Source organism: Nymphaea colorata, chromosome 1 (genome assembly GCF_008831285.2).
Source record: "Nymphaea colorata isolate Beijing-Zhang1983 chromosome 1, ASM883128v2, whole genome shotgun sequence".
NCBI lineage: Eukaryota > Viridiplantae > Streptophyta > Magnoliopsida > Nymphaeales > Nymphaeaceae > Nymphaea > Nymphaea colorata.
In genome coordinates this window covers 29,562,252-29,841,047 of record NC_045138.2, presented here as the reverse complement: position 1 = coordinate 29,841,047, position 278,796 = coordinate 29,562,252, and the positions used below count along the sequence as shown (strand labels likewise).

At 39.3% G+C, this 278,796-nt stretch overlaps 29 protein-coding genes and 1 long non-coding RNA gene across 52 annotated transcripts in view; 19 read left to right on the top strand and 11 right to left on the bottom strand.

The window, feature by feature from the left end:
* LOC116252089 (probable polygalacturonase At1g80170) overlaps nt 1-3,639 on the bottom strand; it is a 6,543-nt gene extending 2,904 nt beyond the window's left edge. Inside the window, exons 1-5 of the mRNA XM_031626148.2 lie at nt 3,362-3,639; nt 3,102-3,233; nt 1,234-1,404; nt 895-915; nt 595-802 (exon numbers count right to left, since the gene is read on the bottom strand). Of these exons, the coding sequence (XP_031482008.1) occupies nt 595-802; nt 895-915; nt 1,234-1,404; nt 3,102-3,233; nt 3,362-3,595 (766 nt within the window). The 5' untranslated portion in view covers nt 3,596-3,639. The remainder of the gene's footprint in view (nt 1-594; nt 803-894; nt 916-1,233; nt 1,405-3,101; nt 3,234-3,361) is intronic.
* A 3,754-nt stretch (nt 3,640-7,393) lies between these two features.
* On the top strand, nt 7,394-16,264 carry LOC116246155 (probable plastidic glucose transporter 2). The gene is made up of 15 exons (XM_031617877.2): nt 7,394-7,595; nt 9,113-9,329; nt 9,433-9,530; nt 10,242-10,353; nt 10,451-10,518; nt 11,134-11,266; nt 12,023-12,122; nt 12,200-12,312; nt 12,428-12,521; nt 12,652-12,805; nt 13,289-13,432; nt 13,534-13,607; nt 14,233-14,321; nt 15,431-15,545; nt 15,915-16,264. The coding sequence occupies exons 2-15, from the start codon at nt 9,322-9,324 to the stop codon at nt 16,095-16,097; spliced, it is 1,485 nt and encodes a 494-aa protein (XP_031473737.1). The 5' UTR covers nt 7,394-7,595; nt 9,113-9,321; the 3' UTR covers nt 16,098-16,264.
* A 4,351-nt stretch (nt 16,265-20,615) lies between these two features.
* On the top strand, nt 20,616-24,321 carry LOC116246156 (uncharacterized). Its single transcript, XM_031617878.2, has 4 exons — nt 20,616-20,786; nt 22,088-22,282; nt 22,651-22,813; nt 24,122-24,321. The coding sequence occupies exons 2-4, from the start codon at nt 22,145-22,147 to the stop codon at nt 24,319-24,321; spliced, it is 501 nt and encodes a 166-aa protein (XP_031473738.1). The 5' UTR covers nt 20,616-20,786; nt 22,088-22,144.
* A 108-nt stretch (nt 24,322-24,429) lies between these two features.
* Nucleotides 24,430-26,677, top strand: LOC116246154 (pentatricopeptide repeat-containing protein At5g04780, mitochondrial). The gene has a single exon (XM_031617876.2). It carries the CDS (start codon nt 24,430-24,432, stop codon nt 26,359-26,361), a length of 1,932 nt encoding a protein of 643 aa, XP_031473736.1. The 3' UTR covers nt 26,362-26,677.
* A 4,177-nt stretch (nt 26,678-30,854) lies between these two features.
* LOC116246038 (F-box protein At3g59000-like) lies at nt 30,855-33,705 on the top strand. Its single transcript, XM_031617724.1, has 4 exons — nt 30,855-31,147; nt 31,734-32,328; nt 32,578-32,673; nt 33,397-33,705. Exons 1-4 carry the CDS (start codon nt 30,855-30,857, stop codon nt 33,703-33,705), a joined length of 1,293 nt encoding a protein of 430 aa, XP_031473584.1.
* A 680-nt stretch (nt 33,706-34,385) lies between these two features.
* LOC116246032 (probable plastidic glucose transporter 3) lies at nt 34,386-35,908 on the top strand. Its single transcript, XM_050075582.1, has 5 exons — nt 34,386-34,427; nt 34,540-34,617; nt 34,951-35,104; nt 35,563-35,706; nt 35,808-35,908. The coding sequence occupies exons 1-5, from the start codon at nt 34,386-34,388 to the stop codon at nt 35,900-35,902; spliced, it is 513 nt and encodes a 170-aa protein (XP_049931539.1). The 3' UTR covers nt 35,903-35,908.
* Nucleotides 35,909-43,436: 7,528 nt separating this feature from the next.
* LOC116246023 (F-box protein At3g59000-like) lies at nt 43,437-46,186 on the top strand. Its single transcript, XM_031617700.1, has 4 exons — nt 43,437-43,729; nt 43,819-43,846; nt 44,119-44,712; nt 45,878-46,186. The coding sequence occupies exons 1-4, from the start codon at nt 43,437-43,439 to the stop codon at nt 46,184-46,186; spliced, it is 1,224 nt and encodes a 407-aa protein (XP_031473560.1).
* LOC116252270 (cytochrome c-type biogenesis CcmH-like mitochondrial protein) lies at nt 46,027-50,389 on the top strand. Its single transcript, XM_031626426.2, has 4 exons — nt 46,027-46,790; nt 47,420-47,576; nt 47,713-47,844; nt 49,793-50,389. The coding sequence occupies exons 2-4, from the start codon at nt 47,433-47,435 to the stop codon at nt 49,991-49,993; spliced, it is 477 nt and encodes a 158-aa protein (XP_031482286.1). The 5' UTR covers nt 46,027-46,790; nt 47,420-47,432; the 3' UTR covers nt 49,994-50,389.
* Nucleotides 50,390-54,938: 4,549 nt separating this feature from the next.
* On the bottom strand, nt 54,939-57,817 carry LOC116261973 (rac-like GTP-binding protein ARAC7). Its single transcript, XM_031640946.2, has 8 exons — nt 57,493-57,817; nt 56,937-57,024; nt 56,639-56,748; nt 56,431-56,494; nt 56,154-56,218; nt 56,012-56,077; nt 55,754-55,857; nt 54,939-55,262 (listed from the first exon to the last, which is right to left on the bottom strand). The coding sequence occupies exons 1-8, from the start codon at nt 57,589-57,591 to the stop codon at nt 55,226-55,228; spliced, it is 633 nt and encodes a 210-aa protein (XP_031496806.1). The 5' UTR covers nt 57,592-57,817; the 3' UTR covers nt 54,939-55,225.
* A 12,750-nt stretch (nt 57,818-70,567) lies between these two features.
* Nucleotides 70,568-82,014, bottom strand: LOC116255939 (pentatricopeptide repeat-containing protein At5g64320, mitochondrial-like). Of its 9 annotated transcripts, none has more exons than XM_050078173.1 (8): nt 81,999-82,014; nt 81,038-81,209; nt 80,141-80,408; nt 78,722-79,957; nt 78,367-78,493; nt 72,549-75,717; nt 71,077-72,452; nt 70,568-70,893 (listed from the first exon to the last, which is right to left on the bottom strand). In XM_050078173.1, the coding sequence occupies exon 6, from the start codon at nt 74,869-74,871 to the stop codon at nt 72,718-72,720; it is 2,154 nt and encodes a 717-aa protein (XP_049934130.1). In that variant the 5' UTR covers nt 74,872-75,717; nt 78,367-78,493; nt 78,722-79,957; nt 80,141-80,408; nt 81,038-81,209; nt 81,999-82,014; the 3' UTR covers nt 70,568-70,893; nt 71,077-72,452; nt 72,549-72,717. The 9 variants fall into 9 exon arrangements, with proteins under 9 accessions (XP_049934130.1, XP_049934136.1, XP_031487895.1 ...); XM_050078179.1 differs by lacking the exon at nt 81,999-82,014 and having other exon boundaries at nt 71,077-71,351; nt 72,390-72,452; nt 81,038-81,387; XM_031632035.2 differs by lacking the exon at nt 81,999-82,014 and having other exon boundaries at nt 71,077-71,190; nt 72,390-72,452; nt 81,038-81,387.
* On the top strand, nt 75,734-77,553 carry LOC126410123 (uncharacterized). The gene is made up of 2 exons (XR_007573524.1): nt 75,734-76,257; nt 77,165-77,553. It is a non-coding gene; the product is annotated as an uncharacterized LOC126410123 (long non-coding RNA).
* Nucleotides 82,015-87,186: 5,172 nt separating the features above from the next.
* LOC116245368 (probable CoA ligase CCL8) lies at nt 87,187-100,253 on the top strand. 2 transcript variants are annotated; one of them, XM_050079979.1, is made up of 17 exons: nt 87,187-87,326; nt 90,502-90,689; nt 90,908-91,120; nt 91,976-92,177; nt 92,248-92,336; nt 92,504-92,575; nt 93,539-93,589; nt 93,699-93,806; nt 94,095-94,193; nt 94,845-94,937; nt 95,297-95,374; nt 95,468-95,566; nt 97,182-97,272; nt 97,614-97,687; nt 99,143-99,322; nt 99,793-99,846; nt 99,950-100,253. In XM_050079979.1, the coding sequence occupies exons 1-17, from the start codon at nt 87,248-87,250 to the stop codon at nt 99,992-99,994; spliced, it is 1,815 nt and encodes a 604-aa protein (XP_049935936.1). In that variant the 5' UTR covers nt 87,187-87,247; the 3' UTR covers nt 99,995-100,253. The 2 variants fall into 2 exon arrangements, with proteins under 2 accessions (XP_049935936.1, XP_049935937.1); XM_050079980.1 differs by lacking the exon at nt 87,187-87,326 and adding an exon at nt 87,650-87,812.
* Nucleotides 100,254-101,230: 977 nt separating this feature from the next.
* LOC116254267 (uncharacterized) lies at nt 101,231-117,187 on the top strand. Of its 3 annotated transcripts, none has more exons than XM_050075687.1 (4): nt 101,231-101,845; nt 101,928-102,068; nt 115,631-115,757; nt 117,120-117,187. In XM_050075687.1, the coding sequence occupies exons 1-4, from the start codon at nt 101,540-101,542 to the stop codon at nt 117,170-117,172; spliced, it is 627 nt and encodes a 208-aa protein (XP_049931644.1). In that variant the 5' UTR covers nt 101,231-101,539; the 3' UTR covers nt 117,173-117,187. The 3 variants fall into 3 exon arrangements, with proteins under 3 accessions (XP_049931644.1, XP_031474244.1, XP_031485392.1); XM_031629532.2 differs by lacking the exons at nt 101,231-101,845; nt 101,928-102,068 and adding exons at nt 114,203-114,706; nt 114,779-114,919; XM_031618384.2 differs by lacking the exons at nt 115,631-115,757; nt 117,120-117,187 and adding an exon at nt 102,566-103,044 and having other exon boundaries at nt 101,292-101,845.
* LOC116254272 (peroxiredoxin-2B-like) lies at nt 116,019-118,723 on the bottom strand. The gene is made up of 4 exons (XM_031629545.2): nt 118,588-118,723; nt 117,183-118,452; nt 116,695-116,774; nt 116,019-116,490 (listed from the first exon to the last, which is right to left on the bottom strand). The coding sequence occupies exons 2-4, from the start codon at nt 117,335-117,337 to the stop codon at nt 116,237-116,239; spliced, it is 489 nt and encodes a 162-aa protein (XP_031485405.1). The 5' UTR covers nt 117,338-118,452; nt 118,588-118,723; the 3' UTR covers nt 116,019-116,236.
* Nucleotides 118,724-118,761: 38 nt separating this feature from the next.
* Nucleotides 118,762-131,260, bottom strand: LOC116254245 (putative E3 ubiquitin-protein ligase LIN). Of its 5 annotated transcripts, XM_031629491.2 has the most exons (15): nt 130,174-131,246; nt 125,914-126,120; nt 125,717-125,787; nt 124,465-125,643; nt 123,628-123,769; nt 123,248-123,505; nt 121,951-122,254; nt 121,737-121,861; nt 121,536-121,652; nt 121,001-121,132; nt 120,795-120,917; nt 120,600-120,710; nt 119,718-119,867; nt 119,384-119,629; nt 118,764-119,065 (listed from the first exon to the last, which is right to left on the bottom strand). In XM_031629491.2, exons 1-15 carry the CDS (start codon nt 131,023-131,025, stop codon nt 119,048-119,050), a joined length of 4,035 nt encoding a protein of 1,344 aa, XP_031485351.1. In that variant the 5' UTR covers nt 131,026-131,246; the 3' UTR covers nt 118,764-119,047. The 5 variants fall into 5 exon arrangements, 4 of the variants coding, with proteins under 4 accessions (XP_031485359.1, XP_031485351.1, XP_031485368.1 ...); XM_031629499.2 differs by lacking the exon at nt 125,914-126,120 and having other exon boundaries at nt 118,762-119,065; nt 130,174-131,248; XM_031629508.2 differs by lacking the exons at nt 118,764-119,065; nt 119,384-119,629 and having other exon boundaries at nt 119,743-119,879; nt 130,174-131,254.
* A 4,418-nt stretch (nt 131,261-135,678) lies between these two features.
* LOC116249363 (probable inactive nicotinamidase At3g16190) lies at nt 135,679-139,621 on the top strand. Of its 2 annotated transcripts, none has more exons than XM_031622606.2 (5): nt 135,679-136,065; nt 136,245-136,358; nt 137,803-138,037; nt 138,421-138,537; nt 139,486-139,621. In XM_031622606.2, exons 1-5 carry the CDS (start codon nt 135,814-135,816, stop codon nt 139,563-139,565), a joined length of 798 nt encoding a protein of 265 aa, XP_031478466.1. In that variant the 5' UTR covers nt 135,679-135,813; the 3' UTR covers nt 139,566-139,621. The 2 variants fall into 2 exon arrangements, with proteins under 2 accessions (XP_031478466.1, XP_031478467.1); XM_031622607.2 differs by lacking the exon at nt 139,486-139,621 and adding an exon at nt 138,881-139,203 and having other exon boundaries at nt 135,694-136,065.
* Nucleotides 139,622-139,720: 99 nt separating this feature from the next.
* On the bottom strand, nt 139,721-145,218 carry LOC116249349 (bark storage protein A-like). The gene is made up of 6 exons (XM_031622605.2): nt 145,151-145,218; nt 144,776-145,045; nt 144,361-144,428; nt 144,112-144,267; nt 141,015-141,266; nt 139,721-140,077 (listed from the first exon to the last, which is right to left on the bottom strand). The coding sequence occupies exons 2-6, from the start codon at nt 144,996-144,998 to the stop codon at nt 139,736-139,738; spliced, it is 1,041 nt and encodes a 346-aa protein (XP_031478465.1). The 5' UTR covers nt 144,999-145,045; nt 145,151-145,218; the 3' UTR covers nt 139,721-139,735.
* Nucleotides 145,219-148,031: 2,813 nt separating this feature from the next.
* On the bottom strand, nt 148,032-158,831 carry LOC116254650 (probable tocopherol cyclase, chloroplastic). The gene is made up of 10 exons (XM_031630183.2): nt 158,342-158,831; nt 157,351-157,595; nt 156,885-156,964; nt 154,124-154,200; nt 153,457-153,626; nt 152,860-152,957; nt 151,707-151,814; nt 149,905-150,021; nt 149,344-149,493; nt 148,032-148,589 (listed from the first exon to the last, which is right to left on the bottom strand). The coding sequence occupies exons 1-10, from the start codon at nt 158,563-158,565 to the stop codon at nt 148,413-148,415; spliced, it is 1,446 nt and encodes a 481-aa protein (XP_031486043.1). The 5' UTR covers nt 158,566-158,831; the 3' UTR covers nt 148,032-148,412.
* Nucleotides 158,832-161,057: 2,226 nt separating this feature from the next.
* On the bottom strand, nt 161,058-167,377 carry LOC116246022 (transcription factor bHLH68-like). 2 transcript variants are annotated; one of them, XM_031617694.2, is made up of 9 exons: nt 166,881-167,377; nt 166,010-166,349; nt 165,086-165,163; nt 164,909-164,974; nt 164,535-164,600; nt 164,326-164,376; nt 164,187-164,234; nt 163,499-163,543; nt 161,058-161,482 (listed from the first exon to the last, which is right to left on the bottom strand). In XM_031617694.2, exons 1-9 carry the CDS (start codon nt 167,177-167,179, stop codon nt 161,345-161,347), a joined length of 1,131 nt encoding a protein of 376 aa, XP_031473554.1. In that variant the 5' UTR covers nt 167,180-167,377; the 3' UTR covers nt 161,058-161,344. The 2 variants fall into 2 exon arrangements, with proteins under 2 accessions (XP_031473554.1, XP_031473555.1); XM_031617695.2 differs by having other exon boundaries at nt 161,058-161,479.
* Nucleotides 167,378-183,313: 15,936 nt separating this feature from the next.
* On the top strand, nt 183,314-188,919 carry LOC116256492 (NADPH:adrenodoxin oxidoreductase, mitochondrial). Of its 2 annotated transcripts, XM_031632876.2 has the most exons (13): nt 183,316-183,612; nt 183,771-183,875; nt 184,517-184,630; nt 184,851-184,904; nt 184,996-185,112; nt 185,447-185,556; nt 185,636-185,709; nt 185,968-186,029; nt 186,206-186,398; nt 186,562-186,622; nt 187,624-187,691; nt 188,327-188,469; nt 188,563-188,919. In XM_031632876.2, exons 1-13 carry the CDS (start codon nt 183,451-183,453, stop codon nt 188,791-188,793), a joined length of 1,494 nt encoding a protein of 497 aa, XP_031488736.1. In that variant the 5' UTR covers nt 183,316-183,450; the 3' UTR covers nt 188,794-188,919. The 2 variants fall into 2 exon arrangements, with proteins under 2 accessions (XP_049934104.1, XP_031488736.1); XM_050078147.1 differs by lacking the exon at nt 184,517-184,630 and having other exon boundaries at nt 183,314-183,612.
* LOC116256502 (peroxisome biogenesis protein 2) lies at nt 188,689-194,498 on the bottom strand. Its single transcript, XM_031632886.2, has 8 exons — nt 194,298-194,498; nt 194,055-194,168; nt 192,936-193,092; nt 192,062-192,198; nt 191,868-191,968; nt 191,020-191,137; nt 190,658-190,824; nt 188,689-189,036 (listed from the first exon to the last, which is right to left on the bottom strand). The coding sequence occupies exons 1-8, from the start codon at nt 194,409-194,411 to the stop codon at nt 188,913-188,915; spliced, it is 1,032 nt and encodes a 343-aa protein (XP_031488746.1). The 5' UTR covers nt 194,412-194,498; the 3' UTR covers nt 188,689-188,912.
* A 1,955-nt stretch (nt 194,499-196,453) lies between these two features.
* LOC116266177 (probable beta-1,4-xylosyltransferase IRX9H) lies at nt 196,454-201,658 on the bottom strand. 2 transcript variants are annotated; one of them, XM_031647300.2, is made up of 5 exons: nt 201,219-201,658; nt 199,588-201,040; nt 197,750-197,999; nt 197,364-197,569; nt 196,454-196,891 (listed from the first exon to the last, which is right to left on the bottom strand). In XM_031647300.2, exons 2-4 carry the CDS (start codon nt 200,445-200,447, stop codon nt 197,399-197,401), a joined length of 1,281 nt encoding a protein of 426 aa, XP_031503160.1. In that variant the 5' UTR covers nt 200,448-201,040; nt 201,219-201,658; the 3' UTR covers nt 196,454-196,891; nt 197,364-197,398. The 2 variants fall into 2 exon arrangements, with proteins under 2 accessions (XP_031503160.1, XP_031503153.1); XM_031647293.2 differs by having other exon boundaries at nt 201,247-201,658.
* Nucleotides 201,659-207,140: 5,482 nt separating this feature from the next.
* On the top strand, nt 207,141-217,421 carry LOC116265081 (uncharacterized). The gene is made up of 13 exons (XM_031645629.2): nt 207,141-207,258; nt 207,354-207,484; nt 208,845-208,972; nt 209,095-209,157; nt 210,920-211,041; nt 211,187-211,302; nt 211,421-212,228; nt 212,459-213,181; nt 215,533-215,754; nt 215,864-215,959; nt 216,075-216,269; nt 216,377-216,490; nt 217,020-217,421. Exons 1-13 carry the CDS (start codon nt 207,250-207,252, stop codon nt 217,278-217,280), a joined length of 2,988 nt encoding a protein of 995 aa, XP_031501489.1. The 5' UTR covers nt 207,141-207,249; the 3' UTR covers nt 217,281-217,421.
* Nucleotides 217,422-221,207: 3,786 nt separating this feature from the next.
* On the top strand, nt 221,208-228,172 carry LOC116253347 (auxin-responsive protein IAA21-like). Of its 2 annotated transcripts, XM_031628125.2 has the most exons (6): nt 221,208-221,438; nt 224,052-224,719; nt 225,042-225,268; nt 225,772-225,913; nt 227,447-227,508; nt 227,656-228,172. In XM_031628125.2, exons 2-6 carry the CDS (start codon nt 224,076-224,078, stop codon nt 227,691-227,693), a joined length of 1,113 nt encoding a protein of 370 aa, XP_031483985.1. In that variant the 5' UTR covers nt 221,208-221,438; nt 224,052-224,075; the 3' UTR covers nt 227,694-228,172. The 2 variants fall into 2 exon arrangements, with proteins under 2 accessions (XP_031483985.1, XP_031483991.1); XM_031628131.2 differs by lacking the exon at nt 221,208-221,438 and having other exon boundaries at nt 223,835-224,719.
* Nucleotides 228,173-237,978: 9,806 nt separating this feature from the next.
* LOC116252291 (pentatricopeptide repeat-containing protein At4g13650-like) lies at nt 237,979-242,648 on the top strand. The gene is made up of 2 exons (XM_031626452.2): nt 237,979-238,536; nt 239,389-242,648. The coding sequence occupies exons 1-2, from the start codon at nt 238,135-238,137 to the stop codon at nt 241,276-241,278; spliced, it is 2,292 nt and encodes a 763-aa protein (XP_031482312.1). The 5' UTR covers nt 237,979-238,134; the 3' UTR covers nt 241,279-242,648.
* Nucleotides 242,649-248,696: 6,048 nt separating this feature from the next.
* LOC116249520 (E3 ubiquitin-protein ligase WAV3-like) lies at nt 248,697-251,034 on the top strand. The gene is made up of 2 exons (XM_031622636.2): nt 248,697-248,954; nt 249,054-251,034. Exons 1-2 carry the CDS (start codon nt 248,763-248,765, stop codon nt 250,899-250,901), a joined length of 2,040 nt encoding a protein of 679 aa, XP_031478496.1. The 5' UTR covers nt 248,697-248,762; the 3' UTR covers nt 250,902-251,034.
* A 5,483-nt stretch (nt 251,035-256,517) lies between these two features.
* Nucleotides 256,518-258,260, top strand: LOC116250732 (formin-like protein 3). The gene has a single exon (XM_031624615.2). The coding sequence runs from the start codon at nt 256,962-256,964 to the stop codon at nt 257,979-257,981; it is 1,020 nt and encodes a 339-aa protein (XP_031480475.1). The 5' UTR covers nt 256,518-256,961; the 3' UTR covers nt 257,982-258,260.
* Nucleotides 258,261-261,576: 3,316 nt separating this feature from the next.
* On the top strand, nt 261,577-265,100 carry LOC116267246 (L-gulonolactone oxidase 3). 2 transcript variants are annotated; one of them, XM_050080557.1, is made up of 3 exons: nt 261,577-262,320; nt 263,597-263,852; nt 264,084-265,100. In XM_050080557.1, the coding sequence occupies exons 1-3, from the start codon at nt 261,793-261,795 to the stop codon at nt 264,899-264,901; spliced, it is 1,602 nt and encodes a 533-aa protein (XP_049936514.1). In that variant the 5' UTR covers nt 261,577-261,792; the 3' UTR covers nt 264,902-265,100. The 2 variants fall into 2 exon arrangements, with proteins under 2 accessions (XP_049936514.1, XP_031504734.1); XM_031648874.2 differs by having other exon boundaries at nt 261,577-262,449.
* Nucleotides 265,101-266,558: 1,458 nt separating this feature from the next.
* On the bottom strand, nt 266,559-269,869 carry LOC116247739 (uncharacterized). The gene is made up of 4 exons (XM_031620037.2): nt 269,566-269,869; nt 267,779-268,223; nt 267,468-267,583; nt 266,559-267,153 (listed from the first exon to the last, which is right to left on the bottom strand). The coding sequence occupies exons 1-4, from the start codon at nt 269,855-269,857 to the stop codon at nt 266,732-266,734; spliced, it is 1,275 nt and encodes a 424-aa protein (XP_031475897.1). The 5' UTR covers nt 269,858-269,869; the 3' UTR covers nt 266,559-266,731.
* Nucleotides 269,870-271,259: 1,390 nt separating this feature from the next.
* Nucleotides 271,260-277,672, top strand: LOC116245920 (uncharacterized). Of its 2 annotated transcripts, XM_031617538.2 has the most exons (9): nt 271,268-271,668; nt 271,799-271,855; nt 272,660-272,757; nt 272,995-273,064; nt 274,640-274,688; nt 275,352-275,440; nt 275,516-275,563; nt 276,217-276,276; nt 277,180-277,672. In XM_031617538.2, exons 1-9 carry the CDS (start codon nt 271,609-271,611, stop codon nt 277,264-277,266), a joined length of 618 nt encoding a protein of 205 aa, XP_031473398.1. In that variant the 5' UTR covers nt 271,268-271,608; the 3' UTR covers nt 277,267-277,672. The 2 variants fall into 2 exon arrangements, with proteins under 2 accessions (XP_031473405.1, XP_031473398.1); XM_031617545.2 differs by lacking the exon at nt 275,516-275,563 and having other exon boundaries at nt 271,260-271,668.
* Nucleotides 277,673-278,796: the final 1,124 nt, after the last annotated feature.

The window sequence follows — 278,796 nt, the reverse complement described above, 5'->3', positions numbered from 1 at the left end:
TAAGAAAAACATTGTATTGTCAAAGCACATGTTCGTAAAACATATTTCAAGAATGTCATGTTCTTATCTCAGGAAACATAGTGTCACTACTGTTGTTGTTTCTAGATATAATAATCAAACGATAGGCATAATCACATCTTGTTTCTTAGAACAAAAGCATAATAATGTTCTTGAAACATGTGCCTTAAGAGCTTATGTTCCGATAGCTCAATGTTTTCTTATCAAACACTCTCTAGTTCTATCGTATGATTATCACCCCTTAGTAGATGAGGCAATGAATTTTTATTTGTTAAGGTTTACTCGGGGAAATCCACTTTGAGCATAAAATTCCCAAGGCCATGCCCTTATGCTTCCAAGGTTCTAGCTTGGTTCAGGACCTTTGTGATGAGCCACAAAAGCAATTTCCAAATCACATTTCTAATGGGATGATCTAACTTCTTTGCTTTAGTTGTCTCAAGGCCTACCAAAAAGTACATCATTAATATTCATAGTAGTGACCATCCATCATCAAAATGTGCAGAGGAGATACCATTAATTTGCTCACCTTAGCAGTCTATGATGAGCAAGGCAAGGGGAAGAACAATATCTAGTTACCTGTTCTGATAGTGCACCGATCAATGTAGACGTTCTGTGAAGCATGCAGGTGTATGCCGTCTGTGTTCGGGCTGTTGCCGGGCGCCAGTATGGTAATATTGGAGATTAAGACGTTGGAGCTGTCCTGAACGTTGAGGTGCATCCTCTGGCTATTGACTAAGCTTAGATTGGATATCCTAACATAAGTGCACCCACTGATAGTAATTGCCTGCACCCATTGAAACCACTCCTTAACTTCATTACTTAAAGATTTTCAAGCTTGTAATAACGATTATCTGGATGTTTAGAGAGAAGTCTCACCGATGGAGCATGTCCACAAGGCTGCAAAACCACAAAGAGGATTGAATCAGAGTTGGTTTTGATTAACGATTCCATCTACTAATTAAGAAGGAAGCTGGAAAACATGATACTTGCAGGGTAATGTCTTAAAACATGAGATCGGGAAGATTTCCCGGCCGAATATGACAGGGAACTGAATTTTGGGTTATTGAACACGATTCATTGTGCTCTCCTAATTTGTTCGGAAATTCTTGGCCGGCCGGCCATTGTCAGGTGGATGGAGATCTTGTTGGCTTGGCAAGTTAACTACAAATAATAGAGAAAATGGTAGCAGAAAACAAAATTTATTTGTTCCATTACATTGCGAGGGTCGGTCTTGCATGATTTAGCCCACCATGTTGAGCCATGGCCGTTGATCGTGCCGTCGCCGGAGATTGTCAAGCCCTGAATGTTCTTGAAAGTGAGCCAATAATTCACCTCCTCGTCATCCCACGCATCGATGCTATTTGGGGCTACCAAATTCCCAGAAATCTGCACAGGCGAAAGAACAAACAAATGGGAATTATTATGAGTAATCTCCAGTCATCAGTCCATTCTGGATCTATCATATACAGCTCGACATATACATGTAATGTGGTTTTTTTTGCCGTCCAGATGCCTCCTCCAGCCTCTAACACACAGCCGGATGCAAAATGACGAATGAAAGATTTTAGATGATAATATATATATATCATACACCATTGAGCTGCATGCATGGGAAAACAGTTTTGGAAAAAGAGAAGAAATACGTCAAAATCTGCCGTCTGAACTGAATTTTATGGTCTAAGACAGCCAAGACTCTTAATGGTGATCTTTATAAAATAATTTACAAATCCAAACTTTCTAACCTTTTCACTGTAAATATTGCACTATATGTAGCGTTGATTTATGAAAACTAGCGAAAAAAGATTGACTGTGATTAGAAGACAAACTAAGAATATATATATATATATATAAATCTGCTGAGTATCTTTTATATATATTGAACTGGTAACTGCTAAACACTTAAATGCTAGACACATAAGAAATAATTTTGGCCCTTGATACCTTCTGTTTTTGCGCTTGGGCACCACCGGATCATGTGGGATTCTGGCGTATGTTTATGAACGCAGACCTGTGATTTAGATTTTTGTTGGTCCGTTTCTGCTTCCTCTAAATAGGTAGCCTTTAGGTCCATCAACCGAATCAGGTTGCCTAAGTTTAGATTCACATATAGTTACTACTATAGAAGGAGATCTTTCTAAAATCTACTCTCTCTCTCATGTTACACAAACTCAAAAACCAGTAGATTGAGTAGTTTGATTTTCTCTAACGAAATTGCATTGATGTTACTGCGTATAAGTCTTATCAAGTGCTACGAAACTCACTCAACACCTTATTTGAAGTCGATCAAGTAGATTTCATGTGGCAACAACCTGAACATATAACCTGTGTGGCCTGCCATGGATCAGGCTAGGCATTGGCTTAGATTCTTAATTAGGTTTCGATTTAATAATGTTCCAGGGTGATTAAGAGAGCGCTAAATTTAGCTAAAAAAAAAGTTGCAGTAGTTTCTAACTGTTGGAACTAAAGTTGCATTTGATAGCCTCGGAAGTTAGATCTGCGGCTGCATAAAAAGGTGTGTTTCGGAAGATCCTCAATTTAAACAAACTAAAAACCTAAGTAGCATGGATTTAAAATCCATGATACATGTTAAAAACTATATACTTAAGGTCAGATGAGGGGTGGTCTGATCTTGAATCAATGAATCTAGATCTCATATCACCATAGATTTGAGATACTCAGTGAAACAAATACAACCTAAAGTCATTGAAAATCTTAAGAATCAAAACTATGACGGCATTTTTTTACTTTTAAATAGAACTTAATAAAGACTTGGAAAGCAATGTTAATTTTCGGACTTGTAAGATCTCGACATGCGCTTTGAAAAACTGGACGATTGCATCCATAGAGTTAGTTTTACTAAAAAAAAGTTTTATTTGTTAATTAGTATGTGGTCGTAGATAATTAAAGATGTCTTAAATACCTAAATTTCCTGAGGCTCTTGCCATGGCTGAAACGAGAGCAGCAGGCCTTTAAGACAAATTAATGGGGTGAAATATTATGTTTTAAATAAAGAGAAAAATGTGATAAAATATTTTCGTTATTTAGTACTAAATTAAATAAAAAAATTAATTATGCAAATTTACCTGAACGTGGATGGGGGAGGAGCAGGGGCCTTCAAAAATTGTAGGAGCCACTCGAAAGGCCTCTCCCAATGGAACCAGCATTGTCGATGGCCCTTCGGCGCTGCATGCCTCTTGCCAAGTTCTCCGGAACGCCTTGCAACCACACGGGAAAAGCAGTGATACGATGATCAGTTGATGACTTTGCTCTGTTTTCAGACGTCCCGAACAAAATCACAGTACTTTCAAGCTCTATATTTTTGAACGGCCTGCCTAAATGTTACCTTTGCATCATCTTCCTGGTCATCCGCTTCTGCGCCGCGCCGGACAACGGTGAACACGTTTCCACGGACGGGAGGGACGGGGACGTGGTCGCCGGCCCCGGGCTCGGGCTCCTTATCTGCTGAAGCAAGCACTAAAAAGCCACTTGAACACAAAACAATGAAAGGAACAAGACGAAGAAGAAGAACTCTGGTTGGAAGATGGAGAAGAGATGAAGGAGGGCAAGAAGAATTCATGGCGAAGCAAGAAAACAGAGCAGAGCTTGCAAGAAATGGAAGCTACAAACTACGAGGGGCTATGAACGGGCATGCCTTTGCAACATCTATACTTAAACCCTCTCCACATTCAACACTCACCCAAGTCAAATCGGACGTTAATTTTTTTTCTCTTTTTGTTCAAAGTTGTGTTTGGTACTATTGAATATCATGGCATTAATAGTGTCGGAGTTATAGAAGATCATATCAGATATCAATCCATTAATACCATTGAGAGTTACGGCCAAAGAGTTGACCCAGCTGCGGTTGGGGGGAAGAGAAGACCACTATTATGGTTGGGCCATCTCCATAATAGGAAATGTCAATGGATCAGATCTTACTAAACATCTAATCCAGATCTGGATCCCGTTACTCTAAATTTGGTAAAGAAAATGTAACCCCCCTCTCTCCTTCTCCTCGATCTTACCCTTGGGATCCAGAGCTACATCGGGACATGGGTGATCCTACGGTATATCTTTGTACTCGAGTGTCATGCATGTCATAGTTTGTAGTACAACAGAGTAACACCCACAAGAATTAAACTGACGACTCATCAACGCCTATTAGTAGTGCCGACCTGCTCGGCTTATAAAAGAAATTAGGTTGCCACCAATTTTATTTTTCTTGTGAAGTTCGACTACGAAAAGTGTTCTGATTAGGTTGTCAAGAGTCTTCTTGTTAGGTTGTCACTATATTCAACATTACAGTCAAGTGGGAAAGAGGATTCTGTGGTAACTGTGTGGGCGACTGCCCTCACAAATCCACATGTGGCCCCGTTTGATGTTATAGTCTACTACTCATGCGATCTCAACTTGAGTCCATGTTTGTGTTTTCTCTGGCAGCAGTGTTAGGACAAGATTTTTAGGCTTTAAGACGTTGAATTTTTATTATGTTAGCAATACTATCGAAAGTAGTGCTTAATGCATGCTTTGTGTAATCTTCATGAACTTTGCTGGGACACGTAAAAATTAAAGGCTCCTGCCTTAGGTAGGGTCGTTACCTTTGTAGAGCATTGATGCTCATATAAACATAAGTATTGTTTGTGGCTCAATGTGGGCAATTGCCCACACTTACTTTGGACGGGCCCTGCAGCCGAGGCATGTGTAAGAGGGAAGCGGGGGAGGGGCTCGCCCGCCAGGCCTCTCCAAATTAGAAAAAAATTAAAAAATTTAAGCATTTCAGTTCAAAGTATACAAAAGAATTTGAAATTAATTTTTATTTTCAATGAACTAAAATTTTGAAATTATAATTCGATGAACCCGTTCATTTCATGACCTTTGGAAAGGCCCATAGGACGGAAGTTGTCCTCGTCTCTGTTCGGCATAAATAGCGGTGTGAACCAACTCGGATCCAAACAATCAGCTGCGAGCGACCGGTGGAACACATGCGGTCCACATTGGTGACTGTTCGGGGACAAGATCAGCGGCTGGTACTTGCTAGGACTCATATCCTTGCCACGTATATATACGTCCAATAAAAAGCAAGACACTATTTTAACTTGTTTGTTTGCGGAAAGTATCGAATACATGCAAACACTCTATACGGGATGGCAGTAGGCGTTTAGACAAAAGTGTCTACCTGCAGAACTTATATTACTATGTCACAAACTTTTTTACATTTTTTCATGTTTAAAGATGGTAAAATATTGATAATAGTGTTAATAAAATGAAAATGATAACTTATAAATTTTTCAACAACTTGTTGGGTAACTAAGTAAATTAATCTAACTCTATCTTCAAACAAAACTTACTTGAACGATATTGCTAATACATATCGTTAGAGCACATATTATATATATATATATATATATATATTAAAAATCTGTTGCTAAAAGAAGTAGTTATAATAATCCACACGACTATTACTTTAATTTTATAATACTATTATAAGTACGTCAATGGTTTGGTTGTTATAGATTTTCGATTGGAAATTATAAGATCCAATAATTGGGTAAATTTAAATAAGGTATAAATTCTTTTTTTTAGTGGGTTCAATTGGTGTCTGTTTGCAACGAATGTCCAAATTAGTTTACTTACAGAAATTCAGTTCTGATTTCGCATTTTGTACACTCAAATCTTACCATGACTTCGAGTTTCGACGATATGATATTTGAATAGACTTCTAAGACTTGGTTCGCTTAGTGACAATGACTAATGAATGCGACTAAGTTAGGCACGTGACAACTTTTAGAGAGCGATATTTATGTCTCAAACCACTTGAGAATAAAAACCGAACCACCTAAAACACACCGGCGATATGTTCTTTGTGCAATCTAACCTTAATATCAAGAGCGATTTGATGGCAAACACATATTAAGACAACCAATTTTTTTTTATTTTTTTAAAATTGTTATTTTTAATTACTATAAAAAATATCGGCTCATAAAATACTAAAACTCTAAGGTTGTTTGGTTTCCCAAATCCGAAGAAATTTCAAATTCATGTAATTGTATCAACTTTTTAGCATTTACCCCAATCCACACTTTAATGTAAAAAAGAAGAATTTAAAATCGGACTAAAGGTGATAATCAAATGCAACCTAGTAGAAAAAAATAAATAAATTTTCTTGAAAATAAATCATGTTTTGCAAAGCTGTTTTTTGAAAATAATTGAATTATATATATATATTTTAAAATTATTTTTTTGCATATTTGTTAATTATTTTAATTTTTGACCGATTAACCACGCTTCAGTGTTTTTACATTGCTTAAATGAAAAGGGAGAGAGGACGGTGGAGCTCACGTGACAGAAGTCACGAGCCACCACGTGTCCTCAGCGGTCGGAGGAAGTAGTTAGCTTCACGGTGAGGCGGACGTAGAAAGCTCTGCTCAAATTAAATGCAACACTTAAAAAAAAAAAAATTCAGATTTTTTTCCTATGGTAGTCCTCATCTTATAGGAATATTACAAAATCGTAACTTATTTGCATGATTTACTAATTAGTGCTTACTTTGGCACCGTCAGTGCATTTTGACCCTCCTACGCGGTTGAAAAATTACGAAAATTCTTTGCTTTGTAAGTGTCAAACTATTCACCTTTTTAGGTTCAGAATTACTTAAATCTGGACTAGGTTAACAGCCTAGTGTTAAAAAAAAAAAATTGAAGACATCTCTAAATTATTTTCCCGAGTTTCTAAAATCCTGGATTGCATTGGGGACTTGGGTGGTACGATACACTCTTCAAGGAGTGTCGTGATCCCATCGTCATTGATCTAACGAGAGCAGTACATGTGAAAATCAAATCAACGATGTGTTTTTTATTTAACACTCTTCTGACCAGCTGTACTACACCTCTCGATGCAATATTTTTCCTTAACTAGAAAAAAAATTTGCCTTCTCTTCTTTCAAAAGTATTATGAACATCAAATGTTTAGTGAAGTGTGTTTTGCCAAGGGAAAAATAAAGTTAGAAATGTCAATAGAAATTTGTGGTTGAATTATGCAAGTTTAATATACAATTTTTCTTTTTTGCAAGCAAAGCGGATCATACAATAAGGTGAACAGTTTGAATTTGTACAACGGAAAAATGAGATTTTCTTGTTGGTTTTGGGTTGAGATTAGACACGAATCCGTACGTTTTAGTTTCATAGTAGTTAAAGTTCGGAATAGGAGTTGTATTTACAAGGTTCCTAAGTAAAACCGTTTAAGCTTTGTTTTCAGGAATTAATAAAAGTTTAATGTAGTTTCATGAAAAAAATGTAATATAGGTACTGATTTGTAATATACACTAATCGGACTCTCTCGCGTAAGAATCCAATATTTAACCTTTGTTTCTGAGAAGAAGCCTCCTGAAGTCACCAGGGCGGCCTCTGTTGCTCTCTTTCACTCACTGTGAGACTGTTGTTGCCGAAAACTCCAGAAAGTATAAGTAGCTTGTTCGGAAGATTTATATATGAATCGCCGATTCCATCTGGAGGTGATCTTCGTCTCCTTTGGCACCAAAAACGTTCTACTCTGCCCGTCAATCTGAAAGCTTTCTACCGGTGGTGAGCGTTTTGTGTCTTCGACTTTTCTTTTCAAATTTATTGTTTTCCTATAGAAGAATCACCAGAAATTGCGTGTTCTTCACTAGTTAGGAACAGATTCTTCGTTAGGCGATCTTTTGTTAGTTTGGAATGTTCTTTTACGGCAAATCTCGCGTTCCCGGTTAATACTATCGTTTTAATCCAGTATCTCGGGCATTTTGGCGTGCTTTGCATTTTCATGAGAAGTTATTTCGATTACTTTCTGATTTACTTCATTTGCAGTAGCTGCTTAACAGCACGCACGAAGAACGTTTGATCTAAGGAGATCGAAATCTTCTTAAAAAATTGCATTAGTTTGGTTGCTCCGATCGCTTTTCGTGATCTTTCTGATGATCTTTTAGCGTGCAAATCCTGAAGTGGTTTTACATTTCCCGACTTTTTCATGCTGTCAAAAATTTCCTTGTCTTTTCCATGGTTATCTGATTATTTTCGTCCAGTTTTGTAAAATATAAAATGACTTCGTTACTTGATCCTCTTGTTGAGGAGGAACTTATGTTAGATTTGATTTACTTGCCTTTGACGGATGAACTCTGGTTAAAACACTCGGTTGACCTGACCGTTTATTTCCTCCTCCAACTAAATTGCTTCAAATGTTCCGATATTTGGATGTGTTCATATGTTTCATCTTCATGGGGTAGAAGTAATGTATTTTTATCTGAAAAACATATTGTGAAATCATGTTAACGAATGCTCTCTTCTAAGGTCCTTCTTTTAGAATTTCTGTTAGTCCCAGAATCACTAATTCGGCTTGCGTCTAGCCACTAGAAGGCTTTTTCCAAAGGGTGTTCCTTGTCATGAATTTTGTTACGCTGAAATTAACTTTTATTTGTCAACATTAACTGAAACTATTTAAAGTAGGGAAACAAGAAATCAAGGTGATATGGTCTCTTCTCCGCCGACGAGTGACCTTTGAGGCTTAATCAGAATAGGAAATCAACAGGCCAGCAAATGGATCGGATTTAAGGATAGGGATCTGCAACTTTTTTGGCTCCATGAAATCCGATTGGAATCTGAATCTAGTGCATTTGGCTCGTCTGACTCAGACGCTTTTGCATCCTAGGTGGAAATAGAAAACGCAAGTGAAGTTGCTAGTTTTCTTCAATTTCTGTGTGCAATTCTGTGCAGTGATCGTTTGGTTCCTAACTTCCTTGGGGCTCGTAAGCTGAAAATTAGTTCTTAGAAACATAATCCGGTACCATGGCTTGTGAGAAACAGAATTATCTTTTTCATCTATCTTGGGAACAGGAATCACGGTTGAGTTGGTAAACTTCACCAATCAAAATTTGTCTGCTCATTATCTTATTTTCAGAGAAGTTTTTCTAACAATAGGCTCCAACTTTTTTACCGTATTTCTCTTCAGGGTTGAACGTAGTTGGTATTATTATTATTATTATTTTTGCATTGTCTTGTCACGTGAATATGTTTCTAAATTCTAAGCTTTTGCTGATAACTGCTTGTGTCCCGTTCTTCTTTTACAGGGCGTCAGTCCAGGAGACTGGTGACATGATCTCACAGATTGGGAAGTTCTTAACTGCATTAGTTGTATGACAAGATACTAGGCATTGGTTACGGAAGCAAGTGCTTATGGTCGTCCAGATTGGCAACGAAATAATCAAAGAAGAGTACAAATTTTATATGCATATTGTCTTAATTCCTTGAAATTGGCTTCTTGTGGGAGAGAATCACCATGGTTTGGTTAGATTCTGAGCTGTTCTATTCTTTCTGCACCTTTTGTCCTCAATTCTACTTATCCTAACTTATTGTGGGTAATGCTAACTTTTTCCTATTTTGGACAAAGGCCTAGTCTGCGAGTGGTTTCTTCTATGCACAAGCGCATCTCCCCAAGGTACTTCTCTAATTCTTCAGAGTGGGACGGACTTTCAGCAGGAAATTCAGGTGAACTTTAATCTTTACATTTCTTCCTGCGGTTCTGTAATGCTTAAATTTTTTGTCGGTGCAACTCATTACAGTTAGACTTTGCTTCTACCAACTAAAGATCAGGATTTTCCTGTGTTTGTTTTTCTGTTTGGTCACAAATCATGAAATTACAGTTACTTACGGTATCTTCATGTATTGATGATATCTTGATATAATCAAAATTTCATCATTTCAGAGCCAGTTGACAATATAAAAAAATGTCACGGTATTTGAAAAGTGTTTGTGTCTGTATTTGTGCGTGCAATCTGAGAATGATGTTGGCTACAAAGACTGAGAACCATGATGTTTAGACCTTTATAAAATTTGGAAAAAGTTATGAATGACCATATAACTCCATCTTGTAGTAAAAGTATTATTTAATTTCATAAATTTAACTATATCCTGCTGCTTCTTTTTTGCCACAAAGCTGCTAAATGACCGTCAAGCAATCATTATCATATGTGCTGTTGGTTTTTGTGAAGGTTGATGATGTTCAATGAGTTTTAGGAAACAAAAAGATGGCTGCTATTTCAAGAGCTTTAAGATACTGTTGAGACCATATGCTACCCATATTTGTCTTGCTTTGAGGATTTCTCACGAACTTTCGAATGACTGATTTCAAAAAATAAAGATCTTTGATAACATTGATAATTAGAAACTGAATCTGTTTCCCTTTTTTGGCCACCTAAGCTCATTTGCCGGGCAGCATGGGGCAAGATGGTACAAGCTCTTCATGGAGAAAGTCTCTTTCACATGTGTGTGTGGCTGTAGTATCTTCATTCCTGTTTGGTTACCATCTAGGGTGAGTTTCACACCTCATTGGTTGCTTCTTTGTTTAAATCTTGTGGTTCTGGGCCGGTTGTTCTAAATAATTTAACTTTTGCATTTTTTGTTACTAGAGTTGTCAATGAAACACTTGAGACCATGTCTTTGGATCTTGGATTTGATGGAGATACACTAGCTGAAGGTAAGAAGCTATGCTGAAAATTGCTATCATAGAAGGATGTACTTTTTGTACTCTATTTAGATGTAGGGAGTTTAGGGACTGATATCGGTAAATTTGTGGACGGTGGAGAAATATTCAGAGTTGTAGACTTGAAAAAACTTGAAGGATCTTATTCCCCTCGATTGCTAGCTGGATGTTTAGTTAGGCAAGACATCCATCAATCCAGATTCAGATGTGAGTACAATTACTTAGTGATGTCAAAATCAGTTCTTCAATTCAGTGAAACAGCCAATTCATGATTTCGCTGAATTGGTAAACAATACTAAAAACAAATTCTTGAAAAAAAGATAAAAAATAAAAAAATTCTTAAAATATTTTAATAAAATATCTAGAAACTGGCACAAGATACTCTTGAATCAGCCACTGAACTGAATCAATCTGCCATCCATTCAGTCCAGACCGACCGGTTCTGATGGCACTGCAGTTACTACTTTTATGTTCCCCACTCTATGGAATTTGACTTTCTATTGTGTGGGTCACTGGGAGCCCGGAAGTGATCTCTATTACAATCCTTATGTCTGTCTTTAGTTAATCTTTGTTTGTTCATGCTGAGTCTGCTATTCACTTGGTACACAGGTCTGGTTGTGAGCATTTGTCTGGTTGGTGCATTCCTTGGATGTATGCTTAGTGGTTGGATTGCAGATGGGGTTGGTCGTCGCAGGGCATTCCAGTTGAGTGCATTACCAATGATAATTGGAGCATTTTTGAGGTAAATGTGCCTTCTGTGCATCTTTGCTTCAAACAGGTTTTTCATCTGCTTGTTTAGCCCAGATGGCTAATTATGAGTGCATGCTTATGCTACATCCATACCATGACTTGGATCTGGATACTTCTCCAGTTCGTTTCAAATTGGGGTTGTTTTTACTTGGGCATATCTTTATCTTCGACAATCACAATTGAAGTGCTGCCAAATGAAATAAATTATACAGAAGCAGTGGAGGTGGTTCTTTCTGTTTGATGAATTCCACTATTTAATTCTATGTACTAACAGTGCAGCAATTATCTGAGACCAGATAATTTCCAAGTTGCCCTGCTTTAAGAAGTATCATGGCGGTTGCCAATGGTTATTGAGGTGGGTAGGGATGGGTAGATTATGTAATTCATGGATCAACCAACCTAAATTGTTTATTTTGTGGTTCAGAATATATTCCATTGACACTAATGGCATTACTATAACATCTAATGGGTACTTCTTAGGATGACCACTATGTTTCCCATATGAATACATTTTGAAAAATATGTTTGAAACCGTCGACATGTTTAGTTGGTTTCGAATCTCTTGGCTGTGTACATCTGTTTCACAGTGTAATAGTGATAATTTTGTTTCAGAAGTATATGCCAGGTAGTCAGACCTTGAAGTGCTTGCATTAGATAAGGAAAACCAGTTATGCAGGGCTTATTCAAGCAAAAAAAAAAAAAGAAGATTTTCTCTTCCTTAAAGTGATGCATATACTCATCATTGCAGTGCAACAACACCACGTTTGGATGGTATGCTTCTTGGACGATTTCTTGTTGGTATTGGGATGGGACTGGGTCCAGCTGTGGCTTCTCTTTATGTTACTGAGGTATAAATGGTGTTCAGTTCTGTAGCTATTATAGCTTACCTTAATAACATGTATCCATTGCTCATTTATTTTCTCAGGTTTCTCCCTCTTCTGTCAGAGGCACATATGGTAGCTTTATTCAGATTGCAACATGTCTTGGTATCATAATGGCTCTTTTTATTGGAATTCCATCAAAAGAAACTCCTGGATGGTAAGATAATTGATAGATTGTTTTCTGTTAAACCACCAAATGAAAACAATTTTCTCACTTCAGTTTCATGAAATGTTTTCAATTTAATTATTGATCTAATTTCAATTTGGTCTAGGTGGCGGCTTTGTTTCTGGGTATCTATCATCCCAGCTACAATATTAGCCCTTGGCATGGAACTCTGTGCCGAGAGTCCTCAGTGGCTTTACAAGGTGAACCTTGTAGTTGAAATTCTCTCGGTCCATTTGTGTAATTTATCTTTGCTTATTTGAGAAGTTAGATTGTATTAGTTTGTTTCCTTTGACTGAAGGTGGAAACTGTTACATATTATATCCTATACAGAAAGGGAGATGCAATGAAGCTGAAGCAGAGCTTGAGAGGCTCTTAAGTGGAGCTCATGTGAAACTTGCAATTGCAGAATTGTCACGCTTAGACAAGGGGGATGATGCTGAGAGTCTGAGGCTGTCAGAGTTGCTTTATGGTCGTCATTTCAAAGGTATTCATGGCAATCCCCTTTTATTTGGTGAATTTCCATGGTTCAGTTGCTATGGGTTTTCTCGTCTTTTTATATCTCAATTAGGAATCTGTTTGTTGATTTTATTCAAGTGAATATCCATGTGTGCCATTGGTTTTCCAAGCGTGCCTGCAGCTACAAAGAATATGTCTTTTTTACTGAAATCACTGACATCTGCAGACTTGAGTTGCAGTGGCATATGCCTTGCAGTTATTTCAAAGAAAAATGTTCCATGTTGTTGGTCTATACGCTGCTTGTTGACCTGTCTAATTTATGCCTTATGCAATTTCTCTTCATTAATACCCATTCTTTATCAAATGTCAAACATGACTGCATGAACTTTCAGTTGGCAACACTAGCTTGCCGTTTTCTGAATGGCACCATAGACGGGTCTCATGCCTGTGCCTGAAACCTTGTTGCTTAGTCATATTTTGTTCGCCCTGTGCTGATGTCTCCACTTTACAGTTGTGATGATTGGATCTATATTGTTCGGATTACAGCAGCTGTCTGGGATAAATGCAGTCTTTTACTTTTCATCAGCTGTTTTCAAAAGGGCTGGTGTACCCTCGAACCTTGCAAATGTTTGTGTTGGTTTATCCAACTTGACAGGTAAATATAAAGTGCATTTCCTTTCAAGTATCCATTATTTGAAATACATTAACTGGCAGATTGCATCTTCATCTATAAAACCTGTGTATTCTTTTGTGCAGGTTCAATTGTTGCTATGCTGTTGATGGATAAACTTGGGAGAAAGATGCTTCTTCTAGGAAGCTTCCTTGGAATGGTAGATTTTGCTTTTGGATAAAAATTTCTGGTGTCTTGTTCCGCAAGCACACAGGAACTTTTTTCCATATTTCTCCGAGTTCGTTTACTTACATTCCCTTATAGGTTCAATGTTGTATCAGCTACAAGCTTTACTAATTGGCTTTTGAAGTCTGTTTATCTGCAAACCTTCACTCTAGAGCAAACTTACAGAATCTTATTGTCACATGTGTATCTTTGGATTCTATGTAATACAAATTGTTAGTCACCAGGCAAAAATTTCTGACATTACGAAAATCTGGGGCTCTGTCATTAAACCATTCAATAGAAAAGCTACACTTTTGGATGACCACTTTACATTTTTAAGTTCCTTGTGAGTTTATCTTGAAACGATAACAAGATCTTTTTAAGGATTTGGTATTTTGTGGATCTTATGCCCTGATTCACGAGTTTTTCAGGCTTTCTCAAAATGGAACGAAATTCATTTCCATTTTTCTTCTCCATGAGAATTTCTTTTGATTTTTGCCGATTTCCTTAAATGCTTAAACGAAAAATGATATTTTATTTGGTGTACCTAGGTAAATACTTAAAGTTTGTCCTTATGTGCCTGGGTGTAATTTCATTTGGATGCTGTTTAATTGGCACAGGCTGTAGCTCAGGGTCTTCAAGCATCTGCTGCAGCATTTTCTCTGCCAGACTACATGGAGCCATGCCTCTCCGTTGGTGGAATATTGTTGTAAGTACACGCACCTGCCGAGGTTTAACAATGAGATTATCTGGGTTTCTTTAACCGAACCTATTGGCATCTTTTGATTTTTTGGAATCAGTGAACGTAGATTAAGGGAGACACTTTCTTGTTACATGAAAGTTTTTTATATTTGGTACAACATAAACATGTCATATGCTGGGCCAATTTCCCGGCACATGACTCTTAACATCCTCTTGTATTCTGTTGGTGTAAATCACTTTTTTGTCAGTCAAGGATCTAACCTGTAGGTGATGGTCTACTTGGGAGAAACAAGGACTTCCATGAGACTTCCTGCTACTGATTGTCTGCTTTCTTCATGTTTTGTGAAACTGTGAATGAACACTCTTTGAATGTCCATTAGAAGGGGCACACTTTGGTCACATCTTTTGCACTAATTTTTTTTGTCTGACGTAATTGATATTCTGCATTTCCAATTTTATTTTTTCTGGACATTTGGATGCTAATATATGTCAAAATTTTGAAGATTGAGGTAGCGGGAAAATGAAAATTTTCAAGTTTCGGTGTTGAAATGTAGGACGCTAGAAATATGATACAAGCCTTAAAGGACCCTGAAGAATACAACACAGCAAGAGGCATATTCATACCTTCACATCAATTGGGGCGTGGTATTTAAATGGTGTGCTGTATCAAAGTACATTTATTTTCTAGTTTGCTAGTTCAGTTAGTTTTCTCTTTTGCCGTTCTTATTCACCTGGATTTTTTCTAATCCTTAATAACCTGAACTGTAATGTACAATCTGGCGCTTTAGGCACACTGCCATCATTTCTCTTCAATCACTGTAAGGATGAACTAGCTAGAACCTTTCACGGTGGTCATATTTTGACATTTGTGTTTTTTTATCATTTCTGACACAACTAACATGTTATTTCAACTCACTATTGATATTGTTTGGTTGATGACCATACACTGACCTGCATATTAAAGTAGAAAAATGTAAGTCAAATAAGTTAGTGTTCAACCACAAATGGAGAATAGAAACCAGCAGTTGGATCAATATTTTCCTTTTCCTTTGTCCTTTAAACGATTCCGAGCGGATTCACGTCATTCTGTTGACTCTGAGATTCATGATGTTCCAGGTTTGTGTTCACATTTGCGCTTGGAGCTGGTCCTGTCCCAGGTCTCCTCTTGCCTGAAATTTTCTCTAGCCGCATCCGAGCTAAAGCTGTGGCTGTTTGTATGTGTGTGCATTGGGTATGTCCTTCCCCTGCTCTGCCACGTCATTGTGCAGCATAACTGTAGGGTGTATACTTTCAGTCATATGCATAGCATTTGGTTGGATTATATTGTTAATGGAAAGTTGTGAGAAGCTTGGCTATTTTTTGATAAAAGCATCAATCGGGTAATACGCTAGAACATGTTCAGTTTTGCGCGATCACTGGCCATTGCCTTCTCTCTTGGCCCTATCATTTTCTGAATATGGATAGGGAAGTTGGAACGGGCAAGATGGTGATGATGTCAAAATAGGAAACATGCTTGATTATAACATGGTTCTGCTCGTACCAACAAGATTTTGGATATATCTGTTTTTCTATTGTGACTGAAGGTGGTTGCTGGTTTCAGGTTGTGAACTTCTTTGTGGGGCTGCTATTCCTGCGCCTTTTGGAGCAACTTGGGGCTGAGGTCTTGTACTCCATATTTGCTTTTTTCTGCATCTTAGCTGCGGTGTTCGTGAAGAGGAACGTAGTGGAGACCAAGGGGAAGTCCTTGCAGGAGATCGAAGTTTCCCTCCTGGCTGCATCATAGTTTCGGTCGTTTTTCCTCTACTCGCTTTTTTTTTTTGTTCCTATACATATCGTGCTGCCATGTGTCATAAGTAGGGGCGTCGTGCGGGAGGTTGATTGTGTATACCATCTAGGACGGGGCCTTTTCTGCCAAGAAAAGTTTCAATGAGAGTCCATGTACATTCTCAATCACCTGAGTACTCCTAATACGTGCCAGGGGATTAGCTTTTTGCCCCACTCTTTCTCTCTTTCTCTTTCTCTCTCTCTCTCTCTCTCTCTCTCTCTCTCACACACACACACACACACACACAAATTGTGAATTCACACGCTTGTTGTTTGATAAAACCCTTGAGCTCTTCCCTTGTGAGAGTGAACCTAAGTGGAGCTGTTAAGACATTTGTTGGTGAAATGCTTCGGGTTTCTTTTGTTCTTCTCGAGGGATATAGTTAGCTTCAGCATGGCGGTGAGAGGTCACAACTTGTGTCATCTGATATAATGATAAATCTTGATCGCCCAATCAAAGAAAACTCTCTCTCTCTCTCTCTCTCTCACACACACACACACACACACACACACACATGTAACTTATGTTTGTTTCTGATGGTGCAACCGTTCTGATATTGACTGCAAGTTTGAGGTTGTCTTGCCATGTAGGTCAGTTAGCCGATGAATCTGATGCTTAGCAAGAAGGGAAGGACGTGGATCACAGTCAAGGAGACTGCCCTATACCTTTCAAAGAGTCGGATCGGACCAGGTCTGTGTCAACTCTAAATCTGCCCATGCATTTCTGTTGTTGGGTTTGGCTACGGGTTGATTCGTTGTTAAGAGTCAGGTGTGAGCTCTCTCACGTCAATGGATCAACAGGTCATGATTGTGTGATGTTGCTCCATCGCTTAGACCTGGTTCATAGATCCATTAAGTGGTCCAACGTGTGTGTGATATAGTTTAATGATCAGATCTCCCAAATGATCCTATCTGAGAGGTTCATGAAGTTTGCAAAACGGACCTTTTCCTTTCTCTTTGTTGGTAGCGGATGTTTGAGCAACTTAAAGATCCTCGGTTCTTCGTTTTTGTTGGAGGAGAAATAGGTGGGTTTCTTTTGGCAGGTTAGAGACTTGATTCCTAGTTCTAGAGGTCTCTATTCGACAGTCCTTAGTACACCGACTGGAAGGGATATGGTTGGGGAATGCTCAGACTTGCTGCCGGTAAATGTCATTATTGGTAAGATATATAGCTGATATGAAGAGGAGTAACATTATAAGGCAATGCAGAAACTTTTCTCTGCTACCAAATGCATTTTGCTGATGTGAATAGCGCAGGACATCCCGTAGGTTAGCGGCACAGTGGAATTTGATCAGGATTTGGTCATCACGGATTCACGGGGTTTGCTTTGTGGAGACCCTAGGACGACTTTTGGTATAAGACACGAATATTCACGGCATGCCATTGAAATTGAATATCTGCAGATGTTGTTTTGGAAAAATGACTGAATTTGATGGCTGATAAGACCATATTTGTTTTACCAAATCTAATTACCATGAACATTACTGCTTATTAAAGTTTGCTTGAAGTCAGAACCTACAGCAAAAAAACCTGGTAAGTCCATGTTTCCGGGCAGGCGGTTGCACTTCCAACTTTCATCGGCATCACTCTTTCTATGAGCTCAAGCCGTTGGGGGTGACTTGTTGGGTTTGGGAAGGTATGCCAGGAAGTCCCACCATTGCTCTCAGGAGTTGCTAAGATCGGTGTTTCCCTTCGACATGCACTTCTAAGAAGGAAAAAGGAATTCGCCAGACGATGAATTGTTTCTGTTATAAAACAAAAGTAAAGATTAGATTAACTTTGGGGTGTTACATTACCCACCGAAGGTCACCATGGGCCTTCCTGATATTATTCACCGCCCTGTTATCATGATGTATTTTCAAGCACTTTTCAAAATATTTCTCCTAAACACAAGGAACGGTTACAATAAAGATCTTTCTTTTTGCTATGGCATTCAGTGGACTGCTGCATGGCTGTCAGTCTGTCACCATTCTTGATTATCCATAACCTGTAACAGCTTCATTAGTGCCTTCATTAATGCTGCTATGTGATGGTAATCTTCGTCTTCAACGCGGTTATGCAACACTTGCTAGAAGATCTTATCTAAAACTGGTTTAGTTCTTATTTTGATGAAGGAATCAAAGAAGTCGATGATCCTTTTTGGTAATTTGGAGGCCTTCATTGAGGTATAAGCTCTCTTCAGCAAGCCTTGCTCTAATTCCACGAAAGACACCATAAAACAAAGATAAGAAATTATTTAACATCTCTGGAAACTTTTCTAGGCTACGGAAGGGCACCATTGGCGTTAGAGATGGTATTCACTATACTGTTATTTATAATGTATAAACACCTTCCAAATATTTCTCCTAAACACAGTGAATGGTTACAATAAAGATTTTCCTTTCCCATGGCATTAGTGTGGCTATGTGATGGTCGTCTGAATCCTCGACGCAATTATGCAACACTTTCTTCAGTTGCAGCGTGTAAGATTTGCACTTCTCCCCGACTCTTGGAAACAAATATCATTATTTCGACATTCTGAAATAATGTTTAGGCTATTGTAACAGAACGAGTAAATTCATTCCAAACTTCTATGATAGTTCAATTCATGAGCATTTGCGAGTTCTCCTGTAGCAGAGTACCATTTAACGGATGGCCAAGTATTATGAAATCTCTCTCTCTCTCTCACACACACACACACATATGCCCGCACGTGTGTGTGTGCATTATGCAGTTGTCCAGGCCAAGATGGTCCCACATATTTGGAAGAAATGAGAAAAAAAAATTATGTTAACAGAAAGTATGAAATTTTACAAAAAGTTTCATATATTCAAGGATCATTATACAAGACACAGCATTTTTTACAGTGGGACTTTCAAACTGCTGATTCGCTTAATGCGAGCTGCCAACATCTTTCTATTCATCTCGTCTTGTCATATCTATTTCACAGCTTACCGTAATGTTCAATTCATCACCTTGCATTTTTACAGACCTACTGTAGTATACATGTTCGAATGTCTCCCCACATTCTGAAAATGAACGACCAATTAGATTTTCTTATATAGTAATCTTGTTTTCTTTATCATATCAAATCTCATTGGTGTCCAGTTAAATAGGTTCGATGTCTGAAGGAATCAAGACTAAGAAACCAAACCAAAGAAAACATTTCAAAGAGCTCTTTTTTACAGCCGTTCTCTTGGCGTAAATGGGACGAGAGAAATGCTTACTGAGGCAAATTTAGGAATAAGAATTAAATAGCTAGTTGTGAAGGCATTCTCCTTGTAATTAAGGCTGGGATTGGTCCTTTTCTGGTTTCGCTGATTTCTAGTATATATTAGGTCATATTATGATGCCTCTTGAATCTGTTGCTTTGGCAACCCTGCCCTGAACTGGTGCACTGAGAATCGTCGATTGGGGTCAACAAGTTCTTTATGGCAGCAGCTTGCAAATCTCAAACTCGAAGGGCCGAATGCTCCAAAACTGGTGCCAAAGCCTTCAGTTATTTACGACAATAATAATAACAACAACAATAACTACTAATTAGTACTTTTTAATGCAAGATTGCTGTGGATACACTTTCCACCTTTACTGGAAAAAAGAGTCTCCGTCTTGAAGGAACAATGCAGACTATAAACAATAAGGGGAACTACAGGAACTCAGTTGTTCTATATATATATATATATAATGGTGACTTTGGCTTTTTCTAGTCACTTACCATTTAATGAGGACAGTATGATCCATCATGATAGATGCTTAAGAAAAAAAAAAGATGGGTATTTTTGTTATTTAGTATTAATTTTTTATTTTTTTTCAAGTTTTTCTCTCAACCATCCATGTTAATCAAATGAATGGCCTTAGTTAGATGGTTGAGTAACTTTAAATAGCTATAGTCACCATTCACTCAATATATATATATATATATATATATATATATATATATATATATATATATATATATATATATATATATATAGATTTTCCTGTTCAAGTTCTCCATACAGCACACTTCCGGTGCATTGCATCAAATGGCCATGATTGAATGGTGACCTCTTATATATGTGTTGTGTAAAAGGTTCTGCCATTTTAGGGATACCGTTGCATGTATTTGTATTTTAGTAAATTTTCAGTGCATAGATTTGTTACATACATAGGACTATATATCTTATTAGTTCATTTGTGGCTATTGTCTACTCGAGATTCTATAGAAGGCCCTTAAAATTGTATGTTGTGCCCACGCCAGACCTAACTTGATGACCCCTACCAAAAACTCCGTTCGCCATTGCCACGAGGAGAGTGAAAGCTAAAGTGTTGATTTTTTTATATAATTTGTCATTTTTTAATTTGTTTTTTATTGCAAAATTAATTTGTTTTCATCATTTTAATCAAAGAAAAAATTCACGAAAATCATCCGGCCTCACGAGGCCTGACTTTCTCACCCCTCGTGCCGCATTTATCTTCCTCAGGGTTATTATTCTCACGCGCTCTCTCCCCCCAACTATTTCCCTCCACTCTGTCTCACACAGCTGCCGCCACTTCCCTCGTCGAGGAGTCCCTCTTCAGCATATGCAGCAGCCTGCGGTTCAAGAGGCCGGGTTCGGCACCCAAGGAGCTTTTCCCGGCAATGCAAAGGAGTTTTTTCCGGCAGCTCGTCAAACTTTAACATCAACCGGTGATCTCTCTCTCTCTCTCTCTCTCTCTCTCTCTCTGTGCGTGTGCGTGTGTGTGTGTCGCCCTTCGGTCATCTTCCGCCTTGTTGTCGGGAGTCTTGGCGCCGGCCAGATGTTTGTCAATCTCCCTCTCTTTATCTGCTCGAGCATCCTGTCCTACCATGTCGTGGAGAGAGGGATGTTTGTTTTCGCCTAGTTAAGAAATTCATCATAGCAGATGAAGCAGAGACTGAGGAAGGCAGGTTCCACCGCTGCTTCTTCTCTCGTGAAGTGGCGCAGGAAGACGTCCTCTTTCTGTTTTTTATCTTTAGGAAATCAAGTAACAAGAAACGAATGGCCTTGTCGAACGAGAGTTGATTTATGATCATTCATTCTTTTTTTTTTTTTGAATCGAGAATTCGTGCGCATGAGTCAATCTTTGGCAATGGAATTGTTGCCATTGGTGCTTGGAGCCACCAGATTCCTTCATCATTTGTTGCTACTTGTGTTGTATGTGTGTTTCTTATGTGATTTTCAGGTACCCATCTCCTCATCATGGAGCCATGTTTAATTTCTCTTCCACTCTTTTAGGTGTTATATACTGAATTACTGTTCTAGTCTCATCCATTTATTCTGCTATTGGTTCACACATGGGTTTAGTCCGTGTGGGCCCCGTCAGATTTCCGATTTGAAGGTATGATCGACTGTCCACCACCATCGCGGTGATTGCATTACGTTAATGTAAGTCGCGTATATTGTACGTAACCATGATAATTGAAAGGTCGATATGCATCCTGCTTTTTTCTGTTACTTATGCTGTACTCAGTTCTGAATTCAGTAGTTTGCTTATTTAATAATTTTGGGAATTGGTTTGTGTTTTTTGTTGTCTGTTTTGATAATGTTTGATCCTTTTGATCTCACAGTACTCGAACTGTTCTCTATTTCCTGTTTATGTTGAACTGGGCTTCCTTGTTTTTTTTTTTTTCTCTTTCATCTGGCCTATCTCCTTTACCGCCTCCATCCCATCTTGCGTCTCTGAATCCCTTTCATTCAAACACGCCCAGAAAAATTGAAAATCCAGATAAACCATCCCTTCTATTAAGATACGACACAATGTCACCATGGATACCGCACTAGCTCTTTCCCACATCCGTCCTGGATGCAGATTAGTCCAGGCATGCATATCTTAGGGGTCTTCTAGTTTCAGATTGACCTTTTTTGCTTTCTGGAGTTCATATATGTGATCCTTATATTCATGTTGGATAGCAAATTTTCTCTTCGTGATTGGGTTTTCTCATGAATGTCAACCATGTTTCATGCACAGCGCAAAGTAAAGCTCCTGGGTTTCTTCTTTCAAAGGACAAAATTGTGAAGAAACCAGATGAAGCTGAAGGTGGTTTGCAGGAAGTTGTATGATTATGTTCGCTATGATCTAAAAGAAATTGCATTTCCTTCATCCCTGCCTGATCCTCCAAATGTGAAGAAGCGACCCAAAGCTACTCTGAAAGATTGGTACTATGTAAGCGATTGAGGTTTCAAGTTTACTTTTTTTCTGCTCTTTTGTTTTTCCTTGTGATTTGTAGACTTTGACAAGGTTTTGTGATTCCTTATCTAAGCATAGAAAAATATCATGCTCCACAAACTAAACAAATTTTCAGACTCTGATTCTTCAACTGCACACCTTGAAAGTAATTGTCCTTTGTAGCCACAGATATATCTCTGATGAATCACTAACTGTAAAATCACAGCTTTTAGTTTTATGTTCCTTATATTCAGATACATAGAATATGAATGTGAAGCTGCTGGCTTCAATAGATGGTTGCTAAGAGTTTGTAGTATTCATTTTTAATTTACATTAGCTATTTGACAAATGTGCCTTTTTAACAGATAGTGAAGGAGGCATCTAGGCTTTATGCAGCAAGTTGGGCTAGGGATATTGGTGAAGATCGCAAGCAAAAAGATGATGGGAATGCCAAATCAGGTGTCAGTGATGCTCCTGAAGAAAAGAGCAAGGGTCATGGAAAGGAACCATCAACATGGGAAGACCTTGGTAGGAAGAGATATTTCGTCCTTCAATTGCATATTGTGTACCTTGTGATTGGCACAGTTTGTGTTCCTTTTCCTTTTCTTTAGAACTAAATTCCAGTAAATATTTCAGTTTCCTTATTCTTGGACATTCCTCGAGTTTTCAGTATTTTTAAATAGTTATATGAAATATTTAGCTTGTGGTGGATGTAACAAATCTTAAGACCAATATTGTGAACCTCGAAACCATATACATCACAAACTAATGTTGCTTTATGGAGTGTTAATCTGGTGGTGGATATAATAAAATCTGAATGTGCAACTATTAACCCTGGAAACATATGATTTTCCAAGTAATCATTAATTATTCGCATACCTGCGTGTGCATTAGTTAACTTGCTTGGTTTATCAGCCTATTCACACTCTTTTTTTGCACTTCATCTCTCAATAACTCATGTTGTCTTTACCCAATTGAAGTTAGGACTTTGTTTTTTGCATAATCAAGCTCGGGATGGCAGTCTCCTATCAGTCCATCTGAACATTAATGATTAAATTATTGCAAGAGAAAGGATACCGCTCTGGTGGTTTAACCTTCTAGATTTTATCCATACCTAAACGACCCAGTGTTACTAAGCTTCAAGCTGTATAGTTGTTGGAGTTGTAGCACCAAGTCATAGTATCTCTCTCAGAATGCCAAACTAGTGAAGTAAAGAATGAATTTGATTTTCTTGTCTTTCCCTCTCATGTATCGCCTACTGATTATGTCATTTGGGAGATGGTCCTGCAAGTTCTTTCAATCATATGGTTGTGATTCTGATGTTTATTACTTTAAAGAAGCGTATTACATAGTTAGGAAACATGCGGACTTGTTAGTAGTCGCCAAAAGCAGGTTGAGCATGACCAATTGACAACATATAATGCAGAAGTTTAGGTTGTGCTTTGAGGGAATAAACAACATATGCAAAATTTATGATGACTGTCTTAGATGAAATCTCATGGTTTATGTATACGTTGTGTGATTGTTGCTACATTAACTTTGTGTCCCTTTTATGCATGGCACTGTTCCGCTTAGTCATGAGACTCATGCCTAATCCTCACCTCTTGTGATAATTGACCTGGCAACACATAGACAGTGCCAATATATTTCCTTGACCCATGGTGGTTTACTAGAGTTTTAGGTGTTGCTGATAGTACAATTGAATTATGCATGAAGGAGCATAATTTATGGAGTAGGTTTCTATACATTCATACTGCTCATTTTATTTTTAGATTCATTTCCTTTATTTTCCTGGCTTGATTCAAATTTATTTTCCTATATGGTGGGCATATGCAGCTGTGGCAGCACGAGGAGGAATGGAAACTCTAAGGCCTGTTTTGCAGAGGTTATACATGACCAGGGCATCAGTGTACAGAGATGCACTCAAGAATTTTGTACAAGGCTACCAAGAAGGAATACAGCAAGTGATGGAAAAAAATAAAGATTTAGAATCTTCACATGATGAACATGAGGATAAGTCAAGAAAATCGTCTTAGTTTTAACCTTTAAACTCCAGTAAACCTCTTGTTGTAATCCATCTAGCACCAAATATCTGATCCTGAAGTTCAGCTTATAATCAAATTCCAGTTATCTGATGTCCAGTGATGAAATCATTGTCAGTTTTACCATTTTGGAGAGAGCACAGCTTATTTTTACTAAGAAAGATGATGAACCCTTTGTCTTTCAGACCAAGGCAGCTCTATATCCATGTCTTTGTGCAGTGGAGATGTGTTTGTACCTCCATCTCGGGAAATTTGGAAGGGGTGGCCACAGGAAACAGCATTAAATTCGTGGATGATGATTTGGTCAGGTTCAATCTTCAGCAATTGATGCAGGACTGTATAAGAAGGAGATCTATATCAGAAGGGAAGATCTGCCATGCAAAGGTTATCCAAGCTGGTCTGCAAATGGATATATTGATGTCAAATATTCTAATAAACATGTATTCCAGATGCGATTTCATTGATTTTGCAAAAGAGCTCTTTTCAAAGATGCCTGAGAGAAGTGTAGTTTCATGGAATACAATGATCGGTGCTTATACCCAGAATCAAGAGAAAGAAGAGGCCCTTAAGCTTTTCAGATTGATGCTGAGGGAAGGAGTACAGCCTAATGAGTTTACTCTTCCAAGTATATTTTGTGCATGTGCAACAAAAATGGCTCTTGTTGAAAGCAGACAGTTGCATGCTTATGTGATTAAAAGTGCACTCCATTCTAATGTTTATGTTGGGACGGCACTATTGGATGTATATGCAAAATGCAATTTAATTAAAGATTCTTCTTTTATATTTGAAGATATGCCTGAAAGGAGTGATGTTACCTGGAGTTCAATGATAGCTGGATATGTGCAGAATGACCTACATGAAGAAGCTTTAGAACTGTTGCATAGAGCTCAAAAACTGGGACTGGAACTAACCAAATTTACACTTTCATCTGCACTGAGTGCATGTGCAAGCCTAGCTGCTCTAATAGAAGGTAACCAGATTCACTCAACGATTATTAAATCTGGTTTGAACTTGGACCTCTTTGTAGTGGCTTCTCTGGTCGATATGTATGCTAAGTCTGGGAACATTGAAGAAGCTTATTCTGCATTTGCAATTGCCAATGAGAGGAACATTGTCTTATGGAATGCAATGATCTCTGGCTTCTCACGACATGCTCGTTGTAGTGAGACCATGATTGTTTTTGAAAAGGCCCAACAATCAGGTGCAAAGCCGAATGAGATAACATACATCTCTGTTCTCTCTGCTTGTGGACGAGGTGGGTTCGTCAATGAGGCTCGGCGTTATTTTGATCTAATGATCAGAGACTGCAATGTGAAAACAAATGTCAATCACTATGCATGTATGGTTGATGTACTTGGCCGAGCTGGTATGCTTTTTGAAGCTGATGAGTTGATCAAGAAGATGCCATTTGAACCCACTGCTTCAATGTGGGGATCTTTATTGGGTTCATGCAGGATTCATGGAAACATTGAACTTGCAGAAATTGCTGCTCAGCGTCTATTTGAACTGGAACCTAGAAATGCTGGGAACCATGTTTTATTATCAAATATTTATGCTGCCAATGGAAAATGGTTTGATGTTTCAGAATCAAGAAAGAGGTTGAAGGATAGTGGAGTCCAAAAGGAGAAGGGGAGGAGTTGGGTTGAAGTCAAGGACACTGTGCACACATTTGTTGTTGGCGATATGAACCATTCAAGAATTGATGAGATCTACAAAAAGCTGGAGGATTTGACTGAAGAAATAAAGGTAATTGGTTATAGAGTAGAGACTGATCACGACCTGCATGATATAGGGGAGGAATTCAAGGAAAAGTTACTGAAGCACCATAGTGAGAAGCTGGCACTTTCCTTTGCCCTCATAAGCATTCCTGTTGGCATCCCAATTCGGATAATGAAGAACCTTCGTGTGTGTGGTGACTGCCATTCTTTTATGAAATTGGCATCGAAAGTCACAGGGCGTCTCATCATTATGAGGGATACAAATCGCTTTCATCATTTCAAGGAGGGTTGCTGTTCCTGTAGGGATTACTGGTGATGGTTATGCAGGTTTATGCCTTGGCCATTCCTGTTGGCATCCCAAACCGGATAAAGAAGAATCTTTGTGTATGCGTGGTTATTGCCGTTCTTCTATGAAACTATCTGGCCATCTCATGATCATGAGGAATACAAATTGCTTTCACCGTTTCAAGGTTGCTGTTCCTGCAGGTGCCACTGGTGATGATGATGGAGGTTTATGCCTTGGTCCTGTAAAACCAGTTCAAGGGATGGGTAGCATTTCTTTTCCTACACTATCACAAGTTGTTGAGTGAGAACTATCCCGCTGCATTGCTTAAACAGTGTCCTATTGATAACGTGCTCTGCTTGTGCCCTCATTTCTTTTTCTACACCATCACAAGTTGTTGACTGAACCATTGTGCTGCATCGCTTACACAGCATCCTCTTCCAACGTGCTCTGTTTAGTTTCTGAGGTGCTACAAAATGTGCTACAGGATTGGGAAGAATCTTTTGTAGCCCAAAGTCGGTCATTGCACAATAGCATCCACTTTGTGGAGGGACGGAGTTGCACTTTGCATTCTTTTGCAGCTGCAGTGATTGGTCCTGTCGGTGATTATACTCAGGCAGCCTAAATACAACTTCAATGTGATTGTTGCATTTTGAATCATTTGCTATCTAAGTCACACGAACTTTTCTATTTTCCTGCTCTCGAGACGCGTCGAGTCGGGTGCACACCTGACATGGGTGCAGTTCCGACTCGTACCCAAGCCTAGTCAATGCGAGTCGGTGCGGTCAGTTGCACCGACTATATTTTTCCATTTTTGACACGCACTCGACTCGCATCAAACTCGAGTCGAGTGCGGTCATCCCGCATCCGGTCTAAATGTGGCCCTTTTTTTGGTATTATTGTTGTATACATTTTAACATTTTATTTTAGATGCTTGTTCAGTAATTGAATCTATATAAAAGTTTTAAAGTTCAACTAACAAATATATATTGTCAGTCGTGTACATATGCAACCGTGCATATATACTTTGCGACTGATATGGTGATACATTGTCATGTTATAAACTTATAGTATATAATATAAGCTTTTTTATATAAGCATTATGCAGCCGACCAGTTGTGTTTAGTGTTGTTCTTTTGAAGTTTTAATTTTAAATTTTAAATTTTTGCTTTTATGTTAGACTGTTAGTATGCCATATTACTAAATTACTATATATAATATATTATATATAATATATGTTGTTTTGATATTTCATTATGTAATACAATTATGCAAATATGTTATATACATTAATAACTAAATTGTAATAATAATCTATGCATGCTGGTTCTATTATATATATATATATATGTATATATATATATAATAATAATAATAATAATAAAATATCCTCGCAGCACCATGGCATCTAAATTTTTTGGGATGTATCGCTTTGGCACCCGCAACTCGTGCTCATGTAACATAGTTTGCTATGTGCTCATGTGACATGGTTTGCTATGTGGAAGTAACTTCTAATCATGTTGCTTTTGCCTTTGAAACATTTGCCAGCGTAGTGTATCTCTATATCTGTTCATATCTCTGCATTTTTCAAAATGAAAGGTTGCCTGAATTATGAGTGGTGCAAGTTGTTTTGCAGATCCTATATAACCTATTTCTTTTTCTTCTCTTCCTTTTTTGAGCTTCTACTGCAAGACCAATTATGACATAGTATGTGCTTCACTCCATAGTAAGGCTGGTAAACGAGCTAAATGAACCATGTTTTATCATATTTAAGCTTTCATTCATCTAATATTAAGCTCAGGAGAGGTTATATTGAACAACTTTCTTTCCCTTGATTCCATGATGCCAAATTTGTAGTTCACGATGAACAAGCTGCAGTGGGTGCTTACTATCCGAGGCCCGAGAATGAACAAAGTTACCATCCTCAGTGTCATTCAACACGTTGAAACTATACAGGACGATAAACTCTGCAAGAGCTTTCGCGGTACACTTTCTTGTTCCTTGAACGTATGAGTGTCTGTCCATGCGCCCCTCGAAGAAAGAGAGAATGTGATTGCATACATTGCTGGAGCACAGTTATCTCGCTAGCAATCACACAATGGATCCTGCTTTTTGAAAATAAAATCGCAACCTTTAACTCCATCGAGAGATTTGTAGACGGAGTCTGGACATCTTAAAGACTGTTAGGAACTTAGGTCCCTTTGAATGCGTCGTCATACCCATTCAGATGTGACTGATGGTGGCAAAATTGCCAATATAATTTCGTTCACAATTTTCCTTTTCGGCGGTTAACTACCATATATATATATATATATATATATATATATATATATATATTATATATATATATATATATATATAGCCACCATTTTGACTTCTAAGCTCTCTCTCTCTCTCTCTCCTGTTTTGTTCTTGTTCTGGTTTCTGTTCAGTGTTCATGTTTTTGTTTTTGTTTTCTTTGCTAATTTTTCTCTTTAGGTCCCTTTGATCTTCTTCTTTTGTCTCTATTGATTGGTGACATCTTGTCACCACATTTTGTTTTTAATGATTTTTTTTTTTTCATTTTGTCGCCCTCACTCTCTCTCTCCCTCACCCTTGTGTCACGCTTGGTTGAGGATATTGGAGTTGCAAGGTTTAAAGAACATATTATTCAGGTTGAAGGAAATACTGATGGCTGAAGCACAACTAACAGCGGGACATCTACTTGGAATCTCTTCAAATATTACTAAGGTATTACAGTTAAGTTTCTTTAAGCATGGTCAGAGAGATCCGGTTAGATTGCCCCGAAGGAGTTTGGATCATCGCTCACCTGGTGGGCAACTCACTGGTTCGAGTGGCGTGGCTACACTCAAAACCCGAGCCGAGCTCGGCCTGACCATTAAAATCGGAGCTCGAGGCCAACCCAAGCCCAACCAACTCGATTAAATTAAAAAATATATTTTTAAATATAAAATAATATATAAATATAATTAGTAGTAATAAAATATTATATTTATATATAATTAATAAAAAATATTAAAAAATTATCGAGCTCACCCGAGCTAGGCCGGCATCCTTTTTTTCAGAGCCGGATACCGGGTACCTACCGATGGCCCGGCCCGGTACCCAAGTAGGACCGATATACTGGTTGAAAAGCATTGGAGACTTACACAAAGCCTTAATTAATGCAAATAGAAATCAAAGGGCTTCAATTTTCACTTGAGCAATGAAATACTCCTTCCACTTTCTTAAGTTCATGTTAGATTAATTCCCCTTTGCTATATATATATATATATATATATATGCAGTCTGATCATTTGCCAATTAGACCAAGGTGTCACATGTATATCTATTTTTATTATTTTTTAATATCTTGAAAGGTTTCTTATGCTTTTCAATGTGTCTGCTCAAGAAGGTAATTAAACTTGGTAGACAGGCTAAATGAACCGAGCATTGATATTTTTAAGCTTTGGTTCACTTGAAAATGAGCCTGGCGGATCTCAAGTTCATCCAAAGCTCGAGGTAATAGCGGAGCTCAGCCAAGCGCCGTAGGAGATTGACCCTTTCGTTTTAACTTGCCAATTACAATCCAAGCCACAACATGCAGATATCCATTTGATCAACTTTAAATGTATTTTCTCTACTGTAAATATGTGTCGTGGTGCTCCTTGATCAATTATATGGTTCCAGGATGAGATTCATTTCAGTGACCCGAATCGCCACCCTGCTCTGAGTTTATAACCTGCAGTGCTCTTTCTCTCTCTCTCATAATTCTTGTATCCATTATTGCAGAACCAGGGAGACAAGATCGATCGAGCATCAGTGCAGAATAACGCACGCCGTCATTTCAAGGGTACACGCATCTCTTTCTGACTCTCGCTCTCTGTGGTATGATGCTCTTCCAAGCTGACGACTATTTGTGGTCTTTCATTGTCATCTTCTTCAGTTTTGTCGGTTACATGTTCTTGCATGGAGATTGAGTCAACTTCTTCTTTCTTTGTTATTTGCAACCTTTATCCGTTACCTTCATTGAACCATCTGAACTTCCGGTTGCATTGTGCTCGTAGACGCTCCCTTTCCAGAGTCTTCAGCTTGAATCCTCATGGTGGAGATGAATCCATCGATGGAATTTGTTCATGTGGAGAGCATTCTTGTGACAAGAACATTGGAATAATAGCATGTCTTGTGCTCATCTAACTTGTTCTTGTTCCATTTGCTATAGCAGAAGCTGGGTTCTTGGGCGCTCGATTGTGCAGTTTCTCCTACCAAAACAAATCAAGATTTATGAGAATCACGAATCATGCATTTCTTTTGGTCTTTCTTGGACCTGCTTTTTATGAAGAAAATGTGGGATAAGCTAGGAAATCTCATCTTGGTCTGCACTGCACTGCACTTTTTTAAGCCAGAAAGTGTCTTCAGTTTATTGTTGTGTTTTCTTCATCGAAAGAACGAAGACCATTGATCAGCAAATCTAAGAAGAACAAGCATACATCTTCTTTTCTCCATGCAGCGGAGGTACCTAATTCCTGCAACGTTCTTCAGCGCCCATGCCTCGGAGAAGAAAAAGGGCTACTCGAATCACCGATCTCAAGGAAACCATCATGCTTAAAATTCTCAGGCATCTGGATCTCAAGTCCACGATAAGAACCTGCGCCGCGACAAGTCGGTGGAGGAGGCTGTTGCCCAAACTGCCGGCCCTGGAGTTCGACCTCGCCGATTTCCCCGTTCCTTCGCTTCGCCGGTCGTTTCAGAAACAGGCCAGACGCAACTTTACTGAAGCAGTCACCCGTCTCCTGTCGATCCGAGATGGTCGGAAGCCGCTTGAACGTTTCAGCATTAGGTAAATTTTGTAGCTAGCTAGGAATCGGATGCAACGCCGCTGCAGAATTTCTTAGTGCAGTTTCACTACAAAATTTAATCAATTAAAAGGTACTTTTCCAGAATTCTGAGCATAAGGGTATGGTTTAAATGTACTGCTCAACTGTTAACTGGCAAGAATTCAATCTAAAATCTTCTGAATTCTACATGCCTCCCGAATATTGGTAAGAGACCTAAGATCTCTCTCTATCACAAAAAGAAGAAAGCAATGAATCTTGGGGATTATGTATCTTTTTCTTTATTTATAAAAAAAATGCTGGTAGAGATTGAAATTCTGTCAAAATATAGTATGGCAGATTATAAATACACCATATGATCTTTCTCTTCAACATGTTATTTAATCATTGTCATTATCATGTCTGCCTCTTTCGTCCTGCATTTTGTATACTTGGAAACTGCAGATTTCTCTCTCTCTTTCTTATCTTGTTGCGTTACTTGGAAACAGATTGATTTCTGTCACTTGTCTTATTCTATTGTATACTTGCAAAGAGACCACTCTCTCTCTCTCTCCATCCCTCTCTCATGTTCTGTTGTATACTTGGAAACAGATACAATCTTCGAGATGCTCCAATCAAGCAGGAGATCAACTATTGGCTCAAGTCTTTTTCTCAGAGGTTAATGATCGAGGAAATCTGCATCGACGTTGACGCCGAATCCAAAGAGGAGTACAGGTTGAACTTCAATCAGTACGGCTGCACATCACTGAGGGTGCTGCAACTCCGACGCTGCCGCTTCAATCAGCACTGCTCCTCCATGGACTTCCCCTCCCTCACCACTCTCGCCATAGCCAACTCCCACGTCACCTTCCTCTTTCTCCAGTCCCTGCTTCGCGACCTCCCCCTGCTCCACACCCTCTCCATTTCCGACTGTTCGTGCCTCGGCGCGGAACTCCCCGTGGAGGCTCCACACCTGCGCAAGTTCTTCCTCAGGGGCCCTCCTCCCTTCGAATTCAACATGCCCAACTTGGTCTTGGAGGAGGTCGAAGACGTTCTCCGTCTCTCCCACGAGGAAAGGCCAACTGCTCGACTGGACATCAATCCTCTACATCCGTCGATGCTGATGCGCAGAAAATTCATCATCACCTATGCATTTCCACGCCTTCGTGTTGTTCGCTTGCTGATCCTCACCGCGAGAACACTTATCGTGCGTTTGTTGCTTGTCTCTGCAATTCCATTTCTCTGAGTTTCTCTGCATTAATTCCAAGCTGCAAAGATCATATTTGATCCTTACCAACTTCATTATTGCATCGGTTGCTCTTTAATTCATTCTCGTTTCATGTGGAGTTCATACTTACGTATAGCTTCAATCAAATTGCGATGTATATATGAATGAATTCAATCGTCTATGTATTTATTCTGTACTTGTCTGTTGTTGATTTCCCTTTCATGGAAGGTTATCGGGAGGTGGTGCCATCTGTACCTGTTGCCGGAGTTCCGGAACCACTTATCCGGTGTGGAGGAAATGGTGGTGCATGGAGCAAGGCTCACAGTAGAGGAGTTACGCGGGCTTGGCACACTTCTCGAACGTTGTTCGAATATGAGAAGCATTAAAGTTGAGTTTCTGAATCGAATCTGAATCCAATTATTATCAATGAAAACGAACAAGTTCCCATCTTGGCTGGTAAACCTACGTATCTGAAAATATGAACCAAATTTTTGAAATGCACAATAAAGAATCTAGTGACTTCCAAATCGAGGTATGTATATACATGCATACATGTGTTAGGAATTCTATTTGCACATTAATCTTATTAGTTCTGTATTTTCATTTATTCTTTGTTTCCTTTTGTTCCTAACCTGAATGAGATGTGATTCATACAGATTAGTTTATCAAGTTGAAAGTGTTATTTGGTGATTACTTCAAATTTTGGCGACGGATTCATTAGTGGGAGAGAAATACAATCGGTTAATAGTTTATTTTCTAAATTTCGATCATATGTTGAAAGCATTTTTATATTGATATCAAGTAAGAAAGAACATGATTTGCAACCCATATTCCCAAAATTAGGTTTCATGCACAAAACTTTTTTAGAGAGAGAATTAATGAGTTAAAAACTAGTTTCATTTGGAGGCCTCCCTTGCTTTGTCTCTCTTTCATTTTAATTTTGACGGACGCCACAAAATAAAGATACTTGAAACACCAATCTCAAAATAAAATAATATTGGTTTAACACCGGGTTTCATCTGCTTTTTCCTTTTTTGTATTTATCAGTTCGAGATGAACCCCTGGGAGGACGGAACGGATCCACGGTTCGTGCTAAGGAAGGCCAGAGTTGCACTCGCTCATTTGAGGACGTTGACTGTGCAGAGGTATGGAGGCTATCAAAGGGACGAGGAGCTCGTCCGGTACTTCCTCAAGGCGGCGCCGGGACTGACGTCCATAATCATCAGCCCGTCGGCGGAAGCGCGGCGCTCCTGGGATCTTGTGGTTCGATTGACGCTGGCGGTGGAGGAACATCGGGTAACCCGGCCGGACCGTCCCACCGTGCTACTGGAATTCCCCGGCTGGGAACTTGATTGAAAAGCCAAACTAAACTACTCCAACCCCCCAACATGTAGACTCTTCCGATCAATCGATAGTCTGATCTGGTCCCTTTTGTTTTTTAGGTTTTCGTTTTCGACGTTGTTGCTCCTAGATCTTTTACTGCTCCCATTCACGTGATTAGCTCAAACGCAAGCTTCCTTTTTCTGTTGTATATTCATCAAATCTTCCATTAACCTTGCGCTCAAAATGTGGAGAAAGATCCAGTTCTTGATCGGTTTGAACGAAGATTTTTTCTGAGTTAGTCCCCAGATTCTTTCTTATATCGGGGAGAGAGAAGCGATTGGGTTTCATTTGAGTATTGATCGAAGCAACTTCAAAAGGCAAAAGCCCGACGAACCCGAAGAGAATCCAATTTGAGCGAAAAAAACGAATCCGGTCCAAATGAGAGCCCCGGTCTAGAGATTGATCCGAGTGATGGTACCTGGATCGAGTACCTTTGAACAACCCGATCCATTCACAGCCTCATTTGCCCGAACGAAACCTTGCAGTGCGAGCCCCGTGGCTTCCGTCCGCGTTCACGTCAATCTTCCTTTCCGTTGAGGGCGCCGATTTTCATCCCAACCTTAGTGTTTTCTGGGAGGTTTCATTTTCATTGCAGTGCAACAACACCACGTTTGGATGGTATGCTTCTTGGATGATTTTTCGTTGGTATAGGGATGGGACTGGGTCCAGCTGTGGCTTCTCTTTATGTTACTGAGGTATAAATGATGTTCATTTCTGTAGCTATTATAGCTTACCTTAATAACATGTATCCTTTGCTCACTTATTTTCGCAGGTTTCTCCCTCTTCTGTCAGAGGCACATATGACAGCTTTATTCAGATTGCAACATGTCTTGGTATCATAATGGCTCTTTTTATTGGAATTCCATCAAAAGAAACTCCTGGATGGTAAGATAATTGATAGCTTGTTTTCTATTGAACCACCAAATGAAAACAATTTTTTCACTTCAGTTTCATGAAATGTTCCTTCAATTTAATTATTGATCTAATGTCAATTTGGTCTAGGTGGCGGCTTTGTTTCTGGGTATCTATCATCCCAGCTACAAGATTAGCTCTTGGCATAGAACTCTGTGCCGAGAGTCCTGTGGCTTTACAAGCTGAACCTTGTAGTTAAAATTCTTTCGGTCCATTTGTGTTATTTATCTTTGCTTATTTGAGAAGTTCTTCATTTCCAGATTGTATTAGTTTGTTTCCTGCGACTTAATATGATATCCTATACAGAAAGGGAGATGCAATGAAGCTGAAGCAGAGCTTGAGAGGCTCTTAAGTGCAGCTCATGTGAAACTTGCAATTGCAGAATTGTCACGCTTAGACAAGGGGGATGATGCTGAGAGTGTGAGGCTGTCAGAGTTGCTTTATGGTCGTCATTTCAAAGGTATTCATGGCAATCCCCCTTTATTTGGTGAATTTCCATGGTTCAGTTGCTATGGATTTTCTCGTCTTTTTATATCTCAATTAGGAATCTGTTTGTTGATTTTATTCAAGCGAATATCCTTGTGTGCCATTGGTTTTCCAAGCGTGCCTGCAGCTACAGAGAATATGTCTGTTCTACTGAAATCACTGACATCTGCAGACTTGAGTTGCAGTGGCATATGCCTTGCAGTTATTTCAAAGAAAAATGTTCCATGTTGTTGGTCTATACGCTACTTGTTGACCTGTCTAATTTATGCCTTATGCAATTTCTCTTCATTAATACCCATTCTTGATCAAATGTCAAACATGACTGCATGAACTTTCAGTTGGCAACATGAGCTTGCCGTTTTCCAAGCGTGCCTGAAACTTTGTTGCTTAGTCATATTTTGTTCGCCCTGTGCTGATATCTCCACTTTACAGTTGTGATGATTGGATCTATATTGTTCGGATTACAGCAGCTATCTGGGATAAATGCTGTCTTTTACTTTTCATCAGCTGTTTTCAAAAGGGCTGGTGTACCCTCGAACCTTGCAAATGTTTGTGTTGGTTTATCCAACTTGACAGGTAAATATAAAGTGCATTTCCTTTCAAGTATCCATTATTTGAAATACATTAACTGGCAGATTGCATCTTCATCTATAAAACCTGTGTATTCTTTTGTGCAGGTTCAATTGTTGCTATGCTTTTGATGGATAAACTTGGGAGAAAGATGCTTCTTCTAGGAAGCTTCCTTGGAATGGTAGATTTTGCTTTTGGATAAAAATTTCTGGTGTCTTGTTCCGCAAGCACACAGGAACTTTTTTCCATATTTCTCCGAGTTCGTTCCCTTACATTCCCTTATAGGTTCAATGTTGTATCAGCTACAAGCTTTACTAATTGGCTTATACGCATGTTCCATATTTCTCCGAGTTCATTTACTAACATTCCCCTATAGGTTCAATGTTGTATCAGTTACAAGCTTTACTAATTGGCTTTTGACGTCTGTTTATCAGTTACATGCGTATCTTTGGATTCTATGTAATGCAAATTGTTAGTCACCAGGCAAAAATTTCTAATATCATTACGAAAATCTGGGTCTCTGTCATTGAACCATTCAATAGAAAAGCTACACTTTTGGATGACCACTTTACATTTTTAAGTTCCTTGTGAGTTTATCTTGAAATGAGAACAAGATGTTTTTAAGGATTTGGTATTTTTAAGTTCCTACGCCTTTTGGAGCAACTTGGGGCTGAGGTCTTGTACTCCATATTTGCTTTTTTCTGCATCTTAGCTGCGGTGTTCGTGAAGTGGAACGTAGTGGAGACCAAGGGGAAGTCCTTGCAGGAGATCGAAGTTTCCTTCTTGGCTGCATCATAATTTCGATCGTTTTTCCTCTACTCTTTTTTTTTTTTTCATATACATATCGTGCTGCCATGTGTCATAAGTAGGGGGTTGTGTGGGAGGTTGATTTTTTATACCATCTAGGACGGGGCCTTTTCTGCCAAGAAAAGTTTCAATGAGAGTCCATGTACATTCTCAATCACCTGAGTACTCCTAATACGTGCCAGGGGTTTAGCTTTTTGCCCCCCTCTTTCTCTCTTGCTCTCACTCTCTCTGACACACACACACACACACAAATTGTGAAATCACACGCTTGTTGTTTGATAAAACCCCTGAGCTCTTCCCTTGTGAGAGAGAACCTAAGTGGAGCTGTTAGACATTTGTTGGTGAAATTCTTCGGGTTTCTTTTGTTCTTCTCGAGGGATATAGTTGGCTTCCGCATGGCGGTGAGAGGTCACGACTTGTGTCATCTTATATAATGATAAATCTTGACCGCCCAATCAAAGAAAACTCTCTCCCCCTCATGTAACTTATGTTTGTTTCTGATGGTGCAACCGTTCTGATATTGACTGCAAGTTTGAGGTTGTCTTGCCATGTAGGTCAGTTTAGCCGATGAATTTGATGCTTAGCAAGAAGGGAAGGTCGTGGATCACAGTCAAGGAGACTGCCCTAGACCTTTCAAAGAGTGGGATCGGACCAGGTCTGTGTCAACTCTAAATCTGCCCATAAATTTCTGTTATTGGGTTTGGCTACGGGTTGATTCATTGTTAAGAGTCAGGTGTGAGCTCTCTCACGTCTGTGGATTAACAGGTCATGATTGTGTGATGTTGCTCCATCGCTTAGACCTGGTTCATAGATCCATTAAGTGGTCCAACCTGTGTGTCATATAGTTTAATCAGATCTCCCAAATGATCCTATCTCAGACGTTCATGAATTTTGCAAAAAGCGAACCTTTTCCTTTGGCATTGTTGGTAGGGGATGTTTGAGCAACTTAAAGATCCTTGGTTCTTCGTTTTTGTTGGAGGAGAAATAGGTGGGTTTCTTTTGGCAGGTTAGAGACTTGATTCCTAGTTCTCAGGGTCTCTATTCGACGGTCTTTAGTACACTGATTGGAAGGGATGATTTGGTTAAAGCACCTAAACCGTTGAATGATAGGGTGTCACAAGGTACTTGGAAATTTTTTTGGGGAGAAATCCTTCTCTGACCCGGTCTGGTTTTCAGACGTGGGTCAGCGGGATGTGGTTTTCAGACGTGGGTCAGCGGGATGTGCTCAGCCTTGCTGTTGTTAAATGTCATTATTGGTAAGATATATAGCTGATATGATGAGGAGTAACCTTCTAAGGCAATGCAGAAACTTTTCTCTGCTACCAAATGCGTTTTGCTGATGTGCATAGCGCAGGACATCCAGTTGGTTAGCGATCAGGATTTGGTCATCACCAGGTTTGCTTTGTGCTGACCCTAGGGCTACTTTTGGTATAAGACACGAATAATCACGGCATGCAATTGAAATTGAATATCTTCAGATGTTGTTTTGGAAAAATGACTGATTTGATGGCTGATATGTTCATGTTTGTTTTACCAAATTTAATTTCCGTTAACATTACTGCTCATTAAAGTTTGCTTGAAGTCAGAACCTACAGCAAAAAAAAAAAAAGGGTAAGTCCATGTCTCCGGGCAGGCGGTTGCACTTCCAACTTTCATCGGCATCACTCTTTCTATGAGCTCAAGCCCTTGGGGTGACTTGTTGGGTTCGGGAAGGTACGCCAGGAAGCCCCACCATTGCTCTCAGGAGTGCTAAGCTCGGTGTTTCCCTTTGAAACGCACTTTTAAGAAGGAAATAGGAATTCGCTAGATGATGAATTGTTTCTGTTATAAAACAAAAGTAAAGATTAGATTAACTTTGGAGTGTTACATTACCCACCGAAGGTCACCATGGGCCTTATTGATATTATGCACCGCCCTGTTATCATGATGTATTTTGAAGCACTTTTCAAAATATTTCTCCTAAACACAAGGAACGGTGACAATAAAGATCTTTCTTTTCCCTATGGCATTCAGTGGACTGCTGCATGGCGGTTACCATTCTTTGATTATCCGTAACCTGTAACAGCTTCATTAGTGCCTTCATTAATGCTGCTATGTGACGGTCATCCTCGTCTTCAACGGAAGATCTTATTTAAAACTGGTTTAGTTCTTATTTTGACGAAGAAATCATAGAAGTCAATGATCCTTTTTGGTAATCTGGAGGCCCTCATTGAGGTATAAGCTTTTTTCAGCAAGCCTTGCTCTAATACCACGAAAAAACTTATAAAGCAAAGATGAGAAATTATTTACCATCTCTGGAAACTTTTCTAGTCTACGTAAGGCCACCATTGGCGTTAGAGATAGTATTCACTGTACTGTTATTTATAATGTACAAACACTTTCCAAATATTTCTCCTATGAACTATTTTGCTTCATTTCTATACACACATACACACACACACACACACCCACACACAAACATACACGATGTTGTATCCTTGTATCCACAGTTTTTAAAATTTCCATGGCCGAACCATATTTTACTATGCACCAAACATACACGATGTTGTATCCTCATCATGCCTATCCATTTCACTATATTGTGTGATTAACACAACATATATATTGATGTCATCATGCCCTTTGAGACTCTATTATGCGCTTCGCGATCATTAATGCTCATTACCTAATTGTGGTATATTGAACAACTTTCTTTCCCTCGATTCCATGGTGCCCAATTTGTAGTTCAATTAGGTAAGGTACTCGTCCTGTATTTCGATGCACAAGCCGCAGTGGGTGCTTAGTATCCGAGGCCCGAGAATGAACAAAGAGTTACCATATACAGGAGGATAAACTCTGCAAGAGCTTTCACGGTCATATATATATATATATATATATATATATATATATATATATATATATATATATATGGCGGCAGCCTCGGAGTTGCAGCACCCTCAGTGATGTGCAGCCGTACTGATTGAAGTTCAACCTGTACTCCTCTTTGGATTCGGCGTCAACGTTGATGCAGATTTCCTCGATCATTAACCTCTGAGAAAAAGACTTGAGCCAATAGTTGATCTCCTGCTTGATTGGAGCATCTCGAAGATTGTATCTGTTTCCAAGTATACAACAGAACATGAGAGAGGGATGGAGAGAGAGAGAGTGGTCTCTTTCCAAGTATACAATAGAATAAGACAAGTGACAGAAATCAATCTGTTTCCAAGTAACGCAACAAGATAAGAAAGAGAGAGAGAAATCTGCAGTTTCCAAGTATACAAAATGCAGGACGAAAGAGGCAGACATGATAATGACAATGATTAAATAACATGTTGAAGAGAAAGATCATATGGTGTATTTATAATCTGCCATACTATATTTTGTCAGAATTTCAATTTCTACCAGCATTTTTTTTTATAAATAAAGAAAAATATACATAATCCCCAAGATTCATTGCTTTCCTTTTTTTGTGATAGAGAGAGATCTTAGGTCTCTTACCAATATTCGGGAGGCATGTAGAATTCAGAAGATTTTAGATTGAATTCTTGCGAGTTGACAGTTGACTAGTACATTTAAACCATACCCATATGCTCAGAATTCTGGAATGCTGAAACGTTCAAGCGGCTTCCGACCATCCCGGATCGACAGGAGACGGGTGACTGCTTCAGTAAAGTTGCGTCTGGCCTGTTTCTGAAACGACCGGCGAAGCGAAGGAACGGGGAAATCGGCGATGTCGAACTCCAGGGCCGGCAGTTTGGGCAACAGACTCCTCCACCGACCTGTCGCGGCGCAGGTTCTTATCGTGGACTTGAGATCCAGATGCCTGAGAATTTTAAGCATGATGGTCTCCTTGAGATCGGTGATTCGAGTAGCCCTTTTTCTTCTCCGAGGCATGGGCGCTGAAGAACGTTGCAGGAATTAGGTACCTCCGCTGCATGGAGAAAAGAAGATGTATGCCTGTTCTTCTTAGATATGCTGATCAATAGTCTTCATTCTTTCGATGAAGAAAACACAACAAAAAACTGAAGACACTCTGTGGCTTAAAAAAGTGCAGTGCAGACCAATATGAGACTTCCTAGCTTATCCCACATTTTCTGGATAAAAAGCAGCTCCAAGAAAGACCAAAAGAAATGCATGGTTCGTGATTCTCATAAATCTTGATTTGTTTTGATTGGAGAAATTGCACAATCGAGCACCCAAGAACCCAGTTTCTTCTATAGCAAATCGAACAAGAACAAGTTAGATGAGCACAAGACATACTATTATTCCAATGTTCTTATCGCAAGAATGCTCTCCACATGAACAAATTCCATTGATGGATTCGCCTCCACCATGTGGATTCAAGCTGAAGACTTGGAAAGGGAGCGTCTACGAGCACAATGCAACCGGAAGTTCAGATGGTTCAATGAAGGTAACGGGTAAAGGATGCAAATAACGAAGAAAGCAGAAGTTGACTCAATGTCCATGCAAGAACATGTAACCGACAAAACTGAAGAAGATGAAAATGAAAGACTAGTGGTCAGCCTGGAAGAGCATCATACCAGAGAGAGCAAGAGTCAGGGAGGGATGCGTGTATCCTTGAAATGACGGCGTGCGTTATTCTGCACTGATGCTCGATCGATCTGCCTCCCTGGTTCTGCAATAATGGATACAAGAATTATCAGAGAGAGAGAGTACTGCTGGTGACTGTAATAGGCAAGTTAAAACGAAAGGGTCAAAATCTCCCACGGCGCTTGGCTGAGCTCTGCAATTATCTCGAGCTTTTGATGAACTTGAGATCGCAAGGCTCATTTTCAAGTGAACCAAAGCTTAAATATATGAATGCTCGGTTCTTTTAGCTTCTCTACAAGTTTAGTTGCCTTCTTGAGCAGACACATTGAAAAGCATAAAAAACCTTTCTAGATATTAAAAAACAGTAAAAATAGATATACATTTGACACCTTTGTATAATTGGCAAATGATCAGACTGCCTCTTGCCACCAATTTGATTACAACTGACCAAGTTAGGCTGGTTCAAGCCAGTTTAGCTAGGTTGATCATGTGTGTATATATATTTACCTAAGGCTGGGCGCTGGGCCGGGCCGTTGGGTGACATCTTATCACCACATTTTGTTTTTAATGAATTTTCATTTTGGCGCTCTCTTTCTCTCTCTTCCTCACCTTTGTGTCATGGTTGAGGGTCTTGGAGTTGCAAGATTTAAAGAACATATTATTCAGGAAATATTGGTGGCTGAAGCACAACTAACAGCAGACCACCTACCTAGAATCTCTTCAAGTATTACTAAGGCATTACAGTTAAGTTTCTTGAAGCATGGTTAGAGAGATCCGATTAGATTGCCCCGAGGGAGTTTGGCTCACCGCTCAGGCCAGCCACCAGGTGGGCAACTAACTGGTTCGAGTGACGTGACAACCTTACTTGGGCAACTCACTGGTTGAGTGGCGGGACAACCTTTTTGCGCTACTGAGTAGGAATAAACGTAGGCATAGGGTCGGCTCGACACCTGGAGCCTGAACTTGGGTTCAGCCTGACCATTAAAACGGGAGCATGAGCTTGATTCGGGCCCAACCGGATTAAATTTAAAAAAATATATTTTTAACATAAAATAATATATAAATATAATTAATTGTAATAAAATAATATATATATATATATAAATAAAAAAATATTAAAAAAATTATCAGGCTCATTGGAGCTTATCGGGCCCATTCAGGCCGGCCCGTACCTTTAACCAGGCATGGGTATCGGGTACTTGCCGATGGCCCGGCCCAATACCCAGCCTTATATATGTATATGTATACATATACATGATCAGTCTAAACTGACTTGAACCAGCCTAACTTGGTCAGTTGTAATCAAATTGGTGGCAAGAGGCAGTCTGATCATTTGCCAATTATACCAAGGTGTCAAATGTATACCTATTTTTATTATTTTTGAATATCTTGAAAGGTTTTTTATGCTTTTCAATGTGTCTGCTCAAGAAGGTAATTCAACTTGGTAGAGAAGCTAAATGAACCGAGCATTGATATATTTAAGCTTTAGTTCACTTGAAAATGAGCCTCGCCGATCTCAAGTTCATCAAAAGCTCGAGATAATTGCAGAGCTCAGCCAAGCCCCGTGGGAGATTTTGACCCTTTCGTTTTAACTTTCCTATTACAGTCACCAGCAGTACTCTCTCTCTCTGATAATTCTTGTATCCATTATTGCAGAACCAGGGAAGCAGATCGATCGAGCATCAGTGCAGAATAACGCACGCCGTCATTTCAAGGATACACGCATCCCTCTCTGACTCTTGCTCTCTCTGGGATGATGCTCTTCCAGGCTGACGACTAGTCTTTCATTTTCATCTTCTTCAGTTTTGTCGGTTACATGTTCTTGCATGGAGATTGAGTCAACTTCTTCTTTCTTTGTTATTTGCATCCTTTATCCGTTACCTTCATTGAACCATCAGAACTTCCGGTTGCATTGCGCTCGTAGACGCTCCCTTTCCAGAGCCTTCAGCTTGAATCCCCATGGTGGAGATGAATCTATCGATGGAATTTGTTCATGTGGAGAGCATTCGTGTGACAAAAACATTGGAATAATAGCATGTCTTGTGCTCATCTAACTTGTTCTTGTTCCATTTGCTATAGCAGAAGCTGGGTTCTTGGGCGCTCGATTGTGCAGTTTCTCCTACCAAAACAAATCAAGATTTATGAGAATCACGGATCATGCATTTCTTTTGGTCTTTCTTGGACCTGCTTTTTATGCAGAAAATGTGGGATAAGCTAGGAAGTCTCATATTGGTCTGCACTGCACCTTTTTAAGCCAGAAAGTGTCTTCAGTTTTTTGTTGTGTTTTCTTCATCGAAAGAAGGAAGACCATTGATCAGCGTATCTAAGAAGAACAAGCATACATCTTCTTTTCTCCATGCAGCGGAGGTACCTAATTCCTGCAACGTTCTTCAGCGCCCATGCCTCGGAGAAGAAAAAGGGCTACTCGAATCACCGATCTCAAGGAGACCATCATGCTTAAAATTCTCAGGCATCTGGATCTCAAGTCCACGATAAGAACCTGCGCCGCGACAGGTCGGTGGAGGAGGCTGTTGCCCAAACTGCCGGCCCTGGAGTTCGACATCGCCGATTTCCCCGTTCCTTCGCTTCGCCGGTCGTCTCAGAAACAGGCCAGACGCAACTTTACTGAAGCAGTCACCCGTCTCCTGTCGATCCGGGATGGTCGGAAGCCGCTTGAACGTTTCAGCATTAGGTAAATTTTGTAGCTAGCTAGGAATCGGATGCAACGCCGCTGCAGAATTTCTTAGTGCAGTTTCACTACAAAATTTAATCAATTAAAAGGTACTTTTCCAGAATTCTGAGCATAAGGGTATGGTTTAAATGTACTGGTCTACTGTTAACTCGCAAGAATTCAATCTAAAATCTTCTGAATTCTACATGCCTCCCGAATATTGGTAAGAGACCTAAGATCTCTCTCTATCACAAAAAAAGGAAAGCAATGAATCTTGGGGATTATGTATCTTTTTCTTTATTTATAAAAAAAATGCTGGTAGAGATTGAAATTCTGACAAAATATAGTATGGCAGATTATAAATACACCATATGATCTTTCTCTTCAACATGTTGTATACTTGGAAACAGATACAATCTTCGAGATGCTCCAATCAAGCAGGAGATCAACTATTGGCTCAAGTCTTTTTCTCAAGGTTAATGATCGAGGAAATCTGCATCAACGTTGACGCCGAATCCAAAGAGGAGTACAGGTTGAACTTCAATCAGTACGGCTGCACATCACTGAGGGTGCTGCAACTCCGACGCTGCCGCTTCAATCAGCACTGCTCCTCCATGGACTTCCCCTCCCTCACCACTCTCGCCATAGCCAACTCCCACGTCACCTTCCTCTTTCTCCAGTCCCTGCTTCGCGACCTCCCCCTGCTCCACACCCTCTCCATTTCCGACTGTTCGTGCCTCGGCGCGGAACTCCCCGTGGAAGCTCCACACCTGATCAAGTTCTTCCTCAGGGGCCGTCCTCCCTTCGAATTCAACATGCCCAACTTGGTCTTGGAGGAGGTCGAAGACGTTCTCCGTCTCTCCCACGAGGAAAGGCCAACTGCTCGACTGGACATCAATCCTCTACATCCGTCGATGCTGATGCGCAGAAAATTCATCATCACCTATGCATTTTCACGCCTTCGTGTTGTTCGCTTGCTGATCCTCACCGCGAGAACACTTATCGTGCGTTTGTTGCTTGTCTCTGCAATTCCATTTCTCTGAGTTTCTCTGCATTAATTCCAAGCTGCAAATATCATATTTGATCCTTACCAACTTCATTACTGCATCGGTTGCTCTTTAATTCATTATCGTTTCATGTGGAGTTCATACTTACGTATAGCTTCAATCAAACTGCGATGTATATATGAATGAATTCAATCGTCTATGTATTTATTCTGTACTTGTCCGTTGTTGATTTCCCTTTCATGGAAGGTTATCGGGAGGTGGTGCTATCTGTACCTGTTGCCGGAGTTCCGGAACCACTTATCGGGTGTGGAGGAAATGGTGGTGCAGGGAGCAAGGCTCACAGTAGAGGAGTTACGCGGGCTTGGCACACTTCTCGAACGATGTTCGAATATGAGAAGCATTAAAGTTGAGTTTCTGAATCGAATCTGAATCCAATTATTATCAATGAAAACGAACAAGTTCCCATCTGGCTGGTAAACCTACATATCTGAAAATATGAACCAAATTTTTGAAATGCACAATAAAGAATCTAGTGACTTCCAAATCGAGGTATGCATATACATGCATACATGTGTTATGAACTCTATTTGCACATTAATCTAGCTAGTTCTGTATTTTCATTTATTCTTTGTTTCCTTTTGTTCCTAACCTGAATGAGATGTGATTCATACAATTAGTTTATCAAGTTGAAAGTGTTAATTGGTGATTACTTCAAATTTTGGCTCAGTTGGACGTATCTATTAGTGGCAGAGAAATAGAATCAGTTAATAGTTTATTTTCTAAATTTTGATCTTATGTTGAACGCATTTTTATGTTGATATCAAGTAAAAAAGAAAAGGATTTGCAACCCAAATTCCTAAAGTCAGGTTTCATGCACAAAACTTTTTTAAGGCACATTTGCGCACATGTCCACATATAGAGAGAGAGAATTAATGAGTTAAAACTAGGTTCACTTGGAGGCCTCCCCTTTTTTCCTTGCTCTGTCTCTCTTTCCTTAATTTTCTCCACAAAGACTAATATTGACAGGCCTACAAACTAAAGATACTTGAAAAACCAATCTCAAATATTAAAACCAATCTCAAAATAATATTGGTTTAACTAATTATATACATATATATATATATAACGTGGTTTCATGTGCTTTTTTTTGTATTTTTATTAGTTCGAGATGAACCCGTCAGAGGACGGAATGGATCCACGGTTCGTGCTAAGGAAGGTCAGAGTTGCACTCGCATATTTGAGGACGTTGACTATGCAGCAGTATGGAGGCTATCAAAGGGACGAGGAGCTCGTCCGGTACTTCCTCAAGGCGGCGCCGGGACTGACGTCCATAATCATCAGCCCATCGGCGGAAGCGCGGCGCTCCTGGGATCTTGTGGTTCGATTGAGGCTGGCGGTGGAGGAACATCGGGCAACCCGGCCGGACCGTCTTACCGTGCTACTGGAATTCCCCGGCTGGGAACTCGATTGAAAAGCCAAACTAAACTACTCCAACCCCCCAACATGTAAACTCTTCCGATCAATCGATAGTCTGATCTGGTCCCTTTTGTTTTTTAGATTTTCGCTTTCGACGTTGTTGCTCCTAGATCTTTTACTGCTCCCATTCACGTGATTAGCTCAAACACAAGCTTCCTTTTTCTGTTGTATTCATCAAATCTTCCATTAACCTTGCAATCAAAATGTGGAGAAAGTTCCAGTTCTTGATCGGTTTGAACGAAGATTTTTTTTGAGTTAGTCCCCAGATCCTTTCTTATATTGGGGAGAGAGAAGCGATTGGGTTTCATTTGGGTATTGATCGAAGCAACTTCAAAAGCCCGACGAACCCGAAGAGAATCCAATTTGAGCGAAAAAAACGAATCCGGTCCAAATGAGCGCCCCAGTCTAGAGATTTATCCGAGTGATGGTATCTGGATCGAGTACCTTTGAACAATCCGATCCATTCACAGCCTTATTTGCCCGAACGAAACCTTGCAGTGCGAGCCCCGTGGCTTCAGTCCGCGTTCACGTCAATCTTCCTTTCCGTTGAGGGCGCCGATTTTCATCCAATCCTTAGTGTTTTCTGGGAGATTCAGACGGTATGCATGTTATTTGTTTTTTTGAAATTTCATTTCGCGAGATCAAACTTTGTGGCATGTAGGCATCTTCTTCAATACCCTTTCTGTTTCTCTTGATAGTTGATGTAGCAGCAGCAAATTGATAATTAAAATTTTGGTGGTTTTTTTAAGTTCATAATGGCTTGTTTGAGATGGCAATGATCGTTGAGAGATGTATATTCATTGTTGTGGAAAACAGGGGAAAGGTTGTTGATGAAATGATTAATTTTAGTTGTAGTCCAACTGTTTGTTGAAATGCCTGAAAGAAGAGAGATCATTCTTTGTTCAATTTTCTTGCTTATATATGAACTGGACTACGCAAATGAAGCTTCATATTGTGGTTCTCTAGCACTGCTTCTTGATATGCAAGCGCCATGCTTTCTTTTGATTACACCATAATTGCTTCTTGCACGCATGTACTCATTAAAAAGGTGTATGTTTATGTGTGAGTACTTGCATGTGTTTATGTATTATTTCTTGCTCTTCTGTTTTCCCTTCATCTTCTAGTACCCTGATGCATGGCACGCTCCCACAAGAAAGAAAAGTTGCTTCTCGAACACAAGAGAGTGAATTAACAAGTAACATTTGTTCTCTGTTGTTACGCCTTCTAGTCCTTCTATTAAAATGGAGAGTGAAGAAGATCAAGTTAAGAAGGCGCGAATAGTTGAAGCTCGAGCTAGGAACATCAGTCACAATGTACGTTGTACAGAGTGTGGAAGCCAGTCTATTGAAGACTCACAGGCAGATGTTGCAATTCTCCTTAGGAAGGTAATTTCTTAGATAACTTTCAAGGCGTTGATGCCAAGGAAAATCTAGGAAGAAGTGCATTGTCATTCTAATTTAATATTAATATCCATAGCATTACATTTTGCACATCTTATATGACATTTTTCACTTCTTACAGTTGATCAGGGATGAGATTAGGGCTGGCAAGTCTGACAAAGAAATTTATAAAAAACTTGAAGAAGATTTTGGTGAGACAGTACTTTATGCTCCACGTTTTGACATTCAGACTGCTGCAATCTGGTTGTCTCCGGTAATTATTAGCACATTTGCTTACCTTTTTTAGTTGTGTTGCCTTTTCCTTCTACATGAAAATAATCCTGAAGCCTATGCTTGATGATCTAAATAACATGGGTGTGGGTGCAAGTATGGTGGAATGGTTTGGCCATGGAAATTTTAAAAAATGTGGGTACATGGATACAACTGTGTGTGTGGGGTGTGTGTGTGTGTGTGTGTATATATATATAGAATTGAAGCAAAATAGTTCATAGGTTCATAAATGGTACATCAAACAACAAAGTTCATCAAACAACAAAGTTCCAAAGTAAATAATTGATACAAATAATTTTATTAAATTAAAATTAAAACAATGACAAAATAAGGTGAAAGGTTGAGACTTGACAGCTTTCACTCAAAATTTTGATGAAACTTGGTCTAACCCAAATCTGATCGGAAAAGTGCCCAAATGGTCCCCCATACCCGTGTCTAAGAAGTGCAATACTGGCAAGTCTGGCATGGATACGGAAGATTTCTTAGGTACCGGTGTTACATAGTCATTGATGCATGAATAAATTGGTTAAATTTTGGAAGCCACATCTGAAGTTGAAAATCACACCTAAGTTTTCAAATTTGTTAAGAGCATACATAATGATGTCTGTCAATTTATCCCTAGCTCATCACTAATTTAGGTTGAAGTAAGTGTTAATTCATTAATTTGCATTAGCCTCCGTAGCTATCCCAATAATACTAGCACATTATTAACTATATCCAAATCCTTTCTTATCAATATCTAAATTATATAAAAAGACTTCTTTATTAATTTTAAAAAATTATCCGAGAGAAACCTAGGCATAGTTACAGCTAGGTGTAAATTCCATATAAGTCTTTAGAGGATATAATGATAATTTTCATTAATTTGACTGCTAGCAGAAATAATTTGTTGGATCTTTTTAACATTGGAAAAGCTGAGTTTTGGTTTAATGATGTTGAAATGTTAGGTGTGTTTTTCATTATCTCCAAATTTTTAAGTTTGTTTTGAAAATTTTCCTTAAATTTTTAATGTGCAAAAATCCTGTGTTTCTTCTGCCCTTACTTGGAACTTGGAAGGTTGGTTGTCGTTGACTTTGTAAAGCCCTATGAATTCCTCTTTTGACTCCTTCAGTCCTTTTCTATTATGATAACTGACTGTTGACATCATCTTTAATATCACCATATGTAAAACCAATTTCTAGGAAAAGGAAATTGTTATGCTTGTAAAAGTTATATTAATTCTAGGTTTTTTCTAAGCCTACATCAATTTCTGGAGCTTGACTGGTGGTTCTATTCCAGCTACCAAGATATATTGTTGCCTGTCATCTTGAAAATAAGCCACAGGTGTATCTTAAATGGTTTCTGAGGTTCCCTCTTGAGGGCCTGTAAGAAAAGGTCTGGAGATTTCAGAATTAAGATTGGTGATTGCAAAATTCTGAAATAGCATGAACATTCACCATAAATGAAGTCGATGTTGAGCTTCATTGCATGGCTACTTTAATGTTTGATCCCATACCAGTGTTCATTTTTGGAGATGTACTATTGCCCAAGGTATCTGATCTAGATTGGTGCCACCAGTCTAAAAAATGTACGGATTTTTGTCTCATCTCGCCATCATCCTGCCTTCATGTACTTTCTGCTTTAATTCTATGAACAATATTAAAGCAAATAATTAACAGCTTATGGTTCATTCTTATTTATATGAGCAAATAAAAGGATTTGGACCGAACATATAAAACCACTCTTCACTGCATGTATGTATCCATCTTCTATGGTTTGAATATGACTGTGCACATCTTCAAGTGCTGAAATAACCATTTTGAATGGTAGTAATTGGATGGGGAACAGAAATTGTACGTAGATTCAGCTAACATGTGGCTGCTGCTGTTGTCTTTTCCTTTTCTCTACAGTAAAATTCATATGGTTGCATTAATTTCCTTTGTCTTGCACAGTTTGTGGTAGCTGGTGCAGCTGCCGGAGTCTGGGCTTACCAGAGACGGAGGCAGAAGACAAATGTGTACGTTATGACATTAGACCTTGTGAGAGGCGTGCCGTTGACAGTAAAGGAGAAGCAAACGATACTGGACCTCTTAACACCACCACCTGCTGAGAGAAGGTGGTGGTGGCAGCAGCTGTTTAACCGTGGAACATAAGATCGTAACTTGGCTTCTATCGCTTATCCTAAATCTGTAGCTACGTTCAAAGCTTACGCCTTAAAATTATGAACTATGAAGTTCGCCGTCTGAAAGCTTTTGTTACACGCGGCTTCTGTAAGTTATGGTTGATTCGTGGCATGATATAATGATCTTGCGCCTGTTCATGCTAGAGAGTAGACAACAAGCCATGGCGACCTGTGCTTACAGTTGCCGCTGTCTCAGTCATCAAAAGTCGGTTCCATTTATAATCGGTTTTGGTTGTTTTATACTCTACATGTCAGCAATTACTAACTCCTAACTGATGGAACATAAGAGTTCAAGCTATAGGAGGTTAGACTAGCTGATCATATCTCTCCAAATCAGAATGGTGAGTGCCTGACACTCTTTGTTCGATGTTGGTCTACTGTGCACGTTATGTGTGTGTGTGTGTCTCTCTCTCTTCCTCTTTTCAAAAAGTGTGAAGCATAGCTAGTTGGGCTCAAAAAGCATTAACAAGTGTGTCTTATGTTCATGTTCGATTTTCATGGGTACTAATAATCTTCTTCAGGCAGTGTTGAGAGTTGAGCCGAAGGGTTGCATAATTGCATTAAAGGGCTGAAATGGCAGGGGTTGTGTTTATCCACCCCTTATGATGCTTTGAAGTCCGGTCGTGCATTGCATCTAGAAAAGAACCCTTCCTTGATTCAGGGGATCCGGGTACCTAACAGAAATGAGTTACTCCCTGATCCAATCTTTATTTCCACACTTCCTGAAAGTTCTTCCAGTTATGCAAATCTTCTAGAAATGGTTGACGGACTCTTCTAGTCTCCCCGGTGTCCGCGGGTGGCAGCCTGCACATTGTCATGTCATGTTGACGAGCAAACGCCACAAAGCACCCCTAAAGTGTGGGGCTCGCTCTGTCTATATTTAGGGTCCTTAGGTTTTGATGTCTAGAAATATAACATTTAGGACTACCCAGCTAAGTTTTTTTTCTTTATTGAATTCAGTTGTCATGAAAAAAATACACATGCAAAATGTCCAAAATTATTGAATTAGAAAATAAAATGAGAAAGTCTGGTGTGTAAGTTGAATTTTATAAGCACCAGCGAATTTTTTATTGTTAAATAATAAGTAAACTCATGCAGCTTAAACGTCCAGCGAATTTTTGTCATATCCTTTCCTATGCTTGGCCTTCTTTGTCATAGCTCTCGCCTGACCCTCCCTCCTCTAGTTTGTTCCTTCTTTTCACCCCTTTGTACTATACCTCTTGGCGATATACTAGGCGAACGTTTCGAAGGAGAGCAACAACAAGGTGTTCAGAAAGACAACTGCATCTGCAGACTCTATTATCTATTTAGTCAAGGCTGATGTCCATCTTGCACTCCGTCTTGATGAACGAGTTAATTCGGCTACTGATTAGTTTTTTATTCTCTACCTCCCCTCCCCCCTCTCTCTCTTTCTCAGATCTCTTGTTCTTTGCTTTGATTAGTTGCTTCTTTGCTTTCTCTTCTTGTTTTTGCTGACTTTTTTTTGTTAATCACTCAATTTTGTTAATGATTTTCCATTTTGTCGGCTCTCTCTTTCTTTTTCTGGCACACACAAGCGTTGGGTCACAAACCAAAACAAACTCATACGCCAGGATGCTTTTGCCTCATGCCACGAGCCTTTAGAAAGAGAGCCTGCCTCTCTAGGCTCTCCCTCTCTCTCGCAGTGTTGTCAGTATGGGCAGTGTATCGGCCGTATTCGTCAGACTGGCCGCTTGTTAAAACCATGTTGGAAGATACACAGCTTGGAAGATTAAGTAGTTTGATTTTATTAAATATTTTTTAAATCTTTATTAAAGTTTAAATAAAAGGAGGAAATATCTCGATACATGGCCGATTCGTATCGGCTGAAGTTCATATCGGCAATAACCGTTCTGAAAGCGATTCAACAGCACGTGAGGATGCCTGTGAATGTGACTGCAGGATGGTCCAGGTTAGCTCGACTTCATCTGAGTGCATAATGGCTGCCTGACAGGTGGTGCCTACTCAACTGTCATTTCCATTAAAATTAAATGGCCTAGCAGTATTTCTTGCTGCCACTCCTGCAACTCCATTAATTTCCTTCTCCTTCCTCCATTAATGGACCTCCAACGAACCATTTATTGAGAAGATACCCGAGAAAAGGAGAAAAGCTAGAAAGCCCATGTTAACTCATTTTAGTTGTATGAACTATGAAACGTTGAATGATATAATACATGAGAAGATATACCAAGAATTTTTTATAAATGCAGCCTACACGGGTTATTCATGCGCTGGGACTGTCGGTGTCTGTGTTCAGAATGGGGTAGTTTGGTGGTCTCTGGTCTGTGATTCAGAAGAAAATCATGATGGTGCGGCTGCCATCTCCTAGAACTTATACGTGCACTGTTGTAGAAAGCATTTATTGAATTGAGTCGGTGAATCTGGCGGTTCGATGAATCGGCAATTCATTGATTCGGCTGAAATTAGTATGAATTGTAAAGGATATTAAAAGAATCATTTCTCGAAAACATAAATGCGAAAAATATAAATACAGTTATTAGAAAATCTTAAAATATTTTTAAGAAATAGTCAAAACTGCAATCTGATATTTTTTAAACTAGCTTCCGAATTGAATCGCTTTGCCACTGATTTCAATCCCGATTCTGACAACTCTTGCTATGGGACAAAGACGACGGTCGACGGGTGGTGGCACTGACAGATGATCCCGCTGGATACGCCATGAATGCTACACATGATGCTTGTGATAGGAATATTTTACTTGGGGAAATGGGAATCTTGATGACCGTCTTGTGGGCTACTGCTTTTTGGATCAATAGTTCCGGAAAAGCCAGGAAGGAAGAAGCAACTCAAGTTACTCAACACTCCTGGCAATTAAGCCCAAGCCTTCCCCATTGCCATATCTCTTGTCATTTTCTTCGGTTTGTCTTCGAAAAGGTACAGGAAGGAACTTCCCTTTGTAATATGGTTTGAGCAGTGGAGCTTAGATACAGAAGGGTTGGCACTCCTTACAACCTCTTCTCTGTTATCTTTACAATATATAATCCATGAACTGGCAGTGTTGCAGAGTTATATCTCTCCTGGTTTGGGTTCTCTTCTCTCTCTCTCTCTCTCTCTCTCTCTCTCTCTCTATAACTTGTTTTTCAAGTTATGTTATTTGATTCGAGACAAATAATTCAGCAAGCGAAATCTGCTTGCATTGAAGTAAACAAATGAGAGAGCAACACGGAAAGATACCGTTTCCTTTATTTTATGTTCAGTTTAAATGCTGTGTAATATGTAACGTGTGCAGCTCTCTTGTCTTGGGATGGTAGCCTATATGGGAACTTCTGAGCATTTCTGCTCCTTCTGGGTGTCGGAAGATTACGACAAATGGGGTTCCCAAAAGAGATCCCATCGATCCCATGTTTAAAGTTTATGCTTCATAAGGAAGTAAAAAATGACAGCAATGACATTATTTCGGGGTTCTGGCATAATGATCTTTTCTTTGGTTGAAGGCAATGGTTTTTATCAATTTTGGTACGTAGAATTCCCCAAAGAGATTCAGAGAATCTGCCTGAGTTGTTTCGAATTGGTTCAGTCTATTGGAAGAATTAAACTCAGAAACATGAACTGATGCATTGTCAGAATGACTTGCAATGTCCAATCAGAGTCTAAATACACATTAGATGCCTCAATCATGTTACCAAGCAGATGCCATAACTGTGAAAGAAAATAAAGGATCGGTTGGCGACTTATTCTGATGAAATTGATTATTGGTTTCAACGTGATACCTCTGTGGAAACAGTGATTCTCACACCACAGTTCTGCACTTTAACTTTAACCAGCCTTTACCAATGCTTACTAAGCTTATTATTTAGTTAGACATATGCCAGCATTACGAAACTCATCATAGGGTTGATAATCAAGAGATTTCTGCTACAGTAATTCAGGTATTCAAAAGATGCCCATCTAATCCAAAGGGGCTTAAAATAATCCCTTGGAGATTCAGTATTGGTCCAATGTCCAGCAATGAAACCGAGTTTTTCCCCATGAACTTCTAAGAAATTCTGCTAAACAAAAATAGATTCCATGAAAATGACTAGATTATTATGTCATAAATGTATCATGTCATTGCAGATGTGCTGATTCAATACTTTTTTCTGAACTACTGATCTTTCCTCATAATTACCACCTCTCAATTGTATTTCAATCTGCAACTGACAGACAAATTCATTAATGGGGGGCATGAATGGTGGAGTTGGCAGCAACAAAAAGCAATGAAGAGAAACAGTCAAGTGTGCGCCGGGAGAAAACCAGACAGGTTCTGGCAAAAGTGCTGTATTGCCCACCCCAACAACTAACAGTGGTGGAGGCCCAAAGGGATCGGCATAGTGGGGGCGATTCATGGCTGTCAGATGAGCATTATAAGTTCGGTTTCATGTGCGCTTGTTTCTCCTTATGCACGACAAATCTGTGGTCACTTCCTGGAGCAAAGGAGGAATCGAGGCATGAGGATTAAATTTTTTCCATTCGATTATCAAAGATAGCAGTGATCTAAAAGTTGGACAATTGACCTGTTGATTTCCCAGATATTCGCTTCTTTTGAAGAGTTGTCCTAAAGATAAAACTTTTGTAAGCTTCAACCGGAGTGCTTCTAACTAACAGCTGTTGCTAAGAATTTACCAATGAAAACTGTGACCTGTAAGGCTGTAACCTCATATGGAACAGAACGTCTTTTGGTTTTTTCTCACTTGATAGGGCATTTGCAAGAAGAGAGCAAGGTTGCCATTTTTATATGGATGTTGAAGTTGCAGATTAAGTTAAATTAACACTAGATGCTTATATGTGGGTTATGAAATAAAAGCTTCGAAAGTCTGTATCAGTAGAGAGCTGGAATTGTAGCAAAAAAATCGTTGCATCAGTCAGTCAGAGATGATTCCAAATTTTTTTACATGATATAGTAGCACAGGATATAGATTGAAAACGTAGAAATTAGAAGACCACGTAAATTTCTCTTCATTGGAAGAAAGGATCTTCCTTTCAGCCATTACAAACAGTAGGGAACTCAAAACAAACATATCAGATGTTATCTGTGCGTCATGATGCTACAAGACTAAAACAAAAATAAAAGATATATATATATATTCGTGAAACATGAGAAGCAGGTTGTCCTGATATGATGAACGCACACAAGCATGGTGTTGCGCATCTACGAGCATCAAAACCCCTTCCAAAACAAAGATCATCAATAAGCAACACATGTGCCTCCGCACATTATACTCCTGTACAAAGTAAAAGCAATGTTAATCAACAGAACTTGTTATGCAACTAAAAAGATTTATTTACGAAGTTGAAAATGAAAGAAATCATAGGTTTGTAAATTCATTAAGATGTGAGATAAAACGTGTTATGAATCTTCTGATTAAAAGGCACCCATGTTTTCAGAACTACGAAGAAGACGTCAAGAAAAGTAATTTTCATGGGGCGAATGGTGGCAGAACAAATAGCAAAATAAATATGAAAACTGCAGATGAATCTTGAAAGTAATTATGAATTGAAAAGCAGGCATCGTTTTGTTACTGTAGGTTCCTTCATCATCAGATAAAAGGGAGCATCCCAAAATCTTCCGTTTTCTCTATACACCTAACAGGATCAATCTTTTGAATGAACATTCCATGTGCTTGGTCCAAAAAATCTTCCGTTTTCTCTATACACCTAAAAGGATCAATCTTTTGAATGAACATTCCATGTGCTTGGTCCAAATAGCACTTACATGATTGAGCAGCCAGAACTTCTCTTTTTCTTTTTAATCATTTCCTTCCTTCTTGGGGGTTGAAGGACAACCTTTATAGCAGTATCAAAAACAGCTTTGATATTCTGCATTAGAAAAAAATGGAGAAAAGCATGTCCATAACTTTCCAATGGAAAAGATTCCAAATCAAATAAGTTGTAATTACTAATAGATGAAAATGAAACAGTTTTCAGAAGGAAAAAAATTGCATTCAGTGTCGAGCGATCGAGAATTAGCAACCTGCTGAGTTTTGGAGCTACATTCAATATAAGCGGCAGCACCGATCTGCTTCCTTAGCTCCTCCCCCTGAAACAAGTACGCCAGTGATTAGAACAAGAAGAATCAGGTTAAGGGTAAGGCAAAATCACGGGAGCCCTTTTACCTGTGCTGTTGTTACTGCGCCGGAACCCGTATGATCAGCCAGATAACCTTTATCATCACGGAGATCTGAAAAAGATTCAGGAAAAATTTTATGACAGGTCATATTTCCGTGAATAATCTTCCGTGAACAATCTTTTCGTTGCAAAATACCATGACAAATTACATGTCCATTATACAGTAACAAAGAGTATAACAACAACATTTCAATGATTATGCCTAAATGTGGACTACAAAAGCGTTCAAGTGAAATTTACAATCAAATGGATCGATGAACGCACCTAATTTGGTTCCAACGAGAACAATTGGAACATTGGGGGCGAACCGTCGAAGCTCAGGCATCCACTGCACAGCACAAAAGACACACAATTGTTAAGAGTTAGCCGAGCAAAACAAATAAGATGGCTCTGAAAAGTTGCAACAAAAATGTTATGAACGAGGATAATCTGACTCAGAGAACAGCGACTAAGAGAGTAAAGAGGTGCTGACCTTCTTTAGGACATTTTCATAGCTTGCCCTGCTGAGCAAAGAGAAGGCCAAAACAAACACATCAGCTCCCCTGTAACTCAGTGGCCTTAACCTACTGTAATCTTCTTGGCCTGTGAATGTGCCCTTCTCCAGTTAGTAAAGTTCACGCAGATAGACTTGAAAAAAAAAAGAAAGAACAAACAGCTAAGAGAAGCCCCTCCTCTACCAACCGTGGACTCTCTCTCTCTCTCTCGCTCTCTCTCCCTCTCTCTCTCTCTCGCTCACAGCTAAATGGTAGCTTCTGCTCATAGAAAAATACCTGCTGTGTCCCAAAGTCCTAAATTGACAACGTTTCCATCCACCAAGACATTTGCGCTGAAGTTGTCAAAGACTGTAGGAATATAGTCCTGCTCAGAACCCCAAAACAAAAACAAGAACATTGTCAAAACAACGTCAATAATGGAGTATCGTGACGCCTAGTGAACACATGTAAAATGATGCAAGAGAAACTTTTAGAAGTACCACGTACCAAGATCTTAAAGGCAATTATTTTTGTCTGAATAACAGATCAAAACCATCTTTAAGTAGTGAAACTTTCTTTAAAACTAGAGCAGAGACAAGATTTACAGGCAAAATATGAAGTCTGTCCAAATGAAAGTCATCTGCTGGAATGAAACTGCTTGAGTCCATCGGCAAAAGTAAAAGGAAAAAAAAATGAAACCATGGTACCCTTCCCGTTTAATGCGGTGAAGCAACAACACCCAACTAGCTACTTCCGACGGATATGAACGATTTATAATAAAAAGATAACTTGTTTTTTTTTTCCTTAGTCATGCCAAGGATAGAAAACTTAGTGGGAAGGATAGAAAACTTACAGTCGGGAACTTGTTACTGGTGTAGCAGATGAGCATACAAGTCTTGCCCACAGCACCATCTCCCACTGTCACACACTTGATGAACTTGGAAGCGCTCATCCCTCATGAAGAGGATGAACTACTAAGAAGAAGAAGAAGAAGAAGTCAAGTACAGAAAGAAAACTTTCCGAATTACAGGAAAGCAGTGAGAGAGAGGGGGAGAGGGAGAGTGAAGAAGTATTAGTAGAAGAGGGGCCATGGCGATCCAGTCAAACTCTATTATAGGTACCATCCATCCACTCCCCCCATAAATTTTCAAATCTAACAGACATTTATTTTGAACCTACAGAAGCTTTTGATTGGACCCACCAACCAAACGGCTCTCTGTAAGCTTCAGGTGCTCTCTCTCTCTCTCTTATGTGAGAAAGCAGAGGACATTCACCAGTATTTGTTACAAAACTACAAAACTGTCCAAAAGCTTGTGCCGTCCCGCTCCTCGAGTGCTAATCAAATAAACAATTCATACAAATTGGCGGTCTCTGTTTTTATATTGTTTCCCCATTTTTTCCACTTTAGTAGCCCTTGTCTTATTAGTAGGTGATATGGACATTTTGGATGTAAAGGAATTAAAATGGCACATGAAAATCTTAGGGACAAAGTTAGTAGCATAGTTGGTCGGAGTAAACAGTTGATACGTTTTTATTTTGATTTTTATAAGTGTTTTTTTTTTTTTTTTGCTGTTAAAAAATGGGGTACGCTCTGTCAAATTGAAGGTAGGCCACTGCCCACCCAAACAACAATGTACTTCAAGTCTCCAAAACAAAAGGAATATAAGGGCCTTTCGGTTTTGTTAATTTTAATTGGTTTCATTTATTTGTGAAGTTATGTTCTTCAAATGTTTTACCTTCTTTAAAAAGTTGAATTAAACTTTCAGTTGCCATTAGAATTTTTTAGCGGCCGGCGAGAGAGACGGAATGACATGAGTTGACGGCATCCCTGTGGAGGGATAGTTTTGTAAATTGAAGTACTTCCAGAGGTATAAGTTTTGTGGATTCAAATGCTTCTAATGCACGCCGAACACAACGGCGGCGTCGCCTCGCCAAAAGATCGCCGGAGGAGTTATGCTTTTTCCGGTCTCCGAGGAGCGGCGGAACGTTTTCTGAGTTGACGAAAATGCCCTCCTTCCGGCATTGCCCACTCTCTCGGGCCCGGTGAGTGAAGAAGCTTCATCCACACAATGACGAAAACACCCTTTTTTACAAATCGGGAGTTCGGGCCAGCTCTAAATTTAGGGCTTCGAACGGGTGGGTCATTTTTCGGGTCTGGATCTTTCCATACTCACCGAAAGAAAAAGGGACCCGGTGCACTCGCCCCGAACAGTTAATAATCCAACTCGAATCTGATCTGAACTAAATTACGGGCAAAAAACATCAAACCTGTATTGTCTTATTTGTTCTCCGTTTCTGCTTTTGACAAAATAATTAATTTTTTTTTAATTGGTTTTCAAAAAGAAAGAAACATAAGCTTTATATAGGCTGGCATGGTGTCATACAAGGACCGATACAATGTGTATCGGTCGATGTCTGCTCTTCTTTTAACAGCTCTCCTTTCAAGAGTTTCTTGTGCTTGAGAAGCCAGCCAAAAGCGAACCTTTCAAATTAAAGCAAGTCAAACGTTGAATACCTAACGTCGCCTTCTTTGCCCTAGGTTTTGCTTGCCTGTAGATAAAAGAATTTATAGAAGTAACTTATTTATGTGTCACGTTTAACTTCAGAGTTCTGATCGATTCGGTGCCAGTAAGATTGAGTTGAAATTGTTGGTGCTCGTATCAGTCCTCACTAGCTGCTGCTGGATATGGGCAGAGCCTAAAAGATTGTCATTAAGGGGCATTAGTTATAAAATTTTAAATATTTAGAGGAACATAAATGATAAAAAATTATATTAAAGTATCAATATGAGAATAAGCATTTTTCCGGATATGTATAGGCAAATTGCCTACAAGTTGCTCGCACCTGCCTCCACCTTCGGTATTCGGCTCGAGTTGTACGTGGCAGAAACTTGTCCGACTTACGGTCCGGAGGTTGAGCCCTATGAGGTTCGGTTCCGACACTAAAACTGTCTGGCTAGCTGTTCCGGATTTTTAGACTCGGACCTCAGCTGGATCCGAATCAAACATGGACTTGAACTCAAATTTGAAAGGAAAGCAGGAGCAAAACCCAACGCTAAATCCGGATCTGACCATTGGATTCATCTGAGCTTTGAAGAGATGAGCTGCACTGAACAAATCCAATCGAAGCAAAGAATCCAAGGCGGCAAATTCTCGCCGCGACCCCGGCAGCGAAAAATTCAGAACTGAGTTTCTAAAAAATCAAAATGACTCCAAACTTCAAATCTTCCAACGGTTGTTTTCTTTTATATATATATATATATATTATAAGAAGAGTGGTTCGGGTCACCTAAATTTTATATATTTTGGGTACAGTACACGTGTTCTTTGCACATACAAGCAGCATCAAATAATAGAAAATCAAATAACCAATGTTAGATAGTTTTGAATGAGAAAGAAACAGGGGAGCACCAACCAACGCTCAAAAGTCATGTAACTCTCACTCGAATCTTCGAGAAGAGACTTTGTTGCTTACCTAACCGCATATAATTCTATAGCCCTTATTTTCCTCCTTAAAGTATATAAATATTGCTTCAGTTTGATCAAGAATTGATTGATGCTTATAAGAATAAAAGTAAGTAGTGCAGGCGCAGGCTCGGCATGCTCTCAAACTCGTTGGGACTAGCGTATCTGCATGTACATGAAAACACACTATTAAAAAGACCCATTACTAAAACTTATTCTATGTGCCTTTGTATTCTTTTCATTAAACCCAAAGTCATTAAATATGACAAAAAAGGAACTAACATATGCGGGAAGCGCCTTCATATTTTTTTTAAGAAACTGCCATTAAGCTTAATCTAGGGGAGCACTGATGATCTGTAAAGATAACAGAGAGGAAGCGCGGGTTCCAGGAATAAAGAAAGCAATGAAGAAGCAAAGAGCATCGAAACATGTTAGCAAGGTCTGTTGCGAAATAAAATACTAAGACAAACTAGGGAGTTGAAAAGTGAGGCAAAATTTAATTATTTTTTCGTGATTGAATTTAAAAAGATGGCCAAATAAAAGATGGTATCAGTCCGGATTGTGGGTAGAAAATATAAAATAAAAAAGACTTGAGGAGTGCCGCAGTCCGCAGTCTAGCCTCCTTCTTCGCAAGTACTAGCTCGAACTCGGCTTCGAGAGACTTGAATAAAGAGCGAGACACCCATCAATTAGAGTATTGAGAATCTGGGCATAGAAAAATTGAAGGCTTTTGCTTCCTGGTAGGGTGCCACAGAAGGACCCACCAATTTTTTAAAGAACCCATTTTTAAACAAAGACGCCCCCACGAGGGACACGCATGCGTGCTTCTCTCTCATGTCGCCAATTTCCCGAAAGGGGCCTCATCTTTCCGGGAATTACATATCCTTGTCGTGAGGAACGGGTCGGGTTTGTGTTGCAAATCAGGGCCCAGGCAAAACTCCAGAACCCGGTCGTACGCAGCAGGAAGGATTCGGGCCCAAGTAACACGGCGGGTCGGGTTTCAGAAATCGCTGTCTCCTGATATCTGGTCCATGTACCTTTTTTTTTCTCTTTGCGTCTCCATTTCATTTATTGTATAATGTGAATTTTTTCAGATAGCAATTTAATCACGTTATTGATCTTTAGCCGAGTATTATAAGACCTATGTTTGTCACTCACAACAACAAATTGTTGTTGTCTAATGATTTTGTCATAAAATTTAAGATAAATTCAAGAAACACGATCTTACAGGGTTCCATAAATCTACTTCAATTTTTGAATAATTTCAATGAACTCATTTGTAGCATGTGCCAAACGGCTTTTTAAGTACCCGGGATTCTATTTTATAGAATTAATCTTGCATGGTATGCAGTAACTTATATTTGCATTAAAAGTACATATAAATTTCAGAGGCCAACTGTGACGAGTGAGTCAATGGTCAACCAAATAAATTTAAGAGAGAATTTTGATTCCATTAGTAATGAGGATTGAAAACAATTAAAAGAAAGATTGATTCTTTGGGATCCTTCCTCTCTTCAAACGAAATGAACAAAGATAGAATCAGATCGATTCTCGAAATGCCCTTGTGGATATTCTTCAATGTCCCAGCTATTCACGAAAACGTTAAAGGAAGATGAATAATCATCTTTTTTCTGGAAAAATCAAAGAATTTCTTGGGAATCCTATGGGTACTGAGAGAATTTCTCTGACAGATGGTCAGAACTTCATCAGGTTTTGAATGTTACTGAGAGGTTCACTAGAGATCATAAATTGTTGAAGAAACGACAATATGTTTTTTCTTTTGTCCCTCCCAGGCAATCGGAAAAGAAAGAAATGATTGATATATTCAAGATAATTATGTATTTACAAAATACCATCTCAACTCATCCTATTTCATCATATCGGGGATGTGATATGGTTCTGAAGGATGAACAGGATGTGGATAGTTCTAATAAGGTCTCATTCTTGAACAAAAACCCATTTTGTAATTTATTCCATCTATCCCATTACCGAAACAAATGGAGATACACATTATACGAAAATTTTGAATCAGAAGAGAGATTTCAAAAAATGGCAGATCTATTCACTCTATCAATAACCGAGCCTGATCCGATGTAACATAAGGGAATTGCCTTTTCTATTGATTCCTAATTCCTATGGGTTGGATCAAAAAAATTCTTGAATGAGGTATTAAACTCCTGAGATTGAAAAAGAACTCTTTATTGGTCCTTCCTCATATTTTTTATGAAGAGAATGATTTTTTTTATCGAAGGATCCTGTGTTGAGTTACTATTAATATAATTAAATGACAAAAAAAGTTCAAAGATTTTCATGCCCATACTCGAGAGCTTGGGTTCCATAAAAAAAAAATATTTAAGTACGAGGCCGAGGCACTAGCGGAGTCAAAAATTTTGTCTGATGGAGGTACTAGTTCAGTAACTTTAAATGTTTGAAGAGGCACCCATATATATACAAACAACCAAATATATGAAATTATTAACATAAAAATAATTAAAGTTTGTGAGGCTAGTGTGGGCAACTGGTCACACTAGCCCCCATGCAACATAAACTGGATTCGAATATGAATCGTATTAATCTGGATTCACATATAGTTTGACGAGTATTAAATCCAAAAATTGTAGGATTACATATAAATGTGGATGTTATGGTAGTCGCACCTGGATTTGGTTTTGGAAGCAGTTGAAGCATGAGATTGATCAGTTCGAATGTGAACTAATGACTTGGGATTAGGACAGACTTGTCAGAGGCTGGATTATTCGCCTTTTTCTGTTGGTTTTCATATTCTTTCAAGTCATATATATATATATATTCTCTAAAAATTGCCAAATGTGTTTGCGTTTAACTAACAGTACTTCTCTTGTTTTTCTTTTTTTTTTTTTTCTTTCCAAGTCCTTCCGAACAATCAACATTTCAGCCTGGCCATAGAACATGCGTGTAACATTAGATGCTAAATCTGTTATCCGACCGAACCATTCGAAAAAATCAGATATGGAAAAAAAAATTAATTATTTGATTGTGAAATTGGGTTGGATTCAAATTTAGGAAATGACATTGGATGGGATTCAAATTCGAATTCAAATATACATAAATATACAATTGGATTTAGTTTTAAATGAATATCATATATCCAATGTTCTTACATTTTGAAAACTGACTAGATGTTATTCAAAATTTGGATTTATTGAGTTATGAATGTAAAAATCAGATTTCGGATTCAAACACAATTTTTTTTGTTCATATTTGATTCCCCATTCAAATCTGGATATGTAAATATCTAAAAAAGTATAAAGGTATATCCGATTTGAATCAAATCCATCTCTCTCCCTGCTTTTGTCATTTCAGCAGAAGCTGCTGCAATATTTTGGTTATAATCTTTGAGGAATTCTTGGCAGAAGCAAAAGAAACTCAAATCACAGTCCTTGACGCTGTCAACATGGTGAATATTATTTCTTGTCTGGAAGACTGGAAGTCTGGATCGATCTCAAGACTGCAATACGGGTTAGTGCTGCAACAAAATATGATCATCATATTCTTTCTATCTACCGTAATACTGTGAATTGGACAAGACCAAAAACTACGACAAAGGAAGATAAGAGCGGGTTCTGGTTGCCTTTACAAGAGCAGCTAATTCGGTACATCAACAATGAGCGATCGAGGTCAATTTATCTGAGTCACATAGCTTTGAAATTGAAGAAAAGAATATAGTTTTCAGCACATGAAGAGATTCGAGTTACTGATCCTGAGAGTATGAGAAGAGCATGTTTTCAAAATTCTTATGTCAATGCAGAAACTTTATGAAGTTTTACAAGTCGTTTCTCTTCTTAATATCGAATCGAAGGTAGCTGTGATTCTGACAATGGATACTACGCAGTGAATTTTGGTCCCTCGCTGTGACTGCAATTCAGAAATATTAGAGTACCAACCAGCGATTATAATCCTGATCTAAAAACCATTGACTTGCTTCGAGTTTCTCTGGATTACTTCTCAAGTTCTGCTGTTGGTCTGTAGGCCTGTGTGCCTTGTTCTCTGTTCTCTGTTCTTTTTATTCCTCTTGTATTCTTTAATTCTCTTAAAAGATAGGAAACCGCATCTCCCAGCAGATTTGCATCGAAATTATATGAAAAAAGTAAGAGAACCATGGTTGATTTGTAAACTGCCACTAAAAATTTGACAGTTGTTCCAAAAATTGTCTGCTTCTTGAGGTTTCACTCGTGTTCATGTATTTCCTTCCTGTTCTGTTAAGAACACCCTCTCCATCTCTCGTAAAAGCTTTTCATTTTGTTCTTACAAGATGTACCTACATTAACAATGTCGCGTTCGACTGCTCATTCTATATCATAGAATTAATCTTTATACGTGCAGCTTGAAAGGGTATGCAATATAACTTTTTATGTATTTACATTAAAAGTACATATAAATTTTACAGGGACGAGTAGATATAGCGAAGCAAATAAATTTCTTGTATTGAATTACCTGTAAATCACGTCAAAATTTAAATATTTTCGTGCCCATATTCGACAATTTGGGTTTGCAGGACAGCCAGCCAAGCAAACATTAACTAGATTCGATTAATAATCACATTAATTTGGATTATATATATATATATACATATATATATATATATATAAACAGCTGTTGGATTTGGCTGCTGCTATGTTTCAATAGCAAGACCAGTGGCTGAGCTAAAAATTTCTGGTTGAGGGCACTCCACAATTAAATTTTAAATCTTAAGGGGCAATCGTATGTAAAAAGCAGTAAATGAATGAAATTTTTGTATGTAAATAATGTAATTCTTTTTAGGCTGGTTGCCCACACCAGTAATAATGTAGCTCGGCCACTAAGCAAGACTAAAGAAAAGAACAACTAAAATCACCACTCCATTCACAGACATTGCAGGACCAAAGAAAAAGAAAAACTAGATTCACTACTCACTCATATCACGGACCTTTTAAGTGAACAAGAGGTTAAAAATCGCCTCGAAAAGAGACTCAAAGCTCCTTTCCTTAAATTCCTTCTACTTTCGGGGTCATGGACTGTGGTGGCGCTAGTGATGACAGCAGCATAGCAACCACGAGGATCGAAGTAGAGACATGTTTTTCCATATGCCCCAAGCGCTATGCTATGCCTCTTGAGATCAGATAGCCTATTTTCACAGCATCGGAGAACATCTTTTCGGGTATGAATCTGGATTTCAAGTAGAACATCTTTTCGGGTATGAATCTGGATTTCAAGTCTGCAATAAGAGAGAGGAACGGGGGAACCTTCTTACCACAATCCCTAACTTGGAGTTTGATTCTGCCACATTCTGAGGGGCGTCCCTTGCAACCAGAATCACGAGCAGATCGCTAGAAGCTTCAAGAAGGCAATAGCCACCGCATATATTGCAAACTTACATTGAGACAGCAAAAAATATTCTCCAAGATCTCGAGTTTAAGGTGAGTGATTTGAGTTTTTGCCATGACTTATTCGAGAAACGTAGCGACCCTTGCTACAACCCATATTAGCCACCACCTTATCATTGTTCTGTGAATTCAATATTTTCAACGTCCCAAGTGTTGCAAACTCATAACTCTCCTTTTCTTTTGCTTGGACAAACAAAATTCATCCTTGAGGTATCAAATTTGCTTGGCATGGTGATGTGAGGCCATATGCACCGATATGCATGCCCCAACACTGATGTGCATTATGTAATACCCAGTTCAAATTTTTAAGCCGAAAAACTTAGTTAAATATTGCTAACCAAATTGCAAAAAACTTAAGTTAAGTGCTTGAGTAGACTTAAAAATGAGCTAATAAACATGAGATTGAATAGATGTGACGATAGTTTTTTGAGAAGGAAAATTCCTTAGAAAACAATATAAAAAAACAGAAGAACATGCAACCAGTTTTTTGCTCGAAGGGTAATAGGGAAGCCTCAAGTCGCAATAGCTTAGGTGGTCTTTCGGTGTGTTGAAGATATGTTTTTAGTTTGAAAACTCGTGGGGGCTATGCTCCTATATGATATGAACAGGGGTAGAGCCATGATTTTTGTCAGGGGCGGACCAACAGTCCAACCTTTAGATTTGGGTGGGGCCAAATTGAATCGGTATCCAAATAATACATGGCGCAACTAAAATTTTTTTATTTCTTCAATGTAATTTTTTTTTTCAATTGACTGAGATGGGGCCATGGCCCAGGCGGCCACCCGTTCCCTCCGCCCTTTCGTATGAAGGGTGGGTCCCATGTACAAGTGCACACACAAATCTCACCAGCACTTTGCCCAAGCAGTGGGATAACCCTCTTCACCCACACAATAAGCCTCAAATTGGGCACTCAACCCACCACAAGAAAGTCACTTTTTTTCCTCTCTTAACCTTTTTGAGATTACAAGAGAAAAAGTAAAATCACTATTAAGACACTTTACGATTACAATATTTTCTTTAAATACCTCAAAGTAACTGATTTCTCGTGCTGAAAGCCACCCGGAAGGACTTGTAATGTTGGGCTTAAAACTTTGAAACCAAATTAATAAGGTCAAGAGTTCAATATCTACAGTGAGCACATTTTTCATTCTACCAAATCATTTAACATTATGGCTTTTATATAACCACCCAACTCAATTTCTCTCCCAGCTTTTGCAAAATTTGAAATCTAAGTCGGCTGATCATGAGCATTGCTTAAAAACCAAAACAAATTTTAGATCCTGTGTGGCCTTATTTATCGGCAGTAAAAAAAATGATCAGGCTCATTTTGGCTCATGTTAGGTGCCAATTACATCCTAGTGTTTATAGCAACGTATTTGACAATTTCTGAAAACACATAAAATGTGGTGTGACGTGAAATTTTTAAACCTCTACTTTAAAATAAGACAAAAGGAGAAAAAAAAGAGCATATCCTTTATTCTTTCCTCTTGTTTTTTCCTGCCCCAGGTCTACGATTGTTTTGAGGTTCGAGTGAGTGCGAAACACCTATCAACTAAGTATGTGTACCTATCATTTGTAGTACAAGAGAATGGCGCCAACAGGAATCAAACTGATGACAAAATATTTTAAATTTGAGAATATGTGACATGTGCTACATATACCTAAAAGAATATGTAGAACAGTTCAGTAAATATTATTACCAAACAAATATAACTTTAGAAGAAAAACCTAGATATTTAAACTTGTTCTTTTTAAAATTACCACCGTAGTTTATGAACATGCTTTTCTTACCCTTCGGTCCAATGACTCAACAACCGAAGGGTCATCGGAGTGGCAAGGTCGCCCATCTGGGAAGCGCGTCACTCGGAACTCATGGTGGTGGATTCAGATAATGGCATATTAGATCGCGTAGGAAAGTAACTCAAATCTAAGGGCATATCTGTTTTTCCATCTCCGACCATATTAGTAGATAATATAATTCTTGCTCATGAGAGTATTCACTCTCTTCCGGGTGCTGCTTGGGGAGCCACAAAGAGAGGGACCCTTTTGTGCTTTGAAGGTAAAAATACTGGTAAAACTCGTTTTAGAGGTCGTCTTCTTCACCCATTTGGACGAGCGTAACAATGGTAGGAAAGAGTCTGGCCGAGAGATGCCGACCAAACGGAAACCGCTGCACAAACGAGAGAGGAAGAGACTCAAGACTTGTTCTTGAGCAAGGGCGAAAGAGACGACGAGGGCGAGGGAGACGACGAGGGGAGCAGGAGAATGAGAAAGCGAGAGATTTTCGTGCGCAGGCAGGAGGGAGGCAAGAGAGAACGCGATGCGAGAGAGAACACGATGTGTGGGTGCCCTAACGGGCAAAAACATAAACCCGGAAATATATAAATTTCCGATTTCCGTTAATTTTCAAGTTTGATAAACTGAAAAAATTTTTAAAATTTGAGTTCTTTTTCCTCCTCAACTACAGAGTTTTTCCGAACCATCAAACGGACCTTAAATGCCTCATCAAGTATGTTATGCTTAATATCATTTCTTAATGGTACACTACCTTCAAGCTACCTAGGCGTCTCCTGGTTCTTCAAGGGAGTCTGACAAGTCTGGAACCAATTCAACACAATGTCAGCTGGCCCTCGGCAACGGGGAACTAAGTATGTTTCCATCTGACCACAGGGAGACTGTGGTGTAGTAGGAACAAATGCATTCACAAGGACTCGCACAAAACACCAATAGAGGAAGCTTTAGCAGTTTAGAGGAGCTGTTCTGATGGTTTCTACACTGCTCTGAAAAACTCTCCAAATGGATTGAAGGAAATGCAAGCTTGGGTGGCCAATTTCAACCCATAACAAGGTGTGTGTGCAGATTACTCAGTCGTCTACCTTGTCAAAGATGCTGCTGGGCAGAACATTTGCATGGGGGCTGTGGTGAGGGAGGAACAGCGGCAATTTCCTGAAAATGTCGGGCTGGTCAGAGCATTATCGGCCCCTCCTTATTCACAAGTGAGCTAACTCCCTGTTGCCAGCAACAAAAGATGGCTATCTTGGCTTCGAGGGATTCTTGAGGGCAGAAGACATCCGGATCACCATCTTGCAACAATGAAGAACAATATTCAAAACCTGCTGATTTTGGACCCCAAGCCTTCTATAGAAACCTCTTCTCGTTTGGCACTCTACATGTAGGATCATGACCCTACATTCTTTTTGTTTCCCCATTCTGGGGTCTTCTTACTTGCTTCATGCCTCAGCGCATCTTTCTTTTTATTCACGGTGTTAGCCGATTTGCTGTACACAAATTTTGATTGAATAAAAAGGCTAGGGGGCCTTCTCCCCTGCAGGATTGTTGCGGTCTCATGTTCCATCTTCCCTGACATAAAGGCTAATAAATTAGGAGGCATATGATTGTACGGATGCTTCTTTCATGGAAAAAATTCTAAGCAAAAAAATTCAGGAAAACTATACAGAGAGGGCAAATAGACATTTTCCGATCAATGTAGCACATTTGAAAAATTAGAAATGCCATCAGGAAGAACAGGTGGTATCAGCCTGGCTTTGTGACAGGCTGTGGGAAGATAAGTTGTGGAAACGTATTAAAAGTTTGATCAACAACTTAAAATGGCATGAAAAAGTCAGGAAGGAAATCCCTTGTTGGTTGATAAACAGGCATTCGGCCATGCAAACTGCTAATGATGCTTTGAAATTCCTTGACATCATCAAGAAGCTCGTCATGCTATGGAGGCGCAGGAAGGCCTGTCATTTTAGTGGAAACAAGCCTAGAGTCAATTTTTTTTTTGCTGGATCAAAAATTTCATAAGCATAAAGAGATTGGTTGAGCAAAATCCATCAAAGGTGTGGGTAACTTGTATGCCAAAAAACAAAAGATCAAGTATCCCAAGGTATTGCATGGCAAATTCCTATTTGAAAACTTTGATGATTTGATTAAGAAAAGATAAGCCACTACCTGTGATTATGACATCATTTACATACATAGGAGATAAACAATACCTCGTAAGTGATAAACACAAATAAATAAGAGTCAACTACTACAATAAAATCCCACGGAGAGGAGGAATGAACCAAAAAAAAAAAAATCAAACCAAGCTCAAGAAGGCTACCACTAACCATAAAGTGCATGCCATACTTTGCACACAGTTTGGATTTTTGAGGTCCATGAGCCCAGGCAGTTGGTGCATATAAATGGGATCATTAAGAAATCCACGTAAAAATACATTTTTAATATCAAGCTACCTAATGGTCCAGTGCTTAGAGATGGCAAGACTAAGACCAACCGAATAGTAACAGGTTTAACAATTGGAGAGAAAGGTTTACAAAAATCAACTCGAGGAATTTGAGAAAAACTGTGTGTCACAGGCTGAACTTTTAGCAGCTCTAAGTTCTCATCACCTTTTAATATTGTTCTAAAACCCATTTAGAGATGGTACAAGCATCTGTTGGTTTGGGAAGAAGGTCCCATGTCCAGTTCTTTGGACAGCTGCCATCTCCTCTTCCACCGCTCATGCAATCCAGGGTGTTCAAGGAATCAAGTGTATCCTTGATGGCTCGTGTCTCATTAAGGATAATAGATTAAAAGAACTTTTCTCACAAACTTCGACGTTGCATGGCAAGATCCACTCTAAAAAATGGTTGAGCATATTCCTCGCAATCTTAAACCCATACACTTTCATCAAATAATACATGTCGACTAATGAAAACTTGTCCACTAGGTAAATACAAACACCTATGTCCTTCATGATAATCACTATAGCCCATAAAAATGCATGCAGTGAACGAGGTTGAATTTTATGGTTAGTATAATCCTTGAGGCATTGAAAACAAGAGGCGACAAATCTTAAGAAATAATCATGCGTAGTTTACCAAAATCATGCGTAGTTTACCAAAATGTCTTTCAAAAGATGAATCCACATTGATAGAACTATTAGGTTGCTGTTATCACCCGCAATTTTTCAAAAGGCTATATTTGATATATTTAGACAAATTTCAATAACTTGAATAAATTCCTCCCTTGGTTTGATGATCGATCATGCTGGGCCAGAGTCCCACACACCGGCTGAGTAAAACATTACAAAAGTTATCCAGCAGACCTACAGTCTCCCTAGTTGGGTTACAATTCAAAACAAGGAATGACCAAACCCTATTTACAACAAAACTACATCCCATTCCTCCGATACATAGCATTCCCATAGCTTTTTTGACACAAGAACACAATTTACTTGGCCCCAAACAAATATTGATCAGTCTATGTACATGTCTAAAAAAAATAAGGGCTCTGAGACAGCTTCATCAACCTGAAACCTTCAATTCAAAGTTCTAACGTAACAACCAGTGTTAAGAAGAGTGCCATCCTTGTGTCTCAAGCATAAGCAACGCCCATCTTCTGCACATGCAATTTGAAAAATCAGCTCAGAATTCCCATAAGCTGGCGATGGACGAGGAGCAATACCCCATCTAAACTACAATAGAATTTCAGTTTGACATTTTCTGCTCCAAGTAGCATTGAGAGCTATGTTTTTGACATCATTCAAAACATTAAAAAAAAGAGTTGCACTAGAAACATGACCTGTTTGAAGGACAGCTTTGTTTCTCCCCTTCCAAATGGTTATTGGAAAAGTCATCTCCAAGTTCTTGACATCCATTTAACTCTATACTTCCTTCTCCACCATCATTTCCATGTCTGCATCAATATTAAATACCTAACCTAGTGAACATCACACTCCTTTAACTATGCTGTAGGTCAAAAACACATGCACTGGTGATTCCAAATCCCTTTCACAGATTGCACATCTGCTGGCAAGATTTATATTAGAAAATTGCAATCTGTTGTGAGAGAGAAACCTGTCCATAGGTGCCAAATAGAAACACCATTATGCCCTTGGAGGAACATCCTTCACCCATATTGATTCAGTCCCATATCGGCCAGTACTCAAATAACATGATAAGTCTTTTTTATTTTTTGTTTTAAAAACTACAAGATATAATTCAGATTCTATATGAAAAAAAAACAATATTTAAACACAAGCTGAAACTTAGTAAAGGTAGTAAAGGTGGTGCCTAGCCCATTAAACTGTCAAGTTCAAGTTCCAAATTTTGAGCTGTCCTTTTTGGATCTACATATTAAAAGGTAGTGCACTAAAAGCTGATGCAAATGGAAAACTTTTGCTTCTTGCTGGTCTACAAGATATGTAACTTGTAGCTGTTCCTTCTATCAGGTCGGCAATTATTGGTAAAAGACTATACAAAAAAGTTAAGTACAAAAAGTGAAATACTATGCAGCATGTAAACACCTTCCATCTCAGTTGAAAAATCAGAATCGTACAAAAAGAATCTTTTGAAGTGGGGCTTTCAAAATACAAATGCAGCGTGTTAACACCTTCCATCTCACGAGAAAAATCAGAATCCAAAATACTCTTCACATTATATATATATATATATATATATATATATATATATATATATATATATATAAGATGTTAAGAAAAATCTCAGATATGAGAAAAGAAGAAAAAAACATTAAAAAACCGTGTATGTACACATCCTAGACTTATGATTGTTTGATGAAATCTCATTGTGTATGTGCACAGTTTTTTTATGTTTTTTTCTTCTTTTCTCATATCTGAGATTTTCCTTAACATCTTATAATCTGTGTGTGAGTGATACAGAAAGAGAGAGAGAGAGAGAAAGAGATTTACATTTACATATGCAATCATTTTTGTTGCTTGAAGTATCAATAAGAAATTCCAAAAACATCAACTACATGGCGAGTTATTGATACCTTGTCCACTGGCTACCGAGATTGATTGCAGGCACACTTTGTTAGTTTATTATGGACAACAGAGGCAATAATGCAAGAATCAGATGCAAAATATAACATACCTTACTCTCTTAAAACATGAGTGGGTTCTGTTACAATTCAACCCCTCATAACTTGTGCAATTCCTAGAAATGATGAGAAAATGTTAACACAAACTGATGTTACTTCAATCATGCAGAACAAGGTGAAACAGAAACGACATTAACATTCTTCTACTTTACCTGGAAGGATAGACCAATGAAACAGCAGTAACAGCGTTAGCTCCCAGGTAGTATGAACCATCTGTGTAGGCAAAAATATTTGTTCCATCAATCCCAGATGTCAGAAGAATGCAAGCAGTAACTGGGCGGCCAGCCAAACAACTCCCATCTGGCTATCTTCATCTACTGGCTATATCTTCAGAAGTTCTCCATCATTCTCTGCCCAATCTGATCCTTCTTTTACATAACCCTTGACTAATGCTGACCATGTGACCGCATTAGGAGACATCCCCTTCTCAATAACTGTACCTAGAAGCCAGAAAGCATCTTCAAACATTTTACTCTTGCAGTACCAGCAAATGAGCGTATTGTAAGTGATTTCATCAGGTAAAATGCCTTCCAACTGTAACTTGTCCAACAGCTTCAAAGCCTCATGAACCTCCCGTATCCTACAAAGACCATTTATCAGGGAATTGTAAGTGACTATATCAGGCACACATCCTCGATGAATCATTTCTCTTAGAAGCTCAAGAGCAGTTTGGACATCCCTTGCATCGCAAAGACCATTTATCAAGATGTTATACGAAATGGTATTGGGAGCAGCGTTCTTCCTTAGCATTTCCTCGTACAAACCTAATGCCTTGCCCACGAAACCACCTTTACAAAGTGCTTTTATGAGAGCATTATAAGTGATTGCATCTGGTGGACAACCTCGGAAATCCATTTCATTGAGAAGATTAAGAGCTTCTTGAAACGAACCCCTCCTCAGCAAGGAACTTATTAAAGTGTTATAAGTAACCTGATTGGGAATTGCACCGTAGTCAACCAATTCATGGAAGATCTTGCATGCCTCCTCTATTTTACCGATTTCACAGAAGCCATAAATTAAGGAGTTAAAAGTGAAAACATCAGGATTGCAACCTTCAGTCTTCATCTTATTGAATACTTCTACAGCCTCATCCACCCTCCTATTTTTGCAGAAAGCATGTATAAGACAATTGTAGCTGACAACGTTCAATTTAATGCCTCTTGACAGCATCCTTTGCAAAAGTTCAAGAGCCTCATCCAATCTACCTTTCTTGCATAAACCATCGACCACTGTAACGTAAGTAAAAATGTTGGGGGAGCACCCTTTCACCACCATCTCTTGAAGCAATTCCTGCGCCACACCGAGACGCCCGACTTTGCACAAACCACGAATCAAAATGGTGTACGTGAAAACGTCGGGCTCACAGCCTCGCAAACACATATCACGGTAGAAAATGGCCTTGGCTTCATTGAATTGGCCATTCATCAAGTACCCATTTATCAGTGTATTGTACAAGACTACGTTGGGATTTGTTATTTCATCAAACAGTTTCCTGGCTTCATCAATTCTGCCATTTCTACAAAGACCGTGCATTAGAATTCCGTAAGTTCTCTCATTTGGGGTGCACCCCCGCATCAGCATCCTATCAATTAGTTTTGCAGCCTCATATATCCGGTCGAGTGTGCACAACCCATGAAGAATTGCATTGAATGTTTTGACGTCTGCGGGACAACCCATGAGAAACATCTCTTCTAGAAGCTTCAATGCATCGGCAACTCTTCTATGCTTACACAAGGCATGTATCAGAGTCTGGTAGATCGATGTATCCGGTACACATGCGTGCTTCGTCATTTCCGAAAGCAACGAGCAGGCTGAGTCCAGTTGATTCATCAAACAAAGCGCCTTCATCGCAATGAGAAATGATAAAACCGTTGGATAAACACCACGATTCAACATCTCGAAGAAGATGGGAGGAGCCATTTCGTGGCAATTTTGAGACACCAACAAGTCCAATACAAAATTATATGATCGGAAAGTGGGTTTGCACCAAAACCTCTCCTCCATCTCCTTAAGAATCCTGACGGCATTACCCGGCAGTCCAGCATCACGATACCGTCTCATGATCACAAGAAACAAAGCCTCGTCACAAACAACACCCAACTCCTTCATTCTACTCAACACCTCGTCTATCTTTCTAAACTCCCTGTTCTCACCAAGCTTATTGATCAACGCACGATATACCTCTACCGTGTGCGAGAAGCTCTTTTGGGATGATACCCAGCTAAAAATGCACATTGTCTTCGAGATTCCAAGCGGGACCTCGATCAATTCGCAAAGCTGACGCGGGGTTATCTTGTTTCTCATCGACCGCCGAAGCTCTTCCAGATCGAATGGTTTGAGAATCCTTTCCCATTTGTTTTCCACAAAAGATGAGTAAGCACAAGAAACCAACAGGTGGGCCGATGGCGAAGCTTTGACCGCATTAGCAGCGCGACTCAGTCGCCCGATCATGGTATGCAGAGATAGGCACACCATTCAGCTGTAAAATTTATTTTTAAAGATCCATGGCTGATTCGAGCATTGCTCGCGGAAGCATTTTCGTCGAGTCATTTCGTCGACCACTTTATGTGTGCTGGTGGGAGCAGAAGAAAGCAAAAAAGGCACTGCAGCGTCGTGCAGCAGGAGAAGCGTGAGTGGGATGTGGGAAGCGTCACTCGGAACTCATGGTGGTGGATTCAGATAATGGCATATTAGATCGAGTAGGAAATGAACTCAAATCTGAAATACAAGGGCAGATCTGCTTTTCCATCTCCGACCATCATGCGGTCAATTAGTAGATAATATAATTCTTGCTCATGAGAGTATTCACTCTCTTTCCGGTCTTAACCAGAACTATTTGTGCTTAAAAAATGATCTTTCCAAAGTCTACGATAGAGTGAACTGGAGGCTCTTGGAGAATGCGCTCAGGGGCATGGGGTATTGCAGCACCTCGATTGACAGAATTCTCACTTGCGTCTCTTAGACAACATTTGCGGTCCCTATAGATGGGATGTCTGGAGAGTACTTCAACATGCAAGGACTTGAGACAAAGGCGACCCTCTTTCACCCCCATCTCTTTGGCTAAATGCCCCAACCTGCTCACCTTTGTTGACGTCTTTATTGTTTTCTGTGCAGTTAATTAAACTTCGATAAGAGAAGTTCAAGGCGCCTTGGATGAGCTCAAGTGGTGCTCTAACACGTGCATAAACTCTAGCAAGTTCCACGCTATCTTGCTGGGTAGGAGACAAGGTTCGTCCAGCCTTATTGATAATATGAGTTGGGCAATTGGCTCCCTGCCTCTCATCTATTTGGCGCTCCCACTGTTCACCGGCGATCTTCAAGCTGATTGGTGCAAGCAGTTAGTGATGAAAGTTGAAAAGAATCTAGCATTATGCATTATGGAAAACGAAAACTCTCCTTTAAGCCCCGTAGGAATTCACCCCGCAAAACTCGTACGATCGCAGCATTTTTCACCCGGTAAAAAGTCCGAGGTTAGAACTCGGACTTTTTACCACGGATATTTCTCCTCTTTCGCCTCTTCCCCTCTCGGTCTCTCGTTCCTCTCCTCTCGCAGGGCCTCTTCTCTATCGCTCGCTTCATCCTGTTTTCTCTCGTATTTCCCTTCCGTCGCCTCTTCCCCTCTCCTCTCTCGGTCTCTCGTTCATGTCCGCTCTCAGAGCCTCTTCTCTCTCGCTCTCTCCAGCCTATCTCGTTTTCTCCTCTTCCCCTCTCCTCTCTCGGTCTCTCATTCCTCTGCTCTCTTGCTCTCTTGTTCTGTCGTTCCACTCCTCTGTTGCTCTATCTTCCTTCAGACGCACGACCTCAAGCACCATCTTCAACAGGAAATTTCTGTTCTTCCCTCGTCGCTGCTCCTTTACTAAGGTACGTGGCGATTTCTCATTCACTGGTAACAGCTATCTGTTTTTACTTCAGCTACCTCTGTTTCCGTTGAATTTTACAATGACATTAGGGCTAGGACATCAAACGGACAAATGGGTTGCTTTTATCTTGATGTTGGTATTATACATTAATGAGTTAAATAAAATTGGAAAGAACTTGTTGGTGAAAATATGCTGATTGATTGTGGAAACTGATTTTTGTGCTGCATGTTTTTGACAGATTCTTTATGGGTTGTGACTCTTTTAGATCATTCTGATGCTTAAGTTACTTAGATAAATCTTGTGTTTGGTAAAGGATAAATATCTAATTAGATTGAAAATATGCTTTGAAGATTATAGTCGGCTACTTCACATATATGTGGAACTGGCTATGTTTGGTTCGAAGCACCAATCGAACCCATCTAGTACCTGGTATGAGTGCACTGTAGTACAGGTTAGCTGTTCCGAAACTAATGGTTGCTCATGGCTTGAGAAAAGGAGATTGAGGTTTGGAAAGATTTGCAAAATTCTGATGCTCGACTCTGCATTGTTCGCAAAGGAACATACTTAAGCTTCAAAGGAGAATCATATTACTTTGAACTATGGTTAGGAACTGAGTGGGAGGTTTCATTGTCCATACTGTTCGAGCTTAGTTTCGAGTAAATGTTGAGAATGTCCTTTTCCAATTTGTTAGTAGTTTAGCAATGGTTATGATTATTGCTTTGTATTCAATCCAAAAGTACAGTTTTCCTCTTCTGTTGCATATTTTTTTACTTTACTCGAACAATTCAAGTATCACATGCAATCTGCACTGCACTATGCATAGGCTAGGAGCTTTTATTTGATGAACCTGCTTCCTGTTTGGAAACTGGAACAATGATGCTAATTCTGACATGACTCCTTGCTTTCAGGTATGATACGACTGTGGCGCATGCTGTTTTAACAGTTTTTCCAGTGTTGATGTTTCATTTCCTAATAACTGGTGTAGTTTTGGCTACAATTTGTTGGTATGTGTTTAACAAGCACATAAACAGCTAGGGAAAGGAAATATTAGTTGGTCATAGTAAAAATGATGAACATATTTGTAACTTAGGAAATATTAGTTGGTCATAGTAAAAATGATGAACATATTTGTAACTTCACATGTTATGATTTCTTATGTTAAAGCAGCATAACATGGGAGGGCTAGTGTCCACATGTCTTATGTGAAAGCATCTTATGTGAAAGCATCATCACATGTCTTGCTCATTCATTTTCATATTGGACATATGAATTACGATTGCCATATGCTTATCCTCTATTCTGATGTTAGATTCATGTTTCTCTCCCTGCTCCTTGTTATGCAAGATTCTTCGAATTTTTAAGCTCCTAGCCTATGCATAGTGCAGTGCAGATTGCATGTGATACTTGAATTGTTCGAGTAAAGTAAAAAAATATGCAACAGAAGAGGAAAACTGTACTTTTGGATTGAATACAAAGCAATAATCATAACCATTGCTAAACTACTAACAAATTGGAAAAGGACATTCTCAACATTTACTCGAAACTAAGCTCGAACAGTATGGACAATGAAACCTCCCACTCAGTTCCTAACCATAGTTCAAAGTAATATGATTCTCCTTTGAAGCTTAGTTAAATTTATCCTGCAAAAAACTACTATGCGCATCAAACACAGTTAATTTTACTCTGAAAAAAACTTCCATGCAATCAAACGGGACCTTAAATCAGAAAATGGTTAAATTTCATCCTGTATTTTTTTCCAGAAAAAATTACCGTGGTAAATTTACCACGTTAAATTCTTCCTTGCAATCAAACGCAGCCTCAAGGGCGTTTAATGGCCTAAAAATCTGGAATTGAAAATATATTTTCAAGGAATGGGAAAAATCTTCCCTATTCTCATTTTAATGTGTGTGTCATAACTGAGAAATAAGTTTCCAAAAAAAATATTTCTTAGTTTGATAACAAAGAAACATATTTCCAGAAACTTGTTTCTTTATTATGAAGGAATGTAAGAAGGAAGCAAGCAGAAATTGATACCTCCGGTAAGACAAGCAAGCAGTAAATAAAGGGACATCAATCAAGGAAGAGCAGCAATTCACCACTTTTTTTATACCTGTGCTCAGACCCAGTGAGGGGGAAGAGATGTCTAATCTATACTGAAATGCACAGGTAGAAAAGCACTGTCGTTCAGGGTGATTTGCAAATAACTCGATGTGCAGGATATATGCAATAGCAGCTATCTGTGTAAAGACGAGACTACTCCTGTTAGTGTTATGGCTTGCATTCTCGCATACACATTGATGACAAAATCGAGCAGAAAAACAGCGATACAGATGAATTTTTGCAACACCATTATTACAGTATAATATAACAGAAGAGAATTATACTCGACTAATATTACACAAGGAAACTGGGGAAATGAAACTGGGTAAAAGGAAAGAACACTCCGTAGACATGAATGCACGAACCTGAGTGTGCGTGGCCACTACTTCTGCTCCGATGCAGAACTCACAGTAAGATGCCGTCACAACAAACTTAATTGCACAACCAAAACCCCAATTAGCAGAATCAATGGTGGCACCACCAGAGCTTCATCCGATTTACACAGAGTTTTCCTTCTCCAATCCAAATCGGAGCAACTCTCAGAGGGCCTGATGTTCTGTGTATCAAAGGCCCACCCGTCGTTGCTGCAATGCATTACTTGCCCAACATCCCGAGCAGTCTTCGCACTTGCAGGGCCCCTCTCCCAGTGGATCCCGTTGGAAGAAACCGTCACGCCGACGGAATCCGACAAATTTTCCACTCTCCCGTGATACCACATGTACCACCTCTCCTCGTCATCGCTTTAGGTATCTCCCAACTATTGGGGAGCCAATTTCACAAGAATCCCAGGAACCATTGCTACCCAAAGCAAAGACCAAACCTTCAGAGGCTGCCCTTTCAGTGGCCAATCCTGCATTTCGCGGCGTCGGAGGAGAAGTCGAGTTCGAAGCGACAGCCGGTTTCTCCGGTTCATCCTTGGCACAGCAGCGGATTTTGAATACACAGGGGGATGCTCTGCTGTTGGTAGGGCGGGGCTTCTTTTGTTTCAGGGCGCAGGTGCTGCTTGGGGAGCCACAATGAGCGGGACCCTTTCGTGCTTTGAAGGTAAAAATACTGGTAAAACTCGCACTAGCGGTCGTCTTCTTCATCCATTTGGACGAATCTGGCCGAGGGACGCCGACCAAACGGAAGCCGCTGCACAAACGAGAGAGGAAGAGACGGAAGACTTGTTCAAAAGGCTATATTTGATATATTTAGACAAATTTCAATAACTTGAATAAATTCCTCCCTTGGTTTGATGATCGATCATGCTGGGCAAGAGTCCCACACACCGGCTGAGTAAAACATTACAAATTTTATCCAGCAGACCTACAGTCTCCCTAGTTGGGTTACAATTCAAAACAAGGAATGACCAATTCCTATTCACAACAAAACTACATCCCATTCCTCCGATACATAGCATTCCCATAGCTTTTTTGACACAAGAACACTACTTACTTTGCCCCAAACCAATATTGATCAGTCTATGTACATGTCTAACAAAAACAAGGGCTCTGAGACAGCTTCATCAACCTGAAACCTTCTATTCAAAGTTCTAACGTAACAACCAGTGTTAAGAAGAGTGCCATCCTTGTGTCTCAAGCATAAGCAACGCCCATCTTCTGCACATGCAATTTGAAAAATCAGCTCAGAATTCCCATAAGCTGGCGATGGACGAGGAGCAATACCCCATCTAAACTACAATAGAATTTCAGTTTGACATTTTCTGCTCCAAGTAGCATTGAGAGCTATGTTTTTGACATCATTCAAAACATTAAAGAAAAGAGTTGCACTAGAAACATGACCTGTTTGATGGACCGCTTTGTTTCTCCCCTTCCAAATGGTTATTGGAAAAGTCATCTCCAAGTTCTTGACATCCATTTAACTCTATGCTTCCTTCTCATTTCCATGTCTGCATCAATATTAAATACCTAACCTAGTGAACATCACACTCCTTTAACTATGCTGTAGGTCAAAAACACATGCACTGGTGATTCCAAATCCCTTCCACAGATGGCACATCTGCTGGCAAGATTTATATTAGAAAATTGCAATCTGTTGTGAGAGAGAAACCTGTCCATAGATGCCAAATAGAAACACCATTATGCCCTTGGAGGAACATCCTTCACCCATATTGATTCAGTCCCATATCGGCCAGTACTCAAATAACATGATAAGTCTTTTTTATTTTTTGTTTTAAAAGCTACAAGATATAATTCAGATTCTATATGGAAAAAAAAAACAATATTTAAACACAAGCTGAAACTTAGTAAAGGTGGTGCCTAGCCCATTAAACTGTCAAGTTCAAGTTCCAAATTTTGAGCTGTCCTTTTTGGATCTACATATTAAAAGGTAGTGCACTAAAAGCTGATGCAAATGGAAAACTTTTGCTTCTTGCTGGTCAACATATCTACAAGATATGTAACTTGTAGCTGTTCCTTCTATCAGGTCGGCAATTATTGGTAAAAGACTATACAAAAATGTTAAGCACAAAAAGTGAAATACTATGTAACATGTAAACACCTTCCATCTCAGTTGAAAAATCAGAATCCAAAATACTCTTCACATTATATATATATATATATATATATAAAAGATGTTAAGGAAAATCTCAGATATGACAAAAAAAAAACCATAAAAAAACTGTGGACATGCACAATGACATTTCATCAAACAATTATAAGTCTAGGATGTGTACATACATGAAAAAGAGCCGAAGAGTTCCACTCAATTCTGCTACAGATCCAGCGACGAAGATAGCAAAAGAAGAGAGATAGGAGACAAATGAGATAGAGAGAGAGGGAGAGGGAGAGGAGGTTAGACATTCTTGTTGCAGAGCATCCACCGTTGAACCAGTTGTTGCACAGATTAGGGCTGTAAGTGAGAGAGAGAATGAGTGAGACGTAGATAAAGATCACAGAATGAGTGGTACCTACCAATTTCTCTCTCTCTCTCTATATATATATATGTGTGTGTGTGTGTGTGTGTGTTTGAGCATCCCTTTTTCAAAAAGTGGAAGCACATAGATGGATTTGAAATGCCGAAGAATGCAAGAACAAAAGAAATTCATGAAAATCCACCCAGTTTGGAATTTATGAGACAACAAAGTTAAATATTAGTAGTAAAATCCTTATAAAACCCATCTGCACTATGATTTCTTTAATTTGTAGTTTTGGACATTTCGCATCCATCCTATGGTTGAATTCGTTTACAACGACCTAAATGGATGAAATCTGGGCAGACACCTGGACAGCAGATATAATGAATGTTGAAATTATTTTTCAACAAGAAAAAATCTGAATGTATAATGTATATCTGTGTGTGAGTGATACAGAAAGAGAGAGAGAGAGAGAAAGAGATTTACATTTACATATGCAATCATTTTTGTTGCTTGAAGTATCAATAAGAAATTCCAAAAACATCAACTACATGGCGAGTTATTGATACCTTGTCCACTGGCTACCGAGATTGATTGCAGGCACACTTTGTTAGTTTATTATGGACAACAGAGGCAATAATGCAAGAATCAGATGCAAAATATAACATACCTTATAACTTGTGCAATTCCTAGAAATGATGAGAAAATGTTGACACAAACTGATGTTACTTCAATCATGCAGAACAAGGTGAAACAGAAAGGACATTAACATTCTTCTACTTTACCTGGAAGGGTAGACCAATGAAACAGCAGTAACAGCGTTAGCTCTGATGTAGCTATGAACCATCTGTGTAGGCAAAAATATTTGTTCCATCAATCCCAGATGTCAGAAGAATGGAAGCGGTAACTGGGCTCTATCTCTCTCTCTCTCTTTCACACACACACACACACACACACACACACACACATATATATATATATATATATATATATATATATATGAAATTTCTTCTATATATAATATTAGTTTAACCCACAAAATGAGATTGAAGTACAATTGAGAATAATTAATGCATTGCCATACTCAATTTACAAGAGGGCTCACTTGGTTAACTAGGGCCCACAGTAACACATGGAATTTTATTGTGGAAATGAAACTTTAGTTCAAATTTAATAAAAGGCTCCGACTGCCGGAGTTTTTGAGCTATTATGGAACTTTAGTACCAGCACTAAAATTCCACTTGAATAGGTAGAACTTTAATACTGGGTTTCATCTGAACAAGTAAAACTTTAATGCTGGATGTTTGTTAACTTCCCAACACCTAGAACAAAAGTTAGGTGAAATCAAACAAATTGGGTAAATGAAATGTATAATAAACATTCTAAAAAAAAATGCTGTACTAAGTACTTGGTAGGTTTAATCCTGGATATTTATTTCCATGTATTCAATTCTTACCCAATGGTACTGACATGCAGCAGAACTCCTTTGATCAGGCCCCGCATGCATCCTGTGGCAGGTTGCTTAGCTCTATGCATTGAAGGCCAGATATAACTGGAGACCGCCCTGAGTTAGGGGTGAACACGAGCCGAGTCGAGCCCGAGTTCAATCAGCTCGAGCTTAGCTCGACTAATGAAATCTTGACCTCGACTCGACTCGAGCTCGAGAATAGCTCGACGGAAGCAATTCGAGCTCATCGTTACGTGTTGAGCTCAAGCTCAACTCGATTAAGGCTTGACAAACTCGTTTGAATAGAGTTGATATTCATCGTTACGTGTTGAGCTCGAGCTAGACTCGATTACGGCTCGACAAACTCATAAACTCGTATGAATATATCGACTTGGTTGAAGCTCGAGCTCGACTCGATGGTTACGTGTTGAGCTCGAACTCAACTCGATTACTTGAACGAGTCGACTCATGAACTTGAGCTCAGTTCATTAAGCAAATGACTCGACTCGAACTCGTTTACAAGCCGAGCTTTAATGAGTCGAGCTCGAGCTCTAGCTCGTTGTTCGCCCTTACCCAGAGCGTTGTAATTCAGTGAATAAATAAGCTGAAGCAACCCTTTCATCACTATCGCTTCATTCATTTCCCTCACTTTAATTACAATCAAGGTCTGGAGGATTTTGTTTTTTAAACACAAGTGCTTAACGTTTAACATATTTATGGATGACCGCTTAACATTTGAGAAATTACACATAATGGTCTGATTTCATAAGATAGTTCATAAACACATGTTCTATGATGAAGAAGATTAAAACAAACTATGAAAAACTGCTTCGCTCTTAGTAAAAAAGATGACTTCTTCAAAAGAATTTCATAAGCTGCATTTTAAGTTCATTCTATGCCATTTCACATGTCCCTTGCTTTCTTTACTTCTCAACATCTCTTGCTTTTTGTCTCTAAAGCCGCAACAAATAGAAGTGCAAAATGGTGGAAAAACTGACAAAAGATATACGTATTGCTAGAAGCACTTTACTTTGAAGCTTTTTTTTCTTGTACTAAAATGCACTTTAACAATTTTGTTCATGTTAAATTATGTGTTTGTGAATTATTTTATAGAATTAGGCAATTATTTGTGATCAAGTTAAACAGCTATATGCGAATTTAGCCAGACAGACAACAAAAAAAAGAAACTTTCATCAATTTTCTAAGGAAACTGCACCTTGCTAACATGTAAAATTTTCCGATGTAACATTGGTTTAGTATATCCCCACTGTAGTGTCGGCCAAGAAATGCATTCTAGGTATATATTGAGTCTCATGTTCTCCTTCGAAGAATTGAAGGACAATATATTCATATAGGTTGTGTTTGATAGCCTTAGATCTCAAATATCCAAAATTGATTTAAGATCTATACAAATCTTAAATGTGTGGATTTATCATCGTCCCCTCTCTCTTGATTGGACCACAATTCCGTGATTTTTGTGTTTATGAATGTAACAAACAATAAGTTTCACAACTCGGCGCATGTCGTGCACTTCGTATCTGAAATCCGAGGCTATCAACTCAGCCATAGAGTTATTTTCACAAGAGGAGACAAATAGTGCAGTGAATTAGGTGTGCCTACACCTACGACATAAATAATGCAGTGAACAGCTTCACCTACACATAGACCCACATCCACCTAGCAAATTTACTTTAAGTGGTTGCTTGTTTTGAGTTGTCATAGTTGATCAGATCATGTCACAATGAATTAGAGCCATTGGTGTGAGCGAGAGAGTTACTTCACCACCCGAGCAAGAGCCGAAGCCGCCTTCCTTTCCCTTACCCATAGGGTCCAACGGTGCGATGGTACTTGATGGTAAGATTACTGCAGGCTTCAACTTGCATGTAGGACCTACCTCCTTTATGGTACAATGAGCTGTAGCCAGATTCGAATTGTAGACGTGCATTCACTGTGCCCCCAACCATTTGCCCTTAGGGCCAATGACTTAGGGTAATCAGTTTTACAAAATTACAAGAGTTTCAATAATCCAAACCTTATGGTGGTGCACAAAATGTTTGCTCCATAAAAAACTACACAAATGTGTCATAGAAATCGGCCGGAATCCACTGATCCTACTTGAAATCCAACACTTTTTAATTTGATGTGCAGCCGCCGGTCTAATAATTTAATGGAGATATGTGAAACTTTTTGTTATTATTAATTTTTTTTGTTTTATTATTTTAATTTGTTAATTTGAATCAAAAGGTTATCATTTTGAGAAGGTTGGCACAATAAAGGGGCCCTGGCCTCCCCCCCCCCCCAGCCATTCAATTTTTTTTCTTAAAATTGCATATAAAATCTGAAAATTTCATTTATTCTATACAAAGATTTAGAAAAATGATATTTCAGCTCCTATCCAAATTTTGAAACTATAATTCAGTTCCCCTCATAAAAAAAAATCATGTCTTTGCCCCTGGTTGCTAGTTTTTGTTTCAAAACACTAGGGCAACAACTCTTTATATTGCAACAGAAAGACTCACAGACAAGTTAAAGAATGACGGGATGAGTACTTCAAAACACAAAAGAATAGGGGGGGAGGGAGGGGGAGGGCCACCTAGGTCATGCCCACCCCAGCCAATTGAAAAACAAAATTATATTGAAAAAATTAAAAAATTTTAGTTGCGCCATGTATTGTTTGGATTCACATTCAGATCCAAAAGTTGGACTGCCTAAAAAAGATGCTGGCTCCACCCCTGCAAAAGAAGACTTTCTACCTATAGGATGAAGGGTTGGGTGAGGGTTTGCCTTCAATCGGGCCGTGCAAAACCCCCACTCACCCCTAATTCAAAAGGTAATCAATTTGATCCCGTTGACCAGCAAATTTAGTTTGTTATGTTCAACAAATTTGGAATCTTTTTGGTGACTGGATCTTGAACTAACCTGAATACACTATTGCAATTTAATAATCATTTTTTCTGTTCTGAAAAAATTGTTGACAAGTTAAACAAGGCATGGTAAAATTGAATGCATCCCGTGGAGATTATTTAGAAGTAAAGGGGTACCAGTATCCAAGTTGCATAGCGGGAGCATTACCATGATGTACATGAAGTAGTACCGGAAAGTTTTTGGCCTTCACTTAAGCGGTGAGATTTCCTCCAACTCATAAAAAGTACTGAATTGGAGCACTTTTTCATATTTACGACAAAACGAAAAACATGAGGTAAATATTTAAGATTATGACTAAAAAAATGTGAACAAGGCTAAAAATTTCCAAAAGCAACAAGAATAAGGGGAAGTACCTGTAGAAGTTGTTTGGCGGCAGTGTCCCATGAATCTATCCTAAACATTGAAGTGGATTCATAAAACATTATAACTAATATTTCATAAATCTAGCCTAATAGATTCAAGGCCGATTTATGAGACATTCATATAGTATTTATGCTACCAAACAACCTCGTAAACAACCTCGTAAGGGATTCAAAATATTAACATTCGAGGTTAAAGCTTAATCCAAACCTACGTTCCAGTATTAGATTCGAAGGAAAGGGTAAAAAAGGATCTTGTTATACGTACAATTTGTGTACTTCTTGGTTCTAGACCAAAGCAGATCTGACTTGAACTTGACCCGATTCCAAGTCAAATCTGGAATAAGAAATACATAGACCGACTCGAATGTACATCAGGATGCCTAATGATTTGAATATACGAACGATGGTTACAATTTGGATCAAATCATCAAATATGTCCGACCAGTTTAGAAGTAAGCCGAGAAATTATTCGAACTTTTCTTAAAAAATATATGGGACATCAATAAATCGGATTCAAATAGGATATCTGACAGAAATACTTAACAAATGCCAAAAAAAAAAACCCCCATTTATGAAATTGGATCATATTAATTCGGGTTCAGGTTTAGTTTTAAGTACAAATATCAGATCAGATTTGATTTCAGATTCAAATTCATTTAAAATAATATCTTACATCTAATATATATTCATTTTGGTTCTTAACATATCATAATGGGGTTCAAGTTGGGTTTTATACTTAAAAGTCAAATTTGGATTTGGTTCTGAACTAAACGTCCCCTCCAAATCGAATTCGGTTGTGAAATAAAAAAATATATGGTACATAATTTTCTTCATATTAAAAAATTTGAATATATGAATATATGAGAAGTAATAGATGATAAGAAGATGGTTTTCTTTTGTTTTTTTAGTCTAAAAAAATCAGCTGGATTCAAAAAGAGGGCTCGGGTAGACTCGAAGTTGGCTCGTGAACAGCCAAAGACCCGACCCAGTGACGGGATTTAGATCCGTCGAACCCTACGGTCTGCGTCGTCCCGCCTCTCCACTTCGCCCCGCCACTGGCAGTGAATGACCGCCAACGGCATCTGCCGGAGAAATGGAGAGAGAAATTGAAAGCAGCTCAGCGGCGGCAGCAGTCATGAGAGTCCTCCTTTTGGTTTAAAGCAGAGGGAGAGGGAGGCGGAGGCATTGATGGGGGCGAGATGGAGGCCATTCATGACGCCCAACTAACCGACCAACCACCGTCCCCTCCCTTCCTCCCTCCCTCCTCTACACGTGCATATATACGTAAACACAGACGTACATGGCTCTCTCTAATCTGTCCCGCCTCTGTATCCTCCACTCTCGCTTCCCTCGCCACACTGCCTCTCGTCTCTTCTCAGGCACGCCACCTCCCTTCCTCTCTCTTTCTATCTCTCACGCATGCACACTCACACGCCGAATTTGTGGTTTATGGATTACGGGAAGAAGCTGAGTTTTTAGTGTTCTACTGATGTGAATCTTTGTATGGAGATGTGGAGGTCTAGTTAGCTTTTCTTCTTACCTTTTACCGGCCGATTGCTCTCTTAATGCAGTTTATGAATCGGCCTGCGCTTTCCCGTTCGGTTTTGCTTTTGTTTTTTGTTTTGTTCGTTGTCGCTTTTGTGAAATCTGTGGTTGCTGCAGGTGATTTTATTATTGGAGTTGAGATTTAATTTTGGTTGAATGAAGGAGTAGAAGGAAAAGGAAAAGAACAGTTGGCTAGCTTGTCTTGTTTCCTTTGTTAGGCTCATTCCGAATTAGGTCAGAAGACGCTTGAATTCGAAGAATGGAAACGGCTCGTTTCTATGAGTTGTTTGTTGATTCTGTTCTTAACGTAGGCTTTCTTGGTGAGTGTTTGAAATTCTCCATTGTGATCGGTCGAATGTTGATCTTTCTTCCTTGATGAGTGGAGTCTTAGGAGTGACGATGTTTGAACCTTCGTTTTCCTTCTTTTGGTTAGTTTAGTATGAATTATGAAGTTGACTTGCTTGATGAGGAATTGATCTGCGATCTGATTTGTTTTCCTGTTTTCTCTTCGTTTGCAACCTTGCATTTTGGCAGCTGCTAAATGATCTAGATCCGTCTTTTTATAAATTGCTCTCGATGTATTTAGGTAATTGTGCATATATTTCTATTGGAATGCTGTGCATATATTTCTATTGGAATGCTGCTATCCTCTTAATGAAGCTTTACTACTTTTGGTCCTCCATATTTGAAGCTGAGCTACAAAACTACCGTTTTTTCTTTCTGCTTGAATTTTGTGAAGTGGAATGGCTGACGATTAGCCGTTGATTGATGCCACCGTTGTGGGAAGAGTTTTGGAAATAGAATGGTATTTGTTGATTGATGCCACTGTTGTGTGGAAAAAAATTTGGAAATAAAATGATATTTGCAATTTTGTGTGGACTTATGTTGACATATGATTTTTTCCTTTTGAGAACAAACCTTTATATGTTTGTTAGGTGGTTCCTTGTTTACAGTCATATGATGAAATCCTGAAACAAAAGAAGGATATATTACTTGAACTTTGAAGCACTGGTCCTTGTTTTCTACTTTTTACTGTCCAAAGTTCATCCCTGTCTCTTGAAAGGCATTCTTTAATTTTTAATGTGGAGGACAAGGTACATGAAGTGTATGTACTTATATATCTATGTCACACAAGTATTGCTTTTATGAAGCAGTACCCGTACCATACCATACGATAAGGGTAAGGGTATGCCTGTTTTGTGGAGCTGTACCCATAGCATACTGGTACAATTGGGTATGGGTATGCCTTTGGGTACGTCCTAGGTATGGTTAAAGCAGTATCGAGTATGGTCAACGTATCCAGGACCATATTCATCCTTTTTTGGACTCGGTCAACGTTGACCAAGTCCACTTCTGTCCAAAAATTAGGTTTTTTTAAGTATGTTTGTTACTTTCGTACTTTGTTCATTAGTTTCTTCTTCATAATCTATACATTTTGAATCATGAATGTGTTGTTTTGTTTGTTTGAATTTTTTTTGTTATTATATATATGATTGTATATAATCACAAAAAGCATTTTTTTTTTTGAAAAAAACGTGACAAATTAAATGGCTGTTTAAAATGTTAAAAAAAATGCATTTTTTTTAGAAAACGTTAAAAACAAAAAACACGCTTTTAACGCGTTTTTTTTACTTTTTTTTTATTTTTTTAATGCCAAACAGTTTTTTTGTGTTGCAAATCTACTTATCTTTGGATGTTTGTGTTATTAGCTATGTCACACGGGTACTCCTCTTAAACCCGTATGATACGGGTACTGTACGGGTACGGCCCTGGTGCGGTCAGTGCAGTACCGGGTACGGTCAACGTACCCAAGATCATTTTTGTTCATTTTCAGACTTGGTCAACTTTGACCAAGTCCAAAGTTGTCCAGTTTTGAGTTGAAAATTAAAAATCCCCCTCTCTTTTTTTGTTTCCTTTTTCACTCTAAACCTTTCTTGTGCATAGTTCCTCACAACTTTTCATTTAAAATCTTTCTTTTTCACTCTAAACCTTTCTTGTACATAGTTCCTCACAACTTTTCATTTAAAATCTTCCATACAATGTTTCGAAAATCCATTCCTTCTTTATAACTTGACTCTTCGATAATAGTGTGAGCCATAACCAAAGCAATGTCAATATATCTTAAAAGCGTGACCTGTTGCTCATTCTAATCTTGATGATGCGATGGAGAATCAAGAAAGCTGATATATTTGTATGTTAATTACTTCCATATTGTATTTTGTGAATATATTATTCATTTTGAAATTTTTTGACACACACACACACACACACACACACACATACCAGCATCGGTACTCGTACCCCCGCACCCAAATTTTTTGAAAATGGTCTGTACCCATACCAGCTTCGGTACTCGTACCCACACCCGTACCCCTACCTATGTGACATAGGTTATTAGTTTCTCACTTATTTTATTTTCCCCCTATTTTTACTTTTTTTAAATTTTTAAAAATTTCCCATATTTTTCCTGTTTTTTTCAAGCTCGCTGTATTATACCTGAGAAAAACCTCGCCATTTAAAACTGCAAAACGTTATTTGTGACTATGATCGTACTTTTGTATCCAAGCTTTTTGAAAATGGTCCGTACCCATACCTATACCTACGTGACATAGTTTTATACCTAGTCTTTGTTTTTGTTCCAAATTTTCTAAACATTGTCTTCTGTTATCGATTGTTCATGCACAGGTATTGTCTGCTTCATACATTTGTCTTTTGGGTTTGTGACTGCAAAACTGTAGTATGGAAAGAAGCACTAAATTTCTTCTTCTTGTTTGAATTCCTTTATTGGACAGACCAGCAATGGATTTAGCTAAATGATAAGTCATATTTTAAGGTTCTGACATCCATAAAAGTTGGACAAATCAGGATACAATTGTGCTCGAAATTTGTATATTATGAACTCATACTTTTCCATACCTGGTATATTCAAACAGTCATCAGGGTCTTGTCCAGTAATTGAAACATATACTGGGTCTGCTATTCATTCATCTGATCTGAAATTTGCATAAGGTACTTCAGGACCATCGTCTACTATCCTCATGGAGTTGGTCAAATCAGCTGCAAAGATTGGTTCTATGGCCCATGAAAAAGTTGCTGTAAGAGCTGGAGGGAAGAGTCACAGCTACTTTCAACTTCTGACATCTGCTTTGCAAATTTCTATGTGTTTCCAAGAAAGCCAAAACCACCACACAGACTCCGTAAGGAATGCTAGTCAAAATTTTTAATGTTAATAACTTAATACGGTGACTTGTCCAGTTTTTGAAGAAATAAGTTCTTCCTCTCTCTTTTGGATCTTCCTGTGATGACTTTCCCTTGTTGAAGAGTTGATGTCACAACTATTTTGCATGTTCAATAGTATGTACAGAAGATGGTTTTTACTAAAATGCTGCTGTTGCATGTTTTTTGACCTATCTAGGCATTTAATGGGACTGAAAGTGGATGTGGTTGTCCTCCAAAACAAGTCATACGAGGACAAGGGCATCTTAATGGGGCTAGGGTTGGAATTGTGGCTAAACCTTCAGCTGAGTTTATATCTTCAGTTTTGGCTACATGGCTTAGTGGAGGAGTTGCAGTTCCACTTGCTCTCAGTTATCCAGAGGCTGAGCTTTTCCATGTGATGAATGATTCGGTTCGTCTTTTGCCTTAATTTTTATTCCTTCATGTGTTGTTTCTTGTTGTCATTAACTAACAGTTGCCATATTTAGCGGGTGTAAAATCACACTATCTTTAGAAAAGTCATGTTCAGTTATTCCACGGGTCTTGTCTGTCATGTCCCTCAGTGTGCACCTTCCAAGTTTTGCCTGTGTATTTGATGGGAGTGGAAGTGGTTCAAACTTTAGGTGGTGATTTACGATCCAGTCTGAGAGGAGTGCAATCATCAACAACCTCTGCATTTTTCAATGCAAACAAGTATCGTGTTGATATAAATAGAGTAAATGCCCAAATTATCTGTATTTATTTGAATAATTAAAATAGATATGTGGTTGTGATGTCCTGCAAGGAAGCTGCGTTTTAGCATATGAACCTTGTCCATCTTGTTTTGTTGTTCAAAGAATTTTCTCCCTCTACCTCCTTAATATCCATTCACTTTTCAATGGTCAAGCTACAAATTAAGGCTTTGCTTGCTTATAATGAAGCAGAAAGCAATAGTCATTAAATTGATAACAAGCAGCCTTTTAGGCAAGGTTTCTCCATTTTGTAGTAAGAATGTTTATATTGCGTTGGTGGATATTGTACCAGAACTTGAGGTGTATTTCAGTTAGATTCTTCAACTTAAGGGACTCAACCTCCTTTTTTTGTCTTTTTGTCATTTTCTTTTTGAGGGGGTGGGGGTAGTGGTGGTGGTGGTGGGTGGAGGTACAGATATCCAGGTTATGTTTGTTACTTTTGTAGCTTTTACTTTTTCAATATTAGACAATTTTACCTGGCTTGTGTTATGATGCTGAAAAAATGGTATGTAAAAAATTGATGTTATTTGATATAGGAAGTATCTGTGCTTTTGAGCCCTGAAGATCATCAAATAGTTATGGAGAGTGTTGCTGCCAAATGTTCTGCAAAATTTATGCTCATTCCGCCTGTCCCAAGTATTTCATGTGATAAAGTTTTGCCTACAGAATCTACAGCTGGAAATGTCAGCCAACTAGCTAATCTGTGGGGGGAAATTGAAAGCACAAATATGATAGAAGGTAATTGGCAAATAAATGAATGCTGCTTGTGGTAATGGAATGTTTTTTGTAACTTTGTGTAGTTTTGCAGGAGAAAATCCTGCCTTGATTGTATACACAAGTGGTACGACAGGAAAACCTAAAGGTGTTGTCCACACTCATAATGGTATCATATCACAGGTCATGATCTCATCTTGAAGAGATCTTTTACACAATAGTACTGTAATTCTGCATTCGTTCTAGGTTCCAAGTCATAGGTTATTATCTGCAAGTAGAGTGTTTAACAGGGACTTGAATTAATTTCATATATCAGGAATTTTTATGTAGATTTTTCTTTTATGGTGCAGGTTCAAATCCTGACAGAAGCATGGGGATATACTTCCGCTGATCAGTTTTTGAATTGTCTTCCTTTGCATCATATCCATCAATTAATATACTCTCTTGGGAGCTATGTCACACGGATACGGGTACGGGTATCCTGTGGGTACGGGTACGGGTACGGGGATACGGCAAGTTTCAAAATTTTAGGATACGCGGACACGGCGAATATTAAATTCAAAAAAAATAAAAATGATAAAAAGATGGAAAAAACGTATAATGAACATAAAATTTATGAAACAGTGAAATAAAACATCGCACATAAGATGAAAAATATGATTCTAAACCGTCCAATCTTCAAACCAAAACATCCCCAAATCGGCAAGAAATGCCCAATATACATTAAACATAAAAAAAAGATGGAAAAAACGTATAATGAACATAAAATTTATGAAACAGTGAAATAAAACATCACACATAGCATTGAAGAATATGATTCTAAACCGAAAACATCCCAAAATCGGCAAGAAATACCCAATCTAAAAAATCCCCAAATAAAAGTTGAAACCCTAACTTCTAATATCGAAAATAATAGACAAAAGAAACACTTACCTGTCTGTCGCCGGCTGCCGCCGGACGCCACCGGAAGTCGCCGGAGGTCGTCGCCGTCGCCCGCCATTGCCGAACTGTGCTGCCAGCCTGCCGCGGAAGCCGTCGAGGGTAAAGGAAGGTCGACGATCGAGGGTAAGTGTTAATGCGTAAAACAAAATGGGTTAAAAAATCGGTTATAAAAGTGGTTTGGATCGGGTCTGACCCAGACCCGATCCAAAACGTATCCAGCCGTATCGCCGTGTCGGGATCCCCGTGTCGGCGTGTCGACGCCGGTACTTGAACCATTCTGCCGTATCCGTGTGACATAGCTTGGGAGTTACTTTGCTAAAGTTATTTTGTTCTCATTGATTCTTTTTGAAATTGTACTGTGTTCGGCAATGCTGATCAGCTGTTAATTTGTTTTTCCTTTTTCTCTGAATGTCAACGACTGGATCCTTAACTTTGTATCACATGTTCATGGTCTTTTCAATGCTTTGTTTGCCCCTCTTTATGCGGGGTCTGTGGTAATTCCTTTTCCAGACCAGTGTGATTTGCTTTTTGCATGAAATATTTTTACATGACTTGACATCTACTTTTTTGCTTGCTGTTGCAACTGGTACTGCTGTTTTGAAGGTTGAATTCATGCCAAAGTTTACTGTAAGAGGCATTTGGCAGAGATGGCGGGAATCATATCCACAAGATGGGAACAGAGCTAATGATGCTATCACTGTTTTCACTGGAGTGAGTTGTTTCTCTGTACTGTGTTGGAAGTTCTTCTGTATGCTAAGATATCATGAAATCTTTCATGATGGAGATATTTAATTGGCTCACTACTAGAGTGGCTTCAAATAAGATGGCTTTACAACTATATCAAAACTGAATATGTTAGTGTTCATTAAGAGTTGTGTGCCACTTGTTCATGATTCTACTCAGCATGTTCTTCTGTGGGCAAGTCTACCCAAAGTTTTACTTTTTCTACGAAGTCTCCTTGACTTGTTTCTTGGGCTGATTGCATGCCACTGTGTTTAGGTTCCAACCATGTACACAAGGCTACTGCAAGGCTATGATGCACTGGATTCAGAATTGCAGCTTGCTTCTGCATCAGCTGCACGCCAGCTGCGCCTTATGGTAAACTTTGATGTCAATCCTGTTACATTTTCATTTTCAGTGTAAGTAGATTTCATTTGTCATTCTAATGCCCATATGAAACGATATCTTGCTTATTCTTCAAATTGGCATTTGATGGGTGAGTAAGATTGAGAATTATGAGGTTAGCTGATGAAAAGGAACATCTGTAGATTATTTTGTTGGAGATTATGTTAAGGCCCATTTTATTCATCCTTGGAGTTAGAGAGTACAGAATAACGCCTTGAAAAGATGGCAATACCCTACTTGTATCTGCTGTTGAGCTTGATCGTTGGAGATTGATGCAGTTCATACATGTTGGAATTATTTTATCACCCATAGAGTCTACGTCCATACTGGGGTGGAATTTACAATTCTAAGAGTAAATGTGGCATTACTATTTCTTGTAAGGTGAAGGGACAAAACTAGAGAAGTATCAGCCTATCAGGTGCCCAATGAGCAAACCATCCAATCTCTCTCTCTCTCTCTCTTTCTCTCAGTCCTTTCATGCTTTATGGTGTTAAAAAGAGCTTGTCACTGAACAACTGGAGGTCTAGGTTTTCCTAAAATAAGTTCTTTTTGAGATGAATTTTATGATTAATGGTACTTTTAATTCTTGTTCTTTGCACATTTACCTCTGTTGTTGTTTGGCAGATGTGTGGCTCCTCTGCACTTCCTTACCCGGTCATGCAACAATGGGAAAACATAACAGGACATCGTCTTTTGGAGCGTTATGGCATGACTGAGGTTAGTGCAGCGCGAAACTACTTTTCCTTATTCAACAAGTTTGAGAGTAGCTTCTAATTGGCTATGAACTGAACACAGGTACCAATCAACTATCCTGTCATTATACCAAATCGTGATAATTGAGTATGTTTAGGAAATTTCTGGAAGGAAATGCAGATTAAATAGATCTTTGCTTAAAATCACATATATCAGTTCTTACGTTTGTTGGAAGTAAGTTACTTTTGACTCATTTGGTAACCTGGAACTGGATCCTCTTGGCTGTGTGCCTCATGTGCATACATGATGGCAATTTTCATCAACATGATTATATTGATGTTTTTATCATTTTTTTAGTCATTAATATTATCTCAAATTAACAGTTTGTGATGGCACTTTCAAATCCCTTGAGAGGTGTCCGCAAAGGAGGTACTGTTGGTAAACCTCTTCCGCATGTTCAGGTTATACAGAACCCTCCACTAGCTTTCATTCTTTTAGGACTCTTCTGCTTCATTACACTAGTGTTAATCCTATGTTTAATGATGTTACTTTAGGTCAAAATCCTTGCAGAAGCTGGAAGTGGTACAGCAGATGTAGGAGAGCTGTGTGTTAAAAGTCCTTCACTTTTCAAGGAATACTGGAAACAACCTGAGGTAAGCTCTTGATCACACTTTTTGAGTTTTTTGGCTGTATCTACCTACTTAGGATTTATCTTTTCTCCACGTTGGCAAATAATATGTACGTATGCTTGTAGATGCAAGTGATCATGGTTAAAAAGTGTAGCTTCATTTAGCTAGAAATATAACTTGTAGGCCCACTTGAATCCAGGAAACATGTGAAAAAATGACAGGCATGTTTTGTTAACTTGGTAAACTGTTTTAACTTCCCAGTCTTTGAGGACCTAAGTATACTAGGACGTGCAGATCCATGCCCTTGACCTTGATTTGCAAGGTTATGTTGTTTCATACTTTTTGAATCATCTTGTCTAATTCTAATAATTGACTTCTTTTTTGTGTCGTGATGGCAAAATTGGGAATATGTTTTGTCTGATCACATCCTGGATCTATGATCCTCCACGGCACTTCTGAGATTGACCATGATCTCTCTCTCTCTCTCTATATATATATATATATATGTGTGTGTGTGTGTGTGTGTGTGTGTATATATATATATATATATATATATATATATATATATATATATAGAGAGAGAGAGAGAGAGAGAGAGAGGGAATACTTTGATCAGTTTAGAACTCTACTGGAATAGGACTATGTTCTTTTTATAGAAATCCTCCTTCGTGGTCATTTTTTCTTGTAGCATGGTATTCTCGTCATTAGGCTTAAAGGTATAACAATTCCTTGTCTTTGTACCGTTAGATGGAAAATACTTCAGCTTCCAGAGTTTAATCTTTCTTCTGTGCTTCTTTTATAAGTTCATTTAATTGTCCTGCCATCCACGAACTTCTGTGCAAGTGCAAAATTTGTATGCTTTGCCTGTAAAGAGCCCTTTTCTGTGTTTTTTCTGCAAGTTCTTCCTATTTTACATCACCTGTTTTCAGTCTTTTAAGAATCCTTTGAGAAGACAGAATTATCACTTCTGATTGATTTTTCTCTGAGACCCTGACTGTTTCTTTTTTTTTTTTTTTCATTTTCTGGCTTTTTCCTCTTGACCTTGGACTCTTTTTATTGGAGAAAGAAAAAACATGTTGCTTCTCTTCGTTGTGTCATTGCACATGAAATAACATTTAGCTATTGTTGATGTACCTTATGGGACATTCATATTATAAAACATTGTCATAAATAACATTCATATTATAAAACATTGTCATAAATATCTTTCTCAGGCTTTTACCGGCAAGGATTTTCTCGGCTACTAATTTGGATTTAGGAAGTTTCTTTTTATTGGAAATATCTCAGAATTTAAAAAGAAAATCTTATTAAAAACAGAAAATGAAAATGTTATAAAAATTAATAGAAAATTTATGAAATCATGGGAATTTTGCTAATTTTTCTTATAAAAAATTTTAAAATCCACAATAGTTATTCAAATATCAGAACAGAAGAAACAAAAAATTTAAAATATATTAAAAATAATCTTTGAACAACCTTGCAAAAATATCACAATGTTCGGCGATATTTTTTTTGCCATTATTTCAAAATATCATGGCCTAGTTTTTTTTTAAACTTATTTTGGCATTTTTTTGTAATGTTTTGAAAATATTGCTGATATTTGTGACAGTGTTCTGAAACAGTGTTCGCTGTATTCTAGGTAACAAAGGAGTCATTTGTGGATGGAGGATACTTTAAAACTGGAGACACTGTAAAGGTGGATGAGGATGGCTACTACATAATCTTGGGACGTAAGTTCACAGTTTTTGAATTGAAACCCTTTGCACATTTTCAGCGTGCTGCTTCTCAACCTACAATTTTATGGGTCACAATGTAATTGCTAGTGAATGTATATCCTGCACATTATGCACAGTATAGTTGTCACATTCTCATTCTATTTATTTTGAAGAGATCTTAAGTCTGTCAAGCGTGATATAGTTATAACTTTTTTTAGCAGTATGCCTTCACATTATAGCGACCATGCTTTTAGAATTCATTTGTTTTTTCTGGTTGCCAGATAGTTAATGTGTAATAAATATTGGTAACTATGGCTTGTGAAGCTAAATTGACATGTCCGAATTGCCATCTGTAGGCACAAGTGCTGATATCATGAAAGTTGGTGGATATAAGTTATCCGCTTTGGAAATTGAAGCCGTTCTTTTGGAGGCAAGTGTATTTTGTTGCTTATTGAAATTAAAATGATTGCTATCCTTGTAAAATCCTGTTCAAGTATTCAGTAGGTACCCTTGAATTTTTCTTTGATTATATGACATCACTAGGTAAAGTTATGTGCGGACTGTCTTGATGTGGTTGCATCAATTTTTGCTTGTAGAAGTTAGTGACAGTCTAAGGTTTGTCAGTTGATCGAACCCTCAACCTCATTATCGAACACATAATTTTCAAATCTTACCTAATATCTGAGCTTGAATGAACACAAGAATTGCTACAAGTTTTGCAAGAAATGCAGGACTTGGCCTTTCAGTTCTTATGGATAATGGAACTGTTGGGTCAGCTGTGTAAAGCTTAGCTGCCAAAATTTTTTACAAAAGGATCTTCGGAGTTATTGATTTCCAGAGTGTGGATTATATAATGGGCTCGTGATGTATTCATTGTGGATTATATACCATGCAAAGGAACTTGAGAGCGGTTTACAAGGTCATGAGAATCATCAGTCCTCGGTGGCCTAGAAAATCCAACAAAATTATCGACCTCCTGTTTTGATACAGAATTTATTTGATTGTTTCAGGAATAGCAAAATCGTATTTGAACATTTCAATTTTGAATAATAAATTCATTGTAATGTTTGCTATTAGCTGCAAAATTGAATAAATTGCAAACGCTACTTGGAATAAGCTATTTAAATATAATGAGGTACATGGTTCCTTTAAGGTAATTCCTCAAAATTTTGTGTAAACTTTCTAGTGTTGTTTCCGTTTTCTGTCCTACTCTCAACTCTGACTGTTGAAGCATGTAGTCACTATTTTGTTTACAACCCAGAATCTGGTTATGATTTCGCTTGGTCTTCAATCATCATCGTTGTTGTTCATAGTATTATCTTGGGTGCAAATATAGTAACGATGTAGTAAATCAACAAGAAAATAATCCAGCAACACTCTATATTGTTGCTGGATTTTTCTTCATAGCTGTGTCCATCTTTAAGAAGGGTTACATTTGCTAAAACATAAACTTGATTTACCAAGATGGAATCGAAGTATGTTAATTTGACAGTTCGAACATCTAGTAAATGCCCTAAACATAACATTACAAATATATGAATATACATTAAGAAAATATGTCACTATCTGCAAGAATCTCCATTATACATAGGTCTCTGTCAAGGCAACCAAATTGATTGTAATTTTAATGCAGTGTCATCTATGTTTTGGTCTTGGCGGATTTGTGCAATTTCTACTTTCCTAGTTTTATTCGGGTTCACGTTACTTATAATGGACACCATAAATTTTCATCTGCTTGGGTATTGTACTTATGCTTGAATTTTGTTCTCGAAAGTAACTTTAAGGCTGAGTCACTAGGTTCTCTGTTAAACACAAACAAGATATGACAAACTGATCTCGGAAGTAACTAGATGCTGTGTCAATTTAACACTTGTTTTTCTTTCAGCATCCAGCAGTGTCAGAGTGTTGTGTACTAGGCTTGCCTGACTTAGACTATGGGGAAGCTGTTTGTGCAATCATAGTGCCTGCAGCAGATGCAAAGACAAAGGAAAACGGAGAATTCATGCCAGCCATTACCCTCAAAGAGCTTCAGTCCTGGGCGAAGGATAAGCTTGCACCCTACAAAGTATTCCACTATGTCCTTTTCTTGCTATGATCTCATTTTCAATCTCTCTCTCTCTCTCTCTCTCTTTCTCACGCAGTACTTGCGTTGGCACCTTGTAATGAGATTCGTGTAAGTTGCGTCCATTTTAATGTCCATTTTGGATTATTTTATACTTTGAAGTAGGTCTATCTGGCATGTTAAATGGAAGGACGGAAAGAGCAGCTCTTAGAAAAAAAAAGGCTATATATTGTTTTTCCTGGTATTTCATGTTTAGAAAATGAAAACATGGGATTTCTTATTTCTAACTTGGTTGATTTTTTGCAAAACTTGAAGTTGATGTTGCCTCCAGTGAGTCGCTGATACGTATACCAGCTTTTGGCTTACAACACTCACCTCCATGTTGGCTGGAGGTTTTATGAATTTGAATTTATGCTTTTGCTTTTTTGATTGATGATTAATTGTGCTACGCATTCGTTTTTGCCTTCTTTCAGCTGCCAACAAGGTTATTTCTCTGGAGTTCCCTTCCTCGCAATGCCATGGGAAAGGTTTGTTTTTTCCTATCGCCTAGCCGTTATTATCTTTGCTACAGAGGATTCACGAATCTGATGATTGTCGGTCGTGAGCAACTTTCTTTTCTAAATATTACAGGTGAACAAGAAAGAACTGAAAAAGAGATTAAGCGACGAATGTTGATTAGAAGATTGACCGACCCATTGAAGTTGTGGTTGAGTTTTTTGTTTCATGGTATCGGAGCGAGCTTCCATTGGCTTATTGCTGATAACTATGTGATCGTTTCTCTTATTAATGGCAAGCGACCAACTTCGCTTGCAACTCTTATATTATTGTTTAAACTGAATTTAAATGTTGGCGCAAAAAATCTGTTCTTACAGTGATAAATGCCCCTGAGTCGAAAGTTTTCTCAAGAAAAACAGGAAAATTTATTTAAAGGTAATCTTGGGATTAGTTTTGATCTGTTTAAGAACTGCTTAGGTCTAATCCGATCCCTACCCAAACCGACTTTCATTCCTGATCTCTTGTTCATGGTCGCAAGCGCATAATTGTTGGGGTTACAAGTCATCCATTGTATTATCTCTTCTTCATGGCCATGATTTTATATACTTCACCGTTAGCTAGTCAAAACTTTTGGTAGAAGTTATTCTGAAAGTGATTAAATCCACTTATTTTTCTTATTGACATGCAAAATCTTAGCTTCTGATCTTTCTTATAACCGCATATGGCTAAATTTTTGTTAAACCAAACGTAGAAGTCAAAAGTCCAGCCTTTTAGCAAACTTTTTTCCTTAATCAAGCTGCCCCTTAGAAAAATGTATTATATCAAAAGTAGTAGTTGTAGATCGTCCGGTTAACTCCTTTTCCTTTTGTTTTATGTTTTTTGTCACATCTTCAATTAGCCAAGCCGGAAAAATTGGCTGAAGGGACTCATATATATATATATATATATATATATATATATTTATATATATATATATATATAGAGAGAGAGAGAGAGAGACTCTGTTCGACCTGTGTTAAAATAACAAACAAACAAAACAGAACACACCTTGGGTTTGCTGCAGTAGGGTTGCCCAGGTCTCGGCCGCTGCAACCTACGTTAAGACACAATCATACAAGCACTTTAAAAAGAGAGTAAACAAAGGAAACTCACTTTAGGTTCAGCCGGAGCCACGCCGCTCCTAGGGCTTTCGCCGGCCATCTGGAATGGCTGCCACCGAACACGGTTACACGGAATCCGCAGTAATCGAGAGAGGAGAGAGAAAAGGCATTTTTGCTTTTTTTTTTCTATACTTGAAATCATGTTTTCATTTTCTGATAATCGTGTATGGCAAAACTTTTGTCAAACCAAACAACGATAAGGCAATCATTGGAAATGGACCCTTATTTGGTAAATGCAAATTGAATGAGGAGGAACTGGGATTACAGCTTAGAAGTGGTAGTATAAATGAAAAATCCGGGGAGGCAATCCGGCACACGAAAGAATAGTCGCCACCCGGCCAGCGGGTAACCACGAAGCGTGGCTTCTCCGGCAGCTGCTGGTTTTGACTCCACTTCCCACCGACGGGGTCCTATTCCGGAGATCAGAGAAGAACGCGATCATCCGGGGTGGGACCGAAGGGGAGATGATCGGCCATTGCTGTGCTGCCTTGTCTGCACAAGGCAAACGACAACGTCGACAAGGGCTTGGAAATTTTGCTTTTGGTGAGGTGGCTCGTAGGTAGAAATGAAAGAAGTCCGCGTTTTCGGTGCCCGTCCTTTTCCTGAGGAGTCCATTACTCGGCCTTGTAATTATTTTCTTGCCTTAATTTTTGATAAGGCAGCAGAAGGAAGGAAAGAAGAGGGGGAGATGAAGGGGGGAAATGGGAGGGAAGAAGATGGAGTGAGGAGGGCGAGGGAATGGCTGGAGTCGGTGAAATGCCTGGCGGAGAAAGAAGGGACGCACGAGTACCTCGCCATCGCCGGCCTGAGGTTCGTCCGCACCGAGCGCGCCCGCTTCGTCTGCTCCCTCTGCGTCCCCAGATCGGTCACGGTATTCCTCTCTCTCTCTCTCTCGCTCGCTCGCTCGCTCTCAAATGACATGGACTCATGGTTTCGATTGTTGGGGAGGAAAGGACAGTGAAGGGAAGTGGAGCAGAGGAGCCATGGCGACGCTGATGGACGACATGTGCGCCCTTGCCGTTATGTCGTATGACCTACCAACCCCAATTTCCGTGGAATATTCCATCTCTTACTTCTCAGAGGTCGCGGCCAAGGTGATCTCCCCCCCTCTCTCTCTTTTTTCCGCTCTCTCCTTGGAATGAGCCGGAAGTTCTGATTACACAAGGAGTCGTTCACAGAAACATGGGTCACCGATCCTATTAGTTTTATATTTCAGATAAGATCATCAGACGAAGACCGCAGGTCAGGTCGAATCTCAAATAATGTAGGTCAAAACAAGTGTAAGAAACTGATAAAACACCCAATCTGACACGATTCTTTATTTAAATTGGTGAATCTAAATTTATTGTCCCAAGTCTGAGCTCAAATCTCTGGGCAACAGAGAAAAGCAGATGGGCGAAAAGTCTTCGGCTGCCATGATTAACAGCTTACAATGGCGGTCCTTGAGCCTTTGTTCTTCCCATATATCATTATCCCGAGCGTGAACTGATCCCCCGATCGATTTATTCTCTGGCCTGCCTATAACGCTCTAACCTGGCAATTTACCTGAACATATAGATTGAATAGTATGGTAAAAATTGAAATGGTGCAGGAGGAAGTGGAGATCGAGTCCAGGGCATTGACACACAAGGGGAAGCTGTGGGCCGTGGTGGTGGAGATCAGGAAGAAGGCGACCGGGGAGCGTGTGGCCCTTGCAAGGCAATGGATGGCCGTAACTAGCAAAATTTGAAGGCAAACAAGAGCTTTCTTTCACATATATTTCTGTTAACTGTGAAGGTCCTCCCTAACTTTTTCAGCAATCTGCGTTCGCGGTGTACTGCGGAGATCGTCCGTATCCATTCGAGTACGCTATCACTTTCGAGGAAATCCCTGACTAAAATATAGCAAGTGGTTATGAGTCTTTATGATCAGATTTACAATTTAGAAACAGAAAACCTTATGAATCTCTTATTGATGTCATTTAATGTTGTTAACATAATTATCTCATTTGTAAATTATATATAGAGTTGTAAACCATGGTAAAAAAAAAGGGGGAAAGAAATAAAGTTTATTGAATTATCTTTTTCTTCATGGTATCATAGCCCTCTTCTTCTTCTGGACTAATGGCATCCGTTTTCTCTTTTATCCCTGCTACTCAAAGGAATGCCATCAACGCTTTAGTATATGTTAAGCTCAATGGAGATAACTATCTTTATTAGAGAAGTTAGCTGGAATAAGTGATGGAATCACAGGATCTTCTTGAGTATGTGGATGGAACAGCTCCATCAAAAACTATGTCTACCAATGGGAAAATTGATCCCAATCTAAAGTATAAGCAATGGCGCAATTCTGATCATCTTGCTCTCAGCTGGATAAAAGCTACAGTGAATGACTGTTCTTGGTCAAATTGTTTGAGCGTCATCAGCCTGAACTACTTTGAAAAAAGCGTATGGCTCTCAGCATCCACTGCGAGTGCTTCTCAAAAAGGAATTGCATTTTATAAGAAAAGGATTTATGAGTATGAGGACTTATCTGGAGAGAATCAGATTTTTGGGAGACACGTTGCCTGTTATGAACGGCCTTTCAGTAGAATACAAAAGTTTCATAACTCTTCTTACTGCTGGAATCCACCCTTCAAAAATCACCACCACAGAGCTGGTTAATTTTCTTTTTAATCAATAAAAATGACTTCATTTACTCAAGTCTCCCTTGCTTGAAAGAGATATATCTCAAAAGATGACACAACAGCTGGTTGATTTTCTTCTTAATCAAGCAAAATGATTTCATTTACTCTAGTCTCCTTTGCTTGAAAGAGATATATCTCAAAAGATGACACAACTGGTGAACGTGCCTTCCACAACCGAGGAAGAAGACGCAAATTCTATCACGGCTATGGTGGCTGCTGTGGAAGAGGTTGGTTCCAAGAATATGGATGAGGACAACAAGCTCAAAATCAAGGTCAAGGCAACACCAATATCAATCCCAACGCAACTATGATTCTAACAAAAAAGGCTATCAGAAAAGTCCTATCATATGTCAGTATTGTAGCAGAATAGGATATTATGCTAGATCATGCTATGATATCCCTTAAGTGTTCTTTGCTATGAACATTCAAGAAATTGCAGAAGAATATTGGTATCAATACTAGCACTACAAATCACATTGTAGCCAATGAAGACATGATGAAAAACAAAACAACACATGAAGGAGCAAGTGGTGTTATGATCGGTAATGGCTCTTATCTGTCTATTTGTCATAAAGGAGACTTATTTGTTAATATGGATGAAAATTCTTTTATGCTCAATTACATGTTTCTAGAATATCTCATAACTTATTATTTGTGGAAAAGTTTACATCTGATAATAACTGCACATTTGAGTTCTTACCCCATAAATTTATTACAGAGGAACTACAAATGGGGAAGGTACTACTTCGGGGGCCAAAGGTACATAATGGACTATATCTTATCTCTGCACCAAGAGAAGGCAGAAGTAGTGAGCAGCAACGTTTAATAGCTGGTTTCTATTAAGTTCTAATTCTACACAATTTTTTTTTGTAGCATAGGCGATTAGGCCATGCAAATAAGACTATTGTTAACTTTCTTTATTTGCATAGCTGTATTTCAATAATGCTCCAAAGGTTCTAGATTGTGTGAATTGTGCATCATTGGAAAATCTCACAAACAACCTTTCCCTACTTATGAATTTCATTGCTACTCATCCATTACAAATCTTGCATATAGACGTTTGGGGACCAGCTCCCATGGATGCTAGAGACAGGATTCAGATATTTTCTGTTCATTGTGGACAACTTTTCTTGTTACTCCTACATTTTCCCATTAAAGGCCAAATTTGACGTTGCTGAATGCTTCAAAAATTTCAGATTACTTGTGGAGAAGCAACTAGGATATTACATATCCACTATCCAATCAGATAATGGAGGAAAGTTTTATAATAATGAGTTGCGACAATTCTCTGAGGTGAATGAAATCCTACATCGTTTTTCATGTCCATATACCCCTGAGCAGAATGGAATAGTAGAGCGCAAGAACAAACATGTTGTAGAAACTGCCCTCAGTATGATGCATGATGCAAGATTAAAATTTTCCTTTTGGGTTGATGCTTGTATAACAACCATATATATTATTAATCGGCTTCCGACAATTAAGTTAAATCGCCAATTTCATTTTAAAAAATTGTTTAGACAGCCACCCGACTATGGCTATCTTCAAGTTTTTGTATCAAAATGCTATCCCCTTCTTACTCCCACCAATTTCTTGAAATTTCAACCTAAGACTGTTAAATGCATTTTCCTTGAATATGCTAATAGACAAAAAGGATATCTCTACTTTGATGAAAGTCGAAAATAAATTATTGTGACCTGCCATTTGATGAAGCACCCTTTGAAAATCCTTCTTCTCATAAGGTCTCACTACCCAAAGACGATGCAGAAAAAACTTGAACTATGGATCAAAAAACAAAAAGTATTGTAGTCTATAAACATGATGATCGTATTGAACACCTGCCTCCTTAAGGTATTGTTCCACCTAATGTTAACATTATTTATTCAGTTCTCAGGATCAAGATCTCAACGTCATTGCTCCAGCCACTCAACTAACTTTATTGTCTTTCAATATGGCTGCAACATCTCCAGTTTGGTGAAGATAATGCAGATTCCAATATTCAAGATCAATAACCATCGCCATCACAAGCATTTCTACATGAGACAACCTATAACAAAGAGATTGATCTACATATCTCAAGACCAACTTGCCATACTCACACGATGACAACTCGATCAATGACTGGGTCATTAACTCCCAAGGCGCTTATTGGAGCAATCGAATCCAAGGAACGCACGTCTTGGAATGAAGCTTCTACCAAACTATGGCAGCAAGAAATGCTCAAGGAATTCATTGCGCTTCGACAAAATCAAACGTGGCACTTCATTCCACCTCTACCAGAAAACAATGTTATCAGCTCTAAATGGGTCTACAAACTCAAACGCAATGCAGATGGTTCCATCACTTGATATAAAACCCGACTAGTTGCGCTCGGAGATTTTTACAAGAAGCTGGCATCAACTATCAAGAGACTTTTAGTCCACTATTGAACCCATGACAATCAGAGTCCTTCTTACCATGGCTATGCAATTTGAATGGGATCTACATCAACTAGACTCTAACAATGTTTAAATGGCTATCTTGATGGAGACGTCTACATGACCTAGTCTGATGGTTTCTTTGATCCTCTACATCCCACCCATGTTTGCAAACTTGACAAATCACTCTATAGCCTCAAATAGACACCAAGAGCATGGTATCCTTGACTTATTTGTCATCTACAAAATCTTGGATTCCAAATTTCTCGATCCGATCCTTTGCTCTTTATCTACACTAAAGGAGAAGCAAGATTATTTTTGTTAGTCTATGTTGACGACCTTATCATTACTGGGTCCTCTTCCACTTGTATTTCCAAAATAATTCAGCAGCTTGGGCAAGAATTTTCTATCAAGGATTTAGGAAAATATCATATTTTTTTGGAGTCGAAGTCACTCGAAAAGCAAATGCTCTATATCTATGTCAACAACAATATATCAAAAATATTATCTCCCGAGCAAACATGAGTGCATCCAAAGCATCTATTTCTCCAAAGAGCTTAATTAACACTGAAAAACAAGATGACCAATTGTTTCATGATATAGCATAGTTAGGGCCTTGCAATATGCTACCCTTACACGACCCGACATTGCATTTGTTATCAACCGGGCATGCCAATTCATGCATGCAGCTTTAGCTGGTCATTGGACTATAGTGAAGCGAATCCTAGGATATTTTAATGGAACCAGTCACTATTCTCTTCAATTGGTTCCCTCTCCATCATTGCAGCTTAGCATTTTCACTGATGCTGATTGGGCTAGAATTTTAGAGGATTGAAAATCAACTATGAAATTTGTCACATTTTTAGGTAATAATGTGCTTGTTTCAGCATGGAGGCTGAGTACAAGTCCCTTGCATGTGTTGCTAGGGAAGTTTATGGCTAAAATCTCTACTTCAGGAACCAGAAGAAAAAGTGATTCAGCCTCTTATACTATGGTGTTATAATCTTGGAGCATTATGCATTGCAAAATAGCCTTGCATTTCACGCACACACGAAACACATTGAAGTCAACTTCCATTTTGTACGAGATCATGTTAGCAAGAGTCATATTCACATTAAATTCATTCAGACGAGTGAACAACTAGCCGATGGCTTAACAAAGGCACTCAACTCTAATCCTGGAAATTTCATAACCAAGTTGAATGTTGTGGAGCCCCCATTCAGATTGAGGGATCATGTTAAGGAAATCCCTCAAGTCAAGGAAAAGAGATAATGACTAAAATATAGCAAGTGGTTATGAGTCTTCAGTTATAATCAAATTCACAATTTAGAAACAAAAAATCCTTTGAATCTCGTATTGATATCCTTTAATGTTGTTACCATAGTTATCTCATTTGTAAACTATATATAGAGTTGTAAAGTGTAGAAACAGTAAAAGCGAGAACACAGATGTAACATGGAAAACCCTCAACGAGAGGGAGAAAAAAACCACGGGTGAGGAGGTCTGGTGCCCACTAGCCGCCAGACTCTCTCTCTCTTAAAACTTCATTCACTTTAGAAATTAGGGTTCCAAGTCTTTAAGTAAGGCCCAACAAGGGCTACAAGCTGGATAAGGTCTAGATCTAGACCCAGTCCCAAGACCCATCTTTACATGCTTCAACACTCCCCCTCAAGTTGGGCATACATATCAAACATGCCCAACTTGGATACATTTCTCTTAAAAGAAGTTGAAGATAGAGCTTTATTCAAAACATCAGTGGTTTGGTCTTCAGACTTCATGTAAGGTAAGATTAACTCTTTAGCATCAACCCTCTCACGGATAAAGTGGCGATCAATCTCAACATGCTTTGTTCTGTCATGTAGTATAGGGTTATTGGCTAGGTTGATTGCAGACTTGTTGTCACAGTATATCTTCATAGGTCCTCCAATCTCTATCCCAATATCAGCTAGCAATATTTTCAGCCATAGTAACTCTGACACTCCCATAACAATAGTTCTATACTTAGCCTCTGCTCTAGATCGAGAACACACATCTTGCCTCTTGCTTCTCCAAATAACAAGGTTTCCTTCCAAGTAGACACAGTACCTTGAGGTAGACCTTCTAGTATCAGCACAACCTGCCCAGTCAGCATCGAAATACCCTTCGATTTCAACAAACTCTTGTTTCACATATAAGAGCCCCTTGCTAGGATTCCTCTTCAAATAGCACAAGTCCACAACCTTCAAGTGTGCATCAGTCGGAGCATGCATAAATTGACTCAGTACATTCACAACAAAAGTGATATCTGGTCGAGAAGGGTAAGATAAATCAACTTCCCAACAAGATGTTGATATCTTCATTTGGCTACTTCACAGAGCAACTCCCCATCTCTAATGCTCAACTTGTGCCCAACATGAAGAGGAGTAGAAGTTGGTCTACACCCCAGCTTACCGGTCTACTCCAATAGATCTAGTGTGCATTTCTATTGATTTAACATAAGGCTGGTACTGGACCTAACAATCTCAATACCAAGAAAGTACTTCAGTTTATAAAGATCCTTGAGATCAAATTCGGCAGCCAGTAACACTTTTAGCTTTGTGATTTCATCATCTTCATCACCTGTAACAATCATGTCATCCACATAAACAAGTAACAGAGTGACTTTCCCTTCTTTCCTCTTCACAAATAGAGTATGGTTTCCATTCCCTTGATTGTAGCCATAATGTTGCATTACTCGTTTGAGTCGTTCGAACCATGCTCTGAGCGATTGCTTGAGACCATATAAAGCCTTTTTTAGTTTACAATATTTTTCTGGTTCTTCATATCATGAGGGCATATATATATATATACCCCTCCTCTTCGAGATCGCCATTGAGAAATGCATTCTTAACATTCAGTTGGTACATCCTCCACTCCTTCATCACAGCTAGGGAGATAACAACTCTAATTGTCTTCATTTTTGCAAGTAAAGCAAAGGTCTCCAAGTAATCAATCACATATTTCTGACTAAACCCTTTTGGCCACAAGACGAGCTTTGTATCTTTCAACACTTCCATCTGGTTTGTATTTGATGGTGTAGACCCACTTGGATCCAACCAAGTGAGCTGTCTCATGGATCTTTACAACTTCCTATGTCATATTTCTTCTCAGGGCTTCCATTTCTTCTTGCATCGCATCAGTTCACTTGGAATCACCTTGAACTTCAGCAACAGTTTTGGGAATCACAGCCAAAGAAAGAGAAGATTGCTCAGTCTAGAATAAAATATAAAATTATCAATAGGGTGTTGAGTACATGACCTGACACCCTTTCTAAGAGCAATGGGTAAATCTTTACTTTTAGCCTCTACCTGAGTACCTTCAACTGACATCTCTTGGGCATGACTTGGGTCATCCAGGAAAGGAGTAGCATTAGGATTTGAAGTAGGATTTTTGTCACCAGAGGGCATCGCTTCGTCAGCTTCATCAGTGGGTCCTGCGGTAGGCGACTTTCGCCTAGAGTAAACCTGTCCAAACAAATGGTCATGTCCCTCCTTATCCACAGTTGAACATCCATCATCCTCATTGTGCCCTAGAGGGTTAGTAACCTCAATCTCTTCCTTCTTGTATTCCAAAAAATCTGTAAACTGAATCTCTTGATTGGAAGAATATTCTTCTCTCATTGTAGACCTCTCACCCTGGAGAGAATTCCTACCAAAATATGAAACATGTTCCAGGAAGGTGACATCTTTGGTAACATAGGCACGACCTGTGGAAGGGTCTCGACACTTATATCCTGGGGAATAACCTATAAAAACGCCCTTAACTGACCTAGGATCAAGCTTTTTAATATTAGGACTGTGATTGTGAATAAAACAAACACATCCAAAAACTCTAGGTGGAAGAGAGAAAGGTTAACAACTCCCCGGCAACATAGAGTGAGACGTCTGCCCATTCAACATACGACTAGGCATATGGTTAATTAGATATGCACTGATCAACACAACATCCCCCCAATATTTTGGAACATGATGTTGAAAAAGAAGTGCCCGAGTCATATTCAGTAACTGGCGATTCTTTCGTTCAACAACTCCATTTTGAGAAGTATAACTACAAGAAGTTTCATGAACAATTTCCTTTTTCCAAAAGAAGCTATCAACAGACGTACATGTATACTCATGAGCATTGTCAGACCGAAAGGTCTTAACAAATGCTCCATATTGAGTTTGTACATAAGTAATGAAAGTTTCTATGACAGTAGGAACTTCACTACAGTCTTTCAGCAAATAAACAATAGTGTTACGAAAACAATCATCTATAAAGGTGATAAAATACTGAAAACCATGACAAGAAGGAATTCCTAAAGGCCTCCACACATCAGAGTGAATCATGACAAACACCTCGTTAGAACGATGGGTAGACACAGGGTATGAAGCCCTAACATGTTTGGTCAGGTGATAGACATCACAAGACACCATAGTCATATCTAACCTAGAACACAGATCAGGAAATAACTGTCTTAGAATTCCAAAAGGAAGGTGTCTAAGGCGCTCATGCCAACGCAGAATCGATTAAAGGGAGTCCTCTCTACTCTTCGTTGTTTTGCTGGCGGCTGTCATGAGGGCAGTAGCGGCACTCATAGGTAAATGATATAGCCATTCAGAAAACAAACCAATCCCAATTCTCTTCCATGTCACCAAGTCCTGCAGAACACAGCGATCAGCAGAAAAAATAAGTTCACAATTCAACTCTTTTGTAATCTTGCTAATCGACAAGAGGTTCAAGGGAAGATGAGAAACATGTAGAGCATTATGGACTAAGAACTTGTTCAAAAGTGAGAGACTCTGTTTTCCAGCCATAGAAATAAAGGAACCATCGGCAAGAGACACCTGTTCCTTTCTTGACGAAAGCTTATACCCATGAAAGACCTTAGGATCGCCAGTCATGTGGTGGGTAGCACCACTGTCAAAAATTGACTCCCCCATATGAGAATCCGCCACCACATCGGGTTCACCAAAGCAAAAAAGGCCTAACCAAGAAACAAGCACAAAGAAGGAACAACAAACGACAACCGGGAACAGCAGACAGGACGATGCTAGGTGGTGACGCAGGGAACTGACAAATCAGTGCGACCGATCTCTATGGGCTTCACGGGCAGGAAGAGAACAACGACAACCGACACACATCAGACGACGGCAAACAGCAAGGGAGGCCTCGGGCAACAACAACGGAGCACAAAATGGCGGGCGACAGTGAGTGTTGAGCGATGGACGACGCTAGGCGCTGACAGATGCTGAGCGATGGGGACTTAGGGTGACAGTAGAGAAGGCAGAGCTGCGCTGGCGATGGAGCACGACGGGCGTGAGCTGGGCTGCAGCCAGAAACCAGCAGCAAGAGTAGCCGGAATCGGCAGCAACAATGGAAGCGGAGGCGGCGGCAGCGCGGCGGAATAAGAACAGCAAGCGATGGAAAGATCAGGGCTAGAACTTCATGGCCGGCAAAAAATTTCACAAACTAGTCACGGCTCTGATACCATGTAGAAACAGTAAAAGCGAGAAAAACATGAATGTAACATGGAAAACCTTCAACGAGAGGGAGAAAAAACCACGGGTGAGGAGGTCTGGTGCCCACTAGCCGCCAGACTCTCTCTCTCTCTCTTAAAACTTCATTCACTTTAGAAATTAGGGTTACAACTCTTTAAGTAAGGCCCAACAAGGGCTACAAGCTGGATCGGCTCTAGACCCAGACCCGGTTTCAAGACCGATCTTTACGTACTTCAACATAAAAACCATGGTGAAAAAGAAAATATTAGAAAAGAAATAAAGTTTACTGAATTATCTTTTTCTTCACTCACAAACATTGTGCAGCTCGCACCTTCGAATTAGAGAGCCTTTAATAAGCAGTGGTGTAAAAAGAACTCGGTTCTAAAACTTCTGTTAGAAACAGATCTTATAACAGGCCTCGGGCAACAACAACGGAGCACAAAATGGCGGGCGACAGTGAGTGTTGAGCGATGGACGACGCTAGGCGCTGACAGATGCTGAGCGATGGGGACTTAGGGCGACAGTAGAGAAGGCGGAGCTGCGCTGGCGATGGAGCACGACGGGCGTGAGCTGGGCTGCAGCCAGAAACCAGCAGCAAGAGTAGCCGGAATCGGCAGCAACAATGGAAGCGGAGGCGGCGGCAGCGCGGCGGAATAAGAACAGCAAGCGATGGAAAGATCAGGGCTAGAACTTCACGGCCGGCAAAAATTTTCACAAACTAGTCACGGCTCTGATACCATGTAGAAACAGTAAAAGCGAGAAAAACATGAATGTAACATGGAAAACCTTCAACGAGAGGGAGAAAAAACCACGGGTGAGAAGGTCTGGTGCCCAGTAGCCGCCAGACTCTCTCTCTCTCTCTCTCTCTTAAAACTTCATTCACTTTAGAAATTAGGGTTACAACTCTTTAAGTAAGGCCCAACAAGGGCTACAAGCTGGATCGGCTCTAGACCCCGACCCGGTTTCAAGACCCATCTTTACATGCTTCAACATAAAAACCATGGTGAAAAAGAAAATATTAGAAAAGAAATAAAGTTTACTGAATTATCTTTTTCTTCACTCACAAACATTGTGCAGCTCGCACCTTCGAATTAGAGAGCCTTTAATATGCAGTGGTGTAAAAAGAACTCAGTTCTAAAACTTCTGTTAGAAACAGATCTTATAACAGGCAGAAAGAAATTGCCATCCGTTGTGGAACTGCATCTAGCGGTCTTCTATCTGAAAAAGTTGAATTGCACTACTTCAAAAGCCATTGTCGATAGTAACACTGCGGTGCTCTTTCAACTAAACGGCATTGCCATGCACCAGATGCAAAACAAGACTTGAACCAGAATTCAATACAATAAAGAGCCAACTTGGCTTTACCCCTAGAAGCCCAAAAATGACAGAGACCGTTTACCTGCTCATCAACCGAACCCAAACCCTTTCTCAGAGAGAACAAGCTCAGGCCAAGGGCAGTGTATAAGGTACAAGACCATCTGCAAAAAACTTAACCTGCTTGGTGTGGCGGTATCCCTCATGGCTTCAACACAAAAGAGTTGTCAACTGCATTGATATCTACATGCACATGAGAACTTTGGAGAGAATCGAATGATCAGCAGTTACTTGAAGATATCAAATTCAAGAAAATATCATAACCAAAAACCACACTGCAAGGGTCATCATCCTGTCAAGCCTGTGGTTTCAGTGTGTATTCATCTTCGCCAGATTCGTATTGAGCTTGAGTCAGATCAACAATATACGCAACATAATGACTCCATTTGAGGTCCTGTTGCATGCCCATCGTCACATCGTGAAGTTGTTATGGCCAAGGCAAAACTTGATGAGAGCATTAGTCTTCTTCGGGAAAATGATTCCTAGAAGGAACGATTCCACTGAAAATAAGGTTTTGCCCTGCCAGACCGTTAGGTGACCAGTTCGGCCATGAATGAAGGAGCCATAAATTTAAAAAGTGAACCTAGTAGCGTATGTTCAAAGATATGATGCCAATAAATCCCATCTAGATCTGATATACAACTAAACCGTTTTTTTTTAAAAAAAAATCAGGTGGAAAAAAATTTTGACATTTGATTATGAAATTGGATCAGAAAATAACATCAAATGGGGCTTTGATTTGGATCGGATTTAGATTTAGATTTTAGTCAACATTCAGTCAGATTTGAATTTGAATTCAATTTCAGGTTCGAATCAAATTTAGTATAAACAAATATCCTAGCTATATCTAGTGTCCATAAAATTTGAAAGTTGTAGTTTAACACTGTAATTTGCCTCAGATTCAGTTTAAAAATCGATTTGGGATTAAAATGTAAATATAAAAATCAGGTTCGAATTATGAATTGAGATTCAGATTCGAATCTGAAATTACCTGTATGTCATTCTATTAACTCATTATTTTCCATTCTTTCTACTGTAATCTATGTCATCTCATGGGAAGGAATATTTTGCTTTAATTAGCAAATTTGACGCCAACACTACTCTGACACTAAATCAAAAGCAGGGATGACTTTGCCACTTGCATTAGCAGAGGTTAACTTCTTAGTTGCTTCTAATCATGAACAAATTAATAACTTATTATTAATTTCCACAACTGCTCCACTAAACTAATAAACTAGGAGTGTACTAAGCCATACCATTCACGTGCACATATGCTAAACCATGTGGGAACTCACCGACAACTGGTTGTAAAGTCCCAACAGCGTCTTCTTCTTCTTCAGCGACGGACGATTACCGCCATTTTTTGTGTAGAAGTTGTTCCGCCATTACGGTTCCGGCGTTTCCCCTGCGGTTATTCCTCGTCCTTTGATCCCGCCCCTGCTGCAGAGGGAAACCGAAGGATTTGGACAACTTTTCTTAATGTGGGGAGGGCGAGACTGCTGTTTTAATGCCTGTCATTTTTCGTCGTATCAATAGCCTTTGATGCTGTGCAGCAGAAGAAAGGACGAAAGGAAGAGGACAGAGGAGTCGAGCGGCGAAGAAGAAGTATGCGTTCAGGAGCTGAAGACGCGGTGGAGAGAGCGAGGATGTGGCTAGAATCCATGAAAAGCCTGCCAGAGAGGGAGGGGACAAACGAGTATCTCGCGCTCACCGGCCTGAGATTCGATCGTACAGAGCCCGGCCGCTTCGTCTGCTCTCTCCCCGTGCCCAAAATACTCACTGTATGCTCTCCCTCCCTCCCTCTCTCTCTCGCTCACTCTGTGTCTCACGGTTTTGGTTGTTGGGGATGACAGGACGATGAGGGAAAGTGGAGCAGAGGAGCCATGGCGACGCTGATCGACGCCATGAGCGCCGTTGCCATCATGTCGTGCGATCTACCAATCAAAATCTCCGTTGACTTGTCAATTTCTTACTACTTGGACGTCTCAGCCGAGGTGAGCTCTCTCCCTCTTTCTTCCTACGTCTACGCTGTCCGATGGCGGATTCTAATTTTAACTAATGCAGCTATAAGTTTCAACTACTCGATTCAACAGTTGGTATCAAATCTTATTTAATATGTCGAAGTCAACAGTTCATTTAGGGCTGAGCAAAGGCTAGAAGTTGACAAAAATGGAGGGCGAGTCGTTTCTCCTTTGTGAGTTGCAACAGCTACTGTGCTTATGAAATTGTGTTCTTAAAGCCCTTCCACTTTCTGCCGATTCCATGGGTGAAGGGATCTCTCTAGCTCCATTTGTGCATGGTTTCAAGAAAACTGGAACTTATGAATCTTTACTTGATATTTACTTACAACCATCCTTTTCTTATATACAATTGACATGCATTTTATACACTTTCCAGTGATATAAGCTAAAAATAAAATCCTTGCTAATAGCCGATGATGAATGGTTCCAATCACATTAATATCAATTTATAACGCGTAGTTTAAGGATGAAAGTTTGGGGTAAGGAAGACTGCATCTCTTTCGGCATGTATCTGACCACAGACAAGAACTGAGAACCTTGGATTAGATCAATTGCAGTAAATATATCAGCTGATTTGAATAACCTAAGAATGCACCAATTGATCTGTGCATTCCCCTGTCGATTGTACTGTTTTATACTGAGCATATTGAATGAAAAATAATCGAAAATATTGTATTGATGCAGGAGGAAGTGGAGATCGAGTCTAGAGCTTTGAAACACAAGGGGAAGCTTTCGGCTGTAGTGGTGGATATCAGAAAGAAGGGGACTCTGGAGGCTGTGGCTCTCGGCAGGCAATGGATGTCCATGCCCAGTAAATATTGAAGTCCAATTTATCACATTTCAATTTAATAACACTTTTTTTTTTTCATTCTGACGACCTTCTGGAATTAAAGCAGTACTTGCCTCTGGTTCTCGTTGTGACGGTTCTTTCTCTCTCTCTCTCTCTCTCTCTCTCTCTCTCTCCCTGTGTGTGTGTGTGTGTGTGCATATTAAACATGTTGTTCTGGGGCTTCCTGTAAGCAGTGGGAAAAGCCAACTCTGTTTTAAAAGTTACTCAGCTTCTCGACAGTGATTGAACTTAACAAGAAGAATAAGATTGACACTGTAAGGAATTGAATCGAACATCGGAACGAGTTCAATCATGGCTCCAAGAATCATGTTCAACAGCAAAACAGCATCGCTTAGCGAAATAACATTGCCATGCGCTAAATAGAAAAACAAAGCAAAGTCTAATTGAGCAAAAGAATGATAGAGAGCACTAAAGGCAAATATGGCATAGATGGCACACATCTAGAGAGCTTTGAAGATGTCTTCAGCACTGGTGATGGTGAAGTCACCCCCTTCTTCAATGTTGGCAAGCTTTACTTCCAGGTTATCAGCCAAGAGCGCGAACCTGCGGGAGCGGACACCGAGCCCTTTCTCAGTGAGATCAAGCTCAAGGCCAAGGGCATGAGTATAAGCAGCAGACCCATCTGCAAGGAACTTGACATGCTTGTTGTGGGGGTACGTCTGAGCCCAAGCCTTGAGCACGAAGGGGTCATTAACTGCAAAACAGCGTCCCCGCAGATGAGTTCAGGAAACAAATCCAAATACCCAGACAGCAGTTAATTGAAGATATCAAATTCAAGCAAAAAACCACAACCAATGCAAGCATATTTTCATCAAGAAAATGTTAAGAAGCATGTCTAACTGGTTCAGAATCATCTTAGACAGGGATCATCAACAAATAGAAAAACTTCATTGCGTACCACTGATGAGGTAAATTTCATCGATGCCCTTTGATTTCAATTCCTCAGCATTGTCGATGAAGCTAGGCACATGCTGCAAGCTGTAGAATCAACAGATCTAGTCAATTGACTGTTTCATAAAGGAACAAAAGGAAACAGTGCAAGCTGATCAATTAGCTCACAGAAATCAAATATTTTAAAATCCACTTTCAGAATTCTGATGTAATCTACAAGGATCTAGGCATGAAAATGGATTCCTAAACTGGTTTATTTTGAAAGGTCAATATAAAGATTGGAAGTTTCAACCAAAGAAAACCTGAAACTTTACAAGTTGCAAAATGCCAACAAAACCAACAAGCTGATTTCATTAATAATAATCTATTAATAATGATAAAGAACTTTGGAGATTTCTTCTCGAGGAAGCTAACTTAATGCATGGGGAGCAGGGCACCTAGGCGCGCGGCTACGTAACAGAGGATCAGGATATGCGGGAGGATGAGATCACAGACCTGCAGGTAGGCGTGAAGGCTCCTGGGACACCGAAGAGGATGACTTTCTTCCCCGCGGTCAGGGAATGGACGGTGGCCTCCTGCAGCTTGTCATCGGCGTCGAAGTAAGAGATGGTTCCATCCGGAAGGGAGTTGCCTACTGCAATCGGTGCCATTTCTCTCTTCTTTCTTTTCTTTCCCTCTCTTCTTGTTGCTGTTCCTCAGAGCTTATGCGGTACTATTAGGAGAGACGGTGATGGTATGGTGGAGAGGATGTTGTGGGGAGTTGGCTTCAGGGATCAAGAAAATAAGTAGGCCTATCCATTGTGAATGAAGGGAAGGAACAGCTAAAGATCACTGGCACTCAGATTGCACTGAGGATTCTGTCTACGTTGTTTCCTTGCATACTATCCTCAAATATGGTATGTAATCAATTTTTTGCACATGTTATTGCATGTTTTTTTTTTCAATCAATTTTTCCCGAATTTCTACAGAAGCTTTTGTATTTTCATAATCTTTTTCAGAATTTATCATTTTGCGCTTAATGAAAATCCTATTTCCTCGTGATAGTGGACCTGATCATTTATGGGAAGTACTTGAATTCGTCTTCATTGAGCTTATTCGTAAAACTTTAATGCGCTGTGGAAAACGTGAAAATTTGGGTGAAATTATTGCTTCATTCCTTCTTGACAGAAAAGAAAATTGGATTTCGAATTTGTTAACTTTTTAGCTCATAATTTTTCATTTACAATACATATTTTATCTCGTGAAAGGAGACCGTAGGACGTTTGGAACCCATGACCATAAAATGGGAAGATAGAATTGAAAGTTTCAAATTTGTTTTCTTCCTCCCATGATTTCTCTCGAACTGCAGGATTTGTAGATAAAAGAAAAAAAAAATTGTCATCTAATGTCTATCAAGTTGAAAAGTCTAGATCACCTCCGCCAATTCTGTTAAAATTCTTTATACTTATTGCCCGCATGAAAGCTGATTGTAGAGTTTTGCTTTTTTGAAGGGTTCTTCGCTATTTGAAAAATACTTTGCCTCCTCAATGAACGGCTTGTTTGTGCGTCTGTGTGTATACACCGTAGATTTCTACAGCCATCCGGACTCTCCGGCCTACACACAGCCCGATAGCGTCCAATCGGCCGGAGTTTTTTTATCTCGTCAAGCTCCGATTTGTGAAAGATGGATTCTTGTGAAATTTTAGTTGCAAGTACGGGCTAATACGCCGTAGCATTCAGGCTTCCAATGAAATCTGACTTTTACGACATTGACTATACCTCACACCTGAAAAGAAAAAGTAGGAACATCAGTTCGGATTTGAACAATCTAAATACATCGGAGATCAAGTTCTATCAAACACAATATAGCTGCAAAACCATGTGCAAACCTTTTATATCCTAGGAAAATGTGCGCACTTACCTCATTGAAGGTGATTTCCTGTGAGAGTTGATTGTTCCCACTGAAATGAGTCATAGTGTCATGCACATATGACCTGCTTATTCAAAATGATGCATTTGAATCACCGGAATCCAATGCAGAAATGGTTTTTCCAGACATTCAGCTGTTCCTCTAACAAAAATAACATTATTTCTTTTGTTGGTTGAACATGAACTTCACGTTAGTATTATGCGTAAAAATTGCTATACAGGGACCAATCTGTACAATAATGGGATACAACTCTTCCGTGGTTTGCTCGGTGTATCGCTTTTTACAACAATATGGAGCCTTTCGAGAAGAAAGGCCAAAGAATACAAGCATGTGAATGAACTCCTCAAATTGATTACGAGGAAATAGAAAAAGGAAACAGAGAAAATTGAATTCCTTCAACTAAATTTTTGTAAGCAGGCTTTCTTAATACCAGTGTTCTTCTAGACCACTTTTAGCTGATTTCCCATGCCTGCATTTAGAAGAGTAACTACGTTTACATATCAGAACAAAAATTTGAATACGGACAAGCCTACCATGTAAACCAGTGAAATAACATCTCCATGTGATATTTCATGCTTCTAAACTTAAGGGTCCAGAAATCCCATTATGCAAAGTCAAGGAACCTAGCTACGCAACAACATTTTGGAAAAATCTGCATTTTTGTTTTTGCTATCCAGACAAAAGACATGCAGTTTTTCACTCATGTTGCATCATCATCATCACACACACACACACACACACACACAGAGGGAGAGAGAGAGAGAGAGAGAGAGAGAGAGATTTTTACTTGGATCTGTCCATCTGCAGTTCCAAGAACCAAAACTTCACCGTTGGCATGCAAGGACATGCATAGCACCTTACTGTTAGTCCGAGTCTCCAGTGTTCCTACTCTCCTGTGGTTCTCCCTTGACCACACCTCTATACTACCTGTTCGACAGCCTAGGTAGATTAGCTCAGAAGTTATGGCCAAGGATCGCACATCTGCAGTAGGCACTAATGATCCCACCGTTGTATAGGATGCTGTAGTCCACATCTACAGGCAAATTAATAATGATATAGTAGTTAATATCAATCATGATCACATGCTCTTCATTATCCTAAAGCTTCTCAGATTAAATTACCTTCACGGTTGGTCCCCCATCTAAAGAAGCGTGGGATGAGTAAAGGAAACCATCACCGACTTCCAGAGTATAAATTGGATTAGTTTTTCCTATCAATTTCCTCGTAGCTGGTTGAATTGTGATTGAAGTTCCAGTTGCCAGATCAACTTCCTACAAAATTAGCTATTTGCATAATCAGAAGCATGATTAACTCACTGGCACAAGGGCCAAACATGCACGTCACCAAATATGCAGGCCAAACATGTTGATCTTCCTTGGTATGTATCCGCAACCAATATGTAAAATTTTATTATGGCAAATGGATTTAAAATATTCTAAATGTAGGCGACAGGAAGAAAAGGAAAGTTTGACGATGTACAAACCCAAAGTGTCAAAAGAAAAGTACAAAATATTGTGGAGAATTACAGCATGTCTACAGTTAGAAAAGGAAATGAATAATCGTACCAAATTAGAGTCTGCATCTTATATCAAAATTTAACCTGTGGAACAAAGTTCAAAGTATAGGCATATTCACAGGTGTGGATTTTTACTACAATATAACAGCTAGAGAAAAGTGAGCGTTTAAATGAATAAAAAATTCAGCCTGTAGCACATGTATCTATAATATCATTCCATTTTAAACAAGAAACACAAGAAATTCAAGACATTTGCAAAAACAGAAAAAAATTCCAAGAACTAGTCGTCAAAGACAAATGCATGTTTTTTATTAGCGACAAGCTCTGTCATAGACTTTACAAGAATATGCATTAACTTATGCTTATATGGAGACAAATATAAAAATGAACAGTTATAGAAGGGCTACTTCGACATAATGTAAATTTATTGCCAAAACATATTTCATAACATGGATATTTGTGATAATCAACAAATCGAGGTTAATACCTGAATGCTGCCATCATTGCATCCACAGTAAAGTCTTCCATGTACCAAACGGATGCACCTAACATGCTTGTTAGCAATTACCAAGTTGGAGATACCATTCCAGGGATGCACCTGTCAATGTTGTGAAGGCCATATCAAAAGCAAAATTCAATTGATTTTCAAGAAGTAAAACTACTTAAATGAAAAGGCTTCTACCTTTACACCAGGTCCCTGGGTTATGAAACAAGCAACAGCATTAGCAACAGCAAGACCATGAACCACATCCTTCACATTGTGGACTTCAACACACTCTATTCTGTTCACACCCACAGACCAGACCTACTCACATCGAGTATCCAGTCATAAACTTAAAAAATAAAAGAAAAGGATGAAGTGTTTCTAATTGGTAGTAGAAAACTTACCCTTATTGATTTGTCCAAAGAGCCACTGTATAATCTCCCATTGTTCTGCAAGACTTCCAAGCTTGTAACTGATTTTGAATGTTCTCGAGTTTCCTGGATTAAGTGTAGACGGCTTCCTTCAATGCCCCAGACCTTGTTAACAGCCATATTCCATGTCAATGATAAAGCTGACGAGGATTGAAAATTGTCACCAAGAGAAAGGATTTGAAAAAAGAAATTCAGCTGTGCGGCCATTAACTTTTTCTGATATTTCTGGACAGCATGTATATTTGGAAAGGAAAGCATGGAATCCATATCTAAGACATGGCCTACTCTATGTCACTTGGGTGCGCAACACAAATGCAAAGCAATCACACTCACACTCACTGTCTCACACATATAAATACGTGGACATCAAAGTTGCCAAGATTAATTTTGCAATTTGCACTTGGTTAGTGAGACTACATTCCAAGGCTCTGGGTCATTAGAATCAAAACCAGACTTGGGAGTTGAAATTTAAAGTTCAAAAATTAAGTGCAAAGAATAAAGTTGTCACCTTGATTGTTCCATCTGAATGGCCACTAAAAATAAGATCTCTGTAGCAATTCATAGCTAGCACTCCTCCATTCATACTGCAACTCATTTGAAACAACTCTTTATGAAACCAGATACCCTACATAAGGAGAAAACCTTTAGTCTGCATGACCATCAAAAAAAAAAAAAAATCTTGATTACTGTTAGATTGCAGCAAACTTACAGCATTGGGTTCTTGCTGTCCTGTAAGAGCCTTAATCATTTCAGCTGATAAAGAGGATACCTCCTTCAATTCCCTCAATTTTTTCAGTATGTCTCTCATATGTGAAGTAAGAACTTGGAAACCATCTGAAATTTTCAACAATCATGGCATGAGATATAGAATCATGGTACTTGCTGGCAGTTGGCACTACACTTTTGACAGGCTGAATACCAACCAGGGTCATGTATAAAGCTATTCATGGCAAGCATTGCAAGAGCTCTCTCTTCCACTTCTTGAGCCGACTTAAAGTTTGAAATAAAAAGTTCTAGCAAGCATATACGAGCAGCTCCACGTACCCCTGTGTCTGGAAGCTCTCCTAGAATAGAAGCAAGCCAGGTTGCTGAAACAAAGCATCTTGCAGATAGTTCCTTATAACTGTTCTTCAGACCCTCTCCTAAAGCTTCAAAAATCAGGCCAAACTCATGGCTGACTAGAGCAAATGCCATCTTCTTTTCCCATTTCACAGCCTTCTCCTCTTCCTGTTTCAATCATCCCACCCAAGAAGAAAATAAGAAAGAGCACGCGGGAAGAATGCACATGCAGTTTCCTTCTTCCTTCTGGAAAAAAAAAAAAAAAAAAAAAAAGAAGGGAAATATATGTTGCAAGTACCATGTCAATACAAATAGGGAACTGATTGACAACAGTTAAGAGTACTTTCAGTCACTTGCTATCTGAAAGGCATTTATATCAAATTGCTTATTACCAAAACAAAATTTCTTCTTTACCTAGGGAACCTGTGCAACGACCCAACTCACTCCCGAGCTCAGGTCCCTGGTCTGGTGGATCGCAACCCACTCCCTAGCAGTTTCAGATTTAGCCAAAAAAGGGCTTCAAACCAAGACAACCAACCTACTTTAACAATCTCCTTTATAAGCCTTTGAAGATCTCTCACAAATTTCAATATAGAACTAAACTTTTGGGATGTTACAATCTACCTCCCTTAAGGCACACGCATCCACGCATATGAGACTCCAGGTCTGAGTGTTGAACCGTGCTCTGATACCACTGTAACGACATGATCCACTCCCGAGCTCGGGTCCCTGGTCTGGTGGATCCAACCCACCTCCTAGCAGTTTCGGCTCCAGTCAAGAAAAGGCTTAGAACTAGGACAACCAACTACTTTAACAGTCCCTTTTATAAGCCCTTGAAGATCCCTCACAATCTTCAATATAAGACCAAATTTTTAGAGTGTTACAATATGAATATGGAACAAATGCACTGGATCCTCAAGCAAACTATGAAAAATTCATTCCTAAAAGGCATAAAGAGTAAAGCCAGCTCCATCTACTTTGAAGCCAAAATATCAAGCATGAAAAGAACATGCGATGAGAAAAGGTAAAAGGGATAAAGCTTAGGACATATACAGCAAATCCATTCACTAATAAATAAGGACATAATTTACAATGAATAGGAAACTCAGAAAACATATAACCAAAAGGCTTTATTAGCTTGGCTGGACAAGGAATACTAACCAAATTATCCACTACCGCACTTTCAATAAGACATCTTTGGTCTCTTTGCATCATGGCTCTCAAATTCTTGTCGATTCCAGCACGTTTAAGAAGGAGAGAACGGGTAAGTGGCTTTCCCGATGCAGAGAACCTTCCTGGGAGTGCAATTATAGCTTCTGCAGCAGCTATTTGGGCTGTAGGAGATGTAGAATCTCTAAGGCAAGAAATGAGTACATCTATGGCTTCCTCTCGATATATGCTCATCTTTCTAGGTTCTGCCTGCCAAGCAGGAATTAGACCAACAACCAAGTTATTTAAATCATGGATAGTGGAAAATAAAAAATATAAAGAAAAAAAAAGGAATCTCAGTAATTGGCACACTGATGTAAAAATTTCCCAACCAAGAGATCAAGTTGGAGTAGGAGACCAGCGATCACAGGGCACTGGTCTAGCAGAGCTGTCTGTAGGTAGAGAAGAAGGCCATGCATTAAGCTGAAAGAAGCCTCATCCTTCATCTTTTGCAGAAGCTGCTCGCTGCATGTCCTAAAGGAAAACGTATCCATTATTCACGAACTAATGTCAGACAAAGAAATATTAAAAAACTGGAATAGTTATTAGTTATTACAGCATATAAGAAGCATATGAGAAAATAAAAGAACCAAACCATGCAGAAATATATCATCCGCCTAATAATAGGAAGCAGATTAACAAGCAAAACTATCCTTCCCAGGATGGCATTAATTACAACAGCAAAATAATTTGTTTGCAAAAACTGTATCCTATTTTGAACAAAGTCATTTTGACAGGCAATAATAGTATCTATCTGCCTGATGAAAATTTCAGCTTTCACAAATTTATGAAAGGGAAAAAGCCAAAAGACAACTGAGCTTTCTCACCAAGATCAGAAGAAAAGGTTAGTAATCCGGCTTAAGTATTTTCACATCATTTAATTAACCTATGCTAAACATTCACTGAGTGATATAAACTCAAATATCCATCCAAATAGCGCCACTAAAGAATTGAAAAGGCAAATGTGACTCAGAAAACAAAAACTGCTATTCTAACTAAAACCTGCAAATCTAAAGCAAGTAACTTGAAGAATGGAAATTCATACAGAAAAATAAATTAGGAGATATTGATAATATTTAGAGAAGACATGATTTAGACAAAAAAAAAATGATTCATATACAGCTAATCGCGGTATTGATGGCATTAACTAACAAAGAGGAGAAGCATACCTGTTTATGCGGACGAGTTCAGACAGGAAACCAACAATTTCAAACTTCTCCGCAACACTGGCACTCATAAAGATTCCAAAGACAGAAGACAAATTAACCTTGTCAGCAATTATTCTCCTGCAACTTCCTTTCTCTTTAATGCAGTTTAATAGGATTCTAATAGCTGCAATTCTCTCCTCGGTTCTATCAGACTCGAGGCTACTGACTACATTCTCAAGCGCCTTCTCCGCAATTACAGCACCACCAACCTTATGGACATTACCATCATCTCCCTTAAGAACTTCCATCAAAAGAAGGATAGCAGCAGTCTTTGGCCTCAAATACATCCGTGGTTGCTCACTTCCTTCTTGCACTGCTGCCTTCACAACTGCAAGTAGGGAATGAATCAGATCCATGGCTACAAGACTTGCCCATGATGGCCTCAGAAGTGAAATTAATGTAGCAGCCTCAAAGATCCCCTTCTTAAGCAGCACAACTACTTTTTCCAAAATATTGGGATAACTCTGCATGAGTGTCTGCATGACAGTTTCATCCCTTGCAACCAGCTCTGACAGTAGATAAATGGTCGTCCTTAACACCCGAATATCCAAGGAGTTGAAGAGTATCTCCACAAGCCTGCTAACAACGTCAGGTTTTGCCAACGAGGTCCGAATTTCATTGTCCGCATCTGCATTACCCCAAGCCCTTTTGATAGCAAGCACAGAATTCTCTATTTCATGCAGACTTCCTGACAACCAGAGCTTGCTTATATCCGATGTGAGCTCCGGGACGATCCCATCAACCTGGCTGGTAACACTAATTTCGGACGAGGAGTGTTTGAGTTTCATTGAACCCGAGAGACCGATTTCAGGGCTTTCATATTTAGATTGAACAAGGACTTTGGTCTCCTTAGCTGAACCTGCATTCTTCTCCCTCCAGTTCGCATTGAGATCCTTTAGAACACAGTTGGTTTTGGGCAGGATGGTGGCCGACAGTTTTTGGTGCTTAATAGGGCATATGTCTTTCCTCCCTCCCTCAATCCACTCCTGAATGGCACTTCGCTCATAAGTTTGTCCCGTTTCTAGCGTCACCTGATCGTCAAAGACTTGACCCGTTATGGGGTACAAGAAATCTGTTGACAGCACAGGCTGGTGGGTCGTCGAACCATGGTCAGACGCATCCATTAACAAGCCCAGTGAACTGAGAGAGACTAATGTGAGTAGTAAAACCATATTGATAAGCGTAACGAGACGTGATAAAGCATGATACTCACCAGCTTGTTTCTGCTTGTTCGCCAGTTCCCCGCTTACGCTCACAAAATGAGGTGTCTCCGTGCATGCCATCCTGCGATTATGCAGATTACAGTAATGTTGACCATTAGCATCGACAACTACATCAAAGGAAACAGAAGAAAGTCCCGATGAGAAAGTAGAAACTTCCATTGCTGTTTCTTGGAAATAACGTTCGCACCTCCTCTTCGTCCTCCGTGTCAGAAGAAGTAAGGGAATGGGCTGAGGAAAGGACCAGTCCTTCCATTAGAAGACTGCTGTAATCCGAGCTAGTGCTTACGACTTCTGTTTTAAGGTCGGCAGGAACCATACGCCGCCACGAAACCAAAGGCTTTTCAGTTATGGAGGTGGAGGAGAGGTCAGTGGCACCCTCCTCGTCCGAGATTGGCTAAACATACTCAAGGAACATTGGGAAAAGAATATTTCAGCGCAGGTGGGATAGAGAATGCATGCAAAAAAGGTAGAGCAAAATGCAAAAAAAATGTAAAATACAGTAACTCATTATGTCAACGAAGGATCATGGTATGACAACCAGACGGTCCGACCACCTTACATCGTCGAACCACCCAAACAGAGGTATAAAAATGGAAGCACCAACTGAACAGAGAGGTGCAAAGACAATTAAAATAGGTATTACTCTTCTCTATCACAAGTGCGACCACATTTTGCCTCAATAATTAACGGAGGTGAATTAGTGGCGGAGTCAGATATTTATAGCTTAAGAATACTATTTCAGAAACTTTCAATCCTTAAGCGCACTAATATATATAAACAAGCAAATACTTGAAGGCACTTATAAAACAAAAGAATTATAACGCTGATACCAGCCCATCTAGGAGTCCATGCCTTTTGAACAAGTATTTTATGTTTTGGCTTCACTGAAAAATGACTTTTTTCGGCTTTAAATATACCCGGCCTCAATACGTATTTCTCGACCTTCTGGCAAAGAATACTTGTTCCCCTGTTATTTAGTATCAGTATCAATATTATAATCGCCCGTTTGGTCGAACGATATTGTCCTCAAAGCCTTCCCATAGCATATTTAATATCATATTGCAAAGAAGTTTGTTGGGCACCTATATCAGGTTTGGCAGAAGCGCTAGATGTCAGGATGGAATGAAAAATTACCAACTCAAGCAGAGATGGAAGCTCAAGTGATAGAAAAGTTTGACCAGAGGGAGTCGGTCTAGCTCCGGAACTTTAGGGAGTAGGACTCGCTGAAATGTGTATACGTATTCACTCAACTGACAACAGCTTCTTTGTAACCATGTTACCTTTAAATTTGACTAAGTTGAACCACCATGACGTCAGCAATACTCCTTGACGTCGTCATTCATAGAATTTATAAGACGAAATTCCGTGGCATGTTGTTTCGTGAGAATGGCAACAATATTCTCAAGTCCTAGGGAATCATGATTCACCCAAAGCAGATAAAAAGGGGAGAGATCTGAGCGGGGCCCAGCATCCTTGTAGAAAATAGAGCTTACACACATGTGAACATGGAAGCCAAAAAATTAAGAACCAACTGAAGACGAAAGTAAAGGGCATTCGTGCCTAATGTGAACATGGACTAAGCGTGACAGATGGGAGGGAAGGTCCGCTCGCAGACTTTTTTTTTCCTTTTCAAATGGACATGAGTGCGGAATTTGAAAGAAGCACGGAACGGAAGGGACTTACTGTAACCTTAGAGTGTACAGGACAACAAAAGAAAAAAAAAATCTTTTTCCGTACTCTGCGTTAAGATTTTAAGATACTTCACAAGGCGTCCAACTTCACGTTCATTTTTGAACCCACAGTGACTTCGTTGCTCAATGAAAAGAATATATATATATATATATATATATATATATAGAGAGAGAGAGAGAGAGAGAGAGAGAGGGAGAGAGTATTTTTCGGGGCATTGTCCATAAGGATATAAGTCTCCATGTTTGTCTAAAACTTATTTTATGAAAATTTAAAAATCAAGGGTTTGACCATTATTGGCCTACAAAATCCTATCCACGTATAAGAAAAAGAAAATTAACCTTTTGTTTGATTGACATAGATATCATATATGTGTGGTTAATATTTTTTTGTAAAAATGTTGCCATTCGGCGTATTGAATATATATATATATATATATATATATATATATATATATATATATATATATATATATATATATATGAATTAAAATCTACCGGTCAATATTCATTGTCAAATAGGTTTATTTATATTTTATGACACTAAAAATTATCGTGAATGGTGCATTCCGTAACAACAATTCATTCATTCGCCATAGTTTTTAGCTATGGACTGCACTCTTTACAACATTTTTTTATCATCACAAAATATCAAAATATCAATATATATATATATATATATATATATATATATATATATATATATATATATATATATATATGTGTGTGTGTAGAGAAAGAAAAAGGAAATGGGGTGTTTGACCTACAATCTTGAACCAGCTGCAACAAACTGGGAGGATTACCATGAAAAAAACATGAAGAAAGGACTGTTTAAGTGGTTAGACGTGGCAGTTTGGAGGCCGGAAGACGCTGCGTGCCGCCTAGGGGATAAAATAATGGGACGGGTGACAAGCCTCTTTTGCGGCACTGCACAGTCATATTGACTTTGCGAAAAGAGTCTAATTTTGTTCTAATAGCTCGTCTAAATTGAGTTCTGTAATGGGCAATCAAGTTTGAAAGAACAAGCCACCTGAATTGCTTTTCTTCCTATGCTTAAAGTCCAGTTTGATTACTTGACGAAAGGACCTTGTCCTCTGGTTCAGATCTGCCTAACCCCAACTTTGCCAATCCAAAGAAAGGGAGAGATAGAAAAAGAAAGCACCTTGACATACAAGCACAAGTCAGATGCAAACCACGACTTGTTCATGATGTGGCTAAAATCTTCACCTAACTCTGCGGACCAACAAAATGCGCATATAGCCCCAAGTCCTTAACTATCTTAAATGACTATGTGAGAGGTCTAACATTTAAGCTTTCTCCCTCATATAAACTTCCATCCTCAAGGTCACAATTTTAATTTCTCAACCACCCCTTTTTGTTTTATTTATGCTTTGAGTGGAAGGTGGTGGCCATCCATGTGTTATGCTAAAACAGTCAAATGTCTCGATGAAGCATTGATCGATTTTGGTTGGCATGAACCAAAACGACAAGGACAATCAAGGCCACAAGCACAACAAACAGATGCAGATCTAGTTGGATCCAGAGTCCAAAGACCATGCCTAACAAGAAATTGGTCCCAAATAGAACCAGATCTAGTTGGGTCCAGGGCCAAAAGGCCATTGCTCCAACAAGGAACTAGTCGGCGTCCTACATGTACCGGCCACACGTTCATGTGGATACTGAGCCCATTTTACCAAGAATGTTGGTGGGTCCAGAGTCCATGGTCGATACTCTGGAGGAAAACTGGCACCAAGGTTGGGAGCCTTGGCCTCCATGACTCCATCTACCCAGTGGCGGAGCCAGAAATTTTTGGCTATGGGGCACTAGTACATAGTTTGTGAAAAAATTTTCTGTTATTTTAAAAATAAAGCAAATATTGGCGTGGGCAACACAGGGGTGAAGCTGGGTTGAGACTCCATTTCATATGGAGTTTTCTTGAGCTGGCGTGGGCAGGCGCCCACACCTGCCCCACGCTGGCTCCGCCACTGCATCTACCCCGCGAAGCCATTAATGGGTCGGTCCCTTATGTTCTAGGAAAGGCATAAAAAATGTTTTCGTCTGACACAAGAAATACAACTTGAGAATCATCCAGCACATATAAATTTTTTAACGTAGAACTAACACCACGGTGCCATGAGTTATTGAAAATATTGGCTTTTCAAAAATATGACAATTTTTTGGGATCAAATTGATGACTATAGAACAATGGCACTTTGTTTTAGAAGGCGTTTGATAATAATAATAAAAAAAGATTATTTTTGAAGAGAAAAGTGCTTTTGTTTCAAGAAACACAATGTGATTACTAAAAGTACTTTTAAATATAATAATCAAAGGTCCGTTTCTTTCAAAACATTTGACAATGATACAAAAGATATTATAATTTGAAAAACAGTGTCACCATTGATGTTATTTGTAGATTTATAGACCAAACACTAAGCATAAACATTATGACTTACTGTTTCTTAAGACACGTTATCTACATATAAACCTTTTTTTTTTTTTTGAGCTTTCAGAAGGCTAGAAAGCGGTTCAACTCCGGCCTAACGAAGACTGAGACAAGCAAGCATCTCGAGTATCAGGGTCCGAATCTTATGGGTTGGGTGGATGCAGACCCTAAACAATAGGGACCCGGCCTGACCTAAGTCAAACTTGATCAGCCGCCTTCTGCCCCACTTTTCACAGAGTGGATGAGGAAGAAAAAAAAGACACAGAAATGTTGAAAAGAAAATAGGGAATATTCAGAGAGGAGTTGTCCTTACATTATACCGTCCGTCGCGGAATCCGGCGTCTCCCGTCTTCTCCGGCAGCTTCTCTGCTCCCGAAACCCTAATTCCCCTCACTTTATGAATCACCGGCACGAAGAACTTCTTCTTTTTCTTCTTCTTAGTGTTCGTAAGCTCTTTGCCCTCTGAATTCTCCAGAAATTCCCTCAAGAAGTTGGCCAGAAGCTTCGTGTTCTCGTCTAGAGCTTCCTCGTAAGCATCCTCCAGCATCCTCAGCTCCTCCACCGTCTCGTTGCTCATTCTCGACAGCAGCTGCCGGCGAGAGGCCTCGTCGAAGGCGAGCGACTCGCTCGTGAACGAGAAATCCAACGCCGACATGGATCCCTGCCGGTCTTGGAACTCCGACGAGACGGAAGCAAGGATCGCCTGCTTCTCGGCATAGAACAGCCGATGCAGCGGGAGGAGTGGTTGCACGAGGGATTCTTCCCATACCTTTGGCGCGAGATCGCCGCGCGCGGAAGACGGGTCGGAAGCGAAGGCATCGAGGAGGAATCGAGCGGAGCGGACCGGATTGCCACGGAGAGTGGAGACGACGGCGAGGTGGAGGAACGCGACGGCGGAGGTGTGGGGATCACCCCCTAGGGCAGAGAGTAGGAGCTCCTCAGCGCGGTCTAGTAGGTCCAGACGAGAGTCCGAGTCGGGAGCGAGGATGGCGCGGTCGAGGGTTTCGGCGGCGAGCTGGAGGGAAGAGAGGGAGGGTTCTGCGTTGCTCGACGGGCGGGCAACGAGGGAACGCCGGAGGCGTAAGCGGGCATCCGGCTGTGAGAGTACTTCTTTAGAGAAGAGCGACGCCTGGTGGAGGAAATTGGAAACCGTTGCGGAGCTCATCGTGGTCCGCCGGGGCTGACTTCCCCGGCTGCTGCTGGTGGCGGAGGGTACGGCAGCAGTGGTGGCGCTGCCTGGCGGCGAAGGCAGGAGCCGAGGAATGCGCGCGATTATTAAGTAGTCGAGCCCGTCAAAATCGCCTCGTGTCTTCCAAATATTACTTCAATGTCCACGTCGTCGTCGGAACTCCGGAGTCCGGTGGGGCCCCACCAGAATGGCGTGGCGTGCAGATACGAAACTTCTATAAGAAAAACCAACGGCTTAGATCGATCATTGATCTTCGGATGGGTAAATGTCGTTTTTCATGTTTTCATTAAGTTTAACACGAATATGCTACTTTGAAAGTATGAATTTTCTTCGTTTGGAGAAATTCACTAATAACTGCTCAGCTGTTAATATATTCATAAGTAACCGATTAAAGCTTAAAAAAAAAACTAATAACTGCTTAACTTTATAAAATGTTTATACACGCATGCTTCGCAATGAATATCGATTGATACACGTTTTGTGCACAAACATGAATAAGTACATTGTTCATATGTGAAGGTAACAAGTTGATCATACTTGAAGAAAAATAAATTTTTTTTTTTTTGAGATGCGGTGCATTAGTGCTGTATAATCATACCTTAAAATTACTCTTCTCAATATACATTATCATAAAACATATGTTACAAACACTCTTGTTAGGAGAAATATCATTTTGCTATGTTCCTTATTGTTTGATTTGTTAGATTTAGGTGTAATATCCACCAATAATGATTTGTATTGTTTTTTCTAAAAAGAATAATCTAGAATTTTTAAATCTGCTCAAATCCTCGTGGGGACGCGAGAACATTCGGATCCTTAGGAGGCTGCCATTTTCGTAATTAATCTGAGGTTGAGGGCGAGAAACGATGTGGTCCGGCGGGCCCCCAATCTCATCATCCTCACGCGTCAGCGAACCTCTAGGTGTGGACAAGGTCCAAAGGCTTCTGCGGGGCCCACTTCTCCGAGCCCCGCGTTTGCCTTGTTGACCGGGTAGTCGAGCAAGCTCAGTTCCGCCGACTCGACTCGACTCGACTCGCTCCAGGTTTGTTCTACCGTCCGCATTCCACAAACGAGGACGCGTGCATCCTTCCGCGCTTCGGACCTTCGACCAGTCCGAGTTCGGTGTGGGCTCTACCTTTTGAACAAGTCACCGTCCAAGCGGCGTTCTTTCCCTGAATCTGAAATCTGCAGATGGGAAGATGGCTTGATGCAATCAAGTGGGTCAGATCAGCCCGAGTCTTGTCAGTGTCCAGTCGTGAACACGAGCACCATAGGTCCACGAGCCATGTCAAGCTCATTTAAGTCGTTGGCGGACACGAGTGGAACTACATATTTTTTGTTAAAGAATATTAATTTAAAAATTTGAAAAAGCATCAACATGTAAACAAAAAAAAAAATGTTTTAAGGTATCAACATAAAAGTAAGTATTTCTTTGTGGCTAGATGTATGCAATTGCCTATAATTTGTCCACACCTACCTCGCCAGCTGCTCAATCAAAAACGAAACCTTCTAAATCCACAACCAAATGCGCGCCCAACTTTTAATTAAAGCAACTGAGTTGGAACCATATTATTATATAGTCAAAACAGTTTTTTATATGGATATTTGTTATTAGATACTTTATATAAAACTAAATCCGAATCCAAACCCAATCATATATATTTATTTGAAGCGAAATTTGAATCCAAATCATTTTCGATGTGTTTCTTTATTGTATCCATTTTCTTTAACAATTCAATTAAATACTTGATCTGAATCTGATCCATTGACATCTCCACATAAATGTATATGCACCAGCACGGGAATCGGGATGGTAACAACTATAAAAGCTGACAAACATTCTACTTATGTCCTCATTAAATGTGATTTAATAGAAAAGGGGTGATCGTGGAGATAGGGATGGAAGTCATATTTTCTCATTTTTGTATGATTGAATGGTTCACTTCAAGTTTTATACCTTTTGTTCACACCTGGCAACCATTTAATTAAGCAAGTAGACCATCAAAACAGTCAATAGATGTGATATACGCGATTTATTTGACTACATCATTTTAGTGCACAAACGAGAGGTGCACAAAGAGGGGGGAAGAAACCAGGGGGCGAAGTTCAAAAATTCTGATTAAGGGGCACTAGCTTAGGAATATCAACAAAAAAGTAAGAAATTTTTGAGGTCCGTGTGGGCAATTTTTGAGGTCCGTGTGGGCAATGGCCCACAGGAAGTCCACACCTGTATCCGCCCCTGAAAAGAAACATTAAAATTAATCAATGGCTTATAAGTAAATCATGATTTTATTTCTTAAGAATTCAATCTCAAAAATGTTTTTTTTTAAGGAAAATAAATAATGTTGGACCAATTTATACCATTATATGAGTAAATTAATTGCATTTTAAACTGGGAAACACAAGGACACAAGAAAATGGAACACACACAAACACAACTATATGTTTGATTGATTTCAAGTTTTGGGGTGCCCTTGTTCAACCCAGACATGTACTTCACTTGATTTATTATCATAGATAGATTCAACTTTCTTATTGCAAACGATTTTCTAAGTTCCATCGCTTGAAAATAAAATCATGATTATTTGCTCAACGATTCTGATGTATCGTGATTTGTTGGCCCTTTATGTTCTTGATTATCCTCTTTGTATACTCAAATAATATGTTTCAAAAGTTTCAAATAGATGTGACACACTTAGATATATCATTTAACTAACTCAATTGTGATTATTTGAACTCTTAAATATATCATTTAACTAACTCAATTGTGATTGCTTGGAACTTGGAAGGAACAAGAAGGGTGATAATAGGCCTGGTAGAAAATTAAAATCATCTTAATAAATGACGTTGTTTAAATGTTTACGAATGCTTTGTCTTGAAGAAATATCCCTATCTTTTTATAGTATGCTCCGCTTATCTAAAATATCTCATTATTTGAACCTGGGGAGGTTTACTGTTCTATTTGCCAAAACGGGCCTCAAGGGCATACTGCAATCAAAAGTTATCTAGGAATAAGTTCTCCAAGGACTCGTAGGAAAAGAAATTGATTGCAATAATAATAGGTTGTGCGTACATGTGGAAGGGGTGTTATACCCTTAGTGCCAATAGAGTGCGAGCAAGGCACTAGCTAGTGCGCAGCATGAGCTTCATTTTATGCACCAAAGTAAATTTTAAAATATTTTATTTATCTTATATAAAAATTTTGAAGAATTATATTTTTGACCATGTTAAAATTTTGAAACTACGATTCGGTTCCTCCATGAAAATTTTTTTGCTCTGCCCATGCAACCCATCCCAAGTGGTAGTTCTGTTTCATGGAAAACCATCTCTCTTAATGATCCGTGTCTAGAACAAATATTTAGTCATCTAGCAACATTCAGCAACAAGCTGATTTCAATTTCATATATATACACACACACACATATATATATATATATATATAATCATGTTTCCACACACTCATGCTCTTTGAAATTGCTTTGCATTTGTGCCCGTACCTGCACCTAAGTTTGTACTCATACCCATACTTATGTGACATACTCGATTGAGAGTAGAAGACTAAGATTTGAAAGTATGAGAGGTAGTAATGAAGCCATTTTTCCCCCCCAAAAAGCACTTGAGTCATCACCGAGATTTAGTGTAGGTACAGCGCCTCACATATCGTTGGAACAGGTCCAACTTCAATCCCAATGAAGTTGTGACATTTTGTGAACTTGCTTTCTCTAAAAGATAGTTTGGCAGACGTGACATTTTGTGAATGTCTTATGAATCTGCCTTAAAAATTGAGATAGGTTAATCACATATTACCATGAACCAGCATGAATTCATACGATACCTCTACAAACAACCCCTAAACAAATTAAAATTTCAATTCACATAATACTATTTTTGAGCAAAATTTATCATATAAATAATTGATCAGATACCAAGCTTTCAGCACTGAAATATTGTTGGTGATTTATTTGAAGCCATGTTCATATAGCTAAAGCCCCTCATGAGTTTGAAATTGGGATGACCGGCGTAGACCATTAACACTTGATTCAGCTTGACTCATCACAAAAGTAGTGGACTTTTTGGTATTTTAGAAGCAAATAAAATGATTAACGCATGGTTTGAAGGGCATATTTTGTGCTATTGAACAGTTTGCATGTAATTTATGTGTTTTTTTTATGTAAATTTATTCAGTCAAAATCAACATTGGATTCAAATATACGAAGACGTGTTTTAAAAAATGAATTATTAAAAATGCATCAAACATCGCCAGCTAAATAAATACCCATTTCTAGAAAAACCTACAAATATAAGGTTGACATATGAGTTTTTCTTATTGCAACGAACACTTATGCAGATAGATCGAGCAAAAACAACTTGAATTCTAAATTTTCTATCAAAGTCACATTTACAAATTACAATAGTTTTACAGCAAATATGTTATATGTTTTTAATTGCACTCTTTCATCAATTGATCACTGTCATGTTTTAGTGTTTTACTCATCTGTATTATAAATCGTGATGAGGGCAACAGTTTAGTTGAGCCAAAATGTTGAAGACAAACGATCGTAGGAGTTTTTCATCGAAAATGGTTTCTCCTAAATAAATGAGGGACGAAGCGAGTGTTGAATCGGATTTATACTCCATTCATGCTCAATCCGAGCTTTTCTTTCTTATTCCGGGTGACGACTCCTAGTCGAACTTGATGGGAATAATCGATTTGTCCCACCGAATAAGCGGACACTGCGGCTGCTTCGTCTTCTTCCCAACGTTATGGCAATCAAATGCCCCTCCGTTCTTCTCCCGAATCGATGCTCGCCGACTTACCTATGCAGCAGAAGCATCCCCAGTGGCTTGTCTTTAAATCTGCACAAGTCACTTTCTCTGTCTCATCAACGGCTTGGCTTTGGAGGCAAGCGATCTTCACCACTGTCTACAGCCAAGCGAGTGTCTGGTGGTGGTAGCAGGTGGGTGATGGAAGGGAGCAAGTGGAAGAGAACGGCCTTGTTGGTCGTCGACATGCAGGCAACCTCTCTCTCTCTCTCTCTCTCTCTCTCTCTCAAGAGGCAGCAAAAAATTTTCAAGTTCTTTTCTTTCGCTTTCCAAGTCTGATGGGTTACAAGAGTCAATTTTCGTATCCCATATTCATAGAATGGGAAATCGGTTGACTTTTGAGAAGTAAACTTCTTTTTCGTCTCTTGCAGAATGATTTCATACTGCCAGGAGGACCAATGCAAGTGGTTGGTGGGGCCGCTGTGGTGCCTTCTGTGAGGAAGGCTGTGGAGATTGGTAGAAAGAGAGGAGCACTAATTATTTGGGTATGAACAAGATGGTTCTTCAACCTCTTCTCCTTTTGTTCCTTCCCTTTTTGTTTGTAAAATGGAATGATATGTCTGTGATTTTTTTTTTTTTTTGCATTAGTGCAATTCCTTTTTGGGGAGAGGCGCTTTAATGCCGCTTCTTGCTTCGTTTGGTTCCTGTTTTATTTCAATGGGAGATGTATCTTTTATTTTTATTCTGAAAATCGCAAACGAGAAGTATCTGCCTGACCTCCGATATTGCCTCATGGCGAGTCTTCACTGCTTCTAATTGTCGGCGAAGATCGTCTCTAAATGATTAAACTGATTCCGTGTCTTTCCTTGCAAAATTATTCTGATTATTTGAAATCCGGAAACACTAACCAGCCATGTATTGGGGAGTCCTTATACGAACCATGTTTTTTGACACCAAACACTAATTTGAAGTCGGGATTTCTGCACTAATGCCATTTGATGGTCCTGCTTGTTTGGAGGTGTCTTGCATTTCTGAAGTTCCTTGTTTTTGTAGGCATGTTTGTTTTGTTTGTTGAAATTGTATAGCTATAAATTATGTATGCAAATCCCTTGTATTTTTATATTAGTGCCTTCTGAAAGGCTAAGATCTTGGGGGGGTGAAGTTTCTGTTGGTTATCCATTCGCATTTGACCATTGTAGCCTAACTCCATCCTAAGATTCATTTCGAAGACATGTTTAGGTCAGCTTATATCCGACGAAACACATCAAACTGAGAGTTCAAAAATTATGGTCAGTCTGATCCGGTAATCAGTAATCTGTGATAACTGATAAGAGAAATAAATGGAAATGATTATGGTTTGGCAGCTAAAACTGTAAAGTTTCCCAAGCATCAGAAGGTTGAAGTATTTGAGAAACTAGAATTAGAAAATCCTTGCATGCTGTCTTTCTTTCTCGAGAGGATATCATTATTGGTAGAAATCTGCAACCAAACTTACTAGGACCGAGGAGTTCACAATTGGTTGGACGGACAAGTTTGTAAACCTTAAAGTTAATTTATGTTAGGACTTCTCTATTGGATTCTAATGCTATTTAGCCTTATAAACACAACTTTTTTTGTTAAACCTGTCCAATACATTTTAATGAAAAAGAGGTGTTCCTTAGTACCATGTAGTTCTCTACTTATGCAGCCCCATGAGAATTTGCTGCAAATTTTGAGTGGCAAAAACCTCAACTCGAGTTTTGATCTTCCATTCGAAATGATTCTTGGTCTGCAGCTAGTCGGACATGGTGCTCTGGGCTCTATTCTGCTTGTGCTTCACTATATAGAATGACGAGAACAGAGTTTACATGGTCCCTTTCAAAATGGCGACTATTATTCTAGTGACTTCTACCTTATGGGTATGACCAACTATTCTGTCGTACAGATCAGTACACCTCAGCTCATGCTTTTGTATGTTATATTTATGCATGTTGCACTTTTGTTTTGTAGGTTGTTCGTGAACATGATCCCTTCGGAAGAGATGTTGAAGTATTCCGGAGGCACTTATATGGTGATGGGAAAGAAAAACCTGTCAGCAAGGGATCTAAGGGTGCTGAACTAGTGGAGGGCCTTACAATTGAAGAGGGTGACTATAAATTGGTGAAAACACGCTTCAGTGCATTCTTTGCAACACATCTAGATGGACTTCTTAAAAATGCTGGTATCACAGATCTTGTCGTTGTTGGTAAGTGAATCTCAGTTTATGAGCTATACACACACAGGAAAAGTTTGTCTCTTTAATAGTCGTCAGTGATTCCAAAATTAGAGTTCGGTTGGCAGGGCCACAGGGCTAAGCTAAGATTATTTGCAATGGAGATATTTAGTTGGTAGACCTCTTGAAGGAAGGGAAGTCTAATTTCAACGAACTGAAATATTTTAAGACATTCTATACCTTAGTAACTAAGAACAAGTCGAAGAGTACTTAGAATTTTATTATGGTTCTACCTTTTTGGATATGCAGATATCTCATGCATCAGGAGTGTAAACGCTACGTGTAACAACTCTTGCATTTCCTATAGTATGTTGTGATTCTACTTTTTCTTATAACAGCTGTTTTGATTTGTACAGGAGTTCAAACACCAAACTGTATTAGACAGACTGTCTTTGATGCCGTTGCACTTGATTACAAATCTGTTACAGTTATTGTGGATGCAACTGCTGCTGCTACTCCTGAAATACACAATGGTATGCATGTTAGTCAGTATTCTAGATGATATTTTGTAGTTCAGGTAGTTCCTGACTTGCAAAATTTTATATGCATAACACCATTGTTGTGGGGTGAATGGGATTAAATGTTTAGGTCAACTTAGAACGACAGAGTCTGGCAAGAGCGCTTTTAAAGGATTTCATATAAAAGGAACTGCATGACTGGTTTTTAAAACTTACAATATTAAGTTGCTGGTAGCTAATGCCAAATAAATTCTGTTTTCATCTTATTTCTTGATCTTCTGTTGGTATGGCTATGCTGAATAGCAGATTTTTTTTTATTGTGAATATTGTCTAATCATTGATCTTCTCTTTGAGCCAGCCAATATTTTTGACATGAAAAATATTGGGGTTGCAACACCAACGTTGCTGGATTGGTGCGGGGATGACGTTTGATCATCTATTGTTTTATCAATGATTCTTCCAGATGATCGACAAGGTTTATTTTTTGCCATCTGTTACCTTTACCATTATCGGTCTTGCTGAAGTTATCCAGTAATAATTCCAGCTAGAACGGTTGTGACTACTTGGTGTACAAATATTCAGAACAGTTTACTCTCAGTAAACATTTATCTCTATTCAATTTAGAAGTATCCCATGGTTGGGTTTGATCTAATAGAGTCTAGAGGAAGAGTACTTTCCTTATCTGAATAGCTTTTGTTTTTCACTTGGTACTATTTTTATTCTCTCTCTCTCTCTCTCTCTCTCCCTCTCTACATTATATGGACATTATCAAATTTTGTTTAACCTAACTACATTGGGAGAGGAAGAAAAAGAACCATTTGCAAATCCAGTGGCAGAGATAGAAATTTCTAGCCAAGGGACACTAATGATTAAATTGCAACTTTTCAACGGGCACGTGCCACACAAGCCCACTTCTATGCTAAACTCAAATTTTCCATGGTTTCCAATGGCATCTGCCAACAGGAAGTTGTGTGGACATGGTGTTTGGAGAAGATGGTTCTCGATGGGCTCTCAGCGAACACGCCAATAATGTAGAATTGTAGATAACAATGAGCAACAACCATGTGGAGAAATTATCAGGATACCAGTTGAAGTTTTGGTGCGGGTCACCCTTAGTATTATAAAAGATATCCTTCAAGAAACTGAGTTCCAATAGATCAGACCAGAGACTTCGTTCTTGTATACTTTTGGAAAGTGAAGGAACATGAACGAGTCAAGCAGGTAACAGTTGGATGAATCTAACTGCAGCTTGCACGGCATTTTGAGCAGCCAGAAATGCAAACATCGAAGCTTCATTTGTAACAGAAGAACCGCCACCAGCCAAGTCTGAAAGGGATCTCAAAGCAATGAACGGAATCCTCTGCTGCAGGCAGACCAGTCCAACTGCTGCACTCTCCATGTCTATTGGCGTTATGTCGAATTTGGAGTAGAGGAAGGCCCTATAGGCGGCGTTGTCAACAAACATGTTGGCACTAGTGCCCCTGCCCACTGTTGTCGTGACCGGCTGCCTCGGTAAGCAGGAAGTTGAGTTCAGACATCTTTCCAGTTTGACATCCTACAATCAAACATAAACAACCCATTCTAGATTTAGATACAGGTTCACTTGGCACTGTCTAGTGGCAACAATGATGGTAGGAAACTCGATGCAGGAGCATATCATGAAAAAAAAAAAAAATCAATCGCAAAGTGGGTTTATTTGTTAGTTTATTTCATTTGAGTCTAATTATAAATTCTTAAGTTTTATTTATTGCTGTTTGGTCTGGTTCCAAATCCACAAGTCCGTCTTGACTCTATTTAAGAGCATTTAGTCTTCATTTGCAATCAGTTTTTGGAGTTAATGAAAAACCCTAATGGTTATTTTGCATTCTGTTTCCATTTTCCGTTCCCTTTTGCATCTCTTTCATTTAACCCTAGATTAGTTTGGTGTTTGATCGTGGATTAGAGGAGGGAGTCCTCTTTTCCACTGCATCAAAACAGCTGCATATGGTGACAAGCCATTGTCACTCAGGATGTGTTTGTGTATGGTGGGGACATGCAGAGTCGCGGACAGACATGAACTTGAGGGTGTAAATATATATATTCCATAAAAACACTGTTGTTGCTGATATTTTTATGGCGTGTTTGAACGAATGCACTTAAGGACAAAATAAATGTACGCAGTCTTCTTCATTCTATTGCCAAATACCAGTGAAAACAGTGTCACCTCTATGAAAACAACTGGAAAGACGATGTCTGGCAGTCTGAGATAGCCTCTCTCAGACGGATTTTAATGGAGACTCAGAAACGCCCTTAATATGACAACTAAATCTTCACCAATGGTCACAATAGTAAGTTTCAGAAACTGTTCAGATGCACTCAAACAGTTTCATGGTTAACAAAAAATGCATATCTTGGGAACCATTTTTCCTTTTTCTAAAGAAAATTAATCATTCATTTTCTAGATGCGCCTCTGAACATGAAATTTATGTACAGAAGGGATTCAAGTTACTTGCCTTCAGTTTCTTCGAGACATCAAAGTAGTGTCTGTTAACAGGGATCCAGAAAGCGTGCTGCCTGACTTCAGGGGTTCCATCAATGGGGAACACCTCCTCTGGTTGGTACCACACACTGTTGAGCAGATTGTTGGGTGGCCCTTCGTTCTCAGTGTTGTTGCTAAAATCTGCAAAGTGCAGGTGTCCGAATGCCCTTGTATAGTCACCATTTGATTCAAGGGGCAGTTGGTCATCAGGTCCATCCCCGAACCTCTGTTCCCTCCCATTGTCATCAGTAAACACCATTAGAACAAACATGCACACTTATAACACACACACACACACACACACACACATATACACATGCAGCCATTCATATGTATAAAATAGTTCTTTCGGCGGCGTTTCATGGGTGTGAAAAACTTGCAGTAACTCAAATTACTAACAAAGATCATCTTTATGTTAATATTTCATAATAAGACGGCAAGAATTGGGAGAGAATAGGAGGACCAAGATGCAACCACCATAAGACGTGTGGCCGACGAACCAGGACGCTCATCACAGACTAGCTTGAGTAAAAAGTGCTGGGGCAGGAGAGCCAAGAGGGTGTCTAATAACAGCATTCTCTAGTGCACCGCGTTCTCAGTCTGTGTTTGCATGCACGGACCGGGAAAGTGTGCATGCCTATATGGGTGGAATGCTGGAATTGATGAATTGATCAATTTGAAACTCGTGGAACACTGTTCTGTGTGTTTCATTCCCGCAGTCTCTTAAACTTTGAGGGAAGAATGTTCAAACTCCTCTCTCGCACACACACACACACACACATTTTTCTCTTTATCTTTGTTTTTAACTATCAATCTTGGAAAGACCGGTATAAAGGTCCACTTTGAAAAGTTTAGTTTTGTATTTAAGATTATGAAAAATCTTCAATGATTTATAAAGGAGTTGCATAATTGTTCACTATAATTGTTCACTGATTGAATTCGTCTTTTTTGGAGTTGAAACTGAAACTGTTAGTGTGACAGGTTGAGATTTGTTGAGATTTGTGGAAGGGCCCAAACCTATTGGGAAAATAGCCAAGACGTTACAATTTAAATTTAAGTTGATTTCTCATGGATCTATCACTTAAGGGTCTGGTACTTACCAATATCTCATGGTATATGAATCCTGACCATTGATCCTTACAAGATGAACTATTGAGACAAAAACAATAACAAAAAGTTGTCAATCAACGCTAGATTATTAAAATACCATCCCTTTTCTCTTTTTTTCTTCCCCTCAAACCATTCATCTAGAAAAGAACTAACAACCAACATATTCTTTATTGCTCTAGCACATGAAGGTCCAATAACTACAAAAACAAAAAGGTATTTTGAAATTGCTATCAGTTTTTGTGGGACCGTTTTTGACGGTAGTGATGGACATCCCCCAACAGTGGCGATTTTAAAAAGACGGGCTTTCCAGTTTTATCAATTAAATTAATCAGAGCTCATATGCAAATACGATCTTCCATGGTTCGGGCTGAGAATTATTCAAATGGAAAACTCTTGGGCAGAAAGGTGTATTTTCAAGGACAACCAGGTTGGGGACGGGATATAAAGAAGCCGCTAAGCCTTCTAAAATTGGATGTTAAATCCAGTAAAACTGTAACAAGTAAAACTGCAAAAGAATGACCTTACCAGATAACGTCGAGTATAACTGTCCTTGCATCATGAAGAGAAAAAACAAAAAACCAAGTGTGATTGTTCCTGATATGAAGCTTGGGGTAGGATTTTGATGGTCAAGAGTTTCACACCATGAAAGGAAAAGTGAAATAAATCAAAACAAAAATAAAAAACTATAATTCTGCCATTATTAGGGAAGGCGTTGTGAGCAGCAGCAACAACTATCATTTTGGAACTGCTAAGGTGAAATGGGAACATTATCAGCAGCTATAATTTTGATGAGGAAGGAAAGAAAATCAACGTTGTCATGTTCCTTACCACAATATCAGTAATTATTATGTAAGAATTCACTCACTCATAAATAATCCAGTGGGCTTCAAGCATACCCAAATATTCGATTGTCCCCCACCAAGCATTCGGGTTTGTAATATCAGATCCGAATGATTGTAAGATTAGGGACGTCAACTCATTGCATTTGAATCAGATATACTCTTAATATCCATTTTTTTTAATATTCACATGTTCATATATGAATTCCGATTCAAATACCAACAAAGAAAAGTCACATCTGAATTTGACATTAAATTTCACAATCTCAATCTGATCAGAATTCAGTTTTTACATTCACATTCAAATTGGAATCCAAATTTTGAATGGCATCTGGCAGATTTTAAAAAATGTAAGAGTATTGGATATAAGATATTTGTAATTTATAACTAAATCCAATCCGAATCCAGTCAGATATTTATCTATATATGAATCCGATCAGATGTCATTTCTTAAATTCGAATCTCATCTGATTTCTTAATCAGATACTAAATTATTTATGTATCTGATTTGTTCATAACAGCTCGGCCTAATGTCAGATCTAAATTGGATATATTGTCATCCCTATGTAAGAGCTAAAATACTTAATCCAAAAAAGAAAATGAAACAACTTTTACCTAACAGTTGTTAAACGGGTGGTCATGGCTTCCTAATTCCAGCTGATTGGTATCACATGTCGCTGAATTACTATAAAAAGTTAAGTTCACTACTTGTGATTGTGAGCTGAAATCCTCTCGCGATCAGCTTTCCTATAAGAATATCTAGATGGATTGATGGCCATAGGATTTCAATAACCCTAATAATAGATAGATATATATATATATATATATATATATATATATATATCTAGATGGATTGATGGCCATAGGATTTCAATAACCCTAATAATATATATATATATATATATATATATATATATATATATATATATATATATATATATATATATATATATATATATATATATATATATAGTGATACAACAAAAACATACTTAAGTTTAGGTATAAAATGTGTGGTTAAATAAAGTAAATCAAAATTGGAGTGTGTTTTTGTTAGTCAAGCAAAATCTGAGCATGTTTTTCGTAAAATTTTATACAAGAATATCAAAAACAAAGTAATACCTGCCAGTTCCAGAGACCAGTGTGAGCCCAAAACTGAGGAATGGTCACATCTCCAATTTGAAGGCTGGGATTGGCATTGCCTGCTACCCCAAAATGCACAACTCCTTCAACTCTAAATAAACTTAATAGCAACTGTGTTGTTATGCCTGCATTAAGCTATCGAAACAATAAAAAGAGAAACCAGGAAATCATATGGCGCCATGGTAGCGTATTGCAGATCACACACTGAAAGGTGCAGAAACACATTACCATGCTTAATCCTGTCATAACTACAATGACTTTCTTCTTTCCAATCTTGCCAAATCTGAACCTTCTCCCTGCAAAATCAAAACACCAAATGTTTGACAGAGTTCTGTCTGTTGGAATCGTGTTCATTATACCCAAAATTTAGGCAACTCAGTAATTTTCTCACAAGCAAAAAGTGCACCATTTTGACTACAACTTTGCTGTTTTGTTTTGAGATGGGTAATAAAGAGAAGGGGAAGAGATGATCCGAAACAGTTTGCTGCCTTCAACAGACTAATTTTATACTTGAAAGATCAAGAACATGATTGAGAATCAAAATTGGAAGAAAAGGTAAAGGCTCATTCTCAGTTAACCTGCAACTTTGCAACTTCAATGCAGACAAAGAGGAAGCTACCATGAGAGCAGAATGTGGATTTACCTGAGAAATCAAAATGTGGAGTAGTTGCATCCTTCTTGAAACTAGGAGATTGCAGAAGAGGGTCCATCTCGAAAGGGTTGGGCACCACCAAGCCAATGTAAGGACCATCGCTATTGATCTTACTGATCAGTTTCAGTGTTTTCCTGGAAGCCATCCCTTCTGGGACATCGGTATTTCTCCATAAGGCCAGTAAAACCATGAAGATGGCTTTCAGAAGCTCCATTGCAGTCACTCCTCCTCTTCAGCAAGGGGCCTTCAAAGCTAGAGATACTGATAAAAGTCCAGAAGAATGATTGGCTAAATATAGAGAAGTCAAGTCAATGCTAGAAAGTTGAGATTTGATTACTTATTATGAAAAACAGAGTTGAACATCACCAACGGATGAATCTGTGGGCATTTAAATCTGTTCATAATTCTTCTGCCCCTTAGAAAGTAAAAGAAGGTTGTCAGAGATTCGAGAAGCCAACCGAAAACCCTACAATTCACTGGTGCGCTGACTTCACGAGTTGGAAGATATTCAAAAGCCACGCTTTCAGCATGATTCGTGCTAGAAGTGAAGAAGGCAGACGAGAAATAAAAAGTTTTCTAACTTTTTGTGAAACCGAAAGGTTTGCAAGTTGCAAAGATAGTGCATTATATTTTAAGAAGTTGGATGCACTTCAGAAGACGGAACAGGATTTGCTGATGGGCTTCCATCATGGGTAGGTGTATAATGCATTGATGAACCGCTGCTGTTGCTGTAGAGGTGGATACATATTTTAATGGTTTGGCATCACTCTGCTACAATCTAGAATTGCAGTCCATCGTTTCCCTTGTCTGCTCCCCACGAAGAGATTCACCCAACCACCATCAAAACGATGTACCGCACTGCTGGATTTGTCATACCTCCTGCTGCCTTAACTGTTTTCACACTTTATATATATATATATTAGAATGAGTGAATGATAACCTTGGATGGTTGAAAGAAAAACATAAAAAAATAAATAAAAATAAGTATTAGATAACGAAAATAACCATTACATTTTTTCTTTGTTTTTTTTATTAGATGACTAAATGACTCTAGTCAAAGTCCCTATTCAATTTTCTTCTCTCTCTCTCTCTCTCTATATATATATATATATATATATATATATATATATATATATATAAAAGAGAGTAAAACCATGTCATCCATGTTATGTCTGAAAGCTCCAGAATCAGTATGGAAACTTGAGTAGCAAATGATCAGTCAGATATTGTTTGAGGGTCTTGATATTTTCTGTTGTACTAGACTTGATCCCAACGTGACTTCTAATGTATTTTGCTGCTCAGATCCAAATCTGACAGTATTCAGAGCAAATGTGTCAGATCTGGTTTGAATGTCTTGTCATTTTCTTTTGTACTAAACTAAATTTGCTTCAAACCGACTTCTAATGTATTAAACAACCCATGTAATCCTAATAGAAATCAAGTTTAACAGGATAAGAAAGTTTTGTAAACAGATAGAAACCAATCTATTGTTTTAAATGCTCACAAAATCTCCTCGATAGAAAATATGACTTCGTTGTTGAATCTGCGTGACATCATATCCATGATTGGTTTTGTAAGCGAAAAAGGGAAAAAGATGAGTTTTCTGGATCACGTCTTTTGCCTCCAGACTCGAGCATATGGGTGCACTCATATCATAAACGTTACAAGACATCACCGATTAATTTTTTGAAAAGCACAAAGATTAAAAAGACTTGGAGTGTGCTTTTAACGATATAGAATAGGCGTGATCTTAGAATTTTCTCTATTTCTTTTCTACTACCTTCTGTAAGTTCGCCCTTACACAATTTTCTTATTAATTTCTTGTAATGAAAACTGTTTTTCTTTTTTTCCATGTTTGCTTGCATATGTAATGTCTTTTCAATTTTCTTGTGATCTGTAAAACAACATGGGCTTCTCCCTATCGGTCCCATTGAGATCGCCATTGTAGCTATAACAGCATTAAGTTCCACAGAAACGAAATCCCAAACTACTATACTTGATTTGGATAAGCTTTAGGATTTGGATAAGCTTTAGGTGGCTTCGCTCACACCGAGCTTCGGTCGTGCTCAAAATGATCGTTCCGCGTCATATAGGATCTCATGGTAATGAATGCAAAAGCTCCGGCAAAATTGAGGTCCGAACCGAGACATCTGATAAAATTGGAACGATACAGAGGCCTAGACCGTTCTCTTCGGAGACATCTGATAAAATTGGAATGCATGACTAAACAGAGCATGTGAACAACTTCAGCATTTCCGATCAGAAGGAGCATTATATTACGAAGAGGTGACAACCAGTTCCTATCAATGACCGAGCCAGGTGGGTTTGGAATCTTAAGATCTAGGCCTAACATTATAAATGGATAGATCAAGAGGCAACTTAACTTACGACTAGGATAACCAAGTGATAGCAAGATTAGAAAAACCAGACTTGGTTCTACATGACCACATGGTTTCTGCATTCCTATAATTGAAAATTTGCAGACCCAACCAAATTATTAACTACAGGTTCAGACCCATGAGGATTGGTGTGAGCAGGACTACGTCAAATTGACAACAAAGAAAGTGCAACGAACAATTATTCACTAGAAAGAGAAGTTCGGAGATGTGGACCTGGGAGTTCGTCACATTGTGGTCATAAGTTCAGAGAAAGTTCGAAAGTAGTCATAAAAAACATGTTTAGTAAAAGAAGTGTCTAAAACGCGAGAAATAAGTCGTGTAAAATTTTAAAAAAATACCGTTTTTATACACCAAAATGAAAAACCCACTTTTTATTTTAAGTTTTTCTTCGTGCTTTTTAATGCCAAGCTGCTTGGTTTTATTTTTAAATTTTTATATGTTGCTTACTTGTTTTTTTTTATTTTTGTTATTATTTTCTCGTTTATCTTATTTTCTCTTAGTTTTTAAGTTTTTTTATTTTTTTCTTTAAAATATCATATTTTTCTCGTTCTTTCAAGCTATTATACTCAAGAAAAACCTCGCTGTTTACAAGGCGAGGACATATTTTCCGATCATGCTCCAAACCAGGCTGGAGGATGGGACCACTAAGCTGATGTCTGACCTTCATTACCTAAATCGTTCTGAAATTAAGATCACAATGCAAGCCGATTACATATTCCAATAATTTTTAATAAAAAATCTGCAGCTTCTTTCATTCTGAAAACAACCGGCAAAAGGCAAGCATCTCCAGCAATTGTAATCAATGAATCATTAGCAAGCGGTCTCATAGACACACCAAAAGAACACTATGCAATAACAGATCCAAAGCATTTATTCCAGCATACAATTATGTCATTTGTACAAGGGTTGTTTCAATACTTATCGTCTTCTTCTAGGACAATATCTCCTCTTTGAAACCTGCTTCTAAAGTAAACGATGCCAGAACTTTTGAAGATATGCCAGAAACCAATCACATGCACATTGGGTAATTTTTGGTGGATGTCTGACCATGAAATATTAGTTCCAGCTTCGTGGCATCTAGATGTATGACAAACAATGGTATGGATCTGAGAGAAGGAATTTCCATATATGTTTTTACTCGTGGAGAGGTGCCTAGCTATTGAGATTTGCCCAGTCTAATTACTGAAGCACAATCTGCAGTAAAGGTGCAAAAAACAATTTTGGCAAAATTAAATACCAGGGGGTTTCAGAATTGGAACCAGATCAAAGAACCCCTCCACATCAACTGGCAATCTAAGCATTTGCTTGATAAGCTCAGGAGAAGAGCTTGTGCCCTTCCAGGTGGTGTACCATGGTCCACCACCTACCTCCATTGCAGCCATATCGCTTGTAACATCAAGTATGACCTGCATTATAAGAAGCATTAAGAAATAAATAAATAATAAAAATAAAAGATGAAGTCAACATGACCAACTAGTGACTTGAGTAATAAAGACAGTATGGTTCAAATATGGCTTTTAGTAAAGGCATGTAAAGCACATTTTCTTTTCTTTTTTTTAAAATTGTGCTTGCATGAACATGAATGATTTGCATTAAAACAAATGGAAGCAAGTCCTAACAAATTTTCGGCGGTGACCACGTGTGGTGTTTGAAAAGTAATTTTAGAACATGAACCACAAGGCGGTTCTTAATCAGAAAAATTGGTGATATTTTCAATATATTATGACAATAATGCTAGAAGAAAAGAACAAAGTGAAAAAATTGGAATTTGTCATGGTATTTTGAAAACATCACCATTCATTATTTTTAGAAACTTGCTATATTTGGCAAGTTAAAAAGAAATAATTTTATAATATTCTCAACTTTTCTTTGTTTCTTTGAGCATTTTAATACATCACTTTGAATTTTCATGTTATTTAAGAAAATATATAGTACTCATAATTCTTAAAGTTTCTCACTTTTTAATTTCTTGAGCTCCCAATATATTCTGGAGAAAGAAAAATCCCACTAATACTGAGAAAAGCCTCACTAGTCGATCAAATAATGCAACTAAGCAACTAATCAATCAACTCACAGAAAAATATGGCCGCCAAGAACCATGTGAAAAGAATCAAATATACAGTTGAACAACTCAATCAAACCATGAATTAAAGTGGATACCTTTCCCTCAGTCCCATTGTATGTCTTTTCCCACAACCGTAACCTTATATCTCCTAAGCAAGTGTCTTTGCAGTACGGTATAAGCCCAGCCTCTATCGTCGGTGCCCTCAGAACGGTACCAGGTACCTTCGTGGTTCCCTCTAATTCAACCTACTCAACACTAGTATTTCAGAAAAGAGTAGCATAATTTACAAAAAATAGAAGTTGCAAATAAAAAAACATGGAGCAGACAAGAATAAAATAGCAAAATAATGAATAGGCTTGACTTAAGTGAACAACACCCAAACCCTGACACTAACTATTAATTCCTGTGTGATCAAAATAAGGGTGTCAAGTTCCATAGATTAAGGTACTTGAAAGGACTTGAGTATTATTACTTAAACAGCAATTGCAACTGTACATGGCACCATCTTTTAGGTATAAACATCATTATCTCTGATGAAGACACAACCGAAAACTTCTATTAGTTTGTGAAACACAAACACAAACATAGTAGGCATTCTACACCTCCAAGAGTTGAAGCTTCCTTTCTGAAAGGGTGAAGAGAAAAGGAAAACTCACTTTATACTTTTCAGTTTCACCAGAAAAGTGCCAATAACCCCATGGGGCGACCTCCCATGAAACACAACCAGTCCATGGTACAAATTCATAAAATGTCCCATTGTAGTGAACTCCAATCTACAAGAAAGGAATTAAACATTACATATGAAACATAATGCACCAGAAATGATACATATAATTATTTTTGCATATAGGAAATCAACTACAATCAAATTTACTTGCAGAATGGCACCTCTATTGCCTAAACTTTGAATAATGTTCAACACTCAACAGCAGAACATCAAACAAAAAAGTTATAAAATCAATGTAAAGCCATTACAAATAAGGAAATTGTGTGTCTAAACAAAAGTGAGCAGAAGGGAAAGAGCTTGGTAAGCACAAGGAAGATGATTAATCTTATCATCCCCTGTTAACTCCTTTATCTACTAGGAACTCTGGACCAGCTTTCATAAATGAGCTATTAAAAAAATATTGCAGGACATTGTGGCAAAAATCACTATGGGTTTAAAGAACTCGGAAGTATGACGGTAACAAGAATATCCTCATATGACATCTAACACAACCTTTCTAGCTGTGAATGGTCTATGACCGGTGTTTTTTTTTTTTTTCAAACACCAATGTACAATAATGCTCTATAAAAAAAACTAGCCTTTGATTTCGTTAAAAACAAACTTCATTTCAATCATTAGGGCCTCTGGATGACATGTTTATCCATTTTTACTCTGTTCTTGGTACAAAGAGGAGAATTAATCCATATGGATGACAAGTTATTATTACTTCCCCATACAGAACAGAGCATAAGTGATTTGCGAAGACAGTGAAGACATCATGAATTGGTGGTAGGCCTAACAGCTCAGCATTAATGCCAGATCCAGCTCCAAGTCAACTTTTTCTATTTCTTCTCCATAAGATAAACTTCTGACATACAAATCCTTAGTAGCCTATCCAGCTCGACATGCAACAGAATATGAAGCATGCAATCTTATAGTTCAATGTTCATTATTGCCTTAATGCAATTAAGTAAATTCATTACACCTGAAGATGACTTTGGATCGGTGCATAGATGAAGTTAAGCCACTTGGCATACCACGAATACCATGCCATGCTAGTAAAACTAAAGTACCTCACTGTTATACTTGTATGAAGATACTCCATTTATTCATAGAAGGTGTTACGATGACTAGAACATGATAGACACAGATTTTTCCGTGAAAGAACAATCAGCTGAATCTACTACATTTCACTTTTGGGTTTCAAGTGGACAAACAACAAGACAGTAATTTTCAAACCATACTCGTTGAGAACAAAATTCTTGCCATCAGGTTGCGAAAGACCCTGGCTGTCAGTCACTATATCATAAAAGCCTTCCGCCTTTTTCCTCTTTATTCATTACCAACTCCAACGCTCACCCCAAAAGAAGCTTTGGGTGGGACACGTCTCAGTTTTCTAAGTTACAGTGGCCTCCCACCTCATCCCACCACTACAACCCTTTCACACTCTCCACCCCAGAGAGAGAGAGAGAGAGAGAGAGAGAAAGGTAAATACATGTCTGTAACTTGCTACCGGTGAATACATGTTTGTAATCTTCAAATGGATGACTCTAGAGATTAGAGAGTTTCAGCTGCCTGGTTTTCACATAATCTTTTTGTTTTATTGTGATTACTGTAGCTTAACAGACAGGAGGCAAATTACTTTCCAGGATAGCTGATAAGTGTGCCAAACAACTTAAGAAGTCACAAAGTGAAGAAGTATCACCAAATTCTAAAGTAATACAAAGAAAAGTCCAACTCAATTTGACAAACCAAAGCCACATTCTCGGATGTGCTTGCGAGACCAATTATCTTCCTTTTTCCACCACCTATAGTCAATGCAACTTCCCCAGGTGCACCTTGGAAGACATTACATTGAACCTGAAACAGGCCATTAAGCAGTAATTCATTTTGAAAGACAGAGAAAGTTACTTGAGGATAGAGAAAGCATGTGCCACTAAACATACAGCACAGAAAGCTAAACCTACAAATAATCTGCATCTCTACTGCCCAATAAAGCATCCATATGAAATCTAATATAAGCCAATTTATACACATGCTAGATCCAAAAAAAAAAAAATTAAAGCGTAAGGTACACCACCATTTAGTATTGATTATTCTCACCAATGTTGTAAAACTTATAGTGTCATAGATGATGTTGTGCCATTTTAGTGTATTGCCCCATCACCAAAGAGTGGCATACTATGCATAGCACATAGATTGCCCCAAATTAGTGCGTACTGGAGGACACTAGTTCTATCGTATGATGCGTCTCCATAAAATAAAAGTGAAATATGATTGAAACATGTCTCAAGCAATTCCTATTTTCAGCAATACTGGCCAGGCATTTCTAGCTTCATTTGAATTTTCTTCTAACACATTTTCACAAAATAAAACCACTTCCTAATATGTTAAAGATTGCAGGCTAATTGTCATATTAGAATTAATGCAAGAAGTTATGAATTGACATTTTAAGGTATCTAACTTTAGTGTTAGGTTTTGGACTGATATAGTTGGAGACAGCGTAACTTTGAAAGTTAAACAAAAAAATCTTCGTTTTGCTAGGAGAAAATGTGGCATTGTTAAAATGAGAAAGAAGAAATATGGTGATTGGTACTGGATTTACCCCAAAAGTGATTTAAGTAAACTTTGAGCTACCATGTCGAACTCCCAAAGTCATCTACCAGATAAATGGGTAGTAACAGTAATGGAATTTCACCATCCTCACAGTTCAATTAGTGTACATAGAATTGGGGCCAATACACAAGAAATGAGAAGAGGCAATGAAGTCAGGTAAAAAACAAATATGAGCGCAATAGTTAAATAAAAAAGTAAAGAACCCAGAAAGTCGATGTTACCTATCCTCAACATAGTAAAATAGCAGTACTGCATTGAGGAAACAGCAGAAAGAAAGAAGTAACTATACCCAAAACCATTTTTCAGGAAAAGAATCTCCCCAATTCTTTTCAGAATATGATGGTGCATTTTCAAACTCATACAGTTCACCATCCCATTCAATCCATCCTGTCATAGAAAATTGATGCCTAAGAATCATATTAAAACGATATGAGTCATAATACACATTCATGAACCGTTACAATTACCAATATCAGTGCTAAGGCCCATTTTTAATACTGACTGATCTATGTATGTCTCAATCATAAGGAAAAAGAAACTAAAGCAATTTAAGGAATACGATAGACATGAGAAAAGAAATCCCATGACCCATGACTATGTTCCCTTTGCACTCATAGAACCACAAAAAATTACACCCCTACAATCATTTGAATGTAACTAATTGTAGGTCATTAGTAATTTAGTACATATAAAACAAAAGATTTGATTGAAAAGGTTAACCACGCGTTTAAAACCATCCTTACTTTTTAGGGTATTTTTGATACAATACAAGTACACAACTAAAGCTACTGCAACTTGTTTGATGTTAAATAAATCCACTCGCAGCATGTTCACACACACAAAAACATGTAAAGAAATTTATTCAAAGGAAATAAAACATCATTGCCTGTAGATAGACCGCCTGCCATGCAGATCTGCCAATGGGGCTCAAATACTGGAAATGCTGCAAGCCAACCAGCTGCTGCTTTCTGTTTTGAGGTGATATCTCCCCAACCATACACAGGACGGGTGGAATATGCCCAACGTGCAGTCTTAACAGTCTCCACATATGATGACCTGTTGCAAAACAAGCAGGTGGCTACTATCTAGAAAAGGAAAATGCTACAAATAAAATAGAAAAAATGAATAGATATGAATCATGCTTGAAAATGTCTATAGAGATTATTCCACCGTAGCAGTAAAACAAATACATAAGTGCATAAGCAGCAGTCAAGATTGCGAAAACCAGCAGCATTGGCAGGACAACTTCTTGAGAATCCAGAAAAAATCAGACTTTGAAATTCAGCAAAGTATCCTACTTTCCTTACTTCCTTGCCTTACTGCTTTATTATTTTAACTAGATCGTTCATTTTTCACTTGCATCAGATGCCTTTCTCCACCTTTTCTCTCTTTAAAGAAAGTTTTTCACTCCCCTCAAAAAGAAAAAGGGCAATTGTGACGTTTCTCATATCATATCATCATTTCAAATTTCATTTTTCCATTAGGAGGTGGTTATACATAAACTGTCACAAAAAGCAAACAGCTTGTAATTTTATGGAACAAAAGTAACTTGCCTTCCATCATCGCATATAAATCCTTGATGCCAGAATGGGCTAACCTGGAAACCCTCTGAGACACGTCTGTCAAACTCCTATCAAGAATAAACCTATAAGCTTAGGAGAACTTCCAGAAAGTATTGGCACAGGAAATGCTAAGATTAATATGGATACTGAAGCCCGGTAATAATGAAAGCGAAGATAAGGACAAGTTAAAAAACTTTATGATCTGTGAACAACCAGCAGATGTATCTAAAAACGTAGAAAGCCAAACACAAAACGAACCAAAAAACAAAAGGGATCAGTTAGGAGAGACTTTGTCTCCATCTGTTACTAAAAATGTTATTTCCGTGGAAAGACAAACTTCCTTAGTAAATGATATATCTATGTGTCATTCAATTGCGTATTGATTGAAGTGTGTCAGCTAAAGTAGATGTACTCCAGTTAACCTTGTAGCCATTCTTAACTCATAACAAACAACAGGAACACCAGAAGCTATATTCAGAAGGTAAAGCACATGACTCTACCAAGATAGTCAACCTTTTAAGCACACATGAGGGGAGAATTGCGTATTGATTGAAGTGTGTCAGCTAAAGTAGATGTACTCCAGTTAACCTTGTAGCCACTCTTAACTCATAACAAACAACAGGAACACCAGAAGCTATATTCAGAAGGTAAAGCACATGACTCTACCAAGATAGTCAACCTTTTAAGCACACATGAGGGGAGAAGATCTTACTGCAGACCATAGAGCATTGTGTCTCCTAGATACTATAAGAAGCTTTCTGAAGTTCTTGAAGGCCAGAATCAAGTCAAAAGTTCATGCCCAGGTTGCATTATATGTGGTCTCAAATGGCAGATCTTAAAAGCATATAATTGCCCTTAGTTAGAAAGAAGACAAACTATGGACCTTATATCAATTTTATCAATATCACTCACCATCAGTCATCAGAGCATATCATTCAATAAGTATTGTATTCGCTCCTTGCCAGTATGATGCAAGGCCGACACAGGTTTTTATTTTTTAATTAATTTAAAATATTTTAATTTATTTTTTTAATTCATAAAATAAAAAAATAAGGCATATGAGCTGATACATAATGATTCATATTGACTGATATGGCACATCGATGAGAAAGCCAATATGACAATGCCTTGTTTTTGTGACATTGCCTTATATCACACAAAGAAGTTTCTTCAGTGACAGGCCAAGTTTATTTAGGTTTTCCTTTAGAATATGCAACAGCATTATTATCCTAAAATTTCTCCCCTAAATGATAGTCTAGTAACCAGCACTCGTATGTTCAAAACAGTAATATACAGAGCATTTCTTCTCTCAACCATTTTCCATCGAGGCAATTATCTGTGCACTAGATATTCTCTACCCAAGGAATTCTCGAACACAAGAAAGTCTTGGAATTTCAAAACAGAAAGCATAAGAATAGGAAGAATCAGAAAAGAGTAATTGATTTGAATCTATTGAGGGTGCTAAAGGGTGGTGTTCGCATCAGCTAGATACAAAACAAATTTGGATTTGACAAAGAGTCGAGACCAAAGAAAAAATCTCAAATCCATACTGCACGTTTTTCACCCTAGTGTATATCATGCATCTGCTAAAACAAGAAAATCAACCTCAAAACATAAAACATGTTTATAAATCAAAAGCAAAGGCTCATTGAGTATCTTTACAACACCATGATATTTAGACAGGTGTTGTATTACAATGCATTGTAGGATATGTATTTTAACTTTTAGGAAAACCAATCAATATCTTACACTCCTGAAACCAGGTTCAACAGTTTCACGGGTGTAGCGATGCTGTAACATTGTGTAACTATGATATGCCCTTGTATCTTTTCTTACATCTTCAAAACAAACAAACAGTGACAAAAAGAAAAGTTGTAGATAAATTCCTTAAAATTGAATATTAAGTATATCATTAAAGGCATCTTTACATATATAAACTTAAAAAATGAATTTAAGGCTGATTTCATGAACTAAAACTGAGGCTTTTGTGGTTTTCTCGTATAGGAGCTTGTTCCTACCTTCCAAAATAAAAGTCAATGTTTCATGACTATTACCTATTCAAGGCTTCAAGCAGCAAGTCATATACACTCTATGACTCAAGCTTATTTTATCTGACATCCACGCAAGTATTGAGAGTAATTTAAGTTGTTAATTCTAATATCTCGTTTGTAGCATATTTTTCTATTATTGTAAATTCAATGTTTAGAGCAATTCATAGGCATTTCAATGTGAAATTGCAGTTTCAGGTTTAATCTTGAAGCTAATATATTTTTAATGTAAAATGTATTTCTTTTCAAATTTTTTGTTTTTGTTTTTTGGATTTGTAAAAGATGTTTATAATTTCTGTAAGATACTATCAATTGATATGGGCCATGATATACTTCTTACAACATTGATTTAGACTACCATGATAAAGAATAACAGTTACAGTGTCTCAGAACTGCTGAAGAATGTCCATTCTATTTTTGTTAAGTTGGACGTTTGCTGTTATCTTTTTCAGTTTTTCCTCATGCTAATACGTGACGGAGCCTCTCTCTACCCTAATTTTTCTCCAAATGCAATGAGGAAAAAAGATGCACATGCTTCACCGAAGGTCATTCATTACAAATGGATAACAAGTTCCTTAGTACTGTTTCATCATGAATATATAATTAACAATTCCAGAAGATGCAACACAATAATAGAAAAAAAAACAGAACAACTTTCAGACACCATATGTCAAGTAGTGAAGCGTCAAATGGAGTGTATAAACCTGTGGTGGAACCTCCCCACTTGGAGGCGGCATATCCTTCTTTGGTACAAAGGTGTTTCCTAAGATAAGCTCATGCCTGCCTATGAATTAGTAAAGTGTAAACCAATTAATCACAAACTGTTAAACATAAAAATCAAGACAAACACTAAAATTTTCATATGTAAATGATCATTGATATAAAAGAAGTGGACATCCACTGAGATTTTTTTGCATAATCACAAGAAAAAAGTCAACAAATATAAGAAGAGACATGAAACATAGTGAGTTATTTTATGCTCTGATCCAAGTCATTTAGATAAACGTGGTCAGCATAGCCAACACAGCACTAATGGCTTCAAAGGTTCATTGAGGCCCAACCATTGCAACAAGCAACTGTAGAACATACAGATCGGAAATACAAATTGAATATATTCATTCAGAGATAGCATGAAAGATGAATCACGGATCACATTCACAGGGTACTTACACGCCCAGAAATGTTTTGACTCTTCAGAGAATTGACAAATGTACTTTTCATCCGCACCAAGAATCTGAGCACCAACTCCAGTAAACCGGGGCCCATAGATGGTTTTTTCTACTACTCCCAACCTGCTACTAAAAGCAGGATCCTCTATCGAGTACATAAAGCAGAAGCTCTGCTTATGCTCCGGAATGGAGACCTTAAAGTACCAACCCTCAAAAAATCGTCGTGCGCTTCCATCGAAGTGGTACCTAATTTAAGACGACCAGATATACTAATTAGTAAGCCGTCAGCAAATTTACAATGCAATGCCATCAACTTCTTGCAAAAGCGCGTCCAGAAATCAATGAACATGCTGAGCAAGCAATCATAAACGGAGGATAGACCACAGAGCAAAATGAAACCAATGAAAGAAGAATCACTGCAAATACGTTTAAGTTGAACGGGAATCTTTGAAATTCAAAGAAAGAACACACGTATTATATTTATTGGAACAACGTAAAATAAGGAGTATATTTTGGAGTACACGGCATAGCTGGTAGGCTTTTTGACTTCTTCCTGAAACTTGGTTCAAAATTAGGACTACATAACGAGTTCTTTCAACCATCAAAACTACAAGAAAGAAAACCCCAAATACTAAAAAACACAGGAAGAACTGCTAATACGAGAAGTTTTCGCGCCACACAATCGATCAACTATAGCGGACCTCGGAACGCAGAAGAACAGCAGCAGAAATCAAATCCAAACGAACCTTGGAAGACAGAAGATCAGCAGAAAATAACGCCCGAACCCACAATGATCCTCCACAGTCCACCCGTTCAGAAACCCGTTACATTTTTTTCTCAATTTCATCTCTTAACCCCGAACTCCAATCAACCAGCATTAACAAAGACGCGTCGCACAATGCCAAGAAAAAGAACAACGGCAAAACAAAAAACACAAACACATCCGCCAAAGCAAAAACTCCCACCAACATCAAGAGAGTGCAAAAACTCACCCGCTGTGAGGCGTGCGAAGTGGACGATCGGAGGGCGTAGGCGAGTAGACGGGTTCCACAGCCGCTCTGCAGTATGGCCGCTTCGCGATAGAGTCGGTGCTTATTTTCCTCGGCGGAGAAGCCCACGAACGGCCGATTCCCCGCCGACAGCGCAAGGGGAGAGCAGGAAGCAGGGAACAGGGCAACGAGACGCCAGCCGGCATGCAGATGACTTGAAGTTCCATGGCGTTCTTCAGTGACGGTGAAAGCCGACGCCTCCCCTGCGCATGGCGCGAAGGGAACGTCCAGCGCAAGACAAAGAAACGGGAACGGAAATTGGGCGCCGACGACGGCTTCGAGGGAAGGGAAAATGGGGAGGCGAATTTAAGCCACGATCATCGGCAGGACGTACTTCTGGTGGAGGGAGAAGTAGCGGAGAAGACGAACGGTAATAAATGAAGAGATAGTGTGGGCTAAGAAGCTGTGACTGTGAGGAGTCTTTCTATTTCGGTGGCGCTGAAGCTGAACTGAAGTCCCCATTTTGGCGGGTGATGTTTTAACCAAAACGAGGCCGTAAATTTTCTTATTCCTACATACGTCCGACTGTTTCTGGAAATTTCAGAACGCGGATTATTCTAATCCTTTTTATTTTTAATACAAACCAACAAGGACATAAGTATTAATAAAAGCACTCTTTACTAATAGGAGACCAGTGGATCATTTATTTTAAAAATATCAATTAACAAATTAAAAGTAAAATTTAATTTATTTACCTTGGATGGTCTTTTGGTTCAGCTTAAGCTATATGTGTAAGTTGAAACACAAAAAGATCTTGCCTCATGCTGTAGCTCTAGAACTCTATGGACAATGGAAAGGAGGAACAGGCTTCGGCTCTCGTGCCTAGCCTTGGGCAGTTTTCACTACTGAGTTGAGTTGCTGGTCGCTTAAGTTATCTGGATTTGTTTATTTTTTTATTGGCAGTAAACTATAAATACCAAAATTTACAAAGGCAATTCCATAAAAGAAAAGGTTAAGTGCAATAGAAGCAGTTGCAACTACTAGCATGACATGTAAGGTTGGCCCACAAAAGTTTGCTTTTCTCACAACAATACATAAATGCAACAATAAATTTTCATACAGTAAGATTATGTTCTAAATTTCCAATTAGCAATTGCTGAGATCGCAAGAACGCTGCTTGTTCTCTTGAAAACAAAGTTTATTTTTTGGATTTGATCTTTCTCTTTTTTTTTTTGTTTCAACAAGTGTCGTTAACAGTAAAATATTGCTATTTAATAGGAAAAGAAAGCAAGTCCAGTAAATGCTGATTGACGCTTACTAGCCTATGTCACATGCATACTTTTACCAGCTCATTTCACCTGTCACATTTATTAATACTTAGGTACTTCAGTTTTTTTTTTTATGGCCAATAATGTAATGTATCTAATCATGTTCAGATGTTTTAAATTTGTTGGTAATTGGATTTTTCAGATCTTAGGTTTTTATATATGCAGAATCATGTGCTATGATGTATATATAACATGACCAGTATGTACATAAAGGAGACCACACTGCATATACATGTTGGCTTTTTTTATGAATATGATTGAGGTTTACATCCATCTATCATTTTCTTAGTGTGGTTATCATGAAGGGGACTTTCTGCAAGCCAAACCAAGCAAGCAACTAGCGCTTGCATGTAAAGTCATTTTCCTATGTTGTCATCGTTTGGGCTACGTGATGCGTGGTCACGACATCGAACACTTGCAATCAATCTCCAGATGTCAACATATTCAACTTGGATCAGATATCCACCGAACCATTCTGGAATCGGACATGGAAAAAGTATTATATTTGATTAAGAAATCATACCAGACTTGGATTTAAGAAATGACATCCGATCATATTCAGATGTATATATTTATCTGATCAGATTCAATTTTAAATAAATACCCCATATTCGATGCCCTTGTATTTTTGAAAACCTGTCGAATTCGGCTTAAAAGGTTGGATGTGGATTTAAAAATTGGATTCGGATTGGAAATCAGGTTTCAAATTTAGATCCATATTCAAATATAACTTTTTTTCATTCATATTTGAATCGCGAATCGAAATATGTGAACATCCAAAAAAGTGGATATACTTAAAAAGGTATATACTATTCAAATATGACCCATTTACTAAACAGACCGAGGGCATTTAGAAACAGGAAACATTGTATTTTTGGAACACAATGTTCCATGTTCATGAAACATTGTGTCCCAAAGAACGTAGTGTTCTTGTTACCAAATGCCTTCTTATCCAACCAATGTAACCTACCCCATACAACAATGGAGTTTCCAATGAACAATACTTATGCATAATTAGCAATTAGCTTCAATAATTAGTTCATCCTGTAGAGTACTAAAATTATATTGCCTCTCTTTCAAAAAGATAATCCAAAAACTGCAATGTTCTACGTTTCCTTGATTCAGAATTCACCTTTCGAAGTAGTGTGAATTTTCCTTAATGCCGAAAAAAGAAAAGAAAAACACAAAGTAGAAAAAAAAAAAAAAAGCAAATTAATCGCACTTTTGAACCAATGTCACTATGTAATATATAGTAACATCTCTAAATAAAGTTGGGCAGGATAATCACATATATTTATAATACATCAATGCACCTTTGTTTCTCTCTCTTTCTCTCAAGAGTAACTAAATGAAAAGGTAAGAGAAGTCAGGAACTTGTTTGGAAGTATAGATGCTTTAAATAAAGGCAGCAGAATTAAAGTCATACTACTAATTTAGTGGTAGAGAGTACAGAAGGAAGCAGGCTATGAAAATATTAAAAATTAAGAAACAACTGATGAAGAAGAGAGTGGAGTGGTGGGCAGCCATGAAAGGTCGCAGGCTTGATTATTGATACAAGGAGGGAGAGAAAAGAGACATAGCATCATGAGCAATCAGCCTTCGATATCTTGAGCAGATTGACCGCTCATGATGTTATATCAATCCACTGAGCTCCAAGTATGCTTCCGCATATGATCCCTCACCGGAATCCGCCTCCACCGATCGCCGGAGCCCAAAAATCAGCACCATTCTCGCTACCAACGGGCAGAATACAAGACACAGGCACAAGGCACAGCCCTCTGCTCCTTAGGTCCTTCTTCTGCTCGTCCCTCACCTGCTGGTATTAGACGGGGGAAAAAGAAAAATCGGATAAATATATATAAAAGCCTAAATTAAGAAAAATTATAAGTTAACAAAAACTCATTTTCTTATAAAGAGGAATGAATTAACTTGGAATTAATGCATTGAGTTCGGCAAGTTCACAGGTCGACACTTCATATAAAACGACTTTTTATGAGATAGAGTGTGGAAATATCTCACTTTTTCAGTCTTACCCATAAAATAATAACCGAAAGATTAAATATAAGTTAAAAAAAGTGATTAATAAAATATGGGTCGAATATGGTTTTCCTCAAAGCCAAACAAAGCACTCTGTTAGAAAGCGTTTGATAGCAAGGGAAAACTAATTAAGGAAAAGGAGTCGGACATTCTAGGCCGAACTATTCTTTCAAAAGGATTTGTTGGTTGTGATGTAACCAGAGTGAAAAGTTTTCAACCCACTCTATATATACATATATATATATATACATATTTAGAGGGGGAGAGAGAGAGAGAGAGGTTGGTAAAAAACTAGATCAAAGATAAAACCAGACCCATTGATTTTAAAAACTATTTTAAATACAATGTAAACATCTTGTTATAATTATAAAGACTATTTTGATATAAATCATGCTTGATTCAATTGTTTTAATGAAAGTATTTATTTTTTATTATCATGGCATGTGGCTGTTCACTTTTTCTTATTAAAAAAACACCTTGATGTTTAACAAATTATCAACACATTCTTAAGATCATATCAATAAGGTTAGATTGCCAAAAAAAAACAACACAACACTCTCTAAAATAAAAAATCAATGGGTTTAGTTTTTATCCTGGTGTCTAATTTTTACGCTCCCCTCTCTCTTTATATATATATACATATATATATATATATATATATATATATATATATATATATATATATATATAAAGAGTGAGAGAGTGAGAGAGAGATTGAAATCCATCGGTTAACTATGGGGATGAATGGGACGCTAAGCAAAATCAGAACCAGTTTATTATATTTAACAGGCTAACAAGTCGTTGACCAGCTTCTTCAAAACCAGACCCAGTTTTCGTAACAACTTTGACTTGACCCGAGTGGGTTAGCTTTACGTCTCCTAAGCATGCCATTTTGGATGTGTTTCTAATGGTGGCATGGCATGACATGACGCGTCCACTAATCAAAGCGGTTAACATATACTTTCAATTCATAGATTTCTAATAAATTTCCAAGAAAAATGACTTTCATTGACAGGCGTTTGAAAACAATCTGTGTTTACTTAAAATCTAAAAGAAGCAATCCGTCCGTTTGAGTTCGATCGCCAAATAAGTAAGTTGTGGAATTTGTGCACTAAAATCTGCGACTACGCATGTATCATTACATGGTTTTGCTGTAGTTTTGAGGAGTCACGTGTTTGACTCGTTCTCACTCAGTTTAACTCGGCAAATGTTGTGTGCCATGAGCTAAATTTTCCTTTCATGTACATAAACGTTAGCGACCTTTTTTTTTTTTTGGTTTAAAATGACACTGTGATTCTTATAGAAAGATATTGCAAGAATTCCTAATTATAATGGTAAAAATGAACTATGAAGGGTATAAAATTGAAAACTTTGAATGAAGTTACTACATACATGTGTATCATGTATGCATGTATGTATATGCACATGCATGCATGCAAGTGCATGACACACACATATGGGTATAAAATTGAGAACTTTGAATGAAGTTACTACATACATATGCATCACATATGTATCATGTATGCATGTATGTATATGCACATGCATGCGTGCATGTATATATATATATATATATAGAAGAATAAAGAAGGGGGGCGGTTGAAGACAGAAAAATAAAGTAGCTTTTTGTTGAAAAGAAGGAAAGGTTACTAAAGGGCATCGTTGAGGAAGAAAAGGTGGGAAGCCTGTCCAGTTTTCCCGCTTTCCTTCTCTTGGCCGTCGAGGCTTCTGCTTTCACTTTTCATTCGCGGATGGGTCGAACAAGAAGTAGGGTTCATGACAAGTCACTGCGTACCTGATCTGCTGCCGCTCTTCTCTTCAAGCACGATTCATTCAGCAACTGTTTGGCAATAAAAAGAAGACACTGAGTTGACAGTACGCGATCTTCGTGCGTGTGACCGTGTGTGCGTGCAACCTGAAAGATAGATAGATACTACAGAGAGAGAGCGAGGGGGAGAGACCACTCTGGTGAACAGTTCACGACCGAATTTCTAGACGCTTTTCGGAAAAAATAGTTGTTTATATAACTTCTTCTGTTTGGTTCAACCAGTAGCTAAATTTGGACTCCGAGAAGAAATTTTGTTCTTTATTTCACGAAGTTCTTCATGATCGATATATGAAATTTGGCTCTTTGCTATCTCTAAAAGGCATCTAAACAAAAAGAAAAAGCTGGTCTGTTTCTTGCATTATACCAAGCAAGTTAACATAATATATTTGTAAGTTCAGATTAAGCAAAAGCGTTGAAACTGTTGAGGATGCATTTCCTGGAGCTCTTTCCCTCTCTCTCTCTTTATATATATATATATATATACACACACAGACACAAGAACGTGCTTTCCAAATTTAACAGAAGAACCAAAAGGCTGTAAAGTTAGCTCACTGCTCAATGCAGTATATGTGAAGGGGATGTAATAAAATAATGAAGTTCACGCAAGGGAAGGATAGCACATTTCTGATGCGGCCGTGGATCCAATAAAGCTCACCTGTCCTGGGTCTTCTGGGAATATGCAACCTCCTCTCTCACATTGTACCTGACACAAAAAACTTTGAACTCGTTAGTGCTCTCTCATCGTGGTGCTGAAATGTTTTCAAATGTCTGTTTGGTTGTTGTTGCCGACTTACAGGCTCTGCCAAGCATGCTGAGGCACTGCCCATGTACGGGGAGCTCAAGCACTGCAACCAAAAGAGGAGAATATTTAGGCCATGGCTTGACTGTGCTAACTCCAAGAACTGTAGATGACCATAATCTTCGCTTTTAGTGCGTGCTGTTTCAGTGTAAGTGAGTGTGTGTCATATTCTTGGTTTGTTTGTGAATGAAAGGAAGGCATCACCTCAATTTGACTCTGAAGGAATCTTATGTACCCAATAGCTTCTAGCAATACAGACGCAGTGTCAGTCTGCAAAAGAAACCACACCCATCTCTCAGAGTATAATCCCAACAACAGAATAGGTTAAAAACAGAACCATGGCAGTGGGAAAAAAAAAGATGAAAAACAAAGTATTAATTTTATCATCTTTTTTTTTCAATTAATGAATTTTCTTTTTCTTCTGTTTTTTGGTTGCATCAGTTCCCACCAGGCACCTGAATGTGCAACTTCTGCGGTTTTAACTTGCCGGTGCAACCACCAATTCTAGCTACTTCTGTTTTAACTTTTGAAAAAGAAAGGAAAAGAAAAGGTAAGCTGATTTAGAGTTTCTTATATACCTTTCCAAAGGGGGAAACAAGTTGGTGTAGAGCTGCGATTCTGTCACCCAATTTCTCCTTTCTAACCTACAAAATTCCAAGGGTTCAGTACTTCTGGTACTATTGATCTGAAAAAAAAAAAAAAAACTGAAGCATTCGTTCTCGTAATATGAACATAGAACGGGCTGGGGTTGGGACCTTAAACTGAGTCTGTCCAGGTGAGGTGGTCTGAATCCTGGCTTTCTTTGGTGCAGAACCTGTTGCCGAGCTATTACACTGCACATATAAAAAATGAAGTCATTCTGGGTGAACAGAAGAAGTATCTCATCATACCGCCTGGCTGTGAGTCGAACCCCCTACTAGTAAAAAAAAAAAAAGAAGAAAAAGTCATTCACAAAGTAAAACAAAAAAGAAGAGGATAACAACTTCATTCCTTCTTTATTTTCAAAGACTATACATACATGCCTTTACATGAATCCAAAGGAGCACAGTTGTTCATGTTCTCATACCAAGTAAAGCCTCTTTTTGTGCTAAAGCAGCTCATATTTTCTAACAATTTTTCTTTAAAGAATATATGTCAAACTTATATGTAAATTGATTTGCCGAAATTTCCAACAAATAAAACTTGGCTTTGTCCGAGAGATTCTTTCTTACTCAGAGTGGGACCTATAACATGATTGAATGATATGCAAATAGTTTCCTAGTCTGTTAAATTTCCCTAACCTTCTGTACTTGAACTATGAGCCTGCATGAAATTCAATTTCCATAACAATAGATAGCCAACATAATGGAAGTTCCCTTAGGACTCATATTCACATGATGTGGATAGTGTTTCTTGACTAGGCGGCCAATAACTGTTGATGTTTATTCCTTCTCTTAGCTTAGTCTATCTCAGTAACTATACTTACAGGACGTGGGTAGGCCTCTAATTGTCTAGGTTTTGCAAGAGATTCAAGTTGGGACAAGGCGATGATGATGATGATGAATAGTCAACAAAATTAATTCATGCTTAGTAAGAAAACGACCTAAGATTTCATCATGTAGACTCAGGAAATATGGATAATTTTAGCTTCTTTGATTCTGTCTTCTGTAGATTATGCATAAAAATTTGTCATTAATTACCTCTGTTGAACGATCTGATGTGTGGTGCTGTTTCTCTGGCCTGCTGTTGGAGAAATCAAGAATGCTACTGCTATAGCTAGTGATACAGGAACTAGGAGGTGAAGATACGGGGTGGTTAATCTGCGGCCAGGTTGGTCTTGTTGCTTGGAGATCTTCACCGTTGTTTCGTTGGTGGTGATGAAGAGAGTAAACGTAGCTCTGATCAAGATGCTCCTTCTTCACTTCTGCCATTGTTTGGGTACTGGAGTCGGGAATCATCAGCATCTGATCGTCCCAATTCTCCATCTTCTTTACTGGAATGCCTCCAAAGTAACTCTTCTCATCTCCCACCAACCCACATCTGAAAATGTCCACGAGATTTTTCATCAGAAGAATAAGAAAAACTTGAACCCGGCAAATAAATTAGGCAACCTGTTTATGTACCTATGAATCTAACTCTAGACATGCATTAATTCACCTCGAAAAAGGAGATGAAAAGATTTAGTTAGAGATGACACAACTTAAGTTATAAACAGTGAATTAAGAGCAAACCGAGAGAGAGATGAAGAGAGAAAGTGTGTGTGTGTGTGAGAGAGAGAGAGAGAGGTAGAGGCTGAGGTATATACTACAAGACTACTAGAACAATGGGCTCCAAAAGTCTGAAATTATTCTTTGTTTGCATTCCATGATGCCTGTCTGTGGTGGGAGAGAGAGAGAGGGAGAGAGAGACTACAAGAGCAATTGGCTCGAAAGCCTGAAATTATTCCTTGTTTGCATCCGTGATACGTGCGCATGTGTTGAGATGGGGAGAGAGAGAGAAAGAGAGAGAGAGAGAGAGAGAGAGAAAGAAAGAAAGAAAGAGAAAGAGAGAGAGAGGTCTGTGTCATTTTACAAGAGTAATTGGCTCCAGGAATCCGGAAAATCTTGGCTCTCGTTCCATGACGAGCTCATGACAAGCGAAGAAGGTGGTGGATACGGATGATGCATGATCACGGAGGAGGAAGAGGAGGCGGGGGACGACGACGAGGAAGAAGAAGCAGCAGAAGCCTGAGAAGAAGGCAGCTGCAGAGGAGCTGCCGGCGAATGAGGAGGAGGAGGAAGTGGTGGCCTGACGCCGTTCGGGCTCCACCACGCAGGGTTTCCGGCCATCATCTGCTGCACCAGCGAGGTCTGCAGCATCCCAGGGTTCATGCCGTATAGACCTTTCCGGCGGCCTAAATCTCTACACAATCGAGTAGCGTCCCCTCTGCGTCTCTCTTTTCCTTTCCTTTCTTTCTTTTCCTCCCTCCTTTCCTGTTTCTCTTTTGGCTGGATGGGATGAGGCTGTGGACTCTAACTTTGTGTTTGTAGCAGAAATGGACCCAATGAAAACTTTGTTGTTATTACTTTGCTTTTGGATTTGAATTTTTATATGCTCCTTGCTCTCTCTCTCCATCTTTTCTTTTGTCTCAGCTTTTACTTTATCACAAAATGTGGCAGAAAAGGTGGTGACAGTGTCCCCAGATCATCAAAAGGAAGATTTTCAGTTCCTTAATCAAGGTCACTGTTAGGGTTAGAGCTGCTACTTCCCCACCGGGTCATTAACTGGTTCAACTCGGACCGGGATGTGACTAAGACTCGGTTCATGAACTCCCCAAAATAACAGAAGAAGACGAAGAACACGAAGAAGAAAGAAACTTTTTTCTTCTTTTGGCCTTTTGAATTTTTGGCTGTTGTGGTGTAGGCGAAGCAGGTCGAGATATGGACTTTCGTACCAGAGGGCATGGGCTTGACGCGCCTGTACTTTTAAGAATCCGCATAAATTCACTCACCGGAAGTGATCTCAGTTGCTACTTAATTAATCCATAGTGAAAGCATAAGGAATATATATATATATATATATATATATATATATATATATATATATATATATAATGTTCATATTCTAAGATATTATCAGATTTCCATGAGCTAGGCATACAAGGACTTTGCTAATTTGGGGAGGACAATTCACGGATTGAAGTTTAGGAGGATGTCTTTTGCTAGTCATTCATAGCTTTTAGGTTTTCATCTGTTCAGATTTAACTGCTTATTCCATCATTTAGATCCGGCCATGTGGGGGGTTTTTGTCATGCTCCCTCTAGTTAACAGTGGTATCGATCATATCATAGAAACCTTGATTTACTTCATAAATGCAAAAATATAGTCCGTAATTTCAAAGATTTAAAAAAAAAAGTTTTTTTTAAATAAAAAGGGATATCGGAATATTGGCTAAGATAAGTTTGGTTCAACAATATTCCAGTTTGCTTGAAACAGTGCATGAGTACGAGTTTTGAATGGGTGTGAACTTGAGGAAATATGTGGAGGACGCCCATGTTCTTTGTTAAGTTGAGGAATATTGCCCAAATGTGAAAAGAGCTAGCCGTATATTTTCATTGAATTGGAACAATATTTATGCTAATTAACTAAGTGATCCAAATGATGTTGTCTTATTGCTAAGGAGGTTGGCGCAACGGTCAGGATGAGGGCTGATAGATAGCTAGTTTACATTTCAAATTTTCATGGTGTCAACCTTTTCTATTACAAAATGAATGATATAAATATACAAGTTAAAAGCATAACAGGGTTGTCACTCTAATGCTCCAAAAACAACCCTAAACATGAGAAATAGAAAGAAGAGAGTGATTTGCTCCTCGAAGAGTTCCTCGACCTTTAGAAGATAAGAAGTACAAGCAATAGTTGTTGGGGCTAAGCTTGGTCGATCAACACTACAAACACTACGAAAAGAAAAAAAAAACAGTACATTTACTGACGCAAAGATAGCTAAACTGTCAGTAAAAGTTGTTTCCTCTGTAATACAAGCACAAATGGTCATCTGGAGAAAGTTAAGAACTCAAACAGTATCGCGTAATTACATTAGAAACGATCGCGTATCGGAAAAGAAAGGAAGGAACTAATCAAGAAATTTCGGGACAAACTCCTTGAAATATTCCATGTTAATGGCGCCATGGCTGAGCCTAAAAGAACCATTGGATGCTTGTTTGTACATGATGTGGTAGCTAACCCACAACTGTTTAGTTAGTATAAGTACAAGCCAATGGGTCCCTAGCAACTTGAGGTAGACATGTTTGGATGTACCTATTTGTCCAAAAAAGTGGGATAAACAAGGAAATTGCGTTGAAGGTACGATTAACTTCAGCGGTTTCCCTGCTTGTCCCACTTTTTCCAGATAAAGCAGGTGCATCCAAACACACCATGAGGAAAGTTGGCTGTTTCAAAGCCAAGTTAACCAAACAGACGGTAAAGTGACTCAGCTTGGTCAGTGGCAGTTAATGGCAAATTCCGAGTCGGTTGCCAAGCGTCTCGGATCGGATCCGATTCGACCTTGCTTAAGCCATTGGATTTCCTGGGATCTGGACTCTTTTTGACTTGATGAAAATCATTGAGCTTTTTTCGTGGGAAAAAAAATCTCGAAAGTGAATCCAAGACGTTGACTTTTTCTCTAATGCCGAACATGCCCTTGGGATAAGTTTTTGGACATGCATGGAATCCAAGGGAACGAGTCTTTTCGGCGTTGTCATTTCGGAACGACAAGGGGCAAACACGGTCATTTTTTTTAAAGTGGGAATCATTTTGTCCTTGACAAACCATCCCTAGCAAGCTACATGTTCGGTCCTCTTACGTCCTGTTCCTTTCATGTGAACTCGAGTCGGACCCGCATTGGATCCAGACCCGAACGGGAAACTTTTCTGGACGCCTCCATTATTCTCATGGAATATGACGACATGAAACTAAACGATGAACTGTATTTTTGTCATGCCTGGATGACGCTGGCCTCTTTATAGAAATGGATCCTGATCGTCCCAGATCCAAAATTAAATCCACAACACTAACACCAAATCTTCTTCAGATCCAAAAGGCGATCTGATTCGCGTGCTCCTGACCGTGCACACGCAATAATTTTTTGGATTTGGATCTTACATCATGTTAGGAGCAAATTAGTAATTGGTATCTGAACCCATTTATGTAACTTTTTTTGGTATAAAAATCAAAATTTTTAATGAGTTTTGGAAAACCGGGTTTGTATGATTGACACCAAGTGGAAATAATACATTTCTTGAAGGCTCTTCCGGAAATATTGCAACGCATTTGCTTGCATAGCATGATGACGTAATCACCCGTCATCATTCATAACGTAGTAAAAATTGCCGTATAGTTGCGAACACTGACGATATTTTCAATTTATCGACATCTTACACTCGGATTTTGGGGTTTTATTTTCTGGTATTTCGTAAACACCACCCGTCTTAAAGATGCTCGGTGTTTGACACGATCTTCCTGTAATAAAGCATCCTTTTTTCGTTTGAGCTTCCTGCACCACATTTTACGGAGACATTACTTGTACGACTTTGCGAGATTAGTTGTCCAAGAAAAGCTTAGCTTTTTAAACATGTCGCGAGATTTTCCTCGCCACTATTTTTCCAAGAACAAGATTTGCAGCGAAAAAGTTGTCTAGGGAAAGTAGAAAAAGTGAAAGGGAAAAGAAAGGCAGACGCATGTGCACTTATGGTGTTTGTGTCTTCATGGACGACGTACCAACCCAGATATGGCTGTTGGAAGTGCATGCCCACTTTTTTTTTTTTAACTCCAGTTGAAACAAAACATGAAAATTGCTTTCTTACTATGTACTTTGGATTGTAAAAGTAAGGGGTGTAGCGCGGCCGGGTCAGTAGCTGGTAGGCCGCTAGTTTTTAGCTTTATTAGCAGGGGCTGCGGATCTTAGGAGTAGAAAAAAGGAAGTTCCGGTCCTCGTGTTTGACAGTAAAATGAAATACTATTCCTGCTGACCCAAGATTGCTTAGTAAATAGTATCAAAAGATAACATTCTCTCTCTCACTCTCACACACACACATATATGACAAATCTGATTGGATGAAGGACTTATAAAAGAAATCTTTAAAGTCAATGCACAATGTAATTCACCTTTGTAAAAAAATTACTTTACACATAATAACTTGTGAATCGTCTGAACATATTGCCCTCATATTTTCTGATAATTCTATTTATATACAAAATCTCGATTTTTATTTATCCCACACCATCAAATCCCTTTCAATCAGACTAGAAAGTGAATGAAGCTAGGTTAAGCTCAATCAATGGAAGCATGACGGGATCCAAGGATCCAAACTAGGGGTAGAGGCAAGTGGGGGCACTGTGTGGGCAATTACAATTATATGTACCAACAAAAAATGCTTATTTTGATATTTACAGATAATTATTCTTGTTTACATATAATTGGTACCTTTTAAAACTTTAAAATTTTATAACTAGTGCCCTTCAGCTAAAAATTTTCTGGCTCCGCCACCATCCAAACTATTGTAGGTAGCTCTTCTCATACATGCTAGTTGCCTTGTACGAAGAGCAAATAGAGTTACAAGTCATTGCTAGCTATAAGAGTATTGTATGTAACCTAACTTAGGTGATATATCATGAACTCAAGGGACCGGAAGATTGGTAGTTAGAAAGGAATAAAGCAACGCTATGGACCTATGAGCCGGCCACCGTGGGGGCATCTCTAGACCTATGTCACAAGCATGCTCAAAGTAGCTAGTACCCCCCTTGCACACTTTATGCTGCTTTTCGAAAGCAAGGAGTCGTTGAGTTGAGAAAATTTTCATTTGTCAATATGCTGCTCTGCTCTCTTAGGTATGTGTCCGCTTAAGCAAGGGGTTGGTGCTCACGAGAATCAAACTAAAGACTAGTCTTCTATTATCGCTCACATCCTTAAGGGCTTTAACTATAGTGGGGGAGCCACATGATGTCTAGTGGGGGCAGTTGCTCACACCAGTTTTTGAAAAGTTTTTTATTTTTAAGTGAGAATCTTAACTATTTATCCTTTTATATATATATATATATATATATATATATATATATATATGCCCCTAAAAGCATAAAACATGTTGAATTAGTACCCACACCAATCAAAATTTTTTGCTCCATTAGTGGCTTTAAGGAGCCGTTTGATAGTGAAAGCACGAAATTGAAGCAGTTTCATGAAACATTTTAAACTCGCAGAAAGTGTTTCTGCTGCCAAACGATCTCCAAATAACTCTGTTATTTCGCTGTAATTAACTGGGGGAAAACTTTTCAAGAAAGACTCAACCCAAGTGTACTTAGATGTAAGAGCTGCAGGTGAAATTTCACTATCTAGTACACCCTGGAAAAATTTCCTCCCTTTATCAAAGACTCATCTACAAAGCATAAAACCAGGTAGAAAGAAAGGAAAAAATTTGCGCATCTTGACGCTTTTGATTGTATCTTGAAGACAGAGGAGTTGCTGCTGCCCAAGGAGGTACAGATAATGACTACTGTTACTAAATATATGAGCTTGCTTTTTGCAGTTCGCTCATGTGAAAAAGAAAAGGAGAAGAGAAAGGACTAAGCTGACAGTGACGACTAAACTATGTATTTTAATGTCGAGCAACTTCCTCTGGCTCTTCTTCTCCGTGATTTTTTCCCAAGTGTTCTTGCACTGGATGCAGAAATTCTCTTGGATTCCATTTAAATATAGGATTGTACTATTGTAGCAAAGATCGACCACTGCTGTAAAATAAAAAAAATCTGTCTAGTACCCAATTCCTAAACAGTAGAGTATGGGCATTAAGAAGATAAAAAAAAGTTAATAATTTTTCAATTATATTTTAATAATGTATCGATCCGTATCGGTTCCAACACGAGCTCATCTGCCTTCGTATCGGTCGATTTTTTGGAGGGGATCATATCGGCCTCTGTATCGCATCGAAAAGGTGCTGATATTGGTAAAACTCGTGTAGAATTCGGGTTCACCTGCAAATTTACATGTAGATGCATATTAAATATATATATGTGTGTGTGTATGTATGTCTGCACGACACACCGTGCGTAAGAAAGAGAGGGGAAGGGGGTAGGGCTACTTATAAAGGGGTTGGCTTGGCCACATAAGGCGCGAGGGCCCGCTTCTTAGATGCATATTGGTGCTCCCTTGATATGGGACTAAGTTGTATCTGTTGGACCAAACCCCCATGATCTGCTGTTTCCTTAAACAGGTTAACAAGAATAATAAGTGAAGACCCTAATCAACTTGAGTGATGGGAATGGGTCAGCTTATTGCACCCATGGTTGCAGGTGGGTTAGATTTAGTTGCAGAGTCTTGTCACTTTTAAATTAGCCTTCATGAGCCCAGCTCTGGCCCCACCCCCAAAGAATTTAGCTGTCTTGAATTTGATCTGGTAAATTTGTGCCAACCAATTTTGTATGAATCGACAAAAAATACAAAAAAAAAAAACATTGTCTAAAAAAGCAAATAAATCAGTGTATAGAAAATCATTTTTAAAATAATTGAAAATTGACACATGGCACGCTTAAATAGGTTAAATTAACGAGGGGCAGAGCCAAAGGGCTGGCAGGGGCCATGAAGGCATGAACCCTGTTCAAATTCTGTAAAATAAAGTTTTACCATTTAATGTTTCCAAAAAAATTGATGACCCCTGTAGAAATTTTGAAATCTATTTAGGTATTTTTTTTAAAAAAAAAACTTGGCTCCACCCCTGGCTAGTACCGACCTTGACCGTTGTTAGGGTTATGTGGCAGCCTAACGGGGAATGGCGAGCCAAATAGTCGGAGCATAACAGGAAACATCACATGTCAATCGAGTTAATCCGAGTTGTTGGCATCTCCATGCTGCAAGGACACGTGAGCGACACGACACAACAAGACACGATGACACAAGAACATTGTCATGATATTTTAATACATAGAAGCAATAGAAAAGCAAGGTCTTCCAGCATATGAACTGAAAGTTTGTTTGAAGAGAGCTCCATGTATATGCAGGTAGTTTGGTAGGGTTTTTCTTTGTGAGCTGTGGGTTCCCTACTTTAGGGTTCTGGGTCTTTATGACCTAGGTAGGCGCCAGTGTGGGCATCACTTTAGCACATATCATTGTTCTCTGATGTTGATATATTCCAAAGTGTATGAATTACGTATAATTGGCTGCTTTCTTTGCTTTGAAGCAGGTACACTTATATAGAGGGTGGTGAAATCTCGAAGACATCTTTCCTTTTAGAACATATTCCCAGAACTTACCCATTGGAGAAGGTCGGTTAGGAGTACATACATATGTCAGATGTTGACATTATATTCATGTAGGTCCTCATGTATGATATATGTATTCCTATATATTATTATGATGTCACAACAATCACTTAAGGTGAACAACAGATCACTACTAAGCTTTTGTAAATTAACAAAAGAACATTTAACTTTTGAGAGAAACGATCAAAGAGATGCCTATGGACGAAACACACAAAAAAAAAAAAAAAAAGGTGGCGGGTAACCCATAAACAGGAAAAAAAAAGAAAGGTGGCAGGTAACCCATAAACAGGGCCAAGCCAGAAACTTTTTTTTTATTGACAGATTTTTAATTAGCTTTAGTCCAGTGAGGACCTCACCCATTTTCACCCATTTTCGCTCCTGCCCACAGTTAATTAATTATATTTATTTATTTATTTAAATCATTTTTTTACTTTTTAAGCTTATTCACAACCAATTTGGCCCGTGCAGCGCCCAAGGTTTCTCAAGCCTTTAACAAACTTTTGGGACCATGGACTAAACGATGAATGTTAGGCACTCAGCACACCATTACCTAGGATTATCCCACAGCAGACCATCGACAAGCTGTGTCCATGAGGCCTTATCAAATCACTGTCATTTTTCCAAATACCTATTTACTTCCATACAAAATCTGAGTGAGAGTAGGCTTTCTTTAGTAGGAAATTCCTAGCCGAAGCCAGTTGTTGACTATATGTCATTAAGTAAGGCGGCCGACGATCACCCTACTTGACGACGATCTTTCACTTGCTCACCCCCGCGTGACTCTACGCGGTTGTTGACGTAGCATATGCGTCCATCGAAAAAATTACCCTAACCCACCCGCACCCTTGTGCGCATTCAAACGCTATGCATGGGGAACCCACCGATTTTCATTGACAGACTTGCACATTTTAAAAGGATTGATGACCATGATGCACTTATATGCTTCATCTTTGCACCACCGACATTTCAAGTGCACTGTTTTTTGCTTGACTCAGCATCCGACTAAATACCACTTGCTTTCCGAGCAATGCATAAGCTGATCAGCATCTCATACTGCTGACTTGGCAGGGCCAGGTGAATTTACGGAATTCAATTGAGAACTGGAACTTTTAGATGACATGGTGACTAACAAGAGCTGAGGCCTTAAGTGTGGGACCGATCGCAGATGTTCAGAGGGCCCCTCTGTGTATGTCTTGTCTTTTCTCCTGGCTGTAGGTATTCTAGTTGAGGTTTTTTAATTCAGAATTTTTCTTTTTAACGGTGGCAGAAGCATGAGGCAAAATTTTCTGGTCTTTTATTTGCTTTTCGTTTGGAAGGGCAGCTAACTAGAGGCCGTCCAAATGCTGCCACACAGAAAAGAACACAAAATAAATCCGCATAAACTACTCGTGTCTCTATTGCTTGTCTCTTCTCCTCCTCCTTTTTCTTCCGTCTCTTCCTCTCTCGCTCCCGCATCATGAAGATGCCATGATGTCACAAATCTAACAAAATCTAAATCTCTGTCCACGCTTACTTTATAACTACATGCCTGCGTACACATATAAATATAAAGGAGTTCAAATCATCAAATCCCGGATGTTGTCAGGTGTTTGAAGGATTAAAAATCTATTGTCAGAAAACGGTAGCCACGGCAGCGGTTCATCGTGTTTCTAATTTAATTTGTTCATCTAGCAATAACTAGCATCTGACAATTTTGGGACCTCTGGCTCTGTGTTAGATCATAAAGATTCATCTTGACCATCTATCTTTTTAAGATAGATGATTGAAAGAAACATAAAAAAAAATGATGGAATGTTTTAGTTGTATAACATTAATTGATAAATTTTTTTCTTGTTTGTCTCTCAACATTATATGTGGCTAAAATAATGTCTTATAGGTTCAGCAAATAAGGGTTCAATACGTGTGTGTCTATATATATATATATATATATATATATATATATATATATATATATATATATATATATATATATAGATAGAGAGAGAGAGAGAGAGAGAGAGAGAGAGAGAAAGAGAGAGAGAGAGAGTTGCACACATACTGTTCTCTTTTAAAGTGTACCTCCACTCTCCCAAAAACAGTAGTGATTCTAGAGAATGCTCTTGTGACACTGTTTTTTTTTTTTTCCAATTAGAAGTCTGCCATCGTATGAAGAAATGATGCCGGTCATTTTGCTTTTTCATTCTGCCCAATTATAAGAGTCTTTTCAGTACACGGGGTGTTTGAGAGGAAAGAATGTTTATGTTTTTGGTGCCCACATAATTCAGAGCTGGCAGTGGTTAAACTTACAGTTATTTCTTTCAACTGGAGATTCATATCCAGATTAATGTTAATTTTGATGGCTTAATCATATTTAAAATATATATAAACCAAAATTTAACTCCTACTCCTTTTGACACCGAGGACCACTATACTTTCCTACTCACTGAAGAGAAAGTCTTTTTGATGTTCAACGATCAAGAACACATCAAGCAAGTCGCCAAATCACATTTTTAAAGATATTCGAAACTGCTAACGTTTTTGTGATAGGCGATCACTACTGGTCCGCACTTGCAATTGAGAATGTTTGGATGAGGTTAAAAAGGTGCACCATAAAGGAATAAAAGGTTGGATGGAGGATTCGACCGATGCCAGGCAGTAGGAAACTCCACTCATTCGGAGGTTAAGAGGTGTAAATATGTCAAATCCATTTAAGAATATCATCTGATAAATTATTAGGTCTGAGCTCGACACAGTTCATTAGCACGAACTCAGACAATTCTTTATATTCTAAGTCTAATTGGGCATATGCTCTAGTTGACAATAAACGTTGTGCACCAAATATTAGGAGCGATTTTGATATCAAACTTTACTTAATTAGTACATTATATGCATAATCTAACGAAAGGAAGTGTGTTTAGATGTATTTGTTCATCTTGCATCACATGCGTTACTATTCCCATGAGACAAGTGAAGAATGTGCATCTGCTTGTAGTCATCTTGTATTAAAATAAAATAAAATATTATCGTATCTTTTCCTCAAAAACATTCATAAAGTAAGAATTTTCAAAAAATATATTGGCTTCTTTGTGAGTAAGCCTCTCAATTGTTCGCCCCGCACCCCGCCCCCCCTAAAAAAAGGCAAAAAATCCTACTTTCAACCCACTTTTCTATGAGACTGAACCCATTGCTCATCGTCTTAGGGCTGCCCAAATTATTCTTACGCGAATTCAGTTTCCTTATTCAAGGTGTACCATAAGACCGCCGAAGCCCCTAAACAACCCTATGGCTTCGACCTCTGAGAATTGTCAATTCTCTTATCCAAGACCAACATGCATCCAACCCAAGCTGGTCTAAAATACATTTCGGTCTAAATTATCAGCTTTTTCAGGTATCATCTTCATTCATGAAATCAAATATACAACCCTGTAAATAACTTTAACAACTAAAAACATGCATACACATGAAATCCAATTTACTTATAAACCAAATGCAACCACAATGAAGATCGACTGCTGCAAAAGAAGAAACGGCGGACTCATAATAATTAATATCGGTCCGATCTCAAAACTTTTCCACGACAAAGGTGGCGTCAGTACGGGCCTGACCAGGGGTCACTTATTTATCATTAGACAAACAACCCCAGAAAATACGGCAAAGTTATAATAAGAAAATGATGGGAATCATAAGCGTCGGTTCTCAAACATTGGTGTCCGTACCACATAAATATTTCATCGATCCCAAGGCGATGGCCCTCGCTTCACACCACGATGGTTCGGCCTTGGAAGCGAAGCAACATGATTGCTGCTTTAAATCTTTAATGGCGTCTATGATTCAGTAGGGGAAGGAGCGCCCTCACCAGTCACCACAGAGAGTTCTGTGATCACGAGTTCTTAGGGATCGATGCTCCAGATCTTGTCCCCATCATCCTCGATCTGCAAAACTAAGATATATTTAGAGCAAATGGAGTAGAAGCTAAGATACAAAAGATTGATCCCAAGATGGTAAAGCTACCACTCTAGCGAGAACCTTCCTGCATCATCATTTTCTTTTTCTTTCTTGGCAAAAGCTTCACTATCTGTATGAACACATTCTTTTATAAAATAAATTAACAGACTGGGCATGCCCTTATTTCCGGTAAAGTTAGTGTACTATAGTTGAATAGTTTAAAGAGATTGGGAGAAATAGTTAGATAAATATGTATGGAAAGCACATGCTTTCTTCTTTTACTGCGTTCCCTAATTTCATGAGGATCCTAGAAGCCATACATCATCCGTAGGCTTTAAACAAATGAACCAATTGCTTTTAACTACTTCACCTAACATGCTGTCATCATTCTTATGGTTTTGTTTTCATGCTAATTATAATGAGTGAAAGCCATTATCATATGCTGCTTTCAGCTGTTTTGTTCTCCCTCTCTCTCTCTCTCTCTCTTCTGTTAATAATTTTTTCTATTAAACAGTTTGTCTTAAGCCTCATCTCTGAATCCTTCAATCGCCTGTAGCTATGTGATTGATCTGGTATCAAGGTCCAGCGAATTTTGACTGGAAATCTTTGTCTATGAGAACTAATAAGGTGTTTGATAAGCAGATTAGTTATTATGTGATCTTCTTATAACGTTTGTTTTAATAACACTACATTCTTGTTATATGAACGATAGTGTAATCATCGATGTTCCTAAATCAAAAATCTAATGCCACTATATTTTCTGAAATAAAAATATGGTGTTATTGGAATATGTATTCCAAAACACAATATTCTTTACCAAAATGCATTCACATATTTGAGTTTGAATGTGTACACAAAAGTAAGGGTTAACTGAAAAATAAAAATATATCAAACTTATGTTTTTGTTACTACCCAAAGTTAATTACTCTTTTTTGAAACATTCTTTATGTTTCATTCTATTGAGCAATTTCCTTTTAGGTAAGTAGGAAAAACTCATCAACCAACTTAAGGCCGAAATATTCATTCAACCTCTCATCCCTATAGGATAGGAAGTTTGCTTTGAGTCCCACCACTCTCACATTGCTTCAATCTACACATAAGTAGCCCTCTTTTTATAGTATAGAGAGTTAACGCTTCATGAGTTCGAAACAAAAGCTGACCACCTACCAACATTCATCTTATATGTAGTTCATCTTACATGTAGGGAGGTGCCAATCCCTTAGCAATTTCATTGTAGTGTAGTGAGTCACATGATATGCCCTAAACACCTTTTTGTAATTCACTTAATTCTTTACTCTATTATAACACTGACATAATTTCTTGGAGGATTCCTGATCTGGTTGGGCTCGAGGTGGACGTCATCAATAGCTATTGATGACGATAAACAAACAAGAGAGAGAGAGAGAGAGAGAGAGATGAACATGGTTAGGGGTACCACTTGATCCACGCTCAGAAAGGTGGGTCACTGGTGGCCTTCATGAAAATATTATGGTAGCCATTAATGGAGGAGGGCAGATGCTCAAAGGAGCGTGTGGGGGCATCAGTTAAGAGAGGGAGAGAGAGTTATTTGAAAGCAGTCTGATTTGAAAGCGTGGTACCAAAGACGTACCAGTGCGGTACTGCGTCTGAAGGTCGGCCAACGTGCTCATTGGGTGGCTCATCTCAATTGGATGCGCCAAACTGGGGTTTATCTAACCATGGTTGGAATGATGAGAGTGGGAGGGAGTGGTTGTTCAGCGCCATTTATATTCTTCACAGCTTTTTCCTTCTTTTTATATTAGTACTTTGCTTCGTTTTATATATTCCAGGGGACAATCTCTAAGCCCCAATGTCAATAAACGATTCTTCCCTTGTCTCACGCGTGCAGAAGAGAGACAGATAGAGAGATAGAAACCATTTCATAAGGCCCCTCATAAGTTGTTAGGAACAGAAGAGAGAGAAAACTAGAAAGAGAAAGCAGTGAAGATGGAATGGAGTGGAAAAAAAAGAAGAGGTCTGTTTAGCCCCAGCGATCCAACACTCTTTAATACCATTAAGATAACACCCTCCAAGACTTCAACGTGATTATTACAGACTGATATAAGATTAACTAACTGAATGAATGAAATCAGTAAATTTTTCGAGAGCAAAATGACATCCAAAAATCTTTTCGTAAAAAGTCTAAGATGGGACTGATATATATTCTTGCTTAAGAAAGCAGACTGGCATTTTGTTGTAGAATATAATGTGAACGGGCATCATTAGGTAAGATTTAATTCGACATCCATTTGAAAGACCTACTTAAAAAATTTGATGCAACTTTATGCAAAGGCAGATGTTGTGGCTTAGATGGGAACCTCAAGAACATATCATATCCTTCCAAATCAACCATTACTTTCCATTAGAACACATAATAATTAATAAGTTAAAGATAAACGCATATATATATACATATATATATCAAAATTACAGAATGGGGAGCTATCAACCTCAAATTATTGTTCCAAATTTTTTTCATACTTCCAAGTTGATCAATCGAACATGTGAAATCATGAAGCACAAGGTATTTTAGGTCTACCAACAACAATTCCATTCACACTTCTTTTGCTAAAAACCAATCGACTGGGCATGCTTTCAGTAGAATAGGCATAGCAACCTTGGGTACCTCGAAGGACCAAAGAAAGATATCAAATTTTCCATTAATGTCCAAAAAGGGAGCACATGGTTATTATATTCGCAAAAAGAAGATGGCAAGCCTTGACTTTTTGGAAGGTAGAAAACAAAGCAATCAGCACAAGGTAGGGCTTTTGCTAGCTTCTAGGGAATGTGAGGAAGAGAACCTATTCTTCTTTCATGGAGGCGAGACTCGGCACGGCTCTTGCACAGTGATCTATATGGCAAAAAAAATAGAGGGAGAAAGAGCCTAGGACTAGGATAATTTTCTTTATGGTGATGTCCTTTTTTTCTTGGCTTACTTTTGATAGAAACAATTCCTTTGTTTCAATCCAATCCTTGTGTGGATATATGGGTACCATATGTCATACCAATGCAGCCATCCTAATTCTTTGACCGAAGAATAGATTCAAAAGGATTTGTTAAACAGTCTTTCATTTCATGCTTTTATTAAGTGAAATCAACTGACAACTTACGCTGGCAACCCCATCTTAGCAAGGATTGATTCTCCCTAATATCTCATCGGTTAGCACACCTGGTGAGTATTGATTGCCTGTTCCGCGGAATTTTGACTGTGAAAGTACTTCTCTTTATGTATGTGTGTAACAACCCGACCCACTTCTGAGCTCAAACCCTTAGTATGACGGATTCCAACCAGCCCCTTAGCAGTTTTGGCTCCAGCCCTCAAAAAGGTTAGGAAGCAAGTCAACCATCTATGTAATAACCCATTTATAATCAGTATCATAATTAGAACACACTAGGTTAGAAACTGCTCTTCCAAGAAGTCCCAATTTCTCTTCTAACTTGGTCCAATAGAAAAGTGCCCCTGTGGTCACTGTCTTGTGCTAACTGGCAAGGTCTTTGAACCACTATGATCTTTCATCAAGAGAGGCGCAATTTTAAGTAACGCCTGGAAATTTTCCATTCTCAAATGAAGCCAAAGCAAACTTGTGCAGAGAAGTTGCTCAACTGTTAAAATTCAAAAAGAAACCCTGAGCTCTCCTTTTCATTTGTGTTCTTTCAGATGTATCAGAGGCTTTATCTTAGCATCCATGGTGGCAGAACAGATTGCTGGCAACCTGCCTGACAGCACAAGAGATGAAGCCCAAGCTGCAGGGTACATGAACAAGCTTATGTTCATATACCCTTTAAGACCTCAATGTTCAGCCACTTAGGTTGTTTCATCAAATCAATTTTTCACCATGTAAATGTGATCTTTAAGATCGATTTTGCATTGGGGTCTAAGATGCATGTGATTTAACAACATTCCCAATATCCATATGGTCAGGAAATCAACAAACAGTTCATGACTTCAAGGAACAAAATCTTTACATTGTGAAACAACATGCTCAAGGGATACTGATAGATATTGATCATGAACACATCTACATGGTTGAATGTTGAGTCCAACAGCATAAAACACCAAGATTCAAAGGGTACTGTTAGAGATGTCAAGAGCTTGATTGTGAAGCAAATTAAGCTGCCAAGTGGGCAGTGTATAAAGAACTGGAAAATGTTCAGTCAACTAAGCTGTTCAAATGCAGGCAAGCGCTTTGTCATAATGCTCCAAAACTTCAGTTTTCTGTGACTTTGTAGTAGTTGTTCAAGATCTAATTGTGACATCTGATGCCACGAATGGCGAAGTCAGGAAATTGGATCCGGAGAGCAGTTGTATCATAACTGGCACCAAATCCAGATAATTGTGTATTGCTCAATTGGACTTGGAATCGGATCCGCAAACTTGGATATGGAAAATGTATCAATATTTTTTGCTGAATTCCCACTGTTTGCATTCAAATTTAGTTCCAACGTCCAAAATATGCATGCCATTTTAAATTGCTTGCTTCCAACCCTGGCATGCGAAGATTTGAAATCCCTAAAACCAGTTTGGAAGGAAACTCAAACTTGAACCCACTTGGAAGCAGCTATAAAATCCCTTTATACCTTCTCAAGTTTTACATCTATGGCGCCTGCCTGAAGAGGGACCAACATTCGGATCAGATTTGAAAGAGATGTATACTTTACCATATCTATTGTTTTGGATTTTTATATACTCAAATTTAAATTCATATTCGAATTTGGATGAAGAAAAATATAAGATATTTATTTAAAACTATATGTAATCTGAATCTGAATCCGGTCAATATTTACTTAAATCTGAATCTGAATTCGATGGATGTCATTTCTTTTATCCTCCGAATTCTTAAGCGGGATATCAAATCTTCTTCCATATCCATTTTTTCAGTGGGGGCAGATCAAATTTAAATCGGATTTATTGTATTTATTGACATATATACCTCCAAGATACCCAAAAACCCGCTCTATCATACCAACTCCTTTGGCTCTGTCTACTTATTTAACCATGCTTAGCTATTTAACCTTACAAATTAGAGATTATTATATATATATATATATATATATATATATATATATATATATATATATATGTGTGTGTGTATAAAATCATTACAACCCAACCACACCATGGACATATTTTTCTGAACTACTCACAAATGGGAAAGCTGGGGAAGCGAACCTTTGAGAAATATCACGTGTGGTGGGATTCGAGGAAACGATGGGAAGCGAGAAGCGGTGGTGGTTGCGAAGGAAAATTTGTGAACTGCTACTGTGGTGCTGGATCGGGCAAGATAAGAACATCGATTGGATGCTCTCGCTCGGGCCCGATCCGAACCTCCCTTCCCGGCCTTCGCCCTCCTCCTTCCTCGTCGGCCTCCGGCTTCAGAGAGGGGGAAGAGAGAGAAGGAGGGAGCGCAGAAATGGTTTTCAGACTAGCAAGAAGGGCATGGGGATCGAGAAGCATTTGCGCCTCTCGTTTTCCTTCTTCTTCTTTGTCTTATTCTTCTTCTTGCTCCTCATCTCACCCGTTGCACGTTTGCGTCGTTGGCAGTGGACCAGCAGGGTTTTACACTGCAGAGAAGGTAAACTCGGAGGCTTTCTTTTCTCATCTCAGAATCTCCAAACGATGTATTTGGTATATTACATTAATTGGCATGCACGCCCTTCTTCCTCTTTTGTTACTCTTGGTTTTTCTGATTAATGTGGTCGTGTCTTCTCTCTCTCTCTCTCTTCAACCTAGATGTTAAAATCACATAAAGGAGCAGAGGTGGACATCATCGATCGGTTACCGACGCCGTTTGGGCTCGTCCGTTCGGGAGTTGCACCTGATCATCCTGAAACGAAGGTAAGTAAATCCTAGATGCGGAAGAGAACTTAACATTGGAGTCTAAATTTTTCGGCCATCGGGTTCGACTATAAAGTTTAGGATTTTCAAATTCCAAGTAGTTAGTTCCTGCAACTCTGTCTAAAATGGTGTGCAAGTCGCTGAAGAATTTTAGATAGTTTGATATCGGTTCCCGATTCACAAGTTCGCAATTGGCATCATTGTGTTGCGCTGGTCATGAAAACTGTTCTGCATTTCCCTAGCAAACTTGAATGATACTTAATTGGATTCTTCGCTGTCCTCTCATAGAAATTGAATACAGTGGCGATTGTTTATATGCTCAATTAATGGCTTGCAGATGATAGATCAAGGTTTCTTTGGATTCATGGATTTTCCCCATCAATAAACAAAAGAAATTTTGTAAAACTTTGATTGCGAGTTATTCTTTCTTTGGGAATCATATTTTGATGTCTTAGACCTTGTTTTGGGTATTCGCCAAAAGTATATACTGAATTCACTGATTAGTTACCACCTATCAGAACTTTCAAATACCGCTGATGCCGCTGTTTTTCTCATTGTTGTGAAGTGATAATATGTCGACTTTGTCATTATTGGTAATGAATGCGTAATTAAACTTAGCTTCATCAGAATACTTGCAACAGATTGTCATCAACCAGTTTTCACGTGTTGCTGTGGATCAACGGTGTTCTTTCTTTGGAAATGTGACACTCGGAGCTAGCATTTCACTCTCAGAGCTGCGGGAGTTGTACCATGTGGTAATCTTTGACGTCATCCCAAATACTAACTTGAAATATGCTTAAAATGGCCCAAAGCCAGTGGCTGTGGAGGTGCTGCAATGAGATCAAGTCAACAATTTAGTGAGGCTTTGTATTGATAGGGGTAGAAAATAATGTAAATAATGATGCTCTGCATGCGCATTTCAAACTGCCGTTTTTATCTTCTGACGGTCGACTGACATCCAGATAATGCTTGCAGGTGGTGCTTGCATATGGTGCTGAAAGCGACAGAGTTCTGGGTGTTCCTGGTGAAGTATGTCGATGTAATTTAAATGAATGATGTTAGAAATGGAGCCTATTAAAGTGGTAACATGGTGTTCTGCTTGATTATTCTTTTAAACTAGGATTTGGCTGGGATTTACTCCGCTAGAGAGTTTGTTTGGTGGTATAATGGGCATCCTGACTGTAACACCCTTTCACCCGACTTGAGGACAACTGATACAGCTATTGTGCTTGGGCAGGTGTGTTAATAGTTTAGGTGAATTAATTTAGTTTACATTACATGATTAAGAATTGATGAAATTATGTTTAGAAAAAAAATGCCTGGTAGTTCTTTCTATGTCAACAAGTTATGTTTCATATGTATGTTCTTTTGTGATATATTGTCTTTTTAAACTTATTAAGTATAATGTTTGCAGAACATATACGTGCTTGAAGTTGTATCCCCAAACTCATGATAGCTTAGCAGATCAGTCCAATTAGGGGATCAAATTATATTGTTGTTCATTTGTATTAGAAATTTTATGTTACAAAAATATAATGCTTACTGAATGAGTTGGCAATGCATTATGTTAGGGTAATGTAGCTCTGGATGTTGCGCGTGTACTTTTGCGAGATTCAGCTGCATTGGCAACTACGGATATTGCAGAACATGCTTTGGTTGCTCTTGCGGAGAGTTCAATCAGGTAATTTCAGATGTAATTATCAGGCATAATATTTTCTTAACGTGGCACTAGCAAATGCTTATGTACATTTCTTCTGTAGAAAAGTATATCTGGTTGGAAGGCGTGGACCAGCACAGGCTGCCTGTACTGCCAAGGAGCTACGTGAAATTCTTGGTCAGTTTTTAGTTTTAGGACTAATTTGTGGACTTTCTCATCGCTATTAAATAGTGGGTATGGCAATTTGATTTTGTTATAATAGTAAACGTTTCCAAGAACATGCAAGATTGTTAACATAAAAATTGGAATCTTACAAAGAATATAATATTTACAAAAAGAATAGATGATTTGATGATTAAGCGAAGTACTGATTGTTTGTTGGATCATCGTATTTCCATGCATGTTCACTTTAAAGCAACTAGTCTTTCCTTGCAGGTATCAAGAATTTGCATGTCCACATCCAGGAAGCTGATCTAAAGCTGTCATATCTGGATGAGGTACAACGTCTCTTGGGTACTTGGAACTAACAAATCGTAGAATCTGATATCATACATCCATTTTATCTCTCACTCTGTGTCTTTTCCCTTTTTCCCATTGATGTGGTTGCTCTTTTTTCCTCTTCACTTTTATCATCACTTGAGAAATGATGAGTGCATGATATGGTTATGTGCAGGAAGAGCTTAAGAACAGTAGGATCCAAAAACGAGTATATGAACTATTCTGTAAGGGAGCCTCCCAGCATTTGAACACTACTTCTTGTCAGCGTGAGCTTCACTTTGTTTTTTTCCGGAAGCCAGACAGCTTCTTACAGTCTGATACTGAAGGCAGAGTTTCTGGAGTACACCTGGAGAAGACAGTTTTGAAAGGTTTTTTGTGTTTAATAGATTAAGAACTGCCTTCTATTTGTATTGCACAAACGAAACTTAGGTCTGGCATGATTTACAGAATGGTAAATTTCTGTCTAGTATAATATTGGTACCAGTACCACGCATTAGGTTTCCTGACGGTTCGTTGTTCCTTATACCACAGAAACTGGCACAGGTAAGCAGTCTGCGTTTGGTAGTGGGCAATTTGAGGACCTTCAAGCTGGGTAAGTCTTCAGACAACAGAATCAATATATTGTGCCGTTGAGGAACAATGATATTTGACTTCTTATTATGTATCCTACACTCAAGTGGCGACTTCCAAAATTTCTTGGTAATATTTGACATGAATCATGCTTGTCTTTGTACTAACAAAGTACTTTTCTTTGGTTTGTGGTATATCACCTTTTTATACTTATGTACTCGTGTTGAAAAGTAAAGCTTCCAAGTCAACTTCATATTGGAACAGATGAATCAGAAAGAATATGCTATGCATCCGTTTCATGTTTTTTTTCATTTGCCTGATACAGGATAATCTTATATTTTATGCTCCTTAGATTGTTCATGGTTTGCATGTTGGTAGCTTGAACATCTAGTATTGGCACTAGGTCATTAACTTGTCAATTTGAATTGGAAGAATATCTGGTGTTCCCAGAACACATTAGTAATATTATCTGGTTATGTACAGCAGCTTCCCCAAAGTACAAGTTAATTATACCATGTAACGTAGTTAAGCATTGACATTGCCAGCTTACCATATGTTGGTGGAACATCTATTCGTTGCACTGTATATAATGTAGTAGCTTGCAACAAAATTGAGTTTCTCAGTTATATAATAAAGGCAGCGGGTAGGGCTAGATACACTTGGATATCTCATGGCTCTTATGTTCCCGTCTAGGACCAATGTGATTAGGGATCCAAACCATTAGGATGCTTTTGGCATTTTGGTTTCTTTAGGTGTATGAGCTTTATTTTCCAATTCTCATGTATTTAGACTATTTGAATCCAAGTTATTTGCATCCCTATATATGATATCATGTTTCAAGACGAGTTATTGGGGTTTGTAACGTGTGGCTGAATGGATAGTTAAATCTGTGGTTCATGAATTGGATTCCCAGAAAACTATCTTACAAATTTTTTGTGCAAGACCTTCCTTTGCAGAGATAACTACAAAAAATTGCTTACATAAGAACTGATACTTGAATTTCTGGTTTGCTGCTGATTTCAGGTTAGTGTTGAAAAGTATCGGTTACAAGTCTCTGTCAATTGATGGATTGCCTTTTGATAGTCACAGAGGTCAGTAAATTCCAGCCTCTTAAGCTGTTTTGGCTTATATATGCACTTAACCCCACTCAAAGTTCGATCGTGCATTGACAAAAATCACCACCAATTATTTACCCTTACCAGAACATTAGTTGGCATAGAACGATCAGCTGTGGCTGTCGCACATCAGTCTGAGCCTGGTTCTCTATCACTCCATGTCCAAATCATAGGAAAACGGCAAGCTACGCTTCTGTTCATCCCTGCTAGGGGAATAGGGGACCTCCCTTTTTTACAAAAAGGGGTTAGAAAAGGTTCGGAGGATTCCAGTGATTTGGGAGCTTAACCCAAACAATTGGGTTATAGTTGGTTTGTGGTGGGTTCATTTAGGGGCTGATACCTCATACCTGTTGCCAAAAAGGGCTCGAGTCCATGCTTCCTTGAAACTCGTTTCACAAAAGAACAAAAAGTACTGTTGGCAGGAAAAACCGGAAGGACGGTTAGCAGTGGCCAGAATTACCTTATGTGATGAGGAGACTTTTAGATCATCATCCACAATGAGTACAAGCCAAAATCATTTGTTACAACTAAGGGTATCATTTGTTACAACTAAGGGTAACACTGCATTGGTCCATTTGGAGCACAAGGCTGACAATCCATTCTATTGCTAGGTATAGTACCAAACATCAGAGGCCGAGTGCTAAGAGACGGCTCAGAACCCCATCTTCTCGAAAAGGGTCTGTACGTAGCAGGTTGGTTAAAAAGAGGACCCACTGGAATCATCGCCACAAACCTGTACTGCTCTGAGGAAACTGTAAGTTTGTCTGTCGAGTGTCACCATTTCAAAAGACCTTGTTTACGATAGATCAGAAACTCAGGATGCTGACAGCCACCATTAAACTGTCAGGTATACAGCATCTCAGAAGACATAGAACAAGGTAAATTCACAGAAACTGCAGATATGAGATTGGGACGAGCAGGTTTGGTCCAACTATTAGAGAACAGGGGCATCACGTACGTAACTTTCAGCGACTGGGAAAAGATAGATTGCATTGAGAGAGCTGCCGGCAACAGGAAGAACAAACCCAGAGAGAAGATTGCATCCTGGGGAGAACTATTGAGAGCTGCAAAGGCATAAACCATTGCACAAGTTGGCTACTTTGTTATACATCGCTGTAGAATACAATTAACCATAACTGAAACGTTCTCTTTTTCTGTAACTATATATATATTTTTTTGGGTAATTCTCAATGCGATTCACTGAGGTTTAGGATCTGTTGAAAAACGAGTGCGCTGCATGGCAAGAACTGGTTCGTTGCAACGAGCACATCTAAATGATGAATTTGCCGCAGAACGAGTCCGAAGGCAGTAGTAACAATACCTGTAATCATTGAATCTAATGGTTTCAGCATCATATTGTGTGTGTGTGTGTGTGTGTGTGTTGTGTGCGTCTGTGCGCATTCATGCCCATCCTTATATGGGTGCTCGGTAGGTCCCAGAAAACTTATGACAGGAACAAAACCGGAAAACTCAAATAATGAACCTAAATATGTTTTAAACTTAATCCAAACTTTTTGATGTGTCTTTCGTTGCTTATTTACAATAGAACATGCTCTGATTTCATGAAAAAAACTGATTTTTTTACATCAAATTTGGGCATTCATTGGAGCAGCTAAATTTTTCATTGCTTAGTTTCCTACCAAATCAACTGTCAAATCATATTTACAACATTAGAGTACAAAAAAAACACTGAACAAACCATTTTGAGATGTCCGCTAATCGTCCTTGACATCAGTTCCCTTGACTTCAGTTCTCTAGGATATACAAATCTGTCTGGTGTGTGTGTGTGTGTGACCCTTAGACTGTTTACCGATTTCCCAAACCGTCATATCTAATAAACTCTTGGCAAAGCTGAAGAATTGAGTCCTACCGTTAACATTAAGCATATTTAAAGAATTAGCTATAGCATATAACCTTCATGTCCACAAACCTGAAATTCGATGGAGAAATCATGTTCTTTTTTTATGTAAAAATTACTTGTATAAGGGCTCAACAAGAAAGCATGATTTTTTATGTTGGTTCTTAAGTTCTTGGTCATGAAAATCAGATTATATCCATATGGTTAAATTTGCGAATACTTGGGTATGTAGGAAAATCTGATACATAATGAAGTGCATCAAGGAAAATGTCGTCAAGTGAACCATGGAAACCTGGTCCTGAGCTGAGACTTTTACTTGCAGGTGTTATTTCATCAAATTAATAGCACAGATGCCCTTCATGCCAAAACAATTAACTTAAAAGTCGTGCCTTTCTTCAATTCATAGGTCAGGTTCTAATAGCAAATTAAAAATTGATGCCCAGAGTTTTTCAGCTCAAAATATTTCATCCACAGGAGAAACATTTTTTTGTGCTGATCCGTGCACGGATATATACGAGCGGAAAATTTTGGTCAAGTCAACCAATATACATGACTGTCCCGCCGATTCAGCCCGACTCCTGCCAACTTTTTCCAATCTGACTTCACAGGAAGAGCTCAGACAGTTCAATTCTACAGCGTTGGAGAAAAAACGCCAAAATCCATTTACACAAATCAAATTTTATAAGGATCTTAAGATAAGCAGTTTTAGTTGATGAAAAATTGGAGGAAGGATCCAAAAATTCAATCTGTGCATCAGTTTCCAAACACAGAATTTGGGCAGTCCAAGCTCATCCATGAAGTCAAAATTGATATCAATCGGCAGGAATCCAGTCAAACCAGCTGGATGACCATAATATTTGTTAGCTAGATCCACCAATCACTTGTTCGTGTGTGTGTGTGAGTCTATATATAGGGCTTGTGGCATGTACGATTTATCGATATATATATATATATATATATATATATATATATATATATATATATATATATCCATTACCTTGTTGATGATCAACCCAAGTGAAAATGCTATAGGCAATATAACCACATGCAGATCACTTGGAGTTGGCAGCTTCTACTGACATACCTGTGTTGGCATGGTTGGGCACTAAATGGAACTGCAGGACTTCTATGACAAATAGGGCAGGCTGCATCATCACTGGAGCTTCCAGATTGTTTATCTTTCGAGAAAGGGAGAAAAAATCTCCTAAAGGATGATGCATTGAGAAGGGGAAGAAGCAGAAGCAGCATTTCCTGCAAAATACACCTCCTTGTCAGTAGAAACTAGATCAACATAGCCAATCACGTACTTTTCAACAATCGCAGAACAATCTAAGATGCTTGATAACTGGTAAAAATCCGATTTCAGTACAAATCATGTCTCACATTGTAATACTGTTATTGCTTATATACACGAGATTTCATGTATTGAAAGCACAAGAGACTCACTGAGAATTCATTCCACACCAACTGGCGATTCATGTACTCAAAACTGACAGCACGATTCATATTTGGGGTTCCATAGACAAGCCGTGCCCTTAGAGCCCTCTCAATAAGGTTTCTGTACCTGATTGTTTGCAAGTAGCAAAAGAATTAGTACCCAATAACCATCAAATCACTTGGTACTTTCATCTGCAACAGTATGGGTGCAAAAAAGAGTGCAGTTATCCTAATTTTACAAAGAAACCATTATTTTCTATCCTGGGATTATGTCCAAAAGAATAAAAAGGCAATGCAAAAGGAGTTGTTCTCTCTTTCTCTCTCTCCCTCTCTCTCTCACACAGATGCACCCACATAGACGCACACACCCCAAAACCACAGAGTCAACTTTTCATTTCAAAACACTTTTCCTTGTCTTCAAAATATATATGAAGAGGCAATATTCCAGAAAGCCCCAGATAAGCTAGTATGAGATATCTTACCATTTCCAGAGAGTTTCTCACTAGGGATGGATAAAGGAGAATGCATAGAAATACAATTATAAATAGATAGAGAAACTTGAATAACCACAATCTGTATCCATAGCGCTTAAGAGGTTGCATATTAAAGCGAGAAGGCCTGCAGTGGAATAGCATTCAACCCCCTCACCCAACGTTTGCAGATAAAGATCTTAATTCTGCAGGATGGATCAAAGACAAACCATGCGGCTTGTCTGCAAAGAGAAGGCTGAGAGATACAGCCACGTGACACTTATTTTTCTGTTTGTACTAGCCTTCCTGTTAATAAACCTTACAAATAACTAAGATGGACATGACTACCACGTGCATCCTGAAACTGATAGCCTTTGAAGAACAAACCTTCCTGCATAAATAAAAATGAGCAGATTAGCCAAGGATGCAGCTTTATAGAATCCCTCAGCCTGCTGCACCAGAACCCACAATCTCCGCACCCACGATCTCTGGGTAAGTACACAAAAGTATTGATATCTTTGTTAATTGGACAATCCCAGATACTTTCATGAATGCAAATTAATGTAAAGAAAAATCTGTACCTGTTCGTTATCACCCCATCTACGGAAAGCAGAGAAAGATTGCAAGCGAGACCACATATACTGACCACCAACTGTGGCAAGGCAGTACCAAATCTTTTGAGAAATTGTAAGCCCTGGCCCTTCAATCCCTGTTCTTACTGATCAAAGCATAGCAGGGTACCAATTAGGCCTTCAAATGACGTGTCAAATTATTATACATAACTGGAACAGTTCCTCAAGTTTGAACATGACACAGTCATAGATAACATTGAGACTACAAAATGCAAACAGCAATATACTAACCAGGCCTTCTAGGAATGAATAATCAAATCAATAAATGACAGGTTCTAGAGAAGCAGATATTGTCTGTGTCTGCTTAGCTTAGCATTGTAGCTAGGAAATAATAATCAGAAGTCTTATAAGAGGTATATTGGACTTTGTCCTGTCATATAAATGCCAGAGTCCAACTTCCATCAGGAAGCTATCTACCGAAAAAAGAACTGGCCTGACTGGCAAAATGCTATCAAGGCCATCAGTGACCAAATTTGGTTACTATCTATGGTAATCTCTCTAACCAAAACTATCTTGAGATCTCGGGGATCTTACTTCTAGCCAAAGCCCATAGTACCAGGACTTCTGCAGTTCAAAGGATACCATCTGCTATACAAAAGGTCTATAGGCAGCCAGAGATCTGCAAGAGTGCAGCCATCTCGAAAAACCAGGTAGTTCATATACTACTCACTTGCAGCAAGCACTCACAGTGCTCATGAAATAAACTGGTGCTTCCAGATTTCAGTTGCCAGGGCAAATTACAGTCAGAAATGGAAATCCAAAACTTAAAGCTGAAATTGCATACTACTTTGATATCAATACAGAAAGCCATGAACAAGACTACCTTCTTTCCCTTGTAAGGTTGCTGCACGCTCATCTCTGTACCTCAGATTCATAAGAGCGTTACCAGGAGTTGGTTTGTCCACCCATATGGAAAATCTCCAAATAAGAAACTCAAGAAATGCGTCCAATTCTGGCTCATACTGAAATAACAATCCTGGCTAATTCCAACAAAGTTATATCGAAGGATCAGATGCTTTGTCAATTGCGACACAACAGAATAAAAAGGAAGCTGAGGAAAAAGTGAACTTGATAAGAGTGGATGAGAAAAACAAACAAAAAAAAAAAAACACCAAAGGCTTCTAATAAGATAGCGGGACTTGGTAGAAACACAACATCGTTATCAAAGGAATTTCACACTCGAAATCCCTAAGGGCCATCCCCCAGCTTGACCAGCATGCAAAGAAACGAATGGAAAAATAAATAGAAAATACATAGAAATGACGTACCAGACAAAAATATATATATATACGGTTGTCTAGAACATAATTGAGAAAAGAAAAAACTTGAAGTCGGAACGGCAGAAAACATAGACAACGTGCTCTACAACAGTTCATCAAACAAACCCTCTACGCACAGAAAGCTGCATTTCTAAAGGCAGGACATGTGATGATTTACTTTTATCACTCAAGCATTAGATTCGCACTTAGTTTTTGCAAGTTCGCCTGCTAAGTGCTAACAAGATTATTGGTCCACGCACCATGAAATGCATCAAAAAGCTTCTGATGCAACAACATTCCCTAGTAATGAACTCGTTCTTCCATAGAAAAGAAGCAGACAAATACCGAGTTACCAAGTACATAAATATCTCTTACTGTTACATTTTCCTCGTCATTCCTCAACTTGTATCAAGCTATAAGATTCAGGAAACATCAGCTCCTGAAATGGAATTCAACAATAAGACGAGTTCCCTGAACTGTAACATCAGAGATACACAGAAGTGCCTCACTTTGCTAGTCTTACAGAATTATCAGTTCCACGTGGGAGGATCTATAGAGAAGCTTTGTACTAAACGAATCAGACCATCAGTGAAATGAAAACCGAGATGCTACTTTCCCCCGACGTAGTAGCCACCAGTCGCCGAAAAGGGGTGAAAGGAAAAACGGAAAAAAACGCACCATACCTTGAATAGAGAAAAAACTTTAACCAATTGCTCCTTCAACATGGCGGACATCTCCACGTCCAGCCTCCCCGCATCCACCTGGTTAACCCTGGAGACCGAAATGGGTACCGCCTCCTGCGAACAGAATAAGTTTAACCTCAAACCGAGCAACCAAAGACAACCCAAGCGGACCAAAAACTTGCAACAGCCAAACCAACATAAGTGAACAGATTAGTACAGACAGGGAGGGAAGAGAGAGAGAACCCTCGAAGAAGATGCTGCGTAGGAAATCCAATAAGGGGAGAGTTTCCTGTATGAACGTTCCCAAGCGTCCTCTGGAGGGATTACGACCCCTCCCATCTGTGATTCTTCACCCATTTCCCCTCCCCCGCCAAGAAAGAGAAGCGAGGAGAAATTGAGAGGGCGAGCGAGGGCATTCAGCCAAGTTGCCAACGCAAGCTACTAAGTTACAGTTCAGGTGTCCATTGTCGTGTTTGACCCGAACTCGACTCGTGTAGCCAGCTGCAATTTTTAATAAAACTTTTTTCCAGTTAAAAATATGATTTTCATTTTTCAGGATAGATTAATAAGTGGACAACAACAACTACTTCAATGTGACTCGTTTTATTTGGAATAATAAGTAAGGCCACTTGTCAATGTGGTGCAAATTTGAGGTTTCGTATTTAAAAGAAAAGAAAGAAAGAAAGTGAGGGAATTAAAGGATTTCACTGGGTAACTTTTAGAACCCAGATCTGGAATGCCAATTTTGAAAGTGTCCTCAATCCCAAAATTAATGGCGGATCCAAAAATTGCTGGTTCCAATGGTGGCAAATCATTTTAGCTCCCTGGCAGCCATGGCTCGCCCCTACTAGATCAACCCCTTCGGGTCTGTGAATGACACATTAACTAACCCGTTATCATGTTCAGCAAGACCATTCCCCTTGTAGATTTTTCTTCCACAGTTTCTTGTGGGGGTCCACTCACTCATTCCCCTTGGAGATTTTCCTTTCACAGTTCACATTTTTTCCATCACTCTTGAATTAAAAATTATCTACACGGTGTTGCCAACAGTATCCTTTCCTACCAAACACAGATATTTGTTCATTGTCATACTTTTTTGTTTTCCTAAGCTAAGCCTAGTAACCATCTTACCAGGCAACGGGGCCCGAATTTTACCACCAACACCAGTTTGAGTTCTTCTGGCATAACTATGACTCCGGGACGTTAGAATCTGGATCGGACCCGTGCTCTATTTCATCATGGTTCTAGATAATTGGGTTCTCCTGCTGGATTAGGCTCAGATTAAATTCAACAGGCTCCGACTTCTCTTCTGCAAATTACATCTCCATGACTGTCCATATGCATTGACAGGATCGAGATAACTAAAACAAGCGTTGTTGGCATAGAATTTGATTACGGAATGCAATTTTTAAACAACATTTGTGTTAGATGTCAACATAAGGATGAATTAATATTATGCTACTGTCTACCACAACACGGTGATTGCAAGTTGCAACGGAACTTGTAGCATATTCAGAAAACTAGGAAATGAGCGGTTGGAGAAAGAATACGGATTCATTATCATATATGCCAACTCATGCGTACTGACTACCGTGTCCAGTCACACAGGAGTAGGACTTTTTTACCTTACTAGAATCCATCCTTCTGTCCGGCACGAGAAATATTGGACCGATTTCGTGGTATATTTTTAATATGCCCGTGTTAACATCTTAAGAGAAGGTACACATCAGAAAAGCATTTTCACTAATTTAAAACAGCATGGAAAAGGTTCTTGGTTTCACACGCTCTCGGAAATTTTTTTTCTTCCACTCTCAGATGATGCAAGGGCTTGCAAGTAACAGGCTGCGGCCAGAGGCTGTTTCAACTTTCAACTTGATTTGGATTGCATTAGCACTTGTTTAATTTCAGTAAACTGGCTCTACGAAACAAGGAAACAGCAGCTTCTTTAGCACAAACTACTTCCTGACTGTTTAATGTATATGATTTAAAGTATGGGGTTCGAAGAAAAGAAAGAATCTTGGCTAAATCATGCCTCTTGCCTTTTGCTCCACTCCTTAAAATGCATATAAGTTGTTCTGTACTAGTCAGCTCAGTCTCAGCATGTATGGCCCAAGCCAGCCGACAGTCTCGGGCTGACAGCTTCGATGGGGCATATGGGCAGAGCCCAAATTAGGCGCCATTACTTGCTGAATGTCATGCTTATGTCTGACATGTCGGTACATGTCACTGCGTATTCATCTCTGTCTTTTCCTGTCATCTTAATTTTTATGCATATACAGGTGGCCAGAGCAATAAATAGCACCATGCAAAAGGATAAAAACTGCTCGACTAACAGATTAAGAAAATGATGAGATAGAATGCAGATACTGGAAAGGCACTTGTGAAGAAGCATGGCGGAATGATTTAATTGATTTTCTCATTCACAACCAAGAAAGGGACCAAAGGGTACGCTACATTTTTCAAGCTAAGGTATCCTGGGATCTTCTAAACAGATGGATTGAGGTATTTGGACAGGCAAACAAGGACTAGTTCTGTGTTTGAAGATCTACAGGATGTATGAATGACGACACTCAAATTAATTTACACAACATTAGGAACAGAAAAATCTGCCTAACAGCAAAAATTGAAAAGAAAAGAACAAAATGGAGCTCAACCGCCTTGAACTTATGCCCAGGCCAGATGATAAGTACATGAGTGAGACAGTGAGGCTGCTATTGTGCAAACCAGTTGTGGTGAAGGAGGCAGCAATGCTGACAGATCATAGTGGATTAGACTCCAGCAAAATTTGACAGATTTCTCTCGTACATCAGCAGACACGAGGAAGAACAGAATTGTACCTGAGAAGCATTAAATAGTGTAAGCAGCAAGCTACAGAAAAAAAGGTGCAATTCAACTATGAGCAAAGATAACTTCATGAGGGCTAAAACTGCACTTTGGCCATGAACGTCAGTAATCTTGGACATGCCTACTTGCACTTCAATAATACCAACATTCCAGTTATTTAAAGAATTTTCAAAAAAAATAACAAAAGAAAAAAACTAGTATTGGCCATGAAAGAACAGCTTGCCACAGGATTATGCAGCCCTTTGGTGTATGAGATAAAAGCTGGTAATAGCTCACAAGATGGCAGCCAGGTGAACCATCATGTTAAAATCGAGGAACACACGGATCTACAATATATTAGGGAATGATTTCAAATGCCAGACTGAGGGTCCATTATGCATGCACCAAATCCGCAGGAACCTCATTCAGGTCCATGAACACTCTTTATTGGAATATAATAACAGTAGTGGTTGGAGTAGAATAAACCTTATCATTGATGTGTTCCACATGCATAAAAGGAGCTACTTTAGAGGAGAAACCATGTCCAGATATTTTCGCATGGTCCAGCCGCGAGGAAAAGGCAGTTCTGGTGCTTCCAGATGTAGATTCCAAGCCATGATTCTTGAGCATCCATCTAGTACACCTTCCATTTGACTTTCATCCTCAACTACTTGTTCTATAAATGATGATTCCTGTCAAAGTTTGCATTGTTTATTACAATTTTTCACTGCTACTTCACACAAATAAAAATGTTTAAATTCTTCTGAAATGTTCATCTACATGGTCAAAACGTCTTTAGCAATATCTAAAGTGATATCTTCCAGAAATAGAAGAGAAGCTCAAAAATACCCTATCAAGAGAAATGAACTCACCTTCAAACCCTCCTTCGCTGCATCCAGCTGCCTAATTGGCTCAACAGTAGGTCGCTTCCACCTTTTTGGGTCCCAAAGTATGGTACTATTAAAGGCAAAACCAGACATGTCAACATGGAACCTCCGAATGTTCTTGCTTCTTAAACTTGTATGCCACCCAATAACTTGCTTTCCCCGGCAAACGGGTCCCTCCAATACAGCCTCGTTTTTGCTTTTCATAAGCATGGCAACAGGCCAGGCGCCAAACCGGCTGCACCCAAAGCAAACAGTCATACATCAAAGTTCAATAAAAGAAACACACAAATAGTTTCATTATAGATAAGACTTGAGAGATACTGAAAACAGAATAAATAAACAAAAGACATCAAACAAACGTTCACAGGATTTGGTCAACTGGTGCACTATAAATATGCAAAAAAGTAGACATGATCCACTTCACCAACTTTCAAGCTCCAACGTGAACAAAAATTAAGTGTAAAAGAAAAAGAACAGAAGGAATTTGTGTTTTTCATCAGAGTGTTAATAACCATCAAGTGTTAATGGTTGTCCCAGGCTCTTGCTTCAATATTTCGTAAAAATGAGGAAGCAGGATTACCAGTCAATTGTCACAACTGATGCAACCTGTCCAATGATGTACACGTGGCTTTTGCTTGAAAACAAAAACCTGGACTTGGCATAAATTGCTAGTATGATCAACCGAAAGAACTGACCGATGCAATAAAGAAAATCAGAGCTCAAACATCGCAATCTAAACCTCCAAAATAATATCTGCGCAACCAGGATATCAAAACTGGATATGGATATAACTACTAACATGGGAAAATGGTGAATCAAGATATTGCAAAGGATGCAGGAATTCTGATATAATAAGCAAGTCAAACTGAAGGGAAAAAGGTCTGAATAACCTAGTCTTGAGCATTTAGATGTAAAAGATTGAGATAAAAGCTAATTCTTTTCCAGTTTATTTCCTAGAAAATTCTTATCAAACGTGTCCACCCTGAAGTATCATGAATTATCTGGACTCACAAGTTTCTGAGCATTTATTTCCAACCACCCATCCTTGCAACAAGAGTTGCTACTCACCAGTTTCCAGCTGGATGAGAATAGCAGTCTACAATCCACATTAACACAGTCCTCAAAAGAGTGCACCAGGCTCATTAGTCCCAGAAAGCAGGAATAAAACATCAATTGATAGATTAAAACCAATAAAACTATCATTTCTATTTAACCCTACTAGATCAGGAAGATCTATGATGCAGTTTGTGTTCATGAGTTTATCAACGGCTCCACAAAAGGAAACGAAATGACATCAATGTTTTTACAATTGGACAGTGAAGGTTCATGAGGTTCATCATGAATTCCACACCAGCTTGATTCTGCTGAGGTTAGCGATTCTATATGTTAAAGAACAGCTTTTTCTAGAAAGCAACTCATAAGTGCATCAAAAGTTCAAAACCAGAAAATTGAAAAATGTAGCTTCATTGTAAGTTAACCTGTACAAGGACCACAGGAAGACACATAGGATTCAAATGAAATGGATTAGGAGTGCTAAAAAAAATTCAAGGGCTGCATTGTATAGGCTACATAACGCATGGTCAACCGGCACGGTCAACAATCTCCCATTTCTTCCAATTGAGGTACTCACAAGAATGAAGAACTAAACAAATCAGCTTCGGAAGAAAACCAACAAAACGGAGGTAGTGAATTTAGCAAATAGAGAGCTGTTGCCTACTAGCATAAAGCACCTCACAGTTGAGCACTCAGACAGAACTGCAGTTCCTTGCGGAATAAACCTAAGACAAAATCAAATGTTCAGAATATCCAGATGGTTTAAGTACCTTATGTTCCTCATTTGTTGAAAAAGATCCTTAGAGTACATGTTATCATCATCGGCGAGGTACACGATCCCATCCAAACGGTGCTTTTCAATATGAGCAAGAGCAACATTTCTCTGGTGCACACCTCTATCATTCACGCTTGTATTATTCTTGTCAGCAAAAAGATGTCGATACATTACTCCGGTTTTCCTCAGGAGGTTAGCAGTCTCAGGAGACTGTGCAGATGCTTCTACTACAATCCAGAGCAGAGGAGGAGGGACAAGTCTTAGCGTATGAGCCAAGCGGTTCAAATAGTATGCTTGAAAAGCACGATTGTATGTTGGAGTTACAACTATCAACAACTTCCGACCTTCATCGACGTTAACTTCTGAGATAACAGTTTCTGCACTCCCATCTTTTATCTCTTGACTAAGTTTCCGCTCCAGATCAACAGTGTCATTTTTAGAGACTATGCTAGCTGTTAAGTTCTCAACTTGAGCTGAATCTCTGATTGGGTAATCTAATGGGAGTGTTTGATGTTCCAACTCAAGATTGGAGGAGAAATCCACTGTAACGAAGGGAGTAAACCCAATTAAGAGACCACATATAAAACATAACAAAAAATGAAAGAAAGCCCTCTTCCAAGAAAGCCCTTTGGATTTCGTCCTCTCCAGGCTCCTATTCGATCTCTGCAAGCAGAAACCAATCGCAAAACAGAAAATTCTGGACAAACTTAGAAGGACGGCTGCTATTCCCCCAGAAGGAGGACTGGCCTGAGCACCCGACAACTTCTGAGATGGCAGAACATGTAAGGTTTCCTCCCCGTTTTGAGCCACTGCATCTCGAGGGAGAAGAGACGTCGGTCGTCTAAAAGATGCCATTTGAATTACAGCATATGGAACTGCGGCCAAATATTTCCTCTTCAGCAACCAAATTCTCTCTTTGACCAATAACCAGATTCTTCCCAGTCACTAAATTCACAAACACTAATATAACGACTCAGAACTCCTATTTTCGATCCAAAACTTCTCGGATTTGTGAAGAGCTTCTCAAACACAATACACTTTCAAAAACCGATATATTCTTCGTTCAGTTAACAAGATCCACAACTAGCAAAGCCATCATCCTCATCAAAGTTTTCTTTCAATGTAGCAGGCTACCATTCCCCATATCAACTTTACCGCTCAAAAACGACTTCAATTAGTCAAATCAACCTTTAGTTCGACAAAGTATTCCGATTCGAAAATGTAAAAGAATGGCTCCCCAGATGAAGACTAGCTGCCTATCTACAACCTACCACGACAAAGAAACAATCCTATCCAATCAGAAGCAACCCCACCCAGTTTTATCTGAAAACCATAAAGATCTGCTCAAACAAATCCAAGTCCTCGAGATTCTCCAAACTTCTATCATACGCAACATCAATCGGACCTGCCGTAAAAATTCCGCAATTCCGAAGAAGCAACACAAAAGCCTGCAAAACCAAATAAAACCAGAGCCGTCACTGCGCGCGCGAGAATGAGATAGAGAGGGTGAGGAGGCAGGATTCTGAAACTGCTTAAAAGGTAAAAGCAACCCAGGCACAAGGATCCGAATAGAACAAAAATCAGCAGGCCATCTAATCTATACCAAACAAAACCATGAACACTAACATGAGAGGGATGGGTTCCTCGTATTCACCAGATCGACAGACGCGGTGACCGCACTCTGGGCCAGCCTGAAAAGGGTCGTCGGATCTCGGTCGTCTAAAGCCCCCTGAAGCAGAGAGAGGGAGAGAGAGAGGAGGAGAGAGAGGGGGAGGGAGGAGCTTTCTTTCCCTTCTGTTTCCTGCCGCTTTTTACTATGAATTTGTATTATCAGCCAGTGAAAATCGAGCAGACCTGCAAGCGTGGGCGCGCTCGGATTCGTAAATTTCGCAGATAAAACTGGTAGAAAGAGAATGAGAGTTGGGGTCAGACCCAGTCTCCGGACAAAGAATGCAACTGGGTCATCATCGCTGTCGCTCTTTGCCCACATCAACCGAACGGCGGCAGCGCTTCGGCTTTGCTTGTTTTTTTCATTTGCGTCAAACAAATGACATCGCCGTCTGCCTACCATCGCACTTCCCTCTCTTTTTACTCAGATCCGTCCGGCTGCTTCAACCGAATTCCGATCAATTTTTTACAGACCAATCATTGTGATAGGGTTGCCTAGATCTACTTCTAAGTCCATTTTTTACAAGTCTCGTAGAACATCACAAGTCAATGGCTAAGTTCATCGAGCCGTCAAATTTAATCTACACACCCATGTAAGGACGTAAGAGGTTATACCCAAATCGGATCTATCACTTACCGTATCCAGTTTATCAGATTCTCATGTATTTCGATTTAGTAGCAAGAAGAGAAAATAGCATACCATCGTGAATTTTGTTTTTAAATTGAGTTCAACCCATATATATATATATATATATATATATATAGCAAATTGTGTCTTTCTTTTTAGTTGGTTCAAAGAAAGGCTCGTGGCAGTCTTATAGCTTCAAAAACTTATCTTAATTATTAAAATAGATTCATAGAGTAATGACACAATGTTCTATTGCCAAACGACCTTTTAGAAATGTAAACTTGTGTTTTCTTTTTCTTTTCTTTTTTTTATCATAACCAAAAAAGCCTGTCTTTGTCGCTTGCTTTAACATAAAACTCATAAAGTCCTTTCAGTTGAGTTTCTTGGAGTCCTTTTCAGCTTAATTGGTGCAACCAAAAAGAGAGAGAGAGAGAGAGAGAGTCATGAACTCTGCCACAGAGTGAGAGAGAGAGAGAGTCATGAACTCTGCCAAATTCTGCTCAAACAAACGCCATGAAAAGTCTGCTCCTGCTAACAAATACAGCGCGTAGACAGCAGAACGGCCGTGGCCTCGTAGAATCCTGTTTAAATACCAAATAGTTGTCTTATCTTATCTTATGTTTATAGTTAAGAAACTTGTATATGAAGCTAAGGTTGAGATGTTAATCTAAACACTGACAGGTCTAATGATATGATTTTAAAATTTAAAAAGTTGGAGTTCATAGCTGCTAGGTTCATAAAAGGTAAAAGGTAGCCGAACTACTGGGTTAGAATTCTTTATCATACCGTTATGGATTCAACGATGTGGATTTAAAATTTGAAGTTGGCACCAATTAATGACGACTAGGGTCATAAAAGTGCTAATGTGGACGTTCGAACTACTATATTTACTTGTTTCAGTGTTTCTTTGTCAATATGATCCAAAGAGGACGTCAATTAGTGTTTCTTTCTCAATACTGATCGAAAGAGGATGCCAATTTTTTTGGGTTTCAAGTAGGGCTGCACAATGAGTCGAGCTAGCTCAAGTTTAACTCGAACTTGCTCGTCTAAACTCGATTTGTTTATAAATGAGTCAAGCTCGACTTCAAATATATGCTCGGAAAGTTAAATTAGTCTAGTTTGAGTTATAAGAGCTCGACTTCAAATATATGCTCGGAAAGTTAAATTAGTCTAGTTTGAGTTATAAGAGCTCAACTTGTTTAAACTCGACTCTGTTCGACTATGTAATAAAGATTGAATTATAATGAGAAAATAGTTAAATGAGTAGCATGTAAACCAATTAATCGAGTTAAATAAGTTAACGAGTTAAAAGAAACAAGACATGCTTAATATAAACCGGTTAAACGAGTCGAATTCCAGCTTGACATTGTATTATCGAGTGAAGCACGAGCTTCTTTTATTGAGCTCGAGTCGAGTTTGAGTTGAGTTCAAGCTCGAGATGGCCCAACTTGAACTGGACTCTGCTTGTGTGCAGCCCTAGCTTCAAGACGAGATATTACGAAAATCTTGCACATAAGAAAAAACTGTACAAAGGTAACAGTAAAAACATTCAAGCAACAAAAATCAACTGCAAAAGAAACTAATGAAAAGATGATCAAAACAGTGGCTCATGTTTTTTGAGGTAAAGGTTGATCAAAAGACTCATCAAGTTTTAATTTACAGGGATGGCTCCCATGTCATCTGAACTAGGAACCAACCACCTAGTGGATACTGACATATTAAATTTCATCAATTATGCCAATAGCTCCTGGATACTGACATATTAAATTTCATCAATTATGTCAATAGCTCCTGAGGGGTTTAGCATATTGGCCCGAGAAGCATGCATGCAATGCATATTTAGTCTGATTATTGTGGGTGCTATTGTTTGGGATTGTTAATGATGACATGCACGACACTTAAGTTAAAGGGTATTTTATAAGACGATTAGATCCTAAGCATCCTTACATGATCCTTTATAATCTTATTTTTTAAGGGAAACTATGAGTTGTCAAATAATGTGGACAAAGAAACCCTGTCTTTGACCATCCAATCGTTCTACACAACATTTTTAATATGCTTAAAAGTACTTTAAGGGATGTTCTTAAAAAGTTCCACAAAGAAGAGGAGAAAAGAAAACCCTCGAAATTGTTGCATGACCCACGACATTAAAGGTTGAGTGGTGTATAAGGAAAACTCAAATTGTGCATTGACTTAAGATATTAATACAATACTGCAATTCATCTTTAAATTTGATGCACACAACAATTCTATTCTTGCAAGCTTGTGGGCTCCTCCGGTTATGTCTTTTTAGAGGGTTTTACAAAAAGATTGTATGACTTCTAACATATTAATAAACAACCCATTAACATTTGGTCAATTACAAATCACTGCTTATATTAATAACGTTGGAGAAAACCTTTTTACTCCTAGAGAGTGAAAAGAATCTTCACAAATAATGGGGTCACGTGTTATTGGGGTAACATACAGCTTGCTTCTCCCTCTATCTTCTCACTGTCTCTCTTTTTTTTAGTGATTTTGATTTTTTAGAGTCACTCAACTCACTCATATAATAAGCCATTTGATTTATTATGATGGATAGTTGAAAAAAAACGAATAGAAAAAAGTACTAGCTATTTTTATTATCTAGTATTAATTCAATTTTTTTGTTTTTTTTTTCAACCATCCATCACAATCGATCAGATAACTTTAATGAGTGAGCTGAACACACACATATATATATATATATATATACTTAAAAAAAAGAAGTTTTGTTATTTTGAGGGATAAAAAGAACTTGTTAATTTCACTTCAAAATTACTTTATTAACTCAAGCAGACTCAAGCAGTGCATTAAGTTGTTGTTCGTAAGCACTTTAAAAGTTATAAGTGGGCTTTCTGTAAACTTTTATGTTCTTACTCTAAATATTGTTTTTCAAATACCAGAGATGGTGATGGTAGCAACTATATTGATAATGGCAATGATGATGAAGATGAACAAGGCGAATATTTAAGAAATTTCCTCCAAGCAAAACAGATGATTGCTTGTACAAATTTTCAATCGTCACTTCAGATGTAACGAAAGTCTCGCCAGGTACTCGTGAAAACGATGTGACGACTATTTTATTTCAAGATTAACATATGATTTCAACAACCTTCAAGTTTACGACACGTCAAAGGATAATTTTGCCTGCTCAAAACAAGGCACAGCCAAATAAGGAGAAACCTCTCAAGCAACTTTATTATGCCCAAGTTTTTCTTTAAATATATATCATGTGACAAATAGTTAAAAAGTACAATGGAGATAATGAAAGCCTTGAAGTATATTTAAAACTATCTACATGATCATTAAAATCTCTTTTGTCTTGGACTTAGCTTCAAGTTAAAGCACGACAAGAGAGAGAGAAAGAAACAGGTAGATATCAAACCTGAAAATGTTGGTTTTATGAAAATCAAGTTTTTGAATATTTAATTAAAAACCTAATTTCAAAACCATCCTATGTTGCGTTCCAATGCATTAATTTTCTAGGTTGAGTTGAATGATATATCATAGGTCCATCCAAGCCTAAAGCTAGCAAGTCAGAACCTTGAATGTATAATCCAATGCATTACTTCTTTAAGCTGGTGGCATGTACGACACTTGAGTTCAAGGATGTATCATAGGTCCATTCAAGCTCTGAAGCAAGCCACAACTTGAAGGTATTACAAGACCCTTGGCCTTTGATTATCCCAAATAAACATTAAAAAGAAAAACGCATTTGATATACCTGGTTTGACAAAGTAAAAGTTTGGAAGAGGGAACAAAAATTAATTTTGCCTAAAAAACACGAGGAGAAACATGCTTTTTAGGCTCTTTATTATGAAAATAAGACCTAGTTTTTATGTCAGCTCGTGTGCATGCTCGACCTGTTTTTTCTATGTCTTATTAACATATGCACATAACATAAGAATAAGCAGAACCCAAAGCTTCCTTGTTAGAAACCTTCGCATTTTAGAAAACTTTTATCTGGAATGAGAAGTTTTAAATATCAATGTCGAATCTTGTGCCATTTAGATCCGAATACAGTTATGAAATTAAGGCCTGAATTCTAGACCGAGTCCAATTACATAAGGTCCAAACAATTCGAATTTGATTATGGGTGAATCCGACCTGAACCTGAAACATTTACATCCACAAGTGAGGATCAGTCTACCCAACCTTGCCCTTGTCAATGCACCAGCTTAAGGACATCTCAAATCGTTCTTACAACTGGAACATTATCTAAATACAAATATCTAAGTGATAGTTTTTGATAGGTTGACATCACACAGGTTCAAATAGAAAATTGATCACCTACCAATCCCTGCCTTGACGACTGTGCCAACCCCTTGAGGATAACTTGCCCTACCCATTGTCATCCACAGTTTACCCATTGTCATCCACAGTTTTCAGTGACCTTGACTTTTAAATCAAACTCAACTCTAAAATCGGTGTTTTTTTTTTTAAAAAACGTCAAAAAACAAAAAACACGTATAATACCCATATTATACGTTTTTTCCCGTTTTCTTTTTTTTTTTTTATTAATTTTTATTTTTTTATAATTTTTAAGATATATTAAATGTTTAAATTTTTTTAAAAAAATTGCCAAATTTTTCTCGTTTTATTTTCAAGATATAAAACTTTATCGTATTATATCTGTCTACACGTTTTTTGTGAAGTGGTTTTTGATTGAAACTTGATATGGTCCTCAAAAGTCATAGGTGTTTATAACTCAAGCTAAGAAAGGATTTCTACTTTATGGACAATCAACTAGATCATTGAGATCTTTAAAACAGCCGTTTGAGTACCTTGACTTTCGTGTTCAAGTGTTTGATTTAGAGTTGAGTTTGATTTAAATCTGTAGTTCTAGCAATTTTGGAACCGTAATTTCAAAATATCCATTATGTCTCGAACCTATTGATCTCAAATAAAATTACAAACTTAGGCATGTTTGAAACATAAGATTTTACATCCTTACTAGAAATTAAAGATTCGAAATTTTGTAACCTGGGATTCAAGAACATGTATTTTAGATACGAGGCAATTCAACGCTCTTTACCCCTGCTGTGTCTTCTGCTTAAATCGTGAAATAAACTTATTTACTTTTTAATTCATTGTTGGCTTTAGATAAAACGGAGTCGGTCTGACCGAATCGATATCACATCCAGTTAGACCGATCAAATTAGTGTAACATCAGAAACCGATTCTCCCTCAATCAGGCTCGGAATTGACCGATTCGGGTCTCCAAAAGCAAGTGGAATGCGCTTGCCTTTGTTTCCCTGTGAGTCTCCCTGTGAACCTGAGCAACGAGGTGGCTGAGGGCTTCGAGGGCGCTACTCCACGCCCTCTGACTTACCGTGAGCGATGTTGTTGGTAGGTCGTCTGGTGATCTTGTACGCACTTCACATCTGTTTTCTGCAGTCCTGAGATCTTAATCCCTACTTGGGTTCGGTTCTATTTTGTTGCAGAGATCGAAATCCCAAAGGAAAGCGATGGCGAACTCGATCTGGGTTTTCTTCTCCACCCTCCTTTGCATCGTCATCTTATCCTCCAAGTCATGTCTGGCTTTGTACGAAGATCAAGTTGGGGTCATGGACTGGTGAGTGGTTTTGCCTCATACTTCACCTAGTAGAAAATTTTCTTGGATTGTTCTGCTTGGAGGATTTTTTGTATTTGCGGCAGTCTAGTGGGATGGGTCATAGGATTAGTTTTGTCTAATTCCTAGTGAAATTCCCATTTCTTATCAATCGATGATGCCTAATTCCGAGTGAAATTCGCATCTCTTATCAATTGATGAGTCGGTCTTTTACTCTGTTGGGTACCTGTTCGGTTCGAACCATACTGCCTGAAGAGAGTTTGACGCAATGAGGATGCTATAATGTATTAGGATTTCTATAATCCATCAAACAGGCTTCTTCTTCACCACGAATGTGATAGTTAGGAAGAGATACGTGGTTTCTTGTTTCGCGTCTGACCGCCAACGTAGTTGTGGTTTTGAAATAAGCTAAGAGGAACAATATTTCTATAGCTGTTTGTAGCCTTTGGTGAAAGCCTGCTATTTTAAGAGTGAGTTGAAGTACCTCCATCGGGTAACTGCTTCACTTGTACTTGGTATACAGTGTTTGAGTTTCTGTTGTAGTGAGGTTTTGATTTCTCTGGGTTTAGTTTGATAGGGAAATGTTGTGAGATGATCATTGGCCTAATTTCAGACAGGTGATGTATGGTAAAAAATTTTTAGCGAAGAATTGTTGTTGTTTTGTGTGTTGCGGATGGCATGGTCAGTTGAACATTTACTGACTGTATTTCTTTGGTTATGGCGTAGCAGGTGTCATCTTGTTCACTTCTTCTTCGAAAGGGATTTAATGGTATTTCAGGCTTGATTGCATAGAGTGAAAGTTTCGTAAATTGTAAACAGTCAGATTCTATAGGTTGTCAAAGCGAATCGATGCCAGAAAGAACTCACGTCTTCCCCAAGGCTACACTGCTGGGTTATAGTGGAAATGATCTATTTATCAAATTTACCTGTAGATGTTAGATGTTGTTAATTGAGCCAATGGATGTAATGCATAAACATACAACTTAAGGCTTAAACAGGAAGAAGGTTCGCAAAGGCATTTCTTAATTTATAAAATCTGAGGCAAAGTTCTGTGTTGTAACGTCTTTTTTTTTTTTTTTCCTTTTTGTTGTTCTTTTCTTTTTTGGAGTCAAGATGAACCGTGTGAACTATAGTTCATATATGGCAGTGAGAAGGCTGAAGGTCTAGGATGAATTTTGTCAAATTTGAATATGGAAATTTGGATGGCATGTTTTTACTTTTTCGCACCCTTCTTTTATTTTTTGTTTTCCAATATTCACTTCCTCTATCAGACTCCTCAGAATATTACTGCTTTCCTAGTGCCTTGTTCATGATGTAGTTCATCCTCTTTCCTTGTTCAATTTCCTTGTCCTTTTCCATTCAGGCATAAAAAATATATTGGTAATGTAAAGGAGGCTGTTTTTCACACTCAAAAAACGGGAAGGAGACGTGTTATAGTTGCCACTGAGGAGAATGTTATTGCTTCTCTGGATCTTCGCAAGGGAGATCTCTGTAAGTATTTCTGATCTATTGGATGTTGCATGCAAATTGGCTTTTTGTCCAACCAAAATGATTTTCTGGGTGCTCTGCATTTATTGACATTACTTAAGCTTATTTCTTTTGGTAAAATGCAGTTTGGAGGCATGTCCTTGCAGAAAGTGATGCAGTGGATGGAATCGATATTGCACTTGGGAAATGTAATACATCTCCTACAGTAATCTCTTGGTCCTGGGAATTTGAATATGAGAATGAACTTTGTTGACTTAGCTTTTTTTTTTTTGGTCTTGGCCTAAACTTCTTTTGTTGCTATATATCATTCAAGTGAGTTTTGATCCTCTCAAACTCAATCACTGAAATTTTAGGCTGGAATAGTGAAGTTTAAAATCAGTCTATTCAGTGAGCTTATTAACTAAAAAGTGCCATTATCCTAATAGATATTATTTAACTAGCACCACCTTGCTGCTATGCTAACTTGCTCAGATTTATCCAGGCATGTCAACGTTGAACTGCTTTAAAGTTTAAACTTTATTTTACAGTCAGATAAAGTATGAAGCTTGTCTTGAGTTTCCAACCAAGGGGACAAACTAAATCTGTTTTAGCTGTTCATAGGATCTCATGAAGCTTTGTCAAGAAATAAACGTTAAAACCTTAACTAATCTGTCACTAGTGTTGCAAGATAGTAGTGTAATTGGTATCACTATCACCAGTCATGTCCACCATTTCCTTTTTGTTGTTGACCTTCCAGGCTATACCTTAGCTGTAACCATTTGCCATTTCTGAAGCTAGTTGGATTTTAAAGAAGGTGTAGACCTCTGGAGGGTCTTGGTTCTGAATGACTAGACAGTGTTGGTCTGTCTAGGTCCTTGTCATCTACCAAAAGTTTAAATTCTAGGTATTGGCTTTGAAGTTGATTAATTTGGTGAGAGTGGATCGCTACCCATTACATGGTGGTGCACTAGGCTTTAAATAAAATTAGACATTTATTATGGGGCCTAGCACACCGGCCTGATGTTACATTTTGGGTCATGTGCTAATAGAAAATGGATGCTTTGGCCAGATGGATTAGAGAGAAAAAGAAAAGACTAGCATTGGACCGCGATCTCCTTATACTTTCTAATGAACTTGTGTGTTTTTTTTGAAGTGGGGTTAGCATTCGTTGTAGTAGCTTGCCTTACCTGGATTGAAAGGTGTATGGTTATTATAATGCATAACTTTTAAACATATAAAATCCTTATGTCATGCTAATGAAGGTTCATGTTTCACTTTTCATCATTTTGGTGGATTGTGTCTCTTGAAGAAATTCATGAGTCCTATTAATCTTTGAATGTGAGTTGGTTACATGCTCTGGAACTGGACCTTTCTGGAATGTGAAAATTTTGGCATGAGAAACCACCTGATTTGGCATCTATCTTTCACCCACAATTTCTCTTTTGTGTTCTTTGCCTTGCCTTCCTTTGGAGCTTGCATTTGAATTTATGTCTTAGAAAGCTTCTGCGTGAGTCTCAATCTCCCCATTTTGGTAATGGTGAGTGGCATTTGCTTGCTTTCATGATGGAGTCTTCGACCAACGAGCAAAGCCCTATTTGCTTCATTTAATGAGTGCTTTATACTTGGCCACCCCATGATTCTTGTTGTTCACATTTTGTTTTTGCTGAAGCTGTAAAGCTACCCTCTTTAGCTGCTTAAAGTTGTTTTCTCATTTTCATTAGTTTTTAATGTTTTGACACCTTGGAAATATTGTTGAGTTTCATGTTTTCTGGGTCCTGGAAGAGTACTTTCAATTGATTTATATTGCATAAATTTTCTAATTTGGTTCTTGATTATCTCTTAACCAGGATATGAAATACCAAGTTCTGCATTCTTTAAAGATTGTTTGATTGCTTAAATTCCCTTTGTGTTGTCATTTTTATGTGTTCTGTTCTTTCAGTAGTTATAACCAAGTTATTTCATATTCAACAGATGTCATTACTCTATCATCCAATGCTAGTATTTTGAGGGCATGGAGTCTGGCTGATGGTCAAATGGTCTGGGAGTCCCATCTTAAAGGTTCAGTTCCTTCAAGATCTTTGTTATCCATGCCGGTGAGTAATGGATGCTTCCTTTGAGAGGTTTGAAGTAAAAATGTTCCTATCGCCTTGTTTGTCACACCGGAGTTAGGGGATTAATTTCTGTCTTGGTAAATGCCATATTGCTTTAAGTGATACGGACAAAAACATGATATTGCAGGTGGCTATCAAAGTTGAAAAAGACAGTGCTGTTCTTGCTTTTAGTGGAGGCTGGCTTCATGCTGTTTCTAGTATAGATGGTGAAATTCTTTGGAGAACAGAGCTTTTCTTGGAGGGGTCTCTCTTTCTCTTTCTCTCCCTCTTTCTCTTTTTATCAGTTAGTAACTGATCTTTTTGGTGGATTTTCTTCTGAACTGATCTTTTTGGTGGATTTTCTTCTGATTCTTTGTTACAGACTAGAGATTCAGCGCATTTCTGTTTCACCTAGTGGTGGAACGATCTTGGCTGTGGGTTTTGATGGTTATTCTCAGTTAGTGTTATGTCAGATTAGTGCTACAAATGGAGAAATAATAAAGTGGACCACTGAATCTGTTCCTGGCGGAATTTTTGGGGAAGCGTCATTTATTTCAAGCGACAAGTTAGTTGTGTTAGATGGGTCTAGGTCAACCATAGTTTCTGCTGGTTTCTCTGATGGAAAAATCAAATTTCGTCAGACTGCCCTATCTAATCTTGTTGATTATTATTCCGGGGATCTGACCATCTTACCTGCAAAACTCGTTGGTGTGTTTGCTTTAAGGAGTGAATCTTTTATTTTCTTGGTAAAAGCATCCAATGAGGATGAGTTGGTTATCATTGATAAAGTAAAAAATCCAGCCTGTGTTAGTGATTCTCTCTTGCTTACTGAGGGCCAACAAGCTTTTGCTGTTATTCAGCAGGAGGATGATAAAGTTTCCCTAAGAGTAAAACTTGACAGTGGGGAACAAACTGAGCTAATTAAGGACAATATTCGGATTGATAATCAAAAGGGGCTTGTGCAGAAGGTTTTCATAAATAATTATATTAGGACAGATAAATCTTATGGATTCAGGGCCCTGATTACCATGGAGGATCATTCATTATTGCTGCTACAGCAAGGGGAGATTGTATGGTCTAGGGAGGAAGGACTTGCCTCAATCATGGATACTACGACATCTGAACTACCAGTGGAAAAAGAAGGTGTTTCAGTTGCCAAAGTTGAGGAGAATCTGTTTGAGTGGCTCAAGGTATTTCCAAGAGTTCCCTATTTTCCAGTTTAGCTTTGCCTTGGCTTCAAACGTCTGTGGTTTTGTTCTTGGGGAGTTTTATTTTCCATTGCTGAAAAAAAAAAAGTCTCTCCATTTGTTTTGCTGTTTCTTTCTGTTTGAGTCACTTTAACCCTGATTAAGTGGTCACTTGTTGATGTACTTCAATAAGACATTGTACATTGATATGTGGATGCATTTTTCGTGACAAGGGACATATGCTGAAACTCAAAGGCACTCTTATGCTTGCAAGTCCTGAAGATATTGCAGTTATACAAGATATGAGGCTAAGAAGCTCTGAGAAAAGTAAGATGACACGTGATCATAATGGCTTCCGGAAGTTGATCATAGTTATTACTAAAGCTGGAAAGGTTTTTGCACTACATAGCGGTGATGGACGGGTAGTATGGTCACTTCTGCTGCCTTCCTTACGAAAAACTGAAGCCTGTCAGCATCCTTCTGGATTTAAAATATATAATTGGCAAACTCCTCATCATCATGCAATGGATACAAATCCATCCATTCTTGTTGTTGGCAGTTGCAGGCCTGACGCGTCAAGTCTCTCATTTGTTGATTCTTACACTGGAAAGGAAATTAAATCTCTCAACCTTCCTTATTCTATATTGCAAGTTGTACCTCTTTCATTAACTGATTCTACAGAGCAGCGGCTTCATCTTCTGATTGATACCAACAAACAAGCACACTTATTTCCTCGGTCAACCGATTCATTGAGTAAATTGGAAGGGGAACGACAGAACATATATTTGTATTCTGTTGACACAGAAAAACAAATAATTATGGGCCACACGTTAGGTGGAAACTGCATCTCTGATGCTGCAGATGAATATTGCTTTGACACAAGGCATCTCTGGTCCGTTATATTCCCTTCAGAGACTGAAGTAATTGCAAAAATTGCAACAAGAATGCCGAATGAGGTTGGTTTTTGTTGGTTTACTGTTTGCATCTTCAAATTTTGTTCTTCTCCTTACATTTTTTTCTCATCATATTTTTGGTTATTTTAAGTTCTTTTCCAAAAAAAATATATCGAGGCTTCGAGCAGTGGTAGTACTATGCGTATACTTGTGTTTGCTATTCAAGAGCTGGTTATGTATTGCCATCACTTGCACAGTGTGTCCGCACAAGTACGCAGATCACAAGTATGTTGGTGCTTATGAAAATAGTTTCTCTGGAATCATAAACAATGAAACTTTTAGAACATTTCATTCACAGTTCAAGCATGAACACAAAATGATCACGAGATTGAACTTTTACTGCAAAAACAAAAAACAAGACTATCATGGGAGTGTCTGACGGCCTTTTTGTTGAAGAAAAGCTCCCAGTAACCATATATATGGCATGGATCTGATTCTCGGTATACTTTTGTTATAGATTTTTTTGCGGGCTCTTGACACTTTTCTAAGGAAGAATAATTATCCTATAAGCTTCCATACATCTATTTCTTTTTAAATTCCAACACCGATATACTGTATTTTTCTTTGTAAACTGCATATGTTTGGCTGAGGTCAAGGTCTGTTGTGACTCAGTCAATCCATAGTCACCAGAAACTATTATTAAAGGAGGATCTTGCTTTTTTGAAAGCACGTTTGGAAACCAAAGGCTTGATACTTCCCTCAGTGTGGTGAAGCTTGGAGCAACTGATTTCTTAATTATTAGTTAGCTTCATTTAGTATTGGCAGTTCACTTTTTAAACAATTGATCATTTTATAGTCTATTTTTCAAAATTTTCGTTGTTTTATCCTCATTTTTTCTCAACATTTTGTGTTTTCAACAATAGAAAATATGACATTATAGCATTATAAGTATATATCTAAATTTTTCATTAAACTTTATTATACTATGCTAGTTGTTAACATGTACACTATCATGTAGAAACGAATCTCCTGAAATTAGAGGGTCGACTTGAAATGGGATAATGTTATTGGTTTAAATGATACATTTCTGACTTAATTGTATGTTAGGCATTGAGATGTGCATCATTATTTAGAAAGAAATTTAGTTAAAAAGCATTGCTGGTGTTGAATCAGGATGTTGAACTTGATTTAAATAATACATTTCCTACTGAGGTGGGGGTGTTACTGGGTCCACTCTAAGTCAGGTTTGGGTAATCCTGACCCAGATTCATCCAGGAGGTTCTGTTTCTAGGCTTAGATCCAAATCCTGTAGCATCTTCCATGTGGAAAATCGTATCAAGTAATCCACATAGTGCATGTGCTTGCATGCATGCGTGTAAGCTTGGGCATCAGGCCGGCCTGACATCCAAAAACCGGGCCTGTGTCTGGCCCGACTCGGAAAACCTGAGCCCGAGCTCGGGCCGATTAAATTTTTAAAAATATATTTTTAATATAAAATAATATATAAATATAAATAATTATAATAAAATAATATATATATATAAATTAATAAAAAATAAATTATCGGGCCCGAATCGGGCTTATTGGGCCCACCCGAGCCGGCCCGATAAAGAGTAGGGCCGGGTACCGGGTACCCGGTGGCGGCCCGGCCCGGTGCCCAGCCTTACATGCATGTGTCTGTAATTTGTCTTTTTTTATTGAGAATTGTAGATATCAAACATCTTTTTTGTCGTTCTTGGATCTGATATGAAATTTTCTACCGATCCATTGGCACCCCAAGGCATGGGTGAGAATCTACCTGTTAAAGGTGAACTGGATCTGGGAACAATGGGACTGCAATCTTAGCCTTTGGCCTTCTCACCTTTATGTACCTGCAGGCTTAGTCTGTTATCCAACACCTGTAGTTTAATTGGAGCTTTCAGAAAATACTAAAGTAATGTATTTGAAAATTTGTTTCTAAAGGGCAGCAGAATGGAATTGACTGTCTAGTTGAAGGGCACGCTAGATTTACCCTTTTTTTCTTCTTTCCAAGCCAACTGAATTTCTAAATGTATGGCCGTCACACTTATAGTCCAGCCAGTTGAAGAGAACAGACTAATCATTGTAGTAACCATGTTGACAGCTAATGTTTCGCTATGAATTTGATATGACCATTTGCATATTGCAGATCAGTTGCATAATGCATATCTGTTGGATGTTCAGAATTGTATTTTCAGGGGCATTATATGATTATGACTTGGTTTGAATGTTGACTTTTCTGTGGGCAGCTGAAACCCTGTTTCCAGCAAGAGTTATGTACATTCATAGCCAGCCTATTGCAATCATAGTTTTGTGTCTCCTTCACTCAAATGGCTTATATGTTTCTTCATATTGTGCTGTTAAGTGTATTCTTGATGAGCGACTCTACTTTGCAGGCTGTTCATACTCAAGCAAAGATACTAGGGGACCAAGATGTGATGTATAAGTATATCTCCAAGAATTTGCTGTTTGTGGTTACTGTTTCACCAAAAGCCAGTGGTAGAATTGGGTCATGTACCCCAGATGAAGCCTGGTTGGTTGCATACCTTATTGATACAGTGACTGGGCGCATCTTGCATCGTGTGACACATCTTGGTGCACAAGGTCCTGTCAATGCTGTAAGTTTCAACTTTGCTTTGGAGATTGACACTTATGTGAGTTAGGGAATAATTTGATTGCTAAGTCGGATGCAGATCTAATTTTTGTTCTTGATTGTCCTGCTTAAAGGTCTTCAGTGAGAACTGGGTTGTCTACCACTATTTCAATCTTAGGGCACACAGATACGAGATTTCAGTTATGGAGATATATGATGAATCTCGGGCTGTAAGCTTCAGTGTTTTCTCTTTATAATTTTCCACTTGTGCTTTGAGTTTTCAATTTTGTCATTGTTTCTGCATCTTTTTGGGGTCTGAAGTTCGTATGTTCCTCTTGTTTACAGGATAACAAGGATGTGCTTAGACTTATGTTTGGGAAACACAATCTGACCGTGCCCATATCTTCTTATTCCCGTCCGGAAGTGACAGTGAAGGCACAAAGTTACTTCTTCACACATTCAGTGAAAACAATGGCAGTGACTGCAACAGTCAAGGGTATCACTTCCAAGCAGTTACTTATTGGCACCATTTCTGATCAGGTCGGAATTGATTTTGGTCTTAAATAGATTTAACTGTCGGCAATATTGAAACATTTGGTTTATCAATTTCATTATTTTCATGCTTTAAGCATTTTTTATGGACTTAGGTATTGGCTCTTGATAAACGATTTCTTGATCCACGACGAACACCTGATCCTTCTCCATCTGAAAGGGAAGAGGGGATTATACCACTAACAGATGCACTACCGATTTTTCCACAGGTTTGTGTGCTTCTCATCTGCTGGTTCCTTTCTGATTCCTTTTGTTGCTTCAATTGCATTGACAAAATGTGAAATATCAGCTGTGCGTAGTTTTCTTCCTTAATTCTGATTCATCTAAAATCATTTTAAAGACATTCAAATTCGTATTGTAAAAGTATGCCAATGCAAATCCAGAATTTGAAATGGGTTGAGAATTCATTTCACGATTCATTTCTTAAGCCAGTTAAATTTCAGGATTACAAGGAATTTGCTGAAAATTCTCTCTGTCTCTGTCTCTCTCTCCCTCTCCGTTTTCAGAGAGGAGAGGAGCATGTTTGCTGTTAATATTCTTTCTGTCTCCTCTCTGTTTTCCGTGAAGATCATGTTTGCCTTTCTCCATATCTAGAATTCTGATTTTGGATATTTAAAGTGGCTTTGAGTTCCAGTTATTCAACATTTAGTATTTTAGCTGCAATTCCTTTTCCAATAATCACTTTATGCAAACTTCTTCTGTACATAACATGCTTTATGGGTAACTCCATATCTTCAGTCATACATAACACATTCACTTCAAGTGGAAGGCCTACGTGGCATAGTGACTGTCCCATCAAGGCTCGAATCAACGGCTCTGGTTTTCACATATGGTGTGGATGTCTTTTTCACAAGAATTGCACCTTCTCGGACCTACGACTCACTCACTGAGGATTTCAGTTACGCACTTCTGCTTATCACAATAGTTGCATTGGTTGGAGCCATCATTGCCACTTGGATCTTATCTGAGAAAAAGGAACTCAGGGAGAAGTGGAGGTGACTTCCCTTTTTATTTCTGGTTACTGTTCGTTTTCATTATGCTCTCTCGCTTTCTCTCTCTTTTTGACTTCATCGTGCTGCTACATCAAGTTGCACAAGAATTTTGTTTTTGTGATATATGCATATACTCTCTCTCTCTCTCTCTCTCTCTCTCTCTCTCGTGTGTGTGTGTGTGCATGCGTGTATCTGTGCTCAACATGCAAAATTGTGCATGTAGTCGTTGTTTCACATGTGGAATGTCATCTGACATCTCTGTTTCTTCCCTCTCCTGTGGTTTGGACGCATGCATATTGTGCAAACCGCAAAGGGTCTACGGACTACACTTCACCTGCTAAAGTGGGCACAGGAGAATATCTCTCTTTCTCTCTCTATCTCTCTCTCTATCTCGACTATAGTGTTCAAAGGGCACAGGGTGTATGGACTACATTGTTGACACTATATACATACATAGTGTCCTCTGCTATGGCTTGTAGCCATGCATGTGAAGAATAAGTTAAGCGGAGAAATCCAACTCCCGTACCATAATTTGCCGACAGTGGAATGCAATTTCCAAGATGGCATCTGTAGCAATATTCCGATTGCTGCTGGAATTGTTTGCTGAAGCTCGTGTTTTCACATGCTGCAATTAACACAGAGGATCTCTCTCTCTTTTTTAAGCATGCGTGTGTGCGTGCACACACACACCTTGGCACGTACCAGATGCGGACGGAATGAGGCTTAACTTTCCTAATGCTTGGGAAAGTAAGGCGTTTGTTTCATGGACGTGATCATGTGGTAGCTCTTTCCCTTGGAAAAGCCATCTCATGAAAGTGATCACCCCAGTGGAAAACGTTACCCATAAGGAGAGTTGAGACTCCGTGGATGCCGTTAAAACACCTCTCCCATGTGTCACCTGCAACAGAGGCCCTTGTCTGTATAAAAACAGTCTCATTCATATTAGGAAGGCTGAAACAAATGTTCAGTTAGCTCTGTTGGTTTGTCAGTGCTTTCTTTCTGCAATTGTTGCCGAAACTGTGAATTTGTTCATGCCCTTTCAAAACAACTATTTAACTGACACATTAGCAAAACAGTAACCCAGTGCTGTTGCTTTCAAGCACAACAGAAGCGTTGCTACCAAAAACTATGTGACAACTGATGGACATTAGCATATGAAATAAAAATACGTGCGTTTGATATATGTTTGGGAAAACTAAGGGGTTAGAACAACTGTAAAAAGGACTTGTTGATGCACGATGAACCAAACTTCATTGCGAGCCTTTGCCAAGTTCCCAGTGAAAGTCCCCCTGAAACAAAGGGCATCCATATCTACATGCTAGACTGGTGGTGCATTGGTACAGAAGAATGGGTTTATATTTCTCAGAAGAATATGAATAGTATTTTTGGGCGAGTAGGAAGAGTATTTCATCTTTTTTGGATGAGTAGGAGGAGTATTTCATCTTATTACCCCCATTTTGCTTCATTCTGCCATTTTTTTTATGTTTCAACTTTCATATCAATGGGCATCTTTTTACAACACAAAGGACACTCTAAGAATTCGAAACAGGAACTGGTTACCTATTAGCTCTCGCCTCGATCGTTGCATCAACCTCCTTGGACATGAATATGAATAATGTTTGTTTGTGCTGAATATGAAAAACATTAATCAAACATCCAAAATGTCACTTTCTTTCTGCACATGCAGTTGTTAGTAAGATCTCAAAAAGTTAGGCAAGTTAAGTTTGCAGGTTAGGTTGGAAGTTAGGTCAGATTTTGTATCCCTTTTTTTTGTTTGGCATACGTTTGTACATAAGACTTGTACAAATTTGGCAAAGGATCTTTTAGTTGCAAAACCGTAACCTAAAATTTGGGTTTAAGTCAATATACTCAAAATCTATTAACTGTTCAATTTTTAGCAATTAAAAAAAAATAAAAGACATTAACTACTTTCAGTGGAGGTGCCGGCTAAACCGGACAGCACCCACTTGGTCCACACAAACCAGACTTCCTTCACACCCTCTCCGGAGTCATTATCAAATATGGGCGAGCCAGGTTGGTGAGCATAGGACAGTGAGGATAGCTTTAGTAAGTGCTAAAGCCAAACAAACACTCCTAAAAATCGTAAGTACGTTTTTTTGGTTGTGATACTAAAAAAAAAAGCTTATATTTGTAGTTTTTTACAATAAAGTTGCTGAAGCGAATTTGTAATTGGGGTCAACAAGAGTCCCGGTCGACTAATTTTTAATTTTCGAAACAATATAAGAAAAGTTTTTAATTACGAGTAAAAACATTTTAAAAATGAACGATTGACGACCATTGGCAGCGCATTTTCAATAAAAAAAATTAATCGTGTTCCCCTATTCCGGCGTCACATTTCTCGAACGTCATTTCTCTCTCTCTAATCTCAATAAAATTTCGAACAGGGCAAAAACGATTCGGATATGGATTTCGAATTTCGAGATCTCATCCCCCGAAGCGCTCAAAAGGAACAAACACGGGGGGCGCAACACGAAACAGGAAAACCGTCGATCGTGACCCGCTTTCCAGATGAACGGTTCCGACATCACCATAACAAGAAATGATGCGCCATCAACTCACGCGACAGATCCCCGGCCAGGTTCCCCGCCTTCACTTTTCTCGTGGGACCCACCCACGGCGATGCCTATTGGCCGGCGAGGCGGAAGGAGGGAGAGGTGGACCCCAGGCCCGGGGTGGGACCCGGTGAGAGCGCGCCCCACCGTGGGTTCCATGCGGTTCGCTCCTTTTGATATTTTTCCTTACCGTTTTTGCCCTTCCGCTGGGGGCGAATCCGAGCCGTCCGATCGGCGTCGAGGAGATATCTGATGGAGCGGGTCCCGCCAGCGTCGACTTCGAAGAGGACCCTGTCGGATTTTCGCCGGACCGTATTTTTTCACCGCTCCTTCACTTCACTCCTCCCCTCGGGAGGCTTCCCCACCCTAATGACTAATTCACCCCTCCATGAAATTCCTTTCGGACGGTAATGTTCGGTCAAAGCTCGGATGACGTCACCGTGTTCCCCCGCGAGGAGCGCGAGTGCGTGGTGGTTTGACCAAACGGAGCCCCCGACGCAACGAGCTGGTTTATGGTGGCGTAAGGCCGAGATTTTTGTCGGCTTAGCCTTTCATTATTTTAATTCAACTCCAACTCCAACTCCTAAGCCTTTATTTTTTTAGCTTTTCAATTAATCTTATACATTTGCTGCAACAGGGCCGTTAATGATTGCAAACCAAATATATTATATATTTTCGAACAACTCACAACCACCACATATTGTATATATATATATTATACACACTACATTAACATCAACTTGGCTACTAATATGTTGCTTGCGTATCTTGGAGAGGGTGTATTAGTGTCGACCTTAACTTTGATCTACTGTGTTGTTTTTATATTGGCACACGCGCTTCGATTTTGATGACACCAACACTAAATGCTACTGTGAATTTTGTCTACTTCGATTCTTGGAGTTAAATTTAAAAATTTTATGATAGACTATATTTGATAGCTTCGGATTTCTCAGATCTAACACTGGTGTTTGAATTCTACTATAAAATATCTACTGCTTACTTATTGTCTAATTCATAATAGATAAAATTCACCAAGCTATGGTTTGAACAAGTAAAATGTTGTGGTCTAATCTATCTTTGCCGTGCCACCGGCTAACGACTCTCTTCACAAATTCATTTCGGTTTTAGTTTGCGTAAGTCAAAAAGAAGATAAGACCCAAAACAGTTGAAGGACATTGAAGGTATTTGAGAGAATGAAAGGGGCAGTCGCGTTCATGTGCAGGGGAGGACATTTATGTCATTAAAGGATTGATTTCATGGTTTCGGTAGCCGGCCGGCAAACGGGCAGGTGTCTGTGGGTCCACCGGCAATATCCGGTTCCAATGCCTCGCCTTCGTCGCCACACTCATGGTACGGCCGCGCGCTAGCTCTCTCCTTGTCGAAGCAGAGACGAATTGCGTGTTTCGTGCTCGCTGTTTATCCCGCTTTCTACTTTTCCGGTTGGTCTTTCGGGCGAGTTGCCGGCGTCGGTCTGAGTTTTTCCGGTGAGGCGGAGTCTTCCGGCGCGTTTTGCTGATGACGGATATCGGTTTACGAACTCTTTACGAGCTTTTTCCCGCCGAGTTTAGCTTGTTTGTTGCTGAAGAGCTCTGGTGCGTCTGCCTCTTGTCTTTCCTACCGGAGATTGCCGTGTTTTGTTGTCTTTGATCGTTTTCAGGCGGGGCTTAAGCCTGCCGCCTTCTGGCGCTATCGTTTTCAACTTTCTTACCGGAGATTTGTTGGCTGAGTTTCATTTTATGGCTTTTCTGTTTGTTTTTCTCTCTCTGTTGTTCTCTCTTTGGCCTGGTTTGGCCTGTCCTTGTTTAAGCCGTTTCGCGCGTCTCATTCTTAGGTCTCTTATCCGACATTCTGAGGCCGACTTATTGAGTTTCCTGTTTTCCGATTGCCTTTCTGGTATCAGTTTTTCCGGCCGCTCTTTTTTTTCTCTTCCCGCAAGGAGATCAATCTCCTTGTTTTTCCTTCTCGTTTTTTTTTTCTCATCGTCATGTCTTACTGAATTTTGAGCCTTGTTCTCGGTGATTGCTAAGCGATTCTTATATTTCTATTTCAATTTGTTACCCCTCAGCCAATTTTATGGTTACTTTCAAGCGGCCGGTGTTTTCTTTTCTAGTGTTCATTTCCCGGTGCTTTCGCCTGTTCTTGGTACCTTCTGGCCTCCAGCAATTCTTGAAGCATTGTTGCCGATTTTGCGCTGGGTTCCTCTTTCTCAGTTTTTTGAGATTATTTTGATCGGCGGAAGAAATTGGGGTGTGGTTTTTCCTACATCCCGAGCCGCTTCGACCACTCTCTACCGCTATTTTTCTCCATCCTGGAGTTGATTGATTTTCCTCTCTTCTGTTCCTAGTGTATGATGGAGATGGTTTTCTGTCTTCTGCCACTACGGCAAATCTTGCTGCTAAGCTTTCTCGATCACAAATTCTCTAGTGTTTGGTTGCACTTGTGATTCTACGTTAAATTTTCTGGGGCGCTGCAGGTCTTGTAGTGTTTGTTTCCAACCAATTATTGATGTTTGTTCACTTGTCATGCAACTCTTTCAGCCCTTTGCTGTGCTCCTCACATTAGGCCGTTCATTTGAGTCCGGTGCTTTCGGCCCGTTGTTTGAACCGGTGGCTATACTGGCTCCAAGGTTTCATGAACATTAGTCTTTGTCCGTGTTCGTTCTTTCTTTTTCCGGCATATTTTCTTGCCATCATCTCTTCGATCTGACATTTTTCACCACGGCTATGGTGCCTGATAATTCGACCTCGTCCAGTGCCTGACTTCCGGCGATGGTCGCAGTTTTCGATCCTACTTGGACACGTTTGACCATTTTCCGGTCTGTCTCCGATCAGTGAAACGGCGGCTAATCTAACGGAAGGCCTTGATTTGTTTCGTTTTGCTCTGGATTTTCTTCTCATGTTTTCTGCCTTTCATTATATCAGGCTTCAGGTTGCATTTTTGCCTTCGTTCTTTTTCATGCTTTTTCGATGTCCAAGCTGGGGAATAGCTCCTGGGGTCATGCGAAACTGTGACCCTAGGCAAAGTGGTTCCACCTCTCTTTAGGTGACCTAATCTCCACTAGAAAAATGGTTCTTTTGGGGTGCTTACTTAGCCCATCATTCAATCTTTCTGCGCCACTGGCACAAAACTCCTCCACTTTCTCCGTCACGTTTCATGGTGGACAAGGCATTCGTCGTCAAATGTGCAATCGCGCTGCAGTCTCCATTCTTTTCGGTGAGAGGTTGCTTTCCGGTCACGCTGGGTCTTCTCCGGCAGAGTTGCCGCCGAACACCGGCTCGCCTTTCTCCGTTCGGTCAACAGTGTGGGGTTTCGCGTTAGCGTCTTCTGCAAATTTCTCTGTGAAACGCATTTCCCATCACCCCGTTCCTTTCATCTGATCAGCAGTCAGCACAGACAGCATCCTTTGAGTCGAAAAGAAAAAAAAAAAAAAAGGAAAGGAAAAAGAGGCAGCTACGAGTCTGACGTTTCTTTTCCTCTGTCGCCTGCCTCGTTTTTGCAGGCTCTCTCTCTCTCTCTCTCTCTCATGATCACTGTGTTCGGTCAACAGTTGCTTCAAAGTTCTAGCACCACACCCATCCACCCAGCCACCGCATCGTCTCCGAGTCTCCTTTTGGTCACCTGGACCCGCTTCCGACACATTCTTTGAAGTTTTAACGTATACGGCAGACTTCTGTTGCTCCACCACTTGGGCCATCTAATCGGCTACTCACCATTATCTCTACGTTTTCTTTTTTCTGTTTTCCTTTTCGCCTTCCTCTCTCTCTTCTCCTTGTATTCTTTTTTTATTCCATATTCCTACCACCCCGATTTCATTTACTATCACCCTTTCAGTTAGAACCTAAAATGACCCGCATTAAGTGAAAGACTATATAAAGTTAATAAACAAAAGAGAAAAGACCTCGTCAGTAATTGTGGAGAACCTTGTCGGTGGTTTTATAGCTTTTTAGTGCTAAAATATACAGGGTAGAAAGAAAAGTTGATCTGTATCAACCTTTCTGGTTCCCTACCCACTCTAGCCTTTAATTTTTTCGTCCTTGCCCATCCCCCTATTTTCTTGAAAGAAAAAAACAAAATAAATTATTTAAAAAAGAAACTGGGTATAAAAGACGGAGTGATTTCTGGCATACCCCATTTGCTTTTGAGAGAAATAGCTCTTGCTTTCCGAGTCTTTCACCGTGCGCTCAACTTCATTTTCATGATTTCAGAAATCTCTCACAGTCTGAGTTTTGATGACTACCTGCGGAGTTAAGCTTCAGGATCTCAGGGAGCATGATTACATAGGAGTTTCGGAGAGTTCCTCCATGGAAGGATCTGGAGTCCCTTCTTCAAAGGCGAACGGACAAGAAGAAATCATGCTGAACCTCAAAGAGACTGAATTAAGGCTCGGGCCTCCTGGGTCTGGTTCTCCCGAGAGGAAGACTGAGCTAAGTTTGTTGGGACCTCCCAAAGTTGAAGAGAAAGGCCAAAACTTTTTGTCATCTCTGAAGAATTTTGGCTCTGGTGCTAAGAGGGGGTTTCATGCCACAGTTGATGGTTCGAAGGCAGAGGGTAAGTGGGTGCTTTCCGACCTGGGAGGCGAGTTTAATAAGTCTAAGCCAGCTCCACTGGATGGATTTATTGGGGCTGCCCTTGGCGGGAAGGCTGGTACAAAGCCAGGGCTTGGACCAAATTGGCACAATGGCGGAGGGCTGGATCACTTGCCATCATCCTTTAATTCCCCCAGAGCAAGCGCTGCAGGAAAGCATTTAGCCGCTATGGACGGCTGTCAAGCAGCAACTTCTGGTGTGTCTGTCAAAGATCCGGCAGCCAAAGAGAAAGGTCATGAACCCAAGGTTTCTCCTGCAGATGACCCTTCCGTTGCGCCTGCTGCCAAGTAAGAGCTCTAATTCTTGAGGAATTTTCCTTTTTCTTTTTCCTTTGTTAGATAGATCGGTTAAAGATCACTGCGGATACGCCTTGATTTTAATCCAAACTTCGGAGCTATATTTTTTAGACTTCTTTTCTAGTTAGTAGCAAAAATGTGCACCAAAATCTTGGCTGTGGTTAAACAATGACGAATGTTTTCTGAATTACATAATAATTTCAACTTGCACAGGTTTTCTTATCCAAAAAGGCTCGTTTTTACTTCATCGTTCTCTTCCTTCACAGAGAATTCTCAATGTGGTGATACTGATCCTGCTTGTTCGTTGGAATAGGGCTCAGGTTGTAGGTTGGCCGCCAATCAGGTCGTATAGGAAGAACACCATGGCCTCGAATCCCACCAAGGCCAACGCGGAAGCCGAGAAACCCAGCTCGCAGTGTCTGTATGTAAAGGTCAGCATGGACGGTGCTCCGTATCTTAGAAAAATCGATTTGAGAAACTATCGCACCTATCAGGAACTTTCCGCAGCACTAGAGAAAATGTTTAGCTGCTTTACTATTGGTGAGTTCGTAACACGCTCCAACTTCTTAACATTCCTTTGATTATATTCTTGAAGTTTGCTTTGTGCATATGTAAAGTGTCTCTTTGTGTAAACGTTTTCGAAAAGCAAAAAACAAAATGAAAAATTGCGCATATGGTCTGGGCTAAGAAAAGTTTGATGCTGGTTAAAAATTTTTTCCTCTCTTACTAGATGCCCTTATCCGATATTTACAGTAAAAAAAAAAAAATCGACAAGCCCCAACCGCGTCTTCTTTTGTGTGTGTTTCCTGACAAATATTTTTTCTTGATTTCTTTTTCATTTTCAACTAGCTTCTTGGTTTCATCAACGTATCTGCCCTCGGGTGGGGAAAAATTTCCACCCTATTTTTTCTGTGTTTAGTTTTTCTTCTTGCCTATATCTGCATTTCTCATTGTGATGGGATCCGTCTTCCAACGGCCTTTCATGTTCCAGATCCTAGCTTGCCGCACATCATAATTTTGTGTACTTTATATGATAATTTCAGGACAGTGTAGCTCAAGCGGGGGACCAGGCAGAGATGGTTTGAGTGAGAGCAGGCTGGTGGATCTTCTTCATGGATCGGAGTACGTCCTCACTTATGAAGACAAGGATGGAGATTGGATGCTTGTAGGAGATGTTCCCTGGGAGTAAGTAGAAACGAAACTCGGAATTTCCTTTCTTATCTATAAAAGTTCGGTATCGTTCCCCCAAAATTTCAGAGCTCCTTCATCTGAAGAAGGGCGGAGGAACCCTTTCAAAATTCATTTTCCCGAATGAGCACAGGAGCCCTTTCACCGGAAAGAGTCGTTGGCCGAGAAAAACCGAGCAGAAGAGGGCCTGGAGGAAACCTGGCTCCCCCATGCTTGATCCTTCCGTATGCTTGAACCTTCACTACGGATGCAACGCGTGGGGTCCATCTCTTTTTCAGTTCGTTTCACCCAGATAAAAATCCTTTTACCCCGTGCAAAGGGATTCCTTTCCCGTGAAACGGAAGGGCCCTTTGGAATTATTTCGCAGTTTTTATCTGAAAAAAATTGTATAAAAAAAAAACCACAAAATAGACTGCGGTGCAAAGAACACTGGTAGCCCTGGGAACATGGTTCAATCACTGTCGTCGACATCGGGAATCGACCGTGAAGCGTGGGTCACACCTTCTTTTGTCTATTTCTCGCGAATGGAAACCTCTTTATCTGAAAGTTCGGATCCATTGATTCTACTTTCCTCCTCCATACCTGACATCAAAAAGCATTTGTGTTTGTCATTAGTTTAACATGGATTTATCCCAGAGAACGATGGATAATCTATTTGTTAAATATGAAGCTTCCTTTGCGTGAGTTGTTTGTGCTAATGCGTCGTTTGTAAAATTCAGCTATTAGACGCTCTACGTTATAAGCTAAAGTTCATGAGTGAGAGAGACTCAAAAGGGGTTGGCGTGGTGGGGCGGGCAGTCCACCTGTCACCTCCTTGAAGGAGCCAAACGGGCTGTATCTTCTGGGAACCTGAAGGGGTTTGTCGATGCTTTCTAGAGAGTTTATTACAGGGTTTTTCTTGGATAGCACGTGAAAGTCGCTTGATTCGGTATTGCTTTAGTTTTTTGTCTGTGATTGCTTGTGCGCATAGGTGTGCCTAGAATTACCATAAGAATGAGATCATGATCAACCGACCTGCTTAGTCATCTCAGAGCAGAGAATTTTGTTTTGTGTCGGGGCCCATAGTACTATTTGTTTTTTGGTGTTGCTGATCTATCAGAAATATATTTGTTTTTATTGCAATAATATGGAATATCTTTTGCGGGGCTGGACATGTGCACATGCCTCTGCAGGTGTCAGCCTGCCATCTCTTTCAGACTTCCACTGCGTCGTGCAGATTTTTATTTTGTTTTTTATTTTCTACTGCTGCTATCTTTTTTGCGTCTTGCGATTTGAGCCTACCAAGGAAACAAGTCTTACCTGTTAGGCCTCGTTGCCTGTAAAATTATTGTCCTGCTTTCTGAACTTTTTCGTGGACAAGTTGGCTTCGATAAAGAATCCTGCAAGCTCGTTTATTGAGGCGAGAAAAAAAATGGGAGCAGATCCATCAGAAGATCCTGCATTATCCTGCACATGATTTTTTTAATCCCCTGTTAAGGCATGTACTTCTGTTTGCCGTCATTTATAATGATCATGCTTATTTTATCTCAGGATGTTTACTGGCTCGTGTAAAAGGTTGAGGATCATGAAGGGCTCCGAGGCAATTGGGCTCGGTAAGTGAATGCCAACGGTATCAAGGCTCATATTTTCTGTGATACCATTTTGGTGAAGTTACAAATTTTTACTGCTCAACATGACAAGTTCTTTCCCCGTCTTCTTTTGTGTCTAATCTGGAAAAATGGTTGCCTTCTTTTATGTAGCCCCAAGGGCCACGGAGAAAGGCAAGAACCAGGACTAGCCTCGTAAAGACAGGCTGCTTTCTGCTCCTCTATCAAGTGCTCTCTGTACGTTCTCCTTGCCAGAGAGCAGTTAGCAGGGAAGCAGAAAAAAGGGAAAAGACGGAGATTCTCTATTGCCATCGAAGAAGCGCGGGAGCATGAAGCGGACTATCTGGAGGCTGAAACGAAAGTTAAAGGTTTGATGATCCTGAGTACTTTAGCTGCTGCCACTCTTCCCTGCTTCAAGCCAAAAGGGTGAAAGGAGGGAGAACTGTTGCCCTTTGTCGTCCTTGCGTTTTTTTTTTTTTTTTTTGTCTTAGCTTTCTGTAGTTTTGTTTCCCGCTGGACTACTTCCTTCTCAGTCTAGTTTTTGAAATTTGTATCTTCTGCTATGTATGAAGCGCCCTTCTGAACATCTATGTCATGTAAATGCTGGAATGCTTGTTCCTATCTTCATTTTTGTTCCTTAAATAATGAAGAAGGCCTTCTGCAATCTCTCTCATGCTTGTATTTCTTCTGAAGTTTTTGGCCATTGGAAACTGATGCGCTAGATTACTAAGCCAATAGAAACTGCAACAACCAACTCATCAACAATGTTTATCCTTGATTTCTGAACTTTCACTTCAAAATAGCCAAACTGCCTAAAGTCGTAATATCATTTCAGTTGCATGTTGTTGTCGAGAACTGCCGGATACAAATAAAGAAACGGCTTGCTTCGCTGTGAATGCATTCATTAGAGCAATAAAAGGAATGGGCATCCATTATTAGCTCCATGACTGGGAACTGTTTCTCTCTCTATCCATGAAACTGGTCATCCGTGCGGGCCCAGTTAGGTCCAGAAATTGCCCAACATCCCAAAATGATGAAAAAGCCAAACACAAAAAAGAAGGCAATCGATTGAAACAGAAAAAGAAAAGGGAGAGAATTGAGTGAAAATGGGCACCTCGGTGGCTTTTTCATATCGCTTTCATACTGATACTGTCTAGTGGCTGGCTGGTCAAGAAGAGCATTGCTTTCAGCCTCCATGGCCCCTATCCTTTAGCGTTGATCATGATGGATGAAGGGCTCATGTTTTACAATATACAGGGTTCGGTGCCATGGTGCAATTATAGCCAATCACTCGGACCACTGGCCTGACCCAGTTGCCGGATTGGGACTACTCGGGCCATGACTCTTTCCAATCACCCTGCTCTCTCCTGACCATGTACAGATGATAGGTCTTACTCAACGCAGTGTCTCCCCTGTTGACCGGACCCTCTTAGCCTGGTTGGTGTTAACAGGTCCAAGCAGCTTACCCCACCAATTCAAAACCTAACCCATGGCGACACACGTCAACGGCACTGTGCATTCATGACTCGGGTCGAAACAGGCCCCTCGATCGAGCCAAGTGATGCTAGCCTATTAAGTTTGCGAATCCCTTTTCAGATTTGCGGCCAGGTCCGGTCCGATTGATCCCGGGCCCAGTCGAAGAAGCTGAGAGCAATGATCTTGAACCATGGCCAGAGGTAGAGTTCTTGCCACAGTAGTTACCAACAACAACTGAGAAAAAGAATGGGGAACATATCTTATCCTAAGATGCGTAAAGCAATGAAGTATCTAAGCTTTTTCTAGCGAATGAAATGCTCTGCCTGCCACTAACATGAACACTGAACGCTAAAAGCAAATCTAAGATACATTGTCAACATTGCTGTTGATTAAAGAAATTAAATATTATTCATTACCAACACGTCGCTTTGTGGCTGTACTTTCAATAATGGCTTAATACTCATTATTGGAATGCTTCTCTTATCATATCAACATCTGATAAAGTTTCACCTTTTTAAGCTTATGCTTTAGCTCTTTAGCTGAATGACCAAAGATTCGGGGAGCGAGACAATACAGCGGAACTTGGGTAGTTGTGATCAACTTGGCGAAGACAATGATTCGGCTAGTGGACATGAACTCAGTCAGCAGACTTACGTGGTGCGAGCCAAGGTCAGCCCACTCGATCCTTTGAACCACAGTGGGTTCTAAGTCGTAACTTTTGGCAGTTGCTAGCTATTGAATTTGATAACAAATTTATCTTCTGAGCCACCACATTCAAAGTCATCCTGATTTAGGCTTATTTTCCTCGTCTTGGATTGAAATCTTCGATACCATTATTAGATTCACCCACTTTACTTTTTCTTTAATTTTAAAATTCAATTAATTGGTATTTTAATTTTTCTTAAAGACAAGAAAATATATCGGATTCGGTGGTAGTCAGACTACACAAAAGATTCAGGGATTGTTTAAATCCACGGCTCTAAACTCTCCTGCTGCTTGATGAAACATGGATCTCTTCTGAGTTGGGCAAATCTGCAATCCTGGTTCGTTTGAGGATCTTCTGTTTCCGTTCATGGGAATGACACAGAATAGACAGCAAGCATAAACTGTTTTTCATATATTGTTTGTAGCCAACAACAAGCTGCCAAAGTTTCGCAGAAAACCAGCTTCGGAATCGACATTTTCCGAACAACTGGTCCTAAACGTATCATGCAATTCTTATGTTGACAGCTGACCGGTACAAATAATTTTCTGCCATATAAAAAGCTAAGTACAAAATGAACTGCTGCCAACTTAGTTAATAGGACCACTTTAGTTTCTGAAATCAAGCCATATACTTAGGAAAATTTTATGATAAACAACGGAAAAAAAGGTTTCCTGGTAGGAAATTGGATAATGAAACAAAAAAAGAAATCAAAATATATTATGGATGAAAGACATAGCAATGTTATATCGTGATAAGATTGCATCGTAGGCATGATATGTTCGGGATAATCAATATTTCGAAAACATCATCATTTTCAATTTTTTTTTCTTTTCGAAAACACTGTCCATGTTTGACATATACGACAACTGCTATAATGGAGCAGTATCGCTTTGATACTTTCATGGTTATTGGCCTTACCTTTTTAATTACCTACTCGCAATCTTGACATCATCCACCGAACTATGTCTAAAGCCGTTCTTTCTCAAGATTTCTACCATTTTTAAAGGAAATAACAGAGAGAACATGCCATATCTTTTGTCTGAAGAACTGTGTTTGATAAGAAGAATATTATGTTTTTGGAACACATAACATTTACATTATAAAAACATGGAAGCCCGAAGCGAAAAACATTATGGGACCCATTAAGGACTAAGGATACAACAGTTTGAAGCCAAAATCAGTAGGCTTTTTCTACGTGATCCGGGTTGTTGGCTTTTCCTCATGAACCTCCCAAGCGAGCATTGTCCTACCAACTAAATAATTGAACCATTTTTGCCGGAAAAGAGTAAAAGGCCACATGAAGCTATCAACGTCTTTTCCCTTTGTTGCTGAGGCATCCAAACGTTTCAAACTGAGGTGGACGGATCAGGCTAAAGCAGATAGAGACCACAAGCGGCCACGGAATATGGGCATCTGTTTGAGCTTGGAAACGTTGATATATGATGCATCAATAGATCTCAAAAGGTCTTCAATTGCAGCAATTTAAAAGTATTTTTTTTAAAAAGTTTGATCTTATCTCGCAGTTTGAACTTGAAATTATCATTTTAAATATGAGAATTTATGAGTATACACCAACGTTGGTCATTTGGTCGTTGAATGACACAGAAAGTTTTAATTGCCACAGTAACTTTGCAGAGAATCTGGTTATATTTTGAACTGATGCCAAACGCCTGGCTTTGGACTTCTTTTCGTTTCTGTGCATTTATTGTTATATATATCTGTTTATTTTTCGGTAAAACACGTTTTGTCTTTTCACCGCCTAGAACAGCTTGCAGCTTCAGAAAGCGGACTGTCCCCTCGCATATTTGGTTTTTCCATGTGATTCCTTCGTTTGCGATGAATTCCTGTTTGCTACAGTTTGGCATATGCATTAATTCTAGTGCTCTTTCAAGTTTCGAGATGAAATCAGGGGTTCTTTCCCATTTCTCTGTGCCTAATTGAAGAAGTTTTGGTTTCCACCTAATCCAAACTAAGGATAATAATTTAAAGGGTGTGGTTAAAAATAATAATTTAGGGCGTGTTTGATTGCCCATGGTCTAAAACCTTCAAGATTTAAGAACAATAGATCTAAAATCAGACGTTCTCTTCTTCGAACTTAAATCTGACTTTTTCTCAACATAAAAAGGTCTAGAAAAAAAGGTAGCACTTGGGCCGTCCTGTCAAAAGATCATATGGTTTTGATGATCTGTCCCAAAGACACAAAAAATCCTTCAGTCATATATATATATATATATATAGTGATGATGATAGTGATGCAAGATTTACAGCAAACATGGAAATCAAATGAATTGGATTCTTCTCTATAAGCATTGTTCACTTGGCTAAATTCAGGCTGCAGGGCTCGACCGGCTGGAGTCCAACCAAATTGTAGTCCCGTTTAAGGTTGAGCTGGGCTTGTACATAATCAAATTTGAACAAGCTAAAATCCATATGAGCATGCAAAATTTTCATCATGAGCATCCGTGTTGGCAAAATTATTGCTGTATGCATCATACCCTTGATCTGATCTTCTAACAGCCAATCAAAAAGTTTGTTCACAAGTGTTGACTAGTCCGGCATTTGCGGTGGCTGGCATGAGCAGCGGGGTATACTTGACCTGATCTTCTATCATTCGATGGGAAATCTCAGTACTGTGAACTCTGACTCATGAAGTCTTGCCTATAGTGTCTTAAGTGAAAAGGAGCATAGCTTATCTCATGGTGGCATTATGCACATGTTTGAAACAGCCACTTACATAGAAAAAACATGTAAGAAATGCTGTGGACTATTATTTACATAGACATTGATATATAGAATTTACTCGAGATAGCAATCGAGATTCATCTTTTCTATTAATCTTGTTCCACTACTCATTCCAAATGGTGATCATGGCATTCATAAATTGAAGTACGTAAAGATACATCAGCAGGTTAAAATTTAGCGCCTCAGACAATCTTGGTGACCCTAGAGTTATCTTCTCCCTGTATGTTGCGTATCTGTACTACTAAGCAATACTTATATCACGCGGGGATATTTTTGCCCCTGTTGGTAATGGGGAAAAACTGCACTTGAGCCAAGAGACTTTGTTGTTTACTGGGGAATGTAAAGCAGGGCCCTCAAGGCCACTAAGTCCGCCCCTAGGGCCTATGCATGCTGAGGCTTGTACTTATCTTTATTTGTATCATTGTTGACACGGGTGAGCACTTGAACACGACAATTCAGGCTTTACTTTGTGCATGCATTATCTTGGTTTTGTTTCTTACTCTGAAAGATTCCTTCATTTTCCATTAGAAATGTGTGTTTTTTTTTCTCTTAAGTTTTACAAAATCTGCATCATCAAGTCTGACCTTCTAAAGACCTCTCAAATTTACAGAGTTGATGAACTCAGTTTATGAATCGCTATTCTTGTGACTTGGGGTGACACTACTGTTTACAGATGAAAAAACAATAATTGTGCGAGCAAGAGAAGCCAGGCCCTGTCATCCTACAGTCCTACTAATTGCCATCCCTATCTTCATACCCATCAACAAAATCTTTATAATTGTATGTTTTGATGAAGTTGGACCCTGCGATTCCATGTGGATATGCCATTTACAAATCGAATATCCTTGGACTGAGGAGGAATTATATACTGAGAAGTCAAGCAGTTCAGCTTAACGCCCTCTGATACTGCATTGACCCAGAAAACCAGTTGAATAATGGCTAGTTGACACGCCGGAAGTACAGCCGAAGAGAGGAGGGAAGGGGATGGGTCTACCGAGTCAGCGATGCTCGGCAACGGAGTCTCCCATTAGTATACCAAAAGAGTAGCAGGAAATGCATAATTGAGGAGGAATATTATGATTAAATCTTCAGGGCAATGCATTTACTAATGCAACAAGATGGTGTAGGATGAAGAAGAATATTAGTAGGAACCTACACAAGTTATAAAACTTCGAGTTCATTAACCACTTTTTGTACCATGGTTTTGAATTGAGAGATTTAGTCACCGGCCGTTGGAGTCGCCGGAAAAGATCAGCTACTCATCGTAGAATGCACAGGTACAAGCGCATAACGATATGACGTTTATGATCCAAAATTCACACAACAGTAATAAAAACCTGCGGTGTTATGAGATAGTTGAAAGGATTTAGCAGTAAAGTCTCGATAGGATGGGGCGTGTTACTCGAGTGCAGACTTCAACCGATCGAAAGCAAACCTCCGACATCATTTAATGAGATGGGACAGATGAGAATGGCCATCTTCCAAAAGCAAAAATGTTAAAATACGTAAAGGTTGAGTTTCTTTTGCAGAAGAAAACGGGAACCGGTGAAATGTTGAGCGAATATTTCTAAAAAATAAGAGAGTTCTATCTGGGAAGTGAGGCAATTAGCTCCTCGTATTCTAAAAGGAACAGGTGCAACTGTGAAGAACAGAACACAGCTTTCCTTGGTTCGCAAAAGGTCCTTTCAAACAAGCTTCTTTTTTATGTTAAAGTCAGCACGGCACATGCATTGACTATTCTTTATATAAAAATCGAAGCTGAATTCAACATGGCTACAGTGAGATGCTGATTGTCTGTGAACGGAAACTGAGGGCTGTTATTGCACGCAGTTACAGGAGATTCTGCACCATCTATCTGTAATATTACAGTATATATTATTTCAATGCCTAGAGTGCTTTAGGAACTCCACACCCCTGGTTCAACTTGGTTGGTAGATTTGCATAATATATTATAGGTTGAAACACCCAGTGTTTGATGCATCGATTGCATGTTCCTTGTGCAAGTTGAAGCAATGGAGAATCTTTTTAATTCATGAATAAGATCAAATTTTTCTGGATGCTCTTTCTCTTGATGAAGAGGGTACCTTTCTCAGTGATTTTTTTCATTTTTTTATGAACAATGGAAGGGGCACATGGGAAGCTATATTATTGTGGAACAGCGAAAATGCGATATAGCAAGATGCACCTACCAAGGCTGGTTTTATACACCAAAATGGTTCAACAGTTTCCTGCAAGTCAAATGGCCCTTTAGTTTTCATGGCAACAAAACCAATTCGAGAATGGAAATAGACAATTTATTTTTAGATGCATTATCTCATCACCAACCATGAGGAGGGCGAATCTAGGCTTAGTTTGACATCATGTGATATCTCATAAGTGAGAAGAAAGCATTCCCTACAATGAAAACCACACATCGAAACTTAATGCCTCCCTGAGTTAATTAATGCCCAAGAAACAAGAGACCAAGAAAATTCCAACATATCCAGTGAATCACGCTTCCCATGTTGAACAAGTTGACATCAAAAAACATATCTAAAAAGTCTTTAAGATTTTATAGGGACAATAAAGAAGTAAGATATTAGTCTTTTTCTTCATTAATGATCTGCAAAACGTTCATCCTTTTTCTTCTTCAATCTTTTAACAAAAAGCAGAGAGTTTCATTGATCCTTGATACAAAAGGATGCTGGATTTTATTTGGGCTTTGTCCCATCCCATGTGAAGTGTTCCAAGTTGGTCCCAACAAATATTTAATAATGCTGTTGGCCGCTTTGACTGCTAGTTTTGCCCTTTTTGAGGACAACAAATGCAAAGAGTTCAGGTTTCTTGGTGGTTCTGCTTGTCTTCATGTCTATCTCATCAAAGTTTGGGCACAAAATAAATAAAATTAAACACTGCAGTTAATGTCACCCTTCTCCAGTAGACCGCTATAAATACATGGCTTCTATGCAGGTGGGTCCCATAGTCTGCTATAGAAACGATTGGCCTTGACCAGATTTGCGAATCGTCATTGGATCGGGTTGTAATCAAGTTGATTGGGGACCCATCATGGTATCCTCATCAGGGGCAGCACGGTCATTTTCTTTAGGGGATATTAATCTTCCAACGTAAAACTAATTTACCAAACGATCAACATGAAATTAACTATGTTGCTTACTGGGGGTGGGATGACATGATCCACTTTCTTGGGATACTTGTATGTGTTTCATGCGGCATGCTTTTGGTGATCTTGATGAACACCACGCTGAAGTTCATCATTCATCAAATTAGTGGTTTCAGACCATACACAAAATCAATACATGAGATCCATCCTTATTTTACTTTTTACATTGAGAAAAAGTCAGATTTAATATTGGAGGATCAAGGGGAATGAGATGCCCCCTTAGTATTATGCAAGCAGAGAAAAGTCTAGCCTGTTATTCCTAAAACTTGACATCTCTGTACCACCCTTAAGCAAGGACGCAATTGAGTATCTATGCATTTGGTCATGAGGGGTTGGGGCAATGGTTAGGACGGAGGTTTCTAGTGGTCAGTTCTTGTTTTGAATCTCACGATGTCAACTCATTTTTTTTTGTTTTTTGTTTTTTTTATGGAGGTGGAAGGGGAGGGGTTCATTAACATGTAAGTTGAAGTGTGGTGGGGGCGACACCCTAAGGCACCCAAGCAGACCGTGTATCTTAGAAGGACAAAAGGTTGAGTGAGAGTTTTAGCTCTCTTATAGGCGGTATACTCCTCCTCACCTAGATGGAGGGTCTATGCACATTTCAAGACACTTTTCCCTTTATTCTCACCCTTCTAATGCTCCATCTCGGATGAGGACACCCCGTTCCAGCCTCTCAATCGTGCCCTTAATGAAAGATGAGTCAATCAATCACATGATTAAGAAGCAAAGCTGCGCATTATGATAAAGAAAACAAACATTTTCTTGTACCATCATGTGGAAAGACCCATTTGTGAAATGCCAAAGCTAATTAATCTTCAAACTAGTTAACCATGTGAAAACTTGTTCTCATGAAACTTTCTTATTGGCATTGTTAGTTTATCACTGGAAGCTAACTTTTGGTTGGTAAATTTTCCTAGTCAGTGTCCACGAGCTATTACATTCTGCAGTCTTAAAAGAGTAGAATAGAAAAGAAAGACGATAGACCTTTGGACAATCATTACAACCAGGCTTCCATTGATGTGCAATAAAACCTTCCCAACCAAGTCATCATACAGTACACTATTGCTTTTAGTGGAGGCTCGTTGGCTCCCCACTCATGACTAATCGATGACCTTCGATCACGGAATGGACTTCTTTTGGACTCCGGCTAATATGTTTCTAACTTCCGACGGAAATCGTTTCTTTTAGCAGATGATAATCAAACCATGTGCACATGCTTGAGTAAGGCACTGATTCTAGTTTTTGATATTACAATTGTCAATATTATGATTGATCTTGTGAGGATCATCAAGTGGATTGCTCAATTACGATACATCTACTAAGGTTTTTCTAAACGCATCAGACTCCATAACCTCATAGATATTCATGTCTCTGAAACATAATATCATTTCATGAAAAACAAGATTTGGCTGTCTGATCTGTTCTTGATATGATGAATAAAGTCTAAACTATACATCCCTAATTTGAGCACAGCCATATTTTTTGGTTTTGTGGGGTATGCCATTGTTGAGTGTTTGATTAGTGAGGTGAAAAAAGGACATGTTGGATCTAATTGGTCATCATCTAATGAGACTTGATTAGATCATATATATGTATATAAAAAGATCGAGTGATCAAGTTCCTGATCTGGCTACCATTCATAGGGGACCTATTTCATGTTCTAATATGAGCTGCCATTAACAATGGGTCAGAATGGTCCTGACTAAGATCTACACAACAGTCTTATGACGCGATTGCAGACTTTGATAGCCGGTTGCACTAAAAGTTTGGCTCTTGGTGGTCTCATACCTGATCCGCTGACATCTCTAAGGCCATGTTTGATTGCATGGATATCGTGGCAGAGATACATGGGGACTGAGCCGATTAACGTGATAACTCAAAATTTACATGGGGTGCTTACACCAGACCTGGGCTGGTAATTCAAGTGCCCCTCTACCAAAAAATCCTAGCTCTGTCATTGCATGGATAGCCTTTTCCTTGTAAAGGTTTTCCCCACTGCGCTGAAAAATCAAACACACAACATAAAGTCACTGTACAATTTTTAACCTTGAAATTGAGTAAAGAAAGCATGCGAGTGAGAGGTCCTTACTTAATATTACAGTGTAAGTACATGTCAGTTGTTGATGCAATAAAGCATGTCGCTAATTTTTTGATTGCATGGATGATCCTTGCTTCATGTAAAGGTTATTCTCATAGCATTGAAGATGATCGAATACGTTCTAATGAAGTTGCCTCTCACTCGAATCTGAATCAAGAATTTAAGTCACCTATCAAATTATAACCCATGTTATGGCCTGTTTTGGTCCAGGGATTAGTATAAATTCATAATAAGCATTTAGAGATTATGTGCGACATGTAGCATAGAAAAAGGTTAGTTTCAGGAGATGGAATGTTTAATGTCTCTTAACCCCGACGGAATGAGAAGGCCATGCTTTGGAAGAGGCTATTTGTTGCCGAGCCGTCTTGGCACCTACTCAAGTGGAGCCCTAGTTGGAAGAAATAGTCCAGACTCGTGGGGTGTCGAACTTTGGCGGGAGAGGAGTGGCCTATGCTGGGTTCAAAAACTAGCCGTTGGGTCATCGTCTCTTTCCTGAGAGATGCCGCCACGATGGGTTCTGCTTCAGCGGGTGAAGCCGTCCATGCCCACATGATGAAGGTCGGCCTTCTGCATGAAATCACGTCCTCAAACCACCTCCTCAACATGTATGCCAGATGCGGTCGAACGGATGATGCCCGAAAGGTGTTTGTTGAAATGCCCGAAAGAAACATTGTCTCGTGGTCCGCCATGATCGCGGGCCACGCACGTTGTGGCGAGCCTTGTTCTGCCTTAAACTGGGGCAAAGAGATGCATGTTGCGGGTGTTACACCGACACAGTTTGCCCTTGCGAGCCTTGGACAGGCGTGTTCGGACCTCAGGGATGTTGCCCGAGGCAAGCAGATCCACGCCCAGGTAACTATTATATCCCTTCAATTCGTGGTAGTTTATATTGAATCGAAAGTTGGAATGTATGTTAATTGTTAGCGTAGACTGGGAGCACCTCTGTGCTAGAATGGTGATATAATCTGCGTCTAACCGAAGCCCAGCCAGTCCGCCACTGTCCATGACCAAAATGGGTTGCTCGTATTTTACAAATTTCTTTTGTCACAATTTTTCGAGCCTTATATTAGCATTCCCAATCTTCCCTGTGACGCCCCTACGTATGACACGGCACCCACTACACGTTTAGACTAATGCTACCTGTCAAACGTCAATCCTCAATCTATTAAGGTGTTATTTTTCCGCCGCGTTGCCAATACCGGCTGCAAAACCAAAAACGTTGCTGGTTGATATGAACTTAGGCATTTTTTAGTTTTCTAAATATTTTTAATATTTATGAATTAATTTTAAATAGGAAAAATGATAGAATAGTTAGATACGTCGTCCTGTATTCTTCTCTCCCTTCTTCTCTTTTTTTTTCTCCTCTTTCTTTGTTCCTTTTGCTGATCTTGGCCTGCCTAGGCGCCAGCTAGTCCTTTTTGAAGGTCACCTCCACGCTCCAATTAACGCCTTTGACTATATAGTGCTACACCATAGCGGTGAGCGAAACCGTCAGAACCTGATACTGCCATATGTGCTCTTTTTTTTAAGCTTAGTTTGGCCTTGCGTTTTTTAATCTTAGTTTAGCCTTGCTTAGTACAGATAACTGAAAGAAAAGCAGAGTGAATTCAACCAGTATGCTTGCTCGTTTATGTAATTGCACAAGCACAAAAAGCCAGTGTACATGAAGCATCCAACTAATCTTGCATGGACATTGTAATGCAGGCCATAATCTCTGGCTTCTATTTGGACAATTTTGTGAAAACAGCACTGGTCAACATGTATTCCAAATGCAAAGACATAGACAACACCTTGTCTATTTTTGAAAGCTTTGAGATTCGTGATTTAGTTCTTTATAATGCAATGATTGCAGGCTTCCTGAGCTGCGGTCTCAAGGTTGAGGCTATACATCTCCTCAAAGAAGTAAAATTTCTGAATTTGGAGCCAAACGAATCTACCTTTGTCAGTGTTATTGGAGCATGCTCTACAGAAATCGGGATCAGAGTGGGTGAGCAAATTCATGCATGTACAGTGAGGTGTGGACTTGATACCAATGATTATGTTGGAACTGCACTAGTTGACATGTATTCAAGATATTCTGATATGGAATCTGCTCTAATGGTTTTCAATGGAGTCATTTTGAAAGACGCTGCTCTGTGGAATGCAATGATTGTTAGATGCATTGAGAATGACATCCCCGAGAATGCATTGGGTTTTTTTATTGAAATGAAATCTAGTGGGTGCTTTCCTGATCAGTCTACCTTTGGAAGTGTCCTTCGCGCTTGTGGCACCTTGAACCTTCTCAGACATGGGAAAATTGTTCATACTCTTGTCAAGAAGTCAGAGTTTTGCATGGATGTAATAGCCAACACTGCACTGATTGATATGTACATGAAATGTGGTGCTACTGAATTGAGTCTTAAGGTCTTTAATGAAATAGGTGAGAGGAAGAACACCATCTCCTTTAATTCTATGATTCATGGATATGCTCAGAATGGAAAATTTGAGGAGGCAATGGGTATTTTCTCAGTGATGCGTCACCAAGGTAGAGAATTTGATCAGGGAAGTTTCGTAGCTGCATTAGGTGCATGTAATGGAAGGGCATATCTTATGCATACAAGAGTGATTTATTCTCAGGTAATCAAGCTTGGCTATGAGGGGGATTTAGTGGTGCAGAATGCTCTGTTGAATGCTTTGGTCAAAGGAGTGGAGATTGATGAAGCACACATGGTGTTTGAAGGGATTCCAGAAAAGAATTTGGTTTCATGGACAACAATGGTTGCTGGGTTTTCACAATTGGGTCTTGGTATGGAAGCACTTGGACTCTTTCGGAGTATGCAAATTGCTGGCCTACATCCAAACAATTTCACTTGTACCAGTATTTTAAGGGCTTGCGCAAGCATATCTGCCTTGGAACAAGGGCAGAGCATTCATGGATACATGATTAAACATGGTATTGAAGAAGAAGATTTTATCTATAATGCTCTTGTGGACATGTATGCAAAATGTGGGGCACTAAATGATAGCTATAAGCTGTTCAACAACATGCTGAAACCTGACATTGCCACTTGGAATTCCATTGTGTGTGGATGTGCTCATAATGGCTATGCTAAGGAGGCATTGGAGCTATTAGAAAAGATGCATCAAAGTGGTACCAAGTTGAATAATATTACATTCATATGCATACTATCAGCATGTAGCCACTCTGGTTTTATAGATCAAGGTGTGAACATATTTGAGAGTATGGCTAGTAAATTTGGTGTCCTGCCATCCATGGATCACTATGCTTGCATGGTTGACATGTTTGGTAGAGCTGGAATGCTGGATAGAGCAAAAGATTTAATTGATGGCATGCCGTTTGAAGCTAATGCTTTTATATGGAAAACATTTTTGAGTTGTTGCAAGCTTCATGGGCATCTAGAATTTGCAGAACGTGCAAGGGAACATATCTTGAGATTGGAACCTGAAGATAGTTCTATGTTTGTTGCCATGTCTAATCTGTATAGTGGAGTTGGGGAATGGCAAAATGTGCAGAAGTTAAGGAACAAAATGAAGGAGAGGAGGATGAAGAAAGAGCCTGGCATGAGTTGGTTGGAAACTAAGCATGGTGGATGACTGCTCATCTGTCATGGGAATCACGGATCTCTCTGTTAAGCTTATGTTCATGGCCAGGTGGAATCAAAGGTTATTCCCTTCTGTTTGAAGATCATCCTTTGGGTGGAGCCTGCCAGCCACTTTATGTTAAGGATGCCCGTACATAATTGGAACCACTGGTTTCTCTGTTTACCACATATTCTTTGCCTAAACCCTGCGTGGATGATAATTTTTTGGATAGTCTGTAGAGGACTATTCCATTCCATGGCAAGATCGTGACATAGTTGGATCCATCAGCCATTTAGGTTCCTCTGTTATCTATCTTAACCTGATGGTAGGTTTGATCCTTCTACTTCAACTGAAACGAGAAGTAGTGCTCCCTTGGAGTGCTTGTTGTCTGGGGGGCAGGTTTCAGGAAGTGAATGGTCCTTTCATATCTCAATGAAGTGGTAGTATGGGCTTCTGAGTAATCAATTGTTTTGTGCATTCGGTTCCCATTATTACTGTCCTTCCCCTTTTAGTGAATGGAAAGACCAACCGGTTGCAGGAAGGCTTATTATAGTAGTCATTCCTTAGTGACCTTTCACGTCAATTCTTAAGCTGGTGGTTTTGTTCTGGAGTTGAGACATTCATATCTCAGAAGTGCCTTCCATGTTAGTTTTTGGTACTAAATTATGAAAGTTGGAGATTCCTGCTGCTTAGTTTATTAAATTTGAGGACCCTTGTGCAGGCATTGTTTTGTGCAATCAAGACCAAGAAATGCTCGAAAATCCCTTAAATGGGTTGTCTAACACAGTTTTGGTGTAAGTATCAATGTTGAGCAAGGTAGAGGCTTGTGGAGTCTGGTGTTGCCGACACTTCACATGTCAGGATTTTGTTGGTATAGAGAAAGTGGGTCAACGATTTCAGCAAAGAAGTTGCTGAAGTCTTTATTTTATTGACCAATTTGAATTGAATAAGGAGGTCGTTGCTCCATATATATTTCTGAAGGTTCCGAAATAACTGAAGTGGTTGAATGTGTCCATAGAATTAGAACATCAATGAACATGTAGCGATCAAATCAGCATGCCTGAACATCGTGTCTGCCTTAGTTTTGACAGGTTTGAATCATGAGCCTCATGCTTTCGGCCAATAAAGCTTGTGATCCCTTTTTTTCATAAGCTCTTTTCCCTTCCCCATGATTGTAGCTTGCGTCTATACACAGCCTAATCTTTTGATGTGTAACTGCAGCACGCATGGACACATTAGTCCAGAGAATGAAAATTTCAACTAGTTGTAAATTTCTGGTAAGTTCTAGTAAATTGTAAAAATCTTTCAATAGAAAGGATTTTTGATGATTAAAGTATTGAAAAGTTATAAAATTTGCTTTGTATCTGGTTTTAGAAAAAACCAAGAACTTGGGAGTTCAACATGTATCCACTGTCCTCATCTCCTCTTATAATTGTGAAACACTTTGATTAGCTTTTCTGTAATCATTTTCTTTCATGAATGTTTACATTCATTCTCATGGCACTACTTCTCACTGTCGTTCATATTAGGCGTATGTGTAAACCATGTTGGTGCATCGCATGCGCATCTCAATATTGAACCATTTTCTTGTATGTCTGTGAAATGTTCAATGAGCTCCATGCACATAATCATGATATTATAATCACAGTATAAAATAAGGATGTATCCCTTAGGTAACCACATACTTTTCTTCTTCTCCACTCTCCACTTTCTTTGGTAGCACTAAGATTTTGGATCTTTTTTAGATGATACTACAGTTTATTGAATCAGGTAAAGTCTGGAGCTGCAAAACTAGGTTATTCTTTGTCTAATATCGTTTTAGGATGCATGATTTAGATGGTGAAGGGGCCCTTGCCCTGAGAGAGAGAGAGAGAGAGATGTAATGATTCCCAACCACCTTCCTGACTCTTCAAAGAAATACATTTTTAAATTGTAGTCACATTTCAGAGCATGTTAGGTTTTAAAACCACCACCTTCATTGCAGTTTGTGGGGTCCCTCTCATTTCTTTAGTGGAATTAGTCGTGGTTTTGTAGCATAAAATGTTTAAACTAGTAACCCAATAATGTGAGTATGAGAAGATGACTGGTCTGCCCTCATCCCAGCCGTCTAATCAGACAATCGGATAATCAAAACAACATTCAAGTGTGACATGTTCTTCTTTCCACACCGAATATGCCTTTGATCATATTTTTCTGACATATAGGATAAACTATAAAAGCTCCAGAAAATAAATTATTCGCATGCATTGATTTGTATAATGAATTAAAAAAAAATCACTTTTTGTGTTCCAAAAGAACAAACCCGTTGAACATCCATGTAAAAGATTTCGAGACCTTGAAGGGTTCTTCCAGGGTCCTTTTTTTTTAGATTCTGATCTCTACCAATTCACACAATCCTGTGACCCTGTCTTTTTTAGTTTTTTCTCTTTTTTATTCATTGTGAAAGTCAGGATCTATCTAGTTCATGTTTTTAATTGTCTAAATTGAATTTTATGACTCAAAAAACTAAGAGTAGTAATCTATGAACCTTATAAAATTTGAATTTACACACTAGAGTGCAGTGATTTTTTTTTAGTCCTATGCTTTTGGATATTTTGCTCCCACACAAACAATTAAGTTTTGTCAAAGTCAACTTAAAATGGTCAGAAAAGAGTTTGGTAACCGTTAGACACTATATATATATATATATAACTTGTGAATTTGGTCTGTCTAGGACAGAAAAATCCTCTAGTTGTATCGGGCGGTGTGTTTAATCATGTCCATCCATCATGACTGTGATTTCAACCTCTCACCTTCCCTCTTTGTCTGGGAGGCCATGCACTGTCCCAAAAGACAGTCCACCCATATGCCCATGACCATTCCACTGGCCCTACTTTGATCCAGCCCACTTGTTTACTCATTAATTTAATTGCCAATCTTTTATTACTCTTTACAATTTATGCATAAGTAAATATACAAAATAGCAAAAGAATTGAAAAATGCGTGACCTTATATCTGTGAATTGCTTTTCGAGCTCTTGTGCAATGTCTGGATCTTATTGCCATTCTTATGAAGTATGACATACAGTTGTTAATAATTTACCACATAAACCAACTCTTTTTTTCTATCCTTCTCTCTCTCTCTCTGTCTATATATATATATATATATATAGCTTTTCACAACCATACTGTCTGCCCCAGTATTGAGGACTTAAGAAAACGTAGGTTTTATTCTATATTTCACGGACAAATGCACACAGAGACTTATAGAAGAAGAATAAGAAGCACACTTATAAAAAAAATCATTGGAAGCTGGAAACACCTTGCTCTTTCTCAAGGAGGTGAAAGTTTTGGGGAACAATTTTTTTTATTATTGATGAGAACCTCGTTTCCTCTATCCTAAATATATAAACAATGCTATTCATATAATTTATTAAAGATCTTCTCTACATGAATATAGACAAATTTTTTTATTATTTTATAGTGTGTGTGTATACAATTTTCTATTCGTTTGCATGTATCATTTTCGCCGATATTACTTTCTTATTTGTCCTCGTATAGCCGTTAACTCTTGAGCATGTCTCTCTTCCCACTTCATAATTTTTTATGTCAACATGAGGTTAGACTATTTGGCCCGCCCCCGAAAAAAATCATGGCTTTGCTCTTGGGTGCTTGAATCTGTATTGCATGTCAACTAGTGCATCTAAACAAGAGATACTGGATTGGACTCTACACTAATCCAGACATTTAGTCTTGATGGATCTCAACTTGCTTTTGTTGGGTACTTTAGAGTGTTACCAGCATGAGATATTAATTAGGTTTAGGCGCCGTTTAGACATATAAGTAATCTCTCTCTCTCTCTCTCTCTCTCTCTCTTCTATTGAAGATGAAAAATATTCCAAGTCATTCTCATGCATGGGCTGTTATAGTATTTTTCTACCTACCTGCAGACATGCCTGAGGATGTCCAGAGATAACTGGATCCTTGCTAAATTTGGATTGGCTCAGACTTGGATCTGAAACGGCTCGGATTTGTTTATATAAAAGGTCATACCGGGTCTCAGTAAGGAAAACCATACCTGCTGTCCGTTTTATTAACCGGAGTGGTTTCTGCTCCAATAATTTATTGGATCTCTTTCTTTGCATACCAACAACTCGAACTTTTATCGGATTGAGTATGGGCTGACATCTGGTCACACCCAAACCCATCCACGTCCCATGCTCCCCTGTGTACGATCAACGGGAATCCTCCCTTCGGAACTCTCAAGTGGGAAGCCTTCTGACTTAGCCTCACTTTTAAAACAATAAAATACTAAAAACTATAATTATTTTGAAGGAAAAAGTAATAAATTATTGGGAAAAAAATAAAATAATCGGCATATATGGGACCTTTATTAGAGAAGCAGGGAAAAGAAATAAACTATGTACACCCAACTCTCTGCATAATAACAAAGATTCCCATTGCCATCTAACCCAAATGGCATAATAAAATAAGATGTTAATAAATTACGGAAAAAGGGTTGGTGAAGATACCTGATGATTTTATATTGATCATCAACATATTTTAAAGAATATGTACCTATAATGTTAAAAAAATAAACCAAAAAAAAAAAAGAAATGAGGAGGAAAAGAGCCATTCATGTGATGACATGTGAGGTCACCTAACAAGACTATTCTCTTTGGCTTAAGAACAAATTCAAGAGTGAATGCAGTAGCACTTAAGGACACTTTTCTTTCACCTTGAAGGCAAAAGCATCTTATATTGTGACATTAAATGCAGAGGACACTCTTTTTTTGTTGAACCTAATTTTTATTAGAGTCTTTCGTCTGTGCCCTCAACTTATTATGCCCTCTAAATTGAAATGCGTTTGGAAGGTTAGGTATAATACCTCACTTTAAGAAGTTTAGTTTTGTATTGAAAATTGTTTAAAGATTTATAAAGTGAATTATTAAGTGGTTGGTTGTTTTGTTTTCTAACCTTTTTGAGGTTATAACTGAATCTGTTAAGAGATGGGTTGAGATTCGTTAGGTCAGAGACTCGGGCCCAGTGTGGGAGTGAGTTGTATCGTTACAATGGCATTAGAGCCTGATTGACAATCGGACCTATGATCCCACACATGCACCTTAAGAGGGTAGATTGTCCTCCTACACTTTGAAAAGTTCACTCCCGCATTAAAAATGATGAGAAACCTTCGAGAGGTTATTAAATAGTTGGTTGTTATAGTTCTTAGCTTTTTTTGAAGATAAAATACTTTATTGTTTACTGAAAAGTCTCATCTAATTCCATATGCATTGTAATGTGGATTCTTAATTGAGCTCCCCTTATGCAAAATGATTTACTCGGACCTTTTACCAAGCTCAAATGCTAGTCAAGTAAAAATTTTCTAGGGAACAAAGATGTTCTGACAAAAATAATTCCGGAAAAGGTAAGGAAGAAGATACAAAATGACAAAATACATTAAAACAAGCTGCATCGATAGGGAAATGATGTTAAGATGAGCTTTTCTTCGACAATTTTTTTGGTGTGACCGGCTTTTTTCGAGGTTCGCCGCGATCGACCTGTAAATATCACCAAGTTGAAGGGACATCACCAGATCAAAGACTTTGGCAGCAACTTTTGTTGTAATGTCACTCCTTAGTGAAAGGAGAGAGGGGGGACCTCAAGGATTTTACTAATTGGAGGCTTCCCAATGTATGGTTACTTGTGAGGCCTTTCTTCAGCTCTAAAGCCACCAAAGGCTTCATATGAAATCATTGGTGTTGCTAAAACAACAAATGGCTGGAAAAGGAGAAGAAGAAAACTTAAAATTATTTAAGAAGATCGCGTTCGCAATCAACCAAACAGGATCTTCCAAAAATCCGAGCTTCCCCTTCCTTATCTCCACCTACCTGTTCATGTCTATCTTTTCTTCCTCCCCAGCCATAAACCTCAACCCTCTCCAGACCGTTAGGCATGGAGGCTTGGGGACTTGTCATGGACAATGCTGATTAGGATCGAACACGTGGACGGAGAAGACCCAATCGGGCGGGCCGCCCTCGTGTCATGGACATGAGGGCGGGTCCCGCTCTTCGATGCGAAAAATTTTACTTCTCCAAGTTAATGACAGGAGCCTGCCCTCCTCGCTTGAGGGGTGGGGCCTCGTTCCGATCTTGAGTTAGGGATGAGCTCACAAGGCTTGGCTGTTTCTATACTTGGACATGGACCCATCTACATGGTTTTGCATATCCTCTTGCTACTAATACTATGGAAAAGATTTCCAAATAGTCCTATATCAAAAATTTTTGGACATCTTGAGAGACATATATTCGCGGCACACACGAATTAACTCAAATAGGTCATGTTTCCGGCGATCGCATTTGTCGAGCCCCTTCTGCATGTGAGGGGCAATGTACAGGGCGATCGACAGATGTGCTCACCTAACACTCAGCCTAGTTTTTTGTTTTTGTCAATTAAAGCCAATTTGTACTTTAATGACACATTATAGGAAGTTGGCCAGCATTGAAATTTTGTTTTGAAATTATACTTTTAAGTTTTACTGTACCTTTTAAAAATTGGTTGAATGCATAAATTCCTGCCCCAATTGGTGATCGAGAGGCAATTGTGATCTGGATGGTACAATCATCGTTTTAGTCATTGGTTTAAATATCTAGATCCAGATCTGGACTTGCGTGCGGGTCAGAGCAAATTCATAACAGGTCCATTTTTGTAACTGTCCGGCAGGCCGGTCAGGGCGGCGGCTGGGCCGGGCAGGCTGACCGACTCAATTATTAACGCGGCTCTCTGATTATTCAATAAATAAATCTAAATCTTAATTAGTGAGAGATTATGAAATCATTTTAAACTCCTTAGAAAAAGTAAAAGAAGAAAAAGGGAAGCCATTATTGGTAGAAGCATTTAAATAATTTAAACGCGCCATCTCTGTTCAACACTCCACGTTCTCCAAGGCCACTCTATTCTCCTTCTTTTTCTTAATTTAATTCAACTTTTATTTTATTAATTATGTCGATTTACCCATTAATTACTTGTCCCAAATTATAATTAATGCACCCGTTAATTTTAAAAACGTGGCGCCAATAATGCCTGGAGCTTGCTTTTGCCGGATAAGGAAAAGTTGGTTAAGGACGAAAGAGCCCACGGCACGTGAAGAAAATGACGTCGGAGAGGGACGGAGGGTAGTTCGGTCTTTTACTCAAGGCGACGAAGAGCACCCACCACGAAGGAGGACGGAATTGCCGTTCTCTCGACACAGGAAATGACTTTATTACCCAAGGGAGCAGCACGAGGCATCCGATGGCCCACGGCGAGTGCGAAGTGCCTTGTGATTCCTCGTCGTGGGGGTAATATTGTCAAGAAGAATATCATCTGATTTAGGGTATTACCGTAATTTGACGTCCAGGGCGCTTTTATATAAGGGCGTCCAACCGCAGAAGGCCGTTGCTATCAGTGTTCAAACGCAGACTGCCGTTTGATTCTCAGGTTGTTTACGTTTTGCCTTGGCGAGAGGAGCAGCGGCAAAAAATGGGAACGGGTTGGCGACGGGCGCGGATCGCCCTCGGCCTGACCGTCTGCGCGACGGCGGAGAGGAGCCGGCCGGTGTCCGGCGAGGATTCCTCGGAATCTGTCACCCCGTCAGTGAGGAGCCACTCCGTCTCCACCGCCACCACCCCTAGGTCGGAGGGTAGAACTCCCCGCCCCCTCATCCTCCAAAAGGTGAAATCCTCAACCCTACTAGCGAGAGATTTGTCTCCTGTTTTTCTCGAGTTTCCTTCGGCTTTCGGCTCATGAGGCATCGTCCTTTGACTCGTGTAGAGCGCGTGCGGCGTGTGCTTCAAGCCCATGAGGTGCGGCGAGGGATGTGCCATCTTCACGGCCGAGTGCTCGCATGCTTTCCACTTCCACTGCGTGGCGTCGCACGTGCGGCGAGGGAGTGCCTCATGCCCCGTGTGTTTCGCGGCGTGGAAGGACGCGCCGTTCCTATCAGCGGCTGCACCACGTCGGAGCGAACCGGAGCCAAGGACGCCGCCCGGCCGGGAGGAGGTGGAACCGGTACCGGCTCCGAAGAGCAGGCTCTACGACGACGACGAGCCGCTTTTGTCTGTTGGAGCGGCCCCTTGCCGAAGGTTCAACCCGATTCCGGAGGAGGAATCATCTCCGGATGTTTCCGGAATTTGTTCGAACAGGACGGTCGTCAACCTGACGATCGTGCCGGAATTTCCTGCGCTGATCCCTGGTAAGAGCTACGACGACTTCGCAATGCTTTTGCGCGTTGCGGCTCCGGCGACATCCAGCGGGAGCTCTGGGCACGATACGCCGCGGAAACGCCTTTCCGACCAGAATTCACGTCCTCCTATCGATGTCGTGGTCGTCATCGACGCGCGGTCTGCTCTCCGAACGATGAAGAGAGCCTTCAGAGTCGTCGCCTCGTCACTTTCCTCCGGCGACCGCCTCGCGGTCGTTGCCTTCACACGAGGCTCGTCGAAACGCCTCCTCCCTCTCATGAGAATGTCCGTCCACGGCCAACGCGCGGCCCGCCGTCTAGTGGAGCGCCTCGAAGTCTCGAGCAACGACGACGCCGAGAGTGGAGACTCAGTCGGCGCTCTCGCTGACGGCGTAAAGAAGGCAGCAAAGATGCTCTCTGATCGCCGGGAGCGCAACCCTGCATCAGGAATCCTCCTTCTGACCGACGACGCAACCGCCTGCCGCCGGAGAGCGCCAAAGCTCTCTGCACTGTTCGGCACTCTCGGACTCCCAGTGCACACTTTCGGCTTCACCGGAGAACCCGTCGCTCAGGCCGGTGGGCCAGTGACGTTCTCCGACGGGACCGGCAATACGTTCTCGTACGTCCACGACGAGGCCTCCTTCCGGCAATGTGTTGGAACGCTACTGAGCGTGGCCATACAGGATCTCCACCTAGAGATCGAGTGTGCGTCGGAATCCGGCGGGTTGCAGGTGAAGCTGAGCAGCCTCTACGCCTCCGTCCAGCGATCAAGGATCCACGCGGGCCGTCGATCTGGCTCTATCCAAATTGGCGATCTCTACGCGGAGGAGGAGCGGGAGTTCCTGGTCGAGCTAAAGATCCCGGCGACCAAGGCCGTCGGTCCGGCGAGTCTCATCTCCGTCCGCTGCTCGTTCGTGGACCCGCTCACGCAAGAGACGGTCAACGGGGAAGCGAGGACTTTGACCTTGCCGGTGGTCGAATCCGTCCGCGGGTTCCCGAACTCGGTCGGGATGAAGGTGGAGCGACTCCGGAACCGGCTCCGAACAACACGCGCGATTTCGGAAGCTCGGCACTTGGTGGAGAAGGGAGATGCATCGGCGTCTCGGTTGGTCCTGGCGGCGGCTCGGACCCGCCTGCTCGGCTCGGCGTCGCTATCGGCTGACGAGCACGTTCGCGCCATCGACGCGGAGCTAGCGGAGCTGGGGTCCAAGAGAGGAAGATTTGGATCGGATATCGGGTTGAAGAGGACCGAGCTCGAAGCCCCGTCGCCAGGTTCGGTTCTGGACATGGCGATGAGGCTGCAGATGGAGTCGAACGGCGACCCGCTCACGCCGAGGTCGGCGTGGAGGGAAGCCGAGCGGCTCGCTCGAGTGGCCATGATGAGGAAGGCGATGAACCGGGCTGATGATCTTCACGGCCTGGAGGACGCGAGGTTTTAAACTGTGATAGAATTTGGAAAACTCGGGCCTTTTCCCCTTGTTCCCCCTGTTCAAATTTTCTTTTCTTATTTTCCTGCTTTTGTAAATTTACGTACTCTTTTTTCCTTCTGATATCACATTTGTAATACTGTTACTTTTTCCAAGTTGGGATGATTATCCTGTTGAAATGGACCGAGAGAAATGAGGATACATTCATCACTCTGCTCGTATCATTCCTTAAAAAACTGTTCCCCCATGAAGGATTCAGGTGAAAAAGTTAAATTCAGGTTGTGAATTTAAATGAGACAGACCCCAAGCCACCTGCTGCTTCTATTCTAGCAAAGGTGAGACTGGATCACAAGTTTTTGCTCAACACGGTCGATTGTCGAACTTTGAGGAAGTAGCCCAGAGTTGGGCGACAGATTTTGTGGTGATTACTTACTGTTTAGGGGTAAAGGGAAACAACTCCCAAAAACTTTTACTTAAGATTGATGACAGAGCAGAAACACATTGTGAGTTCTTAGAACAGGGAGGATTATAAAAGAAGGGTGAAGGGTAGTTGCAAGAAAAGAGAGTGCATCCACCAAGAGCTATGGGCCGAACTGTCTCCAATTTAGTGAAGCTTGAGATACCCTTTTGAATTGAGACACAGGTAAGCTTGGGGAGAGAACTCCCTCTCTTCTGTGGCATGGAGTACCAGGTGTTCAAAGTTCAAATTCGGAAAAGATGATGGGAGCACACTGATGGAGACCTACCACTTTTAGGACACATGGGCGTGTTTCATAAGAAGAAAAGCTGCAGGAGTTACTCTTGAGGCCACTGCCGCTGTTGGGGCCTTCCTATTGTGGGCCGTGGGACAGGTGGTGTTCCAAGACACCTGGCTGTGTTCCGTAACGAGAGGGATTATTGGGGTGAAGACCGACCAAAATAGTTGAACTCGTCTTCTTCATGTGTTGAGTTTTATGTGGTCGGCATTGCCTTCATAGAAACGCCAACCAGAACAGCACACAGAGGAACAAAGCCTGTGTCGCGTTGAATCTCTCTCTCCCTTTCTATCTATCTATCTCTAGAGTTAGAAGCACTTGAATCCACGTAAAGAGGGTGGTATCTTTTAACAAACCTTTAAAAAAGGTTCTTGGAATTAAAGTGTGTAAATTGGACGAATCCTTTCATATTTGCTCCATCTGATACGACATACATCGTTTCTAGTCATTATCATCATCATTAAAATTGGAGCAGGTTTGTGTCATAAAGCTGTCAAGGATCCACATTTCCACGCTTTAGGCATTTAGACCAATTTTGGTCCAATGAAGCAACAAAGTTTGGATGCTTAAAAAGCTGCCATGATACGGAAATCACTAGAACCAACATGCTCATTGGTCTCTAAAAAGGCTACAAGAGTTTCTTTTGGTCTCCTAATATGTCATTAGCAGCCGCTGCACTGATGAAGATGTGGTGATAGCGCTCATCAGTGTCTTACCAACACAAGAACCGAGATATGTACGTCTCTCTTCTTATTCTCTTCTTATATTCTGCACATTTTATAAAATCTCAAAGTTTTCATGAGGAGAAGACGAAAAGTATTGCCAAGAAATTAGGTTTTCGTCATGGAAACAGCCATCTCAAAGGCTGTGAGAAAGAAATAGAAGGATCTTCGGAAGAAGAATTTCTAGTGTTTCCATCTTCACTCTGAAATTGTTCAAATGCTAAGCTGTAAAACATGTAGATGGGGATAATTTTTATAGATTTTTCAATAAAGTAAAGGGGAGTGCTGTACTGCCATTTTTCTATGTTGCAGAAACCTAGCACCACCAGTTCAAGCTCACGAATTCCGGCGTCTGAAAACGTTGGCATCCCTGATAACAATCGACTCCATCAGCCATAAGATCTTTCTCCTCTTCAATGATAAAGTGACGATGACTTTTAAGGAAATCCGTGTCATTGACTGAACTGCGTTTTACTCTCATTGTTTTATTTGTTAACTTTGCCTTTCTATTCCTTTTTCTGATTTACTTGAAGTTCTATGGTAATACCTTTTTAGTTGATCTTTTGTTTCTTCCAGTTGAGCAACCACCAAGTCTTACAAGAACAACACCATAGAAAAACCATAGCTGGAGATCAATGACACAGTTGAAACTTGATCCAGGATACTCTTCAAGTTGACGAGGAAAATATTCTCCTCCGGCCGGCCATATATTCTCTCAATAGGTTATCGACCCTTACATTTTTCATATTAATGATCTTTTCCTCCTCCTCCAACCTAACAGTTAAAGAGTGAGGATTGGTTGGTTGCAAGAACTTAAATGCACATTCATGTATCTATCAAATCAATGGTAACATTAAAATAAAGGAATTTTCATACATACTGTTGAACAAAATCACATGTTGGTAGGACCAACAGCAAAATGCAGAGCATTAATTCAGCTGTCTATCACAGAGAGAGCAGCACCCAATAAATACTTCATGAGCCATTGACCCGCCTGTTCCCATTCAAGAAATACCGAGGGCTCAATACTGTTAGCCATTTTGTCCGAGTAGTTGGTGTGAGAAAGGGCCAAGTCGAGCCTGGGTCCACATCCAGGCTCGACCTTACATGAACCATACGTTGACTCACCTTTCGAACCCCACAAATAACAAGGTTTTTGGGATAATGTTCCCAATGAAGGAGGCAAGAAGGGCCTGAACCATGACGCAGGAGGCAGCCATGTGATACCTGCATCCTTGTGTCATTGCCCTGAACACATCTTAATTTGGCTGAGAATCCAAGGTGGGTCTTGTTTATGCAATCATGTGAATCATTTTTTGATAATTTAGACATGAAAATATGATTGAATCAGAAAGTACACCAAAATTTCATATTCAGACATCTGTATAATATACATGCATCCAGGATGAGTTAATAAAACTTCAAAAGAGACCAGAGTTAATGAGAACAATACAGGTGCACTTTGACAGTGAATTAGACACAAACAATAGATACATGGAGGATAATTCATATGGGTATTTAGTTTTATAAGTACTTGAACATAAAATTTGGATTCAAAATCATGTTCATATTTTAGGGGTTCCAGTGACACTCTTAAACACTGTTTTGCAGCCGCGGATATATATACATGCATCCAGTGTGCTTTCTAGTATGAAAATATGTGAATGAGTGGCCCTCCAAAAAATTTTTCTGGCTCCGGCGCTGCTGTTTTGGAAGTAAAACTATTTTGCATCTAAAACACCATTCAAAGTGTATTTGATTGATGAAGAAAACCATTTTCTACAAAGCAAATTTTCAAAAGGGTATGAATCATCTGGCCTCCCTCTTTCCCCATGTTTTTCATAGAAAACATTGTTGTTGTCTTATTGTTCAAACACATAACCCAAATTCTAAAAAACCTGTCAAAAAAACAAACTGCGGTCTCTTGAAGATAAGATTCAAGCACAACCTTGATATATTTCTGCACAGAACCCAGTCATGTTGCACGCTATGTATGTCTATAAGAACACATAACTTTTTGGCATGGATTTTTTTTTGCATACTGTTCATTTATTCATTTGATTTATTTCTCTAGTTCATGCATGGAGGGAACAAAAGTCCAATGCAGGGCAGCAATAATGGAGTCAATCATATGGGGGATGGACCAATTGTAGAGCAGAGAGAAGCCACACTGCCCTTAAATGATCCCTCTGACATGCACAAGGAGCCACCCCTAACACCACAGTGAAAAGTTGGCCTTTACCTTGTCTGCATTTTCTTTTATCTAATAATGAAAGTGGAAAGTTAAGTTGAAAAAATTGTGTTACCTCACCTGCCCCACAGTTTAATGTAGTTAGGAAACAGATGCTGTCAGAGAATTTACCTCCTTTTTCTCTTTTACTATGGTAATCTTTGGTTCTATTGTTAGAAAAAAGTAAGTAGACAATGCCAAACCACACCTCCCTCTCTCTCTTTCGATCCAAGGGTCAGAAATAAAATTTTGTTTTATTTCATTATTTTCAATTGGATTTTATTGATTTTTTCTTACTTGATCTTGTTTATTTAGAAAAAAAATGTGATGCATCTACACATTTTTCCATATTGGCTTTTAAAATAAACAATGGACTGCAGCTGTTTATATCGTTTGATGGCTGTTTCAAATGTATATGAATTAAATATTTTACAACTCATCCATCAATGTCATAAACATCTTTTCTGATGCACCAAAGTGAACTGGAGGATATTATTTGCCACAAGTAGTTACTTTAAGGATTTAAAGCATGAAGTTATTTTCAAGTATAATACTGCGAGCTTGAAAAAAAAAATATGGTAAATTTTTAAAAAATTTAAAGAACTAAAAATGAAGAGATAATAATAACACAAACATCAAAAGATAGGTACATTTACATAAAATATAAAATGGAAAATGAGAAAAAAACTGTTTGACATTAAAAAAAACTGAAAAAAAAAGGTGAAAAAATGCATTAAAAAGGGTTAAAAACGTGTTTTTTTTGTTTTTCACATTTTTTTTAAAAGGCTGCTTTTAAAGTTTTAAACAGCCATTTAATTTGTCATTTTTTTCAAAAAAAAAAACGTGTGTGTTTCCTGTTACTATGCTTTTTTCAATTTAAAGTAACTTAAAGAATAAAAATTTGTTTAAGAACTCGAATTTGAGTTAAAAAAAAATTGAGGTCTAAATCCAATCACATAAGATCCAATTAAATCAATCAATGGAAATATATCTCTTTTCCCTAAACCCGGGGCAGTCAAATGTTATGGTGGATGAACCGGGTCCAAATTGATCCGGTTGAACTTTTTTTCTTTTTCTTTTTTTTGGTTTAAGAAAATGAAATGGATATCGGGAACGATTCGGTGACTCAGCCCTCTGACGCTCTCCGCACGTGTTAAGCCACGTAGCCTTTTTTGCTTTTCAGTTTGCCTTTTTCTTTTTTTCTGAAAACCACCTTCGACAAAAGGCAGAAAGTAGCAGGACCCTTTCCCTTGCAGGGCGCGGCAAATTCCTCTTTTATCCTTCTCATTAAAGCAAGGTACTTCCGGTCCGAGTTGGTAATTGAAAAGGCCGCCGGTTCGGGCAGCGGCGTCCTCCGTCAGGACCTTTCAAATTTCTTTCATTTTAGGTTTGTAACGAGAGAAGAAAGACTAGTTCATGAACTCGGTCAAGAACTCGGCCGCTCCTTGCATCTCTACAGACAAACATCAAGGTACACAGGCTCACATGGTGGAAAGAATCACATGTACAACCATCTCAGATCTGTGTACTTAAAGGCATGAAAATTTTCATTCTTGAAAAGGATATCCAAGCCATCCTTTTCCACATCGTTTCAAACTAGCAACTACCCAAGAAAACTTTCAAAACCTGCAGTCTTTTTTTTTTTGTTTCTGTTTTTTTCCATGTCTGAAAGCAGTTCTTGAGAAAATGGTTCCTGTTTTGGGCATTCTTTTGTCATAAGCCTTAGAAATTTCCATTGTTTCATCTGCCTTTAAAGCGGTCTATCATTCTCCCTTAGAAGACATGCTAATAGGAAAACTAGAACAGATTCAAATTCACCAAATCTTTAAGTACAAAGGAAATTGAAACTTCCTAGTGATAAACTTCTATATCTTACCCACGAATCGGCATTCAAAGAGTAGATGATTAGTTGATTCCTTTGCCTTGTAGTATATACAACTTGATGCCAGTCGTTTCGTATCGGAATGGCTGATACAGTGAGTCGTCTAGGAATACAGAAATTCCAAAGGGTAGTTTCGTCATCAGAAGATCTGGTGAACGTGGACAGGGCTGTCTGCCCACCTTTGGCAATTCAGAGCAGGACGTACGTCGTCTCGGGGGAGCACCAAAAGATTTTTATAGACGAAACTGTTCCTAAAGATATTCACATATTCCCCCAAGCAGAGTGTAAGCAACCGAGAGGTGAAGGGTTACTTTTGTCATTAAGAATCCATCAATCTTTTTCTCCAACGTAGAACGCCGATGCACTCTTTCTTACTCTGCTCTGCTCCATCCTTCCTCTGCCCACGTCTTGGAAGTTGGAAGGCCCTCCTTCTCCACCACAACCGGCGGCGCCACCACCTCCGGCCGGAGGCTGTGCCCGGCGATGAAGAACCACCCAAAGATCAAGCAGCCACCCCGCACCCTCTTCTCCTGCGGCATCTTCGGTCATTGCACAGAAACCGTGCTGAGCCCGACCGCTCCACCGCCTGCGACGACGATCGCCACCGTCCAGCAGCCATCTCCGGCCGCTCCGGCAGTTTCCGTGCATCCTCGAACGGAATCTCCACCGCCTTCGTCGTCTTCATCTTCGTCTTCCTCCGCCACCTCCCAGAGCTTCACCCAGTGGCGCTTCCCCCTCCCCAAGACGCCACTCCTCCTCCACCGTCCCACAGACTACGAGCCGCTTCCTTCTCCGCCGCCACCACCAGTGCCGCCATCGATGCCGGACACCGCTCCTCCGCTATCTCCTCCAGGGCCGGTGCCCGACCTGGCGGAGCTGTTCCACCTCTCTGAACTCCAATTCTCCTCCGACTCGGAGACGGAGAAGATCGAGGCCCTCCGCCTCCTGGAACGCTCCCTCGTTCCCAACCCTCCGCCTGCCACCGGAGGCGGAGTCCCCTGTCCGCCCACGGTGGTGCAGGGGGTGGTTCGGATGGTGGGAGTGGCGGAGCAGGCTCGGGCAGCGGTGAAGGTCCTGCTGGCGCTCTGCTTGGCAGAGCCAAGCAGGCGGCCGGCTGTGGAGGCTGGGGCAGTGGCGGCAGTGCTGGAGGCGCTGCCTGGGCTGAGCGGGGCAGCGGCCGAACGGGCGCTGGCAGCGCTGGAGCTGCTCTGCACCGTGGCAGAAGGCGTGGCGGAGCTGAGAGGGCACGCGTTGGCGGTGCCGCTGCTGCTAGAGCTGGTAGGGAAGATGACAGGAAGGGGGGCGGAGTACGCACTCAGCGTGCTGGCGGCAGTGTGCGCGGCGGGTCCGGTGTCGGAGACGACGGTGGCGCCGGAGGGGCTGGCGCAGGTGGTGGCTCTGGCGCTGCAGGGGCAGCAATGCAGCGCGAGGGCGAGGCGGAAGGGGCTGCAGCTGCTCCGGTCCCTGCAGGAGAAGTGGGGCCTCGAGCTGGCCGAAGGATGATGGTGATGAGCATGCCGACCGACTGAAGTGATAGATTACTGTTACTAGAGACAGTGTGTGTGATCTGCGCAGTTTCTTCATGTGGGCATAGAGAGAGAGAGAGAGAGAGAAAGAGATATCTTGATGACGCCTTCTATGGTGAAGGAAAGAAGAATGTAAAATGTTAAGGTGAAATTTTGGTTTTTACTTTGATTGCTGGTGTTTTCATGAATTGCAGCAGATTGTGTACTTGCGTGAATGTACATTATTGCAATAAAATTGCACTTGATTGTGATGTAATCCTGTTGTTTATGTGAAATATTGTTACTATAATTCAAAGGATGCTGAATGTGTGGACTTCAATGAGTCGTCGTGATGATACACCGGTCAGTGTTCATAATATGTGATCTGTAATCAAGATTCTGAATGTTGGTAATGATATGAGGGAGAGAGAAAAAAAGAAAGAGAAGGATAGCTACGTTTTATATATCGATGTCATCAAGAAAAAGGCACTACTATTTTATATTTTAGTTCCTGATTGAGACTACAAAACTATTTAGTAAATGAGTCAGTTCAAGAGATGTTACAGTACTCATACGGCAAACTGAGAAAAACGTAAAAGAACAGTTCAAACTTTCTGACGGCCTCGTTATAAGCTCGATTGCGAGTAGGCTGTTATAGCAACAGAGGATGAAGATTCAACACCATTAGTTCAGTAACTTCAGTTTGTTCAGTTCGTTTTGGGAGCCACTTCTCGTTTGAGTGCCATTAATATTATTTTAGGTAAAATTTAACCAAGCTAAGAGATATCTGCCAGTTTAATACTGCTGAACCCATTTATATCCAAAATATTCACCGTGGCAGCTACTGAACAAGAGTACCATGATATGTGAGAATGTATTGAGAACTTTTAGGAGTCGTTCCTATCAATATTTTTAAATTTACATACTCCCACACTAAAAGTTTTTTTTTTTTTTTTTTACATCAAAAGGTCAGTTGGCATCCATCTTCAAGAAATATTACTTTTGATTTGTAATGTATATGCACTGTTAATCCTAACTGTGATCACTTATATCCTTTATGGTTAACATTTTGATATACAACTAACTTGGATGTCCATACAATTTTACGCTCAAGTACAAAAAGTTAGAATATAAACTCTAAACACCCTACTGATTTGGATCTGAAATTTGTCAAAATTTTCCAAAATCTGCATTTCTGAGGTTCCTAAATTAGTTGTTTGGAAGGTTCACACAAGCCGCGCATATAGACTGCGCGTTGAACCCAAGAGATTATCAATTTGGTAAAGAGGTCTACACATCTGGAACCCAAGTGCAAGTACCCCGAGACGTGGCTTTACATTGAGAATATCAAAAACATGATAGGCAAAGTGAAAAACCCCTGTTTGGACTTTAAAAAGCTACGTGTTCTATCATAATTTGTAACTAGAGGGCATAAATTGTGTCGAGGGGCTTGGCATAACTGGTAATTTGAATGGCATATCGACGATGTGTTTTTGGTTTAAGTCTTGTGGGGACGATGTGTTTTTGGTTTAAGTCTTATGGGTGCTATTCATCTGCATTGTAAACGTGTAAACAGACGTAAACAAAAAACTCGAGTTGAAAAGTATATCATAGGACCATCGACGTCTCTCAACACAAAAAAAGTAAGGGTTTCAGTCTCTCACTTAGTAGTGGGTTCCCTCCGACTCACTCAAACCAAAGGGAGGAAAATAAAAGACTCGTGTAACAACCATGAACTTGAAAAAGTATTAAGTATCAAAATTATAAGAAAACTTGTCACAACAAGCTGACATTTGATAAGAAGAATATTATGTTCTTTGGAACACTTCTTTCCACAAAATATTTCAACGAATCCTTGATGGAAATTATTGATGATACTTCTCCATACAGAAAACTAAAAGCTGGAAAGTATCATACTATTTCTAAAAAAATATATAGTGCTTTTGAAAAAACATGTGTTCCAGAAATTTAAATTCCTTTCACTAAACGCCCTAGAAGGGTTGCAATATATAGCTGAGTTGTGGGTAGTCGTGGTCTAGTTTTATTAAATTTCCATGAACATTATTTGGGTAAGCTGAAACTGTAAGTATAGACTGTGGAGTCGATGAGGTATCATTTTCCAGAGTCCATGATAAATGTAAAAACAACAAACATTTTGTTTCTTAACATGATAGGTACTATATATCTTCATTCGCAAAATTTTTTGTAGATATAATTTCCAACACTGAATCAAATGCGAAAGAAAGGAGGAATCTTCTTTGGGCGGATGAATGAAATTATTACTGCCATTCCCATTCCTTTTTAATGTCCCCGCGGTGCAAGTTCCGCAACTTGTATCTTCGGCAAAGCTGAAGAGGACGGAGGGCCTACCGATCAGCCTCCTGCCGGAAAACAACAAAACTCGCACCACACATTCTGTCAGCAAATTGCAAGGAGCAAACAGTTTGGTCTGTGTCTTCTTCCTCCACGGGGAAAAGCAAAAGAATTCTGCAAAACGCCCACCAGCATTACATAAAATACCGGAGATTTTGTCTTGCAGAAGCAGCATCGAGAAGGGAGGGCGGTAGATCAGAAGTTGGTGCAGAAGCAACCTCCGTGGCGTGGATCTCAAGCAAGGCAAGACAATCCATATGTCAGGATTCTTTACGGCTGCTGAAAAGGATTGAAATCATTCCCCAACGCTATACAAGACACCACCACCAGTGCTTATGATAATGTCGCCATTAAAATGGTATCCACTAAAAGCATGAGATTTAGAAAGGGTTTTAAAGAATGTACAACTGTTTGTTTGGCCTGCATACTTTAATAGATGTACTATAAAAACACACTCTTTTCACGCAACATTTGGTAGAAAGAAACTCGGGATCGATTGTGCCGACGACGCAGCTCATATTCTAGTCTAGCATTTCAGATGTATTTCACCGTTAAAGTCGACAGCGTCCAAAACCTTGAAACTTATAATTATTTTCAAATGAAAGAAGTTGCAGGAATAGGAGTTTAGTATTATTGGTCAGGTTGAGGTCTTTTATTTTTTATAATTAACCCTCATTTGCTCTTAAATTTGGGCATCAACTAAATAATCAAAATAACAGATATTGTCGGCTTTGCAACGCTTTGCCTCTATCAACAAGCAGAAGATATTTCAATTTGTGCAAGTTTTGTGCAGAAGCTTTTTATTGGAACTCCATGGTAACACTTTGTAGATGAGGGTGGTAGCTCATAGTTGAACAGGAGATAGGTAAGGGCTCCATGAGGCACACCCCATAAAGTCCACTTTGTGAAACATTAATTCAATGTTTGATTTGGGTGGACTTAGCGCAAGTTATATGGAGCTCAGTGATCAATTGAAAATTTGTTAATTATACATTTAGTGCAGATGATCTGCTTTGAAGAGAATGGTGGGTCTCTTATTCATCCCCTTAAGGTTTCTTTTATCTCCACCCAAAAAAAAAAACATCAACTACTTTGATATATATTGAATTAAGAAAGCTTGCCTTAAAATCTGAGACACTATTTTGTAGTATGTTTAACAACGCGAGTTGCAATTTAGAAAAGGTAAAACCCAGTCCAATGGAAAGTTAGAATGCGGCGTTCTCTACTTTAAGCTCCAATAACGGCGCCTCTTTACATGCCTTCGGCCTCATTCTCTGGCCACACCAGAAACGGCACGGATGCTTGAACTATGATTGAAGAAACTGGCTTCTTTCCTTTAAAGATTCATACAGACCGCTCCCCGCAACCTTCAATCATATGGATCGGTTTATATTAATGGCGAAAGGATATACGCCAAAACTCTCGGCTCCAGATCGATGCTAGTTATGAGGTCATTTCTGGTTCTGACGTATTTCTTTGCTGCACATGCTCTGCCACCACCCTCACCAGTTCGCTGCAACGATTCCGGCTGCACCATTACCAACTCTTATGGCGTATGGGGTGACAGAAAGGACTGCGCGGCGTCGGCCGTCGTCTACCCCACGACAGAGGAAGAGCTCCGTTTGGCTGTTGCAGAGGCGGTTAAGAACCAGTTCAAGGTTAAGACAGTGAGTGGAACTTCACATACAATGCCCAAGTTCGCTTGCCCGGGATACGCGGGTGAAAAGTCGATGCTTATCAGCACTGCTAAGCTCAACAATGGAATCGAAGTCGATGCGGCGGCAATGACGGTTATTGCGGATGCTGGAGTTGGTCTTAGGGATCTGATCGACAGTGTGGAAGAAGAAGGACTGAGTTTGGTGGCTTCTCCTTATTGGGATGGTGTTAGCTTGGGGGGATTAATCAGCACAGGAGCACATGGGAGCTCTTGGTGGGGCAAGGGAGGTGCAGTTCATGACCATGTGGTAAGAATCAATCTGGTTGTGGCTGCCGGTCCCTCTGAAGGCTTTGCCAAAGTGATAGAACTGGATAAGCAGAGCCCCATATTCAATGCGGCCATTGTCTCCCTTGGTCTTATGGGTGCCATATCAAAGGTAACCTTACAGTTGATAATTGGCGTTGAGATATGGGGACGAACTAAAATCTGATTATAAACAACAGTGCTAAACAGTCAAGAACTCCATCGGTAGGTGCAGTGCCATCTTAGATGAAACAAGTTCATTTCCTACATGATTCGGCCTTCTTGATTTAGTAATAAGTTCATCCCTGCATAGTTCATATGGTAGGCCTAGTCAGGATTTTATGGAGCAGAAATTGTCTGGGGTGGCTCAAGTGAATGACCAAATGCATTTAGAAGCCATAAATGAGAGCGGCAACTCCAGATTCAAAGAGGTTTTAATGAGTGTGTTCCACCCACAACACTTTTTTCTGTCGATGATTAAAAATGGGAATGGTGATAAACCATTTAATTTCAACTAGTTTCATAGAGGGATTTCTCTTTTTGTCTCCATTTTCCATCTCAACCTGTCTCCTCCATATCAGTTTCAACTTCTAAACATATCTATGCACTATTAGTTCTCCAGATGGTACTATTTTGGATGTCGAACATGTGTACAGGGCTATACTTTATGCTATCAACATATGCCACCTGAAGCCAGTGAACCCAAATGATTATTACCGGTAGATTAGGACAATTATTGAGGGGGATTCCGGCCATGCTGATGGATGCAGCTGAAGCCATGGGAACATGACTGTTTTTGTTGTCGTGCTTAAGATTATTTTCATATGAGAAGATACACAAAGGCTCATTTGTTCCTACAAGACTCATTTGTTCCTTTGCGAACATAGTCTGTGAGCTACATATTCAGATCGTTTTTGGTATAGACCAAATTGTTACATGTGCAAGCTGATTCCCTTGATCCTAAATTCTGTAGTTTTATCACATCCACAGGATAGGGGTAACTCCTAACAGCTGCAGAAATTAGATTTAAAGACTCATATACTGCTTTCTATGCCAAGTTACGTATTTCAAGACTAAAAGCAGATGAATTGAATTTTGTAAACTTTTTCTTCGGCTTGCATTTGCCAATGCCATCTTTTCCTGCATTGCACGGTTCGTGGCTGACCGAACCTCACCAGCTTGAACTGCCATATACGTGGAATCAACCACATGGTTCATTCATGTGCCTTTCCTGATTAACCTTTAAATAAAACTAACCTGATCATTAACTCTGAACACAGGTAATGCTCTCCCTAGAACCTGCCTTCAAAAGAAGCATCACTAACTATTTCAAAAGTGATAGCCAATTTGAAGAAATATTCACCGATCATGCTCGACAACATGAATTTGCAGATATCACCTGGTACCCATCACAGCACGTTGCAGTATTCAGAGCAGACGATCGAGTTCCAATAAATAGCTCAGGAGATGGTAGAAATGACTTTCTTGGATTTCAACCGCAAAATATAGTTGTTAGTGCATCAGTGAGAGCGTCAGGTACCAACCATTGTTAATTAAATTTCTAAATGTCCATGCTCTCTCAACCATGGCTTATCTACATTTTTTAAACCTATTCCTGCTAGACTAGTAAGGAGTTCGGCTTGGCTAATCCATCTAAACTCCAAGTTAACAATGGAACATTTTATATTCTGAAACAAAATTCCATTTACATTTTGCTGTCCAAGTATGCAATTTCATCGCACCTCATGATTTGTTTCGTGCATGCAGAGAAGGCGTTGGAATCTTCAAGGGACATTAAGGGTAAATGCACCATGGCTGCTGGTGTAGTGGCATTCAAGAAGTTAGTGGCCAATGGTTTGAAAAACAACAAACTGATATTCACAGGCTACCCCGTGGTGGGTCAACAGGGTAAGATGCAAGCTTCTGGGTCATGCGCACGCTCTTCATCTGCAGATATCTTAACAACCTGCGCTTGGGACCCGAGAATCAAAGGACTACTCTTTTATGAAACCACAGCCATATTCCCTGCTTCAAAGTTTCAGGATTTCATTAAGGATGTAAAAACACTGAGAAACTTGAAGCCAGAGAACTTCTGTGGCGTAGACCTATATAACGGGTTCTTGATTCGTTTCATTAAAGCATCTGAAGCTTATCTGGGCCAACCGCAAGATTCTGTTGTTGTGGACTTCAATTACTACAGAGCAGATGATGCTTCCATTCCTAGACTCAACCAAGATGTGTGGGAGGAAGTGGAACAGATGGCATTCTTCAAATATGCAGCTAAGCCACACTGGGCCAAGAATAGGAATGTAGCATTCATGGATGTGAAGAACAAGTATCCCAATTTTGACAAATTCATTGCCCTTAAAGAGCAGCTTGACCCTAGGAATACATTTTCCAGCAAGGAGTCAGACGCATTACTTAATGGGACAAAGGAACTCAAAAGCAATGGTTGTGCACTAGAAGGCTTGTGTATCTGTTCAGAAGACAGGCACTGCAGTCCCGAAGAAGGTTACTTCTGTAGACCAGGCCTTGTTTACAGAGAAGCTCGAGTCTGCAGGTATATCATGTCCTCCGTGGCATGAAATAGCCCTGGAACAATGCTAAAAGCTTAAAATCTACTGACCTGTTATCGTTTCACACATGTATTTGGAGCTCCATAAAGGTACAGAATTGTGTCTCAAAGTAGCACGAATATCAATGTGCTTAACGTTGTGGTTTTGATGGAGATCATCCATTAAGGATGATCACCTCATGGATCTGATCTTATTACTTCTGGAAGCAATTTGCCTGGTATTCAGGGTCTAATTGGATAAATGAACTTGCAAAGTTCCTAAGAGGATGTGACAGTAGACGACGTTTAACATATGAATACTCTCCAGCTCAAAGTAGAATCTAATTCGAAAATCACGAGGAACTGCAGAGGCACTGCATAATTCCATATAACCAAATGTTTTCTTCAATGAACATTTCACAAGTATTACATGTTTCCATTCATTGGATGAAACGTTTTTTAGCAGAATAGCATGGCAATGTGGTGACTGATGTAAGGGGCTCATATCTATGAATAGGAGATGAAGACGAGTCCACTTGGTGGAAAATACATGGGCGTGTAAAGTAAAGAAGGCCAAAAGGTGATTTCACCTTAGTACATACAGGCAGGAGCGACCCTGCCCCTACCCACAGTCCCTGGATTCTCCACCCCAGCCCCCACCCCAACAAACACACACAAACCCCCAAAAAAGCTCCCCATATAAATTTTCTGGTTCCACCTCTGGATACATGTAGTGCACATACTAGTACAATCTGGCAGGTTGTATCTTATTATACTAAGACCGTAAGACGCAATGGCACGTCGTACCACGTTCAATGGTGCTTGTCTTTGCAGCATCGAGAGGGGTAGTTTCTTCAGGATACATCATTACTTGGGCTTTATCAAGATGATTCACAGAGGAATGATGATGCCAGAGTCTAAAATGATTTCGAAAAAAGGCGAGAATTTCATCTAGAAGGGAATTAAAAAGCACGAAAATGGACAGCTAAAGAGCATTAGTTCGTAACGCGCATATCTTCACATATATAAAAGTTCAATCAGTTGATTACTTCCATCTTCCACACCAAACCAAACTTATTATGGGCTTCTTGCTCAGTACAAAGTAGGTAAAGGTCCCTTGGTGTGGACACGAGCTCCTATCACATGGGAAGCAGCCCCTGAACAATAGCAGCAGAAATTTGGAATTCCTTTGGAAAAATGATCATAGATGCTTCTTTTACAAAGGATCACTAGGACAAAAGCCTGTTTAAAACCCAACCACTTTTTTCATAAAGATTTTTTTTTTAGATGCATCAGGCTTTGCATGCTTTTTCAAGTAAATTTGATTCGTCATAATCTATCGAACAGCAGCCACTGAAAGACTTCTGCAAATCTTTTTAGCATAGCTTTAAGCCGAAGAGAAAGCCCCGACACATTGATGCACACAGCAACGTCACAAACATCCCCTCCAACGTAACTTGTCATGGTCGGGACCCCCCTTTATCTGCCTTTTTACCAAAAACCTATGAGAATGAGACTTGCTGACAACAAAAACACTTGAAATGACAACCATGGTGTGCCAAAACCTGGTTCGAAGGCAAATTCTGTTTTTCCTAAAACCAGGTTTTGCTATTTGCCATCTAATGAGGGCCTTATGAAATGCTAAAACCTTCAATAAGCAAAGTCTCTGCAAAACTGCAATGACTGTGTCACATGAAAACAAGCATAACCATCAAAATGAGAAAAAAGGTATTACAATCAAAAGATGAAGTCTTCGTTTGTACAAGATCTACCACAGATAGCAGAAGAAAAACAAGACAAACCAAGAAGGCTTCACACGACATGCCATTTGAAACCACATTATACAAGTATCTCCAACATTTCAAGAACCTGGAGGAGATACCCGAAGGTATACCATCTGAGTATATCCATTGAACACAGACGCTTCTAGTCTGGTCAAACCAAGTCTCTGAAACAAGCCGAATCTGCCATCCTCTACAATGGGGTCGACAGTACGTGCAGGATCATATCTGGTCTGATGCGTAAGGGATGGCCCTGCCACAGGTGGTAGCTCCCAGTAGACATCAAGAACCGACTCCACAAATCTGCTATTCTCAAAATGTTCAGTATGAGATATTTCTCGGTTGCTGTGATTGAAATTGTCCCGCATCTCGCCCCTGACACCCCACCATTTTTCTCCTGGAGCACAGAGCTCGCTGGTGTCCACTGCTTTATCCCAGAACCTTTTCCTTTTCATTCTTATCCTAGCTTCGTCGCTGTCAATGAAGCAGCTGTGACCACCACCTGCAAGATAGGGCCGACAAAATCAGGAAGGGCGAGAAGACAAAATGCTAACACATGTGAAGCTTCACATGTAGAACCCGGTTATGTAAGCATTTTCACTAGCTTACACGCACATACAAAACCAATTAGCAAGCAACCATGAACTTCACAATCAGATTTGCTCCAACGTTTGAACACTAGAAACTATGAAATCATAATAGGAGAGGCAAATTTTACCCGATCACTATGGTACTAGAAAATACAAGAATCATTGCGTCATCATCTCATAGAAAGGAAGAAAAAGGAAAGAAAAAACACATCTAGAGACACCTCACCTCTTATATAGAACTGATCACACATTTGCCTAAAGGAGTAATGGTCTCCAGTTCCAGTGTCATAGTTATCTTCAAAAATCAGGTGTAGGAAACCAGCGTTCAGTGCCTGCTTCAGTCTGTAAATCAGAAAAAGAGAAAGAAATGACTGACAATCAACTTCAGCAGTCAGATAACCCAAACCATTGTCAGTAACAAATTGCCCAAAATTCAGAAACAATGAGATTACATACTTCGAACTCATGAGGAACAAAATAAAGTCATAAATACATGCATTATAAAGAAAAGCAAAAAGACCTAAGTGCCGATGCTACCTCTTGAGTTCATTCTGGTGATCATCAAAGAAAACTACCACTTTTCCAAGATCTGAGATCCCACGATTCTTCATAACCTTACCCCAATCCAAGCTTCCAAAATCAATAAAATCCTTTCCAGCATAATATGTGCAGTTTGCATCGACATATGCTGGCCCTTTCTTCAGATATTTCTCGGGGTGTCGGGGTGAAAGAGAGATGATAGGTTTATCTGGCATAGCCTGACGAAGAACCCAAGTTGAATGCCCCTTGAATGCACCACTCTCAATCATCAAATCAGGTTTAAGCCAACGTGTCATAAACCAAAGACCAAAGCTATGGTCGAATCCCATGCCATACATGTTATTCTTGATTGGTCGAGTTTCATAAATTGGAACAAACTCTTCCAACCCCTGAAGCAGATCCTTTTTGGTCCATTCCACAGTTTGCCCATGTTTCGATCTGCCTTTTGACAAGAAAAATATTAAAGAAATAGATAAATGTAACAAGAAATTTACAGGTGAAATGGACGCAAGGAATTTAAAATTTTAAAAAGAAGAAATCCATAGCATTTGGACAATCAAAACAAAATTTCACGGCAGCAGAAAACAACGACGCGTAGGTCGTACACTTTTCAAGGAGGTTCAAAACATATCAACTGCAGCTGCAACTGTTGGTCTTCTGCAGATGAAACGTGAAACCACGAACTTCCAATCACAGTAAAATCTGAAATCATGATCTTCAGAACCACAGGTGAAATATGAAATCATGATTTTTTTTTTTCTCTCTCCCCTCCTCCCCCACCCCACAAGAGAAATCCGAAAACATGGTCTTTCTAATCGCAATACAGGGGCCTAAATAAACTTCCCATTTTCTTCAAGAACTTGACGAAAATGAGTAAGCAAGAAAACCTCACGGATATCCGGACTATATTATGCATTTATCAATGAACGTAAAATGATCGCATTGACTTGTAACTTCATAGAAGTTAGCAATCGACGATTTGAGTAAACCTTCAAAACCCTTCATAATTTATGCACGTTTGCATGTAACAACTACGTATGGGTTCATTAGTGACAGCATGCTTAATGTTTGAATAAACTACAAACATATGATGCAGCCCGCACCTGGGTAAACTCCAAAGCCTGCATCGGAAGCAAAGCACTTTGCAAACCGAACATTCGTTACAGGTCTCTCTAGATGAGCAAAATCAACTACAAAAGAATGTCGAAAGACACTATAAATGCAATAAAATGCAATCCGCCCCCAGCAAACTTTGTACCGCTCAGCATTCCCAATAGTACAACAGAAATTTCTCATCGATGGAAACACAAACATTGTTTTACCAACACTAACCTACAACCAGATCCTTTACACGGGGTCTCAGCAATTAGTAAGACTACGGTTTGCTCTTCGTAAGACCAATAGCCATTAGGAAAAGAGAAATAGATAATTACACTGAGAATATCAGAAATCTCAGTTATACACTATGACCGACTACAAATGAACAGAATAACAAAGCCATCATAAGAATTTACGCTACAACCCATCCAAGTGACGAGACAAATGACTAACGAAATAAGCTAACCGCAAACTTCCTAGTTCACAAACGTTGTAAACACTGTCGTAGGCAATCAGTTGCAGAAGGAAAGGTCAGTGACTGTCAGGATAATTTTGAGATTCGTAGCCTCGGACCTAAACATCTTCGAGAAAAGAAAGCGTAAACCCTAGGTAACAAAAAAGAAACTACAAAAGTCAACCATGAGACCCAGACAGAAGAAGACGGGATCGGAGACGGGAAAACTCACACCAGGGAACGCCGAGGAGGCCGAAGTCCGAATCGAGGCCTTCAATGGAAATGAGGTGCTGTCTTGAGAATGCATCTGGGCGGCTGTCGCAGATGTAGCGAGGCGAGTGGATGACGAGGAAGCCAAGGAGGAGTAGGAGTGAGAGTATGAGGCATTGCCCTAGGAAGCCAATCCTGCCGATCTGCTTCGTCGCTCTAGCCGCAGCCGAGATTCGGTCCTTCGGCGGAGAATCCGGCATTTCCTCCGACAGGGTCACCGGAGACCGGCGAGAAGAGATCCCCGTGTCCTGCATCCCCTCAACACTGGTTCCTCTCTGGTGGTTATGCTCTCGGGTTATATAGGAGAAGATTTTCCCGGGTCTATGGAGTAGCCGTATCCATCCGAACTGAGCATGGGCGGGTCGGGTTACAATTGACCCGAGCAACTTCAGACCCAAATTTTTGGTTGCGTAATTTCCATCTGTTTGATTGCCTTTTACCTCAAAATCAGGAACTTTTCTTATCTGGATTTCATAAAAAAAAAATTCTGAAAAATCTAGGGCATCATGAAAAACCTCTCACTTGTATGAAAGGAATTTTAAAAAGGTTGATGGTGAAAAAGAAATTCACAAATGGTAACATATTTCTTAATGGAAAAAAAAAACATACAATCAACGCCTAGGATGTCTTTGATGCCTCTCTTCTAAACAAAATTTATTCAGTTATCGTTGTAAGTGCAATAACACATGTTTTGTTTCCAAAATTTTAATTGAACACTATGGTTGTGCTTGATAGCATGAACAAATTCATGGAACAGTATATTAGTATTTCGGTTGCCAAATGCCCTCTATACGAGTGATAAGCAATATAACATTAATTTGTTTAAAGGTCATGAGAATTCGAAAAGACTATGACAATATGATAAGCTATTTAAACTTTATCTCCCCTTCTACAATAGTATGTCTTTTGTAAACAGATGTCCTCTAGTTTCGTATACAATATGTAGTCATCTTGGTGTTCTTTTATTTCTAGGATACAACAAGAGTTGAGCTGATCTCTCTACTGCTTCTTCTTTTTTTGTTTCTAATAAATTTGGATCTCAAGTAAAGTGCACTTGGGCTGAAAGACTTTACCACTCGCTCAATAGCGTAAAACCCCAATGCTAGAGCCTATAGTTCGAGTTTAAAATGGATCGACGTCTAAAGCAAGGTGTAACAAAAAACCACAGACAAATACTAGCTGCATCTTCGAAAACTTGTGACAGTGAAAGTCGTGAAATCTTGATCACAAAGCAAGCAAGTTGTTTGAAATAGTTTTGTTTGTTCGTATCTTTTTCTTTCGGTGCATGCAACATCGTTCTGATTTCTCACTCATCGACTATGAAGCAGTCATGGTGAAAGCCTGGGAGGCTGCTGAAAGGGCGTAACAGTGGCATCAAGTAATGAAAAATTGATCGTATCTTTAGTTTTTCGGAAATGATATCCTTGTCTTATAGGTTGAACGTGTTAATTGCCCTTTAGCTTAAAATATTGATGTGTGAATGTGGTCAAAAGAAAATTGTAGGCCTTTCATAATTCTCTCGCCAAGTTTGTCACTTGAAGAAGAGTCCAGGTGCGCACTATTGCCGTGTCAATTGTCAGAGTGTTATGACCCCTTAAAGCTTGTATGAAGGAAAGATTTAGATCTTCTTCTTAAAACTCCTAGGATCTAAGTTAATATTGCACTCAAAGCTTGTATGAAGGACAGATTTAGATGTTCTTCTTGGAACTTCTAGGATCTAGTTTATATTGTACTCATCGATTAAAGGGCTTCTCTGAAGCACCATTGTTTGTTGTATATAATCCCTATTTTTCTATTTATCGTGATTCCATAGAAATTGACGGTCTTTAAGATATCGCAAGGTTTTAGCTACAATGAATTTGGGATTTACGTTGGAGCACCTGACTCAAGACGAGAGTCCATTTCTTTGGTTCGGTGAGGCAGCGTCTGATTGAGTCGGACGGATTCGATCCTCTCTCGCTCTCTCTTCCCCTCTTCCCGGAACTGGCAATAGTGCAGAACAAAGATGAAGTTGAAACAACTGGAAAGTCTTCTTGGCAATCTTGATCAGTTTACCGAACCGAAGGTACTTCCCTCTCTCTCTCTTACCCCTTCTCTTGGAGGGTGACCTCTCTCTGTTTGTGCAAGTACCCAAGGAAACTTTGTGGGGTATGTTAAAAGATGTAGTGACCTCTAGTTCAATGTGTTCCTTGCAGATTGATCTTGAGCAATACCCCACTCGGCCTCATATAGCGTCAAGGATGATATACACGGTACTTTCAGTTGGATGGCTCACCCTTTCTCTTTGTTCGTTTTTCGTTGTGCCCATTTTTCGTTCTTATTCATGGTACTCCCCCCTTCATCCAATTTGCAGTTCTTGTTAATCTTTTCCTCGAAGACTAGCTTAATTTTAAACTGGAGATTAAGTGCGAAGATTTTTCGTTTGCGTTACATTATGTTCTATAGTGAAGACAACAACTTTCTCGGCAGGCCTTTCATTAAACAAGGCAGTTTTATTTTAAACTAGCTCCTTTGAAGTACCCTCCAATTGTCTGTGCTTTTCTGTGCGACTAAAAGTTGCCACAAGACGTTCACGATGACTGATGTGTCATCGTGGCTGTACCCTGAAAGTTGATCGATGTGGCCATGGGCACTTGCAATGATTATTTTTTTGGCAGTAAAAAAGCATGAGACATATAGTTTCTAGTTATTCTCTTGTACCAGTCATTTCATTCAAACCACCTTTACTTCAGTTTATCTGATTACATCAGTTTTCCCCCAATATGGAGCAAGTTCTTGTATTCACTTAAATTGATACCATGCGTGAAATTATGCATAAAATTAAGTTTCTTATTCTGAGAACGTTCTAAACGCTTTTAGATTTTGGGTGTCCCATCACTTGATCGCTGGCTTGCAAGCAAAGGTTGTCCAAGTGTCTAAATGGCGACTGAGTTCTCAGCATTTTGATGAGAAGTGAGAACTAAAGTTGCTCGCACATGTTTGCATGACACTGCACTGGTTCATGGGTGTGCAACGAATACTTCAATATTTACATAGTGAGTTGTGGTGCATTTCAGGCTGCAAATACTTTCGGGGATATTACTAGCAAAGTGGTGGCAGATTTTGGATGCGGTTGTGGTACATTAGGCATAGCCAGCGCTTTATTGGATGCAGAGTTAGTCTCCTTTGACCTTTCTCTTTTATGATCTTCAAAATTTCCAAATACAACCATCTCTTTGTTATGGTTTCTTTTTTTCCAGTGCGTGATTGGTGTTGTTGGTAATTCGCAACTTCAAGCAGCATCTTAATCTAATGCAAAGAGTTCTCTCCTTGTTAACTTGCATTTTACTGCTGTCTTTTCCACCTGATTTTTTCTTAGTGATTTGTGATCGTCTGCATTTTGTTTGAACAGAAATGTCATTGGTATTGATGTTGATTCTTTGTCGCTTGAAACTGCTTTATCAAATGCTGAGGATCTTGAGGTATACAATGCTTATGATGCTTGTTTCTACCTTGAAGTATTTTGCGTGCTTATAGTAGATATCCAATGTCTGGCTCTTGTCCTAGTAAAAAAATTCTTGGGCATTAGAACAGAGGGCATATGTTGCCAGGTGGAAGAATGACAACGAAAGAACAATAACTCCAACATATGTTTTCTGAAACAATAATTTATGTCTATTTCCTGGAGATTTCACTGTCATCCAGCTTGACATGACAAGCAAGCCTTCTTTTATCTAGAAAGAAGTATTATGAACAGGACAATATTAGTTTTCTTTTGTGGAGTTAGTTTTTATTTTCCTTGAAGCTATTACAAGTTTATACCAATCTTCATCAGTTGATTTTGATGGAAAAATTTGATTGATGGGCTTAATTATTTTCAATTATACATCAAACTTCAATGCCTCATTCCTATGCATCCAGCAAATAAAACAAACACGACCAATACAAGCAGGGGAAATAACATGGTATTGCCCTATTCATATAGATACAGAAAAGTGTGAAAACCATTACTTAAAAGTGCGCAAAAGATTGTCGTGGCAACAAAACAGCTGCTTAGGAGCATATAAGTCTTTTCACGAATGCATTTGTTCCACTATCTTGTTTGTTTGGTGGTCATTTGAATCTTGATGACTCATTACATTCATACCTTCAATTTCCTTGGGCAGTTTAGATTTTATGTGCTGCACGTGTATTTTTCCTTGCAAGCTATTTTGGAGTAATTTAAACAAGTAATTTAAACAAGTGTTATTGTGGTAACATATGTATCACAGAAAGATCAGATATGTCTACTTACCTATGCAGCTGCTTTATCACTGCAATTATCTAATTATGCTGCGTTAATTTGGAGATCCACCCAGGATAATACTATTGTCAGGATATTTGGTAATCATATTGCCTGTAATCTCTGTGGTCATTGTTCATGTTTTTCATTGTTGCAGCCTCTCCTGGTGCCCTCTTTATTGCTTTGTGTAGATACGTGTTTCACTGACTTCTTGGATTCTATTTTTCAGCTTCGTTGTCCTCTAGATTCTAATGGTTGCCTTTATGTCTGTCATCTATCAATACTAAAAGGGCGTTTGTGTTTCTTGAATGAAATTAAATCATGATTTTTCATTGGGCATGCTAATTGAAGTATCTGAAGGCGATCGATGTTGCTATTGCATAGCCCTTTGAGGTTTATTATCAGTCGTAGGCAAGAACTTCATCCTTATGTTGCATTGGTTGTCAATTAGCCATCATTTCCATTTTGGCATAGTATGAAGAAAAAATCCCAGATCACATGTTTATTAACTTAAAAAAATACAATTGACGAAAACGTATTTGCATACGTCTTACCTCGTTCTGATGCAAAACCCAAAGTGAAAATAAAAGGAAAAATTAATCATTTTTTTATTGTGGATGGTCCAGTAAAGAAGTTTCCCATTAACTGCAAATGTGGATGATGTGTTTTTGTGGTAAAAATAATTCATATGAATATCAATGAAATGTGTAAGTTGCTTCCAAAAAGGTTGTTACACAATGAGATTGACTCACTCCTTCAATGATCTCATGGACAGGTCAATATTGATTTGGTTCAATGCGATATCCATCACTTAGAGTGGCGAGGTATTGTTACTTTGGTCACTTGTCAAGGTTTACCTTTTAATAATTTTCTTATTAGCTTTATCCTTACTATCTTTGGTGTTTGTGATGAATGTTTTAGCTTCTCTTCATTTTTCAGGGTGTTCTCATAAATGTATGCTTTAAAAGCATAAGTTGTAGGGAGAACTTACTAAACAATTGCTAAATTACTTCATGGTGATTGTTAGGGTAAGGTGTTGGCTAAGTACTTCGGAAATCGCCAAGAGCAAAGAATTCAGGAATTTTATTAACATCCTTAAGAGAGTCTACCAAATTAGACTTGTTCCTGTCGACATGCACATGCACATGCTTGTTTACTAATTAGTATTCTGATTTTTTATGCCCTTTTTCACCTCAAATGGATCTCTCCCTCTCTCTTTTTCTCCAGTTTGCTTTAATGCATGCATTATGTTATATATCACCCATGTAGATAAGCCTTAGTAGTGCTATAAGGTTGGCAGTTATTTGCTTGTCCTTTTTGGAAAATTTCTCAGTAGGGTCTAGTTTTCTAGTGATTCTGAAACTGCATACAGTGTCTCTCATTTTGGCTTCATGTTTTGTCTGACCAGCTTATATGCATTAGCTTGCTATGCTAGGTCAGCTGCTGCTTTTGCTTGCTTTCCATAACCAGTTTTAGTGAACTTTCAGGTCCAGTGGTCAATACTGTTGTCATGAATCCACCATTCGGGACTCGGAAAAAGGGTTCAGACTTGGATTTTCTACTCAAGGCTTTGAAGGTGGCACTGGTCCATTTTTCTTTTACTTTCTTCTTACTGCTCATGCCTTATGTTAACCCTGTTTTATCTTGACAGGTTGCTTCCGATGCAGTCTATTCACTACATAAATCCTCTACAAGAGATGTAATGCATATGTTTTTTTTCCTTTACTAAATCGACAATGAGTTAAAATTATGAGAATGACCTCACCAAACATGCATTCGGTTCAGTTGACCATTTCTGATCAGAAAAATTTCTAAAATCATGTCATACTGGTTAAGGTCAAATTCCTGATATAAATAATAGTTTTATGTGATCGTGTCAGTTTGGCAATGTATATGGCTTGGATACAGTGGACATTATTGTAATCCCTTGCAGATGTATTACCTGATAAAGACATGCATACATATTAAGTTTGGTAAATATGTACTTGTGGAGTATGACATAGACTATTCTGTCAATTGGCATTGATGATAGTGGCTGACACATGTATTGCCTGAAAAAATGAACATGTACGTATAGTACTTGGAGCAAATAGACTTGCAAAGTTACTTATTGAGCAGATGGTCAGTTTCCATGACATTCGATGCCCAATAGATGATGGTTTTTTAACATCCAAGGTGCATGGATATTGATTGCATCATTCTTTTTTACAATAGGTACATTACAATTTTAAGGCTCTATCGTGGATGTTTTTCCTTTTTGGGTGCACTTCATTTAATGAGTTGGGTAGAGTGTAACTGTGTGCATGCAGTTCATCCTTTCCAATTTCTTATGTATCTCTCTGTTTGGTGCAGCATATCAAGAGGGTGGCCTTGAGGGATTTTAATGCTACCAGTGCTGAGGTGTTGTGTGAGGTAATTAGGAGATCATGAACGTGGCTGAACATTGTGGATTTTTTACTTTCACCATGTAGTTTCATTCTTGGTTGTTTGAGGTGGAATATTTATGCTTTCAGTGGTTGACTGAGCTTGTCAAATTCATGAAAAGAGAAAAATGTATGCTGTTTAAAGAAACTAACAACAGCCTACTAGGCATTGGAAATATCTGATGAGATCTGGAAGTTCCTTTCAGAGGGAAAGGAGTTTTATAAAAAATATTTGTGACACCTTATCTATACCATCAATATGTGCTTTTACAGGATATGAGCTTTGCTTCCAACTTCTGAAATCACAATATGCTGCTGTTTGTTTTGAAACCTGCTTTTCTTTGTTCTGCCTTTCCCTACCATAGGTGAGACTACTTGGAACTGGCTTTTTGACTGTCTTCTTTAGTATTATTGCTTGCTAATTACTGCGAAAACCATTGGAAAATAAGCAATCTTGTGTACTCCCTAAACGATCATTTTTGTTTCTTTTCATGGTTATTTCCTTGCCTTGTATTTTTTTCAGTGCAAGCACTCAGGAGATTTTCATTTCAGGCCTACCTTTTGCTCATATTTAAAAGAGGGATCACCATTTCTGATTCTCTTAATAGAGCCACATTTTTCATGAGAACTATCAAATAAGGGCCTGGACTGAATATTCATTAACCTGAAAAGAAAACTCTTACCTGAAACGATAAGAATGTCATCTAGTTATAGAGGGTAATATTGAAAAATTTTGCAGCTAATATTTACCCCTCTCTCTCTCTGTTTTTTTAATTAAATGGAAATTCACTTTGAGCAGAAGGGGAGAGCCCAAGATAAATAAAAATTTTCCTAAATGTTTTTGTTGGTTGGTTCTTAATGAGATCACTTCAATTTAATCTTTGATTTGCAGCTTCGGTTCGATGTGCCTCAAATGTACAAATTTCACAAAAAGAAAGAAGTTGATATTGCTGTTGACTTGTGGCGCTTCACACCTTAGAAATGATGTTCAGCAAATATGATGATGAGGATGGGAGCCCTCTCTCCCAGCAGAATTGGACCGGAATTATGAAGATGAGGAGCAAATTTGACAATTCTTCCTGGCTTTTATGCTGTAAGAATATCTTGAATGCATGGAGGCAATGACCTCTGCCATTCCTCAATAACTGATAATCGACAATGATCTTGGCTTGATTGTGAAGTAGGCTTTTATGAATGATGGGGATAAAGAGAAAATAGTTTCTTCGCATTTTTGGACATTCGTTTAGAACGGGTGATATCATAAACTTGAGTTCACCAGTGGAACTGACTCCAGACGATACTAAATTTTTGGAATTTCTTCTGCAAAATTCGATCTTGTATTTGGAATACTGATGATGGATTTATGGCAGAGCTAATCATATCTAGCTGATATGAGCTGACCCAAGTTGATTATTGTGTGCCTGCATTCATCTGTGTTTGTGCGTGTGTTGAGGACACATGCTCTTGTGGGTCGATTGGGTTTTGACTCAGGTGGTTTTAGGGCCTTGGCATAGAGGGTGGGCCAAGGGCCAGATATCAATGTTGGTCCAGAGTTGGGGCCTGGGTCAGGTCTAGACCCACCCTACCTACTTGGTCGTCCAAGCTCGGCCGGTTAAGCCGGTCAAAAGTCGAGTCAGCTGGCCCTCACCCATCCCATTGTCCTACTCTACGAGCGGCACTTCTGCAGTATGGATATTACTATTCAATTTTCAATTTTATACGTTCTTGCCAGGTTCTAAATCGACTAAGAAAATAAGTTTGAACTCCATCCATAGGCCAAATATTTTCTTACAGAAACTCCGATCCCTTTATTAAAATTCATTCGATCCACTTAATTGATGCTTCATAAAATGTCGACATGTAAAATAAGTACGCCATGAGGGTTTTATACCGACTGATTATAGCCAAAGCTGGTAAACGATCTTTGCCAAATCGAGCTTAATGTGATCAAGCCAATCGCTTTAATAATTTAGCAAGCCCAGTTGGGTTCAAACTCGCAAAAGAACTGAATTAGATGAATATATCGAGCTTGAACTGACTAATTCCGTCCGAACAGGGCCAAAAGCATAAGCAAAATTTGAACAATAGTTATCTTACTAATTTGAATTCTAAGTTCGAGTTATAAGCTTGTTGATCTAATATATATATATATATATAGATCCATGACTTCAAGAATTATGTGTCAAATGAACAGCTCATAAGAGCCGGATGCTGTCTATTCATTTTTCTACTATTTTTTTCACTCCCTCCCTGCCTTTCTCCAACTCCCCCCTCCCACCCCTATGTCATCCACCAGCAGCGGCGGTCACCGGCGCCATTCCCCAACTCCCAACTTCCCTCCCTTGTTCTCACTATGATGGGTGGGGTAGTACCTATAACCTGGCACCTTGCTAGAGGGCGGTGGCGACAGAAGACCGGTAGAGTGGTTCATCCATCTTCTCCCTCCTTCCCACTAGGAGTGAACACGAGCTGAGTCGAGTCGAGCCCGATTTCAGTCAGTTCAAGCTTG

Excerpts from the sequence above, each read along its gene's own strand:
- LOC116246155 (XM_031617877.2), top strand. Across the intron at positions 10,519-11,133 it reads TGGAGATACACTAGCTGAAG|GTCTGGTTGTGAGCATTTGT; the intron begins GTAAGAAGCTAT and ends CTTGGTACACAG. Across the intron at positions 15,546-15,914 it reads TTTGTATGTGTGTGCATTGG|GTTGTGAACTTCTTTGTGGG; the intron begins GTATGTCCTTCC and ends TGCTGGTTTCAG.
- LOC116246156 (XM_031617878.2), top strand. The coding sequence starts at position 22,145 with ATGAAGCTGAAGGTGGTTTGCAGGAAGTTGTATGATTATGTTCGCTAT. Across the intron at positions 22,283-22,650 it reads CTCTGAAAGATTGGTACTAT|ATAGTGAAGGAGGCATCTAG; the intron begins GTAAGCGATTGA and ends CCTTTTTAACAG. Across the intron at positions 22,814-24,121 it reads ATCAACATGGGAAGACCTTG|CTGTGGCAGCACGAGGAGGA; the intron begins GTAGGAAGAGAT and ends GGGCATATGCAG.
- LOC116246154 (XM_031617876.2), top strand. The coding sequence starts at position 24,430 with ATGAAATCATTGTCAGTTTTACCATTTTGGAGAGAGCACAGCTTATTT.
- LOC116246038 (XM_031617724.1), top strand. The coding sequence starts at position 30,855 with ATGCCTCGGAGAAGAAAAAGGGCTACTCGAATCACCGATCTCAAGGAA. Across the intron at positions 32,329-32,577 it reads TCACCGCGAGAACACTTATC|GTTATCGGGAGGTGGTGCCA; the intron begins GTGCGTTTGTTG and ends CTTTCATGGAAG. Across the intron at positions 32,674-33,396 it reads TGCATGGAGCAAGGCTCACA|TTCGAGATGAACCCCTGGGA; the intron begins GTAGAGGAGTTA and ends TGTATTTATCAG.
- LOC116246032 (XM_050075582.1), top strand. The coding sequence starts at position 34,386 with ATGGGACTGGGTCCAGCTGTGGCTTCTCTTTATGTTACTGAG. Across the intron at positions 34,428-34,539 it reads CTTCTCTTTATGTTACTGAG|CTTTATTCAGATTGCAACAT; the intron begins GTATAAATGATG and ends CACATATGACAG. Across the intron at positions 34,618-34,950 it reads TCAAAAGAAACTCCTGGATG|AAAGGGAGATGCAATGAAGC; the intron begins GTAAGATAATTG and ends TATCCTATACAG.
- LOC116246023 (XM_031617700.1), top strand. The coding sequence starts at position 43,437 with ATGCCTCGGAGAAGAAAAAGGGCTACTCGAATCACCGATCTCAAGGAG. Across the intron at positions 43,847-44,118 it reads CCAGAATTCTGAGCATAAGG|ATACAATCTTCGAGATGCTC; the intron begins GTATGGTTTAAA and ends ACTTGGAAACAG. Across the intron at positions 44,713-45,877 it reads TCACCGCGAGAACACTTATC|TTCGAGATGAACCCGTCAGA; the intron begins GTGCGTTTGTTG and ends TATTTTTATTAG.
- LOC116252270 (XM_031626426.2), top strand. The coding sequence starts at position 47,433 with ATGGAGAGTGAAGAAGATCAAGTTAAGAAGGCGCGAATAGTTGAAGCT. Across the intron at positions 47,577-47,712 it reads TTGCAATTCTCCTTAGGAAG|TTGATCAGGGATGAGATTAG; the intron begins GTAATTTCTTAG and ends CACTTCTTACAG. Across the intron at positions 47,845-49,792 it reads CTGCAATCTGGTTGTCTCCG|TTTGTGGTAGCTGGTGCAGC; the intron begins GTAATTATTAGC and ends TGTCTTGCACAG.
- LOC116261973 (XM_031640946.2), bottom strand. The coding sequence starts at position 57,591 with ATGAGCGCTTCCAAGTTCATCAAGTGTGTGACAGTGGGAGATGGTGCT. Across the intron at positions 57,025-57,492 it reads CCAGTAACAAGTTCCCGACT|GACTATATTCCTACAGTCTT; the intron begins GTAAGTTTTCTA and ends GGTTCTGAGCAG. Across the intron at positions 56,078-56,153 it reads GCGCAGTAACAACAGCACAG|GGGGAGGAGCTAAGGAAGCA; the intron begins GTAAAAGGGCTC and ends TACTTGTTTCAG.
- LOC116255939 (XM_050078173.1), bottom strand. The coding sequence starts at position 74,871 with ATGGTGTGCCTATCTCTGCATACCATGATCGGGCGACTGAGTCGCGCT.
- LOC116245368 (XM_050079979.1), top strand. The coding sequence starts at position 87,248 with ATGGCTCTCTCTAATCTGTCCCGCCTCTGTATCCTCCACTCTCGCTTC. Across the intron at positions 92,337-92,503 it reads ATAATGGTATCATATCACAG|GTTCAAATCCTGACAGAAGC; the intron begins GTCATGATCTCA and ends TTTATGGTGCAG. Across the intron at positions 97,273-97,613 it reads CTACTACATAATCTTGGGAC|GCACAAGTGCTGATATCATG; the intron begins GTAAGTTCACAG and ends TGCCATCTGTAG.
- LOC116254267 (XM_050075687.1), top strand. The coding sequence starts at position 101,540 with ATGAAAGAAGTCCGCGTTTTCGGTGCCCGTCCTTTTCCTGAGGAGTCC. Across the intron at positions 102,069-115,630 it reads TCTCAGAGGTCGCGGCCAAG|GAGGAAGTGGAGATCGAGTC; the intron begins GTGATCTCCCCC and ends GTATTGATGCAG. Across the intron at positions 115,758-117,119 it reads GCAATGGATGTCCATGCCCA|GGCACCTAGGCGCGCGGCTA; the intron begins GTAAATATTGAA and ends CATGGGGAGCAG.
- LOC116254272 (XM_031629545.2), bottom strand. The coding sequence starts at position 117,337 with ATGGCACCGATTGCAGTAGGCAACTCCCTTCCGGATGGAACCATCTCT. Across the intron at positions 116,775-117,182 it reads GCCTTCACGCCTACCTGCAG|CTTGCAGCATGTGCCTAGCT; the intron begins GTCTGTGATCTC and ends TTGATTCTACAG. Across the intron at positions 116,491-116,694 it reads TGAAATTTACCTCATCAGTG|TTAATGACCCCTTCGTGCTC; the intron begins GTACGCAATGAA and ends GCTGTTTTGCAG.
- LOC116254245 (XM_031629491.2), bottom strand. The coding sequence starts at position 131,025 with ATGAGCTCCGCAACGGTTTCCAATTTCCTCCACCAGGCGTCGCTCTTC. Across the intron at positions 121,653-121,736 it reads GACAGCAAGAACCCAATGCT|GGTATCTGGTTTCATAAAGA; the intron begins GTAAGTTTGCTG and ends CTCCTTATGTAG. Across the intron at positions 119,630-119,717 it reads ATGGGGGACCAACCGTGAAG|ATGTGGACTACAGCATCCTA; the intron begins GTAATTTAATCT and ends ATTTGCCTGTAG.
- LOC116249363 (XM_031622606.2), top strand. The coding sequence starts at position 135,814 with ATGGCAATCAAATGCCCCTCCGTTCTTCTCCCGAATCGATGCTCGCCG. Across the intron at positions 136,066-136,244 it reads TGTTGGTCGTCGACATGCAG|AATGATTTCATACTGCCAGG; the intron begins GCAACCTCTCTC and ends CGTCTCTTGCAG. Across the intron at positions 138,538-139,485 it reads TACTCCTGAAATACACAATG|GAAGTTGTGTGGACATGGTG; the intron begins GTATGCATGTTA and ends ATCTGCCAACAG.
- LOC116249349 (XM_031622605.2), bottom strand. The coding sequence starts at position 144,998 with ATGGAGCTTCTGAAAGCCATCTTCATGGTTTTACTGGCCTTATGGAGA. Across the intron at positions 144,429-144,775 it reads TCCACATTTTGATTTCTCAG|GGAGAAGGTTCAGATTTGGC; the intron begins GTAAATCCACAT and ends TTGATTTTGCAG. Across the intron at positions 141,267-144,111 it reads CTGGTCTCTGGAACTGGCAG|AGGTTCGGGGATGGACCTGA; the intron begins GTATTACTTTGT and ends GGGAGGGAACAG.
- LOC116254650 (XM_031630183.2), bottom strand. The coding sequence starts at position 158,565 with ATGGAACTTCAAGTCATCTGCATGCCGGCTGGCGTCTCGTTGCCCTGT. Across the intron at positions 157,596-158,341 it reads CTTCGCACGCCTCACAGCGG|GTACCACTTCGATGGAAGCG; the intron begins GTGAGTTTTTGC and ends GTCTTAAATTAG. Across the intron at positions 156,965-157,350 it reads GTCAAAACATTTCTGGGCGT|GCAGGCATGAGCTTATCTTA; the intron begins GTAAGTACCCTG and ends ACTAATTCATAG.
- LOC116246022 (XM_031617694.2), bottom strand. The coding sequence starts at position 167,179 with ATGAACCCTGGGATGCTGCAGACCTCGCTGGTGCAGCAGATGATGGCC. Across the intron at positions 163,544-164,186 it reads TCCCAGAAGACCCAGGACAG|TTGCTGAATGAATCGTGCTT; the intron begins GTGAGCTTTATT and ends ATTGCCAAACAG. Across the intron at positions 161,483-163,498 it reads GAAGAGCGGCAGCAGATCAG|CAGGTGAGGGACGAGCAGAA; the intron begins GTACGCAGTGAC and ends GTCTAATACCAG.
- LOC116256492 (XM_031632876.2), top strand. The coding sequence starts at position 183,451 with ATGGTTTTCAGACTAGCAAGAAGGGCATGGGGATCGAGAAGCATTTGC. Across the intron at positions 184,905-184,995 it reads TTCTGGGTGTTCCTGGTGAA|GATTTGGCTGGGATTTACTC; the intron begins GTATGTCGATGT and ends CTTTTAAACTAG. Across the intron at positions 186,030-186,205 it reads AGCTGTCATATCTGGATGAG|GAAGAGCTTAAGAACAGTAG; the intron begins GTACAACGTCTC and ends GGTTATGTGCAG.
- LOC116256502 (XM_031632886.2), bottom strand. The coding sequence starts at position 194,411 with ATGGGTGAAGAATCACAGATGGGAGGGGTCGTAATCCCTCCAGAGGAC. Across the intron at positions 193,093-194,054 it reads AAGTTTTTTCTCTATTCAAG|CCAGGATTGTTATTTCAGTA; the intron begins GTATGGTGCGTT and ends TGTTGGAATTAG. Across the intron at positions 192,199-192,935 it reads AACCTTACAAGGGAAAGAAG|TAAGAACAGGGATTGAAGGG; the intron begins GTAGTCTTGTTC and ends TGCTTTGATCAG.
- LOC116266177 (XM_031647300.2), bottom strand. The coding sequence starts at position 200,447 with ATGGCATCTTTTAGACGACCGACGTCTCTTCTCCCTCGAGATGCAGTG. Across the intron at positions 198,000-199,587 it reads CAACAAATGAGGAACATAAG|CCGGTTTGGCGCCTGGCCTG; the intron begins GTACTTAAACCA and ends CTTTGGGTGCAG. Across the intron at positions 197,570-197,749 it reads CAGCGAAGGAGGGTTTGAAG|GAATCATCATTTATAGAACA; the intron begins GTGAGTTCATTT and ends AAACTTTGACAG.
- LOC116265081 (XM_031645629.2), top strand. Across the intron at positions 213,182-215,532 it reads CAACAAGAATGCCGAATGAG|GCTGTTCATACTCAAGCAAA; the intron begins GTTGGTTTTTGT and ends TCTACTTTGCAG. Across the intron at positions 216,491-217,019 it reads CACTACCGATTTTTCCACAG|TCATACATAACACATTCACT; the intron begins GTTTGTGTGCTT and ends CCATATCTTCAG.
- LOC116253347 (XM_031628125.2), top strand. The coding sequence starts at position 224,076 with ATGACTACCTGCGGAGTTAAGCTTCAGGATCTCAGGGAGCATGATTAC. Across the intron at positions 224,720-225,041 it reads TCCGTTGCGCCTGCTGCCAA|GGCTCAGGTTGTAGGTTGGC; the intron begins GTAAGAGCTCTA and ends TCGTTGGAATAG. Across the intron at positions 225,269-225,771 it reads GTTTAGCTGCTTTACTATTG|GACAGTGTAGCTCAAGCGGG; the intron begins GTGAGTTCGTAA and ends TGATAATTTCAG.
- LOC116252291 (XM_031626452.2), top strand. The coding sequence starts at position 238,135 with ATGCTGGGTTCAAAAACTAGCCGTTGGGTCATCGTCTCTTTCCTGAGA. Across the intron at positions 238,537-239,388 it reads GCAAGCAGATCCACGCCCAG|GCCATAATCTCTGGCTTCTA; the intron begins GTAACTATTATA and ends ATTGTAATGCAG.
- LOC116249520 (XM_031622636.2), top strand. The coding sequence starts at position 248,763 with ATGGGAACGGGTTGGCGACGGGCGCGGATCGCCCTCGGCCTGACCGTC. Across the intron at positions 248,955-249,053 it reads GCCCCCTCATCCTCCAAAAG|AGCGCGTGCGGCGTGTGCTT; the intron begins GTGAAATCCTCA and ends TGACTCGTGTAG.
- LOC116250732 (XM_031624615.2), top strand. The coding sequence starts at position 256,962 with ATGAAGAACCACCCAAAGATCAAGCAGCCACCCCGCACCCTCTTCTCC.
- LOC116267246 (XM_031648874.2), top strand. The coding sequence starts at position 261,793 with ATGCTAGTTATGAGGTCATTTCTGGTTCTGACGTATTTCTTTGCTGCA. Across the intron at positions 262,450-263,596 it reads TTATGGGTGCCATATCAAAG|GTAATGCTCTCCCTAGAACC; the intron begins GTAACCTTACAG and ends CTCTGAACACAG. Across the intron at positions 263,853-264,083 it reads TGCATCAGTGAGAGCGTCAG|AGAAGGCGTTGGAATCTTCA; the intron begins GTACCAACCATT and ends TCGTGCATGCAG.
- LOC116247739 (XM_031620037.2), bottom strand. The coding sequence starts at position 269,857 with ATGCAGGACACGGGGATCTCTTCTCGCCGGTCTCCGGTGACCCTGTCG. Across the intron at positions 268,224-269,565 it reads CCTCCTCGGCGTTCCCTGGT|GCAGATCGAAACATGGGCAA; the intron begins GTGAGTTTTCCC and ends TCTTGTCAAAAG. Across the intron at positions 267,154-267,467 it reads TGATCAGTTCTATATAAGAG|GTGGTGGTCACAGCTGCTTC; the intron begins GTGAGGTGTCTC and ends CCTATCTTGCAG.
- LOC116245920 (XM_031617538.2), top strand. The coding sequence starts at position 271,609 with ATGAAGTTGAAACAACTGGAAAGTCTTCTTGGCAATCTTGATCAGTTT. Across the intron at positions 273,065-274,639 it reads CAAATGCTGAGGATCTTGAG|GTCAATATTGATTTGGTTCA; the intron begins GTATACAATGCT and ends TCTCATGGACAG. Across the intron at positions 276,277-277,179 it reads GTGCTGAGGTGTTGTGTGAG|CTTCGGTTCGATGTGCCTCA; the intron begins GTAATTAGGAGA and ends TTTGATTTGCAG.